General features: G+C 28.2%; 3 protein-coding genes across 10 annotated transcripts; 1 reads left to right on the top strand and 2 right to left on the bottom strand.

Annotated features, from left to right (window-relative positions):
• The first annotated feature begins 48014 nt into the window (after window positions 1-48014).
• Window positions 48015-120115, top strand: LOC129972593 (protein CBFA2T1-like). 7 transcript variants are annotated; one of them, XM_056086789.1, is made up of 11 exons: window positions 48015-48156; window positions 49282-49484; window positions 109338-109424; window positions 110083-110342; window positions 111211-111300; window positions 112261-112454; window positions 113204-113451; window positions 114543-114607; window positions 116192-116390; window positions 118254-118444; window positions 119561-120115. In XM_056086789.1, the coding sequence occupies exons 4-11, from the start codon at window positions 110292-110294 to the stop codon at window positions 119825-119827; spliced, it is 1305 nt and encodes a 434-aa protein (XP_055942764.1). In that variant the 5' UTR covers window positions 48015-48156; window positions 49282-49484; window positions 109338-109424; window positions 110083-110291; the 3' UTR covers window positions 119828-120115. The 7 variants fall into 7 exon arrangements, with proteins under 7 accessions (XP_055942764.1, XP_055942759.1, XP_055942761.1 ...); XM_056086784.1 differs by having other exon boundaries at window positions 110107-110342; XM_056086786.1 differs by having other exon boundaries at window positions 48016-48156; window positions 110107-110342; window positions 119584-120115.
• Window positions 120116-123988: 3873 nt separating this feature from the next.
• LOC129971745 (uncharacterized) lies at window positions 123989-160878 on the bottom strand. The gene is made up of 15 exons (XM_056085721.1): window positions 160861-160878; window positions 159109-159753; window positions 156495-156614; window positions 155948-156211; window positions 133547-155257; window positions 131873-132070; window positions 130810-130980; window positions 129714-129812; window positions 128865-128954; window positions 127441-127555; window positions 127176-127294; window positions 126369-126479; window positions 126021-126169; window positions 125199-125367; window positions 123989-124623 (listed from the first exon to the last, which is right to left on the bottom strand). Exons 1-15 carry the CDS (start codon window positions 160876-160878, stop codon window positions 124600-124602), a joined length of 24003 nt encoding a protein of 8000 aa, XP_055941696.1. The 3' UTR covers window positions 123989-124599.
• Window positions 160879-162755: 1877 nt separating this feature from the next.
• On the bottom strand, window positions 162756-193694 carry LOC129972956 (E3 ubiquitin-protein ligase lubel-like). 2 transcript variants are annotated; one of them, XM_056087284.1, is made up of 9 exons: window positions 193561-193694; window positions 174944-175038; window positions 171115-171443; window positions 168881-168989; window positions 168063-168142; window positions 167284-167417; window positions 165729-166060; window positions 164684-164905; window positions 162756-163377 (listed from the first exon to the last, which is right to left on the bottom strand). In XM_056087284.1, the coding sequence occupies exons 2-9, from the start codon at window positions 174969-174971 to the stop codon at window positions 163103-163105; spliced, it is 1509 nt and encodes a 502-aa protein (XP_055943259.1). In that variant the 5' UTR covers window positions 174972-175038; window positions 193561-193694; the 3' UTR covers window positions 162756-163102. The 2 variants fall into 2 exon arrangements, with proteins under 2 accessions (XP_055943259.1, XP_055943258.1); XM_056087283.1 differs by lacking the exon at window positions 193561-193694 and adding an exon at window positions 193401-193554.
• Between the last annotated feature and the right edge of the window lie 25361 nt (window positions 193695-219055).

Below are 219055 nucleotides of genomic sequence, written 5' to 3' on the forward strand. Positions count from 1 at the left end.
TTAAAGAAATCATTAAAATAATTTCTACCTACGTAAATTATAATAATAATAGTTTACTTCACTGGGTAAAATAAGAGAAAAAATAGTTACAAATTTTTCAACTTTTGGCTTGGATTACCTGAAATTGAAAACCGGAAAGCTTTCGACAGATTTATACGCACGTCAGCCGCCAAGCGCGCGGGGAGTCTTCGGCCGGTGCGGTTCGGGCTCGCAGCCTAGGGGACACGAATCCAACGCTCTACCAACCAGGCCATGCCGGCCCCCTATATGTTAATAAACATGATTATCATGATTTTGAAAATTTGTACACAAATCTACCTCATTTGAAATTATTGGACGTCAGTATTTTTATTTATAAAGAATATTTAGATAGAGATTTTATTACAAAAAACTGGCTTTAATTAAATAAATTTAATATCACCGAAAATTATGTTTTTAATGGGATTTATTTTTATAAACAAGTGAAGCGAATTCCAATGGGAACAGCTTTTACCAAGTGCTTTAACTAATATTTTTCTGCATTACAATGTGAAATTGATAAAGGATTAGGGATATATTGATAATTTACTTTTGATAAACATAGATAATGCTAATAATGTTATTTATTGTTATCCAAAAGAATTAAGATTAACTAAAACTAACGAAAAAAATCGACGCAAAGCTACCTATTTGGATTTAAAAATAGAAATTTCTATTGGAAAAACTCTGGTGGGTATTTCTGATAAAAAGGATGAATTTAACTTCAGAGTAATTAAATTTAGTAATTACCATTCTAATTTAAACTCTAAAGTTTTCAAAATTTTTATTTTCTTACAATGTAACAAGATTAAAACAAATTGTAACAAAAAATATTTCTTATATTGAAGCAACAAACAATCTCTTTAAAAACTTAACTTTTGATGATTATCGCAAAAGCTATTGCAATATACAAGTTTTTATAACAGAAGGCTTATCTAGTTTCTAACCTAATATTTTCACAACTAAAAATATGCTTTCTAGTTTTTCTTTTTTTCAACTCAATAGATGGCGCTGAGATTGTTTAATTTATTTCATTTGATAACGAATCGTTGTAGGCGTTTTCAGCTTTGAGCGCGGGAAAGTTGAATTTAGTTTGATATAATTGTTTGCAGGGGTAAGTTTAATTTTCTTTATAAAATCCTTTGGATTGGTTTTCCTGTCAATTAGTATGTTCTTTGCTTTTATATTTTATTGATGTTTTTTGGTTTGATAATGGTCTTGTAATGGTTTTGCTGAGGTCTTGCTTAGATCTCAATTTTGGAATAATATTTTGCTCATTATTATTATTGTGTTTCACTGTCATTGCTTTATTGATATTAATTCGTGTCTTCAAAAACCTCAATTTCTTGGGATTTTCGGGTCACGAAGGGTCAATACCTAGACGAAAGTCAGACCCATCACAGACAAAAATCCCTAGTTTGAATGTCTGTCTGAGGGTGATCCTTGATAAATAACTCCAGATTCTTATTTTCTTCGTTTTCATTCCATTTAATTATTTTTGCGTTTAAACAAAATTTATCTATTTATTTCTAATTTGAATTTTTTAATTTGAAATGCTTTATAAAAATGGAATATAATGAGTTTATTCCCTATAATTTTTAAAATGGGTTGAATTGTACTTTGGTGTGCCCCCGAGTTTTTCGCCAATATGGTAACCCAACGAAACGATCTTCTAAAAACTCTAATGTTGTTTTGTTTACTACTTTTTACAATGGTTGAGTTGAACATGAACTACAACTATTTTATGAAAGCTGTTAAATTAAAAATAATTAAAAAAATATCGAGTGAAGATTTTAATTTAGTTTGGTAATATGACTAAAAGTTTTTTTATTGCTAATAAGACACTGTAATATTATTTTATTGTGAATACGAACCGAAAATATTTATTCTTTTGCAATTCTTAGCTGTCGCTATGCGCTTTACGAATCGTCTGAATGATTAATTTCAAATTCTGCAATGAAATTCCTTGCAATTTTCGTAATTATTTTTCTGATCTGATGTTTTCCTTGATACATCACTATGTGACTAATTGTTCAAGAGCGGATGTCTGGTGAATGGATGGCAGGAAATATTTTGAACCTGCGAAATGGATGAAGAGTGAGTGGAATATATTTTTTTACGAGTTGATGAAGTTGGAGAAAGGTTGCTTGTTTGGAATTTTGTATGGAAGATGGTTTAATTGCTTCTTCCGTCGTTCTTTTTGTTTATGTACTGTATCTGTTATCCACACAGTCCTTATGTTCAATGTACTAGCGAAGCTACTAGAATCCCTTTCCCGGTGCTAGCGAAGCCGTAGGGATGTTTTTTTTTTAAGTTAAAAAATTCTGCCCGGTGCCTTCTTCAGATGCCGAAGGCAACGCATGCTCTAAGTTTTTTCACAACTCAACAGACTGCCGCAGCCGGTTTGCAAAAGTTCTTTATTTCAAAATTGTAAAGATAAGCAGAGATAATGACCTAAAAGTTTAAAAAAAAAGTTTATCAGTAAATATCATAGTTTTGATGCAGAAAGTTGTAAACGTAACTGTTTTGTAGAATTGTTTATTTGGTCCGTCATCTTTATTTGCGACTTGGAATTTTTGGCGTAGCAATAGGCACACTAAAGTATGATTTTACCTTGAAATTTAATCGGAATATAATGATTTTTTTCCCTATAATTTTTGAAATATAATCCCCTTTTTAACCATTTTATTGCTTCATATAACACGTATTTGTATAACTTGGCATTCTTTGCTAATTAATAGCCTTGGTTCAAAACATTTGCACTTTCATCCTTACATATACACTATAGTTTTTAAACGCATTTTTGATTATCCATGTATTTTTTTTTCATTTTGTTCGAAATTTAATTAAAAGGGAATATTTAGTACATAAAAAAATGGAAGCATCAATTTTGTATAATTGCTCACAAATTCAAACGCATTCAAGTTGAAATATTCTTTATTTTGAATGTTTTCAAATTTTTACCATAATACTTGAAGTAGTTTCAAATTTCTCGATTAGAATTTACTTGCATATTAATCCACAAAAAAGCAAACATATTCTTTTTATAAATACACTACATTTTACAAATGTAAAATATACACTGTTAACGTGAGATACTTTTGGAAAATTAAAAAATCCACCACAGAAAAAATTTGAAAAATATTTATTTACAACACGAGCACTGATAACTTGTTTAAATGAGATGAATAACGTTCTCACGCTCGTTTGCTGTTAAGAAAAACCACCAACAGGAAACTGCTTACTGTGACTCAACAAATTTGTTTATTTGGCGAAGAGAAAAAAAAATCATTTGAGAGAAAAAAATCGGAAGACAGCAGAAGAACAGCTGGCGCTGAAGGAAGAGTGGGTATGGCCGCCACCTTGAACCGTCACTCACGTACGACATGTTCAAAAATAGATCCCTAAAATTTCTGCTCAAATGTGAAAGAGTAAAAAAGGCATAAGAAGAATAAATAATATTTATGGCTAAAACGCATTAAGTAACATTTTGTCATGAAAAGGTTTTTAAGAAAAAAATTTAACATCGTAATATGTGTTTACACGAACAAAGTATTCTTTTGTGGCAATAATATGATTAAACAATTAACGATTGACTAATTCTTCTACTGTTTATTTTTAGAGTTTACATTCGCCAATTTTTCATTCAATTGAATTAACATTTTGCATTAAACAAACAGCAAATGCAGAATGGAGACACATTTAATTCTTTAGATCATGTATCCTCATCAAAATTAAAATTATAATACAGGGTGTTCATTAATTATTGTCGGGGTTTCCGTACCTCATAACTTTCGAATAAAAAATATTACGCAAAAACCGGTTACGTATTCGTAAATTACAACTCAAAGAATTTTATTAATGATATTAAAGTGTAAAGCTTGGGCAATTTGCACTTTGTAGGTATTCAGCTGAAGGCGATTCTTTGAGTTGTACTTTACGAATACATAATTCTTTGAGTTGTACTTTACGAATACATAATTCTTTGAGTTGTAATTTACGTATTCATAATTCTTGGAGTTTTAATTTACGAATATATAATTCTTTGAGTTGTAATTTACGTATTCATAATTCTTTGAGTTGTAATTTACGTATTCACAATTTTTTGAGTTGTAATTTACGAATACATGATCGCCTTCAACTGAATGCCTACAAAGTGCAAATTGTGCAAGCTTTACACTTTAATATCATTAATAAAATTCTTTGAGTTGTAATTTACGAATACGTAATCGGTTTTTGCGCAGTATTTTTTATTCGAAAGTTATGAGGTACGGAAACCCCGACAATAATTAATGAACACCCTGTATAAGAGCTATCTTTAGAGACAAGTCCATAAGCCGGAATCAATGGTTGTTAAAAATTCCAATTGAATATTTAAGGTAATGTGTCTTACTGATTTCCTCCGTAAAATATTTTTAAATTTCAGGTTTTGATAGACATGTAATTCAGACTTTTATAGAAGTCTTTTACCTGTTCATTGTACTGCGCATTTTCATCATTTTCTGTATGTGCCATTATGCATCCATTTACATTGCGAGAAATAATAGCAGTGTTTAATTGAATTTGCTTGACTCTGAAGATTACTCTTAACTTTTGTTCCAGAAAATTACTAATAGCATGTCTTATTATGAATCTTACTAAATCTTTTGAATCTTACGAAAAAATAGGTCAATTTTTCACATCTCGATCATTTACTATGGGAAAAAGTTAGGATAAAATATGAAAATAATTTGAATTTTTAGTTCAACAATGAAATATATTTTTGTAAAATGCGTTTAAAATATTTTTTATTTAATTAAAAACTAAAAAAATTATATAGCAAAAAATGATATCTATGACAAGATATTTTTAAAAATTTTAATGTGAAGTAAAAATTATTTTTGTTGCAACATTTTTGAATGTTAGGATGGAAAAAAAATTCACTGAATTTTTTATTAGTTAAAATTTTAAAAAAAATTCGAAGTGCGCGTTCCCATCTTCCGAAGTATATCTGTGCCAAATTTAGTAGCAAGTTTAATGGTCTGTGTTGAGATTTGCAGAAACAAACTGTTTCCCCTTCTCCTAATTAAGCTTTTAAAAAATAAAAATGATCAGACATTTAAATTGAGAGCAACTTTGTTCTATCCTTTTATTTTGACTCTGACTTTTACATGTTGCCACTTTCAAAAAGTGAAAGTACTACAAGAAAGTAAGACAATGTTTCGTTCCTGGTTTTACCAGTTCAATCTCTTTTAACAATCTTCCCACCTTTTGATTAATGACACATAAATTAATCAAAACACTAATGAAACAATTATGAAGCTAAATAAAGCTAAATAGTTTAAAGTTTTTATACTAAGAATTGAATTTTTAAGTTACTGAATTAGAGTTCAAGTAATAAATCTGGATGGAAGTTTAATTTGTCTTCCAGATCTAGTCACGATAGTTCTAAACTTCTGGGACAACTCTGGAACAAAATTGTTCAGCGGTGATTCTGAAATTATATTTTCCTTTTCAAGTGTTTCAGTTTCATTTTTCTCATCTGACTTCATAGATGAAGGTATTTCGAGAAGGAATATTTTCTTTATTGGTCGAACTAATTCTCCGGAAGCGGTTTTGACTCGAACAACACGAACATTGCCGTCTTTTCCTGGATATATCTCAGTCACTTTGGCTAGAGGCCATAGCACTTTGCGCTTGTTGTCACACTCGACGAGAACTATATCCCCAATTTTTATCTGTCTAGAAATTAACATTGTTGATGGACGTTGAACCAATAAGCTGAGATATTCCAACCTAAATCTTTCACAGGAGGATTGTTAAAAGAGATTGAACTGGTAAAACCAGGAACGAAACATTGTCTTACTTTCTTGTAGTACTTTCACTTTTTGAAAGTGGCAACATGTAAAAAATCAGAGTCAAAATAAAAGGATAGAACAAAGTTGCTCTCAATTTAAATGTCTGATCATTTTTGCTTTTTAAAAAGCTTAATTAGGAGAAGGGGAAACAGTTTGTTTCTGCAAATCTCAACAGTCTGTCCGGTTGAACGCCAACAACCTCTTTATTAATAGTAAAGATAAGGTACCCAATTCCGAGTAAAATGTTTATGTAATTTGTTGATTTCAGGAACAGTTCCTCATGCTTTAGAGTGTTGGCAAGAAAATAAAAGGAATTGGAAAATGCTGAAATAGAATATTTACACAGTAGAAAAGCATTTCTCTGGTGAGAAAGAAAAACGGAGAAATGGTGCAGTCTATTATTCTGAAGAAACTCCACCGTAAACATGTTTTGGGCTGTAATTTAAGGTATTCATTTTTTAATTAAAAAAGAATTCATTATATTTTTTAAATGAAATAATTTAAATTTTAGTATTTCTCTATAAATTTTTAAATATAAATTTCTTAGCAACATTATTTCATTTGAATTATTTTAAAATTTGATACACTGCGCTTTCTCAATTTTCTTGTTTTCCTTCGAACAAAAAATTCGTACACATTTTAATTGGAAAGTTACATTTCCATTTATCATGAGGAATTAACCCTCTAGCAACTTATCCCGCGATTTCAGTGGGTTAGCAATCGGTCCATTTTTTGCATACCGCATTTTTCACTATTTGGTGGGTTTTTTTTTTTTTTTTTTTTACCATTACAGATTTATTTTTATGTCATATTAATATATAGTATATTAATATATAGTATCAGTTAACTTTATTCGAAAAATATTTGAACTTATTAGCAAACATCGCATCTAATTAGTGATTTTTCAAAATTAGATGCGATGTTTGCAAATAAGTTCAAACAAAATTAATCCTTTCTAGGGTCGTGGGAAGTATGCTTCCCACCAAATTTATCAATCTTTGCATGACTTTATGCAGGTTGGCATCAGTTCTGACAAATTTTTTTAGAAAGACAGAAACTTAGAGGCTTCAGTTCTTTATCTTACACAAAATGATGCTTCTTGATTTGTTACTTAATTATTAATTAACCAAATTAATTAATCAAATTAAATTTATCTAATAAACTAAATGAATCCCCTTTCTTATTCTAATTTCAAGCCTAAAAATATTTTAACATAATATGACTAGAAAAAAATGGCCCTTTAAAGGGTTAACTAATACTATATTTTAACTATTATACTATATTACGGTTAATAATGTTGCTTCTGATCTTGAATCTGATTTATTTAGAATTAGAACCCTATACTATCAAAAATAAATTTTGTACGCAAACGAAGAGCCCGTTTAAGGTGTTGCAAACAAACATTCTGTTAATTCTTTATCTCAAACTAGCCTCTTTTTGGCGACCAATTGGTTCGCGAAAATGAAGAATTACTCAGAATTTCAATTAAATATTTCAAGTAACTGTATCTTAATGGTTTCCTTAACAAAATACATTAGTATACAAAGTTTCTGCTCTGCATTAAGTAAGCGATGATTATTATATTTTAAGGGATGTGCAAACAGGACATCACCAAACCTGAAGATTTCTCCAAAGACTGTTAAATGATTGTTTTTGAAAAGTTTTCAGTAGTTTCCAGTATGTTAGCTGCATCAGTTTTCAAACGCTTTCAGTATGCTTCTCTTTTCTAGTAGATTGAAAATCTATACATGTGGTTTCCTCAAACTTTAGTTCGTTTGTTTAACGTGAGTTCCTTTTCAGCACCATGATATTGGTCAATGCTGATGATATTCAGGAATGCTAGCTGCATCAACACCATTATTTTCATAGAAAAAAATAAGTTCGTGGACATTCTTGAAAATTTATTACGGATAATTTATTACAGTAAAAAAAGAGAAATCTGGTAACTCTATAACGAAGACTTAAGATTGTTTAATTCCTTATGTTTATCCAAATCAGAGTATATTCTCTACTCATTGATGATACGCGTTTGTAAATACATTTGATTAAATTTGAACACTTTATAAATTTAGAAATTATGTTAACATTTTAATTGTGGACCAATCTTTAATTAAAAAAGTAAGTTAAAAAGGTTTAGAAAAATCAATATATCACATTTTTTTTTTTAGATTTAATTCCGCTGATTAAATGAGCCCTTTGCAGGGCAATTTTAAAACATTTTTACTTTCTCGTACATGAGAGTATTGTAATCGTCAAAAAGAAAATTCTAAAGTCAAATTTTGATACAGTTCCTTGTTTCAGACTTCCTTGGACATAAAGAATACATTTCCGGATTTATGTCTTTCTGTGAATATGATAATTCAAAAATGCTTTGAGTAGAAAAACGAAATTTGATATGGGATTCGGGCCGCGGTGGCCTGGTGGTAAGGTCTCGGCTTCGGAGCCGGAGGGTTTCAGGTTCGAGACTTGATTCCACCGAAGAACCGTCGTGTAAAGGGGTATGATGCATGTTAAATCCGTCCTGACCGAACGTCCTCCCGCTGATGTGATGTAGAGAGGGGGGTGCCATCTCAGGTGTCGTCCTCGTCATCTGATCGCGGTTCAAAATGACGAGGTCCGTCCCAAAATAGCCCTAGTGTTGCTTCAAACGGGACGTTAATATAACTAAACTAAACAAAACTAAATTGATATGGGATTCTTACACCAATTTTGTAGATTTCTTTCAATTTATGAATGAAATCTGTCCAGAGGAAATCCAGAGGTTGGCTGCTGAAAAACATGTGAACAAAATAACTAAACGTAAATAACTAGACAAATGAAATTTTACAAACAGATTCAGCATTTAATATGTAGATCCTTGTAAAATTTTGAACCATATCTGTCAAGGGGTAATGCATTCTGATGCATGTAAACGTGACATCTCAAAAACGTAGAGACTTAAAGGAAATTTGAAATGTGATCTTGTTATTAAGATTGTAGTTTTGAGTCAAATTTTAGTTTCATTCAATCGAAAATGGGTTATCAAAATGCACAATTTTGTTTCTTTACGACACTACGAAGCAAAACGCTCCATAGAGAGAGCATTGAGTGGAACCCAGAAAATAAAAATCTGAGCGCTCCATAATTTTATCTAAGGCTCTGTATTTTATCCTGGGGGGGGGTGATTACACCTTTATTAGGAAATATGCAAGAAAATTTAAGGAAAATCACTACCTTTAATTTATTTTAGAATTGTTAAGAATAATATTTTGTGTGTTCATTACACTTTTATTAGGAAGTATGCAAGAAAATTTAAGGAAAATCACTACCTTTTAATTTATTGTAGAATTGTTAAGAATAATATTTTGTATGGATATAAATTTTGCCATCGATCTGACAAAGTTAAAGCTGCAAAATGCTTTGAATATACCAACTTACCTTTTTGATTTGAACGACAGAATAAAAGAATAACTTGGGAAAAGGTTTTAACAATTTTGAAATTTCTTTTTACTTTTTCGTATACATAATATATAGAGAGTATAGTAATTGTCATAAAATTCTAACTCGAGATTGTGGAGAATCTCTACGTTTTATATCTCCCTGAGTTTGAAAAACACATTTTTGGAAAAATGCTCGTCCGCTTGTTTGTCTGTAACAAGGATAACTCAAAAAAGCTTTGAGCTAGATGGATGAAATTTTGTATATGATCTCTACACCAAATTTGTAGATTTTTATCAAATTTTGAACAAAATCCATTCACAGGCAGTCTCTCTTTCAGGATGTTCGATTATAAGTTAAAACGACAACTACAAAACGAAGGGAGCTAGATAGATAAATTTCAGTACACAGATTTAACATCCATCATGTAGTCAGGAATCAAATTTTGAACCACATCCAAGAATGGGTTGACTATCTATTGGTCTACCTTCAGAAACATGTAAACGTGATTGCTCTAAAACGCAATGATTTAAATATATTGAAATTGGTGTAGGATTTTATGATTACAAGTATAGTTTTGAGTTACATTTTAATATTAATCGGTTGAAAAAGAGTGTTTAAAACACAAATTGGATTTTCGGATAGTGTTAACCGCATACCAAAGATCAATCGCCAAAAAATTCGCCAAGGATTCTACGATAAATTCAATAAAAATGTATATTATGCCAAAGGTTGATATTTCGTAACTATTGAACATCAGTGCCATGCCAAGGTGGTTTCTAGAAAAACACTTTTATTAAAAAGTATGCAAAAAGGGCTTGGAGAGATCATCGCAGTTGGTTTCTATTTAAATACAACATTTAGCGAAATTTTGTGAATGCCATAGTTTTGAACTTAGCACCGAAAACTGTATGCGAATGCAAAACGAAAAATACAGTACTGTTTTCATTCAAGTTCATATTCAATACAATGATCTTTAAATTAACAATTAGCCTTGAAGAATTTAATCTAATAGCTGATATTTAGAAATACTTGATATTCCTGACTCGATATATTTTGCAAACAGAATCTGACAACTTTTAATGCATGTCTATAAAGAAATAAAATTTATGCATATAATTTCGTTGAAAATGTTCGCACCATATTCGGTACTTAATATTTTTGTTTAAACCAATTATTGCTGTAATTATTTTATTCTTTTCAATGCTATATTCACGTTTTTAGCCCCTTATTGTTAAATAGGAATGTAATATAACTGCTAGGGATTCAGCCGTTTGACATTGGAGTAACTGAAGTGGAATGGTGACAAATAAAAGTCTCCAAAGATTGGGTCCGGCAAAAGAAAAGGTTTAAATTAAGCACAATTTATTAAGAAGAAATAAAATGAAACACATGATGAATTATTTACAGATATGATGAAAAAAACTTGTAAATACATAGACAGTCATTACAGAACCTGAGACCACCACGATCTGACATTACAAACATAATGATACGTATTTATATCATATCTTAATTCTTATATTTGCATATTAGCTATGGTTATCGGGTTAAATAAATGTTAGATACTATACCGATTAAATAGCTATATGCTTAATGTCAAGTGAAATGATTTACCCAAACTAATGACGCACAATAGCGGGTTCAAAATACATTGTATCAGTTTAGAATAAAGTACGAAAGACATAAGAAATTTGGAATTTAGAACTTTAAAGCCGAAACTTCCTAAAACTTATTATAAAAGAATTAATAGAAAATTTTGAATGTGCAGAACCTGGTAAAACAATTTTGTATTTCGATATCGAAGTTAAGAAGATGAAAATATCATTAGCTAAAATAAAACCAAAAGCAAATTTTCGAATTTAAATGAACAAGTCTCTAAAATGATTGCCCATACAAGACAGTGTCTTCATGAAGTGTCTAATAAAGAAAAGAATATGAAGGAGACTGCCTTTATTACAATGTGAAAAAACATTGCGATCATATAACATAATACAAGGAGCAAATAGATAACGAAAGCCTTTACACGATTCCAACATGTATGTGTCATCGATAACTATGTGCTGACTTCTTCCAACAGCAAGATTTAAAAATGAGCGAGATAGAAGCATTGCGTGGCTGTCATCTGACTACTCTTCACAACTGATTAATAAGAGACACATGAAGATGATATCCAGTTACCTGAAGGACAGAAAAATATGTGTAAAATCTTGCATTTAAGATTTTTAAAAAAAACAGACATAGGGACAGCTGTTTATTAATCAATCTCTGGTGAATATCCTGAATGTGTTTCCCCAATGCAAACTAGATGATTTAATGTAGAAATAGATCTCTTAAATACTGTTGATATTGTAATTAATATCTTGCCTAAGAATTTTTAAATTAAGATTATTCAAAAATCCCAATGAATAATTATTGCTTATTTTTTAAAATTAAAAAAATAATTATTTATGCGAGTAAAATTTTTTTTAAAAAGAACTTCATCAGAGCTAGAAATTTAGGTAACAGATGAAATTTTGATTAAAGATTAGTTTTCAGAAATTTTGTTTAATGTTAATTTTTAAAATTCTAATATGATATTTGAAGTTCATATGAATTAATATCTTCTTACTTTAATCATCAGATAGAAGAAAGTTTTATGCAGATTCATAGCCCTAAAACTCATTATACATCGCTTATAAGAAATCGAACTCATAGTTCAAAAATTTCTTAAGCTTAATGGAACGAATTGGGTTATATGAAATAATTATCTTTTCTTTATATATCAGGTGAGGTTATGTTTATCACAATCGCAAAATTCATCAATGCATTTCCAATTAGAGAACGAACTCATAATTCCGTTTATTACAGAGTATTCGTAAGTACTTAAATGGAGTAAATAAAGATAAATGAAATAATCATTATTTGTATCGGGTTCTGAAAATTTTCGACAAAATTTTTTAGGCACAACTTAAAATATTTATTCTGTTTAATATTCCTAACAGGTTAAAAATTTTATGCTCCACATGAATATTTTTAACAGAGTGCCTAGCACCTTATTCACTATACAAATAGGTGAAAAAATTAATTATTAAATTTAATCCAAGTTTTCTTAAATTATTACTTAATTGCTTATTTGCAGTCGCATAAAGCAATATTAACAGACGAAAACTTTCGCATGAAAATCTTCTTTTAGATCATACATGGTTTAAAATTATCAACAACCGAAAAAAATATTGAATTTAAAAATTCTTAAAAGTTTACTGAATGGTTATTTGAAACAGGGTTTACTTATAGTTATCATTAACTAATGATTACCTTTCTTGTAGTTTTACTAAAATGAACAAAGAGACTATTATCACTCATCCCTAAACTTTTGAGGAAAAAAATTGAAATAACCCAATTCTTCTCCCCTGCCGGTCAAGGATGCATGAGGGAAAGCACGTTTTACAGAAAACTATCTGTCTTGCAGCTATGTAATAGGAAATAACGAATGCAAATGGCAACAAAATTAATAATTTTTTATATTAAAACGTATAACCAAATCCTGGATATGATATTCATAACAATATCAGTAAAATTTCAAAATGATTGTATATGATGGGTTTTAAATAACTTATAATTTCCGTCAGACAAAACCTAAAGAATTTTCATCTAGCTATCATATAGAGTTTGCCTTAGAGGAAACAGAACACTACTTACTTTCTTTGATACTATCCCCTAAGACTAAAAAGCAGAATGCATAAATATGCAGAAATTGAAAAAAAAAGAATATATTTGCTGACTAATAGAAAATTAAAATAATTTATTCAATCATAGTCCGTAAATTTTATTAGAAGTTTTATTTTCTTATGTTGAACAATCTTAGAAAGCTAATTTTTACTGACAAAATATATATGCCTGCTACAATCTTTGATATTGAGACTACAATTTTCATAAATTCTCTTTTGTTGGAATGTTAATCTTGTCGGTTTAATTTCACTGAAAATTAAATATAACATGCATAAATAAGGTACTTGCATTTTTGAAATCAATATCTAAATTGACTCAATGAAATGATTAATTTCTTACAATATATTAATTTCTCCTAATTTTCTGATATATATGAGAGACTTGAAAACTCTGACAAATTATAAGAATTGACATATTGTCATATCAATGATTTTGGGAAAAATTTAGAAATCACTAGCATATATACTTCCCATAAATATTTGACGCTATTAAGTACAGAATATAAGATTCGCAAAGAAAGTGAAAGTCCTGAACATAATATTCTTTTCGCGGAATATTATACTAAGGAAAAATTTCGTACAATGTATTTTCCTTTCAAAAATTTTGATTCAGAAAATATTTTGCATGTTAATTTCATAAAATATTACTTTAATTTTTTGTGTTTTGTAATTTCTTATATCTATACTTAGCCGGAATTAAACTTTATTTGCGTTTTTCTGCAAACTGCATAAGTTTCAAATAATTTAGACTTTTTTTTTTTTTGGAATGGAACCGAGGATTCTGGTTTGTTGACTTTAAAAGAAGGGGAGTTTTTTTTTTCTTTCTGGTACTTACCAAATAAACTTGTTATTTTCTAATTTTTGACTTTTAAAAAACTTCAATTTCTTGGGATTTTCGGATTACGAGGAGTCAATATTTGGGCGAAATCCAGACCTCTCATAGAAAATTCTCTTGTTTGAATCCTTGCTTGAAGGTGGCCTATAATAAAACTTTCAGGTCAGATTCATCATTTTTTTTTCATTTTTATTCCATTTTATTCTCGTTTTTTGCAACTTAAATTTAATATTTCATTCTAATTTGGTTAATTTCATTTTTTTAGATATAACAACATTAGCGTGTTCTGAATGCAGTATATCTTCCTTTTAAAAGCTTTTGATTTAGGAAATATGCACTTTATAAATTAGTTTCGTAAAATATTGCTTTAATTTTATTCGAGGGGTGATCCAAAAAAAGGTTTACAAGCATCAGTATTTGGAAAGTAACAATTGTGGAGGGGAATATTGTTACCCAGAGTGGAGACAGTTGGCCTAATTGTCTTATACCGGCCGTTTGAGCAGATAGTGTTAGTACTGAGATCTGAAGCAGCGACAGTAACGACAAGATGTCTAGAGAAGTGGTATCGCACAGAGGTGAGAGCCGTGATATAATTTCTGTGAGCCAAGAATGTGTCCCCATCAGACATTCATAGACAAATCATTGAAGTTGGGCGAAGCAATCTGTAGACAACAGGTGGCGAAATGGTGTCGTTCTTTTGAAGAGGGCAGACAGCAAGTGGGAAACCGCAACTTGAAAACGTTTAGGTGGGAGGTCTGGAACCACTCCCCATACAGCCCCTATTTGGCTCCCTGTGACTATTCCCTTTTCCCGGCATTGAAAAAACACTTATCCAAAACAAGATTCATATCAGACAGTGATGTTCAAAAAGGTGCCGAGAATTGTCTCAATAGCCACGGACCTGATTATTACCAAGACGGGTTAAATAAATTGGTTCAGCGGTGTGATAAATGCCTCAACAGGTTTGGTGATTATGTAGAGAAGTTACCGCCACATATGTCTCTTAATTACCATTTGTATCCTGTGTCTATTGTTAATAAAGCCTTTTTCCTTTGCTTTGTAAACTTTTTTTGGATCAAACCTCGTAGTTTGTAATTTCTTGCAATATAATATTAGTACGTGTTCATATCCGCTGCTCGTTATATTTTGCTAACTTATTAAATACTTTGAAGAATTTGCGAATTTTTTGTATTTGACGCATTCTTACTATTTTAAGAATTTTTTTTTTCTCTTACCTCTTTTAAAAATGAATTTTATCAATGTAAATAAAATATAAGATTTTTTTGCAAGAAATTTAACATTTCATAGTATTTTTTTTTCTGTCATTGCTAAGCAATGCATATAGAATTTTTGTTACTAGAAAAAGAAAGAAAGTTAAAGAAAAACAAAATGTAGGCTTGTAAAAACTTCCGCACATTTAAGTTAATTAAATAGATTTGACAAAAATTTATAGAAAATTTTATAACATGTAAGAATATGTAATATTTTATAATTGTCCATTTTTCTAATTTCAAGTATACCTCATCCTGGAATTCCATAGCTTCCTCGAATTAGCCAGCAAAAACAAAAATGAAAAGGCCATAAAGTTCATTTCACTATGACTAGACAAATATGGTTACTATGTTATGTTGTTTCATTCAATTAATATTTGGGAAATTAAATTTAATAATTTCTATGTCTTCCCTTATACATTTTTTGGGGGGAGAACGGGGGTTTAATGTCTAAAGTTGCGAGCCATTTTCGCAAATTAACTGCCACACAAATTATGGTTTAGTCGAATATACATACATAAATGTTATAAAATAAAAAAATTATAAAATAATTATTTAAGTTATAAAATGATGTTAAAAAAACACTTAAATGTATCAAATTATTTGGGATCCATCTTCTTAACAGCTTACAAAACAACGATAAAAAGCCGATTGTTTTAGACTAAACTGTTATTAAAACATACAAATCAGAAATTATCGATCTAGTAAGTTAAATTAATCTAAACTTTATATTGTCAAATCACTTTTAATCGACAATTTCATTTCGAATTTTTAACATTTTATTTTTACATTTTGTAAACATTGAATGTATCTATTTTCCAATGAATAACAAAAGACTTCCGCTCCTTTAACCTTGCCCACACGTTTCGAAAGAACAAACATAATTGAGACGACTCCTGCGTTCAAACCGATTAACACCAACGTCGTATTTTTAGCGTTCACATATCCTCCCCGATTCCACATCCCATTGAAAACACAAAACAGATCCACTGACGTCACACAACGGAGCCTTGTGTTTACACCCACCAGACGGCGCTCACTGTCAAAAGTGACACAATCCACAACAGCAAGCACGGATCGTCCATCTGTCAGCCAATGGGTAGGCTTTGAGACAAAACAGCGCTTTTTAAGAGGCCCTTGCTCAGAGGCTTGAAGATTTCCAGGTTTTCCTTTTAATTGCTGAGTTATAGAAGTGCTAAATATTTCTAATGCGCATTTTAAGTTGGCGTGTAACGTGGATTTATGAATAGTTTGTAACAGTAATTTGGCATCAGAAACACTATTATTTAATTACAATGGGAATGCTCGAGCCAATTATGATGATTCAGAATGTTTGCGATGTCAAGAGCTGAATGCTGCATTTGACGTTAAACGTAGAAATAGTAAACTATTTTCTTAATAGGACAATAAATACCTTAGTTTTATTAAGCCGTTCTGACATTCTTTTTCTATTGCCATATAATTGCAAGAGTGTTAAATTAAATTTGAAATGAGAAGCAACGTATTTATTGTTAGGTATTCTTCTACAAATATTTGTTTCATTTTGATTGGCTTTTTCTGAAAAAAATTGTATTCATCGTTTTCTAGAATTATTCTTTTCGTGGAGATATTATTTTTATTTTATGATATAATCTGCTCGTTCAATACATTACTAAAGAGAATGCTGTCAAAATAAATGCCAATAAAGAAGTCATCACTAAAAGCGTATTTTTACTATTTCAATGACACATAGATAATTTCAATCGATTATATTTAGAGTCTTTAAACTAATCAAATTGTAAAAAGAACAGAAATTGTCAGAGAATTTTCATTTTTTAGCAATATGTTGTTAAATAAGAAAAATTCAACAGGAACATTTTTCTCTCAATTATAAAGAATCCAGCACCTTCTGTTTTGTTTTTTATTATCCCCTATATGAATATGAAGTTTTTATAGTGAGTGTGTAGAAAGTGTATGTAAAAGGATAGCAAACCGCCGATTGATCACGGCAATCCGGAAGTATGGTTGCTTCCCCAAGAGTTCCGCGTATAACTGTGCGATGTGCCCTCTGCGATTTTTTGTGTTCCTCTTGATATAATGAAGAAAATTGAATGAAAAAATATTTAATTTAAATAATTTTCTTTCCACCAAATGGATTCAAAATTTGATGCATGTCTACAATTTTGGCTACATGATTGCTACCAGATTATATTAGAAATTTCATCAAGGGGGAGCGCTTTCTTTTTCTTTTTTTGGTGCAGATTTAAATTATTTGGAGCCTTGTCACTTGCTCCCGGCAAACCGAAAAGTACCTAGTGAACATAAGTAGAAAATAAAGAACATTAAACGCAAATATTTGGAGGATATGCATTTCAGGCAATGGGAAATCGATTAATGCAATAAAAAAATTAGTTCAAAAGAGGCCATTTGGTGAAATGTGGCACATCGATCGGTTTAAGGTAAGGAACATGAAACATGACTCCAACACTAAAGGACAAAATACAAGGTAAAAATGTAATAACTTACTACACAACACAAATTTTCGTTACTACAAAAATTTCAATGATAGTAACAAACTAAAGATAGCAAAAACAGCAAACAAAAGTTTCACGAATGGTTTTTAATGTGCCTCCATTTCTTCAGGGCTAACATGTTACACCGTGTAATAACATGATTCACAGAGGCATGTAATGGTTCGGGTTCGATGTTGCGTACGTGCAAGAGGATCTGGTTCTTCATATCCACCAAATTTCCTATGTTTCCTCGATAATCTTTATCTTTGAGGTAACTCCAAAGCCAAAAATCACAAGGGGGTATCACTCGAAGGAAATGTACGATTGATAATATAATCCTCAATAAAATGAAGTCGCAGCACATCTTGAATCACACATGCTATATGAGGAGGAGCATCATCTTGTTGGAATGTTGCTGTAGTGAGGCCTCCACGCTGCTGGAGTTCTGGAATGACAAAAGTTTGTAAGATTCCCGATTACTGCGGTTATGGATCAGGTTGTCCCTGCAGAGTGATTTCCTCAAAGAAAAATTGCCCAATCAAAATGGTCGCAGTGAAGCCGATCCAAATAGAAACATGCGGTTAATGCAAGGGCAATTGTTGGACCTGTGAGGATTCGCAGTGAACCAGATACGGTAGTTTTGGGTGTTCACTGTTCCGCAAATGTGAAAGTGAGCCTTATTGTGAGCCACGGCCAATTCTGTTCTACCTAAATCCGTGCCAAGATAGTTAAAGCGAACGTATACGAACATCGTTATCGATTCGTTTTAACTCTTGCAAGTGTTGGAACTTATACGGATAGGCCTCAAGTGCTATCCGTATGCACCTCCAAACTATAGTGTATGGCAACTTCAGTTGCCTTGATACGGCGCAAGCACTAGATGTTCCTGCTGAGTTCGAATTGGCTTGTTCACTGACAGAGGTTCTGTGTTTTACGTCCATCGCCTGTTTTAACAGCAAAGCTGCCTGTTTCCTTGAAACGTTTGACCATTCGCCGTAGAGCGCAAGGTGTTATTGAATCAGTACGCAAAGATTTTCGCCCTTGGTATAATCGAAGCTCTTTGGCATCGTTATTGCTGTTTTGGTAAAGTAACATAGGTAGTGAAATACGAAGACGTTGCGTCAACTGGTTCTCTCCCCAGGGTGTCCCAAACAAGGGCACTTTAATTTGAACCACCCTGTAGGTCATTTCATAACAAGTTTTCTTTAAAGACAACATATTTATTAATCAAAAAATTCTTAAATCATTGAATGCTTCTGGAATTGGTTAAAACGAGTATGAAGTTTAAAACGTTTAACAGAATCCTTGATCCAAAGTAACATTGGGAAATAAAATAATGAACGTCGTTTAGTACACCGTTAATTTAAAAAAATTATGCGGTATTTCAAAGTAAATATGAGTCATTTAAAATTTTATTAAAAGAGAACATAGAAAGCCTTTTCTGTTGTTTTTCTGGTGTTCTTGTTTATTAAAAAAAAAGCAATGCGTCTTTTTCTTTATCGCTTCATATCCATTTTTAAATATCTTCTAATTTGCGTGAACAGTGCGTTTAACTGATTCCTTTGAACCTGTTTCAGTGGAGGTCACTTAATATGACCATGGTTAACGGTATCAAAATCTTCTGGTTCCTAAGAGATGAACTTAAATATAAATATTCATTTTATATCAGTGAATGTTATTAGTTATGGAACAAAGAATTGACCGATCCTTTGATTCTAATTAATGATTGGCATTCGTCAAATTCTGTGCTCTACTTTTAAGGAAATATCTGGCAGTCATTTCCCCTATGGGATGCGATTCATATCTGGACATTAACAGGCTGGATTGGTTTAAAAAGACAGTTGGGCTGTCAGGTTTGGATTGAAATCTGAAGAACCATAAACCGCTACTACGCGCAAATGAATTTTAAGAAAAAACTGGTTTGAATATTTTTTCAAAAAAATTGAAATTCTTAAAAGGTATGAAAGTTTAGCTAAAATCAGTTGAATATTTCAAAGCCTCTTCTTAGTAAAATTTTGAAAAATTGTTAGGCGATTTTTTTTGAGGGGGGAGAGGAGGGAGGGACAAGACTAAGCAATAAATGTTTATAATTCTCATAAGGACGAATGTACAAAAAAAATCTCTAACGGTTGCCTAAACGATCCAGCTTTTGCTACTTTGAAACGCAAAATGCAGCATTATTCAACAAATTTTAAAAAACATTATAGGTACGAAAAATATTTATGAGGATTGTTAAGAAACATTATATACAAGCAGCAATTAATTTTTTTAAATGAATTATAGATAGCTTTATAAGATTAATGAGAGGAAAGAATTCTTTGTTCTTTTCGTTTGCTGTGATAAAAATATAGTTGATTTTATCCATTTCGGTTATTGTTAACAATCGTTTAATGCTCTCAAAACTTTTAAGCTCCGAGTTGATCCACATTTGCAGTTACTGTACTTGATTTCTTTTTTTCAATATTCCGGAAATGATATTGTATTCTTCATTTTTATTATTAATATCTTACAACCTCTAACCATTGTTATTTTATTATAATCTCTAAATTCGAAGATAGACCATTTTTAGCCCCTCAAAAGTTTTCTTCTAATAAAAAAAATTATCATTTAACTGGTGCATTTTGGTTTCATAGATATTTTTTCAATCTTTTTACATGCAAAATTTAAAAATTTATGACTATTTAAAGCGTTTTGCAAAAAATTCTTCCCGAAAATAGCCGCATGCATTAATATGTTTTTATTTATATTGCATCAAAGCTATTTATTTCATTATTTTTTGACGTTTAAAAGAATTTAAAACATTTAAATTTGAAAAAATAAAAATTAAATCGCATGAAATGTATACAAATGTAATTTTCTTAAAATCTGCAATATTTAAATTACAACCATAAATACTGCTTTAGATCTTTAAGAGTTATTAACGAGTACAATGTATTTCTTGCCTGGTGCTTGATTCCGCGTTTCAGAGCAAAATCAAGAGCTCAACATTGTTTCAAGAGACTCTGTGAGTTGATGTTGGGTACTATCTATATTCTTGAATCCTGCTTAATGCAAGAATGTGCAATGTATTCTTGGAATGAAGAGAAAATATCAAAATTCAAATATGTAAATGGAATAAGAGCAACAAAATTTTACATGCAAATAAAAAGAGAAATTATTACTTTGAATTAATGCTTATTTGCGACATTATTGGCTCTGCTTAAGGAACTATGCATCAAATATATCTATGGTTCTCTTCGTGATGATCTATTAAATTAAAGAAGCTAACAAACTAATTTCTTTTTTTATTAAATAAATACATTTAAATGCTGTATTTCTTAACTTATGGTTTTAAAAGATTATAAAATGTCGATAATTTCAATAATCATTGCATTAAATGTGAATAAATTCTGAAGGAAATTATTTCAAATGCAAACATGTAAGATTTAATATAAGCCTAGTGCATTAAATTACATTTAAAAAAATTATGGATACTAGAATTACTTGTTCAAAACATTATATAATCATAAGGTTGACCCAGCTATTATTATTTTTTTTAATTTGTTCTTAAATATGCAGATGAAAGAGTGCGCATAAAAAATGTATTTAATACCATCGCAAAACGCGCATATAAAGACGCAATGAATGGAACAAAGAAATTCATTGTTGAAAAATAAATATTTTCTAAAAAATTTAAAATGTATTAAATTCAGAAAAAAATTGCATAGAAACAAAATTAGTACCAAAAAAAATTTTTTTTTTAATTTTAAAATCATTTTTCTATTCATGACGTCATTGTGTAACAAAGTAAAAATTTCGATTAATCCTTAATCAAAAATATAGTTACACTGTTGGATATCCTTTCATCTGTGAACACCTTCAACCCATGAAATAACTACGTGTTAAATTTGGTAGCTGTAGGTCCCGTAATATATTCTCTAGAGTATTTCGAATTATTTTTTCCCTTGCACATCCGACCAACCTATAGCCATATCAGGATTAAAAGTAACAGATTTTAATTTCTCTTTTGATATATAAAGAGTAAATATCCATCACATATCTTTAAAAAAAGGGAGAAAGGCATTTCAATTTTAGAATAAGTTTTATATATCAAAAAATATTTAAGACTTTTAATGCCTTTCTAAGCATAAAAAAAAATCTTATTAAAATAATAAAACAGGTACCTTTAAATGAAGTTAAAAATAATCTTTGCTTTACTTTTATTGCATAATTTTTTTTAAAAAATAAGTTAAACCACTGTTTTTATTTTAAATCCCCTATTCCAAATATACAGCTATTTTTATATTGTTTTAGAACTTAAGGAAAGTTAACAATAATCTTCTCACTAAATAACATAAATCGTTTGAAATAAGTTATGGAAATTAAATTTGCTTTAAGAAATCAAATTCTTAATCTTTAAAGATATACAAACTATACTCTGTAATATATTATACAGAAAAATTTGAAACTTTTCTAATAAGAAAAGCGATATGTAGAATAAGAGTTGTGAATAAATAAAATAAAAAAACAACAGTTTACATCTGTTAAAATTTTCAGCTAAGCATGAGGAAATAGGGTGCAAAATGGTCAGCAGTCAGATTTCAATATGTTATCGTTTTCATAAATTAAAGTTTAACATAAAGGTAATGGATAATTTTCCGACTGCTTGGCGAAAAAAAAAAATAGCGCCATTTATCTTTTCAGTCAAAAGCAAAACTTTCATTGCCATTTAATTTCTATGCTTTCTTCCTCAAAAGAAATTATTCTTCTGACAAACTCTGAAGAACTTTAATGATTTCTTCGGCGCATCATCACACTTGACAAATGCGAAAAGTCAGAGCAACAAACAAATCGTATAAGTTGAGAAAAAAAATCGGTAACTAAATAATGCAAAGAAAAAAAAATTCTACTCATTCGCCTCAACAACTAATTGCAGGTGGCACTTTCAGAGGGAAAAAAAATGGCAAAAACTTTCTTCCAAACCTTGTCATAACCAGCTGCTCTAAAACTTTTTTTAAACAAAATGCCTTGCGGGTTTGAAAAAAATGGCGTTATTACATCCTTTCTCCAAAATGTAGCTAGTGTGGAAAAGGGGTGAAAAAATATATCTCATAAAAAGTAACCTTTTTATACTCTTGTAAACTCGTTATCAACTGCAAATTTAAGCTTCATTTAACTTTCCGGGGAGCATTAAAAGTAATGTTTAAATAATAAATAGACTTGTGCATTGTAGAAGGGGTAAGGGAATGTTCTCCCCCGTTCAAATGACAACCACAACTTTTCCCTTATCGAAGCTCCAGATTTTCAGTCGGATATTAATTGATAGAAGGGTGGCAACACCAGATGCAGTTTATGGCCCGGAGTAAATTGATTAGAAGTTTAGAGAAGAGGAAAAAATGCAGTTTAGAAGATTTTTTCCGAGTATAAAATGTGATTTTTTTTATTATGTTTTCGTCCGGTTTCTTTGCGATTAAAAAACAATCTAGAATTTGTTTGCTAGTGACATATATGTACAATATAATAAACTATTCTTTGCTAGTTATCTCATTACTTGGGGAAGGCTTATCCAAACTTTTACAGAGGAAAAAAAAATGGGAATTTTTTTTAATAGGTGGCTGAACACTTTTTTAAAAATTCTTCATTACTTAGAAATAACTTTAATACAAAGCTCTTATTCTTTCATAAAGCAGAAAAGAATTCAAAAACGTTCATCTTAAGAAGTAGATTAGGTACTTGTTGGCTAAGAAAAATTCTAAATAAATATGATGTCTTATCATTGTGAATACCTTTGTATTCTAGAATTTTAATTATAATATTTTGAGATTTAATTAAGAATTAATATTTGAGCTTTGTACATTTTTCATATATGCATATTTTAAAAGAAAAAAACTATTTATTTTTTACAATTCTGAATCAAATTAAGGTTTACAAATCTTTCGAACATTTTTTTTATTATTATTTTTATTTTCTGTTAGTTTCTTTTTTATAAATTGAGACAAATTACTTTCTTACGTTCATTACTGAAAGACCTCGTTATTCACTAGAATAAAACAAGAATTCAAGAATAAATCTTTGTTTTGGTAAAATGGTTCTGAAACTGTTTAGAATTTTTCGGAACCTTAAAAAAATAAAGTTATGCTGTGTTGCTTTTTTTTTCTATGGAAGATTAAAAAAGAATATTTAAATCATTTGTAATTTTGAAATCATCGCATATTTTTGTTCAAAATAAAAATTGTAGTTTTATATATGACCAAAAAGTTGGACTCTGAGATAGACATGGAAGTTATTCACTTGATTTTGAGTGAAGATGTAAATTCTCTACTTCTGATATTTTTTTTTTTGAAAATTATTTCAAGTGGGGCAAATTTTAGGAAAAAAATTTGAAAACCTTATTGAATTAATCAAACATTTTCGACAAATTTTAGCACTGTTTCAACCGGTCTCTAAGAAAATACAATGGTTTTCTACAATAATATTGAAATGAATTTTTATAAATAATTTTGTGTTTTAGAATAATAATGTAATCTGTTTATTCTCACCTGAAGGCCTCAAATGCACCGTGTCAAATTAATTTTTGAATCAACTGCATATCATTCAAAATGAAAATGAACATAAAATCACAGCAGAGCAAAAGATAATATTCATTCAGATGCTCTCGTATGCAATTATAATTATTATCAAAACAAATAAATTAATGTAAATATATGAATTATGCCTATTGTATATGAGGTTTTCCTACGTAAGAATTTTAGCAAAAAAATATTTTGAACTTTCTATACACATGAATAACTTCGGTATGTATATTATCAACAATTTAAAGCATTAATTGTTAAATAAATTAAGTTATTGGAATTAAGAATTTATTGTTTGAAAATCGAATTTTAAACATCATGGAAAAATTTTCTTACCCTTTTGTCTACACAAAAATAACTGATTTGTAATTTGTGTACTGAATCGGAAATGCGAATAGCTACATTTTATGGAGGAAAGTTTTTTAGTTATGGCGAAACATAACTAATTGTTTTCAAATATTATTTTTTATGCATAATTTTTTTTGCGCATAACAGTTAATATTTTCCTTATTAGCGCGACAACAGTTTATATTTCCTTTATTATAATGTTGCAATTACCCATTTTTTTTCTAATTAGTTTAATTATTATATTATTCCTAGCTGTTAGCAAACAGGTAAAGAAAAAAAATTTAAAATTTTCACTGGCAATGCATTTCTTTCGACATATTAACATGATTACTTTTTTGCATTCTATTTTTAATTTTTTTTATTTTAATATTAAAATATAAACTAAATTTAAAAATTTAAAGAAAATATCACTAGAAATTATGAAATAATTAATGAAAGGATTAAATGTTCCGATTCGGGAATCACATATCAAAACCAGAGTAAACTTTACTTTTTTGCATTCTATTTTTAATTTTTTTATTTTAATATTAAAATATAAACTAAATTTAAAAATTTAAAGAAAATATCACTAGAAATTATGAAATAATTAATGAAAGGATTAAATGTTCCGATTCGGGAATCACATATCAAAACCAGAGTAAACCCTATTCATCGACAACCAGCCACCCTCCCGTCCATTCTGTCTCTCCCACGGAAATCGGTCTGCCCCAATTAATCCAATACCTTAAGATAAAACCATTAATAAGTGAAACCATCATATGCAGGAAGGCTCGAATTGTGTGGGGGCGGTTGACATTTGGCGCGCATGTGGCGGCCATATGCGCTGCAGGGCCCACATGCGCTTCTCAGGGTCGCAGTCATTTACACACCCGCACGATTAGTTCCTCATCGTCACAGGATAATATCACTGGATGGCGGGAGGGGAGAGATATTCTTTATTTTCATTTCATAAAATTTATTAATGCCGACAATGAGATACCTAAATTAAAATTATGGAACGAATGTTTGAATAAAATATTCAAATTCTATATTGCTTCATAAAATGCCTTTGAAACTGCAAAATTGAGGTATCTTAGATTAATTATTGGAAATATTATTTGAATAAATTTTGTTGGATAACATTAGATTCTTCTTTTAAATAATAAAATTTGTTTGAATGGCAACAATGAGATGCCTAAGCTATGAGGTTAGAAGGACTGTAAGTGTAAAAAATGAAATTTTTAATAGATTTTTTTTTAAATTTTTGAAATACTGTGTAACTTTTATAAAGAAATAAGGCTATTCTGCCCTTGCTAATAGCTCTTCCTGCCTTACAGATTATTTTTAAGCATTTATTTATATTTGTATAACAATATTCATTGATTTTCCAGATGTGATCGCATTTTTCTTTCTATTTTACAAGTAAAATCTCAATAAATAATAAAAGTGAATGCATTTGTTTATTAACGCTCTGCAAGACAGACCATTAAACAAAGAACTAGCAAAATTTACTCAAACATTCTTTGGAAACTTGCACAGTGGATATAACAACACATATTCAATTAAATATTAATAAGAATTTTAATTAATTAAAAATTAAGTAAAATTCTGACATACTCCCTTCATAGCTTCCAAAAAAATATTATGTAATTATCTCTTTAATGACGTCAATTTAGTTATATATCAATTTATTTAATATTTTAAAAAATTAATATATTTTTGATTTTAACAATACTTTGTGTTGATATAAGGAAATTCCTATTAAGTGCACAATTTCATTGTTTAATTCCGATTTTAAAATCAGAGTTAAAAAAATTGCTTTATATTATGCATTAATTGCATTAATACCAAAATCTATTTTCATTTTCTTGTGATTAGATATTATACACTTCATAAAATTTGTTTTTCATCTCAAGGCTCATTGAAGGATGTTTTATTTCATTTGATAAGTTTTGCACCGAGAAGTATTTTTATGCCCCTGTTTTCCCATATTTAAATACAATACATTTTAGAAAAGGATGACAGACATTTCTTTCTTTTTTTTAATTGCAATTTCTTAATTTCATTTTAATTTCGCAATTATTATAATTAAGTTTTTTTTCTATCAGATATTACAACTGAGAGATAATCAAGGGACAAAATTATAACTGTGAAAATTCAGATATTTAATTCTATTTTACTAATTTTTTAAAATATTCTTATTATTATTAGTTTTTTAACCCAATTTCCTTTTTAGAGTCTTTTATTCTTGTTTTTCTAATATTATGATATTGGTTTATATGATTTTTATAAACTTATTTGAGTTTATGATCTTTTTCACCAGATATATGCAACTAATAACAGAATAATTTATTTTTAAAATATGCTAAAAATTTAGTAAATTATAAATTCCAACATTTTTTAAACTTATATTTTTTAGTTTTATAAAAAATAACAATAAAATTTTTAAAAATTGCATTAAACTGTAATAGTTAATGTTTATAGAAACCAGGTATGTTTCAATAGTAGCTATTAATTGTTTTTAAGTAACCGCATTTCTAATATAGCTTATTTTAAACAAATATTTCAAAAAAAAGAACTTCTGTAAACGTTAATTGTCTTTTATTTTAATATTTTATATTTCGAATTTCTTCCACTTCTTTCAAAGGAAGAAACGAAAATGGCAAAATCAAATCCTTTTATTATTATTTTTTAGTTAATACAGTAGCAGATAGAATTTTAATGATTAAGATCTAACAACTAAGTTTTTATTTATTTCACATTTAAATTAATTCAATTATCTCAGAAACTTCTTATTCATTTGATAAGCTTCTAAACAGAATAAAAGATATGCAAAGAATCGAAACATCTGTTTTATGTTGTTTGCTAAGATAGCTATTTCAGACAGCTGACCTCTTTAACTGTTTGTAGACCATTGCTAATTTTTCGTTTGGTGTTTTTATGTTTTACTGTCTGACATTTTTTTATTGAAGCTTTCTAAAAAAGAGGACAATTTAAATATGAAAAAAATATTTAATATAAAGAAATTATTTTAGATAGAAATCTATTTCCTGGAACTAAATTTATTTAGAAAGCATTTTTCTGCTATTTTTTTCAAACATTGCTTTATCAAACTTTAGTTTGATAAAGTTTTATGGATGGATATTATTTTAGGATTGATTCGTCTGTTTGTTTTTATATATCTTAATTGCATCTGCTGCTGAATTCTATACGTAACAAATTTTACATTAAATTGTTTGCAAAAACAATGCTAATCTACAAGCAATGTAAAAAAATTATCCAGTATTTTTAAAATTGTTTAAAACATTCGGTAATAAACGAAAAAAATTCTTATTTATTCTTGTTAATTCGTACGAGAACTATTAATATATTCGCACAGATTATCCCTAGTATTACTATTTTGTTGCATATGTTCAATTGAAAAAAAAATCATTGTTACAAGATCATTGTTAAAAGTAATTTCGAAAAATTTATTATGATTTAAAAAAATTGTTTTCTTCGACTTTTTATTTTGAATTTTAAAGCAACTTAAATATAATTTGTGAGATAATATACTCCAGTGTTATTGATAAGAGACCTTAAAATTTCGATTAATTTTAAAAATTTAAAAATCTAATTAAAATTCTGAAAACTCTTTTTAGTAAACACTTATAATCCAAAATGTAATTACATGACAAATATTGTAGAATTAAGACCAAAGATTTACCCTGTAGAGAATTTGTATGATTTTTTCATGACGCACCACGCAATTTATGGATAACGTCCAACTTTTTTATATTTTGTCATGTTTAAAAAAAAAAATTTTAATGATAACACGGAAGAAGCAATGATATGTTTTTCTCAATCTGATAAGGGAAGTGGAGCTTGGATCTTAGCAATACAGAGCTCCGATATCGAAATAACTATGGCTAAAACAGAAACTGAATCTCCAAAATGAAGGGAGAAAACGGTACTTCAGGAATTAAAATGCACGTTCTTAATTTTGGACAGCTTTTGAGTGATATAAAGCAGAACTTCTTAGTTGATGTTGATTCTATAACGTCAAAAAAAGATTTTGACGATGCTTGATTTAGAGCAGATCATTTCTCCATACTAAAAAAATTGTCATTATTTCAGAAACTTGAACAGACTTAAAAGATTTCATTAAAACTTCATAAATATTAATTGTACTAATTAGTTTCATTGTGTTTATTTTTAATTTTTTAAACCATAAGGATGGGGTTTTCGCTTATAAAAAAAATTCTGATTCGATTCCGATTCCAGAGCAGCTATTTTATTTGTGGGTCAGCTCGGATTAGATCAAATAACCTCGCATTCGTATCATATGAAAATTTAGAGAGTAGGATACTAATTCAGAACGTGCATCTTCGTCTGACCATTGTTCAAAATTTCAATAATTTATGTTGGCTCATTTTATTTTCTTAGCTTAAATACTGAGGATCAAAAAAATTTTATCTTCATACGGATTTATGAAAACCTTCATTTTTGAAAAGTGATTGCAAGCAGTAAAAATTAAGTGATCCTGATATAATGCATTTGATTAAATATAAATTATATTAATACGGAATATTTCGATATAATATGTTATATCAATGCTAATTTTCGTCCTACGAATCACTTGCTCGTCAATATTTTCCGAATATAAATCGAAACAGTAATCCGGAGGACACCAATCTGCTAGAAGTACTATTAATCATTTTTAAAAAGAATTTGAACGCGTGATATGATGTATTCTTGCTTTTTAATTTAAGTAAATATTACGAATCAGGAGGTTCTCAGAAAAAAGAAAAATTTAATTCATCCACAAATGAAAAAAAAAAATATGAGTTTAATGCAAAAATTATGTTTGTTAAAACTACAAAATTATTGTACTAAATAATTAAAAGCAAGTAACTTCTACTAGCTGATAAGAAATTATACATCTATTAATTAATGCTTGTATGAAGGTTATTATTCCTTACGTGAATATACATTTTGGAACGTTCTGTATAATTCTTTCAGCCAAAATGGTCTATCCTGATCACCTTTATCATTACTGCCCTAACCAGCAGTAATTCATAGGTAGTTTCATTACATGAAGCTTCAAGTAGTCACCATTATATTGAAAGTCCACATAGCAACCAAGATTGGTAAGTTAAAATCTGTTGAGACTACTTTATTCAGTCTTAAATCAGATATTTCAAGCCATTACAATGGTCCTGGAGACCTCATTTAACTCTGATAGAATATGATATAAATTAAAAGCAAAATAATTATCAAACCAATCAGATCTTCCATTGTCTACGTTATCAAGAACTGAAGTCTTACTATTGCAGTGCTTCAGCCATTGAAATTTCGATACTTTTAGATGATTTAAGTAACATGTTGTAATTACTACGGATTAATATAATACATTTATACAACTTTAACTTTGAACGGAATTCAAAAACAGATAACTAAATTGGAACAATTAATTGAGTAATAATCGAATTAAAAGAATAAAATTTTATGTTCTTGAACAAACTCAATTTTGAAATATATTTTTTTTTCTCTTCGAATATAAATAAATTTTTAAACCGAAATCGAAATTCTCATCTCATTTTATTTTAGTTCAATAAGAATTCTTTTAAATTTATTAAGAACCTAAAAAAGTTCTTTTAAAAAGAACTTTTTTTATGTAATATTTCGAAGAATGTTTCGTGAACACGCATAAAAATGACATCTCCATTTTAAAATACTTATAGACCATGTGAATTTTTCCTTTATTTCCCAGATAATAAATTATTATATCATGCAAGAAAACAGCAACGCAAGAAAGAATTCGAATGGTTCTTGCGAACACTCTGATTGTTCACTTGCAATTAAAAAAAAATAAGCTTTACCTTTACAGTTTATCATTTTATTTTTTCTTTCACTTGATAATTTGTAATATGATTAATGGTCTTTTTTGCATTTTTCAGTGATTCATATTATTTTATTTTTAACATATTTTATAGGCTAAATATTTTCTATATTTATCTATTAATTGTCTCGATGCTTTCTTAACTGGATGCTAACATAAAGTTCATAGGCTAAATATTTTGTGGGCTCTTACTGTAAATTTCATGGGCCATACATAACACAAAAATTATTCAAAGTACTTTACGAAACAAATTGTTACATTTAGAATTACCAACTGAATAAAAAAGTTATTTCTTGGATAATAATACACGTTAAGGATTTCCCAAAATTTTAATTAGATTTTTGCTTAAAAATTAATCTAAAGGCAGGCAAATAAAATCTAAAACATTATTGTGTTACGATATTTTGAAACGAATTCAAATGTCATTTCAATTCTTTATTATGTGATTTTAATCGTTCCTGACGTCATGACACCTGAAAATGTCCTCATTTCTATTTTGAAATGCGTGTTAAAAAGATTTCTTAAAATGAAGAAGATTTTTTAAATGTTCATATATCTTTCTATTTACATAAGGAACTTTTTAAAAGAATCTTCAAAACATAATAATAAACAAGAACTAAATGTTTAAAATCCTAATTCATTAGCCATAAGAAATAGAAGAGATAGTTAATCCGTGAAAACATAGCAGCGATGTAAAGGCAATTGCACGTATATTCGAAGGAAACAATATTCGGATGTGTCCAGAATACAGCTAATGTTTCTGAAATAATACTATTTGTTCGCCAAATAATAAACAAACCTCTGAGTATCGTGTTTGTGAATAGATGAATATTTAAAGTAATATTTATTTTTCGCATTTACAAAAGGTCAATTTTCTACAATAGCTTTAATGGTATGTAATTCAAAAGTTCGAAGCTCAATTGATTCTACCAGTACTAGCTTGCTTTTATGCTTTTTTTTCAGATCTCATTCAATAAATGATCATTTAAAAAATGGAAGGGGACTATTTGGTGATTCCATTTACTCTCACACGGAGTAAATGGAAAAAATTTGTGTTTGACGCAGCATAGTCTAAGCAGGATATTAAACAAAAACCAGCTTCATTAAACAAAACCCAACCAATCAACCCACATGGAATAAATAGAAAATTATTTCATAGTACCAGGACGTTTCACTTGGTAATTTATTTATTTTGTAAAATCGTGCTTTTTTTTTTTTTTTTTTTTTTTTTGAGAAAGTATTTAGATATGAATCACGTACTGATTACATATGACAAATTTTCAATCTTGCCTACATATGAACTGGTCATTTAAATAAAAAAAAAATCATGAATGCGCACTTAGTTTAACATGTTATTCGAAGTGATCAACACAATAATTGCATTTTTGCTATTGGATGCGAGCCGAACTGATTCGTTGTTGTTGCTTATCCCCCTTGGATTAAAAACCAATTCAAACCAAGTCCAAGAGATCGGAGAAAGAGGGTTGCAGTAGTTTCTGAAGGTAAAAACCCCGAGTACCCGAGGGCAGAAGTCTGACTTTAGCTCATATGAAGATGACACTCACAAACTCGCTTGTACAACCCCTTTTTACAGGTGTTTTTATCACACGCCTCACAGATAGAACACAGGGTAAGTCAGCCATCTAACTCTCCGACCCGCCACGAAGGTACACGGATTTAAACTATGAAAACTGAATGACCGGACTGCCGCAAATGCAACATTGGCGGGAACTGTGGTTGAGTCCTAAGGGCCGCCACCGGCCAAGGTACAACCCTCCCCGAAGAAAGTACGTCCCGTCATCGATGGGAGGAGTCAGATCCCCCACCTATTAGTGTACCCTCCAGGGGGGCAAAATCCAACCACCATGCCGGAAGCATCTCATCCTCATTTCGAGGTGCCCCCCCCCCGTCGGTTTAGAACACAGGGTAAAAAGCAGCTATGCTCGTACCAGGACTCGAACCCAGGAAGACCCGATCACGGAAAAGACGCGCTACCCCTAGGCCAGGACGCCGACGAACGTATTCGTATTCGGATAATGACATACAGCGCCATCTCACAAATTTTGAGATACCAGTCGGTTATCATCCTATAGCAACAATGCAAGTACCACACAAATTTGCGAGATGGCGCAATATGACATTGTTAGCATGAAAGCAGATAGAAAAAGTCTGTACTAATTAGTTACAAAAAAATATTGTCTTTTTTATGTGTGTGTGTATAGACGCCTTTTTTCGGGAAAGATACCTATACAGACTTAAAAAGCAAAAATATTAAGCATAAATACGTAGGTAAAAAAATAATGCGAAAAGTTCGACTCGAACCGAGGCTCCATAACACACGTGCCATTCATGTTATTCGGTCCACCATACTCCATTACCCGCACTGCGAAGTGGAAATTGAATTATTCTAATAGTCAGTGATAAAAAAAAACAAAAAAAACTGGTGTGTGTATGTGAGTGTGTGTAAAATTCGTTTTTTTTTTTTTTTTTTTTTTTTTTAATGAGACACTTGTATAGATAAACTTAAAAAGCAAACCCTTATCTAATTATAATTTTTTTTATCCAAATCGTTAGAACCGTTTCCGAGATACACAAAATATATATATCCACGAATTGCTCGTTTAAAGTTATAAGATTCAAGCATTCAGGCAAAAAATAAACCACATTTTGTTTAGTCTTCAATAAACACGCCTTATGGTAATTTTACTACCATTATTAAAGAAATAGACGAGAGTTTTCAACCCACTGTAAGACCTCCCACATCTTTTGCAATTTTTTTTTCTCCTCCCCGGAATTCCTCCCAAAAGAAAAACCAAATATAGTAAACAGATCTGAGTACTATTTTTTTTTCCGCTGGTCTTTCCGAATCTTATCTCATCGACCGAGTGATAAAAACCCTGAGAAAGCATCTGTTTACCTCTGAGTGAACGAACACTTGCTCACCATCAGCTGTTCTGTCTGTCTCTGAGCTAGCCAGGTTCTCACGCGTTCTATTGAAAGTATTCAAATGAGGCTTAATTTTTTTTTTCGCTGTCTTTGTTGGAAGGAGGATAAAGAATTATCTCAGGGGCTAGATTAGTGGTACCAAGAAACAAAAATAATAATAATAAGATTACAGGAAACAAAGGTTGTTATTTTTAGTCTTTCCTGAAAAATATTATCGGTAGAGAATAGATGGATTTATAAATTTAGAGTCGTTTTCTTTTGATTTTCAGATCTAATCAAATGTTTCTGAGATAATTATTAAGGAGAGGAAAACATGTGATTATACTAATTTAAAATAAATTTGATAATTATTTAAAAAACGTTTATATTCTACAGTATTTTAATTCTAATGCGTTACTTTTACTTTTTTATATCGCTTGTTTTCAGTAAAGTTTCTGAAATACTTTTAACTAAAGCAATGGTTTATGCAGAATGCTTTACAAGTAAATAAATTTAGGTTTGTTGTTTTTTTCAAAATTTGTTTTAAATTTATTATTACTTACACAAACTTATAAATCCAAGCATCAAAAAATATTTCATTCCTTCTAATGCAACTCGTGATAGAATCCTTTATATTGAAATTTGATATTGTCGTTAAAAATTATTTTTCAGTTTTTCACATCTTTACTTTAAGTTTTCCGTATTACTCAAGCCATTACTGCAAAGTCAATTTGCTATTTGGAAAGGGAGTAAATTCATATGAAGATAATAGTCAGTCACTTGATAATTGTAAATGCGCATGTCGTTTAAGCATTTAGCTAAATATTGTACTGTATAACACAGTGTGTGCATGGGCCTTTTATGTTCGTCTTATGCTAAGTTTACATTGCTTTTGATATTTCTCGCCATGATGTGTCCCATCTTAAGGGTGTAATGGCTTAAGAATAGTGTAGTGGAAAGTGTTTAAATTTTGCACAATTGTTAAAAAAAAACGGAAGTAATCGCCTCGGATCTTTCTCACATAGTGTCAAATAAAAATGCAATCCCACAGCATAAAAATTGTAGAGATATATATTTTTAATTCTTTCCACAATAATAAACGATTTTTATTTCCACTAGATGGAGCTACAATACCCAAATACATGTAATATTTATTTTTTAAAGTAAATGGAAACGCACGGGCAAACAGTTAAAGTAATCTAAATCATATATGATATTTTCGTTCAACCTGAAGCATTAAAAAACTTTGTAAATGGGAATAGTTTTTGTGTGTTTTATAATGCAAACAATCGACGCGCGGATGGATTTGCTCTGAATTTTGATATAGCTCATAATTTCGATTTAATGCTACATGCTAAAGTTCTTACATCTACTTGATTGCGGTTTTCGGCTATTATTTTCGTATACATATCGATAAACACATTGACATAATTCTGAAAGTTCTTCTGAACGCAATACAGTTCTGAAAGTAAAACAGTTGAAAAATTCTTATACCTTTATAAATCAACCATGCAGTTGAAACCAGTGGGAGTGGTCTCTTCAAAACTTTCCCGCATACTCTCTAATAAACTTATCATGCAAGAAAAGGCTTTACATGGCAATGACGTACAAGAGTTACGAAATATTAACTTTTGGCGCGAATTTAGCATTTTTACTGAATTTATCGTGTCATCTTTGGCGAGTTAATTGGCGGTTAATTTCAGGTATGCGGTTAATAGTGTCCGAAAAACCAATTTTAGCTTTAGATTCGTTTATCTCAATCGATTGAAACAAAGATTTGACATGAAACTGCACTTGTAATCATAAAATCCCATACCTAATTTGATACACTTAAGTCATTGTGTTTCTGAATCACAGCCTTTACTTGTTTTTGAAATTACAGACCGACATACAGTAAACACGTCGTCGGATTTGGCTCAGAATTTGACAGGCATCTTACACTACAGATATTAAAACTGAGCAGCTCTCTCTCTGTTTTGTAATTATCGTATTAACAGATGAACATTAGAACAGACGGACTTCCTAAGAACAGATGTTACTCAAAATTTGATAAATATCTGCAAATTTGGCGTTAAGACCGTATTCCAAATGTCAACCATCTAGCTAAAAGAAGTTTCTGAGTTATCTTTGTCATGGACAGACAGTCGTACATTTTCCAGAATTTTTTTCCTCAAATTCAGAGAGAGGCCTAAAACGTGATGAATAGTCAAAATCTCAAGTACGAATTTTTTCGAGATCACTATACTTTCTCTATACTAAGTATATGAGAAAATAAAAATGCACAGTTCCACCGATGAATAAACTATAATTGCTTGCTCAGAGTACAGCATTAGTATATTAACAATAGCCGTAATTTTGTCCTGCTTCCAAGTCATGACATAGGAAACACCTCACATTTACTTGCATAAAAAAATGCAGATATTTATTTCACCGTGGAATTTATATTGTAAATAAGAACGTAAGTTTTGGCAACATTTATTCGCTATAGTAATCAGTGTAGTTATATTTCTACTCCTTCTCATGGCAGCGATCTGAATTTTTGACATTTTCTTCTTCCTGTAAGTACTGTCTTGCAAAAAAATTTTCGGGTTCGTTTTCTTAAGAAAGGACTAGGTTAGTGATTAAATTTATTAATAAAAAAACACCAGGTCACAAATTTTAAAGGAAATTGCAATATAGAGTTTTTTTAAGGTGGAGGAAGGGGAAGGTAGTAAGCACTCTCTATGAGAGATTTTTCAAAATTTTAATCAGAATTTAGATTAAAAATTAGTCGAAATATTAATGCTTCACCTCAATAATTTCGGAGTAATTTATAGCACGCAAATTCATTTTTACATTGCTTTAAAATTTGAAAAAATCAGTCTTTCAGTAATACCAATTTTATTTCTGCATAATTTTTTATTTTAATAATTTTTTAAATATTTTAAACTCTATTTTACAACACTGTTCCCATTTCTTTAGCTACATGTTTATATACAGGAAATTAAATATATTTTTTGTATGCACTTTATAGTTACTGCGATTAAAAGCAAATTTTTAAAAATGACAACCTTAGCCAGAGTGATTGTGTTCTGGATTTTTTAATTGCAAAATCCAGAATTTTCGATTTTTTTTAAATTGAATTTCACTAATTACTTCGAATTTTGTCTTGTTAAAGATTTCGTTATGATTACCAAATTACAATTTTTTCAAACGATAGTTCGCCAAATATGACAGGTCGGAAGGTTTCAGTCACAAACGTTTCTTTAACAAAGCGTCGGAATTTATTACATTTTTTTTTTTTTTTTTATCATTTTCCAAGATTGGATCGCTTGGCGAACTTTTTACTAATTTAGTAATAAGGCTTTAGCATAATTCTTCTCAGACAAATAGTATATCATCACAACATTTAACATAACTTTGAAAATTTGTTTTCTGAATTTCTGGAATTGTCTTCCTCATAATTTCATTTTTTTTTAATTTACTAGGATATAAGTGTACTTATGATGAATATATTTTTTAAACTCATTAAGAATCTTGGTAAGATTAATTTATAAGGAAAATAAATGCATTCTCAAAAATAGAATCATTTTATGGACCAATTACATGTTGGAAAAGAATGACTTCTTAGAAACATTTTCATCAAAAACAGTTAGTAATTCGTCCAATACTTTGCATTGTGAGGCTACAATTTTTATTGTTTGATGAAATTTATAGACAACTAGATGATATACCTTGCACTACCAGGGATTAAAATGCTTTTATGTGTAATTTTTTTAACATAAACCTAACGTAACTTTTTTATAACTATACTATAACTAACTTTACTATATCTATCTGTTTCCAGTATAAACATAATAAAATCTTTTTATCGTCTGTAATGCTTTTTAATCAAAATATCAACTGTAGCAGAAGATTTTAAATCCAAACGATAGCTGATTTTCTCCTTAAATTTGAAATATTTGTTATATTAATCCTTCAAATTTTTCTCACAAATGCTAAAATATAAGAAAAAGTCTAAAAACTATTAATTAAATAGTTAATTTTTCATTAATAGAAACTTCAAAATAAATTTCAGTAAACTTGAAGTTTTTCCGAGCCTTCGTTTGAATTTGAACGGTGTACTTATGTTTTATTTTGGTCATCATGAAATCACTGCTTTAAAACAAACAAAACACATTACTAACAGTTACATATTAAAATAAAAGAAAAAAAATTTAATAATGGTAAAGGATCTGACAGTTTTAACATTGTCTTAACAAATTAGTGCGTATAAATTACCTTTTTTCAGAATCGTCTGCACTAAATTTTCTAAACAATTAATATCGATTAAAAAATTACAAAAATTAAATTGTTTTAATTAGAAAAGTAAAACTTTGAATCTTAAAATGGCATAAAATAAATTTTCTGAAATAATGTTCCACGAAGTTTTTATGTGGAACAGGCAAAATTTTAGTTATTTCTCTTAGTCTAAAATCGCTGCTGTCGCTGAATATTTGTTTCATTTGCTCAGAAAAGCTTTTACTTTTCTTGCCTAAATCTGAGCGATTGACCTATGTATGATAGAAAAACATTAAATCACAACTTCAATACTATTAAAAATGTCAAAAAATATGGATAAGATAAAAGAAAAATTTAAAAAATAGAAGTTGGATAGTTTAAAATCTTAGAATGTCCTAATAAAAGAGTAGTAACAAATTTCCTTATTTTAAATTAATTTCTAACTAATAATCAAAAGACCAAATTCTACAAAAATGAAACTGAAAATCGCTGAAAAGGCAAAAGTTTTAATTTTATGATGCTGTAAATTATTTTCGAAATAATTTACTCAAATTTCTGTGTTAAAAAGAGAAAATATTGGTTAAATTTTCATTTTCAAAAGTGAATGCTGTCGTCAAATATGTTTTATTAAGTTAAGTAGAAGGGATTTTATTTTTCTTGCCTCATTGAATTATTGCCTTATTACTCAGATAAAATCAATGATAATGCTTTTTAAGCAATGTGAAATCATTATTTTGATGCGTATGAAAATCTGATAAGATATTATTAAAATGAAATAAAAATTTAAAACATATATATTGGAAAAATAGTTCAAAGTTAACATCACTTTTCTTGATTTGTATTTTTTTTTAAGAATTACTTACAATGGAAAGAAATATAGAATAAAAATGAGGCTACTATCATTAAAATGGTAAGATTATTTGTTTCAAAACTACCAAAGAAAAAAGTCAAAATATCGGTTATTTTAAATTTAGTATAAAGAAAACAAAATTTTAACTAATTCCTTATTTAACTCACTTTTGCTCTTTGAAAATTTGACGGAATTTTTTTTTCTTGTCTTCAAGAATAAGTAAACAAATTTAAGTTGAAATCGGCCTAATCGTTTAGGAAATGCGGAACATATATACGTAACTGCAATGATTGTTACTTGTATTGGTTAAACATTAATTAAAATTTGAACTCACAAAAAAAAAATGTTAGGCTAAGAAAACAACAAATATCAAATAGCTGTTCAACCGTCTCAGGTAGGAACTAAAAAGTCTGATACTGTAAATCTTTGGGTTGAAATATTCAAACTAAAAGAAAATGCAGAAATAATTAAGTCTTGCACAAGCTAGTTAAATCTGGTTTACTTTCTTTCATAGACCCATTTTTACTTTCTTGTGTACATAGTATAAAGAAAGTATAGTAAAAAAGTATAGTATGACAAAAAAAAAATATTCGAACTCGAGATTTTGACAAATCAACTTGTTTTAGACTTCCCTGACTTCGAAAAATACTTTTTTGAAAATGTGTCTGTCTGTGACAAAGATAACTCAGAAATACTTTTGAATTAAATTAACTGTTGAAATTCTATACAGTCTTCACACCAAATTTGTATATTTCTATCAAATTTTGAGTACAGTTTGTTCAGAGGAAGTCCATCTGTCAGATTGTTCGAATATAAGCTATTACGATAACTTGTCGATACACAGATTTAAGATCTACATTGTAGACATCTGTCAAATTTTGAGTCAAATCGAATAAAAGGTTGATCGCCTATCAGTCTGTACATTCAGAAATTAGAAATCGTGATGATTCAAAAGTGCAATGACTTAAATATATCAAATTCGGAAAGAAATTTTGGGACTATAAGCTCAGTTTTGTGTCAAATTTTTGTTCCAATCGAAAGAGAGAAACGTGTCTAAAACCCAAATTCGACTTTTGGTACTCTTAATGCATGCCGGAAATTAATCGCCAAAAAACTCGCCAAGGATGACATGATATATTCAGTAAAAATGCAAAATTCAAACCAAAAGTTACTATAGAATTTCCCTTTAGGATTTCAGATTTTGCCTTTTTAATTAAATAACTTTCCGTTTTGATTTTATAAAATAATTTTAATAGCTAAACTGTAATTTGTGAAAACTTTTTCTATTTTAAGATCTGTAGATGGAGAAAACTAAGAATTTTTTCACCTTTTTTTAAGTGCAAACAAGACCAAATGGATGAAATAGAATATTGCTTGAAAAATCAATGTAATATTTGAAGTATCAAAAGTTTTTGAATGAAATATCTACAAGTATCAAAAGTTTTTTCCAAGAAAATGTCTGCATATTTTTTACTTACTTGCATTATTTCCTTTGAAAAAAAAATTTTCGATAATTCTTTTCTGTCTGGATGCATTTTTATCATATATCTTTAAACGAGAAATTCTTGTTTATTTATTTCGTGTATCTCGTAAACGGCTCTAACAATTTGAATCAAAGTTTAAAATTAGATAATATTTTACTTCTTAAAATTATCTATGTAGATGTCTTTCCTGAAAAAACACGATTTTACACACAAAAAATAGCCTTTTTTATAACTAACTATTAGAGTCCAAGAGATGACGCCACCAGTCCAAGCAGAACCTAATAAACCAAGTAAACATCCGAGCTGCAATAAAAATCTTATATCTTTACAGGAACAATTATCTCATTATCTTGGAAACGGCTTAAACAATTTGAATCAAATTTTATACAATTATATTTTCACAATGATGAAACTGAGTGTAAGTTCAAAAATATAAGTAATCTATACTTATAATAACGCTCAATGTGTGTGTGTTTGTGTGTGTTGGCGCTCTACAGGCCAGGTCATTTGACATACAGTTATCAAATTTGGTACATGTATACCTTAGAGGTCGGGAATGTGCACCTGGGGTTCCTTTTTTTGAAATTTTAATTAGAATTTTAATTATCAATTAAAAACTAACTTTCCCGCCAAAAAAATTATCCATTTTCCCCACCACCAACTTTTCCGCCAAAAACATCTTCCATTTTCCCCACCGCCAACTTCAATTTTTTTTTTTCTCCCAACAGAAATGAGGCTAGGGTTAACATTTTTCGGCGGATTATTTCAAACGATTCTGTTTATTTTCTTAATGTTTTATGCATTTAAAATTAAACATTGTTAATTAATTCATGTTTCAGATTCATTCTGAAGTACTTTTGAATTAAAATAACACAGAATAAAGGAAATTAAAAATGTATAATCTGCATAGCGTTACCCCAACTGGCGTAGAAAAATTCACGCATTTGCGTTACCGGAGCTGGCGAAAAAAATTCACGCATGCGCATTCTGATTGTTGCCATGACAACCATTATCAACGGATGATTTAAATTATTTTTAGGTTAGTTGCATGCTTTTGTAAGTAAATTGTATTTATGTTAGTTATATATTTTTTTGTATATGCTTTTAGTTTTAAGTACATCGTTTATAAAGTAGTTTTTTAAACCTTTTTTCGACCGATTATTTTAAACGATTCATTTTATTTTCTTGAAGTTTGATGCATCTAAAATTAAACATTGTTAATGAATCGATCTGTTCATGATGAATCTGAGAAAAAATTTTTGACAAATTCTTGAGATATTACATAACTTAAGAAAGATATTCTTTAGTGCCCATAAAGTTTAAACGCTCAGTGACTCTATTATCAGTAATCATATTATTAAAAAAAATGCTTTGTTTCAGTAAAAAATATTATATTAATTGCAGTTTAGTCATTTCCATTTTAATTTTAAGCATAAATTCTACCAGAACTAACAGAAAATTAGAGAGATACATATTATGTTATGGCTGAAGGACTTTATATTATTATGAGTGAATTACATGACTATCAAAATTTGAAGCTTTAAAATATTTGATGAAGAAGCTATTAAAGTAGGAATTACATAAAATATTTAATTATTAAAATTTTAACGAGCATTAAGATTGGCGAACCGGCTGGTCGCCAAAGGCGGCTAGTGGTAGATAAACTGTAAAATGAATACTGTGATATAGCAAATAGTGCTTCGAATAACATGTTAAACTAAGTGCATTCATGATTTTTTTCTTTTCTTATTGAAATAACCAATTCATGTGTAAGTAAGGTTGAAAAATATTCATATGTCATCGGTATGTGATTCACACCTAAATATTTTCTCCGAAAAAAAGTGATTTACAAAAGAAAAAGAAAATCTTGCCGATCTAAGAACGGTCGTTTCTCTGATACTATTTTCTTTCTAAGTTATACGCAAACTTATATATTTCATTTTTAAAAGATATTATTTTTTAGGAATGATTTAAAATTATTTCACAGAAGTATTTGGGTTTTTAGAAAAAAAAAAAAAGTAGAAAAAAAACTTGTCAACTATTTCGGTATTTTTTAAAAGTAGATAGTATAATGTGGCATTTCATTGATTTCATAACATTTCTAAAAATATAATTTCTGATAGATGTACGTACAGCGCCGAAAACTTAGAAAAATATAAACTAAAATACAGAAAACTTTGGAACAAAAACTTTAATTTTAAAAAGGATTTTATACATTACACAGTTAGATATTTAATTATTCTAAATTTCACGCAAAAGCTTTTTCTCATTTAAAACGACCACCTTTATTATAAGCTTTATCCATTCATTTTATTAAATATTGCAGCACTTAATATTAACAATCCGAATGAAATCCTGATTCTTAATACAAAAAATATAGCAAAAAGGGCAAATAATGTGTTGCAAATCATTGTAATTAGTTTTGAAGTCTAGGGATGTAACTTGATATTATGCGATCTCAAAAGATTTTTATGGTGGTCTTTTCGAAAATTAATTTGTTACAATCACAATCAATGAAAGTAAAATTTTTTTTTGTTTTGTTTTAAAACGATATTATAAAATAATATATTATGAGTAAATTTTATGATGTTTGACATTAGAATTATCATAACATTAATTTATCTTACAGTCATAGAGATAGCAGTCTCTATGCAATTGTAAAATCTGGTTCTTTTTTTTTTTTTTTTTTTTTTTTTTTTTGTTGGTCTTTCATTTAAGATTTACTACACTTTTGAAATCTTTGTAGCTGTTTCTCCATAAGTGATTAAATTTAAATATTACTCAATTCGAGATTAGATTTGGCTTAATTAATTTTAAATTAATAATATATTTCTTTTTCACATTACTTAAATCAGTGTTTTTATACATTTTTCTTTATACTAATAAAAATTATTAAAATTGCCTTTGTATTACTAACTGTTGTTTGTCAAACATAAATCAAAAGAAAGAAAATATTTAATCACTTCAAAAATTCTTAATATTAGTTGGTCATTTAGAGTCAAAATGAAAGAGTAAATGAGTGCAGGAAAAAAAATCTAATTGAATTGAATTTTCTTGTTTACTGCATCCGAACAACTTTATGATAATGAATAATTTTAAAGAAATTTCAAAAATGCTGCCATAGAATTCTTTTTTTTTTTTTCTTTTTGAAATCTTTTGTTTGTTACTGTTTTTGGGAATTGATTTTAATATTTAAAGTTTAATCAAATCTTATTTAATATTTTATTCAACGACTTTCTTGACAATAAGGGCAGTTTAAAATACAATATCCTTTGATTCCAGAACGAGCAAAAAAATATCAACCCTTATTCGAATTTTAGAGTTACTAGAATTTAATTAATAACACAAAAATTTAAATGCTTGGAGCTTTAAAATTTTATCGTCCATTTCTTGATAAGTCACATACTAACTAAATTTTCAGATTATAAGTTATAAGAATTGTTGATTAAATATAAATTTTCTGTAATTGTTTGAAATTAACTTTTCTAGAAGGAGCGTCTTTGACCAAAGCTTTATTAAAATTCCATGAATTTACGTTTCGATAATACTTAACATAACAAAAAATATTTCAAATATTATTTCATAAGAAAGTCATTCAAAAGCGATGCAGAACAGCTTGCACTCTCTCCTTTTCTCACATAGTGCGCGAAATTCTATACATGGAAGGAGAACAGTTATGTAACGGTTGTTACACCCCATCTGTGTTCAGTTGCTATAGCAACGCATCACAGATGGAGTGTGCAGCTGCGACACAAACCACGTGTACGTGCATTCTATACCTAAGCTTCCCTCCTCTCCCCCACCCTACCCTATTCCCATCCAGAGATGAAACATCCGCCATTTCTAAAGCATTCTCTTAGGGAAAGGGGGAAGATTCCTGCAAAGCCCATATTCAATTGAAACTTTGATAGTATAACATTAAATAAAGCCTCGTGAAATGGCTATCGGTCCAGCTATGTTGAATATAGGTTTAAGATTCTCTTATAAGCTGATATTTAGGGTTTATATCGCTGCATTTCCCTATAAGTCGAAAAACAGGGCCCCGGAAGTTAATAGTAGGTCGTTCTGATTTAATGGCACAATTCTGTCGGTTTTAAGTAAGAAGAATTTATATAACTTCTCCAACATTTTAAGAACGAGAATTCCGATGGATCTTTGAAATACCATGATTTTCATGTTTGTTCTTTCAGTTAAGAAACGATAATGATAACAATTTCTTACACAAAACGATATTGTTTGATTAAAAAAACTTAAATTCTTGGTTTGAAAATTAGCCATAAATGATAATTTTTCTTATAAAGATCTTATTTAATTATAAACTGGAAATAAGAGATTATACTTTGAGATATAATTCAACCAATTTAAAGAAGAATATTTAATCAAGTTATTATTCAATCAGAATATGATAAAAATGAAAGGGTTTCTACATATTTATAAGAGCGTTTATATTTATAAGAGAACATTCATATGAAAAGAGAAAATTCGTTAGTTAATAGCTACAACTATGTTAATAGTCGCATTAAATTATTTTAATTCCTAATCTAGCTTCCATTAATTTCCTTATCTTTGTATTAAAAAAATAATAATTACAACGAAATAAATGTAACTCGAATACGATTTTGCTGAAGGGGGGGGGGGCGGTTCCAAAACAATCACATTTTTTATATAATTTGTTAAATTTTTATAAAATGAATGAAATCACCAAAAAATTATCAAAAATTCTATATAAAATCTTTAAAGTGAATTCTGCATCGAAGAAAAATACTGTTTCATACTACTTCAAAGAATGCAAGGCATAATTTGTAAAAAATATGCAAAATTTAAAGAAGGCTCGAACCTCTATTCCGAAATATTGCAGCATGATTATGTTTCAGACTCGATTCGTCTTTCATTACTTTAAATTTAGTATTAATTACATTGCAGCCATAATGTGCATGCAAAAAATATATATTTAACATTGTCGCAATACGAATAAATCCAATAAATGAAACCGTGAAAATATTAATGTAAAATATACTCAGAATACTTTAAAAAAATTACTAAACTCGAAGAAAAAGATTATGCAGGAAAAAAAATGATGCCACTGAAAAACTTATTTTTTCAGTGGCATTCTTAAAGTGTATTCCATTTTTCAGTGGCAATTTTAAAGCGCTGTAAAAATATCTTTTAAGGAAAACAGTGACGTTTTGATTAATTTTTAATAAAAAAAGCTGAAAAAACTTTGGAGAATTCTTCCTTGATAGTACTTAACGCCCAAAAAATAACTACATGCGAAATTTAATCATATTTAGGTTTAATTGCCTAAACTGTAGAGCATTTTAAGCGATTTTTTTTAAAATCATGTATGTCGTGTCGCGTAAGTTATTGATAATCTGTCTTTAAATAAACATCATCCAATTAGAATGAAATTGAAATTTTCTTTACTAATTATTGTTTAAATTATTTAAATTTTCAAAAGCAAGCAATGTAATTGGAAATAGAAATACTCCAAAATATCTTTAGCATGTTGTAACTAATTGATTGTTATGCAAAACACGATAAGATTATAATAAGTTTTATGAACAAACTATTTTATTTTTGTATTCCCGCACATACTCAATAATAAAAACTAACTCAAGATATTTGAACACCTCCAAGTCTAACTCATTCAAGATTAGAAACTAGAAGTTAAAAAGTTTATAAGTCTTAGTTTTATTCCTGTCTTTTTTGCAAACAATATGTTGAATTTATTGACACAAAAATTAAATATTAAGAATTTCATTATATGTTTTAAATATTAATAATTTATAAAATATAAATTATATCATGTATGTTTTATTTATTTATTTTAGCATTGTACAATTTTCCTTTTTAATAATTGCTTTTTTTTCTACACAAATTTGCAGTTGTGTAGCAAAACTTTACCATTACATAATTTCAGAAGAAAAACAATTTTGTTTTGCCCCTATATAATACCATTTTTTAAAATATTTAATTAAATGAATTTGATCATTTTTACGAACATAAAATATTTCTATTTAGTTAATAATAAAAAAGGTGCATTTTTTAAAAAATATTAATCAAATTTCGTTAATTTCAAAATTTGTATTTTCATAAAAATTATGTGCATGTATCTCTTTTTTCAAAGACGACACTATAAGATCGTTTTAAAAATATCTACCGCATTTTTAATACCCAAAACTGCATTCCTAATCGATACATTCACGTATCTCCCTCCTATCCACCCTCTAACGATTTTTCGACCTCCCAATATCACCTGTCCGTTCCTATCGAATACAGCTGGAACTTTTTTTTTCTCCTTCCCCCTCCTGTCCCTGGCTTCTGAAAAGCGGGTGAATGAACATAACGATACCAAAATTTTTTTGATTATTTTATTTATATTAAAATGAAGGGAAACACCCCATTCGCAATATAGACAGATGAAAGTAAAGCAGACATATGTTTTTACTTCCTACGATTCTTTTTCAGCTGGTCTGTATTGCATTATTGTAACAATAAACTGTCCTATTTTACTGAATAGCAGTAAAAATTAAAGTATGACTTTCTCTCCTAGCGGATTAATTCAAGATATTCTTCATCTTTCCTTCGTTTAATCCCCTCTCCCCCCCCTCCAAAGATAAGTAGCACAGTACACGAGCGAAGTCTGAGGATACAATGGAAATAAAATATAATCATATGATGTATAGCCACATGTGTTTTATAAAAAATATAATAACAACAATTCTAAAAGAGTTGGGTGTGGCCGAGGTCTGCTTATCTGGTATCTTCTCAAGGTCGAGATTTTATGAATAGAAATACTCAATAATACCAGTTCACGAGACGTCGGAGTTACATGACAACTGCGCATATCATACAAATCTTACTATATCATACAGAATACAGTCGAAAATTCCTGTTGCGACATATCCGTAGTCCTCTTGCAGCATATTTAGAAAACAAATCATGTTGATTACTTGACGTGCGTTGCAAAAATTTGTAGTAAAATAATAAAAATATAAAATATATTTTAATTCAATTTTTTACTTTATTTGGTTTAGCGAAGGGAAATTGTAGTTATTGGGCATTGTAGTTATCAAGGTAATTATTACTGAATTAGCTGAACTCACGAATTATAAAACAGTAGAAAACTGAAAATAATATTAATTATTTTTATTTTGTAGTTTAATTTTGAACAAACAATTTCATTAAAATTACTAAAAAAAATAATAATAAATGCCTCTAAATAGTTTTCCACATGTTCTTCAAGCACATTAGAAAAGAAATAAATAGATTTCCTATATGTCAAACATAAAACTGGAAAATGAAAATTCTAAAATGATAAATAATGATTATAATAACTACATGAATGATAATTTAAAAATTATTGGTCCTCTTTATTCAATATTATAAAATGTTTTTTCCTATTAATTTGTTTTCTACGTTAATAATTCTAGAGAGAAAACTCCAGTTCCAAAATTTATGTAATATAATTATTCATCATTAAATTAAAAATTCTGCGTTTGTAGTTACTTATTCATTATGCTAAAAGTAGCTTATAATAATTAGTGTTTTCTACAGTCTGGAATGCATACTTTTATGAAGCATAAAATTTATATAAAAACCTATTTCTTTAAACCAATTAAATGAAAAAATTATTTTTTCATTTATACTTTAAGAATTTAATGAAATTTGGAAACTATTTTATTCAGAAATTATTAATACTTTTCTTTCCGAAATCGAAATAAAACATTTTCTTCTGTTCTTTGTAGCTAAGAATGTGAAAAAAAAAAAAAAAAAACAAGAACAAATTTTCTAGCTGGTTTAAAAATTCTTTCTATTCGAATGAGGTACATCTGCGAACGAATTGTAATTATACAGAATTTTAAAAAGGTGGAAATATTTTTATTTAATCCTATCGCTTCTAATTTTAAATTAAATTGTTTTTATTATCTCATTAATAAGAAATTATAAATATTTTTAAGTACCATTTATTCAGAAATAGGACACATTAGGAATCGCTCGTTCCGTTTTACGATGTGACGTACGGCATAAATTTTCCCCCCTCCCTATTTCTTTCCCCCTGACATTGGGAACCGGTTCCGCAATCAGTCGGTATTGTGAAGCGGATTCGCTTTTTTCCCCCTCCATATTCTCACTTTTTTATCTCGGGGAGCGGCAGATTTTGAATTGCTCGCACTCATATTTACACGTTGTTACCTCGAGGTGCTCAGAGCTTCTCTCTTGTTGTGAATTGATGTATAGGACTTGTTAGAGTTTATGATTCAAACTTAGGATTAACTCCATGTTTTTATTTATCAAGTAAGTAACACTACAATCTCTTTCATTTGGGTTTTAAAAAATATAAGAAATTTGAATACTTTTTGCTTTTAAATTATACTCATGATGAAATAAATTTGCTTTATTTATTAATTTACTATTTGTAATGTAACAATTTTTTTAGAGAAAAATGTTTAATTTTAACAATTACAAATGCTAGTTTTTACACTATGATATCCCTCCTATACTTTATAATTACTTGTATAATTAAAAAGCATTTCTATACAATTTATTTACAATACTGCTTATTACAGTAATATCGAAAGATTATATCGTTATAAGAATTGAAAACGGAAATAACAATTCTTTAGAAACAGAATGAATTCTTTTAGAATTCATTACTATAATTAATTTACTTTTATGTTGTAAGACGCATAATATCCTACATCTTGCATGCTTTTAATATTAACAGTGTTGATGAAGATATTGTAAACATTTATGAAATTTTAAAGAGCAAACTTTATTCAAACATGTTTTCATTTTCATTCATTTCATTCTCCAACATGTACTCATTGTATTACTTAAAAAATTTTCATGCATTATTTTTAATTAATATGATTTTTAATATAAATAAATTCATAAATATCATTCAGGTTCGCTATATTTGAAAATTCCGCATGAAACTTGTAAATCTACTCTAATTATAGAAAATGTAATACAGCTACTGAATTTTAATCGATGCTATGAATCACAGTTCTTCTATGTTCATCTATAATCATTCATATTTAATTATTCTATAATCATTTCCATTAAATTAGGTTGATAAAAGATTTTATTTTATATGGATATTATCGGGAGAATGATTTACATTCTTTTATAATGAAATTTTGAAATTAGAAAATGAAAATTTCTGAAAAAACAAGAGACGCTCACTCGGCTTAAATCGCTGACAGATAACTATCGCCGGTCTTATAAAGTGTCATAAGTCACAACAACATATACTGTCGGTTGTTCTTAACAAAGGAAGTTGATATTTGGTTTTTATATTAACTGAGTGTTAAAAAAATTAAAAATTTTACTGTTTTTGATAATGTTTCAAAATCAAAGCAATTCATCTTTTTTAATCAGATATATATTTAAAAATAAATATTTTTTTTTTTGTTTCAGATAAATCTGGCTATCTGAAAAATACGTTGCTGACTGCGTTTAAAATAGTTGTTCCAAAGTGGATTTTGACTCAGAATTAATGTTGCTAATGATAGTGATGAATGTCCGTTTTATGTTCAACAAAACATTCTGAATGTTTTCAAGTTATGAATGTAAACAAGCCACATTTTTAGCTAAAATATACTCCAGTATGCATCCTGAAGGTAAGAATTCAAAATCTCGATATTTTTTTAATATCATTTACTTAAACGTTAAAAAATTCGGCTGCAATAATATAATAGAAATAATTTTAATTTACAATGATTATCATTTTACAACATTTACTTGATTTTTTTTTTTTTTTTTTTTTTTGCAAAGTCAACAAAAAAAAAAGTTTTAAAATTATTGGGATTTATCATTTTAAATCTGATCAAAATTAAAGAAATGTACAAAAGTTTCCTGAAAGAATTTTTAGCTTAAAATTGCTTTCATTTTTTTAATGTAAATGATATGTCTGTTTTTGTTTCTGTTTGATGTACACATTTTATCACTGAGATTAAATCAGTATTGTGCATTGTTAAACAAATCAATAAGAAGTGTTAAGTTACACTTAATTTTTAGCTATAAAGACGCATGAATTTAAAATATTCCAACATTTTCAATTAAAAATAATTTGAAATGTAAAACCTTCTGCAATTGTTTTCAACTATTGTAATTGTTATGTTTATTTGTCTAAATGTGCAAAACGTTTCCTTGTTCATGTTATATCCATTTAACAGTTTACTATATCTTATTAACATTTTTTTTAATCTTTATACTTTAATTTTGGAAATCAAATTTCCACAATAATAGTTTCAAATAAATCAAACTTAAAAAGTATTTTTAAGCAGATGAAATTTGAATTCATCCACTGAATTTTTTTTTAAGCGAATAAATACATAATAGAAACAAAAAAAAATCTGGAATATTCCATATTTTTGCACATTATAATTTTGAAATTCACAAACTACCTAAATACCACCGAATTTAATAAAGTGATATATTAGGTACCCCAACATCTTCTCAAACTTCGATTGGTTAAACAAAGAGCGCATGCGCGCTATTACCGGAATTTTCTCATTTGAAGAACAGCAGGAGGAATGATGAAGGATGCTGTCTTTCAAAGTTGGAGAATATTTTGGCTATTTATCTCTCTACTTGGCGCTTTAAAATGACTTAACATGAAATATTTAAAAATGCCCATTTCGTTAGATTTATAATAAGCATTATTAATGAAAATATGAATTTTACACAAATTTTACATAAAATACTGATAACAATTTATTTATTTTATTTTATCTATTTATTTATTTATTTGAAAATTAAGTTTTTGAATATTCGACACCTATTTCCTATACTTCAAAAAGTATTAATAAATCTTGTTATTGCATATTTTCCTCAAAAGTTTAAGGAAATATTCAAACACCAGTAAGAAAACTTTCATTTCCTATATTCGAAGTTAAATATGATAGCTGCAATAGTAAATAGCTATTACAAATATCTAAAAAAATATTGGAATTTGTTTTGAATACGATGAATGCCATTCATTTTCGATTTTTCGAATGAATCCCCATTTTGAAACATACTTTTCCACTACACCGATATAATTGTAGTTTACCTCCAGTTAGAATATGTTGTGTATCATGAATTCGATTGCCGCTTACAGGTGGAATCAGTATCTGAAACCGAAGCCCTTCGATTTTAAACTTCTGACTTTTTAATTCGGTTACAATACATTTCTTTCAAAATATGCTCATAATTAAAAATTAAAAAAAAATAATTAAAAATTTTAAAAAAATTATAAATTTCATTTAAAAGTTTACATAACTTCTTAAAAAAGCTATAATTTTGCAATAATACTAAACCAGGACTAATTTATTTAAATTTATGAATTATTCTTGTAATGATGTTAAAATCCAATAAACGCCAATTATATTATTCAGTCTTTTTTCCTTGAATTATTAAATATTCAAGCTATTAGTTTCAAAATAAATCATAACAATAAATAAGTCATAATACCAGAAAACCAAAAAAATTACATGGAATCATTTTTTAAAAAAAGACCATTCATCTAAAGCTTCTTGTTTATTCAATTGTTTTGGCGACCGCCAAATCTTTCCCAATTCTTTCTGGTAACCCGATTCAGAGATCATCCTCCGCTTCCCGGTGTTCCAAGTTAGAATGTTTTTAGTCACAAGATATGAATGACCGCTGCTCTACCACGAGGTGCTGATTCGGCCAATTGAAAGAAAATTAATTTACGATGACTGTGTGGCATTAGTTTCTGGAGACAATTTTTAAATGACATTGCACTAAAAAAATATTCTACAATACTTGTTAAAACAGGTAATTTGTTCGAAATATTTTTAAATGTTATAGTTTTTTTAATTATTTTCATATAATATTGATGAAAACATAGCTTTCATCGTAATTAATTACATTTTGAAAAATTATTATTTCTTAATCAATTATATATATTTCTAATGTTAAAAATTAACGTTATGTAGTATAAAATATAAAATGCGATTGGGCCAATAAACCTCTTTAAATCATACAAGCAGTATTAAATACGTTTTTCTCACGTATCTGACACTGTCTGTACGAATGACTTGAAACTGACCAACAAGATTTTATGAAATTTTTGAAGTACATTTCTTTAAAAAGAAGATTTTACACATATACACACAAAATAACATCTTCAAAGGCGACCAATGGCAATGAAACAAATACTTTTTGTTACAAAACATTTTGTACTCCGCCTGCATGAAAAATGCGTACAGAGTATATATCTTAAATCTGATAAATCTCCAAATATTTATTAACCCTTTACAATAAGAAAATCATTTTGAGAAAAAAAAAACGTTTATCAGTATGCAAAGGAATGCAGTAACCAAAAAAAATGAACAAGATGCAAGAAAATTTGCTTGCGATCTTACACAGAAATTGTATATCTATTTCAAATTTTAAACAAAAAATTTTAAATATAAAACAGTGGGGGATAGAGCAAAAATTCACAATTGTTTATCATTTGATAAAAATCGGAGATTTCTTCTTATAAATTATTTCTAATAAACGTCTAAGAATACAATGGACGATTTTTTCATTTCTAATTTTAACTTCAGTTTCAGTTTTTGAATACATTGTTTACAAATGTCTAATAAGAGATTATATCAAATTCATAATTTCATTTTGTTGAAAATAAATAATTTTTTGTTCATTCTATAAAGTAAGATACACGAGTTCATATTTGACAGATGCATATGAAATTACTGATTAATCGTGCTAAATAGTCTTTTTACCTGTATCAAACTTCTAGTTCACAAAACAAACTTTTTTTATTTTCACTTTTAATGATTATATTGGTAGAATTTTGATTAATCAACTGTTTATGAATATTACTTTTTAATTATCATTTGTTTATTATAAGGCCTTGTTAATTTTTTTAATAACATTCAACTAATTCTGCTTGTGAAATAAAAACTGGAGTTCCTATAATTTCAAGAATGTAAAATAAGATAAAAGATTAAAATGTTCATTAAACTAATCTTTAAAAAAATTTGCTACGCGTTTCGGAAACCTAGATTTTGACATTTTAGATGAATCGTCTCATCGACAAACAGTTATCTGTCTTAAGATCACAAAAAATAAAATTCAAAAGAAAATATAATTGCAGGTTAAATATTGTTTATAGCCCATACAATTAAATAAATATTATGCATTTTCCACGTTATTTTCAGTAAATATACATTTGTTCCCTCGTGTTGAATTATTCGCAATGTTGAGAAATATAAAATCAACACATTTCAAACTTAAATTAAGGAGTGATAAAAAACACCAGTTAAATGTCTGGTGTTTTTTCTTTATTATTATTATTATTGTTGCTGTTGTTTATATGTATGTTTGTTTTATGCACAATTTTTAAAACTTTTTCAACTAAAAATAATTCTGAAGAATATAAATCCGATTTATGATGAATTCGATATATAACATACCAGGTGGAATGGAACACAGTTGAAGAAATCCAGTATCTGAATATTATTGTGCTCTTTTTACAATTTTAATAACCTATTTATATGAAAATAGTACTGCAAAAAGTCCAACTTACATCTGCCAATCAAAATGCAACTCATTTGTAAATCGAGGAGTATCCAGGTTATTTTTGTTTTATGCACAATTTTGTACCCATTTTAAATAAGAATAATATTTAAAAAATATAAATTTGACTTACAAACAATTCGGTATCCTACTTTTTAACTGTAACAGAACTTATTTGTAGAAAACAAATGTTTTCTGTTGCAATTAAATTATCAATTAAATTCTCAATTTATTTTCATCTATTTGCGATTAAATTATCAAATTATTTATTATTTAGTTTTTCTGCAAGCCGGTATGATGTAATAAGCTATTCTGGAAAGTATTATTTATATTAATTATAGTAATATTTTAAAGATTTCATTTGAAAAATATCTTTATCCTTAAGTTTAAAAATTAATAAACTTTGAAAAGTATGGTTTTAATAAACTTAAGGGATGTAACTTTCCTTATAAACTAGTAAAAAAAATTAAAATATTCTCTTTTTGGAAACCCTTGTAATCATTAATATCTCAATTCTATTACCATAATAAAGCGATAAAAAGTGATAAAAAAAGTAAGACTATTGAAATTATATTGCTTTATGTATTGTATTCTACTAACCTGCTGACATAAATATACATCGTCGTTTTACTTATAATTTAAAGCTTTGATATTTCTTGTGTGAAATAATCCAAAATTTTGAAACTCTTTTTGTGAATTCGTTAAATTGATTCACAATTTATTTTTAACGAATGTACATGTTTAGAATTTGTATAGCTATTTATATTTTATCTTTAATGCATGGTTATCTATTTCTTTTATATGTATTCACCTTCGAGGCATTGAATTAAAAATGCTTTTGCACAAGTTCCTAAACTGAGTTATGGTTAAGAAATTTCATTATTTTTTTTAAAATTTAATTTGAATTTAAATTACTAAGCTGGCAAAAACAAATTAATGGCACTGAAATTATTAATTTTTTTTCTTATATCAGGGAAAGAAAATGAATTGTCGTATATTTCAAAGATACAATTTAATTTCAAAATTCAATGATTTTTTTTGCATAAAATTGCATGAGTCATAAGAGATAAAGATCCATAGAATCTGGAAAACAACTAATATTTTATGAATCGCTATTTTGTAAATTACTATTAATTATAATTAAATAGGCATATTCAAAATTATCTCAGCAGCATTCTTTAGATCTGAAATACAAATAAATATTTTTCATGCGTATTGGTACCATTACTAATTCGACGAAACATAAACTTTTATTTTTAAATTCATTCTTTATAATAAATAAATGGATAAAATGCTGAAAAGTATGATTTTGAATTTAATTTTGTAAGTATAAGTAATAAAAAAATATTAATTATTTATTCAAAACTTCTTTATTGAAATGATTTTACAAATTGAAATAAAAAATTCAGGAAGAAAATAATTTTAATAATCAATAAGAAATTATTATAAAATCAATCAAGCAGATTATCAGCGAATTCTTTTTCCCGTCCAAATTTAATGCTGAACTTAACTAGATATTTAAGTTCTATGCAATGGCGGCTTATCCATTAGGGTTGTAGAATTGCGGCCCTTTTGGTATAATCTTAAAAATTTGATAATTTTTAATCCTGCTTTTAAAAGCAAAAATTCCTATTCTTAAAAGTAAATTAAAAATAATAAAAACGAAGAAAGAAGGCGGAAAATGTATCAATATATAGGAGATACATAAACCTGAGACTCAACTTCTCCTAGAAAGCTATTAATTCTTTCATACAAATCGAAACCAACAAGTTGCTTTTCCTCCTTTTGAATTTAAGGATGAACCGGCAAAAATTTTGCAGCTGAAATTTGGAACTCGACCAAACTCAGCCATCATTTCCAAGGCTAAATCTCTTTCATGGGGTCCCCCCTTTCTCTTTCGCTTTTCTCCTTTGCTTTGTATAGTTCCAGATCTGCTAACAAATTTACCCTGAAAACTTGCATCTAGTTTAATATATATTCCTTTTTTGTGAGAAATTACTTAAAGAAAAATAATACTTCTGTGATTTTCCAGAATACAATTCAAATCATAACAATTAAAAATACTGATCCACTCAGAGGAAAAGGTTGTTGTTGTTGTTTTTCTTTCAAATTGTTTTCTTTTGAGAAAAAGTTTTGACTACTGCTTGTTTCTGGGTTAGCTTGTCAACATTGATTTTATATTTGTTGATCCAAATTCTACTCTTTTTGTTATTTAGTTCAGTTCCGCATGGTAGTTTGCCACTTTTTTTGTGAAATTTATATATATGTATATATATGCATATTTTTTGTCTTTCAAATTGTGTTCTTTTGAGAGAAAAAAGTTTGGACCACTGCTCGTTTCTGGGTTAGCTAGTCAACATTGGTTCTACATTTGTTCGCCCAAGTTCTACTTTTTGCAATTTAGTTCTGCATGGCAATTTGACATTATTTATTATATATTTCGAGTTAGTTAAATAATCCGCTTTCAAGATTCGCCACCGGGAGCTGTCTTAATTACTTTTTATCCCATAATAAAGAAAATATGCCATTCTTCAAACTTCCGTTCCATTTGAAATTTCTCACACTTCCTCCATCGATAGATTAAATTTGTACCGCATTATGCTATCCGATTTGAATTCGCGGTGCCTCAGCAAAAAAGGTGAAACTCTACTCCTAACAACCACGTGTTCATATGAAAAATGAAACTGTGAAGAAAATAGCCTTGTGAAATTTCTATTACTGGCAATGCTTTGATATTATTTAAAGATAATTAATTCTAAATATCTGTAAGGGATAACTGAATGCCATTATCTAAATAAAATGTTAAATATTCCATTTAATTATCATTAATACTAAGAAAATCTTTATGAACAGATTTTCTTTCATATTTCTTCATTTTTTTCAGTTAAATTTATGTAACTGAAGCTTCCTTCTTTTTCGATATTTAATAATATAAGCTGTTTACATTTCCCTTTCTAAATAGTCACACATACGGAATTAACTTACCAAAGAAGATACAAGAATTTTTGGAAATGTGAACTTCACTATCATCCCAGGGATGCATTCAGAAATATTTATCATTTCAAGTTCAGAATTGAAGGGACATTCAATGAAGAAATAATTTATATCTTCATTATTATTAATTCAATTAGTTTCGCAAAACTATTTTCAAAATGGGTTCTAATAATGCTTTTTAATCAGTATCATGTACTATAATAATTTTTATTCAATTTATATTTAATTAGTTTATTTTTATTACCTCTGCGTGGGATTTAAAACAAGAAATTAAAGTTCGAATTGTGGCATTGTATATTCGGTGGAGGAATGCCGAATTTGGATAAGTCCCAAAATGAGTTGGGACTTAATGTGTTGAGTTGAGTTGAGTTTCGGATTTTAGTAAATCTTCTTCTAAACACAAAATTTCTGAAATTGAATTCTGTCATCGAAATTTATTATGAAGTAAATTTCTTTTGGCTTTTTTACCCTTATTTTATCTTCAAAATTTATAATCGTTTTCGACAGTTATTTCTAAACAGTAAAAAGTGGGCGAGATGAAATGTCAGAGTTTAAATCAACAAAATTGTTGAATATCAAAATACTTTTCTACAAATCCTTAATTAATTATGTGTATTTTTTCTGGGATTATTTATTAAGCTCAAATTTCAAAAATGATAAAAGTGTACTCAGTAATAAAAGAAATTATCTTTTAAGAAAATTAATTTTCTTTTTCAATAAATTGTCAAAGATTACAATTTTCCATCATTTCTTCAAAGTATGTCTTAAATAACTAAAGCTTTCTTTTAATTATATTTTAATCGTTGTAATCCCATTATTAAAGCACTGAATGATGCAGCAGTTGTTGTAGTGCATTGATTGTAAATTTGCTGCGAAAAGAATTTGTAAGATTTGCAGATTTTTTAAAAAAGTAATTTTTTCGTAATTATAGAATGAAGCTTTACATTTTAGAAAGTTCTTCCATCCAAATAGTATAAGCTTAAAAATTAATTAGCAAACGATTATTTTCGTTAGCTTTTTAATCTGAATTCGAAGTCATTACATTGAAGACTATCGTCTTGCCTCTTTTAGAACAAAGCTAAGAGCAATAAAAAAAGCGCGGGCGCGTGTGTGTGTTTCTATTGGCACTCTGCAGATTAGGCGCTTGATCTATAGCTTCCAAATTTGGCCCTTGTACATCTTGGAGTTCAGGAATTTGCATTCTGAAGCTATTTTTTTTATGTTTCAGTTATAATTATAATTAATTAAAAACTAAGCTGATTTTTTTTCTCTAACTTCCAAAAATATTATTGCATAAAAATAAGTTTTGTACCGTTTTAAAATATAAAAACACACACATTTTTTTAATGATGCAAATTTAATAATTGTTGAAATTTTTACTAAATTCTGATAATTTAAAAAAAAAAATTTGCCTAATTTTCAGCAATAGTTCACATTATTGCCCTGAAGTTTAAACCGTTTTTATTGTCACATCAACTATCTGATAGCATGCTTTATTTTCCATTGTTGAAAACTAAAGAAAAAAAAATCTGTTTCTGCGCAGTTTATCAGATGTATAAAAAATGAAGTTATAATATCACAAACTTTAAAAGGTAGATAAACAAGCTATTCACGTTTTTATAGCACCATCATGTAATGGCAGTGGTCTTCATTAAAATGGCTCATGTACATAATAAACAAAGCATATGCAAGAGGCACTAAAAACTGATAATTTGGAGGAATGACGGACTTGAAGTTAAATCTGCGTGGTTTAAAGAAAATTAAATGTAACCAATATTTCCAGCAAATCTTTCGGTCGTCAAAAGCGAATATTTTTCAATTAAAAAGAAAGGTCCATTCTATTATGCATAAAACCGATTGAATTATGAAAATTTAATGTTCGATTTTAAACCACTCATTCGAACGTCAAAGAAAATACGCCAATCAGCACCCATAGTTTTTCCAAGACTGTTTGGCCTAATATAATGAATATGTTGATCGTTCTAAGATTATAATTTTCAAAACTTCATATTTCAGTCAGATTTGATTACAGAAAACAAGTGTTTTTTTTAAATTTAAATATTGCAATATCAAGAATATTATATACAGAATGTGATTCCTTAGGACCAAAGGATTGTATAAAATTTAGATTTCATAATTCTTTGAAATATATTTATAGACTAAAGCAAAATAAAATATTATCATTTATATCCTTTTGAAAACAAAACTGAATTTTATCATGAATCAGAAAAATTTTTATTGAATATTTCTTTGAAACATTATGTAAATTATTAAAATTATTATGTAGTGCCTATAAGATTTCAGTGCTGAACGTTTATGTTTTCTATACTCATATTAAAAAAAAAAAAAAAAAAAAAAAAACATGGTTTCAGCAAAAAATAGTATTAATGGAAGTTTAATCACTTCCACTTTAATTTAAAGTTCAAATTTTATTGGAGATGACAAGAAATTAGTGAGATATATATACTACAAGGAACAGTGAATCATAGGCTTCTATAATAGTAGGAATTATATGCTATCAAAATTTGAAACTTAAAAATATTTTCCTGAAGAAGCTATTAAAAATACCAATCTACATAAAATGTTTAATTGAACGTTTAAGGGAGTTAATGACAGGGAACCAGCTGGTAATCGGAGGTGGTTATTTACAAATAAATGCATCTCTCCATTTTCTCCCAAATTTTCACATGACCACTACGATGTGACCTAGTTCCTCAGCTGAAAGAGGTTACAATCCCCCTCTCTTATTCCCTTCAATATGATGTTAACTTGAATAGGTTACAATTGTTTATACATTTGCTAACGCACTCAGTGTAAAAGATATCTACTCTTTAATTAAAAGAGATAGATATTAACACAGATAACACACACACACACACACACACACAGAAAGAGAGAGAGAGATATTAAAGATATTGACACATGGTAAAAAGTAAACAGCTTAGTTTTTAACAAAAGATTTTTGTTAAAAATCTATAATTATTTAAAAGCAAAATAGGAAATAATTTTAATACAAATTAAATGAAGTGTTCAAGATTTCCTGACATAATATTTCAAAGAAAACATGTGATAAAATTATCATAATAATAATTTTACCATATGACAATATTATTCTTGAAAGAATTTTTGTGCAACTTTTGGCAGATTTCATTCCATCATTAGAAACATAATTTATTGATTATATTTCTTTCATTGAATATTTTAATCTTTTGAGGAATTATTTTTTTTAAAAAATAATTAAACTGTTTTAATAATAATAATAATAATGTCGTAATCATTTTAGCTATTTTTTGAAATAAAATAATTAAATGTATAAAATATTTTTTTATTTTTTATTTTTATTTAAAACAAAGCGAATACATAAATAAAAATTCAATGCATGCATGAATTATTATTTCCTCTTTAAAAAATTGTATTAAAAAATCTTGATCATTAAGAATTATAAAGCATACAACAAATAATATTCCAGATTTAGAAACATTTAAAATATATTGAATGTAATTTAAAATATTTTTCTTTATTTAAAATTCTTTTAAACATTCATTTTAAAAAAAAAAATCAAAAGACTATGAAAAAAAAAACAATTTAACTTTTAGAAAATTTTGGAAAATATTGGATTTTTAAATAAAAGTACACACACTCTACTATTTTTCTGAATTATAATGATAAGTATAGAAAAAAAAAAGCAGAAAAAATAAGGAAAAAAAAGAAAAATATCCAATCTCTCCGGAATCCAAGAGAATTACCGCCGAACGCCTGCGATTGGCAGGTTTTCCCGCGAACACGAATGACGTCAGAACACGTGACACTAGCACCTGACGCTCACCATTGTGTTCGAAAGTGGTGAGAAAAGATCGTCTGCTGTTACTGAAAGACCAAAAACATTTTTTCTCCATCTATATATTCCCACTCTTTGCAGGTTATTAATTTCTTTTCCTTTTTTAGTAAAACCAGAGGCGCTGTCTTTTATGTTTGTCAGCTTATTTATTTATTTATTTCGGCTTTTAAATTCCGATGTAAAGGAAAGCATACGGTATTGAGAGGTAAAATATTTAAATTAATTTCGAAGTTTGATAGTTTCTTGTAGAATTTTTTTTTCTTCGAGCTTTATTTTTATCAAAAAGTTCTTTATTTTAGCGTGTTTTAAGCAAATATAAACTGCCATCCACAGGTTCGCTGCGAATCACTTTTTATGATGAATCCCTTTAAAAGTTGAAGTAGGAAGTTATGGTTCTTCAGTATTTTAAAGCACTATATATTTGCATGGATGTATAATAGAATAAAGCTAAAAGTCGAATGGAATTGAAAAGCTTTGATTAAAGCACAATTTTTTTGATGTTTTAAAAAATTTTGATTCTGCTTTTAGTATTCATTAAAACAGTTTTGTTTCACATTCTGTTTATTTGGAATATTTTTTTAAAACAAGGATTGGTGTAACTTGGTGGGTTAGCCTAGTCTCTGATATCGGTGGGCCATGGAATCGATATTTCGATTCTGCAGAAAATCCGTATTATATGTGAACTTAATTTGCTTAAAATCTGCCAAATAATGGGACAAACGGTCTATGGCCAGCGTAGTGTGACAATCAGATATTGAATCTTGCATCATTATTTCAACTAAAAATCGCGAAACTTCTCCGTCTTTCTCTTCACATTTTGCAGATATCGAGTTCCTTGTACTAGGAAATCGTGTCAGACAGACTTCCTCTAAATGGATTTCGTTCAAAATATGACAGAAACCTGCAAACTGGGTTTAATAACCATACACCAAATTTCATCCATTTAACCTAAAGCGTTTTTGATTATCGTGATCGTAAACTGACAGAAATAATGTCAAAATGTGTTTTCGAACTCAGCGGGATTTAAAAGTTGGAGACTGATCAAAATTTCGAGTTCGAATTTCTGAATGATAGCAACATTTCTTCTGTACTTCAAATACTAGTAAGTGAAAATAAGAATTCGTAAAAATTCTAATAGATATAGCAGGTGAAATTTCATAATGCAAGTAGCGAATTGTCACGATTTCTCTGAATCCTCTGATTCTGAGAAAAGGATCAATAATGGAAAAACCTGAACCCACATTATGACTAAACAACTAACTTACAAATAACAAATATGAATTTTTTTTGTTAACGAATATTTCAAAAGAATCGAATTAATTTTCGATGATATTAATGAAATAAATCCATTTAATTTTTATATGCCATATAGAAGTATCTTATAAATAAAGATAAATACGGAAATATGAAAAGGAACCCACTCAGAAAATAAAATATCCATTTAATTCCTCAAATAAATCCATTTTCGTGTAATATAGCGACGCAGTACAAAAATAGCTCTAGTATGATTTCAGAACAATATAGATCCACAAAATGGTAAATGCTTCCTAGGATTAAAGAATTTTCTTCTTTAGTTGTAACACTATTTTACAGAAAAAAAAGACTTTTAATCCAATAACGCCTTTTTTAATGTAATTAGTTTTAATAATTAAGCATATGTTTGTCATGTCTAATGTATATTGCTTAAATTTTATAAGTTGGAGATTAGAGTTAGTGCGTTTTCTAAAACTGCTTAATGCGACTTTGTTTTAAAATAAACGCATGTATTATTGTAGTTTATCAAATTTAAAATAAATTTAATTTGAAATTAGTTAAAAGAAGAGGATTGAATAAAATAATTAATTTTTATTCATTTAAAAATTAGATTGACATCGAATCTTTCTTCAAAAAGTTCCCTTTATTTCAATTTTTTTAAATGCATGCTTTTTAATATGTCAGAATATTTTCGTAAAACTTATTAAGCCACAAATTAAATAAAAAAAAACAAAAGTAAAGCAAAATATGCTGACGATAAAATATTTTCTTTAATAATGTCGGATATACAAAATCTTTAGCACTGATTCTACTGTAAAAATTTTCCTTATAACTAATTAAAACCAGTCAATGCTAGGCAAAAGGGAGAATCTTGATTCTTTCTGTTAAGGATCCAACTAGAAGTAAATCAACATTTGGGTCATTTTATGTTTTTAAAATAGATTGATGTGAATGGATTAAAAAAACAATAAATGTGCCAGAGAAGCATTTACTAGTTCTATGCTAGCTGTTGAATTAAAAGAAAATTAAGCATTAATAGATCATTAATATGACGATTAAATTAAATATGTTGGAAATATGATATTTAATTGTTTGAAGATACTGCCACATTTATTGAACATTAGTTGCCTTTATTATAATAGAGGTCTCATAGTATTCACTACCTAAAACAGCAAAATGCCCGAATCCGTTCCATCCATAGCGTATCCGTTCAAAAAATTTTATTAATTGTAGAAGTAAATATAATCTTAGGAAAATATTAAGGACCTAGTTTAATACATATATATTCATACCCACTAAAGATTCGTTTAAAAAAATATCACTATACTCGGTGAAAGCTTTTATTCTAATTTGTAAATCATTTAGAACAACAAACCATTCCTTCATTTGATTCAACGATTGCTGAACTATATAATTTTGAAATCGAAAGAAGACTTTTGCATCAACCTGCATTTCATATTTTTAAAGAATTTGTAAATACAATCTTCTCATATTAAGGTATGTAAGTATAAGATACCTAAAAAAATATCTGTAGTGCTCTTTATTGTTTCTGACAGTAACTATAGTTTTGAGAAAAAATTAAAAAAGATATTCAAAAAAAATTCTTAGGCATTTTATTCGAGAACTGAATTTTAAACATAGCCCCGAAAAATTCAAAGGCTTTTTTTGCTGAAATTTTTCAGCTGGCTTTTATCAACTATGCTTCCATTTATTTTATCAAGTGAAATGTATAAATAACAGTAAAAAATTGTTTTTCCTTATTTTTAAACATTTCGAATACAAAATAACTCTTCTCACTGAAAAAATAATTTTCAAAACTACTAATTATTTCTTAAATCATTGTGTCAGAGTAAAAGCGTGTTTTTTATTGAAAAATAATAAATTCTGTTTTCTTACAAAATACTTGACAGCTGCATAACATCAGTTTTAGTATTTATAACATTACGGGTAATGTTTGCAGAATTTAGGTCACTCTATTTCTCTCGACGTCCGCGAATAAAACTTCCTATTAGTCATTCAAAACATTGAGGCAGTGTACATAAATACAAATATAAGTTGTTTTCAATACCTGTACTATTGTATAATCATCACTAGACATGTGAGACTACATTCTACGGCAATAAATTCAGTAAATATTATTTTCAAAAGTTATAACAAATATATGGCATTATATTTATGATGTTTAAAAAATATTATTTGTTATTATATGGGTATTTTTATTTTTGCTACGGAATTCCCACATATAATCGTTTATGTGAAAGGCAATCTTACTTAATAAACAAACTACGAAAATAAACTACTTGAGAAATTAATAATTATAAATAATGAAAACGATTTTGTATCATTCACAAACTTTTATAAATATTTCTTTAATGAAGAAAACGATTTTTTTTTCGTTTGGGAGTATTTACCATTTTTTTAAATATTGTATATAAAATAAAAAATATCAATTATATGAATATAAAAAAAAATCTATTGCTTTTTATCTATAAATTTTATTTTGTAAATTAATTTAAAAAAATCTTCTATATTAAATACGAAATAATTCCGTTGATGCTCAACTTGACCGCTGGGTATCCGGAAAAGCTTATTTATTCCTAAGTCCTATGCGTCAGACCGTTTTCATAAGGTCACTAGTGAAACGAAAGGGATATAAGCTTAACCATCCTCTGCGAATATGCGGGCACCCGCATTCAATCAACTCAACCCAACTCAACATCGCCGCTATTTCTTTATCGTCTGCTTTTGACAATAGAGTGGCTCTGCCACCAGCATTTGTGTTCGTAATGTAGCAGTGGGAAAATGGGAATGATTCTCTAGATCTCTTAAAAAGATCTCTTTTATTTTTTTAAAGCACGTTTCTTGCGTTAAAACGTATAGGGGTGAGTATTTGTTTGATTAATTTATTAAAGATTTACTCGAGCATTAAAGTGTCCAATTGAATTTCTTTGCAATCAGAGATGAATAAAAGTGTTAAGAGAATGAAATCAAATCATTTATTCAAGGGATTTTTTCAAACGAAAAACACATTTTTATATTTAAAGGAGTTCTAAAATTAATTTTATTGAGTAATGATGGGTTTGGAAAATAGCTGCGAAAGTTTAATATGAAACTGAAAGCAATTTCCAGGGATTGAATAATTAGATTTCGAAAGAAAAGTTGACGTATAATTTTTGGAAAGAATAAAACATGTTATTCTTATTTAAAATAAGTATAAAAATGTTTCACATTTGTGGTTATTTAAATTCTGATTGGTCTATGTTAAGAAGAGGAAGAAGAAGTTTTATTATTTATTGGTATTATTTTTTTCCTTTGCAAAAAAGAATTAAATTTTTACGCAGATAATAAAACGATAAAAAGGAAAATAAACATACAGTAGACTCCCGATTATCCGCGGGCGGGTTATACGCGGAGCGGATTATCCGCGCCTGCCGCACAAAGGGTTTTTTTTTTTTTTTTTTTTTTTTTTGTACAAGCGTAAAGCAAAGAAAATAAAAATGTTCACAAAACTGAGCGAAACGTTAAATTTGCTAATATCGTGTTTATTTATGGCAAAAATATCCCAGGCCTTCTCGGAATCTTCCCCTCAAGCAAACCCAAGAAGCAAACACGAATGACTGATTTCTTCAAAAAGATGTAGTTTTATAGTTATGCTTATGTAATTGCATAATACATTACAGTATTAAAACAGTACATATGTATTAATTTTTCTGTGCATCCTTGACGCCTCTCGTACCACCCAATTCCGCGGATAATCGGGAGTGTACTGTATTTCTTTTGAGATTTGAGGAATGATAGTTTAAAGACAAAAATCACTTAATTCAAAATCTCATTTATTATTTTATTTTTCATTTATTGCAGATTTGGAATATTAACATATCCTAGAGAGTAAAAACATTTTGCAGTTGTTTTACTGTCTTGTTTGTCAAATAACTCTGGAATATTTTCTTTACAGCTGAGGACTCATTTTGTCATATTATTTTATATCCAGTTTTTCCACTTTATAATATTTTTTTTATTGTTTTTTCAAATTTTATTTTTAAACGCAATATATTGTAAATTCAACTTTAAAAGAAATTAAGATAATAATGTGAGTTGTATTCTGATTTAATATTTTTTTTAATTCTTATAAAAGCATATCAGAATATCTCATTTATTCGTTTGCAATAATTCAAGTCGTTTGCTTTTGAGAATTATCATTCCATTCATCTTCTATTTCTTTTTCTTTATCATACATTAGGCATTACTTTTACACTTATTTTAGCATTTTGGAGTTACATTTTTTTAAACCTCTGTAAACGAATGTAATTGGGGGGTGGGGAGTATAAAAACCCTGATACATTTCAATTTATCAGATCATTAGAAAAATATTTTCCTAAATAAAAAAGTAGAATACGATAAACTTGATTTTGTAAAACTAAACCAAAAGATAAACTTATCTGATATATATCGTTAACTTGTCTTTAAATTTCGATAAATATTTAGCATTCATTTGCTTGTTTAATTTCCCCTAAAGTCATTTATTGAAAAGTATGATGAACCCTTGAAAGATTATCAAAAATTTATTTTAAAACTGAAATTTCTACTTTGCATTTTTTTAAATGACACTTTTATTATTAAAACAAAAAAATGCATAAATAATAACAAAATATCAAACTGCTGCAACAACAACGATGTTTCTTAATCTTCAATCAAATTTTTTTTCTCAAGGAAGTAGAGTTGAAGTTTCGGATTAAATTTTCCGTTATCTTGACTTAAACATTTTTTTTATAATACTGGTAGAAAAATGTATTGATTCAGAGTTGTAAGGTTGTGTCATGAAATATATTTAATCTTTTATTATGAGAAATTAGGTATGCAGTTTATTTTAAAATATTCGAGATTTCAGACATTACTATATTTAACAAATCCCCAAAATTCAATGAAATAAGGTTGATTAAATTTAGTTTTCACATAACTCAGTTTTTAATGTTAAGCTCATTTTGAACTCTAATCAGTGGAATTGTTCTATTCTTGGCTTTCCGTTAAATTGACATATCCGTGGCACAGTTTAGACGAATATGGCTCTTGCGCTAAAAAAAATTACAAAAAAACCAAAATAACACCAAACATTAAAGTGACAAAATATGTTATATTGTGTCTAACATGTTTGCACCATTGATACGCCTGTAATTAATACATACTATCTAATTAGGATATCCCTTTTTCTTCTATATTTCAGAGGTAGTAGACAAAGGGTCATTTGATTAGATAAAAAAAGCCTAATCATGGGTGTGAATCTTTGTAATGAACGTTTAATATGAAGAAAATTCAGAATGTCTTTGGGCCTCCCACATTGAGAATGCCTCTTTCATTTTATAGAATTTTCTCTGAATTTTAGCAGAGACAAACAATTTTGGATTAAAGTTCATAAATGAAATTCCCTTTATCTGTTTTGATGAATTTTTAAATTCCTGTTTAAGTATCAGATTTGATCTAAAATTTGATATTTAATTCCAATTCTGATAAAAGAAACTTTATACGGTTATATCTGTTTAAATGGTAGCATTTTTAAGACATTGTGTTTATGTGCATATAAGCGGAGAGACAGGGACATTTTAAGAATATTTGGTCCAAAATCTGATAAATTTCCCAAATTCTAGCATACATGCCTCATATCAAATATCATTTTACGAACTCTTCTCATTTTCATGTACAGATAGATACACATAATTCCAAAAATGATGTATTCGAATTCAGAGAAACCAAAAATAGCAAGATCTGAGAATCGAATTTTTTGACAATTGTAATACCTTTTCCTTGTGTGTATACGATCATTAAAAAAATTACATCGTATTTCGCTTATTTGTCAAAATTATAATACTATTTTGATTATGTTGGTACAGTTACTTCAAAAACAGTCAATAAAAGATGTATAAACAAATTGTATGACGTGGAGTTTATCAATAGAATTCTTAGGAAAGACTGATTCATGTAGGTGTTGTGCACGGCGTGAAAAATCTCAACGAATTAGTAATCAATCGGAAAAAAAGGCAAAAAAATAAACTCATTTACTACGTCTCCTTATTAAGGAGAAACCTGAAACAACAGAGCGTTTGACCATTTACTTCCGCTCAAGTGTCACCCTATTTGGTCTCTAGTGACGTCACTGGAAGGCCAAAATATATATTTCCCATTGATATCGTACCAAGAATTCGCCTTAAATGGTCGCCGACTGGCGGCTAGTTCAACACAGGTGGTATCTCTGTAGCCTGAACTAATACAGAAAAGAGAGCATTACTGACGCAGCAAGGTAACTTATCTGCCAGCAATCGAGGCATCATTTAAACAGATGTAATAACTATTTTCAACTTTTCCTCTTAAATGTTTGAAATTTAATACGATTTTTCCTCTTCAGTTCTTTTTTTTTTCCAGTGGCGGTTCAACCACTTAGAAACGAGAAATGCTGCAAACATTTTTCAAAAATAACTTTTTCTTAACAACCTTTTTTTTTTTTTTTAAGCAAACTTTTTCTGCATTCAGTATCATACATTAAAATTTTAGCAGACAATTTAGCATTTTTTACTTTTTCGTATGCGTAGCATAGAAAAAGTATAGTAATCGTCAAAAAATTGGAACTCGGGATTTTGACGAATCTTCCCATTTTAGATCTTCCTGAAAAACACATTTTTAAAAATGTCGAAAAACTTATGATGGTATGAACTTATGACACATTTTTAAACTTAGATGTTAGATCTTTCGAAAAACACATTTTTAGAAAATGTCCGTCTGTCTGTCTTGAGTTAGAATGGTTGATATTTGGTTCATGGTCTTTACACCAAATTTGTAGATTTCTAACAAATTTTGAGTAAAATCTGTTCAGAAAAAGTCCGTCCGTCTGGTTGCTCGAATATAAATTAACACGATAATTACAAAATGAGAAGATCTAGATAAATATAATTAGAGACACATACTTATCTATAGTGTAAACACCTCTTAAATTTTGAGCCATATCTAACTACGGGTTGACTGTCTGTTGGTCTGTTCTTTCAGAAATATGTAAACATGAAAATTCCAAAACATGACTTAAATAAACCAAATTTGGTATGAGAATTTTTGACAACAAGTGCAGTTTTGTATCAGGTTTTTATTTCAATCGGTTGATAAAAACATGTCTAAAATACGAAATTTATTTTTGGATACTATTAGCGTTTGCCAGGGATTTTTCACCAAAGAAATCGCCAAGGATGACACGATAGAGTCAGTAAAAATACTAAATTCGCGCCAAAAGTTAACATTTCGTAACTATTGTATGCCAATGCCACGTAAAACGTCCTCTGGCATGACAAGTTTATTGGAAAGTATGCAAGGAAATTTTGCGAAGACCATATATCTGCTGTTTCCAATTAGCGCATGAAAACTGTTCTAAATTACGAACCAAAATGTGTATTTAGAAAATCATTAGCATATCTGAATAATTTATAATGATTACATAATAATATTCTTATAACTAAGAATAAAGCATTTTAAATAAATTAGAATGCAGGATATCGGATAAATATTGAAATGAGATGATTAAGTATAAAGCCGCAGAAAACAATTTAGGAACAGGGAAAAGTAGAAACCAAAAAAAGAAAGAGAAAAAAAAAAAAAAGAACAGTAGGAATTGACGATTTATGAACATGAGGATACAATAGGAATTATTAAGGATAGTCTTTAAAATTTTGCAGCTCAATTACGTCTTTTTTTTTTTTCCTATTTTCTGTTATAAAATTGTCATTTAACCTCTAAATAAACCAATTTTACTCTTAACTGAATTGTAGCAACATTCCTAAACGCTTCTTCAACTTTAAGCGAAATTTCTCGAAACGCTAATAATTTTTTACGATCAACGGTGGTTTAAATTGTACTTAAAATTATTTTTATCTTCACTTTCATAAGAATATCAAAATATCAATTTTTTAAAAAAAGATAGCAAATGTTACTAAAAGAAGGGGAAAAAATATATTTTTGAAATAATTTTGGAAAATGCTGCAGCTCAGCTCTGCAACTACAATGAAGATCCGCTATTCTACTTACGTGAACTCTCTATTAATCAATATATTCATTAATAGTGTCTGGTACAGAATGTAATTTCTCAACGTCTAAGTTCTCCAGATATTTCTGCTTTAAACGCAGTCAGGACCTTCGCTAAAGGAAACATTATTGACGTACCAAAGCTGATCTGGCTTTGTATTATAAAAATGCTTAATATCAGTTTAAACGAATGATTGCTGTTCCGATTCAAAGAATAGAAGAAAGTGCTCCCAAAATATCCCTATTACAATTTTTTTTTTTTTTTTACTTAATAGTTAATGTAATGGTGGATGAAGAAGAGTCAACTTATAAACTGTATAGTCTTATAGTTAAATGTTAAAGCCTTTTAGTTAATGTTCTTATAGTTAAAAGTTAGTGTTAAATGGTGAATTTTTAAAAAAATATTTGTAAGAAAAATATTTATAATTAGATAGATGAGTAATTTATTACGATCCAGCTGATTTCATTTGAAAAAGAATAATTGTCGTGAAATTTTAATATAATTATTTTTAAATTATTTATTCTTTGAACATTCATAATACCATTTGTTTATTATTCAGTAATTACCATTTAATATGTGCAAAAAAAATTGATTTATTCTCATAAATTAGCATTTAATAAATAAAAAAAAATTCTTAATAGAACTTTTTGATTACTAAAAAAGACAAATTTATAACCTAAACCTAAATCTCCTCTTACAAATCTCTTGAAAGACGAATATCTTAACTTTTGCTAGCTTTGGAGAGATGGTTCTGGGATATTTACTCACTTCTGTAGAACCAAGAAGTCAAAAATCGCGAATATATCGGATATATATAAATTTCAGTATTCAAAGGTCTTCATATGTATCACGATTTTAACAATCTAAACACGTTGTTGAGAGATTTGATTATAAAAGAAACTGGACATAATAAAGAATTTTTTAATCTCTTTCGCCTTCTCAATCCCTTCTACAATGTTTTTATCGTTTAATAAACTTAAGAGGGATCAACTACGTGATTAGAAAATTATGACTTTTTTATTCTGCTAAAGACATAATGCACCAACAACAGAAATTAAAACTACAGAATTACATATACTTAGCGTAAAACTATGAAAAAGTACAAAAAACGCCGAAAACCCCTTTTACCTGAATCTTCTCTCACAACAATGCGAATAGTGTAAGTACTTTTAGCATGGTTAGAAAAAATAAAGAAGCAATCTTATTCCAGTATGAATACAAAAACATTGGAGTCTCTCCCCATAATAAAAATAAATATGGGCGTTGGTCATGATATTAAACAGAGCAATAATGACTTTAAAAAAAGCAAAAGTCACTACTAATCAATAAAACAGTTATAAATGACTAACAAACAGTGTTAATTTGCATGATCAACAAAATTGTGTGGTGCGATTTTTTAAAAAAATTATGCCACTCATACATTTTGTTAGTAATAAATGTTTGAATAATGTTTGTTTTAAAATTAAACTGATTATTAATTATTTGTTATTATTACTAATTGTTTCAAAATTAAATTAAATATTTACTTTAAAACTAACTAACTTTAAAATTAAATTAATCAGAATTCTTTAGAAATATATATTCTTCAATAATTTCTTGATACTATGTTATTATAGGAAACATATTCCTAAGAAGCGCTATTAATGAATTGGTAACCAATGTTCAAGGGTATGGCTGAAGATGCATGGTCTTCACATACTGTGTACATTAAATCGGCGATTGCAAAATTTTATTTCTATGCAACACAAATTTTAAAAAATGAGATGGAGGCTTATGTATTTTTTTCAGCGTGCCATCTCGATTCAAAATTATAGTTTAATCAGCAATATATGTCATATAATTCCATATAAGGATGTTAATGCAACAAATAAAATTAAAACAGATTGTAAATGTAATTTTGGGAGCAGTCTTTTTTTTTTTTTTTTTTTTTTCCAAATGCGTTCATGGAAAATTAGAAAAAAGTTGTTTTTTTAATGATTTCATTAATTTTTATTTAGTCTTAAAATTTTTTATTTCTAACTTAGAATGGAACAAAAATTCTGTTTATGCGACCAGTTTTAACGCAGACTTTCAGAGTAATCAATTTCTTCTATTGTTGAGTACATTTATTAAAATCCGTATCTTTGATGTCGATTTCAAATAATATGTTGATAATACTTCTGTAACGTAAATTGACTATTGGCCAAAGTCTTCAATCATTTTTTTTAATATTATATAAGCTTATAAAAATTTCTGACTGTCTTTGCAGTTCGTCAAAAATCAGCAACAATATTGTGTTTCTAGTGTTTCAAATCCGGAAATCTCGAATGTGATTACAGGGTGTTTATAAAGTCCCGGGCCCATTTTGATGTTTAATAACTCATAAAATAATAAAGATATAAACACACTTATGGCATTTATTGATGTAATAACTCATATATTTTCCTTTTCAGGTTTGAATATTTTTACTTTTGTAAATATCGTCTGCGCGTGTGATTAATTTCATATAATTTCCTTTTCCAGTCTAAATATCTGTACTTTTCTAAATATCGTCTGCTTATTAATTGCATTTTTCTCTCTTTTGTTTTTGGCAACTACTGCAATGTTATGTTTACTTTTGATGTGTTTGTTCTATGTAGTACTTTTGTATGTGATGTTTTATTTGAGCGAACATTAAGGAGAATGTATACACCACAAGAGAAAGACCAGATTTTATGGTGGTTCATAGAAACGAAATCGATAATGCAAGCACAGAGAAATTTCAGAAGAATTTACCAAAAAGATCCTCCACTAGGAAGGGAGCACACGTGGAAGTTCATTGACAAGGGTCATGAAACTTTTTGAGTCTATTTAACCATTTATGTTATTAATTTTAATCTATCTTTATTATTTTATGAGTTATTAAACATCAAAATGGATCCGGGACTAAATAAACACCCTGTATATTTAGTTATACTACTTTGTTTTTCGTATTTGGAATAATTAAAATGATATTTGGGGAATCACATAAGTACGGTAGTCTGTTAGAAATAAGCAGATAAAAAAGGGATTATACCAAAATTGAGCTTACAATTTTGGGTTAAACTTAGCATGAAGCATGAACATGAATTGAGTATTCTTACATACGCAAAAAACTGAACATGCTAAGAGAACATCCATGCGAGCATTAAACTTTTATATAATACGAAAGCATTCTGTTTGACGGAATGTTTTTTGTCAATTTATATTTTTCAGTTTCATCTCTTCTAATAATCGCAACAAGTTACTGCATTCACTCCCGATCATTTAGGTAAATTCAGTTTTTTGAACATTCTTTGGAATATTTCCTCAAAGACGAAGATATAGTAGAAAAATCATTATTTTTACACGATTCCTGAAATATGGAATAACCTACAAAAAATTATTGTGAAAATATCGACACGAAAACAAAAGTTTTGGATATATTTATAAATTTGCGAATTTTTAAGGGAACAGATGAGATGTTGCACAGTATGAAACGAAAAACTCGATGGTCAAAACGCCTTTTACCCTAGCTACGCCATTGAACAGACCATATTCCATATATGAAGTAAATATTTACAGCTAGTGAATTGCACCATAACGTATTGCTTTGAAGAAGAGGCTTCCAACTTTGGGAATTAACGCATTATTTAAGGGAAAATGTTGATTAGGGAACTTTATGATACATTTGTATAGTGGAAAATTTCGGTTTGATGGGGTGCTAATTTTCTTATTTTCTCTTTCTTAAAGACAAGTTCCAGCAAATGAGTTTTCCAAATCTGATATGTTGCTATATTTTCAAGCATCAATAATCTTATATTTCAAAAAATATAACTCCAAAATATAGCAATGTTTACAATTCCTAGAATTAACTATTGACATCGGGTTCGAATTCAAGTTTTGGAATCTGCGATATTTGATATGTCTATTTACTTTCAGAAATAGACGATAAGAATGTGCATTTATCGTCTATTTCAAATTTATTTATTTTATCATTTGAGTGCACAAAATATACATAAAAATGTGCATTTTTTGTGTGTATATTTTGTCAATTTATTCATCATAAGGTCCGTTCCAAAATATTTCTTCCTTAGCTTCGAAACAGGACGTTCATGAAACCCATACTAAACTTTTCTAACGTATTATGAAATCATTTTAAATACTTGGTCGGAATTCAGTTCAGTTCAGTTCTTCATACTGAACAAAAAAAAAAATACGCTATTATTTGCCGTGTTAAAACTTGGATTCTTATTTATATGTGTAGGTCAACACGAACACACTCACGTGCTCACGTGCACAATTTTCCACCACCCACTCAGTTTGAACAGCAAGTACATATCACACGGGCAAGTAAAATAAAAATTGCTTGTTGATATCATTGGAATTCTTCTTGTCTAGACGACTGATAATAAGAGCTTAGTTCTTTGTATGTGGCAAAAAATTCAATAAAAGATTTAATGCTATTGTTAAAAGAATATTTAATATTCTTATCAACTTATGTTTGGCAAACACTAAAGATGACACATTTTTCTATTGAACTTTTATTATGTGTATTAAATACTAAATTGTTTTATTGTAATGATGAGTTTTATATGGAGAACTTCAGTGATAATGTGACGAATAAGACATATGATTTGTTTGTATTTAAGTGCATTTAGTCGAACTGAATAATTGCTAAAAGAACATGAAACATAAAACCGTGAATCAATGTATAGTCCATTAACATATTAAACTGTAAGAAAACGGGATTGGTATGCCTACTAAAAGTACACATGCCAATATTTAAATATTGGCATGATGGACCATTATTTAAATACATTAGAAAATAATCGCCTTTGACGACCAGCTGAATTTTCAGGAATTATTGGCGACGTAAAATTTCCTTTGAATCTTTTGTAATCTTAATGTCTTTCTAAGCAAAGTATTTTTAAATTTCAAATTTTAATAATCATATAACTCGTACGATTCTGGAACTTCATACAGTTATATTAATTGGGTTATACGAATATTTCATTTTTTATTTAAGTAATATAACGAGAGATTATCCTTTAAAAATTACCCTAGTGAAATAAGGAGAAAAAAAATCAGTTACTACGATAAGAAAGCAAAATCTCAGACTTAAGAGAGAGATAATATCAATGTTTAAAAACTCGCGATTTTTTTAAATAATTTATCATTGTTTATTTCGAAAATGAAAGATAAAAATAATTCTCAAATTTAAAAAATGTCATTAAAAACAGGCTTTAAACAGAAGGCTGGTCAATGAGGAAAATAAATCGAATCCTCTGAGATTAAATACATTTCAATGCGCTTTTAACAGAGCTATGATGTTACGAGACTATCGCCATTATAAAGGTTCATGTACATGATAAACCGAACATAACGAAATAATAATGCTACAGCTTTAATATCATACAATTTGACTGAATCTTGAACATGAAATTACAAAAAAAAAAAAAAAAAAAAAAAATGGTGTAATAATTTTTATTCAGTTTCAAAATTTATACAGTTTCAAAATTCTCTTCTTATCGATACCATTTTAGTAATAGCAAAATTGTTTTTTTTTAATTATTTTTGCTTAATTTTTAAAAATATATTGTTCTAAAATTTAAACTGTTTTCATTGTTTCAAAAAATATTTAATTGCGTCATCTTCTGCCTTTGTTGAAAGCTCAAGAAGAAGATTCTATTCAATATTTGTGTAGTTTACTAGACGAATAAAAAAAGTGAAGTTACAATATCATAAAATTTAGAAGATGGACGAACTGCTCATTTACGTTTTTAATATCGCTATGATGTCATGGGACTATTCTCCGTTGGAAAGGTCGGAATACGCAATGGCCAGAACATGTGTAAAACTATTAAAATAACATGTTTTCAATGGCTAACAATTTGTGGGAATCACACATATGATTGTATCAAAATGATTTAACTAAAATTAAATATAACCAATATCCCCGTCGAATCGGCTGATAGCCAGAGGCCACTAATTGATAATAAAGATGAATGTGCGTGTGCATACGTGTATTGGCGATCTACATGCTAGGCCATTTGACCTAGAGCTGACAAACTTGGCTATTTTGGAGGTTTGGAATGTACACCTTGGAGAGATTTTTTTTTAATGCTAACCAATTAAAAATTAGTCTAACTTTTGACAATTTTTCTCCATAATTTCCAAGAATAATACGGCACAAAAATTATTTTAAGACATCTTAAAATTCAAAAGATTTTCTTTTTAATGGTTCCGATTGATTTACCAAACAACAGTTTTTTTTTTTTTATTTTAAAAATTTCTCAAAAATATTTCTTGTCTTATCTTTAACACTAGATATCATTATTGTAAAAAAAAAAATTCGTGTCATTTGCATTATTTTATCAAATATTTAATAGCATGTTTAGTTTTCCATTATTAAAAATAAAAAAAGAAAGATTCTGTTTAATACCTTGTGTACAAGAGGAATAAGAAAATTGAATATATTTAGAACATGCTTTTCATAAAATTCTTGAATATTGTGACAGTTACAGTCATGATCAGCATGAATAATAAACAATAATGAATATTTTTTTTAAGTTCTCGTTCTTAAATAAGTATTTTTACTCTTTTATATTACTGCTCTTTAGCTAGACGCTTTACTTTCTTAATGTAATACGTTGATATGTTTTATTGAATTAGAAACATTATTATTGATGTGTTAAGCAAATAATGAAATATGTTCTACATTGCATATGAAATTTCAGGATCGAATCAGCAAATACATTGCTACATTAGTTGAAGTTTAATTACATCCCATTTAAAATTAAACTTCACATTGCAGACAAAATTACAACAAAAAAAATTAGGGAGACGTATTGCACAATGATCGCAACTATATAAGATTTCTAAAATAGTGCGAGTTACAAAATTTGAAACTTAAAAATATTTTGCTGGGGAAAATATAAAGATCAAATTATGTACAAAGGATTCAATTGAAATTTTAAGTAACCAATAATACTTGGAAATCATCTGGTCACCAAAGGGGCATAGCGATAAATAATTTAAAGAATTGCTTTTATCGGTATCATTAACGAATCAGTGTTTTAGTTCGGAAAAACGGCATAATACATGAATGTATCCCATTTTATTTAACTAATATATATATATATATATATATATATAAAGTAACTATATTTAAATGACAATGGATAATATTGTTTCTAATTTTACATATTTTTAAGTGAAAGTGGAGGAAATAATGTGATAAAAATTAATTCATTTCTCAAAAATTCATGCAGAAGTTAGTCAGAATATCTTGATACGAAAAAAAGATTTCATCTAGTACTTTCAAGATATCGAATAAATTTTTGCAGAAATAACTTTTAGTTGAAGAAATACAAATTAATTGAAAAAAAATGAATTCCTAAGGTGCAGGAATGTAACGACAAAATCTATCATCCCTGGATTTATATATATGTTTCAGATGCTACAGAGATTCATGAATAGCACTTAAATTTCAGATGTCTGTCCAATTGATTCATAGAATTAACGAATCAGTTGTAAACCTTTAAAAATGTGTTATATCTACAATAATTTACTATGAAGTGTGTAATTTTTAGACAAATGTAATATTTATGTTATTGTTTTATAGATAGTTCTAATTAAAAAATAGAATTTTATTATGTATGACAATAGCATTAAACAAAAAAAAACTCGTTGTTTCTATATTTAGATTTTATGCAATAAATTAAAAATAGTCTTTAGATTTTTCTTTTCTTTTTCTTTTTCTATCTTAGTTGTTTCTGTATCACAAAACATGAACAGTTACATTTATGCTTCGGAGTTTAACAAGGCATATCCGCTATTCAACTAATTATTTGGAATAATCCACAATTGCGAACTGTACTTGAAGTCACACTCTATTTTCTTAACACTATTAATTAAATATGATTAATGTTACGTTTTGATGCTAAACGGGGGTTATTTTGAAAAAGACCTCGTAATATTTGAGCACCCACAGCATTATCACATTTTTCCAGAAGGAAGATGTATGATTTTCGACAGATTCAACGTGCAATAACAAACCCATATACATGACGGACGCTCCATGGAGTTGAGTCTCGAACCAGAAATGTATTGATCGGAGCTCAGGCCACCATAAGGCATTGCATTCTCTAAACTTCAAAACTACAGAAACGTGAATATATTTATCTGTCTACATATTATGCGCATATCAAGCCCTCTTATACGATGAATTCTCGATTTAATCGGTTTTTGAAATTGAGTAATCTATGGTCCAGACATCAAATTCCTATCACTTGATAGTTAATATGCTTCTTGTTTGCTAAAGTGGAGATTAAAAATTTAGATTAATTATAACTAATGATTTAGAATAATTTTTAAAGTAAAACGCCACTTTCTCAGCTAACGTTTCAACTCGCAACAGCTCTGTAATTAAAATATTTATCTAAAATTTCCAAAGTTATATTATTAAGTTGGGTTCCAAGGAATTTAAAATATTATCCATGTAGTAAAAAAATAAGGGAAATTCGCTACTTCTATTCTTTAGAAACAATACTACAGAGCATACAAATTGCATATATTTCGATAATTTAAATTAAAATTGGGTGAATTCAAATTCCTCCTGGATGCTTATTTGGCAATTGTTAAATATGAAATTTGACTATCCGGACTTCCTTAGTTTGAATTTTTTAATCGAAAAGTAATTCTCCGGATATAACTCATTTCGTATTATTCATTTTGAATGTTATTCCAAAAATTGAAAGCATTCATTTTAAAACAAATTACCGTTTTGTATTACTTCTTTGTTCCGTTTCATTATCACATTTTATAGTGAAAATTTTTTAAGTGGAAACTAAGTGTAGGTTGGTTATAAACATTTCTTTATTTCCGACTGTTGTCGACTTTGCATCTGAAAAAAAAATTATTCGTATTTATCATATTTATATAAAACTGTATTTCTTTCTTTGTATAAAAATTTCTTTGAGAAAAGGATAGATTTAATATTAAGATTAATTTAAAGTTCCCTTTCAGAAACGAGTTTATTCTGTCGCCTTTATTAATTCTTCTAAGCGAATTATCTCAAGCTTAAGCAAAATCTTATATGCATTCTGAGTGGCCGTGGCAGCCAAATGGATCCGCGTCGACTTCGAGATAGGGAAATCCTGATTTTACATCTGAGTTACAAAAGATTCGTTGTCCGTCAGAGTCTGACAAGCACGAAGTCTATTTTTGTGGACCTTTCATGCTCATATTATATGATTCAAAAATATGAATAATGGACAAAAATCTCTGATCAAAAATACAATGTCTACTCAATACGATAGCTTTATGTATATCAACGAACTTATATACCATCAGAGATTTATAAAACAAAATATCACAGAACAGCTCCAAACATCCAAGAGTGCACGCTAGACAAGCCGCGAGTTTAACATCTAAGAAAAATAAGTAAATTATTATAATCGCAGTCAAAAATAAAAGTCCTCGTCATATTTTTGCTACTAGAATAGAGCTCAAAGGATGTCAATGACTGAGAATTGGACAAACACTCCTTAGCATTCTCTTCCTCCAAATTATTGGAACGTCATTTCCTTTGGAGATCACACCTCAGGATATCAACTGTAGATTCGTATTACAGAAACAAAACATGTGCTTAAATTTGTCTATTATCACTATTTTAATCCAATCAGTCATTATGTCGCAATTAATTTGAGGGTGAATGGAGATGTATGTTGTGGTGGACAAACGGCGCAAGAGACAGTACTTTTTTTGACATCTTTGTTATATTTACTTTCTAAAAAGGGAATACAGTAATATTTTGTATTCTTGGAACCCTCCAAGACCTTGTTCTCCCGACAAAATTGTCCTTATTCTTTCTAAATTTGGATTAAAAGTCCTGAACTTTACTTATAAATAAATAGCTAATTAATAATATTAAATAAAAAATTGGAAAAGTTGTTTTCGTATTGACTTTGGAAAAATAATACTATAAAAATTTAACTCTAAATAAAAGTGAAGTACACGTTCATCTTTTTTTAAATTTCTGTTGTACTGTTAACACTTTATTTACCTAATTATCTTACCATAAATTTTTCGATTTTATTTTTGCATCAATAGATGAGTTTTGGCTCAAAATAAGTCCAGCTAAGAAGCAAAACACCTTAATTACTTAATTATTTTAAAATTTAAAAATCGTTCATTAAATTTAAACCTTGACTAAATTATTATTTAAATATTTTTAATTTCTATCTTTAGCTAATATCTACTGTTTGCTGTCATAGTTACACTCTTCTTGTTATTTTAAATATCATCAAAAACCAACTAAAATGGTCACCCTAAACTTTCTCGCATACTCTCCATTAAATTTTTTATTCCGCTACTTTCCATATAAAATTGGGGCCGCGGTGGCCTGGTGGTAAGGTCTCGGCTTGTGAACCGTAGGGTTTCAAGTTGGAGACCCGATTCCACCGAAAAGCCGTCATGTAAGGGGGTCTGTTGCACGTTAAATCCGTCATGCCAAACGTCCTCCCGCTGGTGTGGCGTGGTGTGGAGAGGTGGGTGCCAGCTCAGGTGTCGTCCTCGTCATCTGACCGTGGTTCAAAATTACGAGGTCCGTCCCAAAATAGCCCTAGTGTTGCTTAAAATGGAACGTTAATATAACTAAACTAAACTAAATCCGTATAAAATTGTGGTCTTTGGGCCGTATTTTGCATGGCATTCGTGTACGATAGTTAAGAAAATTAGATCTTTGGCGTAAATCATGCACTTCTACTGAATTAATTGCTTGAATGTGTACTTTCGATATCTTTTTAGCGGCCAATTAACTCCAGAATTTGACACAACAGCTATGGTCACAAGATAACATATCTAATTTCATTGATTTAAGTTATTGCCTTTACATGCATGCAAAAGTACTGAGCGACAGATGGTAAACCGTTTAACGGATTTAGTTCGAAATTTGGTATTCATATTTTATCTGTTAAATCTGTGTACCCAATTTTATCGATTTAGCTCTTTACGTTTTATATCTATCGAATTCACTTGTATTCGAATTGTCAGGCAGACTTCCTCTGAATGGATTTCGTTCAAAACTTGATACAGATCTGCAAATTTAGTCGTAAATCCATACACCAAATTTCAGCCTTCTAGTTCAAAATGTTTTTGAGTTACAGTATTCACAGGCAAAAGGACAGATTGACTGACTAACATAATGCCAAAAATATGTTTTTTGGACTCAGACAGATAGATCTGAAACAAGGAGATTCTTCAAAATCCTGAGTTGACATTTTTTTACGGTTACAGTGGTTATACTTGGTATACGAGAAACTAAAAATACTTTATTACGAGGATACAAGCATAATTTAAGGCGCACTTTAAAAAGGGTTAAAATGACAGTACAATGTCCCGAGTTAGCAATGTCCCAAATTTCGACTCTTTGGCCGGGATTTAAAAAATTTTTGCTTTTTGAAACAAATGGCGCTCTTCCTCCCCTCTTTTTTCGCTTTTACATAAATATTACATATTAAAAAAAGAAAATAAACAAGTTTTAAACATGAGGAAAGTGTGCTTCTGAAAAATTCTGTTTTGCAAAATATACGTTAAATAGAAGTGGGTTGATATACGTAATAGCAACTTAATGGATGAACTAACCTGAATGAAAAATTATTTTAACTTTATTTTATAAATGATCCTTTATCACCTACTGGGCTTTTTATTATTATTATTGATGTTGGAAAATGTGATAAACTATTCTTCAAAGAATTAGCTACCCCTTTATTTAAGACTTTTTTTTTTTTTCCCGATATCTTACTCTCTGTCCCCAGTCAGCGTGCCGGATCGATCCAGATAACCTGGTCTTCTATTCAAATACTGTTATATAATAAATCAATTACAATTTATAGATGGTCCCCTTCCTGTGATCCTCAAATAACAAAAAAGCTGAGCACACTGTTTGGTTTATCATGGGAACAACGGACACTACTTTCCAGGAATGCCGCCCTGTTTTGCAACAGACAGGAAAGCATAAAGGATGAGAGCACACTCCGCTGTGCAAACACCGGTTTATTTTGATCGGAGTACTTCTTTTTCAAATGTACGCAGTTGCTGGGGGTATCAGCTGTGAAACAGTTCGTTCATCATCCCGCCTCCGTGTCCTGTCATAACACTTCTGCGAAAGAGATTACATAGTATATTAGAGAACTGAGAAATGTTTAAGTTAGGAGTTTTTTCTTTCTTTTTTTTAAATCGGTGCTACTTTGAAATTAAGTCTTCTGAGTTTGAATGAAAAAAACTGATTCGCTCATATTTCGATCAATATCAATTTCATTTTCACCTGAATTAAATTAATATATGTATCAAAATGTATGTCAGTCTTACAAAATTCTCGGAAACGATTTCAGTTGCCATTTCAATAAAGGGTACCTCGCCGTTATTTTGACAGAATCGAACATTGGCCATACATTGTTTTTTTTATTATTATAAAGATTTTGAAAGCAGATTGAAATTTTGTATTTTCTCATATAATGAAAATATTACTGCAGTATATAAATATCCAAATAGTTCCTTCTCTTAAGTTAAAAATTCAATCTCCGAAAAGAGTCTAACATTTATTTCCTTACTTACATAGGTATCAGTTATAAAAATGTTGGAAAATGTATCATATCTATTGGAAAAAAAGTTTTCCTTTGCATTTATAATAGAGTTTTTGAAGTACTCCCACACAGACTTTTGAAATCTAGATTTTGATTGTACACATATTTGAGACAACATATTTGATTTGTGCGAATCTACACTATGTTCGAAAATTAAAATTCCAACTCTAATCCATCCTGTGTTATCATATATATTAATTCCTTTCTTCAAGAGATAAAAATTATCGAAATCAGATTGAATAAAATTAAAGAGATGTTCTTGAACTTAGACTTCAAAGACGGAAATTAAAACCTCTTGGAAGAACTTAACATAGTTTTATTTAATTTTATGCTAAACGCGAGGATGTGGTTTACTTGAGACTTTCCCGCATTCTTTTTTTTAAAAGTATTATCCCCTATCTTACCTTCGCATAAAATTATGAACCTTGGACAAGGCTGAGAATGTTACGAATACTCAGATTTTTATTTTCAAAATCCAACACTTGAGAGTTGTGTGCATTGTAGTATAGTAAAGAAAATTGATACTTGTGTATTATTAATCGCATGTATTGGCGAATAACGGTTTCGAAAGAATCTATTAATGTGTTATCATAGGCAATTTTTGAGCCATTAATTGCTGTAATGCAGTTAATACTTTAACGGAAGTGATCTCCCAGAAGTTTTCTCACATATTCCGTCATAAATGTATTTGTGTATTATTAACTGATACCTATGTTAAAATGATTACGAAAAAAAGTCTTAAAGTGTGATCCTTTGCCATTAATCACTGGGATGTAGTTAATAGACTAGCAGGAGTAATCTCCCGAAACTTTGCCCTTAATCACAGGGATGTAGTTAATAGACTAGCAGGAGTAATCTCCCGAAACTTTGCCATTAATCACAGGGATGTAGTTAATAGACTAGCAGGAGTAATCTCCCGAAACTTTGCCATTAATCACAGGGATGTAGTTAATAGACTAGCAGGAGTAATCTCGCGAAACTTTCTTGCATATCCTCTAATAAATGTTCCGTATTTTTCTGGAATACAAGTGTATTCCACTGGCAAACAGCAGTTAGAGGCTATTTAACGATTTTTTTTTATTGGTAACTAATAGCTGGAATGCTGTAATACAAAAATACAACAAAACCGAATGTGTATTTTGGACACCTCTTTTTCTGACCTCATTTGATATAAAACTGCAATAGTAGTTACAAAATCACATACCAAATTTCATATACTTAAGTTATCGCGTTTATATGTGCAAAAAAGTACAGACGGACAGACTAATTCCTCGACGGATTTTATCCCAAATTTGATACCTTTCTATACTTTAGGTGTTAAATTTGTGTACTATATTTGATCCATCTAGCTCTCTTCTTTTTAAAGTTATCCTGTAAACTTATATTCGGAAAATATATAGACAGACTTTCTCTGAATGGATTTTGTCCACAATTCGATATACACTTACAAATTTGATCTAAAGCCCATATATTTCATCCTTCAAGGTTAAAGCGTTTTCAGATAAATATAATGTGTTTTCCGAACTCGAACTCAGGGATGCCAAAACGCAGAGTAATAACAAAAATCTCGAGTTCGTATTTTTGATGATTACAATTCTTTACTTTTATATACTTCGTCTAAAAGAAAGTAAAAATATCCCATCTTAATTCTGCTTTTGATATTTAAACTTAAAACATTAATAACTAACTGTTCTGTTAATTATGAATATGTGAGACTTAAAGTTTGAATGCACTCAAATTTCTAACTCAATGGCCAAATCGCCGCTGTAGTAGTAGTTATTTTTGGGAACAGCCGACCACCCCGCCACCCCTGAACGCATGGACAAAGTAGTGTAGGGAAAATGACTAGATGAATACTTATTTTCAGTTAAATAGTTCAAAGTACAAGCAAAATAATATGTTTTAATGGAAGAATTTGAATGGCATTCGAAATTATTTATCAATAACTAGCTTTTTTTTTATGATGATGTCGTGTCCACGTTAATACTGAAAGGGAGTGCAGTAGCTTCTGAGGGTAAAGGCCCCTGAGCACCCGAGGGCAGAAGTCTGATTTCTAGCTCATGAAACTCGCACACATTCGCTTGCATAACCCCTTTTTACAGGGGGGCACATTCACACACTTCACAGACAGAACACAGATGAAGAAAAACCATGCCCGAACCGGGATTCGAACCCGGGACGCCCAGATCACGAGGAAGATGCACTACCCCTATGCCAAGACGCCGGCTTTTTCTTTCTTTCTTTTTTTTTTCCCCTCTCTTTTTTGCACAGTAAGAATCTGTACCGAAAACAAAAATTGTTTAATACCATGCCATCATTCTAAATCTCCAGCAAGTAATATAATATTCGTTGATTATTGGTTCGTTCGCTGTTCACTTAAATACAGTTTTTTATTATATTAACCTTTTTTTTACTCCGTAATTTCATAATTTCTTCCCTTAGGATTAACTTATTGGAAAGACCATTTAGTTAAGAGACCTGTCAATCCTGCTTCTTTCCCTCTCTTAGTTTGAAGCCGCATTGCCTAATGATATTGGTTCAAGTTCGGCTTTAGGAAGTGTGAGACTCACTTCGAAACAATACTACCAGAAGATTATATTCTGACGTTCATCCCCTTAAGGGAGGAACCCATTTTGGAAACAATCGGCGTAATGAGGTAAAGATGGACTAGAATTGGATTGTGAGACTTGTCGTTGTTAATATTATTACTGACATCTACTCTTGAGTTCGCTGATAATCGCTCCAACTTTTTAAATGGATCTATTTCATGCTAGATTACATAAGACACAAATTTCTTTTCATCAACATTTTTCATGCTACTGGAATAACAGATCAAATATCTTTCTCTTCGTATTTAGAAATGATGACGTACTTCAATATTGGATGATATGGTGAGAAATCAAATCAAATAAAAAATTGAAATTGTGAACAACAAACTCTGTCTTACCTATGATCAATATGATATTTTTGTGAACACTTATTTTTGACTATACCATTGTGTTTCAATTATGAACATCTATCTGATAATTTCAAAACTTACGAGGAAGGCAAAATAGATAACTGAATCTCTTTAAGTAATCCTCTATCAATTTTCATTCAAAAATTATCAATAATAATTTTTTTTAATAATTCAGTATTTCTTGCTTTAGAATTGTGTCTGATTATAATAACCGAATATAGTTAAATGAACTTCTAAAATTGACAAATTTCATGTTGACTTTTGTGATAATATACTTTCTACTGTTCTTGAATCATTACTCCAGATTTCAATTGTTCCCTAACTAGATGTTTGAGGCTTTCACTAGATCCCGTTGTGCACTCACGTTGAAGAATAAAGTGCAGATATTTGAACTCAGATGCTTATCTAATAGAAAGAATGATACAACTATCACTCGATTAAGAATAGGCCACACTCGACTCACGCACAGGCATTTGCTGCTGGGAGAACCCGCCCCTCAGTGTACAGAATGTCGGTGCCAATTGTCAGTTCAGCACATTCTAATTGATTTCCCACGATTCATTTCACAACCCATCCGTTGCTTTTAGTCTTCCTCTATCATTTTAAAAGACATTCTTCACAAAATTAATCATCCAAATCTTTTTACTTTTCTTAAAACGATTGGTTTTTACCATTTGATCTAATTAAAAATGGTTCAATTTTAAGGCTTTCATACTGCTTTTTTTTACCATTTACATAAACATTGACAAATCATGACAAATGATAAGAAATTTATGATTATATATTATTATTATTATTAGTTTATGATTATATAAAAGTTTATAAACAAGGTTTTTAATTAATACCATACCTTTGGCGCAGCATAATTAAGAATGGTTGTTGCGCCACAAAACTCTACTAAATCAGATCAAATTGAACTCAGATGAATAACTAAGCCAAGTTACATTATTACTCTTTTTTTTTAATGCAGCATATTTTCAAATGGTGGATCTCACCAATTTTCAATAAAGCGGTGTTTTTAATTTCCCTCAAGGGCCCATATGTCGGACCTTCCGATGAGAAGGTCTGACTTATGTTAGATTATTTGGTAATGTTGGAAATGATTTGCCAATGAAATATTGTGGACTTCACCGATTATCTATTTAATTAAAGCGGTATAATATTGATACAATAACGATTCTTTTTTATATATATAAATCCATAGGATATTTGTCATCGTCATCTATTTAATTTTAAAATGTGTTTTATTTTTTCTTATAAGCTTGAGCATTCTAATGTAGATGTAGATTCTTATTAAAGTTTGAACGAAATCTGCTGTAGATTGACCGTCTGTCACTCCGTACTTTCATCTGCATGTAAATGAAATACAGTAGACTCCCGATTATCCGCGGGCGGGTTATCCACGGTGCGGATTATCCGCGCCTGCCGCACAAAGTGGTTTTTTTTTTTTTTCTTTTTTACTGATTTTTTCAAAAAGGTGCAGTTTTACAGTTATGCTTTTGTCATTACATAATACATTACAGTATTAAAACAGTACATATGTATTAATTTTTCTGTGCATCCTTGACGCCTCTCGTAAATACAAAGCACTTTTCTGTTTTCATTAACAAAATGCATTTTAGGTTAGTTTTGAGTGATATACTAAAATATTAGCGTTAGTTAAACTTTTCCTGCTGTTTATTTTACGTTTTATTGTACATAAAACGATTTTTCAAAGTTGGAATGACTGTTTTCTCTTTTGCTATACCCGTTTTTAGCTTTTTTCGGATTATCCGCGATTTTTGTTATCCGCGGCGGCCGCGCCACCCAATTCCGCGGATAATCGGGAGTGTACTGTAACTCAAAAAGAAGCAACGACTTAAATAAATGATATTTGATATGTGAACATAAATGATATTTAGTACGAAAAATGATATTTAATGATAAAATAAATGATATTTGGTATGAAATATAAACGGCATAATAAACTAAAAATTTTCCAAGCTTTTTAGGCATGAAATTTATAATATTTTCGTTACAATAATAATATTTTGGCAAGTTAACGTTTGAAAAACGACAAAATTTATTTTTTTAATTAATTAAAATTCTAATTCAGATTCCAACAAAGGCTTCCTCTGAAGTGTATATTTTCAACCTCTAATCTATATATGTGCCAAATATGGTAGATATAAATCAAACAGTCTAATCTGCAGAACACCAACACACACACACACACTCATACAAACAGATAGATAGGCAGATACGCACGTATAGATTAGATGCCTTTGGTGACTAACTGATTCACCGGAAATAGTGGTTAATTTTAATTTATGCTTAATCCTTAAGTATAATATGTCCGTGCTTCAGTCAAATTGTTAAAATTTAAAGCCGCTTTTTCTTAATTGTTTTATATAAATTTTGTTCACTGAATATGTGAACCGTTCTAATGGAGAACAGTTGTATGATATCACAGCGCTTTTAAAAAAACGTAATTGTCTGATTCATCTATCTTCCAATTTGCGGTACTGTACCTTTGCTTTTTTATTCGCCTCGTAAACTATACAAATATTAAACAGAATCCTTCTTTAGTTTTTGACGATAGAAAAAAATCGTTTCGCTAATTCAATATTTAAAGAAAGAATGAAAATGGTTATAATTTCAAAATAATAATGTAATCTATAGTTGGATATATTAAGCAAGAAATATATTTTTTTATAATTTAGTAAAAATCTGCACAATTATTGAATTACTATCATTAGAAAGATAGCTTTTTGAATTATCAGATGAACCGGAAATTATTTTTGTGCTGTAATTTTTTCAGAGTTTATGATGGAATAATGTAAAAATTTCAGTTAATTTTTAATTATTTAAAATTCTAATTAAGATTTACAAAAAATCGTTCCGAGGTGCACATTCCTACTTCTCAAAATATATATGTGCCATATTTGATAGCTCTAGGTCAAACGGTCGGTTCTACAGAGCGTCGATATACACACGCATTCATCTTTATTAGTAGTAAAGAAGAGATTATCATTGTCTTTTAGAGATAGTTGTGTAATTTAACATTTAAATAAATTTAAATACCTACAGAAAAGTGCATGCTACAAAACGCAATCTCAATCCTTATTAAAAATATTTTTTTTATTCATATGAAGAGAAAAATAATCGTACATTCCATTTTTTCTACCTACATATAAATGAAATTTCTGAAAACATACACATCCATTTGACATACTTCATCAAGAATGATATACCATACACGTGGCAAGGAACGTGCCGATGACCGATCCTTCGCTGATTTAAATCTCCAATATCAAATTCGGGCAATAAGTTCTAAAAATATTTTCCAGAATTTTCACCTTTAGAAATAAACAAAACGTAAGAAAACACGCATCAAAACAATTACAATAATGCGTGGCTGAGCAAACTGTACTGTTGAAACATTGTTAGAAAAATGCGAAAAAAGGATGTAATTTAATGGACCCAAAAAGTATGCGACTTCTAAATGCGTTTTCCCTAGAAAAAGACCCGAAAACCGTCTGTGCAGTGCTCATGCTCCGATGACGTCACGCGAGGCCGTTTTCCCAGCTGTTAGCTACTCACGCGGAAGGAAGCTATTTCGTGTTTTTAGCGTATGTCATCCTAGCTGCACAGGTGACAAACACACCACGTGGATAGGCGATAGGATTGTTACATCGACTATCACATCCTTTGGCTCGATTTGTGCTTTCGAAAAGAGCCGCCATCACATGCTTTGTTTTTATGACTTGATTTCATAGCTCTCTCCTCCACACCACCTTCGACTTTTTTTCATCGTAAAATTGTTTTTAAGTAAGAGTCACAATCTATAAAAAAATAATGTTAAATTTTGCCTGTATGTTTTGTAAACATCGTTTTTTTATCACTTGTTTGTGAATAAAAAAGACTGGATTTCGTAGTTCGTATGTGGTACACATTCAAAGATAACTTTGATAAAAATGAGTTGTTTATTTTTCATTTTTATTAACAAATGATTAAAGCATTAAAACTATTTAATACTATACGGTAGAAACACTTTTCTTGAATACAAAATGTATTTAGATTCCTTATTTTAATTATAGCTTCCAAACGATTTTAAAATAATTGCCAAAATAAATATTTATTTGTTACTCTCTTATTTGAAGTTTGGTAGTGGAAAATAACTAATAATTATCAAAAATATTACCTCCGCTCATTCTCCAATTTGGCCTTTTTTTCTCAAATTTTTTCCAAAATTCAAAATGTTTACAAATTTTAAGCAAAGAACACTGTATAACTTGGTAAAACTCAGCAGGGTAAATTAGCCACACACAAATTTCCACACACTTACATTCGTGCACCTATTCAAGTTCAATTATAAATTAGAACATTCTTTTCGATTTTATTTTCTTATTTCTCATAAATATTTATTTAAAAATACGTAAATTTTAATAATATTATTTTTTTCCTCATTAGTAATAATTATAGAAATAATTAAAATTGTTAGAAATAATCATCATTTGCAGCATATGACAAATAACAATTTTTAAAAAAAAATCAATTCCTCTCATCATTGTTCCAACATCCAGACTTGGTAACAATTACAAGCGCACTTCAAGCATATGTAACTATTAATTATTATAAGGCCACTGTAGGAAGTTTATTTTTGCATGTTTCCATGCAATTCAAAATAAATAAATCACGAATTTCCTAATTTTTTGTTATCGGATTTCTAAAATTGAATAAGAAATAAATGCAAATCGAATCAGTGAAGTTCGACAAAGGCCTTAACTCTTTGTAATGTTCTATAAGATTGTGATTACTTAAATTTGCCGTTCAGATTCTAAATATAGCAATGTAGCTATTTTTAATAGAATTGCAGCTTTTGTAAAAAGTAATTTGTCGCTACTAGTATAAAAAATTTTCATTAAAACAATTCGGTTAAATTCTTCCAGGACTATTTTTTAATACCATTATCATTATCTAGAAACAACATTAATTTTTTATATACTTCATGTTTTTATGTTTTGGTTAATCTAGAATTAAATTATCTAAAGTTTAATTAATTTAAAGTTAAATTATCTAGTTCAAAAAGAAGTTCGAGCTATCATGTTTGAAATCTTAGATAAAAAAATTAGAATCCATTTAAAAAAAAAAACATCTATTTTAAAACATAGTAAAAATGCGATGTACCATCTAGGTGTAACTTTACAACTGAACTATTGTCGTTGAGAGAGAGAGTGAGTTACAAGAAAAAATGGTAGCGGCAATCAACAATGCCGAATTTGTACATACAATTATCGTTCGACATCACTTTCTACCAACATTGTTCTTAAATACGCGAACACCAAGACAGATAATTTGTTTCAAAATTTGATAGAAATATGTGATATTAGTGTAAAAACCATATACAAAATTTCATTTTTCTAGCGAGTTCCTTTGTTGAGATATCATAAAAGAACTATGTGTTTATCAAACTCAGAAAGGTCTGAAACGTAGAGAACCATTAAACTCTGGAATGAAATTTTTGGACAATTATCCTATTTTCATGTTCTAAATTTCATGCACAAGATAGTAAGGGTACTGTTTCAGTTGTGCAGTGAGTTGCATTTTGTGAATTTGGTCAATAAAATTAGGTTTTGGGGGTTTAGTGTAAAGTTTAAATACTGTTTAATTTTACTCTTCATTTCAGAATTTTATTCATATATTTTGTATCGGAAACTTGTTTTGCTTATAAAAATATCCATGATCCTGGAATATTTGTATTTTATTGTTCTAAAATCGAAATTTCGAAACCAATATCTTTGAATAAAAAAATATTTTCGAAAAATTAGTCCAAGTATTCTTTTTCAATACAGCAAAAAAAAAAAAAAAAAAAAATCACTTTTTTTTTTTTGGAAATACGCTTAACATGTGAGTATTTAAACTGATTTTTTTCAACATAAAAAAATTATTCCTCCTCTGTCGTAAACTTACAAATAACTTTCGCCATCTTTTTCAATACTTTACTGGGAGTGAGATTGATTTTCGTAAAAATATTTTATATCCATTATGCACACGTACGATCTGATATAATCTCATTGATGCATAATCTTCAGAGTGAATGGATGCATGAAATATAAAACCTCGAGGAAAAAAATAAGAATAAATAAAATAACAATTCTAAAATTCATACATTAGATAAATTCATACAATAAATAAATGTGCACTGCCAAAAAAAAAAGTTGATGTTGAAAAGTAAATGAAATAAAACAGGAGAAAATTAATGAACACTTTTTTTATCATGTGAGAATATGATGTTGTTTTGGTTATGGGGTTTTGTAGCTCGAAATCGCGGGGCAATGAATAAAGCATAAATGGCAACTTTCATCATCATCTTTTAATCACATATATTTTTTTACCTGCTTTTACCAGTATTGCATTATTATTATGTATGCGTCTTTGAAAACAGATGCGTTTTTTTAAAAGATTGACCTGCTTTTACCAGTATTGCTTTATTATTACGTATGCTTCTTTGACTGCAGATGCGTTTTTAAAAGGTTGACGAAGAACTATGACATCATAGCTGTTATTTCATCTCAAAATCTGTTGAGCTAGAAAATTTTGTTTGCCAGCTAGAAAAATTAAAAATAAAAGTTTAAAAAAATTATTATAAGAAATTAATTATTTTTATAATTAAAATTAATTATAAAACTTATATATAGATAGAGAGAGGGAGATAGAGACCGATAGAGAAATCTCGCGATTGTTTCAAACCGGTTTAAACTGGTTAATGACTTAAATTAATTAAGACAAATAATGTCTTAAAAAATAATAATGTTCTCACATGATAACTTGAAATTTGCGATCGTAGATTTCATTTTAATTTTCCTCCAATTTTGTATATTTGTTTAAATTTTTTTCACTTTTATTTGTTTTCAATAACAAAAAGCATGAATAAATTTTCCCCTTTTATGTTTTTATTTATCTCCGCTTATTCTAGTTGTTGAAAAATATAAAATCTAAGATATCCTGTTTTAACTCTTTTAAATTATTATGCAAAATCATTGTTACTGGATGTGATATTCTAACAAAAGTTTTCTTTTAAACAAAAATTTTAAAATAATTAACATTTATAAAAAAGAAATTGCATACAGTTTGCTTGTAAAGTTTGATAAATAATTAAAATTCCGATTATATAAGTGTTGATTCTCAAATTTAGCTCGTAATAAATTATTTACGTTCTTGCCCTGAAATACTTTTGGAATACCCAGAATATTGAATACTCGAAGGAGGGGGGATTCAATACAATTCCAAAATAATGGAAAATGAATGACGCAACATTGACGCAGGAAAACGTAAACATTGTCTTTTTATGATTCATTCAATAGAATTTTAATTATCCAGAAATAATTGAGACCATATACTATCTGGATAATCAAATATAGAATATATGATGCAATATGCAAAATATATGATGCAAATAAAGATCTTTTAGAAGGAGAAAATGGAAATTGCTTAAAATAAATGAATTTTATTCTTATAAGAACAACATTGTTTGCATTTTATGTAATTACACATTGTGTAATAAATATTACTGCTTAAATTACTTATGGTCAATTGATTTGCTATCTTTTTATTCCTGTGGGATAAAAAACTATTCGGGATCACTAATAATCCAAAAAATGGAATTTAGTTAGCTGAAGTTCTACTGGGTATTGCTTTTTTGGATTAATCAATTGATTAACAGTGGATTAATAGTGTACTTTTTTCATTATGATATCTCAGAAAAAAATAGATTTGTTAAATTCAACTTTATTTTGAACAAAACCAGTTTTCGAAATTAATATTTTCTTCAACAATTCCAAAAATCTTTAGCTTTGTTGAAGAATTATTATTCATATGCGATAATTCGCTTTCGATAGTTGCATCAATTCCAGATAAATTATAGAAAATCCTACAACTAATTTTCAGAATAAAGATCATAGCTCATATAAACTGTTATAATCGAAGTTGTAGTAGCAGCCAAAATCTAATCCTATTCCATGTAATTTCGAATAATGACGATAGTTGATCATTTTTTTTTCACCAATCATAATATCCCTTTCAATGTAAGAACTATCGAAAGAAATATTTGCAATTTCTTTTTTGGATTGTGAAACGGCTATCATTGAAAGGAATTTCCATATATTTTTAACTTGAATGGAACTATAGCATGTTTTCTAGAAAATTATTTAGTTTCAAATAATTAATAAAACAAATTTAATTTTGCACAGTTTAAGATAAATGAACAATCTTTCTTTAAGCGATATCTTTTCATCTTCCGTCAAGACATTTTTTTACACTTTTTATTAGCTTACACATTTAAATACGTCTTTAAAAATTTTGATTCCAGAATTAAATTTGAGGTCCAGGTTTGTTTAAATTGACAAATCAACAAGCCGATTTCCACAATTATACTTAATTTTATCACAAACGCTAATTGGCTTCATATTAAATTTATTTCTAGAAAGACATGCTTAAATAATCTTAGTACTGATTTTGCTTAAAAAATTTTCATTGTTATTTACGTATATTTTTACACTTCATAGAAAAAAAATTAATATAAAAAATGGGATGATATCGACTTGAACTGACATTTCAGGTAAGCGAAAACTACTCGAGTATAATTCCTATGTAGATCGAAAATAAACAAAATTTGATTTTTAGAATTTCTACCAGCTTTCAAAATCAATCTCATGTAGTTGTTCAATAGATAGATCGCATAAATTGTTAAGACTTATTTTGTCCATTAATATTTATGTATAATTTTTATTTCGAACTTTTTGTTCTTTTCCAAACTTTAATTGTAATCACGGTTTTCTACATCAAAAATTTAAAAAATTCATTCGGAAGTTTTTGCTTTATTAAAGAAAATTATTAGAAATAAGAATTCATTAACAAAAACTGTTATTATTGCTCCTGATATTAGGCTTTATCGCTTCCGTTGGCGGCATTTACTTAGCTATTTCTGGCAACCTAAAAGAAACAGCTGTGCTAAATCCAAAACATTCTGAAACCAGGTGCAATAACTGTATTCATTCGTCAGCGTATCATTCGACATAGAACAGTAGAGAACTCTTTCCATTCTCTTTTGTTGCATTTTCCCCCTTTTTTCCGAAAAAAAAATAATATATTAAATTCTTTGCTTTAATTATTCCGATGCTTTCTATTTGAACTATTCTTATTCATTTCGTCCTGATTGCAGGCAAACGCTTACGTCTTTCAATCAAGTTTTATTAAGTTTATGACAGTGAAATCAACAGTTAGCTTAAAATAACCAAAATCTATTTCGAAGTTCGTGAACAATTTACTATTTTCGTGGATTATGGTGGTTCTATTTTTACGCTATGACAGGAGATATTTTGCTTTCCAATATGCTGTTTCGTTACAGGGGTAAGTTTACGAATAATATATTTGCTCTTTGATGATGATTCAGGTTGGAATTTTTATTCATTGTATAAAACAAATTTATATTTATAATTCATGATCAAAAAAGTAATCAAAACAGTTATTTAAGTAGTTATCATATATTGGATAAAACGATGAGATTATTTTTTGATCTAAATCTTCTGAGTTTATTTTATTTTTGTTTTCGCAATGAAGGATCGATTTTTATTTAATAATTATTTTAAAAAGTTTTACAAATATAAAGTAATAATAGACCTATTTGTTATATTTTAATTCGGTTTTTTTATACCTAATTCATTATAAATATGAATTGCGGAAAATTACATTGATTTTACTTGTTATGTTTTGATCAAATTTAATGATTCCTGGGTTAGGAACTTTTAAGTTGAAATATATTTATATTAAAATATTAAAGAAAACTTTTAATTATTGTTCATTACAAATGCATAAGGAATATAAATAAGAGAAATTTCTTCAAATTTGACAAATTGTTTTCATTTCCTAAATAAAAAATTAAAAAATCTCAATTTGGTATAAATGAAATTAAATTCATGGATTTTTGAAATCATAACTGAACAAAATATTTGCAGTTTGACACTCTATTTATCTACATTTACATTAGAAACATATTAGACATTTATATAAGACAAAATATTAGAAAAAGAAACATGCATTTTTGGCTAATTTAAGGTATTAATAGGCTTTTTTCCGTAAAATAAGCAGGAAACTGATTTAAAGAAAAAAAAAAGGAATTTATAAATAAGTATAGTTGTAAAGATTGGCTAGTTTTTGTTTAGAAACATCGGTTTCTATACAATCTTTATTCGTTTTTTAGTTGTTTCATAATTTATATCTATATTATTCCATATTTGTATATCAATTAATCAAATTTAGCATGGTACACATTCAATAAGATGCTAATTATATTTACCGAGTTATAATGTTTATTTTAACTATGTCTTAGAGATGTAAAATCGGAGAATTTGAGCACGATTTAAATTCGAATCGAGGCCAATAATTTTCTATGAAATTAATCTATTCAGTTGTTAAGATAATTCATTCATACCTTTATTCATATCGAAAAATTTCCAACTGCAAAATTGTAATGGTTTTACTAAATTTCTATTAATAAATCAAAAAAAAATTTATCAAAATATTTTTAACCAAGACTTGTCATCATTGATTTATTAACTTAGATTTTAATGTGTAAATGTCAACAAGAACAATTTTTTTATTATTATTATTGACATGATGCGGAATGACTGTTTTCTACTAATAAAATTTTAGTACAAATTCGCTGAGAAAAAATTTCGGCTTTCATATGCAAGAAACACTATTACATATTTTATTTTTAAAAACATAATTATATTCTGTACTCTCTAATGGAAAATATGGAAAGAGAAATTAATATAATCCTTAAAATACTATCTCTGGATATTCATAAATCTCTTTGATATCACAGAAAACATCTTTATCATTGTTAGGATCTCGGTATGTCTAATGTCTATCTGTATGTACACACGATAATTTGAAAATCGAACAAACTACACGAAGGAAATTTGGACATAGTCTTTACACTGAAACTGCAATCAAAACTCGTCTTGAGGAAAGTTTGATTCGTTTGTCCATCCATATCCTCGCATACTCTCTAATAACGGTCTTATCCCCCTTCCCCGCATAAACTTGTGGACTTTACGTGGCTTTAGCAAACAATAATTACAAAATATAGATCTTGGGCGGGAATTAAGTAATTTTATTGAATTTAATGCGAATATGTATTCTAAACGTTTTCCCCCCGAACGATTAATATCAAAATTTTACACGGAACTGCAGTTGTAGTTACAAGATCCCTTATTGAATTTCATTGATTTAAATCATTGAATATGAGTTATTGCGCTTAAAGGCATGAGAAATGCCCATCTTGTTCTGCATTTTACACGTTGAACTAGTGTATCAAATTTTATGTATCTGGCTCTTTACATTTTGTGGTTATAGAGTTCATTAGTGTCATAAGAGCCACATTAACAGACTTCCTCAGAGTAAATAACGTTTAAAATATGGTAGAAGTTTGTAAATTTGGTGTAAAAACCACATACCAAATTTCATGCGTCTAGCTCAAAACGTTTTTGAATTACCATATTCACAGACAAATATCATGACAAAAATATGATTTCCGAACTCATAGACGTCTGAAATGAAGAGATTCGTAAAAATCTTGAGTCCGAGTTTTTGACGAATATAATGCTTTTTTTATACGAATAGAACAATTTTGATGAATTTATAATACTTTTTCTATAAGAATAGAACACTCTTAACGAATTTATAATATTTTTTCTACTCTTAATGAGAGATTAATTCGCATATGAGATAGTAAAAAAGTAACTTCTTATTTGCAGTAAATACATTTACAAATCAAAGATATGTTTGAACAGATATAAGTTCTGATAATACCTATTTCTCATTTCCAATTATTCATAATATACCCCTTTCTCTGTATTTTACAAAATTCCTAAGTAGTACAAAGCTAAACACAAAATGGGTCAAGTGTAAATCTTGAGAAAGTCGAAGGATAAATATTTCCGATGTTTTTCTTTGTATCTTTTTATATATGCATTATATTATTATTTCGTTATTGTTGCTTTTTTTTCGTTGTATATAGTTTCCGTTTGTTTCGTATACAAGGACCATACCTGGAATTTGTATATATTTGCTCAAAACTTCAATGTGATCCTTTTCAATAGTTAAACAATTACCTGTGCTTCTAAAATAAAATACTAGATCTCTCTGGATGGATTTATAAAGTTGAATTTTCTTCTAGAGACAGGCTGTGAAAATTTATTCTGGTCTCCAGTCAAATAATAATCCACTTATTATTCATATATTACATAAGAATATTATATTTATGCTTGCAAAAACAGCATCGATAATTATACAGCTTGTCACCTGAATAAATAAACTACAATGTTATTTTTTCTCTCTGTGACGTTGATTATATATTCACCAAAAGTGCAAATGCGCATTTGTGGTGCCAGCGAGTCACCATTTCAGTGGTGCGCAGAACATAAGATAGTTCGCATAAATTTATCCAAATTTGACTATTATTGGTGCGCATGTTTGCTCGCACGCTGTGTAATTTTCAATATATGTTGCATACTGGTTTTGAATAATTTTCGAAGTGATCACGAGACGGGGATTATTTATAATGATTTCTTGCCATAAAAAATAAATAAAATTAATACTTTTCAGATTTATTCTATAGTGTTACCCGATTTCAGAGTGAAAATTTAATTTATTATAATATCGTAATGTCGCTAAAAATGTTGTATTTTTGCCAAAATTTAATTTCCTTTTGTTGACATTCTAGAAACAATCACATGGCAATTTAATTTTTCATTAATTTCCTAAAATATTGCGTTTATTTAAAAAGAATTCAGTTTTTTCCTTACATCTTCCTTCACTTTGAAGGGGAAAAAAGAAAGAAACTCACGGGATTTTTTATGTGAATCATGTATTTTTTATTTTCCCGTGATCACGTGAAAGATTTTTTTAAATTCATTTTTTAAGAATTTATTGCACGTCTTGCAGTTGTTGCTCGAAATCATAAGAATAATTTTATTACTCTTTGTAATAGAGATTTATTTATTTGCTTTATAATTTCTTTATAATTAGATTTAAAATTTGTTTGTCCTTTTTATTTATGCATTAGAATTATTTATGTCCGACTGCATAATTAGATTAAATCTATTCTGAAATACATTGGTATTACCTGAATGTTAATATTTAATTATATTTATAATTTAGTTTACGTAAATTTTAATTACATTTAATTAAATTATTTATTACTTTTCATTTAATTTATACAAGTTAGTTTAAAGCTTAGAACATTTATTCTTTAAAAAAACATAGGATACGGTATGTTGTAAACTTAAAAAACTCTCTACCGATTTTTCATAACCAAGTCATTAAGAACTCAAAATCGTTAAACGGAAATTTGAAAAAAATTCCATTAATTAACTAAAAACCAAATAATATTTATTAAAGTTTAAACAGAATCTAAAAACAGCATCGTTGCACTTTGGAAATCAGAAGTATTAGAAGGATTGGAATCAGAATCACTGTAAGTTTTACATCGTAACTGTTACATAAGATGCTATATGCAGCTATATTGTTTGTTATGTAACTTTACCGTCTCATGAATTGATTTCACTGACTGTAGAATTATGAAGAACATTCTGTTTTATAGAGTTATTTTTATTATTAAATATTATTTCACAATTCATTTGACCATAAATGTAATTGAATTTTTCTTATTTATATAAATTGCAATAATCCAGTATCTTACTTTTGTATAAATTTTGCGAGAAATGGAACATTCATCTTTGAATAATTACCGATGAAATGTGAGAGGGTGATATGAATATAGAAATATTTCGAATGCAACCGAATCTGGACCCTAAAAGCAAGCTTATGTAATTCTTTGTATAAGAAACAGTGTTTCCTCTGAAATATTCGTTTCCAGAAGTAGTCTAATTGCACGTACTCATTCACAATATCATTCCAATCTTTTGTTACAGCTTCAATTCTTTGAGCCATATAAAGAAATCTTACATTGAGTTGCGTCTATCGTTTATATATAAACAATGGCACAGTAATTTCTTGAGCTGCATGTATGAAATGCACTTAGCGCTTACTTAAAAATTAAGAAAACTTTTTAACTTTCTCGATACAGAAAGGATACTTTCTTCGTGTGATTGTTTCCCCAAATATCGTTTTTTTTATCTGAATTTTTTATAAAAATTTTTATGTACGTTGTCAGATTGGTTATACAATTCAATGCACTATATCCTTTTCTAATGATTACCGATTTCCATACATCTTGCATCCATTTTGTATTCAACTTCGTAGAACAGAGAAGATACTGAATGTACATTTTTATCTTCCTTCAATTGACTTATTAAATCCAAAATTCGATATCAATATGTAGTTTCAGAATCAAAATCACATGCCAAATTGAGAAGAATAAATAAATAGCTTGCCCTCTGAGAAATTTAGTCAAAAATTTGATGCCGTTTTAATAATAGAACCATATACCAAATTACATCTATCTGTATTTTATGTTTCTGGATTGCCAAGCATGTACGCAGATATATGGACAGGCGAGCGTTCCGGTGATGGTTTTCAATAAGAATTTGATAGAAATGTAAAATTTTAATGTTAAGTCCCTAAATCAAATTTCATATTTTGGGGGAAATGTCTTTTTGGGTTATCGTGATTGGCAGAGAAATGATCAACAAATCACTGACAGGCATTATTACAAAAAAGTGTTTCTTTAATGTGGGTGTAAAGACCGCCTATTAAATTTTAACTATTTCCAAAACTATAATGCTTCTGTTCACAGATAGACAGGTAGATATAATTATAAAAATGATTTTGAACCTTTTCTCGTACAATAACGAGTCTGCATCGAATGACTGAATTTTTAATTTTCCTCAATTAAGTGAAAGTATTAAGCAATTTAAATAGCAAAAAATTACATAGAGGCGGTTCAGTATAACAAATGTCCCTTATATTATTATAGGAATTAAAATAACAATAAATATCCTAAGTAGTATGTGTCTTCTAATTAGGAAATTAAGTAAATTCGTAGGCCAAAGTGTTAACACGATAATGTTCATAGGCTGGATATTATCTTTTAAGTGCATGAGCAAAAACTTTTAGAACACTTTGCAAGAGCAAACCGTTGAATTTAGAATTTTCAATTTTGACGAGTAATTACTCCTTATTTAGTTTATGCTCAATGAAAAGAGATTTTTGAAATTTTTAATTAAAATTGTAACTTTTTTATTCAGCACTTTCTGGCATAAAAAACCATTTATACACCAATTTTAAATTTAAGTAAAAACACTAATAAATTTTTAAGTCATGCCAATTTTATTTCAATCCGACAGTTTACTCTCTAATTTTAATAAATTTTTTAAAATAATTTTAAGTGCATTTATCATATTACTTTTCATTTTTTGTGTTACAGAGTTTATACACATGCGCATTGAGATGATATTAAATGCAACTGCGTGCACTTTATCCCTTCTATGTTAGGAGACAATATTATAAAACAATAATATAAAATAATATAAAACAATAATATAAAACAGATTAATCAACACTAAAAGCGTTATTTTACTATGAACGTACAAACCAACATTCGGAAATGTCAGATTAATTTAAAATTTGATAGGTCCTACATTGTAAATACTAAATCTGCATACCAAATTTTATTTAACTAGCTCTCTTTATTTTGTAGTAATTGTGTTAAGTTTTTGGACAGCCGAACAGACAGACTGGCTCTGAGTAGATTTCGTAGAAAATTTGATAACAGAAAATGTACAAAATTGGTGTAAAAACCATATACCAAATTTCATCCATTTAGCTGAAAGCATTTTGTAATTATCATGCTCATAGACGGGCAGATAAATATAATTCTAAAAATGTATTTCCCGGACGCAGGGAAGTCTGAAATAAGTAGGTCGATTTTATATATTAAATAAAAAAAGCAATCTCTTTTAAAAGATACTTTCTTAGTAGATTCTATCTTTTCTTTTACTATAATTATATTCAGTAAACATTGATCCACTAGTTCAGCTGAGAAACAAAAAAGATAAAAATATTCAATGTTTAAAACAAATATTGCAATCATCTAAGCAAACTGATATAGGATATCTCTAAGTATGTTATATTTCACACTTATCAATGAGTAACGCGCATTTGTTCATTATGCTTAATCACCTATCTTAAACAAAATTGGCACGTGATAGAAAACCCTGGAGTAATGGCTACCAGGGCATCCAGGTGCTGCTTCTTTCTACTGGCAATTGCTTATCATCGCGATACGTGACTGAGCCGGGAATATTTCACAGGTGGCTTGAATTCCGAAGAAAAGGCTTTCATTTTTAGAAATATTGTCAATTTGGTCGTGGGAAATCATGTATTGCAACACCCTGTGTGCAATTCTGCAAATAGATTACTTAGTGCAACGCTTTCGGAACGGGAAGTACGTTTTCTGCAATGAGGTATTTCTTAAATCACATCGTTCGAATAGGTAAAAGATTCGATTCCTAGATATTTCTTTGAATATGTTATCATAACTGATTGCTCTGCAATGGATGATTATTACTTAATTATTAAAATATAACATTTCAAAGTTATTAACTTCAGTTCGGACAAAAGTATGATTTTTTTTTGTCAATAATGGTATTTTTAACGATATTAATAAGCTATATTACAAATTTTTTATGCAGATTTTTCTGATTTGGTTTAGACATTTCTTTAATGTTAATTTACCCGTCTAAAACGTCTAAAGGATATAAATCTAATGATATATCTGAATTAATAATTAGCTTAATCTTACTTCCCATAAGCACTCATTTGAAAAGATTTAAAAAAAAGTTTATTGTACAAAGCAAATTTTGATAATCATTAATTATTTTTCAAAGGAACTCCAGTGGTGATAATTAAAAAAAAATTAATTGTTCGTTTTTGGTAACTTATTCAGAAAAATTATATTTGCTGATATAATGATAATTTTTTAATAAAAAAGGGACATTCTAATAATGCCTTTTAAAAAAAAGATGCAAAAGTGAAATATTTGCCAGTTTGGGTGGGAGGGGGGATTCTGTATTCAATCGATATTCAAAGAAATTCTATGATTATTTTTTTTCATTTATTTAATTTTTGTTCTTAAGTTAATAAGTTTTAAATTTAAATGGTTTCCTTCAAAATAAAATTGAATACAGTATGAATAAGCTTAATGGAATTATGTATTTTTCATTTTTATAAAACTTAAAATTTCTTTCTCAATTTTTGTTGTGTGTAAAACAATTTATATGTCTAAAAAGAAATAACCTGGAAAGCAAATTAATATCATCAAGAACATAAAGAAAACCTTTTGAAAACAGAAAACAAGTGTTTATAATAATAAATATCATTTAGTCACCTATAATTTATATACTTCGCATTTGTTATTTCATGCATCATACATATAAACAATACCCTTTTTCTACATAAATGTCAAATATAATCGGTTTTATAGCATAATTTATAAAATTCGTCTTTATCTATGATATAACCATAACATATTCCTCTTTATAAGAAAATTCATTTAAAAAAATTAAAAGTTCGACATTTTACTGACTGTTTTAGTGATGTAACTTATGTCTTTGATTACGAAAGCAAAGTCATAGGTTCGAGACTCGTTTCTCACAAGGATCCACCATTCAGGTAGATCTAATATAAGTTAAATTCATCGGGTCCGAATTTCCTCTTACGTTGTCCTGAGGGTCTCATTTTTGGCTTTGTCCTCGCTCTCTGATCGCTATACAAAATTACATACCAAAAATAGCCGTTGCATTGCTTCGAAACGGGTTATCATGAGAACAATCAAAGCCTTGTTAAATGACGTCAGATCTATCATTTTTTTTCCCTGTAATGTAACTTTTAGGAAGTATAATTCAATCTCTCTGTCAACCACTGTTTAATTCAGTCCATAGAGCAAATATTAAATTACTTTAAAGTAAAGCCTATTTGAAATATGAAAAGCATATTTCAGGGTCAGTAATATTGAGAACTCATTTCAGGTCATTAGAATTCTTCTAAGTTTATAAGAACGAACCTTTCTGAGAAATCAAGAAAAAATTTTTAATTTATTAATGGCAAATTAAGGCATTTCGTGGCACAAGGCATTGCATCCCACCTTCTTTAATAATTAGGCCAGTATAATTTCGTGTTTCAAATATTTTTAACTTAATAGTCCAATTTTAGGTCATTTTTTCACCATAATTATTTTACGAAAATATGTTTTATTTATTTTTAATATATATATCATGGAAGAAATGACTAAAGTAATAAATTTCTTGAAAATTAATTCTAAGTATCAAATAATTTCTTTAGATACAAATGAAGGATTTTAATTATAATAATAGAATTGTAATTATAATAAATTTCAAATAAATACAATATTAAAAAAATTTATTTTATATGATCTGTCAACATAACATATATAACAAACGAAATATAACAAAATCATTTAAATTGCTAATTAATATTCAAATATGTTATAAATAAGTAGTAATCAATTGTAGAATTTATTTTACAGTTCAAAGTGTCTTTAAAGTAGCAAAATCTTTAATTAACATCGAATTCAATATTTTGAACGAATTGAGAGTTAGAAATAAGCATGCTACACTTGAAAGTTTATCTCCTTTTAAAGAGTTTCTCAAGTAATTCTTTAATCTCTTAAAAAGATACAATGAGAGCCTATTCCAGGTTTAATAGTAAGGAAAAAAGACTGAGTAATTGTTTTTGAAGTATTGTTTTTAAGAGTTTATCAGGAATATTGTGAACTGTTTCTTCTAGATTTAAATTCCAGTGCAAACTCTGAAATTAATGCATTCTTCACTAAGCTCTGGTGATAAATCATCTTAATTGCGTTCATATAAGTAAGTCGATCTTTTCTTGAAATTGGTCTTTTTCCATCTTTAGAAACTCATACGAAAATCCAAAATTTTCGTCAAATTTGGAATACCTTACTTCTTTTGCATACATTTAATTGTATTGCACAATTAATTTTTTCTGAAAAATTATTTTTCAGTAGAAGGTTTACGTTTTCTCTGTGCTTAGAATTTTTTTTTTCCTATTCTTCAATTTTTGTATTGTTTTCCCAATCATTAAAATCATCAGTAAAATATATTTTTACATAAAATGATTTGGGTTCTAAGTTGTAGGGACATCCTTTTGAGTTCGAATATATCATTCATCCTCTCTTTTCAACTCTTCCTTTTTTTTATTAGAAAAGCTATTCATTTATTTTAAAATCTCGGGTAATCACAGTAAACACTTTTAGATTGTAAAAAATTAGTATTTACTTCTATTAAATGCCGTGGTATATTTCTTATTGTCTACAACATCAGCATTCACGATACTTCCAGGATTTCTTAAATTAACTTCAGTTAGCTTAATATTAGATTCTTCTGGGAATTTATCATTATTTAATTCACTTACACTCTGTATGATTTCGGAATGGGCCTTTTCCTTTTTTGGCTTTAATTTTCTTCTGCGCGCCTTACTAGTATTGTTCTCCGTGCACCTCAGAGCAGGTCAGAGTGGTCAATATATGATTACTGGTAGAGCCTAAATTATTTCCTATTTTATTTTTTTCCTTATTTATCATTTAATAAAATTTATAATCTATTAAATGATTCTACCAATGGGAATATTCAAAAAATTGACATTGATCTGTTACCAAAGCAACTACATAATCGTGACAGCAACCAAAGAGTGATGTTATATTGAGCAGCAGACATCGTTTTATGCTTGGTTAGAGTCATGGCTCGTCTGCCTTGGCTTTGATTGCGTAGCTAGGCTGAATCATGAATAGGTGCCATCCAAGTTTATCCACAATATATTTCATATTTTTGAAAACTATTTTAATAATTAAGTGGATTTAATGAAACAGTTAGAAATCGGATAGTACTTTTCTTCCGAATTTATTTATTTCCTAACTAAACTAATAAAAAAAATAGTCTTGGCTGGAGCTTTTCTTCATCTATGCGGCTCTAGGCAACTGCATAGTCGGAAAACTTCCACTGTTGTTAAACGAAAATAAAAAGAATGTTTTAATATTCTTAATGCTTTATTTTTTCTCGTTTTTCTTATGTTAAAAATCTTTAGATTTTTTTTCCGCCAAATGAATTTTAGTCTCTATAGCAAAAAAGAATTTCTACAGAATTTTTATACTCTACACTCAAAACATTAATTAGTATGTGTGTGTGTGTGTTTTTTTTTAATATTATATTTTAGCGTTCCATTTATAAAAAGCTGTTAATTTTAAAGATTACCTTTTTAAGGAATTCTTGTTCTTAGTTTTTATTATGTATAATACAAAATATTCACGCTATTTTTATGATTAATTGTAGCTCATTATTGTAATTTCTTTGTATTTTGTTAATTTTCTTCATGTGTAGCCTTACCTATCATCTATCTTTATAACATATAGCAGTACATAAAATGGCAACACAATTAGACTTTTTTTTTAGTTTTTTCGTAATCTTCCATAATATTAAGAACATTGCAGATTAAAATTCACAAAATATGCTCACTTCAACTCTACGATTACCATCAAAAACTTTTCAGTGAAGTCCTACTCAGATTTCGTTTTTTATGCTCTTGTTGTTGCCAAAAAAAAAATATTAAGATTTAAGTTTTATAAACCACCAAGATTTGTGCTTAAAACTTTTTTTTATATGCAACTGTTGTTTTGTTTTTTACATTACGGCTGAAATATTTAAAGAAAACACTTGTCTCATTTTATTTGCTCAAATTGTATAACCAACGCTTTACAAGAACGATTAATTTCTAACTTTTTTTTTTCCTATCTAAAGAATATTTATTTCGTCTGTTCACACCTTGAGAATCTCCAAGTTTATAACATAAATCAAAGAAATCTTCCCCTACCATTTCATAATTCTCACCGGAGCAGCTTTCACTTGAAACCAACGAAATAAAGCAGCCAGCAAACGCCTCAGTGTATGGAGAAGGTGAACTTAACGAAAGTGTAATTTTTATTCACTGCAAGAAAAACGTCCATCATTCATTCTAAGCCCGTTTTTATTTATCTTTACAAAAACTTTGGAGGATTAATGTATTTTTCTAATAAAAAGCATTTCAGATATATTTTGAAAAACACTTAGATAAATTATGTGATTTTATACCTGTATTGTATCAAGTTCCAATTTGAGAAAAACTCGGCCTGGTTTTCATTTGGGTATTGCAGTTTCGTTTTTGAAATGTAACTCAATTATTTTTTTGGTATTATTTTTCCAGTATTTCGTGATGATAAATTTCATGTCTTAAAATTTTGAACCATTTAATTTAATATCTTTTAAGATATGCATGTTTTATTGATAATTAAATATCTAAAGTATCGAACTATTGAAATACTATCATATCTATAATTCTTATAAAATCTTTAATTTTAATCCGTTCATGATCTAATTTTTAAGATATTGCATCGATATAAATGTACTTAGATGTCCTGCTAGTCTTAAAAAAGTTAAAGAATGAATTATTTCCTCTTATATATAGAATTTCAAAGCAAATAACCATATAAGCACTTCAGTTCTTTTATATGCACGAATTAATTATTTTAAATAGTTATTTTTTTTTCCTTTTGTGAAATTCTTATATGCGTAGTGTGATGGTTAGCAAAGCTGCAATTAGCTGAAAGTTAATTAAATTTAAATGTACAATATGTCCATTTTAATTGCGGCTCAATTATTCTAAATAGTTAGAGATGAACATATATTTTTAGATGAGAAAAATACTTTAAATTATGTAAAGAATTTTTTTTATTGTTTGAATCAAGAAATATTCTTTGAAAAAAAAAAAATACTAAAACTGTCAGAGTTATAAGACTTTGAATATTTTTATTTCAAGCGCCACCTGGCGGAAGATTCTTCAGTAAACAGTCATCTACATGAAGATAGTCATTGATTGATATAAAAATAATGTTAATCTTCATAACGCGATGAGTTTTAGTTGTAGAAGAAGGGAGTTTTAGGTATTTAAAATAGTGTGTCAACAATATTTCACTAAATATGAACTAATAGAATCGACAGAAGGTATAAATATTTAGACTTTGTTGTTAGACTTTTAGACTTTAGACTTTGTTGTTAGACTTTTAGACTTTAGACTTTGTTTTTAGACTTTTAGACTTTGTAATTTTAGTATTTTTTTTATTCAAACATCGTCATTTAAAGTTTTTTTTCCTTTGGAATTGAAGGTCTACCAGTAACAGTTTGGAATTTAGCTATTGGGCTATGATGGATTGGTCGCCCTGTATAAATTGAAATATTCTTCTGATAAATTAAATTAATTATTTTAAATTTTTTAAAATTATTTAATGTATGTAGAGCAATTGAGTCCCATGAGAAATTTCCAAAGATTGATCATTTTTTCTTTCTAGAGATCTTTGAACATCAGATAGAAGAATTTGTATTATAATCATTTTTATTACTTTTTTTATTCAATGACACTCAATTTCATTTCTTCCTCGATACACTTTATGTTCAAATGGCAGTTTTTTTTTTCGATAAAATCTTTTTATTCCTGCAATACCATCTAAATATTCAAATTCCTGATTTCCAAAGTTTCTTAAGCAACTTGCATGCAGAAGAAACTTTTGGCGAAATTTAGTAAAAGAAATGAACAATACATACTTATATTAAGGCGATCACACTTTTTATCATTTCATTCCTACCTTAGATAATTATAACTAGTCTTTCTCCTCAAATTAACAACTCCAATAACTAATTTATAAATTCCGCATAATGTGTAAAAGGCAGTTGAATAGTTTTAAAATAAATTATGCTATAGCAAAAAAATTACATCTTCTTAATTTTTTTTTAAACTAAGCATTATCTTACTGAGGACATTGTGCTTGGCTCTACTAAAATTCTGTATATTTCTAATTTTAGAAGCTGTTATTTATTTATTTTATTTTTGACGTCTTTTAATTAGAGTTTCCAATACTTTTCAAATAATCTGCTACTTCAAATTTTTTTAAAAAAATATATAAACATCTTGTTGCAGTCACATTTTTAATTGAAAATGTTCAACTGATCTTTTAAAAATATTTAATAAAGAATTTTTAGCGCACTTTTTTAGTGAACCAAAACATTGAATTTTATGTATTTAAATATTTTTATATTAAATTTACAATTTATAGCTATGAATATTAAGGACCCTTGAAATCGATCGACTAGGTGGAGTTACGAGTTCGGAATTAGAATTAAATTAAATTAATCAATCAACTGATAGTTAAAAATATTGAAACAGATATTATAGTAGAGAATGTACCAATGTATAAATTTCAAAACTCTGGCTTATTAAAAAAGTGAGAGAAAAAATTACAAAATGATCCATTTTTACAAAGATATAACAAATCAGGCTTATTAAAATTGCTTAGAAGTAATAAAATTGATTTATAAAATATCCAATTTTCTCTTTATTTATGCTTTATTACTCAGTTTGGTAACTTAAGATTAACCATTTAATGTTATTTTTATTAAATCAGCATAGCAGCATAGAGAAAGAGTGCAAGATGCTTTTTCATCTTAAAGTACAATCTTAAAAAGCTGCTGCGGAGACAAAATAATTCTACGTTTATTGCATTTAAATCCTCTGACGAGACAACATAATATAATAACCCTATGCACTATTTTCCCTCATTTTAGGGCAGAATAAAAAATTTTACTACACCACTGTATCATATACGATGCAAAGCAAACATATTTTTTTCAGATTGTAAATCATTAGTAGGCTACAATTAGACACTATGCTGCGCTAATTGAAGAATTAATTTCAATTTAGATTTCGTTTCTATATGTAGAGTCTGACTTCAATACTTTTTAAAGTTCCGTAGCAATTAGAATCTGGAACAAAGGCAACAGCTGTTTGCAACAACTTTAGATAGGAAAAAAAATATCTTAGAAATAATATTTTCATATTTAAAAAAATATTGGAAAACTTCTATTGCATGAATAAAGGTTAATATTTTTTAGAACGTAATATCGTACTTAAATTACACTAAGCTGTTATTCTTATAATTATATAGAACAATTAACTCAGAAAAAACTGATTTCTAATATTTCTTTTAACTAATTATTTTTTTCAGGGCTTCAAACAAAATTTAGAAAAATAGTATTAATACATTTTAAGAATGTTTATTTTTTAAATTAATTTTATTCATTTTATTTTTAGATCTACCAATAGGCATAAAGATGCCAGACTCGCCAGAAAGTCTGATTAAAAATCAAATTACTTCTAATTCCGCTAGTGGTGTTACAGGTAAGCAAATCTGTTATAACTACATTACAGTGACAGTTCCTTAATTTTTGATAATTCGTTAATAGCTCAAATCAAAGAATTATTACTATTTTAATTAAATATACTAAAAAGTCGATTTTAAAATATGGCGTATTTTAAACATTTTACGTTATGAAAGTGATGACAATTAAGTCTTGAGTATACAAGTTAATTTTAACAATTATTAATAAACTATATAGGGCTGAAAATTTTGTAAATAAACAAATTAGAAAGAAACTTAAAATGCCTTAAATAATTAGGCCACATAGAATTCATTGAAATGCATATATTCAATACATATATATGCACATAAATACATATATTCAAATACATAAATATATTGCTTACTTGCTTATATTCGATTGGGGAAGGGGACACATATGTTTGGGGAACCTACATTACGATATCCAATATAGTATTTTTTTTAGATTTCGATCCTTCAGGTACAATCCATGGAGAATGAAAATCGAATGTATATTCAAAATCATGCCTTTGGCATACCAATGATTATATTTCAAATAATATAAGCAAAATATTAGATTTGGGCAAAAATCGATTCTTCAGAGGAATATAGTAATCTGCAAATTGTAAATATATTACAGATGTATATCTTAAATTCTAACGAGATACCTTATTGCAGTTATCTGAACTTTCCTTCCCCCAGGTGTGAATGGGAATCATTCACCGCATCCTCCTGGTGGTACCCCCTCTCCCCCCATCAACTCCCTCTCCTCGTCAAACTCTGTTCCTCATCATTTGGACCTTCCCGGTGGCAACGGCACCTCCAGAAGCAAGCATGTCATCAAAGTCAAACGATTCCTAGCGACACTGCAGCAGTTCGCCTCAGATATGTCAGTGGAAGTGGGCGAAAGAGTCCACAGTCTCATTATAGGCTTAGTTGTGAGTATTTCCTGCGATTTTTTTAACCGAAAGAACTACAACAAATGCACACGCGGCTTAAAGTTCGGCATAGAGCAGATCTTCAACAATTTAAAATCTTTTTATTGTTCAAAAAATGTTCGTTTTTAACTATGGAAGAGATTAAATTTTGGAGCCCTTGTGAAATTGCTGTATAATTTCTGCTGGAAGTTGCGGAAAACATACAAACAGCAACACAAAGACTGAAATGTCAGAAAGACGAGCTTTATATTTAAAAAAAAAGAATAAGTATTCAAATTTCATGATAAACATCTGCAACATGTTCTGTTTCAAAATACCTCTTGGCAGAATAATGATATAAGAAAGGGGGGGGGGAAAGGGCATTTTAAAATAAACAATAATTTATGTCTACCTTTTAATTATACGAAATCAGAAAAATAACTTCTGCTGTTGCAATAAATAATAGTCAAGTCTTGGTAAATTAACCACAAAAAAGTTCTTTTGTGTTCTCCAAAATGCTCAAAAGATTTAAACTTTATATTACTTATATTTCATTTATAATCTTAAAAAAAATTCAAGTATTTGTATAAGATTTTTCTCTTTTACATTTTGGATATTTTGTTGGAACGTAAAAAGAGTTGAAGAAAGTGAGACGGTGAGAAAGTATTCGAGGCTTATATAATTTTAAAAAAGAATTTTCCGTCTTTGATTCTATAGAGAAATATTAATCCACTTAACTTAGAAAAAAGGACTTAACGAATAAGGAATGTCCATGAATCATGAATTTTCTTAATATTTATATGAAATATCATTTCATAAAAATAAGACTGAGTTAAAATTTTGATTCTATAATTTAGTTTTTAAATTCGAACTTTATTTTTCATTTCAGAGTTCTTCTGTCTCTATAGAAGATTTTCATCACAAGATTCAAGAAATCACAAATTATCCTCTCAGGCCCTTTGCAATTCCATTCTTAAAAGTAAGTGTTTGTAAGATAATTTTTTTTAATAATTTATTAACAATTTCCAGCATTTTATTTCTGTATCAGTTTTACTAATTTTTTAATATTTGTGAATCAAAGATATTCTATTTTAATTATAGAGCTGTTTAAAAATCTGGGAAAGTTGCATTTACTGTTTTGAGAAAGTTAAAAAAAAAAACATTTACAGTTATAAGCTATGAGAAGGTAAAAATGGCCAGTTTGAAGTAATTGGCTCCTTACTGTCCAGATTTCTGTACAAATTCAGCTTGAACACTCTTAAATCATGCCAGGTTTAATATATCATTTCCGTATGTGAAAGATGTAATGTCTGAAGAGAGAGAGAGAGAGAGGTACCAATTGAAGTGGTTTAGAAAAGGAACTAATCTGCTAATATAGTCTGAACTATACATTTTACTTTTCCCATGAATAACAATTTGAAAGTTCTATTGTATTATATTCACTATAGAAAGCAAATGCAAAACATTACTAATGAATAGTAAATCCACCTCACTTTTCCAAAATAAAAAGTTCAATCGTCCGACTGAAGATTGCAAGAATGAACAATCAGCTGATTAAAGCATTTATATCTGAAATCGGGACATAACAGATACATTATATTTTCTTTAATTGGTCACTTCTTTATTCTTGTAGAATGCCTTAAAGAGATTGTGACACAATTCTTTTTTATCTCGGAAATAATTAATAACAAATTGTATGTAACTTTTTATCAATTTTTTAAGCATTCAGGATATGAAATTACTATTATATCCGAAAGGAAAAAAATGAGTTTTTCATTTTTAAAGATTGTTTCAAAATCAAGCCATCAGCAATGAAATTTACGCTTCCAAACAAATAAACTTCTTCAAATAATAATGCATCTAAAATTATTTTGTATCTACAATTCAAAGATATTTTACGAATATACATTTGATTAATTAATTGACTCTCTTTTCCCAGTCTCATCTTCCCATCTTGCAAACGGAACTTATTCATTTTTCGAGGATGGCAAAACAGACACCTCAGCAATATCTACGACAGCACGAGCACGTGATCCTGGACACCTCATCCCACCCGAGTTCTGAGCCATTCGAGATTTTCCAGTCTTCCGCGGATGCAAAAGAGAACGGAAAAAGACGGTCGCCTCCTAGCAGGTAAGAACAAAAATTATTTAAATGAAATAAATATCTAGAAACAAAATGAAAGCGATAAACATGGAATATTTTTCAGAAAGAAGCTTAATTGATATTTAATATAAAATTTATCAGATGGCATCTGTTATTTACTGCCAGATCTTACTCCAACTAAATATCCAGCATGCTTAGTGCGTATTGAATCCGTCGAACTGGTATGGTGTGAAAATTTAAAGATGGTTCGGGTGATGTCTTCTTTGTCTGCCTCTAACTCTTTATCGTTTAGCCCACTCGTGGATTCGAAACGATGTATTCTAATTAAATCATCTATTAACTTATGTGTAATAATATTTTATCTAAACGTACACATTTATATTCCTACCGACAGTCCTTTTCTATCATATATGTAGGTCATATTTTTATATAACCGTTTCATATTAAGGTCGTAGAAAATAATATCAATTCTCGTCGACATAATCAAAAGCGTTTTATTTTTGAAATATGTCTTAAAGTTTGTTTCTAACTCAATTAGAATAATATTTGACAGTTACTATCTAAACATATTAAAATTCTCTAGAGCTCACCAACTTAATTCTGCATAAAATTTGTTTAATCTATTTTCATTTCAGTAACCAACAAAAACTACTACCCTTAACAGCATATAATGAGAACGTCCGCCACGGTTTTACCAATTTATTCTTTGTGGAAGACATGGCAGAAAGCTTTCGTATATGCATAACATTCTTTTTTTATTATTATTTCTCTAATAGAAATGGCAAACTGGATGTCGATTACAGTGAAACCAATGGTGATGGTCCTCCACCAGCCAAACGACACCATCCTATCCCTAGTCCTACCCTCAGCTCCCGGACGAGTCCTGGAGCTCCATCCGGCCTTGGTTTACCACCAAGTCTGAATCTAAGACTACCTGACGACACCGTCCACCCGTACAGAGACAGAGAAGGTAGAATGGACAGATATGACCGATTTGAAAGGGATTTCTATAGGCCCTTTTATGGTGAGAAAAGATTAAAGTAAATTGAAAATGCAATTTGTTTCTTCAAAAACAAAATTGAAGAATGAAGATATTATTGTTGAATTATTGAATCATCTAGATATTAAGCATTATGCATCAAATATCTGGAAATTTTTGAAATTGTAAGAATAACAAGGGTTCCTTCTACTAAGGTTCAATTCCCGGATAATTACCACTTCTCAGTTAATAGTTAAAATTGGTGATTTTCCACCTTCTGTAGTTTATCATCTGCTATATGTCACTATTTAAACATTATAATTAACATTAAAGCTTAATATTTAATCAAAGATAATCGCAATTCAAAATTAAATACATAAATGAGCAACTGAAAACAGAATGATTCTGAAATGAATCGTTCAACTAAAAACAGTAAGGGTTAAGCTTAAGTCGGAACACCACTTATTAACGAGAGATTCAAAAGTTGTAATCTTTTCACAATTCGTCATTTTAGTTAATAATTTTGAAATATAATAAAATTATGAAATTCTAATATTGCTAAATAAGGATTCTGATATAAATAATTCCGAAAAGAATGATACCATAAGTCTATGTGTTTAGGAGGATTTTTTTTTAAAAAAAAAAATCCTGATTTAAAGCATTTCAAAAAGATGTGAGAGACTTGGTGAGAATAGATATGTTTATACATAAACATATTTAGCATGAAAGTTTCTAAATGGAAAAGGAGCTCACAATTCTTAATTACATTAACATTATTTCCATCTCCGAATCTTATAATCAAAAAATTTGTTTATACTTTTCTTAAATTTTTAAAAATTATTTCCATGATCTACCTATAAACATCGCAAAGGCAGAAAGCAAAACAACGTGCATTTAATTCTCAGAAAGACTACAAAAAAGAAGGGGGGGTCGTTCTATTTTCTTTAAAATGGGGGACGGGAGATAAAGAGCAATCTGAATCAAAAGATTACTATAACTTCTCTTGAAAAACTATTTTATTATGTAATGAAATAAATGAACAAGTTTTGGTTTATGGGAAGAAAAATTGCTCTCTTTAATACTTTCATTTTATTCAAACATAATATTAAAATTTTTTCTTTCTCTCTCTTAAACAGGTAATATGTCACGAGAATATTCAGATGACCGAGAAATGGAAGAAGAGTGGAGGAACATTCACACAGTGAGTCGTATGAAAGTCTTATCATAACTTTTATTATTTCATTGTGATCTTATTGTGCGATAAACTTGTCCTTCATTTCGGATCGATGAAAGAAATATATTAATTTCATTTATTATTTTGAATTAAATATCACGTATGTTTATTCATAATGGATTTATTATTATTACGCATATTATTAATTAGCCACCTTTGACGACCAGCTGGTTCGTCAAGATGAAAAGTTGCTAAAAATTTCAATTAAATATTTTAGCATACCTTTCTGGAGTCAGTCTGTATTTGATGATGATTTTCCGAGTTCCGACATTTGATTATCAGATCACAACAGAAACATAGATATGAGGAAGTTTCAAAAGACTAGATTCAATTGTCGTTCTCTATAAGCCGTCTTTGGCGATTAATTGATTCTTCGGAATAAACAATCTTCAATTAATAATTTTGTGTTACTTGATCTTCAATGGCTTCTTCAGCAAATTGTTTTAAACTTCAAATTTTGATAGACATATGTCTAACTCTGCATATCTCATACTGAAACCTACTAAACATGGAAAAATAAACTAATTTTTCACATCTTGATCAATATTGGGGAAAAAAACCGCCGCTTTAGATATTAGAAACAACAATGAAAACTATATGAATCTCACTTAACCCTTTAAAGGGCCATTTTTTTCTAGTCGTATTATATTCAAATATTTTTAGGCTTGAAATTAGAATAAGAAAAGAGATTCATTTAGCTTATTAGATAAATTTAATTTGATTCATTAATTAATTTGGTTAATTAACAATTAAGTAACAAATCAAGACACATCATTTTGTGTGAGATAAAGAAATGAAGCATTTAAGTTTGTCTTTCTAAAAAAATTTGTCAGAACTTATGCCAATCTACATAATTTCATACAAAGATTGATAAATTTGGTGGGAAGTATACTTCCCACGGTCTTAGAAAAGGTTAAACAAAAAAAAAAAATGTTATGAAATGAGCCTGAAATGCCTCTAGAAATTGAATAAAAACGGAAAAAATTATATGACATTAAATTGATGTCATTGAAAAGATGATATTTTGAATTTTAAAATAATTTAAAAATCATTTTTTGCTGTAATGTTTTCGGTAGTTCTTACAGGCATTATTAGAATTTTTAATTAATAAAAATCCTAATATATTTTTTTAATTCACACCTAGATGCTTATTTCCTCCTCCAAAATATGCCTATACCATGTTTAGAAGCTCCAGGTCAAACATTCCGCCCTGTTGAACCTCACCATACACATACATGCATCTTCATTATTAGAAGAAATTACCATCCTCTTTTGATGGGTGTATCTTCGAAATTTTTCTTCCCGCCGGTTCATATCAAACTTTGTACCCTTTGGATAAGCTGTGTCGATGTGGAAAATTTTTTTAAAAAATCTAATGAATGTAGCTTGCTTACCCATTGTTATGGTTCTACAACGAGTAGAATTATATACCTACTTACATGTCGATTCGTGCTATAGCAATATATTAAAATACAAACACCAAGGATAATTGTTTCAGAATCGTCTATGTAATTGCATATCACACTAACGCGCTTCTGCTTTGTGTTTCAGATGCTGAACTGCATCCTGGGCATGGTAGAGAAGACAAAACGCGCTTTGTGCATCCTGCAGCACCGAAGCTACGCCGAGCGAGCGGAACTCACGAGCTGGATCAGACATCCGGAAATGGAACCTAAGAAGAGGCCCTCTGATATCGTGTCGCATTTCAAGATTGCGGAGGACCGAGTGACCGAGGTCCGGCGGAGGGCAGGTACGGACTTTCGAATAACTACAATACTATCTGTTGAACATGCAGAAAAATTCTTAAAAATCATATTTTATATAAAAAAAGAAGAAGAAAACGAGGAGTATGAAAAAAAATTGATAACATTTTTGTTTCCCTTCTGAATTTGAAGTGTTATTAGATGTTGATTTGAAAGAGAAGGTCCTAACCTTCCAAATTTCCGAAAACTACATTGCTTGACTTTTTTTATTTGAATTGGTATTAAAAATGGGTGAATACAAAAGAAAATTTTAAACTCTTATTGAATTAAGTTAATATACAAAGAAAATTTGGGGAGATGGTTTTCCATTGCTTCTGAAGTTGATATTACTCGTATGAGCTTCTATCATTGTAAATTTTTATTTTTTGTATAATATAAGATTGGAAGACTTATATTCTTTTATTTTTCCCCTTAAATTAGATTAATGAATTTCGCTAAAATTAATATTTTTAACCTCCGAAATTGAGAAATTTTTATTTTTATCTATTTCATGATTTCTGAAACATATTTCTGTAAATTATTAAAGCTTAAAATGTCTGAAAGTTGTTCTTTTTTTTTTCCAGATTTTCTCTATAAGATCTGTGAATACAAATTTATATAAAAATCTAAAAATAATTTGTAAATTAAAGAATCAGACACAACAACTGTATAGAATTTCTCCACCTCTTTTGTTTCATAACTTTTAGGCCTGTTATCAATAGCCTGATGCTCCACCATCATTCAATCTCAAAAACGCTACTTTACTCTATACTCTTTATGAAGAAAACTTTAACAGAACCCCTTACACCGAGCCATCATACCGATTTCATTTCATTCCTGTTGCTTTCGGCAACCAGTTGGTTCGACGGAAATAATGATTATAATTAATTTCAATTAAATGGTTTAGATAAAAATGCCATGTCTATGATTCCACTTAATTGTCAGATTTTAAAGTCGTGTTATTTTAATTGTCTTTCTTCTGTTGTGCACTTAAATCATTTTAAAGGAGAATAATTTTATGACACCATTGGGCTATTAAAAACGTAAACATGCGGTCTGAACTGCATAGATATTAAACAAAATTCTTTAGCTTTCAACAAATTAAGGAAATCCCATGATAGAATATCTGATGAAAAAAATGGAAATTAACCGAATTTCAGGACAACGACATAATTTGTTAGAAATTAAGCAAAAAATACATTTTTTTTAAAATAGCAAAAATTGCGAAAAAAAAAAATTGTGTGACTTTTAAAATGATTTTTTTTAAACTTTGAAATTTGTAAAATTCATCTTTCAGCAATAATACTTTCGGGAAGATATCGCAGAAAAACGCCAAAATTCAGCTCAAGTTTTAATCAATAAAAATTCTAATTAAAATTTTTTTAAAAATCATTTTGAGGCTCACTTTTCAACCCTTCTATGTATATGCCAAATTTGATAGTTGTAAGTCAAAAACCTGTAAAGCGCCAACACACATGCAAATACGCAAACATACACTCTGCCATCTTTATTTTAAGTAAAGATACATATGAAAGTCCATTATCTCTAGATTCATTATCAATGATCTCCTATTGATTATCGATAGATATCAGGAAATAACACTTTGTAATGTTCTCCAACAATTGAACCTATTTCACCACTTTGCAAATATAGCTAATCAATCAAAAGGCTATTATTTACCAATTCTGATTGGAATTTTTTGTTATGAAAAAGATTAGCTCATCAAAATGAGTTATTACCAAATTAAGACTAATAATACGCTGGGTTAGCAGCTATTCGCCGATGGCGGCTAGAGAAAATTAAGCTGTAAAATTTATCTGATTGTGTCTGGAACTGAATATGATAGCGCGGTGTCTTTCTTGTCGCCCTAGAAGAAGCGGTGAACGAGGTGAAGAGGCAGGCGGTAGCCGAGCTCCAGAAAGCGGTGTCGGCGGCTGAGAGCAAGGCCAGCGAGTTGGTGGCGGCAGAGAGGATCAAGATGGAAAGAATGCTGGCTGAAGCACGGCGGCAGGCAGCGGAGGATGCTTTGGCCGTCGCCACCCATCAAGAGGAATCGACAGAGGTAGGTACATCACATCCATCTGTAGCTTAATCAGTAGGTTTCCATTCCTATGAAGGAGCCATTACTTGCGCGGATGAAATGCAAAATTCCAGTTTGATTTTGAAATCTACTTCTCATCTCGTAGGAGAAAAAGTAAAAGACAATATACATTTTAATATTACATAACAGGTGGAATTATTTTCGTTGAAATTGCCTGGTATATATTAGTTATTTCTATTCGAAACTTAGTAATTTCTGTATTTATTGTGAAACGTGCTTTCCTTATGACTTTTAGCATATTATAAACAGTTTAATATCACTGCAATGTTCGAGAGTGCAAATCCAATAACTAAAACAATGGTAAAAAGTATTGTAAAATATATTTAAAAAATAAAAATATATAGTACCGAAATAATACTCGCTAAAAAAATTTTTTTAATTTTAAAAATGTGTTGTTGTTGTTGTTTTTTTGTGATTAATATACTATAATAATTTTGATTAATTTGTAATTTAAAAAAAACTAAAATTTTGACTATTTTTTTTCAACGAGCATCTTTTATCTAAGAATTCAACTAACTGCAAAATTTGGCATTTCAATGCTCTGCCCTGCAGAATAATATGATAAACATCGTTCTTGTTTTTAAAAGTGAGATAATAAAGATTGACAATACAAAAGATTGATAAACATTATTATGCTGCTATGTTTCCAATTAGAGGTTCTATTCTACTTTGAATTTTTTTTTCATTTTATCAATTTTATTCGCATTGAATGAAACTTTTTTGCACAACGTAATTTACCGATAGTACGCTAGCTTATATGCACTGCCGTGTTAAAAAAAAAAAAAAAAGATTTCTCTTCTAGTTTTTAAACTTCTTTTAATATCGTAATTACTGATTAGATTTACGCTTACGATAAAGTTTCGTCGCCAAGTTTTTAACCGTTTAAGTGATCCTTTTAATCTTGAATAGCAGTAAAAAAAATTAAATGTTTAAAAAACAAATAATATCCTGGCTTATAAACAGTATCTTGTTTTTTAAAAAAATGGAACTTTAATTTTAGAAGCGTGAAACACTTGATTTCCAGGACTCAAACATTTGACATATGTACATTTTCTGTGTATTTCTTTTTTGTTTAAGATGTTCTCTTCTTCCACCACCAGAACTGCTGGAATTGCGGCAGGAAGGCCAGTGAGACTTGCAGCGGCTGCAACATCGCACGGTACTGCGGTTCCTTCTGCCAGCACAAAGACTGGGAATCTCATCACCGAGTCTGCAGTCAGACTTCTACTTCCCTCCCAGCCACATCGTCCACCAGCACTCCACCCAGGACAACATCTGACCACAGTCCGAGCCCTTCCAGAACATCGGCCTTGGTTGATGTCAAACCCATCAAGATTGATATGATGTAAATAATAAGTTCTTCACTTTTACAGGCTTTACTTCAGTGCAATTTCCTCCAAAAACAGACATTTTTGTTTCGGGGGGGGGGGGGACGAGGATTTGATATTTCATTTGGACAACGCACACTCGATGTTTCTCAACTTACGAAAATCTTCATGGTAAATTATGTGTTCATGTTCTAGTTGTTTTTTCAATGTCAGTGGTGAAGACTTTTGATTCAGATCATTTTCATGAGATGTATCTGCTATGATGTGATCCAGTTGTAGATGTGCCAACCAACCAAATTAAGGGGGGGGGGGGAGATTCAGAAGCGAGACTTGGTATCTAATTAGATATTTATAGGTTGTTCGTGATTTAAAATCTTCATTTTGAATTGATTAATACCAGAGATGCTTGGTAAATTAAAATAATGGGCTTGATAATTAATAAGCAAAGACATAGCTTCAAGTACAAATGAAAATGCAGACACTGGTGATAGACACTTTGAGAATTTCCTGCAAGAATAATTATTCTAAAGTGTTCACAAATAAAACTGTATATATATAAATGCACCTTTTACACAACAGAAGCCTTTTAAATTGCAGTGGTGTGTTATCTGATTAAACAGAAATAATATTTATCAAACATTTTCATAAAAAAGGTGGTGTTACAAACTAATATTATGAAGTCAGCAGTTGGGTTTGGATATTTCCCAGACTTACAACAAGAATAATTTTGATGATATGCAATTTTAAATCCAATAGTTCGCAGTAAAATAACATAACTTGGAAAATCCATTAATTCAATATAACTTAATGAAGCCATCCTAGCAAGTCACTATACTGATTGCTCATCACCTTGATATCATACAGAATGTATATATCTGTATCTAAGAACTTCAAAATAATGGCATAGCAAAAAAGTGGTATATGTGGCATGATATGATTTTGTTTACCACCAAATGTCTTTTATGGTTTTGCATTTTAAGTAGTAGCTGAAGAATAGTTTGATTTTTTTTTTTCAATCTCTCATCATATTTGGCTTTAAAAAGCAACATAAATATATCAAGAATTTTGCTTTTAAGATTGATCCCAGGACATTTATATCTTTCTTTCCTCCCTCCATTGTTTCAACGCAGAGTAAAATTATGATTGAAGAAGAAAAATTAGAGTTGTGGAAGTAATATCTACCTTAAAAATTAAAGATTTTATTATTTTAAAAAATTGGATGCAAAAGTGTATGGCAGCGAGACTGTATAAAATAAACCACTACATACATTAATAATTAAAATGAATAGCATCCAAAAACAATCAAACTGAATATCTGATTTTGAAGACAGATGCAAATTAATTAGTAAAATAACATTTTAATTAAAAATATATATATTATTATTTAAAATATCATGAAGTAATATTCTTGAATTATTTCAAGTCAGAAATTGAAATATTATGTGCCATCAATATTTCATTAAATCATTCTGCATTTTCATTCAAATTTTTTATTAAATTAAATTATTAATGCATGCAGAGGGAAAGATTTTCATAGTAAATCTGTGCTGCTCTATTTTTTCAGTTTGACAATTTTTTTTTTTCACTTTTTATCATGATTTTTTAAATAAAACCACTAACTACTATAATATACTCTAGTTTGAAGTCCATACACACAGGAGTAGTACTTCTGACTGATTGAAGTATAGTAATCATAGGCTGTAGTTATTTTAGTCACTGACTGTACAATAGTTAGATATTACTTTCTCAGCTCTAGTTTCTTCATTCAAACAGTATAAATCCTGTAGTAATTGTACAGGGGAAAAAAAAGAGGAAAAATCTATACTACAAATGCATTTGCATTTCAGTGAATGAAAATGATACATGTATTTAAAAATATCAATGGCAGACAAGACTGAGATATGAATCTCCTGCTTCAGCGGAAAAAAAAGTTGACACATCTATGATTGTGACTTGAGACTAAAGAAACTGTCATCGCTTGATCAGTGTATAAATGATTCATCAAATTAACTGTGTCATAACTTTCACTCACTTGTTAATTTACTTCACAGTAGATCTATATATTTAGAAAAAAGAAACTGCAGAATTAGCACAGAAATCCTTATTTATTTCAGGGACTCTTCAAAATACAGTACTCTCTAAACAATCCTGTTTCATTTTATACAAATCAAGCTTTCTAGTCATATGAATTGATATGCCAAAGTAAAAAAAGTTGAGTGATATTTTTCAAAATATGGGACGCCAATTCTGCAATATAATATAATGGTATACTATAAACTCATCTTTTTTATTTCTCTCTGCATTTTGAGAAATTTGGAAATTTATTTATCAGTAATATTTTTGTCTTACACATTCTAGTCATTATTGTGTAAATTATTCAAAAGCAACATATTTTGAAATTAAAAAAATAATATAGTAAATTTTTTAAAATGAAAATATATTATTAATTCAAAAAAAAAGCACCTGATTAGTTTAATCACTTTATCACCAATGATATATAAGTAAATATAACTAAAAATTTTTTGGCTTTTCTACTAAATGCCATATTAATTTGAAATCACAGGTAGGACTTTTCATTTATATGCATTGTGCATGACATGCACATCAGTAGGTAGTTAAAATATAATGAATTAATTCTAAGGTGAGCCACAGAGAATAATGAATCATTAATTTTTAAATATTCAATAATAAAATTTACAGCATTCTGAAAAATAAACTTTCAAAGAAGTATTAAAGCATATTATATTTGCTTTATTTTTTTAATTTTTTAAAAAAAAAGCTCAAAAAGTTTAAATCCATCCAGTATGTTTGTAATGTTTTCGCCCTTAAATGAAACAAGTAAAATATAGAATAAAATTGTAGATGTTTGTTAAATCCAATCAATTTTAAGAATTTTTTACCCATTTTTCTATTAAAATTTGATTTGTGTAATGCAATATCTATAAAGGACCAAATTTCATTTTATATTAGTTCCTATTAATAGAAAAAAGAATTCATGAATATTATATTTATGGATAATATCATCGAAAATTATTCATTCATACCAAAGATAAATTTGCAGTGGAAATACCAAAGAATTTGTATATAAAATAATGAATGTGTAAATGCATGATCAATGTTTCTGTTAAATTTTAGTACCATAACAGTATTCTAAGAATATATTAGCAAACTAAAAGAGAAAAATATAACATCATATAGCATTGTTAATATATGCTTTTAATTGTTTTCATATATATAGACTGATTGATTAGGACTAATACTTGGATAGTTTATTCAATTGTATATGAATAATAATACTTGCCCACTGTAAATATTTGGCAACTAATTTTGTTAAAAATATCAAGTCATAAAATTCAATATTTGAATTTAAAATAATTTACTTGGAAGTAAAAGTAAATTATTCAAAGACTGAATGGTTCATCAAACAGCCTTTTATTTCTCTAGTTCTCTCTTTTATTCAAAATTTATTTCCAAATAGCATACTGTTTGCAGTTTATTTATGATTTATTTGTTAATAGTATTTTCTAAATGTGTAAATATCAGTGAAAGGCTTATTGTGATTTTTTTGTTTGTTTCATCTAGTCAGTTTATGAAATTGTAAACATCTAAATGTATAAAACTCATTAAAGACCATAATTGTAAAAAATCAATAAAAAGAACATGATATTTTGCTTCAAATGAATTATTTTTTCAAAAGTGTGCTTATCAATGTATAAAACATACAGCATAAATAAATTCCATAATTCACTGTGATTCTTTAATTGCTACAAGAAGTTGCATAAATATTACTGAAAATTTCTTGCAAAATCTACTCATTTATCATTTTCAAAAATATGATATTGTAACAGTATATCCACTGCATCAGTGAAAAATGTATTTTTAAATAGTCGAGTAAACTTTGGAAATTGATTTTTTTTAAATGAAATGATAACAATAGGGAAATTAAATAAAAATAAGTTACCCAATAAACATACTGAATAATACAACAATAAAAAATAGTGACTTGAAATATTAATGGTTGAACACTTTCACGTGTACTTATGTTTTGCAGATATGTTTTTCATTAAAATTGGAATTTTTTAGCTAAATATATGCATTTTCCTTTTAATCAATATTGTTAATAAGCAAGTTGAAATTTGTAAGCAAAAAAATTAGCAATACAAAGAAGGAAGAAAAATTTCATCTTCCCACAAATTTTATTTAAAACTATGTTTTACACAAAAAGAAAATATTCCACTAATTCACAAAACAGACCCAGGAAATTTGGAGAAAAAAAAGAGTACAATCAATAAATATAAAACATAAAAAGTATCCTACCCTCTGAGACTAGATTGCATACTGTTAGGTTGTTAAATCATGATTACTACAAATACATAAAAATAATTATATACATATTTTTATGGAATTTTCTTTGCAAAAATATTTTTCTTTATATACTATGAACATATGCTACATCAATTTACAATGTCTTTGAGAACAAAAAAATTATTTCAAATAATACCTGAATCGATATCTATATAACTAGTATTATTAGAAGCATTTCCATTCATTATCATGATCAGTTAGGCATAAGTTGTATCCTTTCCGTTGGTATAACAGATAATAATAGATAATTCTAAAGTTCTTCACTTAGCATAGCATTAGATAAATTAGTCATAGAAAATTCCCGCAGCTAGGATAATATATAAAATAAACTGCCATTTACATATCATTGCTGACATTAGCAAAGCTAAGTGCATATGCTAAGATGCAATATATACATTTTTAAGATAAAAGACCCTCTCTGCATCATGTCAGAGTACTGGAAACAGCCTAAGGAAGAGAAAAGAAAATAAACAGATGCATAGAGTATGCAAAGTATATATATATTCCTTTAAAGCCATTTGTTAAAAAAATACATCAATAATTTTGGAATAATATGATATTTCATTTCTAAAAAGCAGAATGATAACTTGAATTATTATTAAAAATGACTCGATTTCTAAAGAAAAAAGTTGTAATGATTATATAAAAGCTAATTTTCAAACAACAGCATCAAATTAGCATTTTTTTCTTTCCATGAATGTTTTGCAATTTCTTCAGAAATATTTTAATTGCAGTTGATTAAAAAAAGAACAGGGTGGAGAAAACTCCCTTTAGACACTCTTTACCACTCAGACCCCCTTCACCTCACTGAAATTCGACGAATAAACCAAATTATGCTTTAAAAATTTGCAATTCCCAATTTAACAATAATAATTTCCTACAATTGAAACAATGTTAGAAAATATATATCGAATTAACAATAATTTCTAATGTATCATATCGCATAATACACTCTCGGCATTGAAAGAGAAAAATTTCATATGATAAACATTTAAGCAATAAATAATACATAAGCTTCATACCTCAGTGAGTCTCTTATAATAATCATCATTTGTTTCACCCTTGACTCTGTCAGGTACTAAAACTCTAGACTTACGAAGAATGAACTGGAGATCACGTGTGGTCATAATAGGTAAAGGATTAGTTTTGTTTTCTCGGAAAAGTTCAGCCAAGTACTCATAGTAGTGTGTCCTAAATTGACAAAATAAATACCAATCAGAAATATGGCTTTTTTTTAAGTATCACAAAAAGTAAATAATTCGTTTTTGATTCTATTGCATATCTTTATAGTGTCTTTCATGTTTAGGAAAATTTATTAAAGATCATTTAAAATGAGGTTAAATGTATTTATTGTTTGCATTTCTTTTATAAGCAGCTCTATCATCATAAACTGTGATTAGATATTTATCTAAATACAGTAATGAATCAATAAAAGTATTTACATAATTGTTTTCTTAAATATGTAAAATTCTTTTCTATATTAAATTGATGCCTTTTAATAATTAATGAAAAGTATTTTAAAAATTACACACATATACATCAAAAATATACATAAATTTGCTGTGAAAACCACAATTTTCCATCATAAACTTATAGCAATTAGTGAATTGAGAAAATCGTCTTTAAATATTTTATTTTAGTTACATTTTTAACAATTTGCAAAATGTTACTTATTTTTATTTTTAGAAATTATTAAATATAATAATACATACTGTTTTGTTTAAGGTCATAGCAAATTTTTGCATCATATTACAGGTACTGCTCATTTCAAATATTTGACATTGCATATGTAAAATAACAATTGCCTATTTTGCATTATTTCTTCTGAGAATAAATAAACGTACCTGCATAAACCAGCACAATAAGGCACAATATCCCTCCCACATCTGTCTTCAGAAAGGGATCCATGGATATGTTTCTGTTCACGTACTTGGCAGCGACTTTTCACTATTTGATCTTTGGGTGGAATGGTCAAGTAAGTTACATATTCCTCCTACAAGAGATATATAATTACAAAAATAGATTCTATTAATTCAATACCACATAGTATAGCATTTTAAAATAATTTGAATTCTTTTTCTAAAAAACATTTCATTTACGTTTGCTACATTAATTTGTATTTCTCAAAAAATACATTTATACAATTAAAATACTGAATTTATAAAGCAAAGTGTAGCCTTCTTTCTACTTACTTCAAGTAACATTTGAAGATCGGACATCTCAATATCTCTCAAAAAGAAAAGACAGCTGTAAGGATGGTGAGAATGCATTCCTCGAGACTCACATTTCTTATTCCCACAGTCCTAGAAAAATGGATATGATTTTAGATTAATAAAATTAGCATTAAAAATGAATTTTATTTGCATAATTCAATTTCCACTACTTTTTCGTGAAATCATAGCTTAAACAACACAGTTGTTTTTATTTTTTTTCCATCAAGAAATTTAAAATGATAAAAATATGGTACCAAAATGTTAAAACTTCCATTTACACTACAATAATATTACTCTTATTATGAAATCAAAACATTTGTTCTGTAATGAAATATGCAAATGATACTCAAAAATTAATATAAAAGTTTTGGCCTTCACCAAATTTTCCTTACTTAAATGTATATGCTTTTAATATGAAAAATACACATACTTTAATATTACAATATATTAGTTAATATAGTTCAATAAAAGGAAAAAAATTCAACAAAACACAGTGAAAAAAAACTTTTATTGATAGCAAATAAACATGCCAGGAAACAGATTTTATCGATTATAGTTATTTATGTAAAAACTATCAATTCTTCTAAGGTAGAGAATACCTTTATTATTACACAACTTTTTTTATATATTCTTGACTCAAAAATAATGAAATCTAAAAAATTAAAATCAATCAGCAGTAAAAATATTAAGTCACATAATAAACAAGCCAGATTATATTATTGTTTTTTCATATCAAAGACACAAATTTCATTAAAAAACATGTTAATCAAAATGTAATAAACATACTTTTCCTCTTTTATATGGCCTTGAGCAAAAGCCACAAAATTCAAAACTGCAATGAGAGCACTTGTACATCAAGCAACCCCCACAAGCTTGTGGATATACTAATTCACATGACGGACAAGCTACAAGTACAAGAGATGAATTAAATAAACAAGAAAAACCAATTCATAAATAAAAGTCAATTTTAAGCATCAGAGATTGCAACTACTGAAAAAATATTGTTGAGAGATGTGAATGGTTAAAATAAAAGAAAGTAAAAGAAACTTACTGACTCCTCTATCAGCAAGGTATTTGACTAATCCTGCAGGTGGAGGTTCCGGTGTATGCATGTCTTTCCACTGCTGGAAACGCTCACAATGAACCCCTTCATGCTCCAATTCCCACTGAAATCATTTTAAAACATATTTATAAATTTAGGAAAATTCAAGACAAAATTTAAGTTAATATAGCAGTTAATATTTAAATTATACAAAAAAAGATTTTGATGAAGAAACAAAAGGACTCATGTAAAATATGCACTTTGATATGCACTTTATTGAACAAAAATAGTTGTTTCTAAATCAGTTACATCCTAGATGATAATTTATCATTTAGAATTGTGATACATTGTTTTCAAGATGGCAATTTTTCCAAGTAACTGCTGCTGTTATTTTATATTATTATTGTATTACTGGCATTAAAAATAAAAAAATACTAAATATCCACAGCAATATATGATTTACAGAGGGAATTTTTTATAGAGTGACTTATAAGTCAGGATAAATTTTCAATTCATGCAAATTACAGTTGTATACATTTCTGCAATACCTCTTTCTTCTTGCTTTCTTCATAAAAAGTTAAAAAAAACTGAAATGTTTGTTGATTGTATATTTATATACTTAGATTGACAATAAAACTGAACAGAAAACTTTATAATTTTCCATTCATTCCCTATCATTTTAATTAGTGGCATTTGTTGTTGTTTTTGAGTTTTTGGTGCAAGAGCCATTTTTGGCCATACTGCACCAAGCATATGGTTTGTTTTAATTTGTGGCATTTAACTCTTAATATTATATTAATAACATTAGCTATTAATAACATTTAACTCAGAAATAACTACTGTTTGAGCCAAGCATGCAACTTCTAACTCACAGAGCCTAAATTAGACCAAAAATTGAGACAAAATAATTTTACTTATTAAAATTATGTAAACTTATTTTAAATTACATAACATCAGAATATTTTACTTTTAAGAATAATTTTAAAATAAAAATGTGACATTTTAAAATTATTTTTCACTTTTTATTTCTTATTCATAAATTTCTTAAAGAATTATATATAACTAAGATGACACAACCCTATAGATAATAATGTCTTAAAATATTGTCACGAAATCTTTGCACTATAGGCATTCAAAATATGGAGTAATGTCTTGTAAATATTGCATTGGGATGGCAGAAAAGAGTTTTAACTTTCTGCTTGTTGCATGCATCAGAAAGATAAAGGATCATATGCAGTCATATATTGCCCAATTCATTCTCTAATTTTAAAACTGATGTGAAAAATTAACTTTTCATCAATGCAGCTTACTTTAAAAGAATTATCAAAAATATATTTCTATATATTGATAATTAAATGCACTATACAGAAAAAAATACATCAACTATTAATTTAATATAATTGATTTTCATTGTAATTTTAAAAAACACTTACAGTTTGGTGACAAGAAGCACAAGTTATTGCTGAGCAATCAGGACAATACAATTTCCTAAGACGAGGACTTGCAATAAAACCAGATGAACACTGCAAGTAATATAATGTTGAAAATTATTTTATAATTACATTATCACTATCATATAATTCCATTATAAGCAAAACAGAAATGTAAAATTAGATAAACAAAAAAACTCTTGCAAAAAAAAAGAAGCACAGACAAAATCAATGAAAAAAAAAAATGTATTATGAAAAAAAAGCATAATTTCTTCTCTTCATAATTAATTGTCAGAATAATTTTAATTAAATACAGATGGCTTTCATTTAAAATAAATAAGCATGTGATTCTGATCAATGAAAGTCCAGGACTATGCTAGCCATGCAATAAGTGGTTCATTAAATTTCAATAAATATAGCATTTATCATACATTGAATTTAAAGATAAATTACAGTAATTAAGATGTTACTTAACCCTTTAAAGGGCCATTTTTTTCTAGTCATATTGTGTTAAAACATTTTTAGGCTTGAAATTAGAATAAGAAAATGGATTCATTTAACTTATTAGATAAATTTAATTTGATTAATTAATTAATTTAGTTAATTAATAATTAAGTAACAAATCAAGACATCATTTTGTGTAAGATAAAGAACTGAAGCATCTAAGTTTCTGTCTTTCTAAAAAATTTTATCAGAACTTATGCCAACCTACATAAATTCATACAAAGATTGATAAATTTGGTGGGAAGCATAAAGCATACTTCCCACGGCCCTAGAAAGGGTTAAACTGCTGTTATACTTTACAAATAAAGCTTACGAGTTTACAAATAAAATTAGAAAAGTAATAATTACTTGAGAACACCAATGGAAATTAGGATCCTTTGTTAAAACTTCATCTCGGAGTTTTCTTTGGAATAAATCATAAACATGGCTATCCAATATGTTTCGAAACTATATGAATTTAAAATATCAATGTTTTAATTAAAGTAAAGGTAATAAAAAATAAAATACTAAACAACAGATATTATTGGAAAACATGAAACTAATCTATTGATTTAGAAAAAATATAATAAAGCATATTTTACCATATTTTGCATTTAAATATTCTAAAACTGCCACATGATTCAAAAGATGCATCCACTATTATGATTTCAAACAAAAAATTCAATGCAATAACAAATCTCATAGTTTTTTAAATTCAAAGATAAACTAGAATTATTATATAATTCTAGTAATAACAAATAATAATTAATAACATGACCAATAAATTGAAGAACCAACTGCACTGAATTCTACACCTCAGACAAGAAAATTTAATTCAATCAACCAATGAACTCCTTCAAATAATTTTTCAAGTTTATTAATTTTTGTATTCAAAGTATAATTTAAAACATAAAAGTGCAATTATAAATATTTTGGATCATTTTTAAGGGAAAGTGAATAAAGCTCAGTGACATCTTCAAGAAAAAAAAAACAATTGTTATAAGTAAACAATGTTTTAATTGCTGCACATTTTGGATGCCAATTGCTACACATATTAATTAAATAACCCTCATCTTAAAACAGCATTATAAAAATACAGTAAAAAAAATTTTAATGAATTATTTTATATATAAAAATAACACTGACTATAATAATAAGTGATCATCTGGTTAGTGAGAAAGCTTTAAAAGGAAATAAGAAAACATTAATGATTTTAAAGAAAAGGAATCTTTTTCTCTTAAACGCTATTATTTATAATTTTTTTGTATTATAAATTTTTTAAAATATTATATAAGCAAGCAATTACATAGAAATAGTTTTTCTTTAACTTTCAAATTTTTAAAAGACGATTTAAATTTAAATGTATCAGTCAGACTTTAATCTAAAAAAAAAAAATTAATTTATGATAATGATGATGATAATATAAGATACAAATCATAATATTAAAAATTTAAATATGGCTTACCAACATATCCAGATGATTAAAGTATTCCTGTATATTTTGGTCAGTTATATCAGGTTTGTTACATATAGGACAGAGAAAAGTAAAAACACTTCGGTCATATATCAGTGATGTGAAGTGGGCTTTAAAACATTCTTTGCAAGCTCGATGTGTACAATAGACCATTGATGCCATCTAAAATAATCATACAAACTGCATAAATTAAATTTTGCATTACTTGGAGAAATAATTATCTTTTGAAATGCATTTCTCACAAACATATACAATTAAAAAGAAAATTTATTTCTATTTTAGACAAACTTCAAAAATTTATTAGTGTTCAATGCTTTTATCTTTAAAAACCATATTTAAAAAAAATTAAATGAATATAATTAATCACAATTTATCAGTTTTATCAACCCACTTTATATTTATTGTAAAATATAGTAATTTTTAATGAAAGCATTTCTTAATTTGAAAGAAAAAAAAATTAGAAATTATAAAAACACTCTTTCTATATGCAAATTAAGAAAAAGAAGAAAAGAAATATTAAATTATTTCCTTGGTTTAAAAAGTCTCAAGAATGTACACATTTTTAAACCCCCCCCCATATAACATATACATCTTATACAGTAATGGATGGCACAAAAGATTCAAATTAATTTTAAAAGTCAATATTTTTATCATAGATAATTTTTCTTCTTTTATCCCTTTTTTTTAATTAGAAGTGGTGAGACTTGCAGATGTACTATGAGAAAGAAATAAACCATTGAAATCTTATTTTGAAAATGAATAGTGAATCTTTTTTTTATTGAGATTTCATTAATATGATTAACTCAATCACAACATAATAAAATATTCCACAAATCTGATATATGGGGAGAGGATCAAACACAAACACAATTAAATTATGATAGCATAATTTGTGATACATTTTCAAAAATAAGCTCTATCAATTTTATTTTTTATTCCCAGTAAATAGAAGGAAATTAAAAAACAAAAACTGCAGAATTTTAATATCCTCTAAGAATTTATGATCTGCATTTTTTAAACCAATTAAAATGAAAATCCATAGTTATAATCATACCAGATTAATTGGAAATCTGCAGTTACACAGTTCACATAACTGCGTTAGGAACTTTACAGCATGATAAACACTACTGCACTGCCTCGAGGCCAGCAAAGCATCTTCCTCTTCAAATTGCATTTCAATTAGTTTTGCAGCAATAAATGCTTTCTCTTTAGTACTACACTTCCCTTCATTTTGGAGTTTAATCATACGTTCCTATGAAAAGAAAACATAACATTTGATTGTGCATCATAAAATAAATCAGAGTAAAATCAAGTGAGTGTGTTTTACATAATAAACTGTAAAACACCAATGATGTGTTGAAATTCATGACATTTTGAATACATTTTTCTTTGTATCTATCAGATATTCACAAAAATCTTGCTTGGAAAATCATTTGCTTTTCAAATATATATATATATATATATATATATATATATATATATATATATATATATAAATCTGATTTTAAATATTCAGAACTTAAAAGTGAAATGTGCATAGCAACACATGTCACTCTTTAAAGAGAAAGAGAAAATAAGTCAAAGCATTAGAATGATAATGATAATACTGAACACTTTTCAAATTGTTTAGGAAAATAGAAAAAAAGTGGAAATGCAATGCAATAAAAACTATTTATAACTTCACAAATCCATACAACTTTTGCATTAGCAAGTTTCAAAGATGGTCCTCATCCACAAAGCAAATTCTGACATGGTAAAATTTACAGGCAAAATATTATGTTCCCTAACACAATTAATAGCTAATGTTTACAAATAGGCAGAATACTATTTGTAAATAATTGTATGATAAAAAATCATTCAAAACGACCGTTGGATATAGAAACACAAAACTTGACATACAGTTTATTCCTTGTTATTAGTTCTCATTAAGAAAGAGTTTTTCAAGATTTTAATTAATTTTTTAAAATAAAATGTTAAAATTCTATCTGTAATCTGAAGTATATTAGTAGTACCACTTTTATTTCTGCACAACTTTTCCTCTAATTTTGATAAATTTTTAATAAATATTATTAAACAGATTTTACAACAACATTTTTCATCAATTTAGTTACTGCATTAATAAACACTATATAGACACAGCAGCAACATAAATATGCATTTTTTTATTCACATTATCAATGCTATGTAATTAAAATAGATTAATAAAAAATATTATAGGAGATAGAATAATAAAATTTAAAACATTATCATATAAGAACGTTTCAAACTTTAACAAAAAGGAAAAATTTTTATATATTTTAATATTATGTAAAGTAGCCATATATTAAAATTTTTCAAAATCGACAATGCAAACTGGAGTATTCTCAGCTTTCAAGCAGTTTTATAACTGGCTTTAATAGAATCCTTCATTATATTTAAGAAACCACACATTTCATCATGGTCTGTTTTTAATCTGAGATTTGTATAAGTTATTACAATTGTGTTGTTATGATATAAAAGTTTTCTTTATTGTCTTAAATAATTCTGAATTTGAAACTTCAGAATGGAATTAAATTTACATTTCGCAGCAATAAGTGGATATATTTAAATATGGCTAAGATGAATTAATAAATGAAATTCTCAGATCTAAATGGAAAATTTCATATTTACTCTGGAACTATTAATATTTTATATTTAAAAGATTTATTTCAACAATTAAGAAATATAAAAGAGTGTGTCCAGAACTTACATCGATTGATGTTCGTTTTCTGCATAGATCCATGGCTTCCTTAGGAGGTAAGTCACATGATTTCACAGAAGATTTGCTGATTACTGAAGCTGATGAACTGTCTTCAGAATTTTCTCCCTTTCTCTGTCTTATGGCTGATGATTTCACTTTCGCTTTGCGAGCAGGTATTTCTGGGGCCTCTTCAGAAACAGATGAACTTGTTTTTGATGGTAATGAATCTGATTTAGAGGACTCTTTCAAAGAAGCAGTTTCAAAAGAAGACAATGATTCAGAAGATGAAGATAAGAAAACAGATGAGGATAATGATTCTGTGGATGAATCTCTTTTTGGCCTTTTACGAGGCAAAGGTGGTGCTTTAGGATGTGATCCTTCATCTTCAGACACAGTCTCAGACTTAGGTCTACATCTACGTGATCCTTCATCTTCAGGCACAATTTCTGGCTTAGGTCTACGCCTGCGTGGTACTTCATCTTCTGAGGCAGCTTCTAGCTTAGGCCGACGACGCCTTCGTGCTCCCTCATCTTCAGACACAGTGTCTGTTTTAGGTCGAGATCTTCGCCTAGTTTTATCAGGAATGTTAGGTTTAGAGTCACTTTCAGAAGGTATATCTGAAATGGATAGAGAAGTATCTGAATCTCCTTCTGATACTAACATAGGACTCTTGTCGGATTCTCCACTCTGTCTTCTCATATCAGATGCATGCTTCTTTTTCAATGGAATGTCTGGTTTTACTTCAGTAGGCACAACATAAGTTTCTTTAAAAGATGATATTGGCTTCACATCTGTTTCTGGTATGATATTTCTTTTAAAAGATGCTTTTGATTCTACAGTTTCTTCAACAGAAACAGTTTTCTCTAATGGTGTTTTCAATTTCACTGTTTTGTCACTTGCTGAATTTTCTATTTCTTTTGAAGGTACAACCGATTGTTCAGCTGGCAATTTCACCATCATTTCCTCTGATACTGATGCGAATGATTTCTCAGATGACGATAATGATGCCTTCAACTTTACTATTTTGTCTGAAGACAAACTTGCTGCCTCAGTTGAAGATTTTTGTGTTGCTGTGCCTTTTGATGATACATCTGTCTTTTCAAGAGACACTTTTGATTTTTCAATTTCATCAGAAGAAACAACTGTTTTCTGTAAAGATGAATTTGATTTTTCTCCTTTTCCTAATGACGTATCAATTGTTTCAGATAATGCTTTCAATTCTTTTGCTTCATCTAGTGATGATGGAATTACACCAGGCTGAATTTCTATTTTCTTAGCTTCTTCCAAAGAGGTAGAAATTTTCTCCAATGATTTCAATTCCACTGTTTCACTTGAAGATACAGACTTTTTCTTCATAGATTTTTTTACTGTCAGTTCTGATGAAGCATCTACATCCTTTGAAGACTCTTTCAATTTAATACTCTTCTCTGTTCTCAAATCATCTCCTCCTACTGATGATTTTGATTTCACAGTTTCTTCTGAAAGCAAGGATGATGTCTTTTTAGGCAGTATTGGTGTTTCTCCTTCCAGAGATTCAGCAATTGTTTCAGAAGATGTTTCCAATTTCATTATTTTTTCTGAAGAAACATCAGTTTTCTTTAATTTAATTTTTTCTTCTTCTGATATTGAAGTTCCTTTTGAGGATGCTTTCAATTTTACTGCCTCCTCAAATTGTCCATCAGTTTTCTCTATTGCCTGTTTTCCTTTTGATGATACACTGCTTTTCTCAGAAGATACTGCATTATCCGTAGATTTTGTTGAGACAGCAAACTTTTCTGATGAAGATTTTGTTTTCACTTTTTCCTCTGATGGTGCAGAAACAAAGGAAATTTTTGATTTTTCTAATTCATCAGGTGGCAAAGATTTTTTTAAAGATTTCTCCTCTTCTTTTTCTGGCAATGTAGATTTTTTCTCAGAAGATTCTTTAATTATTTTTTCTGGCAAAACAGATGATTTTTTTGAAAATGTTTCTATTACTTTTTCTGAAGATTTTTCCACTATTTTTTCTTGGGGTGTAGACTTTTTGCCAAACGATTCTTCCATCACTTTTTCTGGTGATAAAGGTTTTTTCTCTGAAGATTTTTCCACCACTTTTTCTGGTGATGAAGACTTTTTTTCTGAAGATTTTTTCTCCGTTTTTTCTGGTGATAAAGTGGTTTTCTCTAACGATTTATCCAATAATTTTTCTTTTGACGCAGCCTTTTTCTCTGATAGTTCATTCATCACTTTTTCTGATGATATAGACTTTTCCTCTAAAGATTTTTCTGTCACTTTTTCTTGTGAACCAGACATTTTCTCCAAAGATTTTTTCGCTCCTTTTTCTGTAAGAACATCGATTTCTTCAGAAGACTGCTTTCGTTTAATGGTCTCTTTTGTAAGTAATTCAGTTTTATCTAGTGACTGTGATTTCACAGTGTCTTCAAATGACAAAACAGCTTTCTCAGTTGGTGATTGTAATATTATTCCTTCTGATGATGTATCAATTTTATCTGAAGTAGCTTTCAGCAACACTGTTTCTTCTGAAGATGATTTCGGTTTCATTACTTCTGATGATGATGATGATGTTTCTCCTGAAGAAAGTTTCATTTTTACTGCCTCATCAACTGAAGCATCGGTTTTTTCAGGTGATTTTAATGGTTCTTTTAGTAAAACAGGAGTTTTCTCCAATAAAGATTCTGGTTTGATTTCTGATGAAGATGTTTTAAATTCCTCAGGAGCCAATTTCAACTCTGCTGTTTCATTAATGGATAAATTAATTTCTTCTGAATGTTCTAATTTTTCTGTCTTTTTTGATGCAGTTAATGACAGTTTTCTTTTCAAAATGTCTTCCTCGGTTTCAAATGTTTCTTCTGTGGGTTGTTGTATTTTAGAAATTTCTTTTATTTCATCTGTTCCAGACTGTGTTATTTCATTAGAGGAGGAAACAACTTTTTTAAGAAGAGAAGATGAGTCTTCACCACACTTCTCAGTAAGTTTGCTGTTTTCATTCGTAACGGACACATCAGACAAATGTTTGTGCAAAACTTCAGGAATACCCTGAGTCTCAGTAGTAATTGTTTCTTGATAAACAAAATCGTCGACTAGAAGATTGTCAGTCTCTTCTTTATGTGAAGAATCTTCTGGTGAATTTTGACCATAGATATCTCCCTCCACTTCTTCTATTATTTCTTCAACATCGTCATTGCCTTTTTTATCATCAAAATAATCAATTTTACCATAACCGAAATCTTCTGCTAATATTTCATCTATCTTAGCTAAAACGTCATCATGATCTGAGAGATCATCTACAATAGAATCTGCATCAGCTGTTGACCAACTATCATGCTCTTTGTCAGTTAATTTTGATTGGGTTGGAGTATGGTCAGAAAGCGTTTTAAAACTTTCAGTTGTTAAATTCTGATCGTCCATAAAACTCTCAACAGCTTCTTCAAAATTATTTATATTAAAATCAATTGCTCGTTGTATATCTTCATCAAATTCTTCATTAATATTTAGTCCATGAACATCAGCCTCCGAACCTGAAAAAACAGTTTCAATGCCATATTCTTTTAAATCAAAGCTCTCCTCAATCCAATCATCCCCATATTGCAAAGGATAAACTAATTCATCATCATTTAGTATATATGGGAGACTTCCACTGTGATAATTTTCCTCAGCGTGTTCCATTTCATTTTCATCAAAATTTGGATCATACTCATCAAAATATTCCTCACCCTCTAATGGCTCTTCATCTTCATAAATAGGTGATGGAAAATTTCTAGAATTATATTCATCATCTTGAATTTTAGTATCAATAATGTTCTCTGATTGATTTCTGTTCGTATCTTCTGTATCTGAAGGTATTGTAGAGCCAATTTCTTTCTCTTGTTGAAGTGTATGATTATCACAAATATCATCTAATAATGCCTGATCGTCTCTGAAATCAGAATCCTTTACACCATCATTAGTTTCCATATGAGAATCTTCAAGAACTTCAGTTTCAACAGGCAAATCCAAATGAGAATCAGGTTTTTCTAATTGTTGATTCTTGGACAAAGAATCAGCAGTTATCTCTGAATGATCAACATTAATATTTTTAACAGAATCAACAGTGGCAGCTGTTTCAGGTTTACTGTTAGGCTGACTTGCAATGTCCTTTTGTAATGATAAAGATTTACTGCTATCTAGCATTTCTTCAACAGAGGTATCATCAGATATATCTGACCATTTATCAGATTCTCCTACAGTAGGATCTATTGGAGTAACACTAGTGAAATCATCATCAGACACTCCAGAAACCATATCCATTAACTTTTCTGAACTACTAGAAAGTTGTTTATATATTTTACTATCATCTTTAGTTTCGACTTTCATCAGAGAAGAATCTACCAACTCTTGTTTCCCTTCTACTAACTCAGATGTACTTTCTAATTCCTTCGAAGTATCAGACTTAATATCTAAATTTTCTGCGGTTAATGAAGATTCCTTTTCAACATTATCAATATCTTCACTTTGCAAAATACTTTCTTGTTTTTCCTTTAAATCCAAATCAACTCCTACAATGAGTTCTTTAGCATCTATGATAGATATATTTTCAGCAAGAGCTTCGTTGATTGTATCTTCGGCTTCAATATCAGACCACCTATCAGAATTCTCAGTTGTGCCACCTTGAAGAGAAATATCTGCAAACGTATCACTTACTTGATCCGAATATTCCGATTCTGTATAAAAAGAGACTGATATTCCTGTCATATCTTCAGTTGATACTTGAGTCGCAGTTTCAAATGCATGGACTTTATCTTCAGAAATTCCAGATCCATCCACTGTTTCAGAAGGCTGTTGTTCTAGTTTTGCGTTATCAGACAAGGATACGGCCTCATCTTCAAATTCAGAAATAGAGTACTCAGTTTCAGCTTCAACTTCTAGCCAATAATCAGATTCTTCAGTCTTTTCAACTCCAAGTGACACATCTGCAGTTTCTTTATGTATTTTAGGGACAGCAATATCACTTTCGAATGCATTGAAATCTTCAATCATAGCTACTTGATGACTTAAAGATTTTACATCTGCAAATTGTTCTAAGATTAAAGGTTCTGTAATTTGATCACATGCTATATTTAGTTCTGATGCCTCAACTATATCAGCAATTGAAAGGCTCAATGCTTTCTTATCGACAACCAAAGGAACGGGTTCGGGAAGAATATCAAAAGCTGCTTCCTCCAAAGATTCCATCTCTGCTTCTGTGCTTGTAAATAACTGTGAATCTTTTTTCGAAGTATCTGATAATAATGCAATCGATTCATCAAGTTTCCCCGAGAATTTCGCTGTGCTTTCTGATTCTCCGCAATTTTTAATTGCAAAATCACATATCTTTTCAGAGTCATCATCTTTAGAGACAGCCTCAAAGAAAGAACTTGAAGTTTCTGATATTTCTGTATCCAGTTCTATAAATTTCTCAGAATCTTCTTCTTTAGAAATAAAGCTACTAGATAAATTATTCTGTCCACTCATAGAAATAATTTCAGAATTTTCTCTACTGGAATCTGGCTGTTTCACATCAGGAGGCAAATTTGTTTCTTTGGATAAAGATTGAGAAGATAACTTTTTATCTTCAGAGAAAGATACAGGTCCTTTTGATTCTTCAATTACAGATTCTTCAGATGATAAAATAATAGATGTGCTTGTCTCCAATGAAGCTTCAGGTATCGTTTCCACAGGTACAGCTTCTGATGGAATTTTAGAAATCTGGTTCAATATTTCTTTGTCATTCAAAAGTTCAGAACTAACATTGTTTTGAGATACATTAGGAGATAATTCGGGTTCAATTACTGCATCAGATTTGAGTTCATCAATAATAAACTCCACATTATTTTTTAACTTTTCTTCTTTTTCTGATGGTTTCAAATTATCAGTAAGTGATGCTGTCATTTCATTATCTGACCAAGTTTCACATTCGTCTGTAACAGAATTGAATGACATAACATCTGTATTATCATCAGATAAAAATGCGTCGGGTTGACAAATAGGTGGCATGGCAACTGATGTCGTCGAAGAATCGGTAACTAACTCTGTAGTTGAGATTTTAGTGGTGTCATTTGAAGTTCCTGTAAGTGTTCCACTTATTCCTTCATCTTCAAACATAGGAGGCATTAATTCAGATTTTCGAGGTTCTTCGGATTCGACAACATTTAACTCAACAGATTTAGGAGAAATATTCAAAGGCACGGATTTTTCTGATGTGGTTTCTTGATATTCTTCATCATATGAGGAACTACTTAATGTGGTTATTTGAGAATCTAAAACTGTAGTATGCTCCAGTTCATTTGAATGTTGAACATTTTGATTTTCTGTTTTTGCAATAGGACTGCTATTTTCTTCCTCTGTTGAGTCCAGTTTCTTAGAAGGAATATCTACATTACACAAAACCTCTTGGATTTCTGGTTTTGGAGTTGCATTCACCATTGGTAATCCAAAGCTGCATTCAAAATCATCTCTTGTTGGCGTTTTTTCTCTCATATCAAAAGAATCTTGATTAAAATCTTCAAATGCAAATGAAGTATCAGTTTCAACATCAGACCATCTATCTGAATCTTCAGTTAAAGTAATATGAGAGTGGACATCAGTAAAATCCTCATCCGAAGTAAATACTGAAGCATTGTCTATATCTTCCAGAGCTGAATGAAAATATGAAGAATCAGTTTCGGAGCATAAAGAGATTTCATTCACTGATTCTCTTGGCATTTCTTTTATATTTTTTTCAAGAAGTGTTTTACTATTCAGCAAAGCACTGTCAATATCCATAGATGTATCCAATTTATTAATCTCTTTCTGATAATTAAGTTTTTCAGCATCTTTTTCACCTGGAGTAATAATTTGATCCAACAGCACAGCAGATTCAGAAATGTCGGGTTTTCCAAGTTCTTTACCAGTGTTTTGCTTATTACTTAATGCATCTGTGTCAACAGTAATTCCACTAAAATCGATAGAATAAGTTTCTTGTTCGATTTCCTTTGGCAACTTTTCTTCATAATATTTTTCATTTTCTGCTGATGGTAAACATGTCCTAACATCCGAAAAGGCTATTTTATCTTTATCTAGAATTGGCCCGATATTGCGTTCATCTTGTTTAGCATGGTCTGAAAAAATCAGTTTTTCAGAATACACCTCAGAATTTGAAACTATTCCCTTAAAATCAACAAAGCATGTAGCTTTTTCATCACTTTCAGATACAGCTACTTCTTTAATCTGTTCTTTAGAGCTACTTTCAACAGTCGATACTAAGGAACCCATAGCTGTTGAGGATACTTCTTTCGATTGAGATGAATTATGTTGCTCAGTAGATCCTACACGACTTCTTATATCCGTCAAAAGATCCGAATCAGAAATAATAGTTTTAAAATCGACAATGTATTTTTCAGACTCAGTATTTTCTAATGTAGCAGCATTATTTTCCTTAATAAGCTGGATTTGATTTTCATTTTCAGTGTTACTAAATGCATTTGAAGAAGCATCCAAAACAGAAACTTCAGAATGGGGAACTTCAATTTCTTTAGTTTCCGATTTTAAAATATTTGATTCAATCAATCCAACAGATATAGAACTGTTGAAATTTGCACCTTCTATTCCAGAATCTTGTTGGTCAGTAACTAATTCTGGATGCAGAACGATTCCTTTAAAATCAACAACAAGATTATCTTCCGCTGCTATCAAATTTGAAACTGCTCCTGTATTTTCTACAACCTTTTTGTCAGATTCCTTTTCAGAAGCTTTCGGTATATTTGTTTCAAAAGAGGAAACTTCAGTTTCTTGTTTTAAAATATCAGAAGTCCCTGGAGATACGCTAAATGATTTATCTTCTGAAATTATTTTTTGTTCATTACTGGATAATTTCAAATCTGTAGCAATTCCTTTGAAATCTACAGTACATTCGCCCTGTTCAGCATCTTCTCTAGATTTTACGATATAATTGTTTTTATCAGTATGCTCAAAAGTTTCGAGTGGTTCCAAATTTTCAGTCTCTTTAAATTTTGACTCACAAGTATTTGATTCATCAACAGATTGAGAAATAGGAACAGTTTCTTTTTCTAAATTATAGAGTTGCTGATTACTTAATAGTTCAATATCATCAATTATTCCTTTAAAATTAACAGTAACTTCGTCAGGTACAGTATCACTTGAAAACCTCTCTTTCTTATCAAAAACTTCTTCAGAAATAATTTCTGATTTTAAAACGCCGCATTCAAACTGTTCATTAGATTGGGAATCACTAATAGTTTCTTTTTCAGAGCTATGCTTTTGCTGACTGCTCAGTAATACAAGATCATCGGCTATTCCTTTAAAATCAACAATGGTTTCATCATGCACAATAGTTTCGGAAATAATTATTCTTTTTTCATCAACATCTAATTTGCTATCTGAAATATTTTCATTAATTTTTGCAAACGGTTCTACAGAAACAGGCAATTCCACAGTTTTACCAGCTTCAGCTTCTTTAATATCAGATTTTAATATATTTGGCTCAACAGATATAGAAATACTCACTGTTCCTACCTCTTCATTATCTTTCAACTGACAACTCAATATTCCATCGTCTTGTCCACCAATAATGCCTTTAAAATCAACAACACAATTTTCTTCTGCACTGACTGCCTCGATTTCGTCAGCTTTTAATTTTCTATTAACAGGATGAGAAGCTGTTTTTAACTGAGCACAAATATCTGTCGTATCCTCGAGAGAAGCATCTTCATCTAATGGGGGCGATATTTTTCCTTCGGTGCCAAAATTAGGAATACATTCAGTTCCACTGACATCACTAACTGGGCTTGGCAAAGATTCAAGACTTTTTGGAAAGTTATCAGAATCTTTTTCTTTTGTTTCATAAAACCCCCCATGTGTTTCTTGAGATACATCTCTTTGTTCAATAGTAGCACAAAAATTACTATCCTCTTTTTCTGGAAGAATTGTGACATTTTCCAAAACATCATGCATATAAGCGATACTTGGCGATATTTCAGAAACGTGTGATGTTTTAATGGCAACAAGATCAGACGAAAGAATTTCTTCAAATATTTGATTACTTTCATCCTGCTTCGATGAAGTTTCATGACTGAAAGAAGAAATAATGCTGTCATCGTGAATAACTTCTTCCACTTGAGGTGCATCTTTTTGTTCAAAAGTCAGGCTAATATTATTACCCTCTTTTTCTGAACGAATAATAGTACTTTCCATAACATCACTTACATAAGTACTATCTGGAGTCATTTCTGAAACATCACAAGTCTTGACAATGTCAATATTTGATGAATGCATTTCTTCAACTATTTCACCATGTATAATTTCATCTAATGAAATTTCATGACTTTCAGAAGAAATAACATCGACAATAGGCATATCTTCAGTTTTAAATAAATGTTCTTTAGAAACACATTTCGTTTCAGAGAAAAGTGATTCCTCTAGCTGAGCTGGAACTGTATTATCACTGATTTTGGTAAGTTGATCATCTGAACTTAAAACATTTTCTCTGTTGGAAATTCCACAAAACTCTTCTTTTATGAGATTATCAACCACTTTAGAAGCAGAAACTGTCTCCGAAATCCCCTCCTGAAGCAGATTAAATTTTAGTGTTTCTGCCTCAATTAAGCCTCCACTTTCTGCATCTATAAAATTGTCGGCATTTTCAGTTATAGAAACATCCAAAGAATCTTCTGCTTGAGAGATATCAAAAAATTCATCTTTACAGCTTTCGGTGGGAGTAGATCTCATGACAGCACTATCAGAAGTGGATATTTCACTTTCAGTAGTCGGTTTTAAAATATTTTGATCCCTTAACCCATTATCAGGTTCAGTTTTAGAAATATTTAAAGAATCTTCTACTAGAGAGATATCGAAAAATTGATCTTTGTAGTTTTCTGTGGGAGTAGATCTCATAACAGCAGTATCAGAAGTGGATATTTCACTTTCAGCAGTCTGTTTTGAAATATTTTGATCCCTTGGCCCATTATCAGGTTCAGTTTTAGAAATATTTAAAGAATCTTCTACTTGAGAGATATCGAAAAATTCATCTTTACAGCTTTCTGTGGGAGTAGATCTCATGACAGCAGCATCAGAAGTGGATATTTCACTTTCAGTAGTCTGTTTTGAAATATTTTGATCCCTTGACCCATTATCAGGTTCAGTTTTAGAAATATTTAAAGAATCTTCTACTTGAGAGATATCAAAAAATTCATCTTTACAGCTTTCAGTAGGTGTATATCTCATGACATCAGCAGGAGGCATAGTGAATATTTCACTTTCTGTCATCTGTATTGAAATATTTAAATCTTTTGGAAGAATGCTGTCAGTTTCCTGTATTGCACTTCCAACATTTTCAGCCATACCTGGTGCATTAGAATTTGAAATAAAAGCTGCTAAATTTCCATTCACGTCTCTAAGTGAAGCCTCAATATCTTGTTCTTGCTTCTCAAAATCAGTTGGTGTAGCACATTCTTCAGGATAGTTTTCCTCATTTTTGTTAGCATTTTGATCAAGTAAATCGTCTATCACATACTCTTTATCCTCTTCAATGTCATTAATTTTATTGATTTCAAAATCTGTAACTTCATTCTTATTCTGATCAACAGCAAAGAGTCCATCTTCATCAAAGTTATTTATAGAACTGTCGCTTTCAATATCCGAAAATTTATCTGATTCATCTTCAGTCATGGTGAAATGAGTTGAAATATCAGTCACATCATCGCTATCAGCAACAGCAATTGGTGCATCATCTTTAACTTCTCCCTCTAAAAGCAAATTGGGCATACAAGGTAAATCACCATCTTGGGTAGTTGTTTTCGTTTCAGTTAAATGGTCACTTCCAACAGAAATTTCGGATTCTTCCATACAGGGTTGGAAAGATTTACTTGTATCTAAATCAAACCATTGTTCAGTGGACTCTGAAACAGAATATATAGATTCAAATTGATCTTTTTCATTATCACTTGCACAAATAAACTGTTCGTCAGACAATGAAGGTGAAGATATACAACTTTCAGGAGATTCAGCATCTTTTGAAGGCTGTAAAAGATATCTTTTTGGTTGATCCACATCTAATTTCATAGATTCTTGCAAAGATGCTTTCTCATCAACATCCAGATCGCTTGTGATTATATCAGTAGAAGCAATTTCTAGTACTGGCAATGATGAAGATTCAGGAGAATGTACAGAATTTAATGATTCATCACAAAAGCTTTCATCACCTTCAAATTTTATAGAATCATCATAATACAAATATCTCACAATATCTGATGGTTTTGAAGGAATTTCAGAAGGCCCACTGACTTCTTGCAGTTCTACTACAGGATTTTCACATTGATTATTACTAGCAGAGGATAAGGAAACTGCTATTTCTTGTGAAAGTGTAGTGATTTCTTCTATTGTAGCTTTTTCTTGAAGAACAGGATGACTAATTCCTTCAGATTTAGATTTTTCTAAAATTATTTCCATCCTTTCTTCATCAGGATGAATGGTGGCATCATCTGTGCTTCCATGACTTTTATCTAACTTTTCTAAATTATCAAGTTTAATTTGATCTTGAATAAATTCCAGTTCTTTTGGAGCTTCTTCAAAATCTTTGCTTTTATTCATCGAAATATCATTTGAAACTTTATTTACTTCCATTTTAGATGATGAATCAGGAGGATGATATTTGTCTAAAATGTCAAGCTGCTGCAGTTTGTGCTCTTCATTGCACGGAATATCTGAAAGAAACTCTTCAAAACCATCATTATCTAATTTTGATGGTTTTGGTTTTTCAAGAAATTCTTCTTCATCACTTCTAAGATGTTCAAAAGAAATATCAATTGGAACTTTCTCTGGTTCTAATTGGGGATATTTATCTAACACTTCAGATTCCTGTTGCATTTTATTCCCTTTTTCATGATCAATATCAGATGAAGATTTTTCCAAAATTCCATAATCTACAAATGCAATAGAAGACTCTTTTAGACCATCAGCAGATTGTTTTGTAGAAATATTACCGGAAACATTTTCAAGTTCTACAGCTGATGCTGATTCAACAGAATGACACGCATCTAAAGCTTTAGATTCTTGCTTAATCTCTTTTGCATTATGAACACCGGCAGAATATTTTTCAAGGCCATCTTGATCTGCTTTCGATATACTTATTTCTTCAGTAGATATCTCCAAGCTACTACTAGGCGGCTTTCTAGAGATATCATTGGAGACTTTTTCAGATTCTTGGGTTGTTGATGACAGAAGAGAATGATTTTGTGTTTTGAATTCAATATGCTCCCTTTCCTGATCTATATCGAAAACTTCCTCTTCTTCGGATACAATTTTAAAATTTGGCATTAATGAAGATGACTCTTCTGAAAAATGCATGGAATTAAGGGAATCTTCACAGGTGCTTGGATCATCTTCAAATTTTATTGAGTCATCATAATATAAATATCTCACGATATCAGATGGCACTGGAGGTACTTCTGACTGTTTGGTAATCTCTAATTCATTCACATTTTTAAAATGCTCAGAACTGTCTTCATAGATACTAATTTCTGTTTCCTGGTAATAAGACTGATCAAAAGTCTCAGAAAATGCAAGATCACTATCTACACTAATAACATCTGAATTACTTTCCACCGAAGAAGGTACTTTAGAATCTTTTAAATGTTCCAGACTTTTAGCTTGCTCAGTATTTTCTGCAGAAATTTCCGTAGATAAGTATTCTGGAATACTTTTCTGATAAAAATCTTCAGTATCAAGTGAAACTTCAGACACTTTTTTTGATGATGCTTTCTCAACAGAGAAGTAATCAGTTATGCTGTCTAGATATAAACTGTCCCCAGGTTTGGAGTCATTATAAGCACTCTTGTTTTCTGTGTGAGCATCAACAGAAGTTATAGATATATCAGCAGGTCTTTCTTTTTGTTCATTTTCATTCAAGGCATTTATGTTTTCAATTTCAGATGGCAAAGGAAATGATTCAATGTCTTCAGATATGTCTTTATTCAGATTGTCAGATTCAATATCTTCAGTTTGCGGAATGTTAACTGAAAAAAAATTCTGAGCATTATTTTCTGAGAAAATATCAGATTTGGAAGTTTTTTCAATTTTGATTTCTGTAACGGTTTCTTTCGCATTCTTCTCAAATGCCTCCGATTTCTTTTGGATTTCTATTTCGAACAAATTCTCATTAATATCATTAGTAGGTGATGATTTTAATATCCCCATAATCAATTTTTGTTGCTCTAAAGTTGAAACTTTGTTTGGTTCTATTTCTTGCTGAATTTTTAAAGAGCTTTTATGTTCATCACAAACTGACACAGATGACTTCACCTGAGTAGAAAAATCTTGAACAATTTCTGCCTTCGAAAATTTTTTACTAACTTTTGGTTCAGAAGATAAAGCTCCTTCACTATCTGGTAATCCAAAATATTCTGAAATACTCTCTGTCAATAAATCATCTTCAGGTTCATGGAATGAAGCAAGGGATTCTGAAAAGTCTTCCATATCACCTGAATCAGCAGGTAAACTAAATTTTGAATCTGACATCTGAGTTGAAAAGGAATTTTCAGAAATATCTTTCTCAACTTCTGAGGCACAGGTATCCAGTAACTCCAAAGCTTCAGCAAAATATTCATTATTTTCCTGCTGAATTTCTTCTTGAACAGTTTGAGGCAGAGAGCCATAGAAATATTCAACAGTTGGAGTTCTTACACGATCGTCACAAATTTTGGTTTCAATTATCTGCTCTTTAAGTTCACTTGAATCAAGTTCATCTTCAATGTCAACAAATTTCAAATCACTTTCAACAGAAGGTACTCTTTTGATAGAAATAGGAGTAACTGCTCTTTCTAAAATCTCAGGTGGTAAATCGATTTCTCCGATATCGTCAGAAACTATGCATTCATCTGTAGTAATTTTTATCTGCTCAGTCAAAATTATTTCTTGTTTTTCATTAACACTGCTCTCAATTTCTTCTTTATTAAGCATAGTGTCCTCTGATTTTATGACAACATGTGATAGTGATTTCCCCACCAACTCCACAGTAGAAATTTCTGTCTCTTGTACAGAAACTTTATGGGATATAGTGTTTTCATCATGTAAACTTACGCTATCAATTTTTTTAGATGGCAAATTAACTGTTTCTTTGGTATATGATTTCTGCTTAGAACTCCGACGACCAGAATCACTACCAGAGCTGAAGCCTGTATCAGAGTCAATTTCAGCATATAAATAGCCTTTTGATTTAGAGCCAGTTTCAAATTCGTCATGTGAAGAATATGGTTCAAGAAAAATATCAGAATCAGTATCCTCAGTTGTTTCAGAACTGCTATCTTCCTTTTGTTTAGTTGAACTATCAGATACAATAGTCACATCCTTATTCATATTAAAATTTTGTAGTGCTGGGACATCATCTACTTGAATAGCACCTTTAATCTTCTCGGCTTTTTCTTCTTTCGCTTTCTCCTTCATTTCTTTGTGACTTTCACTGGTATCTAATGAAATTACAGCAATATCAGATATCAAGGCAATTTCGCTTGGAATAAGACAACATTGAACACCAATTTCAGTCCTAACAGGTTCAGAAAGAGCACTTTTGAGAACAGGGGGAAATATAAAAGTTGGATCAAAATTTGGATCATCAAAGGAGTCAAAAAACTGATCTTCCTCAAAGCTATCGTCTGTCTGGCATGACTTGCTGATACTGTACATTTTCTCCACAAAATTGTCAATAATCTCTACTTCTACATGCTTTGAAATATCTTGCATATCAGGAGCTGAATCATCAGTTTTAATTGAAATTTTATTTACCACATCTTCAATTTTCACTTCTTGTATAGTTGAATGCATGACATCTTCATCGTAATTCTTGAATAAACTTTCACTAAGAATTGTGCCTTGCTCTGATAATTGATCTTTTTCATCACTGATATAAATTTTTTCTTGATCAGATAATTTATTTGGTTCATTTTCAATGACAATTGGAACTGATTCAACATATGCATCATTAAGTGACTGATCTTTCTCATCACTGATATAAATTCTTCCTTGGTCAGATAACTGGATTGGTTCATTTTCAACATCAACTGGAATTGATTCAATGAATACATTGTTTAAGTTAGATTCAGTGTATTGTGATAAAAGTTCTGTTGTGTTGTTAGATGTAAAATCTTCATTTTCACTAACATTTCCTGAAGAAGCCGATTCAGAAAGATCATTTGACACATACAGATTTCGTATATCTATTTGGAATGTTGGCTGTGTCTCAGAGATCTTAACATTTTCAATCCATTCATCATAAAAATGGGACATTAATGACAATGATGGTTCTTCAGGATAATCTGAAGTAATTTCAGCATCTGAAGTTTCCATTGTTTCAACTTTACTTTCGTTTTCCGTCCATTTAGTTTCAATTTCCTTCATTAATTCTTCTGTTTCCTCAATTGCAATTTCCAAGTCCAACTCCTCAGTTGGACCTATTTTAATTTCATCGTTGAATTCCTCAGATTGCTGAATTTCAAGATGTTCTTCTGTTTTACCAATCCATTCATCATAAAAATGTGACATTAATGAGAAACAGGGTTCTTCAACATCATCACTAACTGTATCTTGTACAGTTTCATCACATCTAGAATCTGAAGTTTCATAAGCATTTGAATTAGAAAAGTATAAATCATCAATCTTGTCTGCCATCTCATTTTCACTTAGCTCATCTGCAATCTGTTTGTTTGACATAGCTTGTTCAACTTCAATTTCAGTATTAAGCTCTTCATTTTTTTCACTTTCAATTTCACTGTCTAAACTCTTAATAATCTGAGTTTCATGATCTTCCATACATTCAATAGAACTTGACACCATATGCAAACCAGAAGGTTCTTTTATACTTTTATCTTCAATTTGTTGAACTTCAGACTCTCTATCAACTTCTAATTTTTCTGAAGCATAACATTCTGAATCTAAAATTTTATTTGCTTTTGAATCAAAATCGTGCAAATCATTGCTTACTTTTTGAGCCTCATCAACTGATTTAATATTTTCATTCAACTTGGCAGTTTCATTTTCAGTTTCTTCTTTTTTACCAGCAGCAATTATCAATTCTGTTTCTGGTAAATTCAAGGGAATAGTTGTTGATGACTTTTCACCAAGACCTTCTGTTGTTTTATTATCAAGAGAAATTCCTAAGTCCTCAGTTAAATCTTGAAGCAATGTATCAGCAAACACAGCTATTTGAGTTGATACTGATGAATGCTCAGATGTTACCAAGCTATCATCTGATGCTTCATTGACTGTTTCAAGCGTTTCTTTTTCAGAGAACAAAAGGGGATCAGAAGGCATAATTTCAGATGAAATGCTTTGAGAGTTAGAAGTTGTAGCTTGGCAATAAACACTCAAAGGCTGTACAGAAATTGAAACATCATCTCGACCTACAGTGTCATTCTTTTCATCAATCTGGGTGAGATTACTTTCATCTATAAATTCACTAATTTCACTTATATCAGCTAGAGATGATGTACTTTTTCTACTTTCTGTAATGCTTTTGTTTAACTCCAGATTATCAGTAGGTGTTCCTGTATTAATAATTAGAGGGGCATTCGATTCAATGGGACTTGGACCTGAAGTAATATCCATTCTATAGGCTTTATTTTCAATGAAATTGGCATTCAAAGAGTTATATCTTTCTTCATTTAATTTCCATTCATATTCACTATCGTCATAAGTAGAGTCTTGCTTATTATTCTTTGTATTCAAGTTCTGAATTTCATTAGATGAAACATCAAAACATTCTGAAGGATAAATGTCACAAAACTCGCTAATTAATTTTTCAGTTTCTTCCACTAATCGAAGTCCATCTTCAAAATCTTCATCCATCTGCAAAATCGAATAATCATCTTCTAGTTTACTATCTCCATATTGAATTCCATAATTTTCATTATCACACTCAGAGCTCTTCTGGGAGATTTCCTCACTTTCTAATTTTTCTGCGAAACTTTCACTCTTTAATTTATCTTCAGAGTCTTCCAATCTTGAAAATAAGGCACTTGCCAGATTAGTTTGACTTGTTTCAAAAGCTGATTGTTCAAAAGTCAAAACAGATAAAGTATCATCAGGATTTAGAGAAAACTCTTCAGATATTTTAGAATATTCAGCAATTTGGATATCACTTGATTCAATTAATGCCTGCTCGAGCTCATAATTTTTTGTTATTGATAAACTATCATCTTCAGATATTATAGAAAGTTCTTGGTTTTTTCTGCTCAAAGAAATTTGGGGTTGAATATTTTCTTGTTTGTCACTTTCAAACAATTCTTGACTCTGTGTAAAATCCATTGTATAATCTTCGGAATTTACAGAAATATCTTTTGATATTTTTGAAGATTCCTGAATTTGACTTTCTATGTTGCTAGAAAATTCAGGTACTTGTAATTCTATATCAGAAGGAGCTCTACACTCAGATTTGAAGTCTTCTTCAGACTTGTTCAGTGCAGCTGGAATATTCTCAAAAATAATGGAGGTAATTTTAGATGCTTCTAAAAATTCTTGAGAAATTTTCTCTGAGGTGTCATTGGAAAGTTCAGGATGCAATGAATGTATTTCATCAGTTTTGTCTCTCATCAAATGAGATGAATTTTCAGACAGCACAGAAGTAACTTCAGATATTTTAGAATGTTCCATACTTGTGACTTCTTCACAAGTACTGGGAAGAATAAAATTCTGTGACTCTTGTAATTGAACTGAAGACTTAAATAATCCTCCTTCACCTTGATAAATAATTTCAGGAACTACAGTCTTTTCAGGGGAATCCAAAGGAATTTGATATATTGATGGAGAGTCAGAAAAACCTTTGACTTTATCAGGACTTGGAATCTCAAAATTTTGGGAATCAACATTTTCAATTTCTTTCATTTTTTCAGCCTCTTTTTCAATAATAAATGATTTCCCAGAAGTATGCAAGCTAATCTCAGAGGATACAACACTCTCCTGCTGTTCAGCAGATGGCAAAAGGGAATTGGAGGGCAAATTGGAAGGATCACAACCCTGATTCATTCTGAAGTCCTCACTATAGGGAGGAAGTTTTTTTTTATCCAGAATACTTAATGGCTTCCTTTCTTCATAATGTTCCATATATCGATGTTCTTCTGCATATGAAGATGTTGATGATGTGTTTGACTCAGGCTTAGCCTTCTTCTTTCTTGGAGGAGGAGCAACAGGCTGCATTTCTTCAAAGTGAACAACTCTTGTTTTGGAATCTAACATCTCACCACTTTCACTGGTTTCCACAGGTAATTTGTTCACAGAAAGATCTGAACTTTCAGCAAATACTGAAGTTTGAAGCATCTGTGCATTTGCATCAAGCACCAAGTTACTTGGTGTTTGATGAAATGCTTCAGGTAATGAAGTGGTCATTGATAAATTAGCTTGATTTGCTCCTGTGATACCTGTTTCAAGTGATGATGTAGTCATTTTATTTGATAATTCATTAGGAGTAGCAACATTAGAAAGCTTATTTTTATCAGCTATTTTAGATTTCGGAGCAGTAGACATAGGTTTTTTCTTAACCTTCTTAGGTACAATTTCATTGTATGATCCAAAGAAATAGTCTTCAGCAAAAGAAACATATTCTGTAGTAACTGGTTCTGGTGGAATCTCAGGAGCAGGAACTGAAGGAAGATTAGGAGAAGATTTCAAATTATCTAATTTACCTTCAATCTTGACTGGCTTATCCAAGGGTACATCTGCTGACATCATTACTGGTGATGCACTTACTTCCATAGTGGATAACGATTTATCAGGTGATGGAATTTTTATTTCACTTGTAGACATCACTTTAGGTACCGTAGTAGGCTTGTTAGATTTTACGACAGGAGATTTTTTCTTTGGTTTGGCTACAGTAACTTCATTATATCTCCCAAAGAAATATTCTGCAGCAGCAGGCATGATATCCAAATCAGGAAGAACGATTTCTTCTTCTTCTTCTTCTTCTTTACTCTCGGGCTGTGTTTGGAATGGTGTTTCAGGAATGGTTTCCTCAAACTGAACAGGAATATTATTTGTCAGCTGGGACTGAGTTCTAATTTCCTCTTGATGAAATTCCATTGTTTCTGGGCTATTTTTAAATTCTGGAGTATGCATTACTTCCTCAGCATTATAGTAATATGAACTATCTGCTTGAAGAGAAACAGAAGCAGCACTGGGAGAAATATCTTCAACTTTCTCAATATTATAATAATGTAAATTAGATGTATGTAGCATTGCATCCTCAGGTATTTGTTCCATCGCCTCTGCATTATAATAATATGAATCAGTAGCTTGTGATGTTTCAATCTGGGGTTCAGCAAATGCGAATTCATTCATCAAACGTTCTGTAGCAACAGGTTGCTCAATTCCTTCTATTATATGTTTAGAAGTTTGCTCTTCAAGGATATTTTTAACAGCAGAAGTGTCTAAAACTTGTTCAGCTTCAATCTTAGGACTGACAACTTGAGATGGTTCCTGTTTAACTACTTTAAATAGTTGTAATGGTCTAGCTGATCCTTCCCTAAATGCCTTAGGTGAAGCCATCTCATCAACAACACAAGAACCTCTAGATCCTACTGGAATAGGAAGTTCTGGGTTAAACTCAAAAGAAACATTGGTATCTTCTACAGCATGACGTAATGACTTTGCCGGATCAACTTCTGACTTAATGAAAGAGTCTTCAAACAATTCTTCATCCTCATTTTCATACTTTGGTGGTTTATGGTGCATATATTTCTGTCTGATGATTTTAATTTCTGGATCTGATTCCGAATCAGCAAAGCAATTGGAATCAGATTCATTTGATTGTGATGTAACAGGAGAGGCCTCCTTTGAAAATTCAATATTCAAAAATTTTTTATCTTCAATTTCTCCAGGTTGTTGTTGTTCTGGCTCAGCAGATGGGGACAGATTAAGCCTAGGTGGCTTAAGAGGAGATGGTGCATCATGTGCATTTTTCTTTTCATCTCGATGAAGTTTTTGAGGTACAGCATATAAATCCATAATAGCACTTTTATCTGGACTTTTGTCCTTCTTTTTCTGAGGAAGGGCTGGTGGAACATCAAGGTCAGTTTGTGGCTGATTTCTTAAAGCTTCCTCAATAGCAGCAGTGTTTAATTTTGATTTTCTTCTAACTGGAGGTTTAGGAACAGCAACTTCTGGAGATTTTTCTTTAGATACCTCATACTTATTTTCAATTATTTCTCCTGGTGATAATTCACGTTTTGGAGAACTAACAAAGCTTTCACTATGCATAACTGATTTAGTTTCTTCAGATATTTTGTTTTCTGACATTTGAGACTCAAAAATGTATTTTTGCTCATTTGGCTGTTTTGCTAAAATTTCTTCATCATGCAACTTTTCTGAAATATCAATTTCAGCTTGTATCATTAATTCTTCATCTTTTTTCAATTCAAGCAATTCACTTTCATCTATTTTTTCCCATTCTTCATCACTGTTACCTATATTAGGAAGAGATAATTCATTTTGATTTTCGTGGTACTTGAAGATTTCTTGTTCATTCAACTCATGATCTTTTAAGATTTCTTCTTCAGCCAACTCATGATCTTTTAAAATTTCTTGTTCACCCATCTCATGATCCAACACTTCTTCAATGTCATGAGGTGAAATATTATGTAGAGCTGGACTTTCACCGGTGACTTCTAATTCAACCCAATCTGGCTCAGGCTTTTTGCTTAAATCAAATACAGGAGGATAATGTGTCAAAGGTGATTCACATATAATGTTTCGGTCAAATTCTTCACTTTTAGATAAAGTGCTCTGAATTAGTAAATCAGAATTAATAGCTACTTCAGTAACTTCATTATCTTCAGGCTCAGAAGTGCTTTTTTCAAGATTTACTTTCACCCATTGTTGAAATTTCTCATCTTGCTCAGCTCTTAATCTTTCAGCTTCCCTTTCCTGAGCGGACTGCAGAGCTTCTTTAGGTTCATCCTCAAAAACATCGTCAGATAGCTCTTCCTTCTCCCATAAAGCAGCCATCTGCATAGCTTCATGTTCAAATTCCTTTTCCATTTTCTGGTATTTCTTTTGCAATGCAATCCAATGCTCATCAGATTCATCATCCCAATGTTCATCTGAATATTCCTCAATCCATTCACCTTGAGATTCAACCCAGTTTGTATCATAATCTACTGGAATATTATCTTCCGTAATTTCTTTTTTCTCAAGTGAATCCTTAAGTGGTTCCTCCAATTCAAGTTCAGCTTCAGCTTCATTAAGATCCTTTTCAATAATTTCTTGGAGTGTTTCTGTATTGAGCTCTGGAGTAGTAGCATCCACATTTTCGTGAAAAACACTAGCCTCTTTTTCATGTTCTACTGATGGACTTACAATTTCAGAATCATCCAAGGTAGTTGGAATTTCTTGTGTCACAGTCTCACGGATCATTTCTTTTTCTTCTCTGGCTTTTCTTCGATCACTCTGAGCTTGCCTGATAGCTGATAACTTAGTCAAGAAATCAGATTTTTTCTTTTCTGTCTTAGAATCTGTTGAGGCATCAAGTTTAGTAGATTTCAAGCTATCATCTATTGGATTGTACATGTCACTGTCCTCACTTAAACCTGGGCTTAAAATGAACTTGTGTCTCTTCGTAGATGCTCTCAATAAATCTGCATATGCCAACTCTATATTTCCTTCATTATTTTTCAAAGCATCAGCAATCTGCTTCTGAGTAAAATTTCCTCTGACTGTCAACTCTAAAATCTAAAAAGAATAATAAGGTTAAATATTACTAATGTCATTTTTTTTCTTTTTTGACAGTAAAAATAATAATAATAATTGTGTAGATGAAATAAAAATATTAGACATCCTGATAAATAAAAATTGAAAAAGTTTGACAAACCTTGTTCTTTGCTTCATTTGTTTATGATAAGTTATAAGCTGTATTTAAATCGACAGATATACTTTTCATCACATAAGAAAGCACTATAAGCTACAATTATAACTTACTATTAATTTTTAAAAAAAAACAACATATATTTAATAAGAAAAATTTGATAAATTTTCTACAAAAGAATATTTTTCACTTAGTTTTTAGGGATTTAATATTGTTTGATATTCAACAGCATTGCTCTTTAAAAATATTTATAAAAATTCAAAATTAATAAATTTATTGAAATAAAACCATTGTTTTAAAATTATTAATATATATATATATATAGTAATATTAACCAACTACTTAACAGTAATATCATTTGTTATTTCAAACTGGTTTTCTTTAATTTTTATAGAAAACACTAATTAATATACTTGTTTAACTGATTTTTGTTATATATAAGGAAATAAGTATTCAATTTCAATTTCTGAAGGTTAAACATAAATAAAAAAAGCCATTATAAAAAGTGGAATCAAAAGAAGAAAATTTGAGAAACTCAGTTTTAAGGTGCAAAATACCTTTCGCTGACGGTTTTCAATGCATTCTGTTACAGCATCCCATATATCTCCTCGATGTATGTGTAAAGCTTCTTTAGCTTCAGTGGCTGTTATGATACCAACATCATTTTCTTCATTATCTTCTCCATACTTAGCAGCCAATGCAATAACATTTTTTATCATAGAGGACCAATTATCTTCAAGCCAAATTACAGGATCTTCTCTACCACAATGCAAAAAGGCAACATGTAAATCCTCTAAACTGAATCCACACCTCTCAGCTTCCTGAAAATATATCAAATGTAAATTAAAACAATCAGAGAATTTTTTTATTATAATTTTATAAAAACAATGTTTAAAGTGATTTTGCATACAAAAAAATAAAACAAATTTGCATATAGAGGTATTTTTTTTTTCAATCATTAGGTGCATCTGCAATACATACACACAAGAATATCTAACATAATCAACAAATCTTTGCAGAATTTTATTACAGCAAAGTAGAAGAGCAATAACATACTCTAAAAAGGACATTTAAAAAAAGTTCAATATATTAATAACCATATACCTTTACAGTTTGTAAGAACTGCAGTTCCCGTGAATGAATAAAATCCTGAGTCTTTTCTGCTTTTAGATCATCAAGACTGCGATGTAATTTAGGTCTTTGTTGTGATTTGAATTTTTCTCCCTGTTTAAAACATATTTAGAAAATTTTAATAACATCTGCAAATAACAACAGTAATAATAATAAAAATAAATAATAACAACAATGAAATCAAAATCTAGAAATTGCCAATCTGTTGGAATCCCTGAAAAACATATTAAAAAGTGTATTGGTAAATTAATATTAATATCTCAATCTTCCAACTAACTTATAATAAACTTTATTCTAACTTATTTGTTTCAAAGGATTCTTCATAATTAGTGTGCAGTTATAAGGAACCTCATGTGCCCAACAGTAATTTTTGTTTATATCAAGAGAGCTAGCTGTACATGATTTTACAAAACAACTGAATACTAGCTATTTATTAGAAAAGTTGATATAATTATATAGCTAGTAAATCATTATAAACTGTATAAATACAGCAATATAATTAGCTAAATTATATAAGTAAATAATTTGATATGATAAATAATGATATTATATGTGTATAATATAAACTGACAGAATATAAAATCCCAATACCAGAATACATTAATTGCAAAATAAGCAAATGACATTACTTTTACCTTAACATATCTTAAATCATTAAACATTCAATGTTACAATTATTTATATAAATACACTAGAATAAGGAAAATGCACAATGAAGTACCACACATATCAAGTCTAAAATTCATCTCATGAAATGATTATGTAAAATGTAAGTAAATATTGACTTTAAGTGCATTTAATATCTTAAAAGAAGTAGAGACAAATTTATTTGCAGGGGAATAATTTTAAACTAAATAGAACCGAAGAACTGCAAATAAAAGGATTTTTCTTTTTTCAAATTACAAAAAGAATGAATATAAATAAAGAACAGAGATGACCTTTTGAATACAGGTAGAAGAAAATTATTCAAAATTCATTTGCTTTGGATGATTAATTAAATAGAAAATCATTAAATTCAGAAAATAATGCAGTTAATTGCAATGCATTGGTGAAATAGAGCTGTTTTAAGTACTAAAGTTACATTTCAGAGAGTTAAGAATATGTAACTATGATCTAAATTACAGATGATTTGTGGTATATTTATACTTATGCATATTGAAACCATCATTAGTATTACATAAAAGAGTTTACTTGAATGCATCTGCCTAAATTAAAGTAGGTGCTCAAACATGATCAGTTTATGTCTTGATACAAATAAGCAAGAAGACCTATAGAAAGGCTTTTACTAAGAACTGTCAAGCACAGATATAGTCAGGTAGTTCTGCATATTATTGTTTAAGAAAATATTTCAAGTGACACTCTCGTGTCTTTATTTTTCATAAAATAAATATCAGTATTTTCATATAATAAATATAAATATAAATATGAATCATAATGTTGATATGGCCATTCTATTCAAAAATAAATAACTAGATACTTGTTCCAACATGAAAATGCTAAGCCTTAAACTAATATTACAATCTCTTGAGCCCTTTAAAATTTCAACATCTCCCCACAATTGAAAAAAAAAAAATTTTAAAAAGGATTATATTTGATGTTATCTGAGTCAATAAATATAATGTTAAAAAAATTACAATATCTAAACTTTTATATTTCTGGGTCTTATTAATCATATTTAGTAAGATATACTAATATTTTAAACAAAAAAAACTTCATTGTTCTATAGTTAAAACTAACAAAGTTGTAAAGCTCTAAATATCAATATTGATATAATACAATATTATGGAGGCAATGGCTGACTCAAACAAAATCCATCAATTAATGAATAATATTTGCTGAAGGAACAGTTGATTACTTTAAAATAAAAATAATAAAATTCAAAAATTCTTAACTAGACGGTTCAGTTTTAGTCATAAAATCATTAAACTTTTTTTTGGTTTAAAATGTTTTAGCGTCAAAAAAATATTTTACTAAATATGACTAATAGAACCAGAGCAATATACAGACTTTAAAATTTTTTCAGCAATATATTTATTGACTTGAACAACATATAATGAATTCTTTACAGCATTTAGAAAATTTTTCCCAACTGGAAATTCATGCCTTATCTCTAACAGTTTAGAAATTAACAATTAGACACTGCATATTAAACATATATGTTGCATTTACTTAGCTGTAAAATTAAAAAGCCTATGAAAATTTTGCTCATCTCGTATAGTAAATGGCATAATATTTCAATACAAGAGAGATGTGACTTTTTTATACTTTTTTTCAAATAAAAAACACAAGCTGTGATTTATATATCCTAAATGAGAAATCAAAATAATCAGCAAATTATCAAATAACAAAATCAAGATAAAATACTATAATCTAAAAAAATAATATAAGTTTTCTCATAATATTCTAATGCAACCTACTAGAAATACTCAAAAGAAGCATTCCAATACCTATAATTAAAGATATGTCACTTGTTAGTATCCCAAATAGATTGACTTAATAGATATTTATTAAGATATGATTAAAAAATTATTATTAAAAATGAAAACCAATCAAATTTTAAATCTTTCAGAGAAAAAATAATAATCACCTGTTTATTTTTCATTCTTCTATTAAGCTTATCCATTGATCCCCAAGTTCCATCAAAGTAATCTTCCTTTACAAGTGGTTGTTCCAGACCCGGTAAATTGTGGGGTTTGTAATACATTGGATCAGACATCAGCCAAGCTTGACTCCAGCTATGCATAGCTTCTTCAGGTGGTAAACTAGAATCTCTTCCAAAGGATTGAGCTTCATTATACATAGACAGAGATCTTGGTATGGGACTTCGACTTCTTCCTCTTTCAAACAGGGACTGAGTACTAAAACTCGTTCCTCGTCCCCAACCTGCTCTCCGATTATGGTAAGGTGGTGCTGACATTCCAGATAGCAGAGATTCCATAGACTGAGAACTAATCATAGGATCAGTAGCAACTGAGCAACTCTTTGCAGTTGTTTCAGTCTTCTCGGTTTGAACAGATATTTCTTGTTTAGGAAAGATTGAATCTGTAGAAGAAGCCATTGATTTACAAATCAAATTCTGAGTTTGAACATCTGTTGACTTTGTAGTAGTGAAAGTCTGAGTCTCAGTACAAAGCATTACTGAAGCTTCAGGTACTTCCTTTGGATCATTTGGTGGAATTTGTTGAGAGCTTTCTTCATTCTCCAAGCTATCTTCACCAATAGATTCTTCGCACTAAACAAAACAAAAAAAATCAATAAATAAAATCTTTAACACGAACCATTAATACCAAAATTTTATTCAACATAAAACCTCAGTATCATAACCTTGTTTAACATGAAATCTTATTATAGAGCATATAGAAATAATTAAATAATTGAAATATCATAGCTAAGAGTGTATTTCATATATAATAACCTAAATTGTATAAATATAGTAAATATAAAAGAATAATGCTGCTGGTTAAAAATACATAAATGAAATTAAATAAAAACTGTAGTATCAGAGTAATTGAAAAAGAAGATACAAAAACAAACCTATAGTAAATTTAAGCCTTTCCCAAGTACAGCCCAAAACAAAAAGAATGAAAGCAAAAATCTCTTGGACTTTTGATGAAAGCAAGACAATTAGTTATTAGAAAACAAGTAAAGAGTTATACAATAAAACACACAGGCAAAATAAATCATGCATATTAAATCACAAACAATATTATTAGCAAATTATTTACGGTATTAAAAAAAGAAAAGGTATATAAATTTATTACTTTATATTAAATTAAAATAATAAAGGAAAATCAACACACATATTAAAAATTTTGTGAATTAATTACAAGGGAACAAAGAGAGAAGTGAAGATAGAAAAAACATGAATTATACAATAAATTAATCTGAATGTTTTCACAATTCTGGCATTCATAAAATGAAAAGTAGGAAATACACTAACTCAAGCAGTTATAGTTAAAATAATTTATAACTGATCAGTAGAATAATCTCAGTTAAAATAACATGTTTCAAGAAGGAAAAAAATTATTGATATTTTGATAAAATACTTTCAAAGAAAAATTACTTTTCCAAAAATTTCTAAAGCATGCATTTTCTTGTTAAAAAATACTAAAATTAATTATCTTTTTTATGAAAAAAATACCGTTTGTTCCTTAAAGAAAATTATAGGATATTATAAATAATTTATTTTTTAAACTATACATGCATAAATTTTTAATTGTTAAAAGATTAGAATGGCTTATGATTACAGGCTTCATTAAATCAAATTATTTTTTTAAATCTATAAAATATGCCATGAAAATTAGATCTGCTTAGATAATTTTTGAAACTATAATTTTACCTTTAAAATTATATGCATATATGGAAATTTATCTTTGGCAATATATAAGATCATACATAAATTAAATATTGTTTAACGTAAAATTCTCATTTTCAATATAAAAGATAAAATTATTTTTTATCATAAGCCTTATTCTACAAATCATAAAGATTAGAAAGATGTTAAATCTACTAACAGCATTTATATATAATCTAAACTATGCCATGCTGCATTATAAAATAATTATCAAAATTTTTTAATGAAAATCTAATAAGCAATACAACTTGCTCTATAAATCAAAAGAAGAATATTCACAGAGAGACCTCCTTTTTGTGGTGAAATAATGAATTTGAATATTATAACATAATGATATTGAAATTAGCATAAATTAAATATATTAAAAAAATGTAATGATATCATGAGAGCACTGAGATCAAAATTAATGTAAGATAAATCAGTATTGTATGAATCAATGAAATCAGTATTATACACAATAGTTATTTACATGTTATGCAAAATACTAGAATTATATATAAGAAAAATTCAAAAAGCTAACATGTCTTTAAAAAATGGCAAAAGAATGCCAGAATTGTGAAAATTCTATTACAATATACCCACCTGAAAAGTAAAATATTTCTGGCTTCAAAACTTCAACTTCCTTTTTTTTTTCTCAGGAAAATTAGATCAAGAAAGGAACTGGAAAACCATGCACTAACATAAACTGAATAAAATATGGTTAACAGTACTAAAAAGTCAATGAAGAAACCATGCAGTGGGTTGAGGGTAAAGCAAATAATGATATTAAAAGAAATCATAAAATAAAAAAGTCCAAGAAAAAACATTTTACAACATATGATTTACACACAAAAAAAAAATCTTAGCACAAATAACTTATTGACTAATGATTTCTAATAAATACATGATAATTGCTTAGGTTACAAATAAATTATGCTTTAATCAGTAACTTATTCTAAGAATGTAAATCTATTTTATAGTACTAATTCATGGAAATAAATTGAATAATAACAAATATAACATACTGATTGGACAGAAATATAAATCTCAGTGCAATCAGATGAATTATGTATACTCCTCAAATATATTTTTAAAAACATTTTAAATAGAATTTAATCAGAAAGAGAAAAAATAATACAACTTCAATATCTATATCAATAGCAAAAATATATTATCACCTAAATAGATTATCAAATGATATAATTTTCAGATTTTTATTTTCCAACTATTACAAATTAAATAATGATTTGAAATTGAACAAAATATAATTCACAAATAAATGATAACAGAACACAAAACAAAACAATTTAAAAAATATTTAATACAATATTTTAAGAATCCTTATAACATTTTAAGATTAATAACATGAATAACTGCCCAAATAAAATTATTAATTTACTATTTATTTTATGGACCTGTGAAATTAAAAATCAACATAAACAGCAATTATGATTTGGAAAAAGAAATATTCATCATTTTAAAACAGAATTTTTAATATAAAACTTTTTCAGTAAAATAAATAAAAATTCAAAACTTATTTACTGTACATAGTCAATTAATGTTATTATGTACTGTTTATAAGCAACATAATATACCCTAATAATTAAAAAAAAAAGCTTGCCCCCTTTTTTTCCCCATCTCAAAATGCAAGCATAATAAGGTAATTCAAAGCTATTTAAAGTTTACTAATTAGAAGACTTTATGAACAAATAATAAATTTATTGTTCCATCTTCCTCAAAGTATTAACACATCACTATCTGCTTTAAATGAAAAAGAAATTCTTTGTTTATTTGCAGTATAATTAATGCAACTTAGTAAATAATTGTTTAAGAAAAAGAACACAGAAATTTTCATAAATTAATAAAAAAATATACTCATATAAAGACACACAAACTCAAAATTCTTTTCTCAAATTTTATTTTTTCAATAAAGCATAATACAATATGATTCGTTTTTATTATAAAGGCATTGATTTAATAGAAAAGATAAGTTGTGCATTAAAAATCAATAATAAAGTATTAAACAAGTTTTCAAAAGCCTAGTAGCAGGTAATAATTAAAATTCTGTACAACATAACAAATCATACATTCACAATTTCCATTTAAACTTAAATAGCATTAAAAGAAATGCTAAAAAAAATTACTCACACTCTTCAGTTCTAATAAACAAACATTCCCAGTCAAATGATTAAGTTGTAGAGCTCAAAATAAATTAAGTGGAAACATTTTAAATTGCTATTCAAATAATTTAAATCACCTTTTGTGCTTCTCTATGTTCTGATAAATCAGGAGATTGAGAAATTGCATCTAAATTGACTAGTTCCATAGGTGAATCACTGTTCCTACTGTGTAGTGACCTATCATTCTGATCTTCAGATGAAGCTGAAGTTTTATAACTTGTCTTGCAGCAAACTTGGCAGATATGACTTCCGGGTGGATTAACAAAGGTACAATGCATGCAAGACCATGGTTTAGAAGGAGGTGGCGGAATTGCAGGCAATTCATCATCTGCAGGGGGTTTCACTGTAAAATTAATTAAAAACTGGAAATTAACTTTGTGCATCAAAAATAAATTATACCTACAAAGATGAGCACATTGACTTAGCATTAAGATCACAACAAATTTTATAATACAAATATTTTAAATTTAAATCTACTTTAGATTTAATAAAAAAAGATTAACTTGTATTCAGCAAAATAAAAATACAACTTTTGAAATAAATCTCTTAAATGATAATAAATTGTTTCTTATTCTTCTTTACATAGGTCATCAGAACATAAACACATATTTCAATTTTTTAACCTTAAGGCTATAACTATAAAACTTCTAAAGACCATAGTTTGACAAAAAGGTGACATTTATTTTATTTTATTTTAAACTCAGGATAATACAATAAAAATGTTACTTAATCAACTTACAACAATTACTTTTTTTTATTACTAAAGCATACATATTTAGGTGTTATCATTTGAAAAAAGAATCCGAGCATAAAAAACATTTAAATTTTTTGGGGGGAAGCTCAGTTCTTTTCCCCTAATAAGAAAAGAAATGGAATTATATTTCCATTAAAAACAAAAAACCAATGCAAATTCAATTTATATACAAACAAGCATTAATAATTCAAAAAAATCTTCCAAATATATAATACACATAATAAGTGTATAATTTTGGATAATTCATTTAACAACACAAGTGTGTACATTAGATTTTATAGAAAATATTAACCATAATTATCAACAGAATACAACATAAAATAGTATGCACATTTATTATGAAGTAATGCCCTTTAACTGAAAAAGTGAAGGATTTTAAAAGGTTATGCAGTTAGCCAAAATTAATTAATAGCATGCAAAATTATTAATAAGAAATCAGTAACAAATTTCAATCCATGATACCAAATCCTGATTATTAGAAAATGTAATAATTATTAGATATTCTATAAAAATTTTATTATGTCAATCTGTCATAAAATTCAACTAAGTGAATCAGCACTGGATTTTTCCAGTTAAATTTTAAATTAGCAATTATTACTAATTTTAAAATTTTGTAAAATGAATACTTAATAAAATCCATACCCAAAAAAACTTCAAACAATTCAAAGCTTACAAAGTTAGTACACTTTTTTGTTTTGTGTTGAAATATATGTTAAAAGATCAATCAAAATTAAAAATTTACAACAAAAGAAACAAACTTTTTTAATATTATACGTAATATTAAAATATTTATAGTGTCTAAAGCCATCATGCAAGATGCTTTGATACATCAATTAGAGAACTTAAATTTAGTACAATCACAATATTGCAATTTGATGGAAAATTATATATTTACCTTGATGAGTGATCGCAGGTGTAGTGCCACCTTCAGTATCTGCATCAGTAGTAATCTGAGCTGTATCCATATTCTCCATATTAAGAGAGCGCTTAGAAGAACTCTTGCTCATTTTAGATTCTTCTGCTTGTTGGTGCAGATCTCTCATAAAATTAGGATCAACAGGAGGAGCACCATTTGGATAATAAGGTCCACCAGGATATGGATAATGAAAATTTGGATCTATAACAGGTAAATACATAAGGCGAAATATTAGTAGGTAATTAGGAAATAGAATAAAACACAAATTTTATAAAAAAAAAAAAACTGTACCATGTTATCAATGATATAAAGACAGCAACATAAAGATTAAATAAATAAAAAAGATATAAAAATTACATTCTTTTTGTTTTTTGTGGAAAAAAAAAGACAAAAATTATACTAGATAAACATTCTGTGTGTTAAAATAGATAATTTTTAATACACACACAAAAGAAAATTCAAATAAAATATATCTTTGTTTTTGCAAGATGCAACAAGAATGGATATCATTATGTCCATTCTTGCAATAAAATTTAAAAATTTCTTCAAAAAATTTCAATTACATTAACCTTATTTGTATAAGAAATTTCAACAAAAATTTAGATTTATACTGTAACTATTTTAATAAATATAAATAACTTATACAAAAAAAATCACTTTTACTAATTATTTATACAAGTTTGAATGCAAAATAATTATAATGATTCAATTTCCTTGAAAGTATAGACAAATAAATTCAAAGAATTTGCAAATTTTTATGTTGAAAAAAAAAGTGTCATGAAATAAATTTCAAGCAATACATACAACATTGAAAGATCATTTTGAAATAAAGATATATAAAATGTTAATTAGATTTTTTAAGATGTTTAATGAGTGAATAAAAAAAAAGCATTAAATCTAAAAAAAAAAATATTGAAGATAACACATTTGACATTCTTTACTTCTGAAATAAAAAATAGAAAATTCAAGTATTTTTAAATTAATAAAACTGAATAATGTCCAAATTTTGAGTCTACAAACCTACCAGGGTAAGTTGGTATACTTCCATGGCTGTGTCTCAAATTTCCATTAGTAGCTGATGGGGCTTGACCACGAGTTAGACTTCCTTGTGCAGAACCCCATGGCATAGGATGGAAATAAGGAGAAGGATGAGGGCTCATTAGGTTAGACCATGAGGAAGATAGGCACTGAGCACAATTTAAGTGTGCCATAGAATGTGAAAATGGTGGATGGACTGGAGGGTGCATATATGGATAATGAGGTAAATGATACGGATGAGGTCCCATTGGATTTGCAGGAGCACCAGTAAGATCAGCAATGCTTCTGCTATGAGGCTTCAATGGGTATCCAAATGACCTGGAAGATAAATCAAATGATAGAGTATATAAAGAGTTTTAAATGCATTTCCTCTATTTTTAAAAATGGATTAATAATTGTTTCTATATAATATTCAATATTTTTGAGCTGAAAATTTTCTTCACGACTTATTTACAATTAATAGAATTTGATCAAAAAAGGAAAATGTAACTATAGGTTTAATGTATTGTGAAATTCATGAAGTAAACAACTTATTAAAATTAACTGACGCAATTTAACGTAACAAGTCCAAATTAAAAAAAGAACTGAAAATTAATTTTTTTAAAATTGTAAATAAAACTCTTAATAAGCATAGCCCTCCAATCTGTTTTCAGCTTTATTGAATAAAAAAATTCAATCAAATAAGAGTAATAAAGGAATATTCAGTTAATTTTTATTTGGAAAAAGTTTATATTCCACGCAATTTACAAACTATAAATGAAACCAGAATTTTTTTTAAAAAAATTAGAATGAATGGAAAATTAAAATTAAGCTATATCAGTCAATTAAATTAATTTCTAATATTTTAAAAATGTTCAAAAATAAACAAATCTAAAATTCTGCATGAAATTGGATATGTTGACTGTTATATTATATGTTGACAAATAGCCTAATTTGTAATCTTAAAAAGATCTTTTTAAACCTGATATATAAATATATAATCAAATGTGTACATAATCACACATTTCAATCCCTTCAAATTATTCATTTAAAAATGAAATTATAAATTTTCAACCCTTGGGAAATAAATAATAAAAACTGGCATATACGACATGAAAAAATCTGTCAACAATATACAAAAATATATTTTCATTCTGCTATTTACAGCATGTTGAATTGTATACATAAAAAAAATTAAGCTAAATAAGAATTTAATAATTTCAAATGCACTATTTATTAATCAATATTCTAGTATTAGTTCAATAAAAATATGCTATTCATCTAGATCAAATGAAATTGTTATTTAAAAAAGTCAATACTTGTTTTAACATACATTAATTAATTGAAACTATATATTTTTTTTTAACTTCCTATTTTGATATATATATATATATATATATATATATATTTGTATAGAACATTGTTGGGGGGGGAGGGATGTTTCAATGAAAGAATAGAAGGAAGACAATAATTATAATAATTCATTTGATAATGCAAAATTCAAAGGAAATTCATTTCAAAAAGAAATAAAATAAGAGGGAAATTTTTTTTTTTAAACTTACTGTCCATTAGTCATTAAATCAGGTGAACCTGATGGGATGGAAACCTGAATAGGAGAAGAAATATTTGTCCTTTGAACATTCCATGGGTTTGTAACTATAGAATTGGAATTACCAACAGCTTCTCCTTGATTAATCTATTTAAAATTTCAAAATATTTTATATCAAACATTCATAAAAAATTGATATATTCATAAAATATGTCATTAATAAATATAAAAAGGAAAGTTTCTACATAATTCCAATTGCAAGAAGTAATGTGTATGGCATTCATTTGATAATACAAAATTCACAAAATAGATCATTAATATAATCATGCATTAATGTCATCTAGTTATGAGAAAATATTTCTACATAATTAGATGTCAGAGAAAAATAGAGTGATATTATTATATTGTTCCTACTATATGCAAAAAATTTATTAATTAGTTTTAAACTCAATTCTTTGTACGTATGGTGTATTTTTATAATTCCAAAAACTTTTCTTTTTAAAAATAATTTTTTAATTATCCAAAATTTATTAAAAAAATTGTCATTTTCTCAGTAAGTACATTATAAATTCATACACATACACACACAAACACAATACAAATGTGATAAATATATCTATTTCAAAAGCAAAATCGTTTAAATAAAAATATTGCATTATTCATTTAAATCATATTATCAAATGTATAAATGCATTGTATTTAAACTAATTTTAAAAAAACATTATAATATTTCAAAATTAAAAAAATACATAAAAACTAAAAAGCAAAAAATGTGTTTAAATATGCACTTACAGAAACACTTTCATTTTCATAAATTTCATTTGGTTTTATTATTTCTTCAACACTATGTGCTGGAAAAGCAGTTTCATTTTCTGAAAAACACAATATAATTTAAATAACTAGACGAAATTAAATTTTATGAAATACCTGATTCCATCAAAAGAGGGCAATTGTAAAAATAAAACGTTTTAAAAATTATGTAATCTTAACAATATACAAGAATTGTATAATATATTTATTTTTAATTATTAATTAAAACTACTAAATAAACAATTTTTAAAGAATTTATTATGCAAGGTATTTTTAATGTAATTTCAACAGATATTACCTAATAAAAAAAGTCTTTTTAAATGTTGAGGAAATAATGACACTTCAAATCATATTTGATGCAATTGTTTATATCGTTTTAGCCAAATTTTAAGTTTTTTTTTTTTTTCTTTTTTTTTTCTTTTCAGCACTTACAAATGTTTATCTGTTGATTCTTTATAGTAGAAACACAACAGCTGACATATTTAGAAATATTTGAGGTAAACTTTTGATTAATATGTCTAGCATAAAAGAAATAAGAACTGTATAAAGGAATAAAATTAATTTTTGTACTCAAAATAAAACATGTAAAAATTATTAAATTGAGAATTAAAAATATTTTTTTCTTTTTAACTGTTAGCATAAAAGAGCATTTGCTCTTATAATTGTTTACACTTATAAAAGCAAATATTTTTTTTAAAAATAAATTCAGTCACAGCAATATAACATAAACTTAGTATCAGCAATAATGCATAAACTAATATCTAAAAACAGCAGGAAACACATTTATAAAAATTATTTACCATAAGTTCCTTCAATACTAGTAGGAGTTTTTGGTCCAGCAAAAACATCTTTTGAAGTCGGAGTTAAACTTCTCATATCAAATACTTTACTATGTCCAAACGAGCCCAGCTTAAAAATAAAATTTATTCTTAGTTGAATAATGGAAAATATTCTATAAAAAAGCAATAAAATCAAAAATGTAATGAAAAACTGGATTTAATATTTTAATCCTGAAAATAATTTTTTAAAAATAAAACTGTTCAAAGAATTTAAAATCTAAAATTACAAATTCTAAAAAATAACTGTCAAAACATTAATTCTTATTTAATGATTAATATGCTATGTTAACTGCAAATTTAGAATTAATTTTTTTTTAATTAAGTAAAATTCTACCAGTGAAATATTTAAAATACTTTAAATAGAAATAAAAAAAAAATTACTCCCCATAGAAAATGCAAAACTACAAATAACTAATATGTAACAAATCTATACATAAATTGAACAAGTAATTACATAGAAATTTTCTTTAAAAAAAAGCTTGCAGAATAAAAATGCAGAAATCTTAGCTTGTAAAGAAATCATAATAGCAAGATTTTAAAAGGATAAATATGTTGATAACAAATATCATAGATAGAAATTATTATATATAAATTATGTCAAAGTAAAAAAAAAAAAATTATGTTGAAGAGCATGCTTAAAATACTTACAAATTCATAAATTTGTTAAGTTTACTATAATTTTGAATGCAATAATATGATTTCTAATACTGATCCACAAATAAGATTTCATTCTTTTTCTTTTTTTTTCAACCAGGTTGGAATAATATGAAATTGTTTTTTAATGCAAGATAATATTGTGACAATCTTTCTTAAATAATAATTATTGAATTTTATATCAAGAGCAAAATCTGCATTTACATAATAAAAATAAAAACTTTCAAGATTCAATAAAACGTTTACTGCATTTTATTTTCATGATAAATGTATTGAGTTTAAAATATATTGATATCACTAAAATTATAAATTTATGAAAAACTTTACAACAGAATCTGAACAACTGGAAAAAGAAAAACCTGTCAACCCTACTTTTCCTATCTTTCACCATAATGTATTAATATGAAATTTTAAGGTACAAAATAATGCAATTATTCAAAAGGGAACATGTTACAAACAAAATGAATTTAAAAGCTTTTGTCTGCACTCAAAAACTCACATAGTTAAAAATGTATATAAAACTTTGTGGTCACCTTGTATAAGACAACCAAAGTAGAAAATTAATAGTTCATAATAAAGTTTATAGAAATACAAACACAAAAAGCTAATATTCATGTTATTCACAGCAGAATTTGTTGAAGAAAGATATTCAGCATATAATGCTTTAAACTTTTTTAAAATAATCCTAAATTTAAATTGCTTACACATAAGTTGATAACTGAGTAAAATTCTCGGCATCCAAAAAAAAAATTAAATACTACCAAATTTAAACTTTAAAAAAAAGTACAAAAAGTTTAAAGTTTAAAAAAAGTTAATTCCTCCTAAATTCTAAAAATTCAATTCTTTTGTAAAATTTATATTAAAAATAAAGGGAAAGGCAACAAATATGTGCATGTGTTGGTGGATTATTATTTTCTAATCATAAGCTATAAGAAATCAAAATATTTTTCCCAAACCTTTTTTCTCTATATTATAAATATACAGAGAGAGAATTATATTGGCACAAATAATAAGCAATTAATAATGAAAACTGTAATTAAAATCATAAGTGGTATCAAGCTTCTCATCATAAAGCTGCTAAAAATTTTAAGAGAGAAAAATTGTGCAAGAAAATTTAAATCTGTTCAGCAATCACCAATAACAAATCTGGTTCTATATTTATTATTAATATCTACATAATAATCCAGTAGTATTATAGTATAATGAATCTGTCTGATATCACAAAACAGACTTTTAGCTTTCAAGTTTGAGATTAGTGTTAAAAAATCCACTTTAGTATCATCAATCAGTAGTGAAAATTAATTCAAATAATCCTTGATTAAATACAAAGCTCTGAGAAATATTATATTTTTAAAAAAATAAATGGGGAAATTATTTCAAAGTTTTAAGAAAAGTGTAAAAGATCATAGAAAAGTAAAAGTGAACTAGAATGCATCCAACTATATTAAAAGACAATATTTTACAAACATAATAACTTCACACAAATTCTTATAATAAAGTTTTTTTAGAAAAAACTTAATTTTTAAACCGTCTTATTTTACCTCATGATTTGGTTTTAAAAACATTCTTCCCCCTATAGTATGCCTTTCTCTTTTCTTAGATCTGGGTGGTGGAATAGGTATTTTTGATGGATCCCCAGGTAAATCTGTTCTGCGTCTCAGTCGAGGCGACCTTGCTGAGTTCCAGATACTATCCACAGCCTTACGAAGATGAAGCCGCCTTTTAGGATGTCGATGATACATATCATCACAAGACAAGCAGAAAATCTGACCACTACATCTATCACATCGGACAGCAGGAGTAGAACATCCACATAAGGCACATGACTTAGCAGGGGAATTCAAAAGATCATCATTTTTGGGAATTGGTCCTAAAAATAAAAAAATCATGAACAAATCCTAAACTGTGAAAATCAGGATAGAAAGATTAAAAGAAAATGAAAGATAAATACTTCCTATAAAAAATTAATAGTATTGATTTGTCCCAAAATAAATTTATAACTCTTCCAAGACATTGAAAAATACATCTTTAAAAGGAATAAGCTTTAAAAATAGCATTCTTAAAATTTTAAAATAAAAATTCATTTACAAAGACCCTGAGATATACATTTAAAATGTTTCTATCACTTTCCTTTTTCTCTTTTAAATCTGAACTATATTATAATAAGTTGGTCCAAAATACACAGCATCAAAAGTTTATCAGAAAAAATTATTGATATGCAGGTCATTCGATAATATATCCATTCAGAGCTTGTTGCATATAAAGCTGTATAGGAATCTCAAAAATCTAAATCCTTAAATTTTGGTTTTTAATGTTGATTTTATGCACAATTTGGAAATTATATGCGTAATTTGGTCAAAAAAATTTTAAATTCATTTTTGACTGGAATTAATTATAGGAATTTAAGATTATAGTGGTGTGTTGGGGTTTTCTAAGTGTATTTCCCGGTTTTAAATACACTATTTTTAATCTTCACAAACACAGCTACACTACAAAATTCACAAACACTTATTACTACAGACACACATAGAAAATTAGGTTAAAGAACAGTATGGTGGTGGGATTCCACAGTTTCCAGCCTAAAGCCTTCGGCATTAGCGCAAGGGTTGCACATGGGGAAAAAGTCGACCTCAGGGTGCAGGTCTGCCGTTTAACTGGTTGTCATCTGCAAAATACCACAAGAGGGCGCTCCCTGCTCAAGGGGAAAAAGAGGTGCTACAAGATTTAAAATTTTAGTTAGCTCTATTAAAAAACAAAAGTTTGGTTTAAGAACAGAAAAAATATTAAAACAATTTTCTAAAATAAATGAAAAAAAATTTAGCATCAAAAACCCGAGATGTTTTTTTTTTTTTTTTGCAATAAAATATCATATTAATTTCTTGTTTGTTGAAACAATTTTGTGATAAAAAAAAAGTAATTTGCAAAAATAAGTAAATATTTCATTTTAAGCTTCATTTTAGACAGTGGATTTTGATTTAACAAAATTAGAATTAGTTTATATTAGTAATAACGATGAAAGTGTGCATGTGTGCGATTGCTCTATAAGCCAGATTGCTTGATTTACAGTTAACAAAGTTGGCACATGTATACTTTGGAGGATAAAAATGTGTATCTCAGAGCAATTTTTCACAAATTTTAATTGATAAGAAATTAAGGGACATTTTAATATTTCTACATAAAAATTTACAAAAAAGTCATTGTACAAAAAAAAATTTTATACCACGTTAAAAAATTGTCTTTTTATTCATATTGATTTAACAATTGCGTAAAAAGTTCTTGAATTTTGGCAATTTTTTAAGCATACCTTTTTTATAAATTCCAATAACAGATTACACTGTTGCACTGAAATATCAAACCATTTTTATTATTTCAGTAAATATTTAATTGCATGATTTTCTTCTAATGTTGAAAATTAAATTAGAAAAATTCTGTTTAATATCTGTTTAATTTATGAGATAAATAAAGCAAAATTACAATATAATGAAATTTAAAAGATGATGAACCAAATATTTATATTTTTAATGGTACTATGAATGTTTTGAGATTTTTACCATTAGAAATGTTCATGTACACAATAAATAAAACCTAATTAAGACAATTAAAATAACATGGTGCTGAGGTTAGACAATTTGATGAAATCATGGAAACGAAACATAAAAGAAATCTGTTTCAGCTGCAAACCAGGCCATTAACAAAAAATAAATATATAATTTCAAATATTTGATTACATTATCCTTACTATTTAATAAATAATAAGTAATTTTAACAGAACAAAACGCAATTATGAAGCATTATTATGAGAATAGTATAAGATTCTTCTCCCCTTTCCTTTTAAATACATACATTGTAAAAAATAAATATCATTGGAGATTTAAAATCTAGGATCAGTTCCAAAATTTACCACACATAGCAAGGCCTTAAACCAGGCTCATATTAAAAAGATTAATGTAAAAATGATAAATTAGAAATACAACAGATACTCTTTTTACAAAATTCCATGATTTATTTTCTGTTTTTGTTTACAATTTTAATCTTTAATCAATATTTATTAACAAATCTGCAAAACATCTAACCACATGACTCTCGAAGAACAAAATAAAAAAAAACTGAGCACATGATTTCTGCTCAAAATATCTTGTTGATCACACAAAATTCCACAAATAGAACAAGTGACTACAGTTAAGAGTAAACAGGAATTAACCTATGCTATGGTTAATCTTGGCAACAAAGAGGGAAACTTTTGGCAAAATTCCACTTAGAAAGTCAATGAAAACTGTTAGACAATGCACAAGAAACAAAAAGAAGGAAAAGAGGGGAAAAAAGAAACTTTTTTCCTTCTAGACCTTTATCATTTTAAAGGTAGGTAGGTATCTTTCCTTTATTTAATTATTTTTTACTTTTAAGCTTTAATATCATAGCAACTATTTAATCTATCTTATAAAAATACAATATCCAGCCAGTGATTTAAATTAAATATTACTACATATTTGCATTTTAAAAATCTTTGTTAAAAATCTGGAAGATTCAAACATATTTAAAATGGTTACCCACAAATCAGAAATGTGATTCGTTTCCAAATCTGATACCCAAGTCCAAACCAAAAAAAAAAAAAAAATCTTTACATTGTTAAAAGTTATTTTAAAAAGCAAACAAAGATATGCTTTATAATTTTTTCCAACAAACAAGATATACATTTTTTTTTTTTTTTTGCCTTCAATTAAAAAAGCACCAAAGTGCTAAAAGATGGTTAAATCATTTTAATATGTTCTTTATTAACTTAACAACAATAGATCAAAATTTTGTTATTTTATTCTTTGTAAAAAAATATATATTTCATTAATTTTTTTATATACTTTTTACTTTATAGTATATTTTTTTGACTGAAATCCCACATAAATGTTAATATATTTTTAAATAATAATATTTAAATAGATAGTAAAAATAAAGCACAAATAATTCACATAGTGAATCATGTGCTATAACAAGGAGGAAACTAAATATGAGGATGCTCTATTCATATTAAATTCTACACTGAATGAGAACTTGTCACCTGAATATGGGGGATAGAGCAGTCAACATATTAAAAAAAAAAATGTTTATTATTAAGTTTCTGATTTTCAAATTCCATACCTTTAATAAATAATTGTTTGTCATGATTATCAACACAAAATATTATAATTACTTATCTCACATTCTGAATATAAATACAATCTAAATAAATACTGAAGAAAATGTATTGATTCTTTTATATTTTTAAATCTTGAAAAATAACGATAAATTATGCAGATAAATATAATTATTAATTTACTAAATTTAATTAGATGAAATATTCAATATAAAATTTAAAAATAAATATTAAGGATTGCTTACCATTATCTGAATTCTCCGCTTCCTCCATTTTAGGAACTTTATTCGATATCGATCAAATGTGCGAAGCTTAGTTGCAGTGCCACTGCTAAGTTGACCTATGAAAAATAAGTTCGATTTTACAAACAGAAACATTTCATTACTATAAAAAAATAAATGAGAAAAATTTTTGATATTCTCTAATTCACTAAAATGAATTTGATTATGCAAAAAAAAATTAATTTAATAGACAGCAGATGTAACATGTCAAAGAGCATATAAAAACAGATTAATTATATCATTAAAAATTATTTTTCTGAAAATAATGTCACTACTATTTTGTCAAAAAACTGACCATAAATAAATTATCACTAAATAATCTCAGCATAAATAAAAAATGCACTCTAAAATGATTTTACAAGATATTTTTTAAACAATTCCAATATTGTGGAGATTCAGAAAAAATACTGAAATAAAAGATATGTTAAAGTGGTAAGTGAATAATAAAATATTATGTTTAAAAAGTATCTTTAAAATATAAACATTCATATAACGTCAATATTGGTAAAGCATCTTAATTAAATATCAATATTTCTAAGTTTCTATATTCTATTTACATTAAGATCGAAATATGAAATAAAATATACATAAAAACAGAAATGCTGAAACAAAAATGGGAACTCTTGACAAATGCAGCAAAAGGGAAAAAGAAAAATATTAACATTCATGCAAGCATATAGTATTACTCTCCCTTTACATTTTTCTAGGAACTAGAAGAATAGGGCGGGAGAAAATGTAAATTATCAAAAACAATTACATAAGTAAAAATGCTCTGGAAATTTGACAGGCAAAAATTAAGTATTATAAACGAAAAGAAAACATTATAATACATGAGCATAAATGTGAAATAATACATCATATAATATTTAACCAAATTTCTATAAAATCACCCATGTTTACATTTTCAGGTGCATTCTAAAAAATAAAAATAAAACAAATTCTTTAAAATTTAGCATAAAAAATATTTAGTATCACTGACTGAATAGTAATTAGGTTCAAAAGCAGAAAGATTTTTAATCTTTTAGCAGAAACAAAGTCAACTTTTGTCAATTATTGGACAATCATCCTATCAAATAGTAAATTTTATTATTTCAGCAGAAAAGCTTAAATATATTACTCCAAAGAAGCATAATTATTTTTGCCAAAAGTGACATTACGATTGCATATCTATGCACTTGAATATAATTTGCCACAAAAATTAATTTTTATATTTAAAAACAAAAAATGAATGTCAAAATTTTAAAACTCGGAATTAATGAAGCAATAAAATTAAATATTACTAACAAAATAAAATCTGTCTCAATTAAATCTCAAAAGAAAGAGTAAAAAATTGAGAAAGATTGAATTTAAAGATACACAAATTTATAAGATAGGATTTTATACTTTATCTTATTTGTTAGAATAGATCTAATCTAATAAAATAAATCCTTAGATTTTTATACTTAATATGTGAATATTATTTTACATACTTTATAAAAAGAAAGATTTTAATTATTTTAATAATTTTTTATAATGTGGATAAAAAATTTAAATTTATTTCATTTGATATTTTTCAACTTCTTTTAAAGAATATTTTAATTATATTGATGATCTTTCAGTAAGTTTTTTTTCCCTTGTAAATTCTCATTTTTTTTTTATTTACTTCATTCTTATTTTCTTTATAATTACCTTTAGCTTTACCTTAGATTTAAATTATTAATATCTACAAATTTGCTGAAAGAGAATTTTACTGTTGGAAATATGGAAAAATGACCAGTTTTTAACAATATAATCTTTATATAGTTTAATTTTTGACTTAAATTCAGTATTTACAATTTGACCTCAAAATTAAGCATAAAAAACTTAAAATTAATATTAGATTTCAAATAAATATGTAAAGCACATTTAATCGAGTCTGGAACTATTGAGAAGTAACGAAAAATGGATAAATAATACAAAATAATCAGATTTTTTTAATAATTAAAGGATTAAATGTATCAACAAATTCATGAACAAAGAGTATTTCATATGCATACACATACATTTATTCTCATTTACACTTTACTTAACAGGAATAGTTAAATAACTGAATAAATTATTAATACCCTTCAATTGGAATATCTTTCATATGACTATGTATTTAATATATACTTTTGCAGTCACAGCGCTCAATATTCTGATCAATGGATTAAAAATAATAAATTTGGGAGATTTTTTTCATAGACTATTTAGATGGTCATTTATTCTCATTTACACTTTACTTAATCAAATGTTACATGATATAAGAAGATTCATTGCATAACTTTTTTCTAATTAAAAATATTTCCTAAAAATAAACCAATAAATTTGTCATAAAGAATATTTAATATGAAGTTAACTTTGACAATATAAATCCAGTTAAGATGTAGAACAATTTTAACTTTTAAAAAAAAAATATGATTAAATAAAAATAATTTCAGAACATTTTTTAATGAAAAATAATATAAGTAAGAGTTGTCAAAATTTTAAAAGTTTTGCAATTAACTTAAATATACATTTGCAAGCAATTCTAAAAAGCTTGAACTTGGCATTTTATCAATTATCATATTACCAATATAATATCATTCCTCTTAAAGGTTAAAAAAAAATTACATTTTCAAATCTTTGATTTCAGAAATAAAAAAAAATTTTTTTAGATAAGTGTAATTGAAGAGGATAAATTTATTTTAAGTTAGTATTTTGTAGCCATAAATATAAGAGAATCAATTATTACTGAGAAATTTTTCCACAGCCAGAAAAAATATTCTTTTTTCAAAACTATATGTATAAAAAAATGCAGAATTTCTGATATCTAAAATCTTTTTTATAACTTCCAAAATCTAAATAATAAAATAAATATATATGAGAGAATGAACAATTAAAAAAACATTTGAGATATCAAAATGAGATTTAACAAAAAGAACTGCACATAAAATTAAACTGGGGCTATTTTCAATACAATGCATATGTTTTAGATGAGATTTTAGATTCATTTATGATGCAGAAAAAGAATGGCAATGGGTAATCTATTTGTTTTAGTACAATGCTAATGTCTATTTTTAGATTAGTTTTTAGATCCAACTTAGAAGTAGAAAGATTTTGATTATTCTATAGTGTAAACTACATAGATCAAACTTTTTAAATTTACTGAAACAAATCATGTATCAACAAATTTTCCATTTTTCAAACAAAAAATTTATAAACAGAAAATTGATTAATAAAACTATTAATTGTTTTTTCATTTGGTACATTAAATAATTTTAATAGCTAATTCTTAATTGCATAAATTAAGCAGTTAAGGGTCTTAGTATATTTTATCATTTATTTTAATTTATCCAAAGCCCTAATATAGTCCCTAGTCACAATATAACTGCCATTCCATTTATTCATATTTGAAATAATTTTTTTAAAAAAGATGTATGGTATTTTTTAAAGTTACTAGTTGATTGCAATAAACTTTTTTGTTTTGATTGATTGCAAATGGTTTTCTAAAATTTGAAGATAAAAATATAATTGATCTGAAATATTTCAAAAATAAAATTAATGAAAAGTCAAAATAATAAATGTCATTAATATCAATTTTTACTTACATAAAATATCAAACAATCAATATCAGTGAGTTAACTTTACAAGAAATCAATAAACAACAAAAAAAAATTTAGCCCACTTAGTTTAGAAGGAAACTTAAAAGATACTAGCTAGCAATTAATTAATATGTTCACAGTACAACAAAATCAGATATTTATATTGTAAAGAAAGTGGATTAGTATTCTAAAAAAGCAAATGTAGATATAATTTGCATACAAAATATGATTAATAATAAAGCTACAAGTTTTTCAGCCACTTTAAAAATGACAAGTAACAACAGTCATTCTTCAAAGACATTACAGGTTTTGGTACAGCTGTCAGACCTTCTTTAAAAGATTGTTTTTACACCTTAGAAAGTAAATAAACAGTTTTTTTTTTCCTGCTTTTTATCCCATGCCCTTAAAACAACACCATCTGATACAAATAAATCATTTAAAAAAGGAATAGTTTCTGCTGTTATTAAAACAGGAAGGATAATTACCAGTTTTTGCATCCTTTACAAAACTAATGATATGCCAAAATAGATAGATTAATACTTCAAAATAAATTTAACTTATTAAGTTTTTTCCCTAAATTAAAACTTGAAATATACAAAATTATCTTAATATTTTATATTGTCTTAGCATGAATACACAATTTTTGATTATTTAATAAACAAATATTTGATTTACAAAAAAAAATCATTTTTGTCTTTCAGTTACAGTTAAAGCAAAAAAATCTGTTTAATATAAATAATAGTCGAGTATTATTAATGATAACATGATTAGAATATCAGTCATAGTCTTTTTTAATGATAACTGAGTAACTGCATTGACTGTAACCTAAACAAATTATAAATAACAAAAATTAATAAATATACAATATCCACTGTAAAATTACATTAATTTCAACATAAACCACTATAGTATATTTCAAAAAATAATCAAGTATTACTACTAAGTTATGTGCATTTATGAATTTTAGAACAGAAAGCTGACATTTGAAGGAATTATTTTTTAGATACTGCTATCAGCTGAAATCGAGAACTGTATTTTTATAATTTACTGCTAGTGATGGATTTTAACAACTTGAGGACACAGGTTCTAAATTATTCTGAGTCCCTATTAGATAAATTATAGTGATAGGAAAGTAATGTGAAATAAATTTATTTCTATACTTACTTTCTAATATACATAATTTAAAATAAAGGCAATTCTTATATGCAAGTGTGTGTATTATGATATCTCTTAATTTAAAGCCTAATTTTAAACTATTGATTTTTATCTTAACTGGCCCATGTTGCTTAATTCTAAAATGTTCTTTTATTACCTGATCCAATTTCCACTTTTTTTTATTTATTATTTCTAACACACTCTCTAAAAAAATTACTAACTCCTTTGTTTCCATACCAGGAGATATTGGATAAAAATCCCTCACACCTGCACATTCATTTCAAAGATACTCAAGATTTCCTTTCCTAAGCTGACATGTGTCAAAGAAATTCCTATCAATCTCATAGTGAAATCACTAAAGGGAAAAAATTTCTGTCACTTTGCTCTTGTGTTCTAACTTCAATAGAGATGTTCCACTTTTCATCCCCTTGTAAAAATCATGGCTTTCATGGTGAAATAAACTGAAGTATCTTCCAAAAATGCCATCTTTCCGCCATGTATCTACCAAAATTATATTTTATATTTTCTAGATGGTATAGGCATCACAGTGTTCATTTCCAAATTTTGATTTAAACAGAAATAAAAGAAAATCAGAAAAATTATTCTTAACAAAATCACATTTTGTTTTTCTTTATTAAAGCTTAAAAAAAACTTTTTCAATTAATAAAATTGACTTGAATTCATAAGTCACCAACTTTTTATAAACTATTATGATTTTTATTATAAATATTAAAACATTAAGAGAAAACATTACTATTTATATTCCTTTCATATTTCAAAATGAAATAATCATTGTCAATGTCCTTTGTCCAAAGGATTGATTGGTATATTTATTCAATTTCATACTTATATTTTAATTTTTAATAAGAATGCATATTAAAAATAATTGAATAATTATTATTATCTTACTTAAATTAACATGATATATTAATTATAAAATATAATTTATAATAAATAAATTTATTATAAAAAGATAATAATTTAACATTATTTAGTAAGCTCAATTGCTTAAAAATTGTTGACCTACTAAAAATTTTTCAATAAAAAAAACCCTTTTTTCAAAAATAGTGCCAGCAATAATAGAATTTATTGGAGGCACTATTGTTTCTTTATTTGTTTCAAGAAATTGTGACATGAAGTATTTAAAATGTATTATTTCATTACCAAATTAAGAATTAACATCTTATGATAATGTGATTTAAATTTTTGAGCAGTTTCTTTAAAATCAGCATGGCTTCTTTTGGGAAAATTTACCAAAAATCACTTGTGAGGCCACAAAAATTCTGAGAACAGTATATCCAAAACAGACAAATATGTTTCAAAACTCAGTTTTCCTTTTCTCTAAGTATGATGTCTTTTGTACTGTCATCTTCAAAATGATTTTTCTCTCCCTCTTTCTTTTTTTTTAAACATTGACTTCATTATTGTGATGGGCATCGTTTCATTTCCCGTCATCTCATAATTGGAAAGTATTTTTAACAATCTGATTAAACCAATACCAGTTTTTTGTCCTTTTTTCATTACATTACAGATTTTTTTCCCTGAGAAACAGAAAAACGCCTTCTTTATTGTTATATCAAGCCCTTCAGTGCACTTTGTCAAAATTGACAATGAATAAAATTTGCAAGAAAGAATGAAGTATACTAAAAAGTTGGGATATTTAAGGATAGTGTGGTGAATAGCATATAAGCCAGTTAACAATGCTGTGGTGAATAGCATATAAGCCAGTTAACAACTCTTCTACCCGAACGATCGTTTTGGTATAATGGTTTAGTTACTGGACTGCTAACCACAAGGTCCCAGGTTCTATCCTTCGCGCATCGCACACCGCGTCAATAGATAAGGTCTAAATTATGAAACAAAACAAGAAAGAAAACTCTGTGCATTTTCATAAAGATACATGAATGGAGCAATATATAACTATTAAGATCATTACTTTAAAAGTTGATTAACTTGCTTACATGAGTATGCAGAGCATTACAGCAATCAATTCAAAAAGAAAAAGAAAAAAAAATGTTTAAATTGACAACAAACTAAAATAAGCATCAACACATTATTTAGACAATAGTTTGTAAGATATGTTTATAAATATAACAAATGACAGACATTTCAAGACATGAAATTTCAGGGTAAGTTAATAGAAGCTTTTGCTTCCAAAATTTTAAGTAATATAATTGAAAAGCATATTTTATATCAACTGAAGTTTATTAAAAGTACAATATCAATATATTCTGTTCTGTTCAATAAGCTAACTTTTTAAAAATAATAATTTTTTTTAAACACTCCATGGAACTTAAAATATTAGAAAGATCTAATGAGTATTGAATACATGATTGATAATTGAATATTTCACAGTTTTATACTAAAATCTCAATCATCATTTTAATGATAGTTTGGAATGAATCATTTTCTAATTATTGTTTTAGGTCTACAAGTTGCAATATTTTTTCAACACTTTGCAACTGCTCCAGGGAGGAGGGCCTTTGTTCTTATCCCTATCGTAAATAACATTGTCCTGAACCACTGGAAACAGTTTGAGATAGTTGTTCAATGGATCTGAGACGGGCCTTTCAAAAAAGGAGGGGTCAGCTGAAAGGTTTTTGTGAAATAAAGATGAATGCATTTCCTTTGGATGTAAATTCATGATGGTTAGTCTACCTTAACCCTCTTTTCTAAAGTGTAGAAAAAGAAATTACTCCAGTTGTCTCGATGACTTATGATCAAAGCATAGACAAATTTTATTCAAGGAATGCACACATTTTTTTTCAGATGATGAGCGCCTGTAAAAGTCAGTCTATATATTTTCTAATATTAATCATACCAAAAAAGGCATTACATTTTGACAGAATGATTAAAGAACATAACTATTTCTCTAGAAATCTTTAAAAATTTTAAAACTGGGGGGGGGGGGGTCCCTACGACTTTTTCGCATACTCTCTAATAAAGGTGTTATCCCCTGCCCTAAAAAAATTATGGACCTTGGGTAAGGAAGAGAACACTTAGCATGGCAATGGCATACAATAGTTACGAAATATTAAATTCGGCTTGAATTTAGCATTCTTATTGAGTTTGTCATGTGATCTTTTGGTGAGTCTTTTGGAATTTAATCCCTGGCTAAATAGAATCCAAAAATTGAATCTAAGTTTCAGATGCATTTTTCTTAGTGTATTGAAACCAATTTGACACAGAACTACAATTGTAATCACAAAATCACATACCAAATTTGATATATTTCATTGTATATATGAGTAATTGCATTTATACTCATTAAGCACAGATCAACAAACGATCAACCCCCAATAGGATTTGGGTCAAAATTTGATACCAGTATTATAGATGTTAAATCTGTACATAGAATTTTTTTTCTATTTAATTTTCTTCGTTTTGTAGTAATTTTGTTAATTTGAAAAGTTAGACAGACAGACTTCCTCTGAACAGATTTTGCTACAAATTTGATAAAAATCTACAAATTTAATATAGACCTATACATTCTTTCATACATCTACTTCAAAATATTTTGGAGTTAACTTTGTCATAGATAGACATACGGACATTTTCCAAAAATGCATTTTTGGAACTCGGGAAGTTCAAAAACATGGAGATTCGTCAAAATCTCGAATTCAATTGAATTTTCAATTGATTATAATTGTGACTTTCTCTATACTTCATATACAAGAAAGTAAAAAGATGTAATTTTTATAAATAATTTGGTATGTCAAAATATCTGATGCTGACAAAAATCAAAACTGCATATTTTCAACAAACTAAAAAAAAGTTTCCATGGCTTTTTTGCAAAGAATGAAGTATTTATGTTATTATAATTATAAATAGATGATAAATCTATTAAATTATAAATGAGTGATAATTCTGAAAATTCACGAAAAATTTATTGATTTGAATAAGGTAATTATTAGCATGTTATACATAACACAAATGTATATTGATGTATAATGTGTGTATATCTGCAATAAATATTTTGATGAAAGCCACATGAATATTTACATGAAATTTATTTTTTAATGATTTTTTCCTATGCTTGAAAAAAATCTAAGAATAATACTTTAGCCTTAGGAGTATTCAAATAATTATATATTCCTTGGCATTGACATTTCATTTAAAAGGAGTCTTTTTTTTTTTTTAGTATCCTATAATAGCAAAGGATTTTTTTAGTTAGTCAACTAAAATTGGACCTCATTAGTCAGCAAATAAATTTGAAAATCTTGAATAAACCTTAAGAAATATATTCTGAAATTTAAATGAAAGTTGATTTTAATTAGAATATATTCAAATACAATATACTTGTAAATCGAAATAAATAAGTAAATAAAAATTTACTTATACCACAAAAAAGGGCTCAAGGCAATTGCTTATATTATTTACTGGTTAATACAATGCTGCATTCCAAGAAATAAGCATTTGGATCATCGCCTTAGAACATCAGGATTGATGCCATATTTCTCTTGGTTAAAATATTCTAATCATATAATCCTATTAACCATGTTACAATTTATTTTGGGTATTGACTTTAGTATATCGGTTTTCTTTTTTTTAAGGTTTTTTTAAAAGTTTTATATATATATATATATGTATAATTTTTGTATTTTAGAACGCCTTGTTACATTTGCTTTGTTTTTATTTCTTTATTTATTTTTGCATTTCCATTCATTCTTGACATTTCTGTTCATCACATTCCATACTTTTTTCTCGGTTAATATATTCTTATCATTTAAACATGTTATAATTTATTTTGAATACGTGACTTCAGTATATCGTTTTTGGCTTGTTTTTTAAGTTTTTTTTTTTTTTTTTTTTTTTATAATTTTTATATTTGTGGACGTTTTGTTATATTTGTTTTATTTTTCCTGACATATCCATTCATGTTTATTTTCCTTAATGTTTTGTTTGGCACTTCCTCTTTCCCCTTCTTTTTTTTAATAAGAGAAAAAATTTGTGAACAAGTCTGCCATTCAAAAAAAATCTGCTGCCAGTTTAGTACTGCAACAAAGAAAATGAGGCCCCCTTAAGTTTCAAGCCATAAGGCGACGACTTCCAACACCTGTGTGGAAAACAACTACTGCATATTGCATAATAAATATATAGTGAATATCTGAATGCAAATGATTTAAACAACTTCAAATCTTGAAGGCATGAAAAGGAAAAAATTTTGAAAAATTATATTTAAAAGCTCAGATTTTTTTTTTTTTTAATTATTCTCAAAATATTTAGAAGAATTTAGAAATACCTCCTTTTCAGCAATTTATTTTTTAAATATAAAGAAACACCGCTGTGCAATTATAATAAACAAAATAATATCATATTTCTTATGCTCTTAAATAAAAAATATGATTTTTAATGGCTTTTGCCTTATTCTGAGAGCAATATAAATATTCGGATTATAATTTCATTCAGGTGAAATATGATTGGAACAAGAAGAAGAAAAAAAACTAAAAATATTATCAGTCATTTAATCATGCTTTAACTGCTGATAATGTATCAAAACCAATTTGGTAAAGCTAGTTTTTTAAATTTATAAATTAAGATTTAATGTTGATTATTATGTATTATATAATACCATTTAAAACAGCTGTTTCAATGTAATAATAATAGAAGCTGCTTAAAAAAGTAATGTGCTAAAATATTTTTTTTTCATTTTTTTTTATTTTTTAGAATTTAATATTAAAACCTTAATTTAAAAAATATATTTAATCATCATTTAAAAAAATATAACTTCTAAAAATCACTTTTTTTTATATCTGGAATAAATTTTTTGATATATAGCACTTAAAAGAAATTTCCTCGCATTTTGCTTTGAAAGAACAAATAATCAAAAGTTAATTTGTTTACATAAATTTATTTTCATAATCATATAGAAAAAAAAAATCTACAATGATATTATAATTGTTATTTCATTCTTAAAAGTAAAGTTTAGACATTTATGCACTAATTAAGATTTCATTATTATAACATATTGGGATAATAATAATAAATCCAGATAAAGTGAAATTCAATACAAATATATTTTATTGAAGAGTAATTCACTCATCTACTTACTGTTCCTTAATTTTAAATTCATTTAATTTTAACCACTTATTAGTATTTTGTTTAATACATCAACATTTCAAATTTAAAAAAAAACTGGCCAAACACTCAAGACTAGTAAAAAAATCCATTGAATTAAGGCCCAATCCATTATTTCATTACAAATATTTATAAAGAATTCAACAAATAAAAAACCAAAAATATCATTTAACAGCTGAGAGATATGCACAAATTCAAACAAACTAAATCACACTAAGTAAATAATTGATGGAGGAAAAAAACTCAATAAAAGTAAAGTATGGCATTGCACTTTTTGTGTGTGTGTGTGTGGTGAAAGAGATGTTATAATGTTATATCCTTCTTGTAAGCAAATGTCTGGCGAGTAAAAATATGTGTTAATATTTGCAAAATGAAGAATTTTATAAAAGAGGAGATAAAATCATGTAGAATATAATTCTCAAAACAAGTACTGATATTTTCGTGGGAAAATAAACAACAGCATAAATTTTGAAATGATAGTTTAAGAAGTTAAATAACTGAAGTTATGTCTATATAAGGTTAACACTTATTTACCAGTTGGAGTAAGCAACATTTAAAGATTCAGAAAGGAAGAAACATTGCTTCCTGAGATAATGCTTTGCATTCAGTTAATCAAAAGGATTATATAACTTAAGCTTAACATCTTTAAGAATTCAAAGAATATTTATTTATTTTTTCAATTATTTCATAATTTTAAGCCATACGATATAAGAATATACTCAATCTTTCATCAATATGAAACTTATAAAAAAATTCAAAGTTATTTCCTAGACATTGGGTATGAATAAATTGCAACAAAAAAATGTGTATAAAAAATACAAATAATATTGCTTTTTAAGAACAAAACTACAACCTTTACATTTTATATAAATGATGAAATTCAATGTAAGTGCAATGTAAATTTTTCTGGATGCACAATTTCTTTCTAGCTTGTTTTTTTTTTTAAACTGGTTGTTTTTGCATTTCCCTCTGTTTTGACTGTTTTTTATTCCTATCAATTTTATTGTTTTTAGCAAAATCTTAGTAATTTTTGTTTATGTAGTCATAGAAATTAAAAAAAAAAAAAAAAACTTAAACAAATATTACTAAAAGGATTATATAACATTGGTTTCTTCTTTTAAATGACTAGCATTAAAATGTAAATAAACATTTTTTATTTCATTGAAATATATATGAAAGCTTATCCTGATTTAGTACAATCAAAATGTAATTAAATAAGCCATTTTATAAAATTCTGATTAAACAAAGATTTAAAAAGTTCAATTTACCAAGATTTACAAAAGTATATTTATTTCTTTAATTATAATAAAAATTTTAATAAAAGCTGTATTTTAAGATTTTATAGAAGTTAAGTTTTTATATAAATGTTTAAAATACATATAAATCAGGGAAAAAAAGTTAAAAAAAATCAATATTTTTCTATTGTATCATATTCTATTGCAAATTGAAAATTCAATTTTGAGTATTTTTTGCTACTATTCTGTATTAACCATTGATAGAAATCTTTTAAAATAAGAGAGGGCAGAGTTTAAAATAACCTTTTTATTCCTTGAAATTATTTTTACATTGTTGTTTTCCTTCATTTAGCCATAATAATAAAAAAACAATTTATATATAATAAAAAATGCAGAAATATTCAGCACTTTTTTATACATTTAATAAAATTAATCTACTTAAGGTGAATATTAAGATGATCCCTTCAAAACAATCACTCCCCCCCCCCATTTCCAATCACTTCAGCCCTAATTCATTACTGTTTCCATACCATTGGATTTTTTTAGTTAAGTAATTTAGTTTTATATCAGCAATTGTTTTAAAATCTATTTTAAAAAAGTATGTAACAATAATTAACATTTAATAAGAATTAAATCATTATCAATCTTTAAAAAAATCTTTTCTCCACGAATGAAAAACAAAACAAAACAAGTCTTTTCTCTCTCATGCACATTTTTTAAGCATAGACTTAAAATAGGTTTTTCACACTTATTCTGATGACAATAAGGCATTCATTAAATGTGTTTTTAGGAATAAAATTCATGCTTATAAAATTTAAATATTCTATATTTTGCTTATTAATTTTCAAATTAGCATTTCATCAAATATTTTATTCAATTTTGTACAAACTCAGTTAAATGCTTTTTAAAGTAAACAACAAATAATATGTAAAAAATATATAAAAATTTTGCATTTCTTTCAGTTCAGTGTTTTTATTTTGCTCATACATACAGTCAGCATCACAATGACTATTCATTTTATTTTTGACCATCTAAATTATATTTGGATAAATGAGTTTAATAATATACAAGAACAGAAGTTTTTGCATTGAAATTAAATAGAATAGTAGTTACAGTGCAAAAAACACATCACAACGAAAGTTAGAAATATAATCCAAAAGGAGCATCAAAATTCTTTTAAAACTTGGCCAAACAGAGAAAAGAACTCTCAGAAATAACAACCCATGCCTAAGTCATTATTTTCTCATTAATAATATCTGTATCAACTGACTGCATATTATTACTATTTTTTTTTTTTTTTCAAAATATTATTGCATCAACTGACTGCATATTATTACTGTTTTTCTTTCAATATATGAAGATAAAATTAAAAGTAATTAATTTCAGATTTGGACAAAATAGATTTCAAAATAATAATAATAAAACATTATTTGCATTTGAAAACAAGAATTCTCCCAACATATTATGTGAATTTCAAAAACAATTTTAGCAAATGCAAAAACAATTGCTGGATTTCAAATTAAAAAAAAATACTGAAATTTGGTGATTCTAAAGTTAACAAAAATAAGGATTCAGGAAAAGACTAGATTTCAACTTAAACATTAATAACTAAAAGATAATTTGAATGTTTGAATCTCAAAAATAACTATATAAATAACTTTTAACTAGGATCCATAAATCATTTTCCTAACCATAATGATAAAACAATAAAACAAAAATTATTCCTTTAAGGATATTTTGGGGTCTGCCTCCTCTTCATCATATCTTTCTCTCTTTTTCTTCAAATTGTAATAAAAATTATTGATATAATTGAAGATAAAAAAAAAACCTAACATAAAAAATTTTATTAGTTATTTTTCACATTTTTAGCTATATTTTCAGGTTTTGTTTAAAACTAACTTTTAAAAACAGGTACTTTAGAATCCTAAATCATATCATAGAATTTTTGGGAATGAAAACCACTTCATAAAAAGAAACTGTTATATATTGAAATAAAACATTTTTATACACTTTAAATATGTATATGCATTGAACTCAAACTCTGAATTTACATTTAATATCACAAAGAATCTCTTGAAACCAAAGCAGTATATGTAAAAAAAAAAAAAAAAAAAAATCAAGAATTTTAAATATGCAACAAATATTTCAAATAAAAATTTTGGGAAATATATATAATTATAAGGCAATGCGTAAATTATTATAAAGCTAGCTTTGTATTCCATTTTTATTTATTTATTTTACCGTGGACAAGATAACAATGTAACTTTCACATTACTTTTATAATAATACAACAATATTGAATCCATCAAAAGGTGTATAATGACATACATTTATGGATCTTATTCTGACTTTGTGCAACTTCATATAACTATGATCTTGAATAATTTTAATCTAACAGAGATCAAATTTATTCCTTATTATTTTATGATTATTTAAATATAAAAATTTTGTAAAAGCAGTTTATAGCATTTACAGGTGCTTTCCCATTTACTATCAAATTATTTACACTTTCCACAAAATAAAATAAATCATGATCAAAAGGCATTTACTTTAATATAATCATTTGAAACAATTGTTAAGTTTTTATACATTAATAAAACTTGCTGCTTTGAAAATAGTGACAACATAATCTGAGCTGCTAAAAAACTAGTTAACGTAATTTAAAGTATAAAAATTATAATTCATTAAGAAATATAGAAACTGAAATAGCTGATGAAGGATTTGAAGATTTTAAATATCTTATTATCTTATTTCGATTTTTAAAAATTTTGAAAATAATATAATTAAATATTGTTTAATTCTCTAAATTGATAGAGAATTTTTATGCAAAAATTATATGCTTTGTTTCAAATAATTTGCTAACCACAATATACATCCCCTCCTTTAACAAAAAAAAAAAAAAAGAAATACCAAAATAAACTTCTTATATAAGAGAAAGGAATCTCTCACTGCTGATTCAGTAAAGACATTCTTAAACAAACATAAAATTATTAAATAAATTAGTAATATTTTTTATCTCCACTTTTAGTGGCATAGTTTCCATGTAGATATTAATCCTCCAACCAAAAAATAATTTTACCTGTAATACTTTTTAACTATTTAAACTGTTGTATAAGAAATGGTGAATAGTTTCAAGTATTTTTGTAATGAAGTGAATTGTTGATTTTATTCTATAATATTATTTAATAGAATTCAATTCATAATAGCATAACTTAAAAATTTTTATAAAATAATTGAAATATTGGTGTGTGTGGGGGGGGATATAATGCCTATATTTTCCAACTCCATATCTTAGCAGCTATCATTATAAAATATTTATTGGAATATTTAAAATATTTTTATCTTCAGAAGATAAAATTTTATCATAAATAACATCTACTAATATAAGAAATTGTCTTCAAAATCCTTACGCATATTATTGTCAGGTATTGATTGGAAAAATCATATTTATAAATTTATGTGACTACTCATTAAAATTTCAACATTTAAAGTCAGTGGATTTTCAAATTTATTGCCCCCCCCCAAAATCATAAATTCTGAGAGCTAATATTTTTTATTATGTTCCTATTATTTATCTATTTCTTTAATATGTTTTGAAAATTTCTTTAGAATTTTATCTCCACTTTTAAAAAAACGGATTATTTTACATTGTGTAAGTGTCAAATGAATGGAATAACATGATCTGCAAAAAGATAATTTGATTAAATATCATTACCATATTTAATCCAATTTAAGATTAGTTAAAAAGAAGCTGAAGAATAATTTTTAGAATGATGGTAATAAAAACCACAATTAAAATTTTAAAATATAGTGAACACTATCAATTATATATGTATTTATACATCTATTACAATACAGGATACATAAATGAATTATAAAATGGCAATATTAATAATTAAATATGAAAATTAATTAAATTAATACCATTAATATTTAAAGCAAATGGTAATATGTTTCACAGTTATTTCTGAACATCCAGGCAAAGTATAGACACATTATACATATATCCTGCATCTTCTGAAAATTAGCCCCAATGCAATTTTTGCAACAAAAATCAATATTAGGTTCAGTTTTATTTTTTACAAATATAATACAGACAGAATTTTTTTTTAAAGCAAACAAAATTTTTAATTGATTGTTTTGTAAAACACATACTAAATAGTTAAACTATTTAACAAGAAATGAATGCAATCAGTAGGTAACACAACTTATGCATAATAATCAATATTACACAATATTATTTCATATACTATAAAATATTGTACACTACTTTTTTCTGCTACTAACATATAAAAGAGGCATAAAGAATGTAATAGATAAAAAAAACTCTAATAACTAATTTTAGTCATAAAAAAATATAAAATAAATCATTTATGAATGCTTACCAATCTCACAAACAATTGTAGTTTTTCTCATAATTTTTTTTTTTTTAAAAAAAAAAACAACAGAAAAATTTATTAAAAATTTAATAGTACCTATTACCATTAAGGCAAACTAAACGAAAATCAACTTCTATATAAGTACAAGAAAGGAAAAAAAAGATTTTTAAATATATAATCATTATAATTCAAACTGTGCCAATTTAGTTTTTATTTATATTTATATAAATTGCCCATAAAGTTTTCTGGTGAATTGAGAAAGGATTTTTTTACTTTAATCATAATAAGTTTTCATAGATAAAATAGAGACAAATTAAACTCAGCTAAATGTACAATCTAAATAAGGACAAGAATCTGCAAAATATTTGCCATATAATTTATTTCATGATATTTTATTTTAATCTCAGACTAATATAAATGAATGCATTAATATTTAAACAAATGAAATTTGCCTCACAGAGTAATGAAATATAATCCAAATACATTTATTAAAATATTTAACAATATACTACAAGGTTTCTTAAACTGTAGACAAATCCCTAAACAGCATTTTTTTTTTCAGTTTTTTTAACATTTGTAGAAAAAAAAATGACACAATTTTATTTATATTTTTCTTTAATTATCATTAAAAAAATGCATAATTTTTTCCATCTATTTTCTGACTTTAAAGTCAAAGCAAAATTTTCTGCAAAACACATTTCAAAAAGCGTTTTTTTTTTTTTTTTTCTTCTTCTTCTTCTTTTTCTTTTTTTTACCAATGGTTGCAAACAGAAAAAGTTTAAGAAACCTTGATATATAACATTATAAATACAATAATTAATAAAAATTAAATTTCACTATTTAACAAATTTGGAGGCATTTTATTTAAATATTTGGTACTTATATGTTAACATCATGCCAATTGGCATGTATCAGTTTAAAAAAAAACTTATTATGCTTCTTTGGCAATTAATCATTACCCTGCCATCAATACAAAAATCCAAATACTTTATTGGCAATTCGTTATTTTCAGATCAGTAAGAAAGATTTTCTAACATTCTTTATATTTGGTACTTATATGTTAACATCATGCCAATTGGCATGTATCAGTTTAAAAAAAAAACTTATTATTATGCTTCTTTGGCAATTAATCATTACCCTGCCATCAATACAAAAATCCAAATACTTTATTGGCAATTCATTATTTTCAGATCAGTAAGAAAGATTTGACAAATCTCATTTTCTAACATTCTTTATATTTAATATATTTTTTTAAACTTTAGCTTTAAAAATATAAGTACTAATTCAATTCTTTGAAGCAATTCTAAATAAAACTAATAATTAATTAATAAATAAAATAAGCTTATAAACTAATATTTACTAAAATACAGATGTAGCTAAAATTAAAAGCATTTAAATTATTCAAGCATTATTAAATTATATTTACACAGTGATTTTTCATGGATTCAACATTTTTTTGGCTGCTTACATAGTCTTTGTTTAGGTAAACAATATTTAAACCTTTATTATTTTCTTACAAATTAATGAAGCAAATTTCTTTAAAGAATTTTCATATTATCACAGTAAAAGTGGTATGAAATTTAAAGGCCTAACATGATTTTGATGTTGCTTTCGGTCTTTCTTATAACCTTGCTATATAAATAAAATTTGTTATTTCACAACAAACAGTTTTTTATATATTAAAATCCAGATATATTAATAAACCATTTAATATAATATTTCTATACTTTTTATACATCTTTATGAGATTGGAAAAATTAAATAGTCTCAAACAAATAACATCAATAGCAATGTAAAACTTTAATAAAAGTAAAATATAAATGTGGAAACATATTTCATGAAAATACAAAACCACTATTAGCATAGAATAAGCAGATAAATATTAATAATGATGCTGATAAAAATGTAACATAATAATTAAACTACGACATTCCAATTAAAAAAACATTGCTGAAAATTTCTAACAAAAAACAAATAAAAACAATATATTCACCTTGAAATTTTTAAGATATCCTTACATAATCCAATATAAAGTCACTGCAATCTGATACATCGCACACTATGACAATTTAACAGTGGCACTGCCACTAAACAGTAATACGGAAGAGGCACCAAATGCCAGTCTTTCAGAAATGAAAAAATTGGACACTTACATAGTAGATTCTTGCTAAAATCAGAGAGTGAAACAGCCAGCAGAAGCATCTTGCACTTCTCCCTGAGACTTGGCTTTCCTCCAGAACTTATTTTAGAACACAGCATCCTTCCATGCCAATGTCAGACAACAGCTCTATTTTTGCCAGGATGCTGACATGTACACACTTCTAAAACGCAGCACCTTTAGAACAGGAAATCAATTAACTTGAATTATAAAATTTGAAGACTTTATTATCAATGTAACAGTTTAGTTTGAATTAAATGATAAATATGTTGAGACAATGACAGTAAATATATCCTAAGCTAAGATTTATAAGAATAAAGAGATAAAAATAAGTAAAACACATAGAAAAATAAAAATAGCTAGCTATTTTTGATTTACTACTATTAGCAATAAAATAAAAAGAAACAATTCATTGGATGAGTTTTAATCATTATCTCAACATAATTTATTACTAACAATTAATATTTAAAACAAATAATGAGGCATTAAGAACTTAAATAAATTAAATTTATTAAAAAAGACAGAAAAATAACAATTGTTAATTTCACATATTACAATATAAAATTGCATTTAGTAATTATATTAGCAATACTTAAGTTACTAAAAATACAATTATTATTATTATACAAAAATACAATTCAACAATTATTCACAAATTACAAAATATAATATAAAATCGTTTTCTATGGTATTGTAAAAAGTGTATTTTACAGTAAAATATAAGTTATTTATATATTATATCCACACTGAAAATTTTAACTTACTAACAGTTTAAGGAAAATATGACTTGTTATTATAGTAAACAAAATTACATACGATGATTTTTAATGGCATGTTTTACTTCACAAGTTTCTTTTCTCTTTAATATAAACTTTTAAAATCATTATACTTGGTACATATTTACATGGTACAATATATATATGGCAATTTAAAGTTGATGTGAACGTTAGGTAACAGATAAAGGAACCGAAAGTAAATCTTTTGATTGTTCCGCAATCTTCTTCATTGAATCATTAAATCTAAAAAAATTTCGGAACTTAAGCCTATTTTTTCCCGTATTCAATCTCCCGTAATAGAAAGACAAGAACCAACTTCACATTCTTTCGAAAGCTTAAGATCTTTATTTTTTAATTCTTATAGTTCAGCGTCTGCACACTTGCATTGATTTTGATAAGCTTGATGTTTCTTAAACATTGGTAATTAAAATTGTACATTGTAGAAACTCCTGAAAGAACATGTTACAACTGCATAACGAATTCTAAAGCATCGTCTTTGTTTATTCATGAATTCACTAGTTTATTTACGTAAATAAGACAATCTCACTAAGCTTATAAGATTACATATGAGTAAAAATAAAAATACTAGTTCTGAACGTCAGTTCTTAAAGTCGCGGATAATAAATCCATAACAGGGCATAAAATTCATTTTTCAAAATTTGAAATCGAAAATAGAATAAAATAATGTTGCCAACGTGATTCAAATTCTTAAAAGAAATATAGAAAAAAAATTCTCTGCTTCATTTTTTTTTTTTTTTTTTTTTCTAATTCATATAGAAATTTTTTTTTTTTTATAAAAATTAACATGAACATGATTATAGGATAGATATTATCTTTAAAAGCCATTCAAATGTAATGCAAAGTAGACCAGCTACTAAAGTTGGTTTGGAGTTATTCCCAGACAGTAGGTGATGTCTAAAAATTTATTTTGCCAAACTTCTATTAGATTGTTAATTAAAAATTAATTAAAATTTTAAATGTTTTTTTATTAATCTCAAAGCATATTGTTGTACAAAAACCCTCTTTACACTTCTTTTTACACCATATCTTATATGAAATATATATATATATATTATATATATATACTATATAAATGTAATGATATTTTAATTCTAATTTCAATTTATTTAATTTCCAAGATTTTATCTTAATTTAGCCCATAGTAACTTCATTCTAAAATATTCTCTTATTTCGTGATCCAATTCCACTTTCGGTTTAATTAATCCCTTTGTAAAAATAATGCGCCATCAGTACTACGTATCAAATGAAAGTGATACTTTTGCCCTTGTCTAAGATCACTCCAGCGTAGCGTGGCCGGAAATCCTATGTTACATAAGGCAAGTCATCATCTGTTCGTCAACAAATTTTACAGATAGAAGGCGGAAATTTTGTGTCCTTATAGATGAGTGTAAAAAAATTTTTACATAGTGAAGACTTGTCACATTTTAGCTACAGGAGCTATATAATAGTTTAATTTTTCTAACTTTTTTTAATCCTTTTCTATAGAATCTAAATACTTCCATACATTTGGTCTTCCTTATGAATTTTTTTTAATTGAAAGCATATGTTTAATTGCAGTAATTAAGTAAATAAATGTTTGTTCTACTTTGTGTGTGTGTGTGTGTGTGTGTGTGTGTGTGTGTGTGTGTGTGTGTGTGTGTGTGTGTGTGTGTGTGTGTGTGTGTGTGTGTGTGTGTGTGTGTGATTTATTGTTTGTTTCGTTATTTAAATTTTTAATCTTATTCAATTTAACTAGCTCGTATGCTAGTTTCTAGTATGCCTAGCATAAAAGGTTCACCTCCCGTCTCACCCAATAAGAGACCTTAGAAAAGGCTATGAAAGCCGCAAGGGCTTATATTTTTATTTTCAGTCACCCGCAAGTGAGAGTTTTGTGCTTCATACTATAGTGAAGAAAACCAAATATGCATTGTGGGTGCTCCTTTTTCGAACGATTAAAATCAAAATTTATCACAGAATTACAATATTGATATAAAGACAGCGTATCAAATTTCTTTTATTAAAGTCATTGCGTTTCTTAAATTATCGTGTTTATATGTATGCAAAAGCACTGATGAATAGATGGTAAACTTTTCGACGATTTTAATTAAAAATTCAATAAATTTCTACATTTTACCAAAATTGATTAATATCAGTTTTTAAGTTTGTAATTATCATGTTAACTTTCAAGCGCACAGCCAAACAAACTTCGTGTCAACGAATTTCGTTCAAATTTTGATAGAAATCTACAAATTCAATGTAAAGACCATACACGAAATTTCACCTGTCAAGCTTAAGACATTTTTGATCTATTGTGTTTACAGTCATATAGACTGACATAATTCTCAAATTATACTTTTCGAATTCAGAGTAGTCTTGTCAATGTTGAAATTTGCAAAATTTTCAACTTTTTGGCGGTTACAATACTTACTCTTTGCATACTTCGTTATACAATTAAATAAAAAGGTATTTCCTATACCCTTAATTTTTATCAGTTATAATAAATGTTATTATACACAAAAGATATCAAAGGAAAATTTTTCATTCTTCCTGAACCTCGAACTACAGCAAACAAATTTTCTGTGAATCGAAAACTGAACTGCATATTCCATATTCTAGCATATTTTCTGTTAAAGAAAGTAAAGTTAAATAAACATTTTTGGAAGAAAATAATAGAAATATTAATGTCTAATAATAAACGAAGTTATTTAAACTTCAGAATGAGGTATAGAAACACTTGTTGTGTTGCATTGAATTTATACATTTGATATAATAATAAAAGAAATGAAAAAAAATGAAGAGTAAATTTTTACAATTATGGAAAAAGACATTGAAAGATATCAAAATGCCAAAACATCTCTTCTCGTGCTTTTAATTGAGGGTCATCTGGAACTGGAATTTTTTGATAACACCATTTCCAATAAATGAGCGAAACAATCGACTCAAATTGCTCAACAGAAATTCTGTAAACAGTTCTTGATTAATTTTGCACAATAAGGCCCCCTCTCAACTTACATTTTGACTTCTTCGTGGCTTTCTGCTAGATTTCAATTTGGAATGACAAACTTTGGAAACTAAACAAAAAGCAATCAAAGAATTTTTATTTAAATTTGTAACTACCATTTGTAACTTATTACATTTGAATGTTTCCACTTATTAAAAAAGATTTGTGATGTTATTCTCATAAATTTGCGACTTGACATCGTTCAAAATGCAAGAAATGCACTGAGTGATGATACTTTTGAAGGTATAGGAGGGGAGGGGGGGGGGAGAATCTCTTCAATAGTGACATCTCTAATACTAGCATTAAAAAAATAGCATTATAATATCAGCATTCGAGAAGTGATGTAAGTGATTACTACAGATTAATCTTTTTCATTGGATACGCAAAAGACTAACAGATATTCTTTTTGTGCTTTTCCCTTTTTCTGTGTTATAAAATACTAGCCGACTTCGGCGATTATGTTCGCTCGCCTCGTTTATAGTAAAAATTTAGCCCTGTCAATAAATTTTGTTTGACCAAAATGAAAACATACCTGATTTGACAAGAAACGAAAATATTTTAAAGCATTCTTATACAATAAATATAAAGGTGATTAACTATAATGTAAAATGGCGAAATTTGTTGACGAATAAAATTGCCGCAATCAATCCAGTGCGATATAGTTTTATTTTATGATAACTCCTGAAATGGGGTTGTAGAAAGAACTGGCTATCATTGATAGCTTATGTATGGATTATGAGTTTTCATATAAAATAGAAATCGGTGACATCTAACCAGTGGGTGAGGTTGGGTGACTAGTTAACGTTTTTTCACAATGAGCAAAATAGTATAGGTTTTTAAAATAGTACACTTTACATATATATTACAATTTGAAGTTTAAAAAATGCTTCACTAAAGAAAGCGTCAAGATCAAATTACATAAAAAATTTAATCGAAATTTTTAGCAACCATTAATCAACTGGTCGGCATGAGTAGCAATGAAATAGTGCTCTTCTAATGAATATTACAAAAAAGAAAGAAAGAAAGAAAAGAACACTATTACAAATATAAAGAGTGAGAACTTAATTTGCCCTTCCTAAAACTGGCATCAAGTACGAAACTTCGTGCTAATCTCATTTATATAAGAAAAGAAGATCAGTCACTTTCCACTTGAGATATCAAACTGGTCGATGAAATAGGAGGTAGATGAAACAAAAGTCAGTTGTAACACGCACATTAATTATTTTTTTCATCAGAAAGATCATTAATAGGATTTTTATCACTAAATCTATTAAATAGCCATATTAATCCCGTGCCAAAACGGTAGTAAGAAATTATGTACAAATGTTTCATTTTATCTCGTTAATGAAAGAATCATTTTGAATGCATTCTATTGTAAGCTTAAAAAATAAACGAAATAATGAAATTTGAAAACAGTTGTGGTTGTTTGCTTTTATTTTACTGACAAATGACAGTTTTGAATTATATTATCCTTGCGAAAAAAGCGTTGCTGTTTTTTTTTTAGTTTAGTATTTTCCATATTTCTTAAAGAAAATAAATGAGACCTGTCCATTTCCCTCCCTTAAAATTGATTTTTTTTTTCTACCCAAGCTGAGCCACTGTAAATTGAGTGACTGTGAACTATATCGATAATGATTTACTCTCATTTAATTCAGTCGGAGATAAATTGAAAATGCATCCGCAAGTTATTCAAAAGTTTTTAAAAAGTGATAAACTCACAAACGGGCGTATTCTAAGTCAAAAATAATATCAAGAAGTAAATATTATCATATCTAATTCTAATTCTAAGCCTAAGATTCCTCAAATGAATCCTTTTCTACTGCCAAAAAATTAGCTGTCATTCAATCCAAATATGAAATTGACTTGATAAAGAAAAATAATATTTACGACAGAAGATTTAGTTAGAACTGCACAATTGTTAGAAACAGTTGCGAATATACCTGTCAAAACAGATGCGATATTGGAAAACATAACGTCTCCTATTTTTTTTATTTGACATTCCTCTAAAATATTACTTGAAGAAATAGCAGAAGAATTAAACAGACATTATGATATAGAAATCACCAAAATACAGTGATTTTTTTTAAATAAAAGGACATTTTGGGAATATCAACAGTTTTTATCACCATTCTTGGAATTTTCTTGCCGAGTTCAATGAAAATCTAGTCCACAAATTAAAAAAATTAAACAATTGCCGTTCCAACGCAATGTGCAAAATGTTTTAGTTTTGCCGACTCAATTAAAATTTGTGATAAAGAAAAGATGTATCACTTGTGCATCATCTCACTTTGGAACATACTAGTCACCAAAAGGAGCGCAACCCAGATAGGGCGAGAGTATAGTCCCTCATATACTCTATTAGCACAAGAAATTGTACGATATTTCCACGATGTTGTTATTTTGAAAACCGGGAAATATAATCAGATATCGTAACAATGTTGTTAGAGGTACTAAAGAGCAACAGATATTGGAGCTAAAGTGTCGAAACCACATAACAGAATTTTTAATCAGTCAACATTCCCAAAATAACCATCAAAGCAAATGAGCCAATAATCGAGATAGAAAAACACTTAATGGCGAAATAAACCCTATTATTAAATGAAAAAAAAATAGCACAGCATTAAAAGCTCTTTTCGAAATACACGAAAAAACAGTTGAGATTCTTCTATAAAATTTTCTAAAATATTTAAGGATTAAAAAAATGATTATCCGGTCAGCAGGAGAAAAGCACTTAAAACTTTTGCCAAATTTAACACTCCAATTGGATGTAAGTATCTATGGTGAATTAATCTTATATAATAAAGGATTCTTCTTTTTCACATCCTAAACTTTTCCCCTTCTTTCTTTCTACTTTATATTTTTAAAGCAAATGGTTTTTTTCCCTTTTCTTTTCTCTCTCTCTCTCTCTGTGACATTTTATAAGCGGCATTTATTCAGTGAAATTGCAGAGGCCTTAAATTTTTTATTAAAAAAATGGCTTAACATTCCTCTTTTTTTCTACAGCAGAATTCCGTATCTTTCAGAAGACTTTCATTCATTCAGAAAATCATTTTTTCAACTCAATCAAAATCTTTTTTATTCACACAGATCAGATGGTCCTAGCGAAGGTGTAGTTACAGGTTTCCCCAAGATAGCATCTGACAAAATTATTCAAACAAGAATCTCTTACAACTTTAAAATAAAAATGTTAGCAATTGAAGTTGTTTTCAATGATTTAAAATTTATTATCAAAAATTTATGTGTTCCTAAAGATCTTAATATAACAAATACGAAAGCCTTTTTCAATTCATTTACCGTGATTTTAAACTGCATCATCCGTTGTAGGATTTAGATGGAACTATCTCAATTAGTAATGATTTCCTTGATTAGTGACAAAACTCCGGTTTCATTCTCCTCAATTCATCAAATCCTATTAATATTGCTTATTCTGGACGATTTCTTTACTTGATCTCATATTACGCCCAGCATCGATTTCCCATCAAATTAAATACTAAGTTTCAGATTCGAATTTCGAAAGCAATCATATTCTAGTCATAACGATATCGTCAAATTTGGGGATAATGTCCAGAAAGTTAAAAACTATTGACTGGAATAGCACTATGAAATAATCTTAAAAAATTTTATGTTTATATGTTTATGTATTTAAAAAGTAGTTTAATTTCATTACTGTGCAAAATTTCAGCAGCCATTATGAAGAACACAAAATCTATATCATTACCAAATAACACCTGCCCCTCTCAGTAGTGGAATATCTCTTGACACAATTTGTATACGTTGAAGCAGTTGTGATTAAAGAAGAAAAAAAAAATGTTCTGCGTCACATTTCAGTTTCCCACTGGAACAAGTATAAAAAATACTCTACAAAACTTAATGTTAAAAAAGCAAGAAAAAATATTGGGACAAAATGGGAAGCATAAACCCAAATCCTGGAATATTTTATTCAATGCTTAATGAAGTATATAATCATTCAAATCAAGAAATAAATTCTTCAAACTTTATTTTTTAAAACTATTAATATATTTCGAATCCACTTCCGCAAAGTAACCTATTTGCCTATTTTTTCCCCCAATTATAGTGTGGGAAGCAGGAACCGATTCTTCTACATTTTTCCGACAGTTCAAAGAACGAGGAATCGCGGAAGAAAGCCGCTACGTATATCCATGTATATGAGCAATGCAATCGTACATGTGATTGGCTAACGTGCAAACGTGATTGATTGTGTATGTTTACATTTTGGAAATGAACCGCAAACGTGTGTCAGATTCTGTCTGGTTAATCTTTGAAAATTCACAAGTGGTTTGAGACACAGAAGTGTGAAAGAATTTATGAGCAATTGTTGATATATGTGGGATAGTAAACATAAAAATATAGTTCTTTTTATCATGTACATAATGTTATTCCGTTTACATTAACTTACAAATCTTCAGTAACATGTGGGATGATTATGATTTAAAGTATATTTGTATGTATCACCAAATAAGTAGCATATTTAGATAAATGATTTTTTTAAAAATATATTTCAAAGATTTTATTTTCTAGTGATTTTTTATTTTTCGTGCAGAACATGCAAAGAAGGCTTTCTATCAGTATCATGTTTTCACAAGTATTGAGTCATAATTTTTAACAATGATTATCATGTTCATATTTAACTATCAGAACTTTATTGCTGCAGATATTCATATTTCCTCAATTTTAAATACTTTCATCTCTTTACTTTTTGTTCCCTTTTGTTTCAATAATACTTAAGCCCAACTAATTATTGACATTCTTATTAAATACTAATTTTACCTAATTGTTACATGACAAGTCGTAATAAGCATTGCCCTTTTTTTGTTTATTTATTTATTTTGCATTGAAATGGAATATGTAGGGGGAAAAATACTCATATATTGAACATATTCAAAGTGAAAAGGAAAATTTGTTTTTTAAAAATATAAAATTGGTTTTTTTTTTGTTTTTTTTACTTCTTAAAATCAACTACATAGACTCAGACATTGATTTCTATTTATATAGCAATTTCAGCATAATTAGTCAAACAAATGTCTTTCTCAAACTATAATGTCACGACAATTTGTGCAATTCTTAATTGCTATTCCTTCGATATAAATTATGAAGATCAAGCAACCCATATATGTGTGAATTTTTGAATTGTTTGTGTGTGAATTTACATTGAAATATTTTAATACCATCTGCTTTTACTTTATTTCATATTAACCATTTTAAAATATATCCAAATTTCAATAAAAGACATACTTCTAATAACACGTTTTCTGTATTTTACGCAATATTTTGCAATACATATATATATATAATGTAATTTTAAATAGCCATGTTATATTTCTTCAAAAAAAATTTCAGCATATTTTTTTCTGAATTGGTTTGAATTAGTTCTTTCAATAACATATATATCCAATACAAAAACTTTCATATTCCAATGAAGGTAAAATATGCCAATCTATTGAATATCTTTTTTCGTGTAAAGGTATCCAATACAAAAACTTTCATATTCCAATGAAGGTAAAATATGCCAATCTATTGAATATCTTTTTTCGTGTAAAGGTGAATATTTTAAAATCCTTTTATGGAAGGCTTTATACAGATGTATGAGGCCTCATATAATGCACTTAGAATTTTAATACAATATTTTACTCGTTAAAGAAATATAATGATCATCGTATGATATTAAAATGCATACATGTTACATTTTTTTTAAAGGATTGAGAAATTATGTATATTTAAAATAAGCTATACAGAAGTTTCATTCAAGCATAATAAATAGTACTTAGTTAGCTCCTAATGAATTTGTTTAATTATTAATGAATTAGTGAATTTGTTTTAAATACAATTAAAGTTGGTACCATTCAGCAACTACATTTGTTGACGATTATCTCAGTGTCAAATAAATGTTTTAAGATTTAAGTTCTTAAAATATCTCTAATTTTATATAAACCTTGTCCTGGTTTTATATTAATCTTCAGTTTCCAAACTTTTACATTACATTGCAACTTCGTCTCTTCACATAATATAGTGAAGCAAAAAAAGAGTAATATTTATTTTTCATTCCTTTTAACAATTTGCTATTTTGTTAAAATTTGTTTTTAAATTAAAATAGCTTTCTAACAAATAAGATGCCAAAATTCTTTCTCTTGAAACTTAGCAAAAATTAAATGCTTTGCTATTTCATTTTCTGGAAATATTTAATTTAAACAATATTAATAAATAAATGTTGTATAATCCTGGTTCAATGTAAACTGATTTTATGAAATATCTCTGATATTGCAAATTCAAAAAACAAATACTTATTGTTGGGAAATAATTAAAATTCTTCCCATGAAATTGCAAAATTGCTGATTTTTTAATGAGTAATTGATATGTTATTATTCATATACTACAGTTTAGAATTCGTTTTGTATTCAAAACATTTCAGATCCCCCTTCCCCCAAAAAAAACTTGTATTGCTTGCCTATATGCCTCTGCAGAGTTTAATTTTGACCTGCTATCCATTATTAGGTTCTAATCCATTCAATTTTTTTTTTCATTTACTGCTTATTGTGCTAACAAAGAATATAATATTAATAAAATAAAAGTGATACAACATATAACACAAATTTAATGAACCCAAATGTGGTACATAGTGCAAAGATTTGGATTATATTTCTAACATGATAGCGTTTATAGACTTGTGTACTGTTTATAATTTCACCATGCATGACAAAAATCATTCAAAATGGTTTACAGAACAGATCATCGCATCTGCAACTACAAAAGTTACTTCTTACGTTGCTGATGTTCATTAACCCTTTCAAGAGATATGGAAAATATGCTTCCTCCCAAATATTTCAATTTTTGTGTGAAGTTATGTAGGTTTACTTAAGTTCTGACTCGAATTTTCTATAGTATGGTATGGTATAGTTTAAGTTTTCTGGTACAAGGTACAATTTAGGACAAGTTGTGTCATCCACAAGGATATTTAAGCAGTTCCATCATAAAGGTGTAAATAAAACAAGGATACATTGTAAAACGTCAAAAGTTTAAAAGGTCTATGATTTATAATGATTTGGCACAAGAATAAAAATAAATTTTAAATGCTATGAAAGAAACCAGTAGGTTTTAAAAAGTAAAAAATTTTCAGTGAGGTTTCTCACCCACCAGGTCCTGTAAATTTGAAATAGGCGAATGAAAGTGAGTTAAACGATCAGAAGTAAAATTAGGACATTGAGTAAGAATATGTGCAATAGAATTGATCACTCCACAGTTCGTACAATGAGGAGCTTGTTCACCAAACAGCAAATGTCTATGTGTGTCCAATGCATAGACGAATTAATTTCACATCTGCGCATCGGTGTGGTAAAACTGACCACAAAAGTAATTCGGTCTGAGAACAAGTACATTTTAATGTTGAACTTATGGCGGCACATAATAAGGCCAGGTTTGGGTGTTCTGTCTAAAACAAATTTTTTCGCTTCTGCGTATGAAATATTTCTTCTAACTTTCAGGTTTTGAATTACTTTTTCCATTTAGGACAGTCACGGGAATAAGCAGGATGGAGCCCAGAGCAGTTTAAACATTTGAAGGTCTGTGAGCTACAAACTGAAGTTTCATGAACATCAGCTGAGCATTTGGCACATCGACGGCTGCCATGGCAAGTTCCCTGCGAATGTCCGAATCTCTGACATTTAAAGCAACGTAGAAGATTCGGTACATATGGTTTAACTTTGGATTGTATCTAGCCAGCACGTATAAATTTCGGAAGTTCCGGACTACTGAAAGTTAGAATGACATGTTTTGTTTGGAATGAATGAACCATTACGTTTAATTTTTATGCGATGAGCTGCACAAACTTTTTGGGAATGCAATTCCCGAATGAGTTCATTCTCCGAACAATCAAAAAGATCTAAATCAGAGATGACTCCTCGAGAAAAATTCAGTGTCCTGTGAGGAGTTACCTCTACAGGGAAGTCTTCAAGTTTTGTTAATTTCTGCATCGTAGCAATCTGTGTTTTTGATGAGGTCTCAATAAGAAGATCCCCGGATGGAAGTTTTTTAGTAGATTTCACATCACCAATAAATGAAGAAATCAATCTTTGTACTATGAAAGGTCTCTGGTGTGTGTAATATTAGAAATCTAGTATCTTCAGTGATAGGTAAACATGGCAAAGTGTCTGAAAACCCATGCAAAAAGGGGGGAAAAATTCGGGCCACGACGACACCGCCTTCCACGGAGCCCAACAAGGGAAGGCAGCCACTGGCTCTGCCCATTCCCAGCCTTAGCGCTTATCATGGCGCTAGCTGGAACCTATACGCTGAGAGTCACCCCCGGGGACAGTGACCACCCTTAACGCCAAGCCCAAGGAGTAACCCCTTCGCTTGATCCTCCTGAGCAGCCCAGTCAAATATCTGGGATACCGGCCGATTGATGCATCAGAGACCGAAATGTACCACCCGTTTAGACGGGTGGTACATTTCGGTTTAGACCCTTAGAGGGTCGCCACGCACGGCGAACACGTGGGGTTTTTGGTTGTCCATGCGAAGCAAGAAGCAAACAGAGCGGCGACAGCTTCTCATGGAAAGCTCCCTCGCTTACCGTCCAGAGATGGAAGAATGAAGAAAACAGAAGGGGAAGGGGGGATTTTAAGAGAGAAGGGGATAAAGAAGAGAAAAGGGATAGAGGAGTAGGAAGAGAAAAGAAAGAGTAAAGATCCCTGGGTACCTCGGGATTGGAACACCTGTACCCACCTAAAGAAGGTGAACCCCTGAGGGGACAAATTTTCTATAAGACAGGAACTTAGATGCTTCAGTTCCTTATTTCACATAAAACAGTGTGTCTTGATTTGTTACTTAATTATCAAGAAATCAAATTTAATTAATGTAATTAGCTAAATGAGTCACTTTTTTTAAGCCAAATTCAATCCTAAAAATATTTTAACAAATCATGATTGTGTAAAAAAATGACCTTTTAAAGGATTAAGAAAGAGATTTTCAAAATTTGAATTAGATTTTTCACCTAAACATTATTTAAAACTTTAAATTTTTCCTTCAATAATTTTGAAGCATATCAGACACAAACCATTTTTTAAATTATTTTTAAAATACAAAAATGAGTTTTCCGATGAAATTTATTTTATTGCCGTGCGTGTTTTTACCTGTAATTTATATAAAATTTTAAAAATATTTTTTAATATACTTTCTAATTTTTTATCTGTAGTAACTGGATTTATACTCACACACATTCCAAAGATATTAAGTATATTCGTTAGTAATTATTTTCGGTACAATAAAATCAGAGGAATCAAACATAAAATATTCCAGTCGAATTATCATGAAAAGTACCAAAATGTGGAGCAAGTTCGGGGAAAAAAAAAAAATTAGGAGCAATAATCCCCTCTTTTTTCAACACGTCTCTGATCACAATGTATTCTTAAAGTCGAATTAAAGGACTTATTTGCAATTCTAAAAAATTCATTTGAAAACGATTTTCTATCATTGGGGCAATTGTGTTCTTTAGTAGTCAGACAGAATAACGTTTAGAAATTTAGAATGAAAGTCTTTAAAGGAGTGCTATGGAAAAATAAACCCATTCATCATAATAAAAATTCTTATAAAGAATATTTCCAAGTTGAAGATCTTAAGTCAGATAGTGAACCGGACTAAAACGAAGTCTTCGAATGCCAATTATACCCTCAAGGGGTCGTTTCTCTTTTCCTCTCCTCAACAATATCTATATAAACAGTTTTAAGAAGAAAATTTCATCAAACTGAAATAAAAAAATTTTTTATTGCGGATCACTTTCTAAAGTTCAGTATATCGCAATGCCAAATTAAATTTTCGAAGAATTCAACACAAAATAAGTTTTAAGACTTTTTAAAGACAATCTAAATAATATTTAATTATAGATTTGATATATTTATTTTAAATTATAATGCAGCTTTTTTTTTTAATTATCGAACAAAAAAATATAAAACTTTCGGTAGAACAATGTTCTAAAAGTAAATAACGAACTGCTAGAAAAATATTCTAAAATTAATATCAATATTTATAATAATAATTAAGTTTGCACGGCTTTTGTACACTAGGCGACAGTACAAAATGAAACTATCGGAAATACCACACACACAAAAAAAAAAATATCTAGAGGGACCTAAGCAGTTGTCTATTTAATAAAAAGGTCATATTCAGGCACTGCAGAATTGTATGCAGACTATCAACATATACTCTGTTGAAGATATTTTTTATTAAAATGAACTTTTTTTTACACGAATAAAAACAATGCAAGGAACATAAGTTGCTAAACTATCAGATGTGAAAAATTATTAAAAGAAATAACCGCATGATTGACTTCTTAAAAATAAAAATTGCTTAATATTTCAGTGACAAGCTATTTCATTCATCATTTAGATAAAAATAAATAGTTTGTCTTCAATATTAGGATATAAATTTCTTGGATAAAAAATTCATACAATTATTAATTCTTCAGACTGTTTATGTGTTAAAAAAACTTGTCAACACTATAATGAAACCTCATTTCTTAAAAAAATGAAAATTACCTTAATTTTACAGAGTTTTTTAGATCCAATATATTTAATTCACCCCAAAAAAATTGCATGCAATAATATAGCCTTCAAATGAAATTTGGTAAGGAAAAACTAGTCCAAATATAGTGTTCATATATTATGAGAGACTTCTTTTTTTTTACAGAATTTTAACACAGTTTAATTATTTTTTTTTCTATAAATTTGGTACTCATTCTTTCTGAATTTCACAGAAAAAACGGAAAATCAGCTCTTCCCTTAAAAAGAAAAAGAAGAAAAAAAAAAAAAAAAAAAAAAAAAAAAGACAAGAACTTATTTTCTCAAGCTGAAAGTTTAAAAGCAGGAAGTATAGTCATAAAATCCAGTATTCACATTCTACCTTTCTTTTTTCCATTGAAATTTCCCACTCACACCCTATGAGCATAAACAATCAATATCAGCATTTGGTAGGAAAAGTTTTATAACTGAATGAGCTGATTTTTTAGTGATTCATTTGTCACTACATTTTAAAATTAGGATTTATCACATACCTATTTTGCTTATAAAAAATCTTAACTCATAATTAAAAATTTTACAATATTTAACAAATATCTTCATTACCTTATGAAAAAAAAAAAAAAAAAAAAGACTAAAAAGATGTTGTATATTTATTCTTAACTTCATAGACATGGCCTTTTATGTTGGATATTGGCAATAACCTAGTCACATTTTCCAAAAAATATTCAGTCAACTGACTCCAAGCAAGACACTGCAAAAATGTGCTGTGTAGTAAATTATATAAAACATAAAATCAGGAAACAGTACTTTTTTTCTTCTTTTTTTTTACCTTGCTAGATAGTTTATTGCCACTGTATAATTCATTTTTTTAAAATACAAATCTTCAAACTCATAAATAATTTTGTTAAATATAAAATTTGTTTCTATTTTGACATTTTTATTTTATTCTTTCTAGTTATAAATATATGATATTCTCTCAGTACTCCAATGTGCCAAAGAAATAGATGAATTTTATTAAGTTCACTAATTTTATATACTATTCCAAGCACTTATAAATTTGTTTCATTTGCAAAATGAAGAAAAGAAAACTGTATCTGGGAGACATTTATAAAATTAATTGATAACCAAAGATTAATTATATTTATTAACTATGTAAAAAGAAATCATTAAGTAATAGGTATAAGTGGAAAAATAAAATAACATAGAATCATTAAAAATCTGTAATTTGTGAAAAGTAATAATGTAATATATTCTTATTGTTTTGTTTCACTTCAGAGTGTGAGAACTATACATCTTTATATGAGCTGAAAGAAGAAAAATCAAGCTCAGCAATATCCTTGCAGATTTTTAACAAGCATGGCAAAGTGATGAAATATGCAGACAATGAATAGATAATATAACATTATAAATTTCTACATATATTTCAACCATCTACATCTAAATAATTTTTATACAGATTTCTATGCCCACCCTCTTATAAGAATGTACACTAAACAAATGAAATATAATTCTTTTCATATTATCTATTTTAATTTTAAATACAACACAGCTATAGCATGGAAAATGTTCCATTTCTTAGCTGTCACTTACTGATTTATTTCGTGAATTCTTGTTTGGATACATTTGTTAGTTCAGAGCCAGGGTCACCAATGAGGAAGATTGATGAGGACGAGGAGCAAACTCGTGACGTTGGGGTTTGTAGCCGAGTAACAAGACCCCTGGACAAAAATGTACACTCTTTCGAGAGGCTGTTATCTGGCTTATAAGCTTCACCACAATTTCTGGTATGGATTTATCCTGATACTAAATTTTTTTTTTCATAAAGGAACTTCCTAAAAGTTAAAAGCTTAAAAAGAAAGCCAGAAATTTCTGGACAATCTTTTCAGCTAAACCATTGGGAATTTGTTCCTTTATTTTAGGACAGGAGAAAATAAATAAACTGAAATATATACAATATAAACTGCAGTATAAAAAATTAATTTATTTTTCTTATAAAAATATATGTACTATTTTGGTCACAGTGAGCTTTTATTGATATACTGATTCAAATTACATTCACTAAATAACAAACAACATTTAATAAACCCATTAAAATGAGACAAGAACAATTTAAAGTAACACAATCATATACTTATATTAAGTCGTTTTTAGTATATTGCTTCCATTATGAGCTTGTTTCTTCCTGTTTTGAATATGTGATTAACTTAAATTTTTGAATTTAGTCACTTACCTTTTCTTGACACCATCAAGGCACTCCATTTCCAAAATTATCTATTCTCACTGAGATTAGCAATCATAACTTGCATTAAATCTTCTGTGAAACTAATAATAAAAGAACTTCCTAAAAGTTAAGCTTAAGAGAAAGCTAAAAAACTTTAGACAATCACTTAAAATTAACCATTGGGAATTATTTGTTTATGGTGTTTAAATTTAGAAGGGATAATTCCCATTAAGCAAGGTTAACCATTAATCAAATTTATTATTTTTAAATTAATATCAAAATTAAAATTTTCACAATAAAAGATTTAAAAATTTAAGTTTTTAGTAATCTGTTCAAACATTAGGGCTCTAAATGAAAGTATGTTGAAGTCCTGAGTTAAAGAAAATTTATTCAATTTTTGATGTGCATAAAAACTTATATAAACTCCACAATTAAAATCATCAGTTTGTTTTATATGAGGTGGAAAAAGTATCTGCCAGTGGCTTTCTGAATTAAGTAATTTATTTAAAATCTTAGACCACTTCCTAATTAAAATTGCAGTATTATTATCTGGTCTGCCACCAAGTGGATCAAAATATTCAAATATTTTAAGTTTTATATTAACAATAATCAAAGTCCAATGACAATTTAAATTGACAGGGATAATTAATAAATCTAGATTTGGCAACTCTTGAATCCAAGAAAATTTAAGAATATCCTTCTGATTAAAAATTAAAACTGATTGCAAGGATTCTATTGCTTTACAATTTTTGAATTTCTCGGTTAACAGGAAAAGAAAAGCATCAATAACAGAATCATAAAGCCAACCCTTCTTAAAGCTCGGTGACACAGACTTTAGATAATTCTCTTCTTTTCGAGTAACAAAAGGATCTAAAGATTTTAATATATAAAAAGAAAGATTGATATTATTAATAGTTACTACTGTTGCAGTAGGATTATCCGCATTCATCTTACTAAATTTATTGAATATATTAAGGCTAGTACATACAGAATTTCCTCTAGCAGAATAAGCTTTTAAAGGAATAATTTCCTTTTTATGACCATCAGGATCATCATTACTTTTTTCATCACGACTAAAGCATTTAGAAATTTCTCCCACAGGATACGATTGTAAAGGTGCAATCTCATCTATAATACTGTCAGGTTCATCAATATTTTTTTCATTTAATCTTTGCCGTTTCCCATTTTTTTCCTGAAATGATTTTCTCCCCTTATGTCTTTGAGAAGTTTTATAAAATTTAATCTGTGGGGGAATTTTTTGATTGGGAGCAACATATAATCGAGGCGCGACAGGAGCAGGATCATCTTTGTGACAGACAACTCCATGCATACCAGATACTAAAGTATTTAAACAATTTACTACATTAGTTAGCATAGTTTCTTGAATACGAGGAATTTTAATTAATTCCAAAATCTCGGAGCATAGTTTTTTGCATTCAGCTTCTTTTGTGTTAAAACATTCAGACGAAACATTACCTTTCAATTCCAAATTTAAGATTTGGGGGTCAATTCCTTGTGCATTTGTTTCATTTTCAACAGGATAAAAATCATCTGTTATGCATGTTTTTATTTTAGAATACAATAAATGTACTTTATGAATATGTTTGCAAAGGTTACTATTGTCTTCACAAGAACACACATACAAATGACTACATAGTACAGTACAGTTAATATCAGTACATTTAAAACAGCAATGATCTAATAAAAGACAAACATCTGTAATTTTTTTTACTGAGTATACTATTCCCTTTTTCGTCTGTGAATTTACTAACCATTGATCATCATGTTTAACTATATCATTAATAGGAATTTTTACACCCATTTCATGCTTTTCTTTAATAGTTTTATTGAAATTTGAATTTAATGGAACATTATTTACAACATTAGAAGAATATTTTAAAAACCTATCTGTTTCCATCTTTAAAAGAGTTAAAATTAGCTCATCTATGCGCCTATTAAATTTACGCTCAAAATATACAGTTTTTAACTGATTATGAAATGATTCACAGTAATTATTTGTATTGGTATTACCATGTGGAAACTGTCTATAGCAGGTAGCCCATAATGCTTTTCTAGCAGAATAATTTTTTACAAAATAATCAACAAAATTTTGGCATTCATTTAAATATTTACTAATGAAAATTGAAACTTTATTATCAAAATCCTCTAGAGACTTTTCATTCATTATATTTAATAATTCATACGACATCCTCATACGGAGACATTTATCATGGACTTTAACAGTCAACTGCCTTTTCCATGCACGGTATACATGCCATTGACACAATAGATGCTTGATATCGGGACCAAATACAGAATTAAAAGCATTAAAAGTAAAACCATCATCATCAGTCATGACTGTATTAACTTTCAAATTAGGAATGCGACAATGTAAACTAGAAAATAAAGCCACTAATGTACGAAAATCTAAATCATTTGTAATAAAATGCGCAACAGGATATCCCTGACCATATTCATCTTGCACATGCAATGGGTAAAAGTAAAGTTTAAGGTACGGACCCTCGCCAAACTATCGCCAAATGCTACAAAACTCGCCAATTGTCCTCCATCTTAGATTGCTCCAAAATGGCGCTATTTTTACTTAAAAAATGATTCTAATGGGGGGGCCAGCCCCCCCCAACCCCCCGACACAGAATAATTAAAATATCATTAAAAAGACTAAATAAAGCAATTTTTACTTAAAAAATGATAAAACAGACAACTACCCTTTCTCACAGATCTTTTAATGTGGTGCACACTATCACGATAAACCCAAATCCATCATTCGAATCAATCCTTTCAACCAAATTCATCTTTTTCCCACATTTACAACACACATACTCATTAGCAATCAATTTCTGATTCATACACCATTTGATCACATCCAGTTTCGGAGCCTTTCGTAAGTCCAAAAAAAAAAAAAAAAAGAAAGAAAGAAAGAAAGATTATACAAACCAGCATCGTCATCGAATTGTTTCTGGATTTGAAAACGAAGCAATTTTTTACCGATAGCACCCATTACGAGAAGCACGTGTTCACAAACTAACCCTTTCGAGGAGAAAAAACAAACATCTGACCCTAACGGAGTTACAAGTGAAAAAGACCCCTGACCCTTGCAGAACAGACCAATTTAGGGTTGCCATAGGATAGCCACCGGGTTTACCATATCTGGCGATTTATCGCCAAGAAAAAAAAATTGAAATTTGGCGCCGTACCTTAAACTTTACTTTGGCCCTATTAAGGATTCAAGAAAACAACCTGCAAGCAGCTTATTACCCCATCCGTTTAAATGCAAGCCATCTCTTGCAAGATAGTTTTTCCAAGATGGCTGGTAAGAACTGCAAAAGAAATACATTTGAAAATAACATAGTTCTTTTAGTGCAGAGTTTATAGCTCGAATCTTATAGTTTAGTGTCTGTAAATAATACTCCGATTCCTTATACTCCTTTCTGTGGAAATCAAAATCTCTTGGAACAATACTCGAGAAAATTAGTCTTGCACCTGGGTTATGAAGTAATACCTCAGAGGCCAAAGCTCTATATTTTCTAAGTATTACTTCAATAGTATCCAAAGATGCATTATTTGTGCCAACATGCACTAAGACCCAGTCATAATTTTTGTGTACAGAAATATTGCTAGCTAATCTTTCAATAGTTGCACCAGGATAGGAAACAATGTCCAAATGAAAGTCAAGTGATTCAATAGATACATACTTATGCAAGTATTTGATCATGGAATCGCCAATAAAGAGAGCCCTCATTGTAAAACAGTGAGATAAAATGGAAAAATGGAATTCTTTCAAAAGCTAGTAATAGTAACAAAATTCTGTACAAACTGCCAAAAAAGCACAGAGCAAAACAGAAAACAATTATAAGATTCAATATACAGAAGATGTTCCAAGATTTTTATTAGATACCACAAATAAATTTGAAACTATCAAGTTCAATACACCACTGAATAATTAAAAAATTGAAATAATACACAAATTAAATGTAAAAAACAATCAAACAGTTTCCCAAGTTAGCACTAATCTGGAAATTAAAATCTTTCAGATTATAGATAATAATAAGATTAATTAATCTAAGGAAAAACAAATAGTAAAATTAAATATAAAAGTATATAATATAAAATACAAGCACAAAGAAACTTTTTTGTTTCCTAGCTAACCCTAATTAGTATGTTCAGTGATACTAATTCTAATTCTAATTAAGGTAAGTAAAGTAAAAAACAACCTCTAAATAATATGAATAAATAATGAAAGATAAATAAACAATATAGATTAATAATATATAAAAGAACAAAAAGAATTCTTATCTCCACAAGCAAACAAAAGGTGTAAGAGATTCAATACACACGTCTCACGTACAGCAGAGCAAAAAGAAAAAGGATTAGTCATTAAAAATTGCTAGATAAAGACCGCGCTAAATGACCAGTATGACGTCAACAAAGTGTTACGTCATATCCGATGAACTTTGGTTCACATCCGGTAGAATCAGGGGTATACTTCCGGTGGCAACGACTTACTCCAATCTGTAAAAACCCAGTTCAAATATGTTCCTTAACTTGACTGTTCATCCTGAAGAAGTTAGACAAGTTAAAAAACAAAAACAAAAAGTTTTCACCAGAAAACGATGGTATCCTAGAAAATTGGTTCCAGAATTTAAAAATTGCAAACTTAATGAAAATTATTTCGATTTTTCGAGAAGCGTTTTCAATTTTTTTTTGTGTCCCAGATCAGTGGAAAGATTCGCTTATCATCCCAGTTTCAAAGCCAAACAAAGACAAAATGAAGATCAATTCCTAAGGACCAATCGCTCTCACATTCGTCTTTTCAAAAAAATTTTGAAAGGATAATGGCACAGCGCATTACCCAACTTTTGCTCTCTCTCTCTCTCTCTAAAAAAAAGAACACCATCTTTTTATAAACAGTTTTCTTCATTTAAAGGACAAGCAGTTCGCTGTTTATAGAATTCATGTAGCCATTACTGAAGCACAATATAAAATTAATAGCTTCATTTGTGTAAATTTGGATATTAAAGAATAGAATTTATGCTTTAAATTAAAATGGAAATGATTAAACTGCAATTAATATAACAATATTTTTTACTGAAACAAAGTATTTTTTTATAATATGATTATTGAAAACTGAGTCATTGAACATTTAAACCTTATGGGCACTAAAGGATATCTTTTTTAATTTATGTAATATCTCAAGAATTTGTGAACAAAATTTTCTCAGATTCGTCATGAGCAGATCGATTAATTAACAGTGGTTGATTTTAAATGTATCAAACACTAGAAAATAAACAGAATCGATTAAAATAATCGATCGAAAATAGATTAAAAAAACTACTTAAAAAACGATGCATTTAAAACTATAAGCATATACAAAAAATATATAACTAACATAAATACAATTTAATTACAAAAGCATACAACTAACCTAAAAATAATTAAAATCAAGTCCGCATCCGTTGAAAATAGTTATCAACAATCAGAACACAATGCGCATGCGAGAATTTTCAACACCAGTTATGGCAACACAAAATATGAATTTTTCTACATCAGTTGGGATAAAGCTATGCAGATTAGAAATTTTTAATTTCTTTTAGTCTGTTTTATTTTAATTCAAAAGTACTTCAGAATGAATCTGACAGATAGATTAATTAACAATGTTTAATTTTAAATGCATCAAACATTAAGAAAATAAACAGAATCGTTTGAAATAATTGGTCGGAAAATGTTAAGCCTAACCTCATTAGAGTGGGGGAAAAATTAAAGCTTTACTCATTTCGCGGTGGGGAAATGAAGATTTTTTTTGGTGGGAAGGTTAGTTTTTAATTAATAATTAAAATTCTAATTCAAAATTCAAAAAAAGGGACCCCAGGTGCACATTCCCAACCTCCAAGGTATACATGTACCAAATTTGGTAACTGTAGGTCAATCGATCTGGTCTGTAGAGCGCCAACACACACATACACGTTGAGCTTTATATAAGTATAGATGTAAATATTTTTAATTATATGTAAATACTATAGCTTACTTTCTATTTTAAACATAACTGTATATATTTTTTTGTAAATTAATTGTAATGAAAATGGCGTGGGGAGATCTATTAATCTTTTTCCGAAACAGCAAAAAATGCTTCAAAAATTGCCAATGCCATGAGCGGGTTCCTATTCAAGAAATATGTGGTTTTTAAATGCATATATTTTTCAAGATCCATACTTTGCATCTTATTTCACTGAATTGTAATGCAGAGAAAATAGAAGAAAAGATTTTATTGGAAATTGTTCTTGAGAATCCTGATACTACAATCAGTGCGAGAATTTAACATAATTATTGCTGAGTATATGAATTAGATCAATGGTGAAACGTCTACTGAGCCAATTCTAGCCCTCCAAGCACCAGAGACGTGTTTTTCAGTAAATCCAATGCGCTTCCAAATGGTCAGAAACGTCTTTCGTCCTCTTCAGTTGTTTTCAAGAAGGGTTCACCCAGTTTTTTCCCACTTTGGTTTTTGTCCTTGAAATCGGCGAAAACATCTTTTTACATCTGTATAGCTCCGCGCCACTGATGACTTCTTTGGCAATGGCAAATTAAAACGTTAGCAGGTATTCCGGATAGAACTAATTTGAGATGATTAACAAATTCCTTCTTGAAAACGATTTAAGTGGGAAAGGTATAAATGTGCTTTCAGAATGGAAGACTTTTCTTAAATTATTATTATGGGTGCAAAATTTTGTAAGTATTTATTTTCAAAAGTAAAGCAAATCGTTGTTGACGATCTTATTATAAAGATATACGATTAAGCATACTTAAAATATATCGATTACATCAAGGTAATAATAACAAAAAATTGATCCCTCCTCTCCCTCTTTTGTATTAAAAAAACTCCCAAAATTGCTTCAAAATTCACCCACAATATAAATAGTTGGGTAGAAATCTCACTGTGCAAAATAGAAATGCGCATCTGTTAAGATGTCAAGAGGGTTTTGTTATAATTATATTTTGATATAAGAGTGGCAGAAGAAATTCATTTCCAATAAGCCTCTAAAGAAAACGTAATTTTTTTTCTTTGTAGTGCTATAATATTTTACTGACAATAAGTAATAAATTTTCAATTAGAATATTTTATGAAGAGAAATAGTTATGTATTTTTATCTGTTTTTACTATGAGAGAAATTTTTAAAATTTCATTTAAATACGTGTTATACAGAAGGAAATATTTGTCAAAAATTTGAGTTCAATATTTGCATTAATTTTTTGAAATTCGACTCTACTGAGAATAAAAACAAACCTGTCGAAAAATGCCTATAAATACATTTTTTTTAATCATTCGGAATTCGAGGAAAGAAAAATTCTATCCTAAAAGAGTTTTTCTGCAATTTCAAATGGTGTCATAATAACAGAGTTAAAAAAAAAAGCCATGAAAATTAAATTTGAAAAAGAATTTTACGTTTTCACGACTGATTTTGGTGAAACTTGGGATCGTGAGCGTAATGATAACAGTAAAATGAATGTTGGCTTAATAATTGCGATAATATGTTAAGTCATATCACTGACCTGCCCGAAAGCACACGGATAACGAAAACTGAATGACCTTGTCTATGGACATTTTAGAGAATTATTTAAGAAATAAAGCAAGGGAAAATGACTTAAGTAATTTAATAAAAGTCATGTATTCACTATGGACGTTAAAATCCGATTCTCTTATTCAGGTGTCTATATTTTTTGTAGTCTAGTTGGGTGTCAAAATGTTCCATTTGCATTTACTTTATTTTCCCAAATAAAATAAGTAAGTGTGTTCATAACTTAAACCCATTTGTTTCAGTTTTGGGGTAGGAGAGTTCCAGATTTAAAATTCGATTCCATTAAGACGTTCACTGTGTATGCGGATTTGTTGCAAGTTAAATATTGTGGGTTATCCGTGTGCCATCCTTTGATATGATGTTGAATTTTAGAGAAGTGAAGACTGATTCCCCAACCCGCCCGATGGTACACGGATAAAATAACTGAATGACCAGACCACCGCAACAGCAACACTGGCGGGAACTATGGTCGAGTTATTAACCGATTCGATTAGTTAACAACGTTTAATTTCAAATGCACCAAACACTAAGAAAATAAATCGAATCGTTTAAAATAATCGGTCGGCGAAAATGCTTTAACAATTTCTAATTCGTGAAGTTAAAAAAGGACCAGTTCTGTAGTTAGAAACAAAGTGAAAATAAAAAAAAATGTTAGTTGAATTCTTTTTTAAAAGTATTTTTTGAACCCAGCACAAGATTATATATTCCCTTGCTTCAAAATTTAACAAAACTCATCAAACGTAGAATCGTATTCAATGAACTGCTTTAGAAAGTAAGTTTTTTTTTTTTTTTTTTTTAAAGTTTAAATAAAAGCGAAGTAAGCACATTTTTTTTTCTTTTATCATGAATTTAACAGGAGTAAAAAAATGGGAAGTGACGATTCGGAACAGCAATGACATTGTTTTGAATTTCATTATAATAAAAATGATTGTGTCCAAAACTAATTTTGAAAAAATTACTAAAACAAAAGAAAAAAAATGCATTCATTCAAAAAAAAAAAAAAAAATTTATCGTTGAAAACTATTTTTTAAGCTTTTTAAAACGACGTTAAAATAATTTATATGCGATAATATGCTTTGATGTTATGGCAAAAATACGTAAAAATTCTGTTTTTATTTTAACTGTGAATAAAAATTTTGAAAATTTCACACCTAGTCGGTCTTGAATGCCCCCCAGATTTCATGTTTTTCTAACTTCAATGGTTTATGATGCACCTGTCCAGCAATAGAAATCTTTATGCGTAAGGGGCCATTTTTTTCTTGGAAACAAAATTTCTATAAGAGTTTTTAAAGGGGAGAGAGGAAGCAATAGTCGTTTCAAAATGATAGAATCCGGACCTTGAAAAAAAAAGTTTAAAAGAAAGAAAGAAAAAAA

Source organism: Argiope bruennichi, chromosome 6 (genome assembly GCF_947563725.1).
Source record: "Argiope bruennichi chromosome 6, qqArgBrue1.1, whole genome shotgun sequence".
Lineage (NCBI taxonomy): Eukaryota > Metazoa > Arthropoda > Arachnida > Araneae > Araneidae > Argiope > Argiope bruennichi.

Bases quoted from the DNA above. Each gene is read 5' to 3' on its own strand.
- LOC129972593 (XM_056086784.1), top strand. From the start codon at position 49,415: ATGTTTTCAAGTTATGAATGTAAACAAGCCACATTTTTAGCTAAAATA. The intron at 109,425-110,106 runs GTAAGCAAATCT...TCCTTCCCCCAG, and splicing joins TTCCGCTAGTGGTGTTACAG to GTGTGAATGGGAATCATTCA. The intron at 110,343-111,210 runs GTGAGTATTTCC...TTTTCATTTCAG, and splicing joins GTCTCATTATAGGCTTAGTT to AGTTCTTCTGTCTCTATAGA.
- LOC129971745 (XM_056085721.1), bottom strand. The intron at 132,071-133,546 runs GTAAGTTCTGGA...TTCTTTTCATAG, and splicing joins GAAAACGAACATCAATCGAT to GAACGTATGATTAAACTCCA. The intron at 125,368-126,020 runs GTACGTTTATTT...TTGTCAATTTAG, and splicing joins TATTGTGCTGGTTTATGCAG to GACACACTACTATGAGTACT.
- LOC129972956 (XM_056087284.1), bottom strand. From the start codon at position 174,971: ATGGAGGAAGCGGAGAATTCAGATAATG. The intron at 168,990-171,114 runs GTAAAATAAGAC...TTTATTTTTAAG, and splicing joins TTTTAAAACCAAATCATGAG to CTGGGCTCGTTTGGACATAG. The intron at 166,061-167,283 runs GTAAGTTTAAAA...TTTATCTTCCAG, and splicing joins GATTTAATGACTAATGGACA to GTCATTTGGATACCCATTGA.